General features: G+C 46.9%; 2 protein-coding genes across 8 annotated transcripts; one reads left to right on the top strand and one right to left on the bottom strand.

Annotated features, from left to right (window-relative positions):
* The first annotated feature begins 43,545 nt into the window (after positions 1-43,545).
* On the top strand, positions 43,546-177,099 carry LOC142591299 (uncharacterized). Of its 7 annotated transcripts, XM_075703626.1 has the most exons (6): positions 43,558-43,778; positions 49,670-49,762; positions 58,479-58,630; positions 76,524-76,606; positions 83,161-83,238; positions 88,757-88,982. In XM_075703626.1, the coding sequence occupies exons 1-6, from the start codon at positions 43,674-43,676 to the stop codon at positions 88,885-88,887; spliced, it is 642 nt and encodes a 213-aa protein (XP_075559741.1). In that variant the 5' UTR covers positions 43,558-43,673; the 3' UTR covers positions 88,888-88,982. The 7 variants fall into 7 exon arrangements, 4 of the variants coding, with proteins under 4 accessions (XP_075559744.1, XP_075559741.1, XP_075559742.1 ...); XM_075703627.1 differs by lacking the exon at positions 49,670-49,762 and having other exon boundaries at positions 43,569-43,778; XM_075703628.1 differs by lacking the exons at positions 43,558-43,778; positions 49,670-49,762 and adding an exon at positions 45,419-45,547.
* An 84,898-nt stretch (positions 177,100-261,997) lies between these two features.
* On the bottom strand, positions 261,998-264,984 carry LOC142590609 (uncharacterized). Its single transcript, XM_075702925.1, has one exon. The coding sequence runs from the start codon at positions 264,982-264,984 to the stop codon at positions 262,099-262,101; it is 2,886 nt and encodes a 961-aa protein (XP_075559040.1). The 3' UTR covers positions 261,998-262,098.
* Between the last annotated feature and the right edge of the window lie 8,969 nt (positions 264,985-273,953).

Here is a 273,953-nt window from a genome sequence, read left to right as displayed (position 1 = left end):
ACACCTAGTTCAATATAGCTTGCATCTCAGCATGTGCAGCTACACTGATGGCACAGGGTTATTCTTTTCACCTTGCCAGTTAGGAAACCTCTAGCAGCTGCAATCACCTACGACGGCTCGTAAAAGTGCCTAAAGACAAGTAATAACCGAAGAGATACCACGCAGCAAAACTTTCAGAGTGCACTGTGGGAGTCGAGGTGTGTAATTCGGCTCAGGTGCGCTGCCACGGTCACGCCTGTAGTTCCAGCTTCTAAAGCCTCAACCTCATCAGCAAAATAAATTAGGGCAGTTCCTTCAATGTGGGGGCACATGCTCAGTTGCAAGCTTTCTAGAGCCATGCATTATCTTCAGACAGTGCCAGTATAGCCCGTAGCACATCTTTCAAGCACTCCAGACAAGTGCACTGATTGCATTATATGCAGAGCATCTGGTGTGCATTTACCTATAGGGGCAAGGTTGCCCCTAACATGTGACAGGCATGCCGGACACTTTGTTGCCTAAAATCCAGGTGTCATTTGGTATTCCAATGTGTGTAGTGTGTTTTTCATTTAAATGAATATCGAATACAATATGGTAACATGACGACGACAAAAACAAAAGGAAAGAAAGCCATCAGCCATCAACTGTATGGCAAATGTGGATGCAAGCCATTTTCTGACCAAATATATCTGTAGGCCTTGTCGCCAATGTGCTTCCAATGTGTATGATATATTAGTCATTGAAGAGCTGTAAGCTGTGAGCATGATTTTATATGTAGTGACTAGTAATGAATGAACATTTTTGCTGAAGTGAATAAGCGCTTATTCTTTACGAAAGCTCCTTTTTACTCTGTCATGACATGTCTAGGATTAATACGTTCTGGCGGCTTTTTTCTCACATTCAAACTTTTGAAATCCGTACACTGTAGTCATGAAAACAAAAATGCTATCATTGGCGTGCGGCAAGTCTTACATAGTATTTCCTAGCAGCTCATTGAAGCAAGTCACGACGACAAATTCAAATGGTGCTATCTCACTAGACATTCAAATTTCCTAAACACTTGCAAAACCAGATAGAAATTAGAGTCAGCACCCCTTAAACACGACAAACACTGGTATAAAAGTTACCCCACAGGTTTGTGGAAGTTAAAGAGGTTAAGGGTGTAAGGCCAACTATGAGAAGTAAATAAAAAGTAACTAAGCTTTCTTAAAGGTGTTCAATAGCTTTACGACTGGCAGTCTTGGTGATGTGACACGCTGATAGATGAGCAGCCATTCAACTGTGACGAGAATGTTGAAGGCTTCGCGAGAAAGCCTTTGGGAGACACTGAACAGTACCTCTCGGCCGACACGAATGAGGTTGCTTGCATACGCAAGGTCTGGACTGCCGTAATGAATGCATGGCGTGACCGCGACTTTTTCTCCCTGCATTGGGGTAAAAAAGCATGCTTGACATGGTATTTAAACATTTCGTGAAATTGTTTTAATACGTAAAAGTTTTGTACTATAGACCTGAGACTCTGCCCAGGCGGCGCTGCGGAAAAACCCGTCACCAGAGCTCCCATCGCAGCCTTGGCGCGAACTGAGTAGTGCAAGGAGAGCTGTCCGCAAGCGAAGGTGCATATGCCACAATGGAGCCTTCTCTTTCGTTTGTGTTGAGGAACGCTTTCCTAAAAATCAAGGACCCGGAAAGCTTCTTCCGCCCATCCACGCTTCGGAAAGGAAGCTCAGCAGGGCGAAGTACGTGCGCAATAAAGTCTCAAGTGTTATTTCGGCGTGCTGCAACTCGCAAGTACGTAGAGCATCAGGTTTGTCTATAGGCATAACAACATACAAATCTAAGCATTTCAAATTGGTTCATATTGAATATGTCCTGAACACAAGACTTAAGTATCTCCTATATCTTTACGTATTTTATCGTAATGTTCTGTCTCGCAATTATTTACAGAGAGTAAATCCTTTCATAGCCTTTTCCAGGGCAGCAAACAGAAGATGTTTTCCAAGGCAGCAAACAGCGTGCGATCATCACGAAAGTAAGCTTCCTACAGCGCCTACGCCCTGCATCTTTCTTTCTCGCAGGAGCTACAGCATCGCTCGTACCTTAATTTAAACTTTCCGCAGACGCTTCGAGCAACAAACGCGCACAAATAAATGTAAATAAACGCGACATGTTTTTTCTTTACACACGTGCGTTACTTCGAAATTACTCATCCAGTGCTCCTACAGCAACCTTATTGCTCACATTTGAAAAGCGCAGCCGAACAGGCTCAGCGCATTGCGAAGCGTGCTTGTTGTATCGGCGCAGGACATAGAAAATACTGAAAGTAGAAATGAGCTCGCGATACAACGATGCTCTAGAAGAGGATTTTGAATTCATAAACGAACCAAAATGTTTGGTTAAGCTGACCTGCCAAATCTCTCCGTTCCACTTGTTGAGTCAAGCGGAGGCGGACGTCTGTTAAAAGGTGGAGATATCGATGGCACATAAGCCGGATGGTTCGCAACGTTGCTTTTTCTGTTACGAACGAAGTGGCGGCTTCAGATTCTTGACTTTTCGCTTGGTTACCACGGTCCTCCGTCAGGGCTACGCAACACAATTACAGAAGAACAAAATTGTCGCACTTTCTCATGCGAGCCGCTGTGTTGTAGGGAATGCAAGTAATCCGATTACCCAACAGGTTGAACGGCCCGTATCCAGCGCTCTCGCCTTTCCCCTTCATACGATCGCGTTTGAAATCGGTAAAACTGAACGTTGTTATTCCGTCCTTCAAGTTCATGGCAATTTACGACACAACAGTAGCGTCGATTGCGGCGTTTCTTCGTAGCGCGCGGAGCTATCGCGGTTGCCGTCGTTTCCGCCATCAGTCTGAAGAGTGAGCCAGCAAGCGCTTTATTGTAGTTCGGCGGCGCGTCCGACTAGCGTAGAAATTCATAGCTCTCTGTCTGGGTGTTAAATGCGCAAAACACTTGCAATGGACCAAAATCTAGTTAAATCGTTGTTTCGCCGTCGCTAGCTGCATAGGCAACTTAGCAAGAGAGTTGGGCTTCGCACTACTCAATTACTGCCTCTTCGCACGGGCAGGAGGCGCTACGCGTCTTGCAAAACTCTAGAGTCTGACGTCCATGTGTCTTGCAGTATGAGGGTTCATAACCGCAACACATTTCATATGTGTGCAGGTAGAATTATCAGCTCATTTGAGGCAAGAAATCTAGCTTGACAAGCACAACATGCATCATTTTTGATTGAAAAAAGAACACCTCAGGTGGCATGCCGTGTTTTTGTGTGTGGAAAGTGCATGGTGCAAGAACAAGTTTACGCTGGCGCACCGATCCTGTAGAAAGAAAGAGAAGCACTTGGTACTGCAAAACGGCGAAGATAAACTGAGTGCATCTTTAAAAAGCAACTATATAAAAATGACTGATGCCTCTCTGCACTACAGTTGCTTTGCTCTAGCATGAAGTTATCTTAATGCATGCACATATAGATACACACATTGCACCCACGTATGACAGCTGCTCAATTAAAATTAGGTGTACTAGGTGTACACCTAGGTGTACAAGTGGTCGGAGGTAGTACCAATATCGCCTATGACGAGTCGCATTAGTTCAGCACGATGTTATGCTGCTCTGGCTATCAAAAATTATTTACGCTCGGCATTGAGGGAAAGCTGACTCAAGAGCAGCTTTTATTTATTTGTCAATTATAACCAGAAACAAATTAAGTTATATATTTTTAGTATGATAATGACACAGAAAAAATTATGAGTTCAATAAAAATTTGGGAAATCCGGTACATTTTGCGAAGTTAACTTGGGGGTTAAAGTGTTAAGAGGCAATCCGGAAACTAGAACGAGTTTTGACACGTTTGCTGTCAGTAAATGCTATAACATACGTTGGCACTCTTTAATTATGTGAAACAATGCAAAATGGATACCTAATAACCGAAGAAATGAGTGTAAAGGTATCTTGGACGTATATTTTGAGAATTATAATGCAGAATTACTCAACTTCTGTTGCTATGTAAACTCGACTCGATTAACCTGCACTTTCTGAACTAGTTCAGGAGGTGCTGCATTTCACTACTCGTTCCACCAGTTCAACATGGCAGCAACTGCACGTTGTGATTTGTTTTACTTAGTGCAGGCTTTGTACAGGGCATGTGCACAGCATTCCCTGCACATGGCAGAAAAGCAGTGCAGTGTTCATGCAGCAGGTGTGCTGCCGCTTCCGCACGAGCGGGAACGGGCACTGAACTGGTGGGAACTAGGTCACGATGAGAAGGATCAATAGAACAGACCTATGGACATGACTTTATTAAACCTGAAGCAGTGTGCCTCACGAGGCAAAATTAAGCTACCTGAGGCAGTTTCTGAGAACGTAATATTAAGTAATAACCCAAGTGCCATGTCATTGTGTTCTCGAATAATAAAATATGTTCTGCTGTACTATAAATCGTAATGGTCATTTATTCCAAGTTTTAGTGTGATCACGTATCTAGTAACAGGCAACTGTGGTATTTCGCATAAACATTTCAAAGTCAATTGCGATGAAAGTTCACTCTGGGTAAGTTGGTTATGATCGAGTAGCTTATGCTACTCAAGGAATCTCAGCAAGCTCTGGAAGGTTAGTGAAGTAATTTTCTTATTAGCAGCCTCTAAACAGCATCTGAGTATATGACACATGCGCCTCAGATATCGCGATAGCAGATTTCCACGGCTCAGCAAGATGACATGGTCCATGTGTCACGAGGCTAGTTCAATCAAAGCAGGTGCTCCGTAAAAACAATGCCAATGCAGATGACCCAAATGTTTTTCAGGGCCAACAGTTATGCCTGAAATAATGTTAAGGTTTCTTAAACAAATGATCAGACCGTGCTAGAATTGCTTTTTAAAATCCCTATTTATTAGACTAGTCATATTTCTATGAATAAAGGCTATTCATGAATCCCATGTTATAACGTCATTTTAACAAAAACTTCACTTAGTGATACACAAGCTGTGATAAGATAGCCTTGTGAGACCACACCAAGATGGTGTCCAAGGTGAATTCATTATTTTTAAGATAGAGCTCTTGTTCTTTCAAACCAGAAGAAAGGGAACTGAGGGTCCCGTTTTTTTAAAATCACAGCTGAAAGAAGCCAAGGAAAGCGCATGCAAAGTTATTTGCACTTTTCCATTCAAGTGTAAAAGTGATATTGGCAATTGAAAGTGGTCGAAAAAACAACCAGCCATCGGTTGAGAACAAACCTACAACTTTCGCAATATCCACGCGATGCACTAACCCCTGTTTTACTACTAACTAAGGCCACAATGGTACCTCAGATTGTCGACGCTGGAACGTTGCCGTAGTACCACAGTGGCGATTACGTCACATGCGTAATGTGAAGGTTGTGGGACGGCTCCCCACCCACAGCCGAATGCCTTTTCATCTACTTTCATTTCCCTTGAATTTGTCATTTCTTTACTTCATATAAAGGAATTTAAAATATGTTGCCGTATGCTTTCCTTGCCTCCATTATCTGCTGGCTGCCAGTTATGTTACTTAAAACACATATACATATTGTCATCTGGTAAGTAAACAGCTTTTGCATGACGCTGGAATTCAATGTAACACATTACTACAGGGCCGTGTTACAAAGAAAGCTTTACATTGATCAGGCAAGGTGTACTATTGTCAACCTGAAAAAGAAGAAAAAACTTTGCAGAAGGGTTGAAATCTGGGCTAGCTGGTGCATACTTGAACGAAAAACCCAGTCAAAAACACAAAGAACAAGAGGAGAGGTTCACACCACAACGACCGGTTTTTGCGCTAATACTAGTTGTGGTGTGAACCTCTCCTCTTGTCCTTTGTGTTTTTGACTGGTTTTTTCGTTCAAGAAAACACTTCCCACGTTGGTCAGCGCTGTTGTATGCAACAGGGTTTAAAGAAAAGAATTTGTTCAGGAATGAAGCCACCAGACAACCAGGAAACACGGAAACTAGATGAAAATTTGGACTGTTGCATGTTGAAAACTTAGCACAGGAACAGATGAAGACATAATGAAGAAATTGGCAGGACGGCTTCATTTGGGAACACAAGGCAATGTACTTGAAAGATACGCATGAGCTTACACGTGCAGAAAAACTACTTATGTAGCAGTTAATCTATAAACGAGACTACAACACACTGATACAAAGTGTTGAGCATGTAAATGTCACCCTGGACCAAAATCAAAGAAACATGGCTTCATCTCGTGAATCGCTACACGAGGCTCACTGACATGCCTGGAATATTTCTTCTATGATTCCCTTGTAAATACCAAGTGGCCTATGTGAGTTGTGCGAGCGTTAAATATGTACAAGTGTCACGTAGCTGGACAAAACCAAGGTGATGTTGTTTGCTATTGCTTGGAGGAAGTAAAACGAATTTTCGCATTTCGCCAAAATAAATAATTAGTTATTAACAATTATTTAACTGATCAAAGATTACAGTCAGAACAAATGTGTCAATGAGAAAACCGTAAAACATCCTGAGAAATTCTCAATCCAGCTTTCTATTGCTGAATAGATGCAACCTAATTGCTTTTTCCAAGCCTGAAAGAAGCCCGTGAGCACACGGAAGAAGTGGTGCGCAACAAGCCGCTCGTGTACCTGAACACCATTTGGCTGCTTCTTTTAGGCTTGAAAAACACTTTTTGCGAACAATACTTGAGAAATTGATTAATTATTATTCACTAATTATGTGTTAGGCAAAACGCATGAAACAGTGTGACTGCCACCTCCATTTTCGGCGAGATGAATTGCCTCCATTTTCATGTCCAAAGCCTGCTGGACATGGTACAAATTTTGAGCAGGTTGTGTAGTTGAGGGTACTTTTGACTAATTGAAGCTTCGCGTCCTAATAATAGAGCCGAGATCCTAAAAAGAGATTGGTACACAAATGATTGGTGTCAGTTCTTCATACTCGTTCAAAGTAGTTCAAAGTGCATGTGCGCCAAGAAGTTGGTAGTTCTGAGCAGCATTTCTCAGCTTGACCCGATGTTGTAGCCTAGTTACTATGGCGCCATGCTGGTGAGCTGTGCTGATCACAGCTTAAATCCACGCCATGGAAGCCGCCCTTAAATGGGGGTAAAATGCAATTTTGCTTAGGCACTTAGGCTCTGGTGCACGTTAGAGAAGGCCAGGTGGCCAAAAGTAATTTTGAGTCCCCCACTACGGGGTGCCCAAAAATCAGATCATAATTTTGGCATGTCAATCCCCAGAATTTCATTTTAAAATTTAAAGCTACTATTTTTAGAGCAGGGCATCATCTCGATGTTTTGTTGCACTACCTAAGCTTTTACTGCACTGCCATTCTACCAAGAAACTCCGAGTAAATAAAAACAAAACCATTTCTTTGACAATGTCCATATCTTATAAGCGTTTAGAAACACTTCTCTGCATACACCTCAGTTGCAGCTATATTTAGTTCCGTATGCCATAGCGCAGTAGGATGCTAGTATGTCTTTCAAATCTTTTTATTTTTTTTTCATGGCTTGAAAGTTTTTGGTTATTTTGGATCTCTGTGTGTGCCCAACGAACATTTCGGTGCATCACATTGTTGAGGAGGTGCACTCCTCGTTATTTATTTATGCATGCCGAACACGCTCGGCAGTAGCAAAGTAAACAGATTTAAGAACACAACTCAATGCAAGTCCAATAACTGGCCTTGTATTGCCGCATATTGAGATAATGTAGCCTGTAGATCAGCTTGCAGTGTTCCTAAAAAATAAAATGAAAAGCTTAAAGCTCCAGAACCTATAATATCAGCCAAGTGTGAGTACTTTTTCAGCAGCTGGAAGGTAACTTTAGAATGGTTGCGTTGGCATTCTGTAGAACACACAGAAAACTTCTGATGTAGCATTTTCGTGCGAACGTTCTCGTTTTAAAGAGTCATGTCTAAACAATTTAAAGATAAATACATTACAATTTTAAAATGTTTTAAATTGCATTTCAGTATGAAGTCATTACACCATTCAAGTATATACATGACAAAACTGCGTGCTATACAGCAAAATAAACTGCATGGTCATGATGCACGCATGAAATGTTATTAAAGAAAGTCGGCGTTAAATTTACATGGCAGGAAATTTCGAGAGGATGGGCTTACACAGTGAATTTGAGCATTTTTCCAAGCAGGATGTCCACGAACTTTCTGTGTGCTGATGAAGTGAGAGGTTCCCCACTGTTAATTGCATTATGCAGAGCCCCGAAACTTGGGAGCAGAAATAAAGATCCACGATCGTGTGAGCCCAAGGGCCTAAAAAGTAATCACCAAGCCGCTTTCAGTTGAAGCAAGTTATAACATAGTTTGACAAAGCAAAACATTTAGCTGTCAGCCAGAAAAGAAGTAGAAACAAGCCGTTTCCATATGCAATACTGACAATATTTTATACTGTTCAGTGGCAAACAGCCCACATAAAACAGAAGTTCAGCTCGAGGCAATAACAACCAGATATGTAATAAAACGGTTTGCGAGAACGTACTTGGCTGCTTCCGATTAAATCTGAGCCACTGTGAAAGGGGTGTGGCAGATAGAAAGAAGTTATCTTTTATTACATTTTTGTGACGGGAACTGATTTTATTTTTTTGTATGCATTGAAGTTTTAAATGTATTGTCACAATGAAAATATTTTTGTTTACAAATTGCCTGCCATTGCCACCCAATTAGAGCACAGCTACCTCATTATTATGCTCCTTTGGAACGCTGGCTGGAATAGTGGGACAGTGGCTGCATCTGTCCTTGCATTCAAGGTAAATAGAACGGCTTAAATGAACAAAGATTACATTTTAAATGTACTGATTAACTTTCCATTATTCCACGGTACATGTAACAACACAAGTGAAATCAGTTGAGTCGAACAGGTGTTCTCGAGAATTTAGAGACTGCCTCACTGTTTTAAAAAATCCATGCTCACTTGTCTAATACATGTGATAACTTTGCTTTCAGACCTACCACATTTTCTATCTCTCACACCCCACCACAAAGGCACACTCCCTCGCAGGCTTCCCATTAAGTTCTTTCCGGTAATGCATATGGAAGAGGGTAAAGTATGTTGAACACGAATGTTTCACTTTAATTTTCTAGAATGTTTGCCCCCTAAAAATATCGTTAGTCCGACTTCTTTAAAGGAAAACTGACGAGAAAACCTGTCTCACTTTATTGCTTCATTAGCACCTGACACCTGAAGTGCAACTGAGTTCCTAGAGCGTGACAAACTAACTATGATATCCTTTAACATGAATAACTTCAAAAGTGCACTATTTCTTCACAACTCATGCAAATTTGGAGATGAGGTCCTGCCACTGATGCAACGGTCAATACGGTAGCTGAAGCTGCATCGTAATAGACTAGCCATAAGCTTTAGGAAATTGAATATGGAAGAGAAGGTGAGAAGGACGAAGAGCACTGCACTTTCTCGTGGAAGAGACAACAGGGGACCAGGGAGAAAAAAGAATATCGATAGATAGGGAAGTTAGCCAGTGTAAATACAGGCTAACAGGTACCAAGCTCGCCCAGAGCGGAAAGTGTCGAGTGAAAGAAGGAAGAGCACTTTATGCCCCATGCATCCAACTTTCAACAAGGCAGTCATGTAGCTTACAACCACAGGACCAGGTTGATCACATACGCAGTTTCTGATCACCACATATTTTCACGACATGCAGAGATGCCTTGCGAACAAATTTTCTGTCAATAAATGCTCCATTTTGCGTGCATTTGGATGGTCACCTTACAACAGGTGTAGGTTGGTAGCATAAGTCGATACCCGCTGATACTCACTAACCATTATTTTTGCATGGTGTGAAGTTACTCATAGGTCATTCCACTCAACTCGACCAGCATTCTTTAGAACATCACAGATATGGCTGCAAAAAATTTCCACATATTTTTTAAAGTCAAAACTTGTGCTCCCCGGTTATTTTCATTGCAGAAAATGTCCCAGCACTTCGGAGAATATTTTCTTGCCCAGCTGAGATAGTAGGCATCAATTTACATTTATTTTTCAAAGAACATTGTTTGAGCCTTCAGCCTGTCGTTCAAATGGTTTGTATGACAAGACAATGAAATGATGTGGCTACCAAAACAGCCAATTATTTTCAAGTATTCCAATACTTTGAGTGCTTCGCCACTGGCAAAAGCGACCAAAATTGCGAAGTTTGAGTTACTTTTCAGAAAGCAGGAAAACCTAGAAAGCACAATATATATATATATATATATATATATATATATAAATATATATATATATATATATATATATATATATATATATATATATATATATATATAGTAGGTAAAGAGTAATTTTTCAGGCTACCTTTCAAACGTAAAAAAATTTGAGCGGTGCTACAAGGTAAACAGAACAAGTATTTAATTTCAACAGTGTCGTTCGGTGGACCGACCTTCATTTCAACCCTGATGAAGATCGGTCTACCGGTCGAAACTGTTGAAATTGAATACTTGTTTTGTTGACCTGTAGCACCGCTCAAGTTCTATAACTATATTGTTGCGAAAGATGCTTGAAACGAGGTCCAGCAGAAAGCCACCGGTAAGGCCCAGCCGGCGCTGAGTACCCCGAGCCAAGGCGCGTACTTTACTTCCCCTTCCTCTGCCTCAGTCGCGCAGTGCTGCTACATTTTCCCTGGGGACATATATTATGTGGGAGCTAAAAGAGAAATATAAAAGAAAAGTGCTCCGGCCTGTACCATTCCCTGGGGACAGGCGGAGCTCGCTGAACGAGTTAAATGGACCTGTGATGCTACTGCTTGAGTCTGGCTACGTGAACATTTTGTGTCGCACGTGAACGCCGATTACTTGCCGTCACTTTGGCGACGACATAGGTCACATCACTCAAGCGACTGAGTATAACGAATGGTCCGGTGTAAGTGGTGATAAACTTGCGGTACAATCCCTTTTTGAGAACAGGTGTCTACAACCAAACACAGTCACCGGTAGTACAGCTGACGGGTATATGCCCCGCATCGTAGCAAATCTTGCTGTTGCCTTGCGAGGACAACGTCCTAAGAAGCAACATTTGACGTGCTTCTTCAGCACAACACAGAGTTTAGGCGATTGAAGACTCTTCTTGACGCAATAAGGATAGAGTAGAACCCAGAAAGCTCTGGGAAGCGCGTGCGTACAGCAAAAAGAACGGCGCATGTCCAGTAACTTCGTGCTTGGCACTATTGTAGGCGCACCTGAAAACAGGCAGGACGGCGCCCCAATTTTTGTGGTCAGCAGCGACATGCAGTAATAGCATGTTGGTAAGGGTTCGATTCGTCTGCTCCGTCCGGGTGGTTAGAAGTGGAATGACGATATGCAGAACCACAAAGCCGTAAAAGTTACTCAACGACGTCAGCGATGAATTGCCGCCCATGGTCATTGATGACAACCCGTGGAGTGCCGTGAAGGAGTATGACGTGATGCAAAAAAAAGGAAGAGACACCTGCTGCACAGGTAGATGGAAGTGCCGCCGTTTCCGTATAACGAGTAATGTAATCAACGCATACTATAGTCCAGCGGTAGCCAGCTGACGTCTTTTGAAGCGGGCCTCACAAGTTAAGGCCGAGTTTTCCAAAGGGCAGTGTCGACGGCCTAACTGGTTGCAAATTGCCTGCTGGAGCCGTCTTCGTTTGCTCATGGCGCTTGAAAACAGTACAGCTGGCGACATACTGTTTCGTTTTTTTCCAGAGCTTGTGCCAGAAAAATCTTTGGCGAAGTCGGTGTAATGTGCGTGCGAAGCCAAGGTGCCCAGACTTGATATCGTCATGCATGGAACGAAGGACGGCAGGGCGCAGGTTTTCGGGCACAACTAGAAACAATGGAGGACCATCAGCCGAGTAGTTTTTTTTGTACAGCAAATAATTACGAAAAGTAAACAGCGTTGTTCCTGCTGGCTGGCTCTCGAAGGTACTCAGGTCTGGAAAGTCGCAAGAGATGGAAACTAGGCATTCATCGAAGTCATCAGCGCCAGGTTTAGTGCACGGCGAAGGGAGACGGGATAGGCACTCAGTATCGGTCTGACATCGACCACTCTTGTATTTGGCGGAAGGCGCAAAGCCCAGCGGGCCAACCGGCCACACGGGTCACGCAGCCCAACGAGCCAACAGAGTGAATGATGGTCAGTCACAATCGCGAATGCGCGGCCGTGTATATATGGGCAAAACTTCTGAATGGCGAAGACGACTGCTAGGCACTCGAGTTCAGTAGAGGTGTAGTTTTTCACCGCTTTTGTAAGTCCGACTAGCATAAACAATAATATGCTGACGGCCCCCGCAGATCTGAACAACCACAGCACCAACACCCACACCGCTGGCGTCAGTATGCAGCTCAGTTGACGCCTCCGGAAAAAATGGCGCAGAACTGGTCCAGAGGTCAACAAAAATTTCAACTGTGGAAACGCCGACTAGTAGTCAGCAGTCCACAAGTGTGGGGTATCTTTGTGAAAGAGCAATGTGAGGAGAGAGGCAAGCTGTGCGAAATTGTGATAAAGCTCGGGAAATATCAGCAAAGGCCCGAAAAATTCCGTAGATCTTTCACCGTGTGTGGATGTTGGTAGCGACGAACGGCTGCTGTTTTTTCAGGGTCTGATTCACGCTCACTGAAATGAGATTTCTTCGAGTTTAAAGTAAGGCCAGCTTGCTGGATACAGTCAAGAACGACCGACAGGCACTGATTGTACACGTGAAATGTCCGGCCGTAGATAATGACGTCGTCTAAATAGCACATGCAAATTTCCCATTTGAGTCCGCGGAGCAACGTATCCACAAATCGCTCGAATGTCGCTGGAGCATTGCGTAAGCCAAAGGGCATAACGTTGAACTCAAAGAGATGGTCAGGTGTTGGGAAGGCTGTCTTCTCCTTGTCTGAGCGGTGTACTGGACTTTGTCAATGTCCTGATCATAAATCAACAGAAAATAAGTACGACGCGGAGTGGAGGCAGTCGATGGCATTGTCTATTCGTGCTACGGGGTACACATCATTTTTTGTGACGGTGTTTAGGCGGCGATAGTCCACACATAATCTCCATGAGTTGTCTTTTTTCCTTGACTAGGATCACAGGAGCAGCCCCGGGGCTACATGATTCCTGAATCGCTCCTTCACGTAACATGTCTTCGACCAGCTCAGCGATGACTTTTCTCTGTGAAGGTGAACTGCGAGAAGGCTTCTGACGCATTGGCGTCGGTTGCCCTGTATGGATGCGGTGTTGCATACGAGACGCCGGTGGTGCATGGGACGCTCGTTGGCCTTGAGCGAAATGAAACACTGTGGCGCAGCGAGCGAGCACTCCTTGAAGCAGACACTGCTCACAAGTAGGCAGCTGACTTGCTAATCATGTGCTTAAAGTCAGCATAATTATCATGGCTGTAATCGGGGCTGTATTTTTCCAGCAGTTGACATTTCGACCGTTCCGACGCCGACAATGATGGTGGTGGTGATAACTTTATTGCACACAGGGGAGTTGCGGACACGCAGGTCCTTGAGCCCCCGCATGGCCCCACTGCACTCAAACGTTCATGTCCCGGAGGCTCATGACGCTGGCAGCCCGGCCTGTGGCGATGGCTTGCTTGGCTGGGTCCTCGGAGCGCAGTAGAGTCTCCCAAGCCTCCCAAGTAGTAAGGTGCTCCAGGCCCCGCGGGGGAGGATCCGCCGGGCAGAGGAAAGGGATGTGATCGAGAGTGGCTTTGGGGTGGTGGCAGAGGGTACAGGAGGGGTCGGTGTTGACGTGGTGAGAGCGTGAGCGTATATAAGGGGAGGGTAAGGTGCGTGTTTGGAGCCGCCTCCAAAGTGTCTGGTGATAAGGGTCAGTGTCTGGTGATAAGGGTCGAGGGAGGGATGGGGTGGGGGGTAGAGCCGACGCTCGGCTTTGCAGGCTTGCGTCAGTTCACTGAATGAATGCATGCGCTCCCGTGAGAACCCTGGATCGGAGGCCGCCGGTGCCCGGTTCAGAGAACCTCGAGCTAAGGCGTTGGCAGCCTCGTTTCCAGGATTCCCAGAGCGGGCAGGCACCCATATGAGCTCCATGTGGCGGGGTGGGTGTGCAGCGAGGGAGTTCAGTATGCGAAATGCAGGGACGTGAACTCTCCCGGGAGCAAATTTAGTATCGCAGTTTTAGAGTCCGATAATATATACCGGGCCTCCGTGCGCGTAATAGCTAGGGCAATGACGGCCTCTTCAGCCTCCTCCGAAGTGGCAGTTCGGGGAGTGAAGGGTGTTAATCGGTTGTAGGGAGGGGTTCGTGATGGCAACAACCGCGTCCTCACCTGTGCATGCGGCATCCACGCACACAGCATCCGGTTCCGTGCCATAGTGTTTGTGGAGCGCCCGTGCGCGAGCTCTGCGGCGGGGATCGTGGTAGGTGGGGTGCATGTTTTTAGGGAGAGGTTTAATAAGAAGTTCGCGGTGAACGTGGTGGGGGACCTGGAGCTGTGTGGGATCCGTGGCTGGTATCCTGATACCGAGGGTGTGTAGGATGCGTCTGCCGGTGATGGTTCTCGCGAGACGTATGTATTGTGTCTGTCGGTGGGCCTCAATAAGCTCACCTATCGTGTTATGTAAGCCTAGCTGGAGGAGTTTTTGGGTGGAGGTATTTAGGGGTAGGTGTAGTGCTGTCTTAAATGCTGTTCGGATCATGGCATCCAGGGTGGAGATTTCTCTGCCCTGGAGTATAAGTTAGGGGAGCGTGAAGAGAAAGTGGCTGAGGACAAAGGCATGAATGAGACGACATAGGTCATGCTCCTTCATACCCCGGTGGTGTGCAGAAACTCGGTGGATTAGGTGGGATATCGACACCGCCGTCCGCTTGAGTTTATGGATGGTGAGAGTGTTTTTCCCGTTATTTTGGATGTGCAGGCCTAGTACCCGGAGAGTGTGTACCTCAGGGATGTACCGGTTTTCCAGTGTCACGGTTATAGGGGTGGTGAGGCAGTTTCGGGTTGTGGGGCGGAGTATGAGGACCTCCGACTTCTCCGGAGAGCATGAGAGTCCGATACTCCGCGCATGTGTTTGGGTGAGGGTAGCTGCCGACTTCAGAGTATTCTCTGTGTCTCCATCACTGCCATGGGTGGTCCATAGAGTGATATCATCAGCATAGAGTGTGTGCCGAAGGTGAGGGATGGTTTGTAGTTTGCGGGCAAGGGGAATGAGAGTGACATTGAAGAGAAAAGGGGAGAGGACAGATCCTTGGGGGGTGCCAATCCCACTAAGGGTGTATGGACGGGATGTGTAAGTGCCGAAGTGAATTTCGACGGTGCGGTTCGTAAGGAATGCTTGAATATAGGTGTACATACGTTCACCTATGTTCAAGGGGGAGAGCGCCGCCATTATCGCTCGATGGTTTAGGCGATCAAAGGCCTTGGAGAGATCCAAGGCGAGGACGGCTTTTGTGTGCCCCGGTATGAGGGGGTCGAAAATATCCTGTGTGAGCTGGAGCATGGCGTCCTGTGCCGACAGGTGGGGACGGAAGCCCACCATGCTGTGCGGGTAGAGGTCTTGCTCCGCCATGTGTTGGGTGAGTCGGGCGAGTGCGACATGCTCCAAAAGCTTGCCCAGGCATGAGGTTAGGGAGATGGGGCGAAGATTTGCAGGTGTCAGGGGTTTGTGGGGCTTGGGTATGAATAAGATTTTGGCGTGACGCCAGGATTGCGGAAGGGTGCCCTCTTGCCAGCATGTGTTGAAGTACCCCGTGAGCTGGGCAATCGAGTGATCGTCCAAATTGCGGAGCATGCTATTGGAGATACGGTCAACTCCTGGAGGGGAGTTAGAGCGTAGAGTTAGGAGGGCCGCTCTGACTTCTGCTTCCGTAATCTCCGCGTCGAGATTGGCATTCGGGGTGTCTGCATAGGGGGCCAGGGGTTTGAGGTACCGGGAGTTGTATGTGTGTTCCTAAGTATGTCGATGAGTGCGTCGGGAGAAAGGTCGGTCTTGTGTATAAGGCGCGTGACGTGTTGCTGAGTGGCTGTCTTAGATTGCGTGGGGTTAATTAAGTGACGGAGGAGTTGCCAACTGCGCTTGGAGGACAGATTGCCAGCCATACTATCGCAAATCTGTCCCCAGTTGGATCGGCAGAGCTCCTCAGAGTGCTCAGTAATTTTTGTTTGCAGTGCGGCTAGCCACTTTTTAAGGGTCCGGTTGAGCTTTTGCCCTTTCCATCGCTCTAGGATGCTACGGTGGGCCTCCCATAGGTGCGCAAGGTGAGTGTCGAGGGTGGGCGTATCTGGTGTGGTGTCAATGGTTCGAGTGTGTGCGGAGACATCGTTCATGAGTGATGCCACCCACTGGTCGATGTCTGTAATGGGAGCGTCAGGAAGGGCAGCCCGTGCGGCGCGGACTGCATCCCAGTTGGTGAGTTTGTGTGTTAGGTGAAGGGTCGTTCTTTGTTTGTAGGGTACTGTAACATAGAGGATGTAATGATCCCTCCCTAATGTGTGATGTGTTGTGTTCCACGTAATACCCACAAGGTTGCGGCTCAGTGTCAAGTCCGGGCTGGTGTCCGCGCTGACACTGTTGCCAATTCTCGTGGGGGTGTTAAAGTTGTTGTGTATTGTGAGGCGGAGCTCTTGTACCAAGGACCAGGGTCGTCGTCCTCGTCCCGTGGTGGTGAGGTAGCTCCAGTCAGTATGCTGACTGTTGAAGTCCCCTCCGATTATCAATGGATGCTTGCCTGCAATATGATGGAGATCTCGCAGTAGCGTTTCCAATGAAGCCATCGGATGAGGCGGTGGGTGGTATATGTTTGCAATAAAAATAGATGGTGTGGAGTGTGCGTGTTGCACGATTTCTGTGATCACGCAGGGCGTCTTGGAGGTGATCAGATGCGTTTGGTGTGTAATGGAGCGATGTATGAGTCTGGAAGCCCTGGGTGTATTCGTTGCCTCCAAGTGAGCGGATGTGTAGCTGGGAAGTGTGGCAGGGGCATGTGTGTCCTGAAGGAGGAGGATGTGAGGCGTGGGAAGTGTGGGGAAGAGGAGTTGAAGGGGTGCGCACTTGCCCCGGAAGCGGCGACAGTTCCATTTCAGAATTGATAAGGAATTAGGTGGTAGCCCCACCATACTGTAGCTTGGGGGGGTGAGTATAGGTGGGTTGGGTAGGGAGTTCTGTGGGGTAGGTGGGCGGGATTGACAGGGGCGATTGGGGAGCTGCAGCGAGGGAAGGGCCTGCTCGATTGTTTGGAGGCGGGTGTCGTACCGTGCAAGGCTCATCTCAAGGGTGTGCACCATGCGCGTAAATGCCGCTTCAATTTGTTGTTCAAAGCGTTGAGACAGGTGGTCGATAAGCTGATTGAATTTTGCCTCTAGACGCGCGTCCATTTTGGCAAGTTTAGCGTCCATGCGGGCCTCTAGAGATTGAAGGTCGGTCTGGGTGACGGGTGGGTGCTCTGTTGTGCGTTTTTTCTTGGGTGGGGGTGAGGTGGGGGTTTGGGAGTCGGATTCTTCCATGTTTTCAGTGGGTGTTTGAGGTAGCGGCGTGGTTTGGGTGGGAGGGACGATTAGCAGAAGCGGTAGTGGGGTAAAGGTGGTAGTTTTGATGGTAGAGGTAAGACGACACACCTCCTCTCACAGGGCCTGGAGCTCCCACTCACGGGGTCCACCTGTGTGGGCGGGAAATTGAGAGCTTGCTGGGAGCGTTCAGTGTTTCGCCTGCTACTCTGTCCGCCCAGGAAAGCTGTGAAGACTGTTGGTCCTGGCGGCGACGAGACGATGAGCGAGACGTGCTGGAGCGACGGACGCTGGAGCGGTCCGCGTCTCGTTACGGTGTGCGGGAGATGTGCTGTTGTCGTGACGCGGGCGGTGAGCGGCGTCCCCTCGCTTTGCAGCCTTTAGCACCGGTCATGTGGGCGCCTCCACAGAGTATGCAGGCTGGGGTGCATGTCGGGGTGTCCTCTCGGGGGTGCGGGATACCGCATCTTGAACAGTTTTGCGTACGCTGAAGGGTACACACATCCGCGTGATGCCCTGGTTTTCTACAGTGTGTGCAAGCGTCCAGGTGTCCTCTGTATAAACTGCAGCTGTGGAGTCCGCCTCCGTAGGAGATGGTTCGGGGCACCGGACCCGTCCGGAAGGTGATAATGATCGAAGGGGTCCGTCCCATGCGGCGTGCATCAATAATGGGGACGCTAGGGTTGCCCGTGATGAGGCCGTCCAGAATCTGTGCTGGGGTTTCTTCCCAGTAGGCGTTAGGGATCACTCCTCTTACTGCACCATCCGGGGGGGGGGCGATGTAGGCGGTTACGGCGTAGACTTGGGTTCGAATAGAGAGTTGCTGGATGGCGACCAGGCGTAGCGCGTCGGCTTTATGCGGGGTACTCATCGTGCAGGTATTGTTGAGGGGGTGGATAATGAAGCTGGTGGCGTCCGGTGCTTGGAGGTCCTTGGCTGCAGTTAGCAGGGCCAGGCGAAGCTGGCGTGGTTGAAGGTCGGTCAAGGTAAGTCCCCCAGTTGAACAAAAGACTATCTTGTAGGCATCCTCAGGCAAACGCGGCTGGTGTTGCGACCTTTGCGCCGCGAGACGCGTCGCGCGCAGCTGGGACGCTTGGTGTACGGCATCTGCAGGTCGCGAGCCGGTGGCGGCGTTCGCCTGGTCCTGGATTTTCGGTGCTCCTTTCTGACGGGTGTGTAAGCTCAGGATATGATTCCAGTCCCTCGGATCATAGTCCTTTGGGTCGATGGTCTCTCAGATCACTTGGGCCTCCATACTGTCGACGTAGGGGAGGTTGAAACGGCTTAGGCTTAGCGCACAGTGGCGCGAGGCCTAGTGCGGCAGCTGATCGGCAAAGGGCGGTTTTCGGCCCGTGGGCCCGCTTAGGGGGGACCGACGGCCACCAAATTTGAACAGGTGGTAGCGCTCACCTTTACGAACGGTTTAGTGAAGAGATGGGCACTGCGTGAGGGGAAATTCGAACGAAATCGCCGTGTTTGTACAGAGCCGATGCGAAGCGCGTTCGCACTCGCTGGCCCCCTGGCGGTTCTCCCCGACAATGGCTTGTCCGTCAAAGCTCGCCAGTTTAGGTCCTAGTGGCAATGTTATGGATTGGGTTGGAACATTCACTGTCCACAAACGAGTACAACCATCAGTGGTGAGAACGAGGGAGCGAGGGGCTGTCACATTTTTCTTGAGCGCGTTGTTATTAAAGGGCTCGACTAAACCACAACTAGAACCCGTATGAGGGCGAGAAGTGTTCACAGGCACAAACATTGCAGTCTGAGGGGGAAAACACACATTTTGCGACACGGAGAGAACGTCCTCGGCATCACTGGTGTTATCTGTCATTGAAGTTCGAGTGTCACGGCGAAGTGAAATCGCGCCAGTGCCACAATCCCAAGTTGCACCCCACTGACGTAAGAAGTTAATTCCTAAAGTAATGTCATGCGTTCTACGTGCAAGCACAGCAAATTCACTTCGCAATGTCTGGTCCCCTATCGTAACTGAAACAGAACGGACCCCAAGTGGGCGTAACATTTCCCCGCCAAGTCCGCGCAAGGTATTGTTTCGATCCCAAGAAAATATAACTGTTTGTCCAAGATGATTTTGGAAAGACAGGCTCATGACAGAAACTGCAGCCCCGCTGTCAACTAAAGCAAAATCACTCATATTGTCAACTGGAACACTCGTTTTGTTTTAAACATTATCGCATAAGGGGGTCTTGATGAAGAGGAATATATTGCGGCATCACCCGAGCCGATCGCACCAGCTAGATTCTCTGCAGCGGCGGTGACAACGAGCGACGACGATGTGACGGAAAGTGCCGTTGTCGTGTGGGTGGTGGTGTAAGGCTGCGCTCGGAAACGGGGGAGTCAATGCGGTTCGCGCGTCCCTGCTGCAGCCGTTGGAAGGAACTGGGATACGGCGAGGGCTCGTCAGCGGGCACGCGGGGTGTGTAGGAATTAAACCGTGGAGCACGCTGCTGGCGGCGGTGGCGATACCTAGCAATGTGTCCAGGCACGCCCCAGCTGTAGCAAATGCGGCAGTCGCGGCTTGTCGCGGGTGACACCGGTGACATGGGTGTCATGGGTGGAAGCGTACTCTGAGGCTGGTTGTAGGAGGGACGAGCCCGCAGAAAAAATCGTTGTGGTGCATCTTGGCGGCGTCTGCGACTTCTTGATTGCGGAGGGAAGTCGCTGCTTTCCGCACGATCAGCATAGGTCCTGCGCGGCTCTCGGTAACTCTGACGTGCCCAGGTGGCCGTTGTCACACGAGAGCGATCATTAAATGCACACTGATGACACACATGAGCGTCGTCAACAACTTTAATGAGTTCAAGCTCTTCTTTAACCACTAGCCGAATCACCGAGATGGCTTCATGGACTGGGGGGGACAAACTTGCAATAGTGGTGGCATTGTCCAAGCGTCCGAACTTTGGTCCAATCCTTCTTATTTTCAGCGCTTCAAACGCCCGGCAACGTTTCTTCAAATCAGACGGAGTACTAAGATCGTCCTTCTTTATAAGAAAATTATAAACATCTCCAGCGATTATTTAAGCAGATGTCCTACTTTGCCTTTGTCATGGTGGCATTGACGATTTTGCATAATTTCAAAACAGCCTCCATGCGCGTTGTACAAGTTTCGCCAGGTAACGGAGCTCGTCGGGAAAGCGTCTACTCAGCCTTCTTTTTCATAGAGATTGGGTCCCAGAAGCACTTGGTGAATTCTTCTACAAAATTATCCCAGCTTGTCATAACGTTCTCGTAGTTTTCAAACCAGAGGAGCGCGGTTTGAGCCAAAAAAAGCACGTTAAAAATGTGTTTCAGGCAGTCGTCGAAGTCTTCGTTCGCCTTCCCAGAAAAGGTGCGCGGCTCTCGCAGCGGTGTCCATTAGCCAGCCTGCCCAGCGTGATTTCTGTCTGATTCTTCGCAGATGGTCTCGTCATTGCCTTCTCCGGGATCGGTCATATCCGCTGCTTGTGGTCGTAAACCGGCCAAGCGTCTACTACATCGGACAGTTGGTAGAACTGGGTCGGCCAGGATCGTCCAGAATTCACCCCGCACTTCCACTAAAGATGTTACGAAAGATGTTCATTTACAGGGTGAAACGAGGTCCAGGAGGAAGTCGCAGGCAAGACCAAGGCGACGCAGAGTACCCCGAGTCAACGCGTGCACTCTACTTACTCTTTTTCTGCCTCAGTCGCGCAGTGCTGCTACAAGAAGGAATCATATACATACAAAATATACAAAAGAAAAGGAATTATATATATATATATATATATATATATATATATATATATATATATATATATATATATATATATATTGTGACGCCCTTAGGTGCATAGTGGGTTCACGCCTCAACAAACACTATGCGGGGGCACCGAAGAGTGGTGAACGAAGACGACGGGTGGCTGGCTGGCTGAATCTCGACAGGCGCTCAGCTGATCAAGGTCATCGCTTCTAACTCTTCCCGTCTTCAAAGTAACGCCTTTTGTGGGCGTAACAGAGTGGTGGAGGTGCGGGGTACGACAGAACGTACCACGGAGTCACAACATCCAGAACTTCGCCGGAGCCGTCATCTTGCCGGTCTCTTGCCAACGAGCTTCCCTATGGCTCAGGACGGAGGTGGACAAATGCCAGCTCTAGTTTCACCTTCTCAAAGGTCAGCGCCAGTTGGACTTTTGCGGCACTTACATGGAACCACGCTCGTTCGCGGGAAAAGTGGGCGAAGACGTCGACGAGTGGCTGATGCACTACGCAAGGGTGAGCCGCTACAACCGTTGGGATTCTGTCACTCAGCTTGAATATGTTGCGCTCTTTCTGAGTGAGACAGCGCTGATGTGGTATGAAAACCACGAAGACTCCCTAACAACGTGGGAGCACTTTGTCGAGGAAATTAAGAAGTGTTTTGGCGACACCCATGCCAAACAGAAACGCGCCGACAGAACACTTGCTCAAAGAGCTCAAGCTCCTGGAGAAACATGCACTATATACATAGAGGAAATCCTCAAGCTGTGCAAAATCGTAAATCCGCAGATGTCTGAGGAAGACCGAGTCGGACATCTCCTCAAAGGAATTGCAGAAGATGTGTACAATTTCCTCATAAGTCGGGAACACGTTGATTCCGTCTCAGATGTCGTGCGTCATTGCCGTACGTTTGAGACGTTGAAAACACGTCGCATTGTGCCAAAGTTTGGACGCCTGTGACAACCATTGCCAGCGTCGATGAGAGCCCGTCTGCCGATCTTTCGTCTACTATACGGCAGATCGTGCGTGAAGAACTGCTGCGGCACCAGGAACTTGCGCGCGACGTCATACGACAACCTGACGCTTATTACCCGCAACACATGGCTCCTGCCGCACCCTGCGCGTCCTGGCAACCGGCGTTATGTGTCACAGAAGTCAACCACTGAGGTGCTCCATGGCCACGTGAGGACACATTTACGCCCGAACACCGACCTGCAGAACACCCTCGCCCCAGCAGGTTTGCACGCAGACCGACCGTTCCTTCTGTGCAGCAGGCTCAGCCGCTTCGCTCGGCTACACGACCCCCCACGGCTGAGCGCTTCGAAGGGCAGTTCATCGATCGTCGTTTACCTCTGTGTTATAGCTGTGGCGACTTGGGTCACATTGCCAGGTACTGCAATCGCCGCCAACCACCAAGGTTCGACCGATCGACGATGTCTAGGCGGTACCGCGCTCCTCTGGGCGAAACATATTCGCCCTCGCACACATATTTAGGAAGCTTGCCTCACAGCACCCGGAGCCGCTGCGGAACCGTTCTCCAGCATCCGATCGTAGCTTGACACTACCCCCCGCTCCTCGTGTAAGCCGATCGCCCTCTCCGCGGCGTCGATACCCGTCGCCACCTCCGGAAAACTAGCCAGCGCGGCCGTTGGAGGTGAGGTCACTGGACAATCTTCGATGTCGACAGAGATACCTCCAACCATTTGGATGTTTAAGAATAAGGTGTTTGTATTAATTGACGGGGTTTCATCTATGGCCTTAGTGGACACGGGAGCAACCGTTTCAGTGATGAGTCTGGCGTTTAAAAGCCTTCTAGGACGAAAGGTGATGTTTCGCTGGGACCGTGCCGATACGTTTCGCGGAGTGAGTGGGGAGTTGTATCCTGTGGGCGTGTGTAATGTAGACGTAACCTTGGGTGGTCAAATATTTAACGCGGAGTTCGCTGTTCTACCTCATTCTACGTAATCCTGGGCCTTGACTTTTTGAAACTGTGTGGTGCCACCGTCGACTGCAAAACGGGTGAAATCAGTGTAGGTACGAGCTTTTCTGCTGCGTTTATGGAAGGCCCACCGTGTCGTGAAAGTGTGCTTTGTGTATCCCGGGATACCGTTGTGCCTCCGTTATCCGCAACGTGTGTTTCAGTCGCCTGTTTCCCCGCCACCGACGGAACGTTTGACGCTACCGTGGAGCCCGTTCACCTGAGTTGCATCAAGAGGAATGTACTGATACCGTATTGCACGCTGTCAGTTGTTCAGGGACGCACCAACTTATGGGCCGTAAACTGTTCGAGTGAACCTGCAATACTACCACAGGGTCTGAAACTTGCCGCCTACCATGAAGATCACGTGCTATCGCTCGCCATTCTTACAGAGGCCCTTCATTCTGCGGATGAGGGCCATTTCGCTAATGTCTGCCCTGCGGCGCACTCCTCATTTCTGACTATGGTAAACAAGTCGCTCAGCGCTAAGCAGCGTCACGAAGTGGCGAATATTCTGCTAAAACATGCCCGACTGTTTGACTTCTTCCAGCAAGAGGGACCACCATTGTTTCCTCCTTCTCGTATACACCATCGCATAGATACGGGATCTGCCCAACCGCTGCGACAGAAACCATACAGAGTCTCACCATCTGAACGCAAGGTGATCAATGACCAAGTCCACGAAATGCTAAATAAGAATGTAATCCAAGAATCCTGTAGTCCGTGGGCAGCGCCAGTGATCCTGGTTAGAAAGAAAGATGGTACATGGCGATTTTGTGTCGACTACCGCCGCCTCAACACCATCACTAAAAAGGACGTATATCCTATTCCGCGTATTGATGATGCTATCGACTGCCTCTCATCAGCGTCTTACTTTTCGTCTGTTGACTTGAGGTCAGGGTACTGGCACATTCCTATGCACGAGGCAGACAAGGAGAAAACGGCATTTGTAACACCAGATGGACTTTTTGAATTTAATGTGATGCCGTTCGGGCTCTGTAATGCGCCTGCAACTTTCGAGCGCTTCATGGACAACATCCTGCGTGGTTTGAAGCGGGAAGTATGCATGTGCTATCTCGATGATGTAGTGATTTTCGGGCGCACGTTCAGTGAGCACAACGCACGTCTCAATCTTGTGCTAGACTGCTTGGACAAAGCGGGTTTGGTCCTCAACTCGAAGAAGTGCCATTTTGGAGAGCGCCAAACGCTCGTTCTGGGACACCTAGTGGATAAGGACGGGATACGACCTGATCCAGCGAAGACTGCTACGGTGGAAGCCTTCAAGCAACCTCGCCATGTAAAAGAGCTACGCAGTTTCCTAGGGCTTTGCTCGTACTTCCGCCGGTTTATTCGTGGATTTGTCAACATCGCGTATCTGCTGACATGCCTCCTCCAGAAGGGCGTTCCCTTTGAATGGACTCCTGAATGTGAAGCTAGTTTTCGTTAGCTGAAGTCTCGCCTGACGTCTCATCCCATTCTCCGACACTTCGACCATGCGGCTCCCACAGAAGTTCATACGGGCGCTAGCGGTATTGGCATCGGCGCTGTCCTTATTCAACGCGTCGACACCAAAGAACACGTCGTCGCCTATGCGAGTCGTTCTTTAAGTAAGTCCGAGCGTAACTACACCGTTACAGAGCAAGAATGTCTTGCAGTTATTTTCGCAGTACAGCGCTTCCGGTCGTACCTGTACGGGCGCCCCTTCACTGTGGTGACAGAAGATCATTCTCTCTGCTGGCTGGTTAATCTCCATGATCCGTCGGGCCTGCTTGCGCGTTGGACACTCCGTTTACAGGAATATAACTTTACCTTTTCTTATAAAATCGGCCGCCGACATGCCGACGCTGACTGCCTCTCGCGCATGCCGCTTCCAACGACGGACTGCGACGCGGACAACTTCGACTGCTATATCGCATCACTGGAGCCGGCATTTCCTGATATAAATACCTTCAAGGTCGAGCAACAAAAAGACAGAACTTTAGAACCACTGCTCATTACTGCAAGGCAATCAGCACCATCCACTCGTTTCTGTGTTCGTGATTACAAAAAAATTACCGACGATTACGTTACTTCCTAATGCGAAATGTGAGCGCAGCAAATAAGCTGTTTCACCTTTTGGATAGATTGAGGCAATGAAATCGAGCAACACATGTATGCGCTATCACATAATTTTTTTTTTATTTTTCACACGTATTCCTTTAACAAAGACTCCACTAACAGTTCTTGACAGTCATGAAGGAAGCTTTGTGGTCGGAGAAATAGACTGATATATGTTCGACTTGGTACACCAATGCTTGATTCTCAAAGACGAGATCTATACAAGTGCCTCGCGAGGTTGTCACAGCCGTGGGGGAAGCAGAGGCTAAGCGCCGCCGCCGAGAAGACCCTGCCGTTCGCGCCGCCGAAGCGGAGGCTCATCGCCGCCGTCGAGAGCAACCAGCAGTAAGCGAGGCTGAAGCAGAAGCTCATCGCCGCCGCCGAGAAGACCCTGCAGTTCGCGCCGCCGAAGCGGAGGCTCATCGCCGCCGTCGAGAGCAACCAGCAGTAAGCGGAAGCGGAGGGGGGCGGCGTGTACACCCAGCGGCAAACGATGGGGGCAGAAGCGCGCGCAGGAAGCGGACAACACGATAAAGGGAGGAGGGAAGAGATAGCAGCGACTGACTGATGCCGCTGACGGCGATAGTGAGTCAACCCCAGCTATCCGCCACACATGAACATGGGGGGGGGGACCCTTTCCTCCTCTTTCTGCATGGCGGCGACGGTGTTCTATGCAGTCACGTTATCTTGACTCTCTAGCGGCGTCAGCGGCATCCAGCGGTATCAGTCGGTCGCTGCTAGCGCTGGGGGGATGAAAGGGGGGCGGAGCTGGTTACGAGGCCGACGACGACGCCGACGACGACGACGACGCCGACGACGACGCGAAACCCAGGAACGGACGCCAAACAGCTGCGCTCTAAAAGAACTATTCTACTACAGGCCCACGGTATCTTCTGGTGGTCCCGGAGAGTCTCCGTGTCTCCGTCTTGCGCGCTATTATTTATTATTTATTTATACAATACTGCAGGCCTCATTGAGGCCCAGGCAGGAGGGGCATACAAAATACAGAATAATTGCATTTGCAGACGTAAGAACAAAAGGACCAAATTAGTGTGCACATAGCAATGGAGTCCACCAGCTGCGAGAACCAAATGTGTAAAAAGAACACTCGGTCTTGTAACCAAACAATTCCCAAAACAAAGTGAAGAGTAAATGTACAAATGAACCGTCAGTACAATTTTAAGCAATGAGAAGGAAAAAAAAATGAAATCAGTAGTTCAAACGGTCAATGGAATCAGTACTGTTTAGTAGCGACTGAGGTAAATTATTCCAATCGGTTATAGTGCGTGGGAAAAAAGAATATTTAAAAATGTTAGTTCTGGCATTATAGGGAGTTAGAGAGTCAGCATGACGATGACGTGTTCGGCGTGCTGCCATTGGCGTTACATAAGGCTCAGGAGTGAGGGCGAGGAGATTATTTTTAAGAAGAAAAAGAAATTTCAGCCGTTGTATTTTTCTTCGTATTTCCAATGTCTGAATGCCATGTTGTCTCATTATTGCTGTCGGGGAATCAGTCATACGGTATTTCGAAAAAATAAATCTGATTGCTTTACGCTGTACTCTTTCTAGTGCACAAATGTTCGTTTTTGTGTAAGGGTCCCACACTATGCAGGCATACTCCAGTTTTGGCCTTATTATTGATGTGTAGGCTAAAAGTTTAGTTTCAGCGGGAGCTTGTTTTAGTTTATGACGTAGAAGACAGAGTTTACGAAAGGCTGAGTCACATACGTTAGAAATGTGAATGTTCCAGTGCAGGTTATGAGTTATTGTGACGCCAAGATATTTGTATTCCCTAACCTCGGTTAATGGTTCAGATCCGAGAGCGTAAGGAAAAGATAGGCTATTTATTTTTTTAGTTATCTTCATGTAAACTGTTTTGTTAGCATTTACCTCCATGTTCCAACAATTGCACCAAGAAAGGAGGTTTTGAAGATTATTGTTCAGGGTTATCTGATCATCGCAACCGGTTACCTCACTGAACAGAACACAATCGTCAGCGAACAGCTTTATTTGAACTGGTGCTGTGACAACGCTGGCAATGTCATTAATATAAATTAAGAATAATAAAGGCCCTAAAACACTACCCTGAGGGACGCCTGAGGTAACTGGAAGTTCATGGGAATGGTAAGTATCGATACTAACAAACTGTTTTCGGTTAGTGAGGTATGCTGAAACCCAATTAACAATGAAACAAGGAATGTTAATTAATCGAAGTTTTTCAATTAACTTGGAGTGTAAAACAAGGTCAAATGCTTTCCTGAAATCTAAAAATATTACATCTACCTGGCTGGATTTGTCTAGAATATTCGCAAAATAATGAATAACCGATGTTAATTGGGTGACAGTAGAAAAACCTTTTCGAAAACCATGTTGCTCAGGTGAGAGTACACTGTTATCACTTAAGAATTTAGTAATGTAGTTAGCTATGATGTGTTCTAGCATCTTACAGCATGATGACGTTAGCGATATTGGGCGATAGTTACTTATCAGCGTTAGGTCCCCTTTTTTCGGTACAGGTACTACGCGTGCAGTTAGCCAGTCAATAGGAAGAGTTGCTGTGGATAATGAAGCACGAAAAATGATCACAAGAAACTTGGACACTATTTCTGCGTATCGGCGCAGAAAAACATTCGATATATTGTCAGGACCAGGGGTTGATTTGGTTTTTAAGTTAAGAAGCATAGAAACTACGCCAGGTACAGATACAAGGTCCGAGTTTGCAACGGACAAAGAAAAAATGGGAATCGATATATCACTTGTATTTGCAAAGACACTATGGAAGTATGTGTTGAAATACTCTGCAATACTTTGCTTTTCGACGATAAGAATGCCGCCATCCACTATTTGTTCAATTGGTTTGTTTTTTTACTCAAATATGTCCAAAATTTTTGTGGCGCGGTACGAATAAAATTGGGCAGAGTGTGGTTAAAATATCGCCGTTTAGCATGCCCAATAGACGAGCTTAATTTAGCTCTTGCGGTTTGAATTTGCGTTATAGGGGCGTTCTTTCGTCTCCAGCGTTTAATCTTTCTTTTCAAGTGAATGACTTCCCGCGTAACCCAAGGATTAACTTTCGCTGTTTTCTTTGTCTTGTTTGGTACAAAATTTTGAACACAATATGTGCAAAGTTCTTTAAACCTGTCCCAAAGTTCTATAACATTGTTTCCTTTAAAGTTGCTGAGGTGAAAATCTAGATAATCTAAAATAGTTTCGTCCCTGGCACGTGAAAAGTCCTTCACTACAACACTTTTTGCATTACTGCGATTGCATTTTTCCGAGCAGCATGAAAAACATACCATTTCATGATCAGATATGCCGCGTTCAACAGACACTGATAACTTTTCGACATTTCTATTCACAAACACAAGGTCAAGTATTGGCGACGAAGATCTGTATACTCGCGTGGGTAAAGTTACAACTTGATGTAAATTGTGGCATAGAATTATATCACGCATATAATTGACATGGGGAGTGAGTTCAGTGCAAGAAGTATTATCCTCCCAATTAACTCCTGGAAGATTGAAGTCTCCTAACAGAAATATTTTTTTTTGTGTGTGAACGAAGTGATATGCGTACGCAAATCACTCATGAATTGAAGCGGTGAACCGGGTGCTCGATAAACGGCAAACAACAGGAAAGATTGTCCCCAACAAGAAATTTTTAGGCTAATAGTTTCTATATCGTCAGCCTGACGCAAAAGAGTGGACGGCATATTTTTCTTTACCAGTACAGCTACCCCACCTCCTCTCGTTGGTCTGTCGCGTCGAAAAACACGATAAGAAGGCGGGAACACGACTTCATCTTCTATTCCGCTGTGTAGCCATGTTTCAGTTAGAACAACTATATGCGGACTATAACCTATAGTAATAGCCTCAAGTTGATCACATTTATTAATGATACTACGGGCATTGATGTTTATAATACGGAGTTCTTTATTATCTGTATAGTGAAGTCAGTCTTTCTTAGATTTGTTGTATTTTCCAATTTTTACTCGAGCGTTTTCCGTATCATCCCAAACAAAGACGTTATTATCAATGCGTTGTTTTTCGTGAATTAAGTTTACTTTCCTTTTTTGTTGTCTTTCCTCTGAAGCACTGTGCCACAGAAGTTTACGCTTCCTGAGCGTATCTCGCGAGTAGTCATTTTGTACAGATGTATTGGAACCTTTTAGTTTGTAAGCATTTTTCATAATCTGGTTTTTTTCTTCGTAATCCTGAAAGTACAAGATGACTGGTCTGGAACTGCCAGACCGACCAAGACGGGGAATTCTGCCAACTGATTTACATGTGACTTCAAGTTTAGTAGAAAAAATTTCAGTTAGAATTTTGTTCCGCAAATCAGCCTCTGTTTCATTTTCGTCCTCAGGCACGCCAAAGACCACTAGATTTGAGCGTCTACTCCTGTCCTCTAAGTCAGTAATCTTGGCCTCCAAGGATTTTACCGTTCGTTCAAGGCTGTCCACGCGCTCAGTTTGCTTTTCTATTTCTAGGAAGCGGGAATCCCACTCCGCAAGACGTTTTTCCATATTTGTTTGCTGTGTTCGGAGGGCTGCCACATCCTCAGCTAGCTTATTCTGACCTAAAAGCAACTTTTCCAGCAACTCGTGAGTGCTAGACTCCTCTGGATTAGGGCCTGGATTTACTTCAACGTCTCCGCACAAGAGAAGCAAGCACATACAGTACACATCATAAGCCATTGAGACACAGTGCTGTGGGCACGGTAGGACCAAAAGATAACGGCAGTTACTTTTTATGGAGCTGTAGTAGGGACTAACCTGCACAAGGCAGAAGAATGGCTTGTTAGGCCACATGCTCGTTCCAAGTCCACCGTGCCCACTGAAGTTGAATGCTTGTAGCTGCTGGTTTATAGCTTGATGCAGTGAAGTCACGTGAGGGCTAGATGGCGCTGTTGGAACGCCACGAGGCAGTGAAGATATGATGCCAGGGAATCGAGGGGCTGAGCACTGCGACGATTGTGACGCAGCTGTAGACTGGGATTGCGTGGTGGTGATAAGCTCGATGAACTGTTCGTCTTCTTTCGCTGATCCGGCAAGCCCAAGAACAAGCACCTGCACAAGGCAGAAGAATGGCTTGTTAGGCCACATGCTCGTTCCAAGTCCACCGTGCCCACTCATGCATGACGATCCAACATCTGGAGATTTGGGTTCTGCGCGAACTCTCTACCGCCTTCAAGAAAGGTTCTACTGGCCTAAAATGCGCCAGACGACCGCCCAGTATGTGTCCAGCTGCAGCGAGTGTCAACGTTATAAGCGTCCGACGAGTGCTCCTCCTGGTCAACTCCATCCAGTGCCACCCCCCAGCACTCCCTTTGAGCAAGTTGGCATCGACCTCCTCGGTCCTTTCCCGCGTTCATCCGATGGGAATCGCTGAATTATCGTGTGTGCCGATCACTTGACACGCTACTGTGAGACAGCTGCAATACCATCGGCTACTGCAACCGAAGTGTGTATTTTTCTGCTGCGTTTTGTCATTCTCCGACATGGACCTGCCAGAGTCATCATCAGCGATCGTGGGCGGCAGTTCACTGCAGACGTGGTCGAAGAGATGCTTCGTCTATGTGCTTCAAGGTTTCGCCATTCCACCCCGTATCATCCCCAAACAAATGGCCTTACGGAACGCACGAACAGAACTCTTACTAACATGCTGTCCATGTATGTCGAGTCAGATCATAAGAACTGGGACAGCGTGCTACCTTTCATTACGTACGCATTTAACACCTCAAAGCATGAAGTTACGGGCTACAGTCCCTTCTTTCTTCTCTACGCTCGTCCGCCTCGTTATACACTAGACACTATCTTCCCGTTTTCCAGCCACGATAATCTTTGTATATCAGAGACAGTCTGTCTTGCTGAAGAAGCCCGACGACTTGCTTCTTTACGCACTCTTGTTTCACAAGACCGCTGGAAGGCACGCTGCGACCGCCGACGCCGACACGTGATATATGACCCTGGTGATTTAGTGTTGCTCTGGAAACCAACCAGGAAACGTGGACTATGTGAAAAACTGCTGGCCCACTATGTTGGACCCTATGTTATTACGGAGCGCACCAGCGAATTAACCTACCTCGACAGCCGAATTAACCTATTTCTCGACAGCCTGTTTGACTGGCCCGGCGGGCTTCGTCTGCGCGGAGGGAAATGTGACGCTCTTAGGTGCATAGTGGGTTCACGCCTCAACCAACAGTATGCGGGGGCACCGAAGAGTGGTGAACGAAGAAGACGACGGGTGGCTGGCTGGCTGAATCTCGACAGGCGCTCAGCTGATCAAGGTCATCGCTTCTAACTCTTCCCGGCTTCAAAGTAACGCCTTTTGTGGGCGTAACAATATATATATATATATATATATATATATATATATATATATATATATATATATATATATGTCAACCGAGCTACCCCTCCAATATAGAATGCTAGCCGGGCTGACATAGCCTGAAAATATGTTAACCTTTGTTGGTATAGCCGATCGCCTGAAGAAAAAACCGTAAAGTGAAGTTTTTTTTGAAAAATGCTTCGTACTAAAGGTCGCAAAAGTAACCTTGTTGATGGGTCTAAAAATATATGTGATACATCATTAAATAGGGCTGAATGTGTGGTATTCATGTGATAAATTAGAAAGAGGTGTTATTTTTTTAAACGCGAACACATATTTTTTTTGAACTTTTGGGTGAGCACTAACAGTTCTACGACGTACACTCAAGCTTGTCGGCCTGGAATGCCGAGGGCTTTGTCTGTAACGCAGATAACAGAGATATGGTATTACGGCGCGCCTTTTATTGCCGTGAGACGGCCCCGAGTGTGCTTGGTGTGCGGTAGGTGAACCGTACAGTCATTGGACGTGGAATATCACAGTGTTATAACTTCGTCATGGAGTTCTGCAGAGCTGGAAGGCACATTTCATGCTGTTTATAAATAAGAATATTTACTCTTAAGTTGCCAGTAAATCCAGAAGGAGCATTGATATGGTTCATGCAAACATTTTAAAAGATACGTCGTACTGCAATTCTCCACATGCAGTGCGACATGCAATGGAGTGCGACATACGTGGAGGACAGAAAGTATCCTGCTTCCTGGAGCAAAAGAACAGTTATAAGACAAGGCAAGTAGAAAACATACTTATGATTACAATTGAAAGCCTACGCAAGCGTCAACAAAATCCTCTGGCTTGTAGAAATGGTTCTAGTTACAAAAATTAAGACGTGGACAAAAGAATAAAATGTAAGGACAGGCGCACACTCGCAACTGATTTTTATTTTTCCCGGTGCTTCACTTATATATCTTAGGCCATGGGAAGAGGAACATACACAGGTGAGTTCACGTGAGATGGAAGCCAAGCCTAATCACATCCTATCAGCAAGGAAACTAAACTCATTCTCGTGGAGAAACAACGACGGATCGCTGATACACTGCTCACCAAACTATCTGATATACACCGCCTCGGCTAGTTCGCTTACCATCGTGTCCTTAGTTTTTCGTAATATGCATGTATTTTCCAGCAAACGTTCACACGTGCACACTTTGCAGTGATATGGCGCATGCGGGCCTGTCCCATTCTTGATTCATAGAGCATGCTCTCGCAGGCGACATTTATACAACGCGCAGTTTGGCCAAAGTATATCTTGCGGCACTCTAAAGGAATGTTATACACGATGCAACAACAATGCTTCAGAAGAATAACAATACGTCAGAACAGTGCGAAGCTGGCGTCGTGTATAACATTCCTTTAGACTGTGGCAAGGTATACTTCGGCCAAACTGGGCGTTGTATAAATGATCGCCTGCGAGAGCATGCTCTATCAATCAAGAATGGGACAGGCTCGCATTCGCCGTATCACTGCAAAGTGTGCACGTGTGAAGCTTTGCTGGAAAACATGACTAATACGAAAAAGTGAGGATACGTCAGCACGTGAACTAGACAAGGCGATGTATATCAGAAGATTTGGTGACCAATTTATCAGCGTTCCACCGTTGTCACTTCACGAGAATGAGTTTAGTTTCCTGTCTGATAGGGTATGATTAGGTTTGGTTTCCATCTCATGTGAACTCACCTGTGTACGTTCCTGTTCGCATGCCTGAGGGTCTATAAGTGAAGAATGGGGGAAAATAAAAGTCAATTGCGAGTGTGCCCCTCTCCATGTCTTTTATTCTGCTGTGCGTGTCTTATTTTTTTTGCTTAAAACAGCTTCGAAAAGCTATGTATCAACTAGCCCGGCCGCACACGTTACTTAAGGGCTCTGGCGTTGCATGTTACTACTCTTTGACAGCCTGAACATGCTTGGCTATAAAATTAGTATATTCCCTGTTCAGGCTGTTGTGCTCAGACGTTGTTGATGTCCAATTTTCGCATTCAGGAAAAAAATATGAATTGGGACTGTGGCGCTTGATGTCGCTCGTCTTTTGTATAGATAAAAAAAAAAGGCCAGTCACAATTTCTAGAATAGTTTCCCGGGCTTCTTATATTATCAGTATCCTTGCTAGACGGCAAGGCTTCATATATTTATGCTGCCTGCGCGATCCACGTGAGAACATTTCAATAGACGATTTTCCAAGCTTAAAATCAATACATTTTTGTAACTTCTCACATGTTTAGCAGACATGTAGCTCTATCTAATGATGCATTACATCTATTTTTATGCTGCCCACCAAGGAAAATGGTATATTTCAGAACTAAATATTTGAAAATAAATATTTCATAAATGAACTATTTTGGCAATCACAACACTGCTATCATACATCAAGCCCTTGAAAAAAAAAACACGCTCATTGGTGCCTTCCAACTCAGTTGGGCTACAACAATAAAAAAGCCGGCAGATCCCACGCCCTATGGGAATCGATGCTATGCATCAGGGCGCGGGGAGCCAACCAAGTTAATGAAACGACGTTAAGAGCACCAAGATACAGGCGGCTGTTTTATGACCTACATAACTGGAACGACCTTCCCCATGAAATTGCAGCCATCACCTGTCCATCAACCTTCTTAGAAAAAGTTACATCCCACCTGTCATCATGAAAAAAAATGTTTTACTTTCTCATGTTAACCCCACCCCTTAGTAAAACCCCCGACAGGGGGTCTTTAAAGAAATAAAAATAAAAAAAAATGAAATAACACACATGTCATGATATTAATGTCATGACAGCTCATATATGTTTGCCATACACTGTCGTCATACTATGGTAATTTTCGAACATGCCAAGTTGACAAAATGACTATGAGAGCACCAAGACCTAGGCAGGTAGGTAGATACTTTCAAAGTGCCAAAAGTTTATCAAGAAATGCTTGGCATTTATCATTCGTCAAAACGCTAGAAAACACTTGACTAGGAATATAAACTGTATTAGAAGAGAAACTTGGGAAAATTGGTGGTGATTTATGTTTCGAAAAATTAACAACGCAAAACAGACAAGGACAGAGGAAAAGAAGAACACGACACCGCGCCAGTGTCCTGTTCACTCTGACAATTGCAGCAGAATCAAGTAGGAACTGTATTCTCTATCTATCCACAGCGGAAATTGATTCGTTTCGAGGGTACATTGCGATGTAACAGTGATGAGCTCATGCCGTGTGGGACGCACTGCGGTTCACCGGGCTCCACAGCGCATGAAATTACCGTTGCTCGAACGCCGAGTATCTCCGACGCTTGATTTATGATGTCAATAGATTTAAAATAGCGCTCCTTAATTCGCTGTCCTGTGCTGCGGTCCTTCGTCCTCATCGTTCAATGTGCACACGTTTAATGATGGCCGTAACGTGTTGCAAAACATGTGCTTTTAATAGCACAAATGAGTTTTGTCTTTCGTACCGGTTGTGTGTTGGCAGTTTTTCATGTTGGAGGTGTTGTGAAACCTCAGCTGAAACATGTAGCAGTATTGTGGGTAAAACGCGGGGGTGCCAGGAAGTTGGGACATTCTCAGTAGTGAGCAGGTGGGCTAGCCTTTGACAATGCCCTGACGAAAACAAGTCCGTGTGCTGCAACTTCGACTACCCGTCCTTCCCTGTGGGCGATTTGTTCATAGCAGTATTGGAACAGTCTGATACAGTGTGCAGGTATTCAATTAGGCTCATAGGACAACGTGTTTTGAAGGACTTGTACAACTACTTGCACTAATTTTTAACCTGCAGATATGCGATGCAGACCTGGGGATCCAGGACATCAACCCCTGCTTCCCGGGGTCATGTCACGATTCATGAGTGTGGCGAAAGAAGCCTCTCCGTGGCTTCCTGGAAGCAGAACTGCGCCATGGTGAAACTTTTCTTGGTAAGTGCTGCAAATGTGAGCAATAATGAAGGAGATATCGCCAAAACTTCCACCCTGACCTTGTGCAGGAGACTCCAGCTATCCTTTGGAGCCATGGCTCGTAACACCACTGCCCGGGCATCCAGCTGGCAGCATCCCCGATGGGCCACTACAACAAAGAGCACACCGCCATGCGCAGTGTCGTGGAGAGGTGCATCTGCGTCCCGAAGAACAGGTTCCGATGCTTGCAGCGTTTCCGGACCCTGCTCTACAACGCCAATAAAGCAGCCACAGTCATTACTGCTCTCGCAGCTCTCCACAACATTGCCTTAGCCGCACGTGAGCCTGCGCCCGCAGAGGACGACGATGAGGTGCTGCCAGCTGTCCTGCAGACTGCAGAAGTGGACCCACCACCACAACACATACGGGTCCCACCACCGCGGCAGGTGTACCTGAGGGGCCAGCAGCAGCGCAACCACGTGGTTAACTTTTTTTAAGGGCCACGGGCGTGCAAGCTGATCACCTCCGGAGGGTACGCTGTCTGCTGTGACCTCACCGGCAGCAGCCAATGTAATGCTGTAACTCTTTCGTAGGCTATTTCTTTTCGTTTTTGTCACACGTGGGAAAAGAAAGCGAGACGAATGCTGTCAGTAGGCCCAAATTTACCAACACACGATTGCTGTGGGCTGATTAGCCACTTGGAATTTATTGGTGACTTGTTATCACATCAGCATCAAGCAACACCATGCTCTGTTTTCTCCCGGGAGCACCACGCTGCGACTACGTTTTGCTATGTTCTTCAGTCCGGTGCAATACTTTTAGCATGATAACATCTTGTACATTAGCTGTCCATCTCAATGAAACCAGGTTCTTCTTTCAATGAATGACTCCATGGGTACACAATGTTGTGCGAAATGTCATCCTGATGAAGTGCGCATATTAGTTATGCACGAAAAAAAACTGCGTACAAGAAAGAAGCACAGCACAAGCGCATATGTCATGTGCTTCTTTTTGGCCCCTGTCTTTAGCCCCCAATAATAGCTTGCTATCTTTCCTATGAAGTATGTTGGCTCACAGTTTGCACAAGAAGTGGCTTAACTGTGAATGGGACGTGGTGTCCGAGTTTGCCATGGAGCCAAAGTGACCCCCCCCCCCCCCTCTTCTCCCACAAACTGGCGGGTAGTACGAAAAAGCTCGTTTAAATGAGGACTGCAACGTGGACAAGTGGAAATACTGAATTATGCTTACAAAAATGCATGGCATGAGTACTCTCTCAGAACTGAAATTGTATCGGAGCTACCCGGTATATATACTTGATGAAAAGAAAGTTTCCCTTACTCTAAGGTAAAGAAAAGAAAAGAGCGCCATTTTCTAACACATGTATGGAGACATATAAAAGGCGCCTGCTTCTACTCTGCACCGGCATACAGACATAGCACAACAAAGTCATGGCAATACACAAAAACAAGCTCCCTCAAGTAATTCCGTAGTCGCGACACAAAAACTAGTGCACAGTCCAAGTTCTCAGGCGCCCTCATTTGGAATGCGGTGTTTATCAAAAGTAAATAAAACGAAGACAACACGATGATAATATCCTATACACCACAAGAGAACTAACAATAAAGGCACATGTTCGCATTTTTGTTGTTACAAGCACCGTAAACAGCTATGCACTCGTCGCGATATTGTATGTAGGACTCATAAGAACATATGTTTCTTCAAAGCTGTATTGTACCTCTAATGCTATTTCGCGTTTCTTGTTTGACTGGGACAAATGCATCTAAGAGAGAGAAACATGCGACGCTTTCCGAAAGCATAAAAAAGGCAACTTCCGTTGTAGGTTTAAGTATATACGCAACAACCTTTCGTGCACATTAAAAAGTATACACAACTTTCGCTGCAGATTTAAAACTATACACAACCGCCTTTCCTACAAATTAAAGAAAGTACACTACTTTGGCATTTGCTGCATGTTTAAAACTATACACTGCAACGACCTTTTCTGCAGATTAAAGAAAAATGCGCTGCAACAACTTTGTTGCAGGTTTTCAAAAATATCTACTGCAACAACCTTTGCTGCTGATTAAAAAAAAGTGTTTACAAAAATCTAATAAAAATTATTGTGCGGCTGCTTCAGTGCCGCAGCAATGGCCCGCGACAGTGAGCCCACGCGGCGGAGCTCCTGCAACGCCTGGCTCTATTGCTGCAGGATGGCTTCCAGGGCTGAAGCCTGTCGGTCGACAGCCTCCCTTTGCAGCCTGGCCTCAATGGTCAGCTGTTCCAGGGCCACGGCCTGGTGGGTGGCCGTATGTCGGAGTGCTGCAGGCAGCTGGAAACCAATGAATACGTCGCTACCACCTCGGTATTCTTCGCTACCGACACTTTGCTGGGAACTTCTGTTTACGAAGAATGTCAGCGTGCACAACACTTTTATCACCGCTGAAAATCCACTGACCCAGCGGCATCTGTGAATGGTGCCCGGTTTAGCGCACAACCAATGAGAGTTGTTTATACAGATCATAGTTGTGCCGGAATTCATTCTCTGTCACCTCCTCAAACGCATCTCACAACTCCAAGCACTTCTACGCGAGAAGAAACTAAACAGCCCTTCTCAGGGCTACGGACCAGTTTGCCTGGTGGGCGGTTGTGCAGTTATCAGCGATTCTTTGTCCTATAGATATGCTGCTCCAGCATACAGAACATACCCCCACCAGTGATCGAAGAAGGCGGGCAGATGCGACGTTATAAGGGCAAAAATGTGCATTTGTGATCGGTGACTACGCTGCGAATTCAGTGCCTTACATACTTAGCTTTTTTTTTTGTAGGGATGGGCGAATAGTAAATTTTTGGTGCGAATCGATTTTGAAGAAAATACCCTATAGAAAGAGATACCATCGAATTTTCTAAAATAGCAAACATTCGTCCATAAATTTTAATAATTTCCATTCGCCCATATTCGTCTTAAACTGTTTGTTTAATTTTAAGGCAGAAAAGCCGTTTATTAAGTTGCATCTCAGAGTTAGTGAAAAAATTTTCTCGGATAGAACCATTTGCTACCCATCTTTTTTTTAGATATATCCGCAGTGTACAGAAATAGTATCCATGAACCGTGTCGATTTGCTGCTGCTGCTCACTAATCCTGGAGTGCAACTCCACGCCTTTGGCGTTGCGGTACTTCCTTTCTGCTCAGAGTTATTGACGGAGCGCTGCCACAGTATGCGCCTTCTTTCGCAACCAAGTTTGCTTCTACAATTTCCCTCGTATCTTTCTCTGTATTTCTAAGCACGACTACGCCATCCTTGAACACTGGTTCACACCCGAAAACATCATAATGCACGGAGACATGTCCATCTCGATAGCAGGTCAATTTTTGCTGGTTTGATGGTGTAGAGAAGATGGCCTGACAAGTGGAAGTGGACGTCGTATTGTCAGGTCTGCAAAAGCTATCAAGCGTATGTAAGGCCACCGATCCTCTGAGAAAGACGCGCCGAGGCTGGGCGATGAACCATCGGCCACCGTCTTGTGCACTGCGCACAAGGTGTCGTATATCACTTCCCTTTCTTGTGCGGCAAAGTGTAGATAGGGCAGACAGGCAGATATTTCAATGACAGGCTAAGGCAAGACAAGCAAAAATCGAATTGTTATCGAGATGGACATGTCTCCGTGCATTGTGATGATTGCGGGTGTAAACCACCGTTGAAATATTGTGTAGTCATGTTTAGCAATACTGATAAAGATAAGAGGGAGATTGTAAAAGCAAGTTTAATTACAAAAGAAGCTGTAAACTGCGTCAGCGCTTCATTGCAGGAACTATGCGCAGGAAGGAAACGGCCGATCCGAAACTTGCTGGGTTGCGCGTGCGATGATTTCCCTTCCTTTAAGCCGGTATAAGTACCATGCTTTTCTGAAATAAAATTCAGATGAGATTCATAGTAAAAGATTTAGCGCGCACAATTCACAAGGACACAGTGAAGGGGGACACACGAGCGCTTTTACTCACAACTATTTTATTTTCGGAACGATACAGAACATACATACCCAAGCTATCAGCGCTGAGCATGTGCAACAAGAGTGGTCAGTGAAACAGAAACATATTAAAACAGATTAAGAAGGTTCATCCAGTATTTAATAAAGCAAATTCATTTTCAGTGGTTGCAACCGATGGTTGGCTTATGCATATTTGAGCGCACTTTTTGATATGAAATGCTTCTGTGATTTCACGTGTTTGTTTTGATCTGAAAACAAAATGTCAGCGTTAAAAATTCCCCGATCACAATGACATTGATTACAGTGGTTCGACAAGTGTGAATGATTTTCTTTACCGAGACAACGTTCATGTTCTTTTACACGGGTGTTGATGCACCAACCGGTTTGTCCTATGTACATGTTACCACAGGTTAACGGAAGCCGGTAGACAACACCTATTCTGCATTTTGTGAATTTTTGATCGTCTTCCTGGCCGCAGCTGCATTTTTTTACCCTATTGCCTAACTTATTGGAAATAGCTTGGCACAGTTTTTGCCCCTTGTTAGGAGCGCCGAAAACCACTACAACACCATACCGGCTGGCAACATTCTTTAGTCCATGAGAAAAATATTGGATGTAAGGCACAACTGCAAGGCGCTTTTTGTTCGTGCTAAGCCTGTTCTTTGAATCTCGCTTGTAGCACTCGTGTGCCCCCCTTCACTGTGTCCTTGTCCGTTGTGCGCGCTATATATTTTACTATGAATTCGTCCCAACTCGCCCAACTATCAGTTCTGCTGCCATTCAGATGAGAGTTAGCCCACTTCTTTCTTGTTCGTGTCACTCCAGCACTATGACTTCTATTGATCGTGTCCTGCTCTGGGCAATGAGTTTAAGTTGTTATTAGGTTAAATAAATAAGTACACGCGTCAATACCGCCAGTAAACTGCTTCAAGTATCCTAATACTTACGCATATTATTCATTATAACCTATTACCGAAAAGGCGGCTATTATCGTGGCTCTTATGAGACAAATTACTATTCTAATGACGTTACCATCTTGAAATGATGGATGCACCACTACTTTCTTGTCATTGAAAACTGGCAAACTGCCAGTGACCTAGGTTGAGTGAAAGATGTTCAATGAAGACAGCACATCTCCAGCCTGACGGTTGGTTTTGAATCTGGTTCCCTCCGCAAAGCAGCCCGATGCTTTACCCATTAGACCATGTGCTACCGAGTGACCAAAGCTCTCGTAAAAGAGATTAGGCGAACACAAATGGACAAACAAACACACAGGCAGACACGCCACAAAGTGGGTGAATATCTCAAAAAGCTGTAATCGCAATAAAACAGGTCTTGAAAGTTTGGCAGCGAAGTGGGCCTCGGAGACAGCTACCTTACGTCTAAAAAAGATACTGTGCTACCCATGCACCAGAGCAATAATATTCCACGAAAGAACAAGAATATTTTTTTTGTGTGTGTAAATGGAAAAATCACAGCGCAAGCACTCCGTACAGGTGGTACACCAGCGAAGCTGAAACGTGTGGTCCCGGTGGTTATCACTGGGTTAATTCCGAGAATTCAATAAGCGACAGGTTGTTAGGCTGCCGGATCCTCGGTACGTAGTTGCTGCTTGCGTTCGGCTGCACGAGTCTGTTCTTGTGCCCGGGCTGCAGCATCAGCACGGCGTAGGCCAGCCCGTTCTCGGTTCTGCTCGCGGTATTGCAAATCGAAAGCTTCCTGCTCCTCAGGAGTACGTATGACGCGCGGCCTACCCATTTCGGAGGGAGAGAAACTGCTGCGCGCGCGATCGGCTGCGACGGAGAGCGACGACGTCACTACTGGTACCGCTATCCACACACCTCTCTTTCTCTTTTTTTTTCCGCGCATGCACATGGGGTTGCGCGGGAAGAGTTTAGAGCGTACAGGTGCCCGACAGACGTAGGGACAAACTGGCTTGCAATATACGGCTTCGCTGTAATAAATGACGTGCTACCAGTGAAGTGGCGCTCTTAAATTCATGGGAATGACCGCTTATTCATATTAGTGTGACATCGCATTTTTTGCGAAAGACTTTCCTCGAGCAGCCGATCAGCTCGCGGAGCTTACGGATTCGGAGCTAATGATCTGCGCACTGACAAAAGTGTTGCGCTAAATTGAGTAATTAGGTTGTGGCACGGTGGTGTACACATTGAAACGGTGCCCTGGCGCCGCCTATTGGAATATCTATTTCTTAGATGGCGCGACCTTGTACCGCGTGCTACCATCTTGTAATGGTTATAGAAGAATATGGACTATGTCGGTGGCCTAAGGAAACATTGGAAACATGCGTGCCGCTAATTGCGCGAGGAGAGCTTAAGGTCGGATATTTAGCGACCAGGTGAGGTTGCGATGGCTCCCGCCATGGCTGCAACGCCGCTTGTGTAGTTCACGGTGCCCCAAGCATTGGGCGTGACGTGGAGGCTTCCTTTTAAGGAGTAGTGCGAGCGAGCACGTGGCGTGTGGTGCCAAAACCAAATGCCACCACAAACTAATGCCACATTCTTAAGAGGAAGCTTTACCTCGGGTGCTTTTATCTAAATACATGTAAAATGAGAATTCGTTTTTCTCGGCAACCACTGCACCAAATCTGACGAGATTTGTTACATTTAAAAGAAAAACGCAAACTATAGCGACTGGTTGTTTAGAATTTTGGATTGAGATTGTGAATTCTTTATTAAAAATTGGCAAAAATCAAACATTTTGAGAAAAGGAGACTATCAAGTGTGCAACTCTGTCTTTTGGCAACAAAAAATGGTGTCACAATTCTGTGAATTGCATCTAATAGTACATCTAAAGCGGACAAAAGTGATATGTTAGACATGAATCTAAAAAACGTTTAGTGATATGTAAATACAGCTTTTGCAGAACCCTTGAAAACAACGTAACAAATTCCCATAACATGTTAAATGACACGTAAAATTTGTCCGCTTTGATTGCTCTGATGGATGCCGTTTACAGAACCACGATATATTTTCTTGATGCAGAGCGATGGATTTGTAAACTTCGTGCTTTATTTCTTTCAAACTGTCGAATATTTGAATATTTTTAAACAAAATTCAGGCCCTAAATCGAAATTTTGCTTCCAACAGTCGCTATAATTTAATTGGGTCTCTCAAATGCAACAAATTTCATTAAAATTGGTCCAGGGGTTATCTCAGAAAAACATTTTAGCCTTTTACATGTATTTGAATAGGCCAAGTTGGAGTTGGGCCCGATATAAAGCTTCCTCTTAAGCAAGATCCGGCGGACCTAGATGGAAGAAAATGTCGCTGCTTCCACAGAATGTTCTTCGCAGAAGTCATCTTTCACCTTTCTAAAAGAAAGTTCAAACAAGGCATTCACCATACCCCGCACTGCCCCCCGGCTTATTCCCCTCATAAGCCTCACTGAGGGTGGGGAGAGTGAGGTACGCAAACATAAAAATGCTGCTAAGGAGAGCGGAGAAGGTCTTCATGTCAAAGCATCAGCTCCATCAAGAATCTTTTTAACGAATCGAACCACCAAAGATGATAACAATGTGCACTATCTTCAGGCAAACACCTATGCACACTAACAAACAAAGCATTACGCAAACAGACATGGAAGCCCAACTCACCATCAAAACAAGAGTAATCACATTCGGGAAACTCAATTTCTCGGCTGTCTCGCCTGAACCAACACATGTGACTAACAAGCAATAACGGCAGCACATACAACCACAAATATCGCACATATGATCGTTTCAAGGGATAATGGGTTACCTTTATTTATGTGAACGCAGAACTCTATGTGTTCACTTCTGTTTACGCCAGCGTACTTTTTAATGCAGCGCTACTTTTTTGCATTTTATCCAGCAAAGCTCACAATTCCTCTTGTTCTACTGGCGGTATAGAATATGCATTGCAAGTGACCGCCTACTAAAGCAGTAAAAGAAAGTGAATGTATAAATGTGAATGCTTCCACAATGAAGTAGCGTGAATTCTCATTGTTCAAGAGGGAAGACAAATGTCATGATGGTCTTGTGACACTTGCTGACAATTTGCTTATTTCACCCATAGCCTGCTAAATTTAACAATTGGCTGCGTACTTTATGCACCATTCCTTGCAACGTATATTTTATAAAAGGCAAGAGTTTCTGCCACGTACTATCTTCTGAATAATAATCCAGACACATAGCACCACAGAAAGCAGCCCAATGATTGTTCGTCAACCACTCCGGTCGCAGAAGTTTACAGTGGTGTTCTTGACTCTTATTTTTCATGGCGGACACTTCAGCGCGACTTTCGAAGACCTGCTAACTGTGAGATCATGGTCAATCTTTCGAAATTTCGTTCTACTGCGAAAATATTGTAATTACGTGGTGATAAACCTTATGCCGCCACACATCAGTGCAGTGAAACAAAGTTTTGTCAGACTAGACAATTCGCCTTATTACTTTATTCGGCTTTAGTCACCTTTATCGCCGCAGCTGCCGTTCGAACGTTGTCTTGTACCTTACACTAATATTAATAATCTTTTATGGCATCGTTTTACTGTTCCACGTAATAGGCCATTAAGCCATACCTTAATGAACCATTCTTATCATCCTCATGACGCAATGGGTACAACGGCGAAAGAGTGCTCGTAACCACATTTAGTATTGCAATATATTGTAACTATGCAGATGAATTAAAAAGCCTATTATATAAGAATAAGTAATTTTGTTCCATTTATTATGTATTATGATCGATTCTATGACATGTACACTTGGATATTGTGCCATCCAGTGATCTCCATGAGGCTTGTCGTAGTAAGGACGTAGACAAGCCAGTATGGTTGCTACTCTCTTTTCCGCATTGTTGAATGCGATGGCAGATTGAAATTGTTAAAAGATATGAGTTTAAACATTCGAGATCATTAGGCTAATTTTGGAGACGGTCCTGGGAGCATTGTTGCAGGCGATGTACGGACAAAAATGCCGCAGTTTCACCCGAAACGCGAAGTATCGATGGCAACTTAGTAGGCAGCTATACGAAGTAATGGTAGCAGTTTTTTCGTCCATATAAACTTGGAAACACTAGCTTACAACTTAAACTTACAAGCATGGTGTCAACGTGCACAGGCAGACACGAACTCATCGGACTCGATCAACACGTACTTTTTTTGCCAAACGCTAGCGTGAGGAATCGTTGCACGAGCAGCGAGCAAAGTGACCTTCGTGCTGTCTATCGCTTCAATGCAAACTGAGTGGCGAGAACACAACACCGCCATCTGGAGATCGCTTTCATGATAGGGCGCGCGCGATCATGAAAAAGTGCACAGTTTCTGCTAGAAATGATAGCTTCACCCGCTGCTAATTGCATGCGTCCCATTATGGTGGGCTACCACTACTTTTATGTCCCGTTTCCAGCCACTTTCGAAGCCCGTGTACTTTGACTTCAATTGTTTTATTTCTCGGATCCACCTCTCGACCATTACGACTCACTACAGGTGGCATGTAGCACAGCATCGCAGCGTGATTCCATAGCTGTCACCCCGCTGCTGAGACTATTTGCTTATAAATGCAGCTTCTTTGTCGATATAACTATAAGTTTGGCTAATATTTCTGTCCAGAAGGCTAATTATACTGATAGGTTCCCTTGCTGTGTTTCCTGCCACTATTCTTGAGCGTAGTAAATCGCTGATAAAAATAATTGAGTCTCGTGCTCGCCAAGGCTTTGCTTTTATAGTTCTGTAGATTTAGGTGCACGTTAAAGAACCCCAGGTGATCAAAATTTCCGGAGTCCTCCACTACGGCGTGCTTCATAATCAGAAAGTGGTTTTGGCACGTAAAACCCCAAATATTATTATTATTATTTATAGTTCTGCAAAAGCTACGTGCACAAATTCGTAGCGTCTAACAGTGTGATTCCACAGAACGAGCTCATCTCGTGGTGACCAATACTTCGCGTTGTTTTACTGGCATGAATGAGATTTCACATGATCTTTCAACATATTTCGTCACGATCTCCCAGTTGAATGTCTGCAAACCTTACTGCGAATGTGCCAGAAACCATCGTGCTCTCCTATGCCAGGCGCATTAGGAAACAGGTGAAGCACTTTGGGTATGATAGTCTCCGGCCCCATCAACTTGCCATTGTCTAACTGATGCATATCATCATCATCATCATCATCATCATCATCATCATCATCATCATCATCATCATCATCATCATCATCATCTTTTATGTCCGCTTCAAGATGAACACAGTCCATCTAGGCTCAGGAAAGTTTAGAAGTCAATTTCTTATGGCCTGTACAAAATATCAATTTTCTTCCACTGATGTGTGGTCGGAAATAGCGCAAGACAATTTAAACTACAACAGTTTATTTCTTGGTCTGATGACGGAAACAATGCATAGGAATAGAATCTTACAACAAGAAAACATTACTTGGGAGGACAACGTTTGTTGTTCCAGTATACCACTGGCCATGTACCACAAACTGAGGGGGACCTAGCGGCAGCGCGGCAAGGTGACGCGGCGTGGCTATAAAGTAGCGTTAGTGAGAAGCGCGGCTTTATACACATGACACCTTTCGCTGCTGGCAATAGTGTGTGTCGTTACATTTTCGCCGCAACTCGCATTAATCTCGATAGTCAGCCTGAGATGCTTTACGCAATAGTTTCGCAAACAAACAAACAAACAAACAAACAAACAAACAAACAAAACGACAACGAAGAATTTCCTTTACCACCGTTTTCATTCAACCCGTTATAACCAGGACTGCAAAATTTTCTTGCCGCCGCACAGCGGATTTGCTTCACTCTCGTTTGCGTACCACTCGAAGTGAACTGTGCTGTCTTTCACTTCCATAGGCTTATTTGTGAGCACAAGACATGCGCTTCCAAATTTCTGAAAACATTTCGCACGAGCGTGACCACACCGATGCTAAACGTCTTATAGCTGCGGCGGGCTTGGAGGAAGCGTGTGCGCAAGCGTGCGAAGCAATTTACTCCTTGAATGCCATCTGCTACGCAGTTCGCTCGATGATTGCGCACACCCGGCATTTGTTATCTGTCTGCGAGCCTGCACGGCGCACAGCTGCAAATAGCCAGGCCACGCAGCGACGGATATTTACAATAATTGTGTCTGTTCATTTTTAAAACGATGCTCTCGGATGTGCTCTAAATTTCCTTTCTTTATTATTCGCTGTTCCTTGACGCAAATGCGGGCTTCAGAAGTACAAAGAATTGTACCAGCCAGATGGTTAGTTGAGCGCGTACTCACGCAAAATATTGTCTGCTTGGGTAAAGAGTTCTCTCAAACCACGGTAATTTTCTGGAGCGAAGCGGCCACCGCAGTTATAGTGTCTATGCAAACTACTGGTATCTTTAGTGCAAAGCCAAATGCTACTGGGTTTTAGTACCAAGTGGCATCTCGGATAATGGCTTAAGTGTCGCGCTGCTTAATCGAGCGCGAGAATGACGCGGCATTCGGGGAAGTGCTGGGTGCTGACGCCAAAAGCAGCTCTAGAGCAAAAAAAAAAGGAAAAAGCAAGATGCCTTTCTATTATATATACCATTTTAAATAGAAAGTAAAAAAAAAACACACTAGGGCAATAAAAAATTAAGAACTGAAATATATCACCCTCACTCTGCGAACGTCTTACCGACAGAACTCAAGCCCAATACCCTGCCGCTGCGTCACGCGAAAGTTTCATTGATAAACAATACTACTTTTAAAGCAATAGCAAAAACTATATCCCACGAGGTGATTATCCGCGAATAATTTACCATGTCGACAGACACACGCCATTTCAGTTCTTGTTCACCTGTCGTGCAGACATTAGAGGCGCTTTCTCCGCGCAGCTAAAGCTTAAACCCCCCCCCCCCCCCCCCCCTTTTAGGCAGAAACATAAAAAAAAACCGTATCGAATGGCACACCGTACAGTCTCACAGAACCAGTTTTCTTTTACGAACAATATTTTTCACTTCTATAACAAATCTAAAATAGGCTGCCATACCCGAGACGCAGCAACGACTGTTGCTGCTGCTTTTGATGTCGGTTTCTTGTTCTTCACACTCATCAACAAGCAAAGAATATCGTTGTTCCCTATAGTCTCATCAGAGGAATACAGATGCACGAGTGCCCACCTATTGTACAGGTTCCTATTGTAAAGCTCCTATGCCAGTAAAGGCGCCATACCAGATATAGTGCTGACATGCGGCTTTATCGAAGGACCCAGTGTACTTGAAAAAATACTCTCACGTAGTAGTGACGGTGAAAAAAGCAGGAAAAATGGGAATGACGAAACTAGCGTTCTATTGGGCGAACTTGTGCCCTCAAAAACAGGCTACACTCAAAGAACTCAAAGTTTATAACAGCTGTGTCTTACCAGTACTCACGTACGGGGCAGAAACCTGGAGGCTTACGAAAAGGGTTCTACTTAAATTGAGGACGACGCAACGAGCTATGGAAAGAAGAATGATAGGTGTAACGTTAAGGGATAAGAAAAGGGCAGATTGGGTGAGGGAACAAACACGAGTTAATGATATCTTAGTTGAAATCAAGCAAAAGAAATGGGCATGGGCAGGACACGTAATGAGGAGGGAAGATAACCGATGGTCATTAAGAGTTACGGAATGGATTCCAAGGGAAGGGAAGCGTAGCAGAGGGCGGCAGAAAGTTAGGTGGGCGGATGAGATTAAGAAGTTTGCAGGAACAACATGGCCACAATTAGTACATGACCGGGGTAGTTGGAGAAGTATGGGAGAGGCCTTTGCCCTGCAGTGGGCGTAACCCGGCTGCTGCTGATGATGATGAAAGAACGGCGACAGCGGCGAACACAGTCGGCGATCGTCGAAAATCTGATCAGCGGATCAGCGGGTCAAACGCGTGTGCTTTTATACATCAGTCGTCGAATGTTCCAGAGTTATCGCTGGGACCTGCGTGTCTTCCACAAAGTTCTACACTATTCGCGTCGCTCATACATGCAATCAGATTACACAAAGTTCGGTTACAGACAGCGGATGTAACCATGGAAAAGATTCCAGAAACTTGAGATACATGCAGGCGTGTCCTGCGCTGTGCGATAACATTTGTTGGGCGGTTGTTGGGTGCTTGCTGACTGCCACGTAAGGACTCATACCCCGGAGTCCACATAATCCGTATGTATGGTGCGAGCTGGTGATGGTGACTTCACGGATGATGCTGGTTACCTGAGTTATGGTTTCGGAGGCGTCGATGAGGTTTGCGAGGAAGCGTCTGTGGACGACGAAGGTAAATCGAAAGTACGGAGTATTTTGGCAATACAGCACAGGCTCGAGAAGGTTGCTGCCGATTTTTGAAGTGAAGTTTTCTTCCCTCACCCACCGACGTTTATTGATGATTTACGGCTATTCACTTGGCAATTTCTGATCACATACCGTATAATGATGGCTTGGGGAAGGTTGCTCTCCAACACTGTGGGTTGTTTGGTGAAACAAGTGGAATATCAAAGGTGTTCGCATGCTGCCTGAGCTATGCACATCGTACATCCCTCTTGCTTATAAACTTCCAGTTTGTTTATCTATCGTGCATGAAAGGCTAGATGTAAAAGTATACGTACCCTACACACTCTGGGAAACGATTCAAGCGAAGCTTTTTCTTTTGTTTGCGTTGATTGGTTATTTAGTGGTAAAGTGCAAGGTATACGGCCGTCGTAGTGTGTTGTTACATCTTACCTTGCGTACATCACTTGCGTTTGTCTACGCAATGCTGAGAACAAAGGAAAACGTGTTTGTACGAGGCGTTGTTCTGCGCCATTGTTCGTATAGCCTGCAAGAAGCTTAGTACTATTATCGCCTCACACGACATGTCGCATCGGGGCTGAAGTTGTGGTTTGCGTGCCTATTATTGTCTTGGGGACCGCTTTATCTCTCTCCGTGACCTTGACGCCATGGTGTTTTCAATGAAATTTTGCGTCTGCATGTCCTGGGTCAGTTGACCGCGCGGGCAAGCTAGCACTGTGTTCATTTATCAGTAATAGTGGAAATATGCCGTACAGCGCCTTGAAATGACTTTTTTCCTCTTTGTCCGCGACTTTAACCATATCTAGCAGTTACATTTTCTTACTTAGAAGACCGCAAACCTATCATGCTTTCTGACGGCGCCTTTCCCCTCTCTCGCAACCTTCCCATGATACAAGTTGTCATGACCGAAGACTGGCAACCTTGTTATTGACGCTTTTTAGGATTGCATTGGCTTTACATATTCGCTGTGTCATCCCGCTATCTCCTCTGTACTATTCCATCTTTTCTGTGGGCTCTTCCACGTGAGTACAAAGGTAAGCGCTGCAGCTTCTCCAATGCCATTTTGGGGGCACTTACGCGTAAATACAGCCGTCCAGAGGACATGCGTAGACTGCCAGGAAGTTCCATACACTGTAAACTAATTTACACCCTTAAAAGTGAAAAAGGGTGTAAATGTGTTTATAACTGACACCTTTAGGATGTTATCTAAATAATGGAAACCCTAAAGGTGTGAGTTATAGACGCATTTACACCCTTTTTCACTTTTTAGGCTGTAAATTATTTTACATTGTAGGCTAATGCAGCAAATGCAATTTGAGTTCCAAAGGCCATCGTGGCTACGCCGAGGGACCTCTTGTTGCACAGGTCTCCTAGACTCTTTCCCCTTCATTGCGATATACAATATGCAAGTTCTCAGCTACTCACCGACGCAGTGTGCCAGACAACGGTACCAGAAATGGGACAGTCGAAGAAAGAGGGGAAAAATGCTCCGCTTTAAAAAGCGTAGGCCTGGGGTCTGAAACTCACGGATTTCTCTGAGGTTCATGTTGTTTATAATTTCTACAATGCGTACAGCGGGTGTAAGTACGGATGTTATCTTCCCTCCAACGACTCCACACAATTGTTTGACGCGCGTGTTCGAGTCGCAAGAGCTTGTGGGCGTAGAAAATTGCATCGCTGCCTGATTAAAACGTCCCCTCACCTTCCCCATTTCTCCCCTAAACCCTGCTGCCGTGCGCGCGGTTGAAGACGGCATGCTTCCTTCCCGCCTGCCCCCATTGTGTGCGCGAAATCGGTGGATCACGCAGCCAACTTTCTCTGTACCCTTTCACTCCCGTGTACAGCATGCGACGCAATGCCGAGCTCTGATAGCGCTTGAACATTGTGTGTAACAACACGGCGACGGTTACAACTACGGAGGGAATTGACCTTGAGTGTCCATGTAATTCCTATCCATATAAAATGTAGCTGTGAAGAGACAGTCAAAATGGGCGGACGTGGCCATGGGCCGAGTGTCAAGAAACTGCTGTTGTCGGAACACTGACAAGAAATACCACACCATGAACACCGCTGTCGCGAGAGCTGGGGCTGCATAAATTGGCGGGCTGCCATTTTTCCGTTTGCATTCATTGCCGAAAAAAGTTCTAATCACTCGCCCGTAACTTTTAGCGGCTTGAATCGCAAGCCTAGCATTTACGGTCAGTTCAGCGAAGTTGCAAGTTTTCCCCTCACCTCAAGAGGTCAGCCTTCCCAACAGCGATTACCTTCTCAACTCAGTGAGGGCAACACAGGTGAAGAAGAGGGCGTGCTCACTAGAAGGGCAATGTTTCAGTAAAGCACATCTGCACAAAGCTCCATAAGAGGATCAGCTTCAAAACCCACCTACGACGACTAGGTCACGGTAAACCACAGGGATGTAGGAAGGAACTCAACTTTTCAAAGTCAGGTTTTCTTCACCCCTTGCTCTCTCCATTATCTGGTTGAGCGCTGTGATTTGCACTATCGAGAAACACCACCTAGCCTATGCCGCACACTTTCAGAGAAAAAAAAAAGCGTTTCCATAGTAGCCCTTGCAGCGAAACATCAGGTCATAGCTGGTAAATTATTATGCTTACTATATCTTCCGTAATTTTGCGTAGTAGGAATTTGCATGTGGACATGTGAAATCAACTTTTTGGATGTAGATGTTATTGCTTCTAGAAGTGGCGCTCCCCGATGGGGCAACAAATTAAAACTTTATTTAGGTATACTTCGCTATGCTGCGTTTTGTTTACAGCGGGTTTCGTTAAAACATTTTTACGTGGCTGCTACTTTACTGTAATGAGTGCTCGTTAGCGCGCATTAATTTTTTTCACTTGTCCGGGTACTCTAAGGCTCTACGAAAAATAGAATAGGCTCACTCAATCGGCCTGCACTTTGCGAACTAGTTCCGGTAGTGCTGCACTTTGTTGCTTATCTCAACTTTTCAAATGCGGCAGCTTCTGCAAGACACAATTTTTTTTCACGAAGTGCACGTAACTTTTAGGCCCAATTCTTTAACTTTCTTGACAGCCGGGATCGTCAATGAAGCAACGAAGGTGCAGACGAGCTCCGATGCCACCGCACAGTATACGCTACATGAAATAGGACAGAAATCGCACCAATAATCCTCAGCAACGGCACCAATACACATGAGCAAAGCCAGGGCCGGTACATTGCGGGGATGCATTCAGCTCCTTTCAATGCTTCTCTTGTCATTCACTTTTCATGGTCGGCTGACCACATTGATAACATATTGCGTCTCTGTGACCACTGAAAAATCGAGAAAAGTGTGTAAAGGCATCACAAAAGGCGCAGCTAGAAAATCCCAGAACAGCCTTCATACGCGGCCCTCGAACATGTCCGGAGAAATGCCGAGAATGCGGTTAACATCAAAATTGAAGTAGTTTCTAACAACCTGTTGACAATATCGCGGTACCCTATATTTTTCTGTCTCACCGACTCACGCACCAGTTTTGCAACTAGGCCGTTACACCGCTCATTCTCGCCGTCGGGGTGCTGGCACGTCAGCCGTAAACTTAAAGTATTGGGCATTCGCAATGCGATCATAGCAAGCGTTGCTTAACACCAGCAGCGAAAGAATGACATGCAAACACAAAAAATAGGAGACCTGTGCAGCATCGGCTCTTTGGCGTTCGTTTCCGGAAGCACCGAGTGCTGCGCTGTGGCTGAGCGTGCGAACTGGCACTGCTGGAGCTTGTAACTGCGCAGTGAAGTCGTTAAAAATACAAAAGTCTCGCCATAAAAGAGAAGCAATGAAATCAACAGCAACATGTTAGAATATTATACGAAGTGTAAGGTTCGTAGCTATATCGCCAGCATGAAGTGCAGTAACCGTAAGGTATGTAAACACGCGTGCTGTGGCGTGTGTAGACAAATGATAAAAAAAAAGAAACTACTGATGCCCGAGACACATGGTGCGATTTTGGGTGCGATCCGTCGTACGACAATTCGCATCGGCAGCCGCACTCAACATCCACCGCATGCGGCGCCGTGCAGCATACACAGCGCACGCGACCAACTTGTTGAATATTGTCGTGCGACTGCCGCATCGGTTGGACAACCGCCGCCAATGACAGCGCCGGTAGCTTTCACGTCATGGCCACGTGTAGACCCGGCGGGGCGGGGCCGGCGAGCGAGCGCCTCGTCGCTCCGATCATGCCTGTTTTTTCTTTTTTTCTCTCTGGTCGAAACGCTGGCCTCTTTCGCCGCTGATGGCGGCACATCAATCAGCTACAATTTGTTTCTGACACGAAATAACTTTTAGAATAAAGTGACCTCGAAATAGTGCGTGTTATAAAACCTTGTGCGAAATAGTAAATCGTTGGCGTAATTTCTACTCTCGCCATAGTGACGTGTTTACTCATCGCCACTAAGGCATCGGGAAAGCTAATCGCATTTTCTCGTAAGAGCAACACAAATATTAAGACATTGATTGTGCTGACCAATTTAGGCGCTTTATTACTAGCTGAGGACGCATCGCAAGCGCTCTCGTCCCCGGATAGACGGTCGGCGAGCTAGGCCTACACTGTCACCCAGCGATCGCAAGCTCGCCCGACATGCTCGTTCGCTTCCGTCGGTGGCGATGAAATCAAATGTGCTGCAATTTAAGCATGACATGACTGTGTACACGTTGTGCCGACTAACATAGGCGCTTCGTTATACGAGCTGCAAGCGATCGTGTCACAAGCACCACCGGTGTCGGATTCGATGGCCGAGCGAGCTGTGCCTGTCGGTTCCTAGCCATCGGCGGCTGTCAACGGAGCCGACACTGCGAACGCGGCCTTGCGGAAACACGCCTATGGTGTTCGCATATACGTGCTTATATTGTCATCGTTTGTTTCAAACAAGAGAGCTGTGCAAATGCGTTTTCTTTCATTTTCTGTTCGAAGTAACGCTGCATTCCGAGCTCCCATGCAGGGGCGCCGGTTCTTGGCGGAGCTACGTGCCGCTCGCTCATTCGTACCATGTGTCCCGAATCGCCACATGCGGCAAGTTTCACACGACGCGCCGTACGACAGATCGCACCATGTATCTCGCGCTTGGCCCTTCACCTGCCGGAAAATGGGGGTAAGCGAAGCTTGTCCTGCATGCACCTGACCTTCATCACGGTTAAGTAAGCCACTGGTAACGCTACGCTGCCGGATTGCTTCGGCCTCCCACTCCCTCAGCTCGGGATCTTCTCGTTGCTGTCGGATTGCCTGGGCTTGGGTGCCTCTAATGGCTGGATCGGCGCGCCGACGGCGGGCTTCTACGGGCGAGTTCTCGTCGCCGCTCGTCGAGCGCTGCCCGTTGCCCGGGAAAACGCACAACGCGTGGCCATCCCATCCATTTTCCGGCCCTGAACGGAAATGGAGCCGGCGCAGCCCGCGCGAAACCCTTTCCTGCCCTTTCCATCCCCGGCGGAAGCCAAACGGCTTTGATTCTTTGCGCATGCGGCGTGAGCGCGCGCCATAGAGGAAAAAAAAAAAGCAATATAGGAGAACCCCTGACACGCGTTTTTGAACCCCGAAATGCAGCCATGTCGGTGTGGAATCCCCCTTCGCGCCTCCAATCAGGTCGTCGGAGCAGATAGGCGCGAGCTTTGAAGTAGCATCGATGCGAGCCGACGGAAGTGTGTACTTCCGACGCACATCAGAACAAAGCCTACAAAACTACTTTAACAGTTTAAGGAAAGCAGGTGCATTCCTGTGCTTTTCCGTGGCACGCTGAAGAAGACGACGAAGACCCGCGCAGTGGATATTTGGGTGTCTGTGCTGCTGGCTGACACTCACACTCACTAACCCAAAACACAACTTTCAAGCTTGCACGCCACACTCTAAAGTCTGCTTGTTTCGCGAACAGAATGTGCTGCGAGAAAGACACGGGGCGAAAAGTATGATCTCACTTTTCAGAGGCTGAAAACATCAACGAAAGCTTCAAGGGTCTGGTTGCTATGGCAACGTTGATGTTGGGTTAAACAGTCCCAGTGCTCCTTTGCGAAAAACACCACGTGATTTCCGCCGCACGTTCTCCAACACGTCTGTGCTGGTCGGGCATCTCCTACGCTTTCATTTCTTCGTGGCGCGCCTATGCAGCTGAAATTCTTGCTAATGACCTACGATCCGGTGCCAGCCCAGCTGCAAACTCATCAAGCTGCCCTTTCCTGTAGCTGCTCTGCTCTGGGAGCATCTAGAATCTTGCATGACCACGACAATGCCGCTTGTGACCCAGTAGAAGCTTCGCTTGGAAAATAAAACTTGATGACCGCGAGCCGCTTTCTCGGAGTTGTCACGTTCTGCTGACCTCGCATTACGTTACTGCAGCATTCTCACGGGGGGCATGCTGCGTGCGGGCGCTATGTGTGCGTTCACTTGGAGCCACTGAACTGCAGGGTTTTGTCGACATTGTCACACATCAGGTTATGGCAGCGCGAACTAAAACATATTCACCAAGAAAAAAGACACACGGGGACAAGCGCTAAATTTTGTTTATTGGCCGGATCGTTGTCGCTTAGCCTCCGTCACATATTACCGCAGCGCTACGTGTGGGCGCCCCCGGCTGCGTCCGAACTAAAAGTGCGGTCTTTTCGCGCATACGGGCCCGCTTTCCTTCACTGCAATTAGCGCTTCGCTGGAGCTTCTTGGCCAGCGTGCTGACAAAACACGGACGCATGTTTGCGCGATGTGAGGGACGCGGTTCTTCGTTGTGGAAATCACTCATCGGCAGGTAATCTTCTGGCCACCTTACGAGGGCTACAATGTCCGAGAACACGATGGCACAAGCCCTCAACGTCTGCCTGGTCTGCATAGTATTCTTAGGCTGTTTTACAATTCGTTCCAGCACGCAAAGTTCTCAAACATGAGATCTTAGCATACAACTTCTTCTGCGCAGCAGCCTCTGCGACTGAAACATGAACACGCCTATTTTTCGTTCCACAGATAGCTGTCAACGCTGTGGATGCTTGAGAGACTTCTTGCAGTTTCTTCGTTCGCACTTGGATATAGCTCGAATTTTATTGACCGCAACTGTGCCCAACGTTTTCTTATATTGGGTCAATATTGAATGAAACTGCTTTGATTCCTTAGAAAGAAACACACTGCAATATGCGACTGCTAATACGTTGTTTTAAATAATTTTTAGTTTGGTTGTCTTTTTCGGGTTTTTTATTTGCAAGCCGTCGCAAGGAGCCCGTCGGCGGTGCTCGGGCAAGTGAACGCTGTTGGCGCGCAGCGAGGCGTGGATGGTACGCGCGGAGTGATAATAGACAGTTTTAGTACTGCGTCATGATTATACATACGCAGCACGCAAGTGCTTTGCTGAACGTAGGAGCGTGTGTCGCGTTAGGGCTTTTCGTACTGCGAGATGCCTACGTACGTAAGAAGGCGAGCGTTAGACGCCGGGCGCGTCGGGGCACATTGGCCGCGTCCGCCAGTACGTCGAACTGTCGGTCGATCTAGACGCTGTTGATCTCGCTAGCGTGATGTAACGTGTGGGCGTGTTCCCGCTTCGTCGAACTATATTTAGGCCTTTAAGAGACCCTACTTTTAATGCGGAAGAAATGCACGAATCATATCGAGAAAAATAAAAACCGAGTACCAGCTTTCTGAGGCTGGCACGGTTATTTGCGACGAACTGCGCCAAAAGCAGGTCGAGCCTTTCGCGCAAACAGCACACACTGAACACTTTCTCAAAACAAAGTTCCTATTTTGGCTATGCATTCCCACCGTGCAGGATCTGGGAATTGCTTCCGCGCGTTCACTTCATGCAGGAAAGCCAAATCATAGGCCATCGAAAAGTACAGCCTTCCACTGGTCGCCTTGGACGCTGCCGTTTTGCGAAACTCTTTTGTCTCGCGCTCTTCCGAACAAACGAAAACCACGAGAGCAGCACACAAGGCTCCCTACGTACGCACACAACAATCGGATGCGTGCATACGCAGCGGCCGCGTACGCACCACGTACCGTTCGTGTTCCGTTCTGCACATGCGCACTTTGTAAAACATAGCGATCTTACGTACGCAACGCCGTTGCGTACGCGAGGTACGCAGTACTAAAACTGTCTAATATTTCTAGACCGAACTTCTTGCGTAGCTTTCGACTGCTATACATGGAACGAAGCATACATGTCTTCCTCCAACTAGCATTGAAATTTTTACGCAAAGGGAAATTGTACAGCAAATGGAAATAATGTTCTTCAGAAAACACTATAAAAGTAAAATAATCGGTATCTTTACATGCAGTTATTCATGATGGCAGAAAATCGGGCAGAGTGTTCATAAAACGCGCAAAGAGTCACAACGCATCGGCTTGCGCGGGGGAAATTCGTGAGGGTGTTCAATTTCGTTTACTTAGGCACGCGCCCGTGCCTATTTCTCGGAGGATCGAGCTTCCGAGCTAGGGGTCCTTTGTTCGAATCCTGTCGTCAGACCAATTCGTTTAAGTTTATTTCATAAAGACAAACTTTTCCGTAGCGACTTATCACCACAATTGTTTATCGGGATCGGGTATGTTTCGAACGTATTTCGCGCGTCGATCCCGGAGATAGTGCAGCTTAAACCCTACAGTTATAAAGGATTTTTTTTTATCTCATGTGATGATCCTGCTCTGTATCCGAGGGATACTGCAGCATTCATAGATGTGCTGCAGAGCGTGACGTCAGACTATCAATGTGTGTCAGCCGGCTGGAGAAGCTGGCAGCGTTACCACGCTCGAAATGAGCTGCATTCTTTGAGGCTGCATCGCAGGAGTGACAGGGGTAAAACATTGATGTCAAAGTGACTTGAAGTATTGCATCACTACGGCGCCGTATGGAGGTAACCGAATCACTCGCTATATTGCTCATAAGCTTTTTTGCAGCACCTAATGGTTCCCGCGGCGTGAAGCACGGATTCGAAAGTCGCTTTGGTTTCCGTATTAAGCATACATTGCTCTCTTCAAGCGCAGTATGCCCTCAGAAGTGCATTGTATGTGGGCCATTTCAGTAATATTATTGGACTACGTTGGTCAAGTATGGACGCACGTTGACCCTACATGTGAGGGTGTTTGTGTGCCGGACCCCTATACGTTCGAACTGTTCCCTTATAAACCCATCTGATTGTCATTGCAAGCTTGTTCTATTTCTTTACACCCTATATGAACTTGTTTCAGGCCAAGCAGAAATTACGAATGACTCCTTTCCCACCTGAACCCGCCGTGGTTGCTCAGTGGCTATGGTGTTTGGCTGCTGAGCACGAGGTCGCGGGATCGAATCCCAGCCCCGGCAGCCGCATTTCGATGGGGGCGAAATGCGAAAACACCCGTGTGCTTAGGTTTAGGTGCACGTTAAAGAACCCCAGGTGGTCAAAATTTCTGGAGTCCTCCACTACGGCGTGCCTCATAATCAGAAAGTGGTTTTGGCACGTAAAACCCCAAATATTATTATTTCCCACCTGATAGCTACGAGTACGTCCTCCAATACTTTAGAAATTGTTATGTCCTGCTGACCGACTAGCATGCAACAAATGGCTCAGCAGCAGTATTTACCTGAAAGGAACGTAGGATAGACTAGCAACACACCTTATAACACAGACATGTATGCGCCATCTTTTGCTAAATGAAGTGATATAGACAACAGTCTTCCGACTGATAAAGACGATGGCATTGATTTCAGAGTACTTTCGCTCTTCGGAATAATTACCTACCATGTTTGAAGCAAGCGCGATAATGCTAGAAATTCTACGTTCTTTTGTAGGCTTTGAACACTAGCGAAAAAATATGGATCCAGCAACGAAGCTTTACAAGTGGTGCTGGCGCATATGTCCACAAGTGCATTTACAAAGTGAAATTGAACCTCACAACGAAAATATATAAATTTCGACAATATTACCAGTCGGGCCGCTACACGTGAGTACATAAGAAGTTCCACAGTTATACTTTCCTACCACGCTGTTCGTCTCAGATATTGCCAGTAGTGATGCTATGGTCAGCACCACCACCGACGAAGATGAAGACGACGGTGCTTGTTCCGCAGGAGACGGAAGAGAACGCGCTAGCCATCGTCGGCCTGGAAAGCCTCAGTTCCTGCTCAAGACAAATGAACAGTAGACGGCGCGCAGCAACAGTCCGCTTGCAATCCAAGACTAGAAAGCAAAAATGTGCACAAAACGACGCCGCTCTGCAAGCTAAATTCCTTCAAGGATGAATAATTACATCGCGTAAATTATAGTGTGTGAATGAAAACATATTTTTACTAAAAAGAAGATGAAAGTTGCGTCCATACAGGTTACTCATTGAGTATCTAATGACTTCCCCTCCCCCCTAGGTTGTGGCTAAAAATATTTCCCATTAAGGCGCAAAGGAGCTATGGAAGCTAGATTATAGGTACAAGATTTTTTTTATACGAAAGCGTCAACTGGCTCATTCAGCACAAAAGCCGGCATGCGTTATCTGTAGCAGCGAAATGGAACCTAAACTGGCTGGGCCATTGGCTGCGACGCCACTTCACGAGCCCACCTCGATGTAGTACCCATTGGCTGCAGCGTCACTGCAGGAGCGCGCCTCGACGGAGCGAAAGCGAACACCACCTCCTGCCGCCCGAGCGCGCAGGGTGTTTCGTGAGGGGACAAAAGACATCGCCACGACGCCACGTCATCCTCGCTCTCGGGACGAGCGCACCTTGACGGAGCAGAGGGTGATTAAGGGGAGAGTATCTCGTCGCGCAGGACGTCGGTGAAATGCGGCTTGGGACCGCAGGCTGCTGCTTGTTGGCTTGGGCAGCACGCACCACTATGGTACATTACTCGTAGCGCCAGACTCGAAGGACCACTAAGCGGCCTTGTTTTACATACTAATTCTGAGCCGTCAAGTTTACGTTGACAACTTATAGAAAGCGTTTAGGTGCCCTGGAATTTTAATTGCTGATGTGCTTAACGTGTGATGCACAACTTGTTATTACAGTGTCAACACCTTTTATCAGTAAGCTTGTTACCTGACGCTAAAGCTTTACACATTCGTTAGCGAGGTTCTGAGCATAAACTTCATGAGAAAATGCCATCAACGACCAGTTTACGACACCACATTGCCTCATGCTCTCGGAGTTATTCATATCTGCGTATTTTGCATGGGTGACACATAATCACGGAGGGAGCGGAATTCGCGTGAACAAGTGAAAATATCTGCATCAAATCACGTTTAGACATCGCTAATAAGTTCTCCCGTTATCCAGCGAACTTCGAAACACAGAGTCAGAAACTTCCCAAAAGAGATGGGATCAGTATTTTATTGTTCGGGCAGTCTTACCATGTTGGCGCCCATTTCAAACAATGTGCAGCGATTTGGTACCCACATCTTGCTTGATGAACACAACCGTCTACCTGTTCACATTGTCTCAGTGCTCCAGACAACTAAAAACATTTGCTTATCGCTTACGATTTCCTCAGTCGTCTTAGGACTACATGTGACAGATAGTCAATAGATATGTCGTTTTCTTATACAAGCTAGTCCCAAACTATGTTTGGATTTTATAAAAGATAAGAAAGTGTTCAATATTCTGTTAGACATTCCAGCGTTCGTTTTCTAAAATGTCCGTATTCAATTTTATACAGAAACTTCACTACTCCATGATTCCAACACCCTAGCTTAAAGACTGATGGTGGCTGGAAAGAGAAAGCTTCGTACTTAATGGGCTTCTCAGCGCTTGTACAAGCCAGACGTTCTCAGAAAGTACAAGAGTGCTTGCACTGCCTCCTGAGCCGATGATCGGTGAGAACGGTGTTCTAGTAATATGTTTACTCACAGAAGCATAATCCAGTTTCCAGAATGCATTGCACATGGATTGTCTGTGGGCTTCAAATTGAGGACAGGGCACAATAGGCGGTCAATGTTATCGCATCCACGACCATTTCATGTGGGACTGTCAGCCATGCCAATTATTGCTGAATAAGCTTCCATGAAGGCAATTCCCAATCACGAGCGACACAGAACACAGTGAACTTCAAGGGACCGAAGGAAATAGTTCACTTAACTGAAAGTTCACTAAACTGAATATTCACTAGACAAACATAAGACATGGCATACAGAGTCAAAAGTTTGAAGTGCAATTCATGGAGCAAAAGACATGGCAACCATAGTGTTAGAAATGTGTGAAATGGAATTTGTACATATCAATGAAACACACACCATATGGGTCGTTTGTGTGCACACGCGGAAGCGACGAGACTGGAAAGAAAGAGACGACGACCATGCCACGTCTAGCCGGTCGGAAAAAAACACACACCACGTGGTTTTTGGTGGGACAGATCGCCGCTTTGCTCTGGCGGCGTTGTAAGCGCCAACGATGTTACTTTGTTAATGGCTTCCGCGATTACATGCTTGCTTGTTTTGTGCGGGGGATCTCGGAGGCCATGCCTCGTTGCGGTTAGTTTTCCGCGCCGCCGCTTTGCCCCAGGGGCGCTGTAGCGCCAGCGACGTTAAATTGCCGCTGAAGCGGCGGCTTGATGAGGGCGGGCATCGGTTGCGCCTGCAGTGCAGTGCAGTGCAAGCCTTGGTCCTCTGAGCGTGTTCGTTAAACTGAAATATTGACTGTTAAAAAATTCGTTTAAGTGAAACGTTTTTGCATAGAATCTATAAGAAAACTGCCGGGGATTTTTTAAAAGTTCGTAATTCTGAAATATTCGATAAACCGACGTTCGTATAACTGAGAGTTTACTGTATACGTTTCGCCCCTGTGAAGTCTGGCTTGAGGTCCGTGTTGCAGCGAAGGGTTTAGTCTATGGGATATGGAACACCTTGTGTGCGCGGCATTCCACTAGAAAGAGCGCTAGAATGGAAAGCTCTCGCTGACAAGCTAGCAAATCAATGTACGTCGACGTCGAACAAAAGATCTGGGATGTCATCCTGCCGTACGTAACTTTCGCTTACAACACGGCGGTGCAAGAAACAACACAGATCACACCGTTCAAGCTGGTTTACGGCAGGAAACCGACGACGACTCTCGACATCATGTTGCCACATGTCACCGACGAAGAGAATCTTGACGTTGTCACCTATCTCCAGCACGCCGAAGAAGCCGGACAGCTCTCCGCCTACGGTTCAAGAACCAGTAAGCAGCGTACCGACAGCCGACACTACAACCTCTCGCTCAGTGGCTATGGTGTTGGGCTGCTGAGCACGAGGTCGCGGGATCGAATCCCGGCCACGGCGGCCGCATTTCTATGGGGGCGAAATGCGAAAACACCCGTGTGCTTAGATTTAGGTGCACGTTAAAGAACCCCAGGTGGTCAAAATTTCCGGAGTCCTCCACTACGGCGTGCCTCACAATCAGAAAGTGGTTTTGGCACGTAAAACCCCAAATATTATTATTATTATTATTACAACCTCTGACGACGCTAAGTCGAGTACCAGCCCGGTGACTGCGTTTGGGTTTGGACCCCGATACGCCGACGAGGACTCAGTGAGAAACTATTGCGACGCTGTTTCGGACCCTACAAGATCATCCGATGTATTGGCGAATAGGACTGTGAGGTCGTGCCAGACAGCATTTCGCATTCACAGCGGCGCTGCGCACGATCTGAAGTGGTCCACGTGGTGCGTCTTAAACCCTTTTACGCACGCTGAGAAACTTCCTTATTTTCTTGTTTCTTTGCTACGAGTGTTGTTGTTTTTTACTTTCGTTTGTTTGAAGCATCGGGTCGATGCTTTTATTAGAGGGGGGTATTGACACATGTACTTGTTTATCTTTATCGCGCGGCCAGGTTTCACCACGTAACAAATGTTATCGCACAGTGCAGGACGCGCCTGTTTGTATCGGAAGTTTCTGGAATGTTATTGGTGGTTCCATCGGCTGTCTGTCACCGAACTTTGTGTAATCTGAATGTATGTATGCATGACGCGATTGTGTAGAGCTTCGTGGAAGACACGTGGGTCCCAGAGATTACTCTGGAACGTTCGACGGCTGATGTATAAAAGCCGATGCGCTGGACGCGCTGATCGTATTTCCGACGATCGCCGACTGTGTTCGCCACTATCTTTGCGTAACTTGCTCTTGCTATCGCTGTGTAAGTGTAACTTGCTGTTGAGGATACAAGCTCGCCAAATAAAGATTTAGTTTCGCCATTTACAGTCTTGCTACTGTGTCAGTCCAAGTCACTACCACGTGAGAATCTGCAATTGTTAAAAAAAATTAAATTATGGGGTTTAACGTGCCAAAACCACTTTCTCATTATGAGGCACGCCATAGTGGAGGACTCCGGAAATTTCGGCCACCTGGGGTTCTTTAACGTGCACCTAAATCTAAGTGCACGGGTGTTTTCGCATTTCGCCCCCATCGAAATGCGGCCGCCGTGGCCGGGATTCGATCCCGCGACCTCGTGCTCAGCAGCCTAACGCCATAGCCACTGAGCAACCACGGCGGGTAAATCTGCAATTGTGGAGAAGGTGAAAGGTGATAAAAGAGTGGCGGTAGGGACATTTCTAGGGCGGACATTGGGTTTTGTCATGCAGCGTGCATAAGAAAGCTCGCAGAAAATGCCCACGGATGGAATCTTGTAGTAGTAGCAGGTGGGCTAAATGACTTGCTGAACATAAAAGGGGAAGAACTTGCCCAGCGTTCACAAAGGCTGTAGACGACTTGCGCGAGACGTACCCTCCCTGCAGATTGCATGGTGTCGGAGCTAGCTGCACGTCATAGTAAAGTACAAATCGCAATTGTGGCTGGTAATCAGGTAGAAGTGGAGCTTGTGCCGAGAGAAAGGTTTTGAGGTTGTAGAAGTAAACAGGGAAGTGAGAATGTATGGTGGTTTTCCACGAGACTGGGTCCACTTCAATCACATGCTTTGGCGAGAAGTGGGCTTGCGACTTCGTGCTCGCGTAGTTGCTTTTTTTGGGGGGGCTCATAGGCGCTCAGACCTAAAAAAAAATTAGTATCGCCATCAACAGCAGGAAAAGGTGGAAAAGAAGAAAGAAGAGAGCTCGCCGTGCAAGCGGCTGAATATATATGCAGGGCTGCAGCAGAAATGAAAAGTAGTCAGAGATTGCGAAGGAACTAAATAGAGTACAAATAGGTGTGTATGCCCTTACAGAAACGTACCTTCGAGATTTAGAAGAGCCACCAATGATTGAGAATTATGTTTGTGAAGGGCGCAACAGAACTGAATAGGAAAAAAATGGAGGTGGAGTCGGTATACTCATACATAAAAGAGCCAAATGGGAAAGAATAGATTCAAAGTATCAGAAACATCTTTGAATGGCAGGCACGATGAGTGGAACTAAAATTTGGCTGGGCGTAACGTCTTTATGCACGGGAAAATTGCGAAAAGAAAAACCTAGAGATGGTGGAATGACTAAGTGCTCATAATAAAGGTTCCGAGAATGATGCTGAAATTATCCTGTTGGGTGACAGGAATTCCCACGTAGAGGACCTAGACGGTTAAACCGACGACAACGGGAAGCTAATGCTAGATCTCTGTGAGTGACGCAACCTCGTTATCGTGAATACGGGGCCTAAATATCATGGCCAGATGAGATGCCAAGTTTTACATACGAAATCAAGCATTGGTTACTGTCTGATGACAGCAAACATTTATGATAAGTCGAGAGAAATGGTCATTGAAGAGGAAGGCTATAGCAACACATGGAGTTACCATAAGCGTATCATTTGTAAGAGGGGATATGTAGTTGGGAAAGAAAGCAATGAGCGAAGAATGGTCAGTTCAAATTTAAATGCTCAACAAATAACAAATAAAGCCACAACAGTTGAGAAGGAACTTGGCAAATGGCCAAGAGTGGGAATACAATGAGCTTCTCAGTATATTCACGAGAGCAATAAGGAAAGAAAAGTGACACGTTAGGTGGAAAGGAAAACAGAAACCGACAAGTTGGTGGAACACAGAGATGCGGGAAGATTCAAAATAAGCGCAGTTGCCGCAGGTTCAACGAGACAGAAAATGGGAAGCATAATGGGAGAAAATAATTAAAGTGCACGCACTGGTTGAAGCAAAAATAAAAGGTGAAAGCGAACGTTGTTTGTCCGAAATTCGCGAAAAAAGGAAGAAGCTGAACCTACAATGCATTGGAACCGCATAATATTGTCACGATGCAGAACACGACGTGCAAGCAAGAAATGACGACGAAGAACTGTTGTTGTTGCTGGGGCGCCTCGGCCGCCATGTTCTAGTGTCTGCTGGTGCCTTGAGCATTCGCCTTGCATAAACAACATTCGTGCTTGTATCCGCCTCGCAAGATTTTAATGGAGGTGCGGGGTATCAACACGGAGCACTGCAGCGATCGCGGCGTGAACCCTGACACGATGATCGACAGCGAAAGCGCCACAATGAACGACCGCCCACCTGCGCTGCCGCATACTCTGACCGTGTTGTCCCAGTCGCGAGACCCAGGGAACATCAATGGGATTGATGGTACGGACAGTGAAGATTTTCCGGTATGAGCGTGTAAGTGAAAATAATTGGTGGGTCCAAACAGCCAATGCTAGCGAATGTGATATTCTACCACCGAGACACAGCGCTAGCATTGTACGAGACCCACGAACACGACATACCCAGATGGGACGTATGCAAGCAGAAGCTTCTAGACTTCTTTGGAAAGCCCTTTGGCCTTCAGCTGGCAGCGAAGAAGCAGCTATCGACTCGTGCTCAAACGACAACATAATCTTACGTGGCATATATTCAAGATGTCCTCGCACTCTGCCGTAAAGCTAACAATGACATGCACGAGACAGACACGATTGGCCACATCCTGAAGGGTATAGCAGATGACACATTCAACCCGCTTATCTGCAAGGACTATCACTGGGTGGACGCGATCACCAAAGAGTGCTGCAATTTCGAACTGATAAAGAGTCACCGGAGTACGCAGCAGTTCAACAAGTCACCAAATAGAGCTTCGACGTCTTCGTGTGAAGAACAGCCACGTGGACCTCCCCTGTCTGGACAAGAAAATTTGACGCGGTTAATTCGTCGCGAGCTCGAAGCCATGTCTCCCGTCGTTCCTCGTCAGCATTGCCCAGACAACGCATGTTCTGTATCGCTTATACAGGCCGTTGTCAGACAAGAAATAGCAAATTTAGGTCTCCCGCCTCTCTTCCCCATTCGTGATGCCGCTGTCGGCCAGGACCGGCCCCGCCCAACTACTGCTTCCCCGTTTTCAACGGTTCGAACTCGCCGTCGTAACCCGGCTGACTGGAGAACACCGAATGGTAGGCCGATTTGTTTCAATTGCTTGCATGTTGGATATATCGCTCGTCATTGCCGCAGTCGTCATTGCCGCAGTCTACTATAGGTGAAGCTTTCCGTCTGACCATCCAGATCAAAGTGCTCCCCGTTTCTCTGTTTCTCCTTCATCTACGAATACCGACAACGTACCTCCGACCTTCCGAACCAGCCGGTCACCATCGCCCCTAAGTCGTCGGTCTCATTGGCCGCAGGCCCGCGCCGCTGCTCTTCCCCCGCCTAAAAGAAACTAGTAGGTGCAGCTCCCGGAGTTGAGGCTGCATCAACCCCCCGGCCTGCAAATCCTCTGATCACATTGCCTACCCTTGGAAGCATATTAGACGTTGAGGTGGGTGGAGTCCCAGTCAAGTCCCCCGTCTACACCGGTGCGCAGACGTCTGTAATGAATGGCGCCCTTCGCAAACGACCCAGAAAGGTGCTAACACCTGCCGTTCTATGCACAGTACGCGTTGCCGACGGGAGGACGCCACCACATGTCGGCATGTGTAAAGCTAGAGCAACGATTTCCAACCATGAAACCACCGTCTTATTTATTGTCTTAGAGCGCTGTCCGCATGCCCTGATTTTGGGGATGGACTTTCTTCCAACCCATTCTGCCCTAATAGACTGCGCTAAAGGTGTCGTGCTTTTGACCTTCATTCTGACAGCTACTTTGAATCGGACGCACATCATCCGTCCCTGTGTTCTGCCGAATTCTCCAGGTTGCCGCGTCAAGCCGCTACTACTATGCCTTTTACCGCTTGACCACATGTTCCTAATGACGACTACATCATCTCTCCGTTTGTCGACGTTATTCTACTGCATGGCGTCGCGCTCCCAAGTACTGTTGTCAGCATGGCCGATAATTAAACTTGTCTTCCCGTTGTCAACTTTTGGTCCACTGCGCATGTTCTTCCTAGTAACATAACAGTGGCGCGTCTGACACCTGTGCATGAGCACCAGATATCTCCGCTCGCGCCCACTATTTCTGCCTTTGTCAGCCCTATCCTCGCGTGTTCCCGTTCGGCTTTGTCACCCTACCACGACGTTCATAAAATGATCCCTTCCGAGCTCTGTCCACCTCAAACTGAAGTCCTTAGGCGCATTCTGTTTTGTTACCTCGGTAGTTTTGATTTGGATGACCGCCGGCTCGGCCAGACAGCCGCTCTCACTCGTCGGATTCACACCGGTGACGCAAGTAACATCCATCGCTGCCCCTGCTGTGTGTCTGCAGCAGAGCACAACATCATTCAAAGCGAAGTCGCGAAGATGCGGGAGAAAACCATCATCGATCCTTGCGCTAGCCATTGGGCCTCACCACTAGTCCCAGTCAAGAAAAAAGACAACACCTGAAGATTTTGTGGTGATTATCGCCATCTGTACAGCATCACCAAGAAGGACGCGTATGCAGAACAGGATGTGCAAGCAAGAGACGATGACGAAGAAGTGTTGTTGCTGGGGCGATTCGGCCGCCATGGTCTAGTGGCAGCTGGTGCCTTCAGCATTCACCTTGGACAAACAACTTTCGTGCTTGTCTCCGCCTCGCAACAATATTAGGCTGAAAGTCTGTAACTCTAAAATAACATATCCTTGAAGAAGATGGAAACAAACTGGAAGAAGATGTGGCATTAAATTACATCCAAAAATTAACAGCCTAATCATTTGAAGGCAGTGCCGAGGTGGTTCTAGAAAAAGAAGTGGCTGGGGTTCAACGTGGCTTGAACCTAGTCATATGAGTAATAGTTTTGTTAAGCATGGCTAGACACAGTTTTGCTTCTTTGACTGTTTTATTGCACATCAAAGGCTCTATCAGTGTCTTGCTGTGGCTTGACTAAGGTAAAGATTGATTTATGGTCTGTAACGTACTTGCTTGCAGTTAGAACTTGGGTTGCTCTAATGTCCAGACTCAGCCTGGCGCCTGTGGCGGAGAGATGACGCGCTCGCACCGGCGCGTGTTTCATCCATGGTGAGACTGAGTGACAAAGCGCCGGCGATAGCAGCTGCTAAACCCTCGCATAGTCACATGGTACACAGTAGCGAGACTCGAGCTAGTGCACCTGTGGTGCCTCTCCGCAGCGGATAACGTGACGTGACGTCACACCTTCACACTTGCTCGTCGGCGGCTGAAGATAGAACGCGCGCCGAGATTGACCTTAGGAGTTGTGTTTTGAGGAGAAGAGCTTTCGCTCTAAAAACAGAGCATGAACCAGAACCAGATGGTAAAGGAGCTGGTGCTGACAAATTTCAATTGGAAGAAACCTGAAGAGAAAATTCCTGAGCGATGGGTTATACGAGTTTCCCATTGGGCGGATTAATAGACTGCAACACAACACTAGGACCAAAAAGTAAGGAAGCTCCGTTGAAATCAGTAGAGAAATACAAGATAGCCGAGTACCAGCCAGCTGGCGCAAGGTAAAATGAATTTATTTATGAGAGATAGGCGGCAAAAGATGGAATTCCCTCAGGTAGACCATTGACTAGTACATCTGTAATACAGATGTTAGCAATGTAGGCGTATAAATTAAACCTACAAGCATAGGCAGATAATGCTGGCATATTGGGCGAACTTCCAAAGGGCTTTAAATTTGGTAAGGGTCTGGATGATAACTTATTTGTTCTTACTTAGTGTATTGAAATATCTAGAGTAGAAAAGAGGGCGTTATATGTGACTGTTTTAGACATTACTGGAGGGTATGCAACGTAGACCGCAACATTTTGTGGAGGATTCTGCAAGGGGAAGGCTTAGGAGACAATTGTTTACAGCTTGCGTAAGAAATTTACCTAAAAATTTTATTTTCGTTGAATGGGAAGCGTTGAGGAGCAAGGAGAAAGTTCATATCAACAAGGGGCTGAGACAGCGGTGCCGTCTATCGCCACTGACGTTTATGATGTACATGGGAAGGATGCAAAGGGCGCTAGAAAGGAATATATCTTGTTTAATCTCTCGTAGAAACCGGCGGGCACCAAAGTAGAGCAGCAGCTTCCACGTTTTTTTTATGCGAAAGATGTTGTGTTCCTTGCTAACAAGCACATTGATATGCAACGTCTGGCTAATTTCTGTGGACAGGAAGGTGAGCAGTGGAGATTAAAATTTAGCGTTAAAGAAACGGGTTGCATGGTATCAAATGAGAACAGTTAACAGGCAGTGTTAACTTTTTGTTATTGCCTGTCAGGGCCAGGCAATAACTTGGTATAAGGATAACCGAAGGCAATAGATATACGAAAACACAGGAAAAACAATATCAAAAGGGAAGACAAATGGGGCCATAGTGAGTCGCAGAGCGCTACAGGGACACAACTGGTACAAGCTGCTCTGTGCTTTGTGGAAAGGTGTAATGGTTCTAGGACTTACATCAGGAAGTGCGGTTGTTTGCTCCTGGAAAATCTGAAAATTACGGTGGCCAATGCCACTAAAGAAATAAGCGTGGGTCTGGAGGTGCCAGCCATGGACTCCAGACTCGCACACCTCCTGGAGGCCAAGAATGCGCTAAGAGAAAGATGGAAACAGCAGAAGCTAAACAGGAGGCTGAGGTCTAAATTAACTAAAATCAACAAAGAGATCGAAGAGCACTCCAGAAAGTTGAATGCGCAGCAATGGGACGAAGTGTGTAATGAGGCGGACGGTAAAATGAGAAGGGGCAGCAAGTGGAGCCTTCTTAAGAACCTATTCGCCGACAACAAACCGACCAAGAGTTATGCCCGACTAACGATCGAAAGGCTCGTTCATCTTCACACGAAAGAAGGCACGAGTCCGCGGGACCTTGCTGACGCCCTGGCAGACATCTACCTACCAGTAAAGCGCAAATCTATCCCGTGGAACGACCCGACACGCGAGTATAAGGGGACACCTCAACTATCGCTGGATCGTCCTTTCGAAGTTTCGGAGATTGTGCACGCCCTTCATGAACTAAACGGACGCTCGGCCCCCGGCCCAGACGGACTAACAAACAAAACACTCACAAATCTAGATGACAAAGCCATACAAATCATTACGAGCAAAATCAACGAGGTATGGGCTGAAGGCCAGGTGCCGGACGAATGGCGAACTGCCAATGTAGTCCTCATCCCCAAACCCGGAAAACCGCTTCATGCAGAGAATCTGAGACCCATCTCCCTTACGTCGTGCCTCAGGAAGGTCGCAGAACCTGCCATCCACGATAGAATTGGAGAGCACATTGAAGAAAACGGCCTATTCCGCCACAATCTCATAGGCTTCAGAAAATCACTATCCACACAAGACGCCATGCTACTCATCAGGAACGCCGTCATAGACAACAAATCCAGGGATGTAAAAGGCATCCTGGCACTCGACCTAACCAAGGTCTTCGACATGGTCAGGCACGAGCACATCCTCAACGAAATATCCACTTTAGATGTCGGAGTAAATTTCCACAATTTCGTAAGATCGCTTTTGGATAACCGAACGGCCACCATAAACGTCGGACCAATCAGAAGCAGAAAGCACATGCTAGGTAACGTCGGTACGCCGCAAGGGTCAGTGCTTTCGCCGCTTCTTTTCAACATCGCAATGCATGATCTCTCGAAAACAACTCTCGAAAGTCCCGGGGGTAGGGCATGCGATTTACGCCGACGATATCACCATTTCGTCCACGAGCGGCCCGGTAGGCACTCTGGAGCAGAACCTACAGCAAGCGCTGGACACCATGGAAGGTTTTCTTGCAAACACGGGACTGAAGCTCTCCCCCAGCAAATCGGAGCTCCTTCTGTGCAAACAAGGCCCCAGGCTGAGGCAGCCCCTTAGCTCCCTCCACGTTCACCTTCACACCAGGGACGGAGGAAACATCCCCAGGTGTAACACAATCAAGGTCCTGGGCATGGTCATTGGGGCTTACAGCAATGACAACGCGGAGGCACTAAAATGCATCGCAAAGAGCACCCTCAACTTCACCAGGGTCATATCATGGGTCGCCAACAAAAGGGACGGACTGAAAGAGGACAACCTCATGAAAGCATTTCACGCCTTCCTCATCAGCCGCGTAACCTACGCCGCCCTCTTCCTCAACTGGAAGAAGACGGAGCTGTATAAAATTGATACATTATTCAGAACGAGATTGAAAAAAGGTCCTAAGCCTCCTAGAAACACTAGCGCGGAACGACTCCTCCAATTGGGGCTACACAACACGGCAACCGAACTCTTTGAGGCACAGCGAAACTCCCGAATTAGTCGGCTCTCACTCACAAGGGCGGGCATCGAGATCTCACTAGAAGCAGGCATACAGCCCCTCTTCATGCCACCAGAGAGTCGCAACTATGCACAAACGCGAAGAGATCAATAACCGTTGATCCCATCCCACAAAACATACACCCCACCCACAACGAAGGGCGGAGAAAAGCGAGAGCGAAGGCAATCCTTACAACATCAAATGTAACGAAACGCAATTCCTCTTCGTTGACGCGGCCAGATATTGGAATCGAGGCGCCTACGCGGTCTCTGTGGTGGACGCCCATGGCTCATTCGTCAACGCAGCCACGGTAGTTACCAACTTCACTCACGAAGCAGAAGAAATGGCCATCGCGGTGGCCCTTCGAAGCTGCAAAGAAGCGTAAGTCATTTACTCGGACTCAAGAACAGCTATTAGAACCATCTCGTCGGCCCTCGTCTCTAAGAAAGCAGCTACGGTTATCAACACCATCTTCTTCCAAGAAACGGGAGGAGACAACCTCACGTCCCCACACATCATACGGTTCCCGGCCCACATAGGCAACATTTCCGGACCTCCTGACTGTAATCCGAACGAGCGGGCGCACCAAGTGGCGCGAGAGCTCACATTCCGCGTCTGCGGTCCGCCCTCTTGCTTCAACCCAGCCTGGAGGGACCTAAACAACAAAGACCTACTCGTATCATACCACGAAATCACTTCAAATCATAGGTTATCACGAAGAATGTTTCCTCCTCCTCACCCAAAGCTCAAAAAAAGCACAGGCCATCACTTGCAGACAGTTGCAGACTAGGACATACATCAGACCATGAACACTAAGCAGGATCAATCCTGACCTTCCTACTGAATGCCCACACTGCGGCCACGAATACAACAACTTCGAACACATGCTCTGGCTGTGCCCTGCCAACGCGAGCACGGACTTTCCCGACCAGTCTTCCTGGGACTCCGCGCTCAGAAGCACAGAGCTCATCGCTAAGCTCAAGGCTGTCCAGAGGGCCCGGGCCGTCGCCGAAGGACTCTGTCTACCGGCCCCGACCTGGGTGGAGCCGCCGGATTGATTTCCCCTCAGGACCTAAATAAAGTTCTAACTCACTCACTTGCTTCCAGTCAGGGGTACAATCAAGACTCGATGGCAACCAAAGCGCAGTGGGACGCCTCGCAATGGGCGCTCACGGGAAGACTAGAAAGAAGCAGTGCAGGTTGATATGGCTGGACAAGTTTTGATATGAGGGAAGCTCAGAGTAATATTGATCACTAAGGACGACTGAGGAATATAGAGGAAAGTAAATGGGTTGCTAGAGTGTTCACATACTGATACGGCAAAAACATTGATTCACAGTGCTGGAAAAGAACAAGAAATAGGAGACCGGTGTACAAAGTAAGATATCGGCAGAGAACGTCAAACGCAAAGTCAGAGATGCTGAGACAACCTCATGGATGCCCTCAATGCAAAAGAAACCTGCTTTGAGTAACTACGTAAGAGGAAAACATGAAATCTGGAAAGAAATAATTTATGATAACTCAAAGGGAAGCTCTTTACTTTCGAAGCCAGAGCTTGCTTATGAAGCGAGGTACAACAAGGAAGATGGAGGATGCGCATGCTGCCGTAACGCTACGGAAACTATGGAACTTGTTTCAATGCACTGCGAAAATATCTACCCAGCGTCGCTTTGGGCTCTCCTAGCCTCCTTGAAGCGCTTGTGCTCACCGATGGCCGGGGGAAAGTAAACATGCCAGCTATAGTGAATAGTAAGAGGTGATAGAAAGTTTGGTGGCAGAAAAGTAGGGAGAGACAAACAACGGATGAGCATTGAAAGTTCGCAATAGTGCTTAATAAAGCTTCTGGGAACTAAGTTTTTTTCTTTTTTTCTTTCTCTTTAGCTGCAGGCAGGATATTAGGCAAAATGATTACAAGAGCCTGGTGGCACAACACACCGGTTTTTTTTTTCAAAGGCGTTACTCACCGCACCTAGCCAACGTAGGTAGCGGTACAAGGTGAATAGAGAAGTCTTCAGAAATAAAAGGAATACTATGGATATGTATAAATATTGATACAATGAAAAATGTGTGTTTCATACTGGATTAATTCAAGAAGGCTAGGTGACTGTTTTCACTGTCCAGTTTCAAAGGGAATGCCAATAAATGAGCATCATCATCATTGGCATCGTATCGTGCCATTTGGCACGCGATGTGAAATGCGCGCCGCGGAGCGTCGATATTTACAAACTTTGCATTGCAGTTCCGTTTATTGCGCCAGGTGTCCCTGCATGTAGCAGCTGCTGTTGCGTGCTGCATGTAGGTGAATCTGTAACTCAAGCAAGCTTGGTGATTGTTATTCCCCACTCTATGTCGAACGGATGCGAATAAAGTATAATTATCCTCATAATCATCAACAGAAACGTACCGTGCCACGGATCAAGAGATGTGACTTGTGCGCCACGTACAGAGGATATCCGTGTTTGCCCTACGGTGCACGTTATGGCGCCTCCTCGCAAGGCACGAACCGCTGCTGAAGAAGCCAAGCGCAGGGCCACGCGTGCGGCTGCAACCTTGCGCTCAGCAGATCGCTGCGCAGAGAGCAGGACAAGCCGCAGCACAAGTCACACTTAGCCGTCAACGCAGGGTTGAAAGCTCACATCGTTCTCGGGCAAACCACACGAAGACCTCGTAGTGCGTGACAACGAAAAAGGAGCTCCTGCGGAGCCAACCCTCCAGCTTACGCTGTGACTGTGTTGCGTGTGCTACACAGGCCTGTGACTTTCTTTAACCAGATGAACTGCTTTGATTGGAGACATTTACAGAAAGCAACAAGACGCAAACGATTTAGAAAAACACTTATTGAAATTATTGCGTTGCTTCAGTGATGCACTAATTGGCAAAGTTAATTACGATTCTGCAGTTTATTTTAAGGTGTGTGGTTGGCACTATTATTTGGCGTACGAACCCAGACATCATATTCTCACAATGGTGATACACTAACCGTTGCGCAATTCCACCTTAACCAACTGCAAGCAAGCAATAAATAATAAAATCATGGTAAAGGAATGCTATTGATTTAGGGTTTCCTTTTTTTGCATGAATACAGGGTGTAATGTACGCTTCACATTGCTCTAGAGTGGCTGACGCGTCGCCATGAACCATTTCTACCTTTAAATGTCCCACATAAGAATTTGTGAAGTGTAACGATGTTACCACGTATTTATGAGTAGACCAACAGTAATTTTGTAGAAACTATAGAAAATGCTTTTCAATGGAAGCGAGTACCTAATACGGAACGCACAGATCAAAACAACAAACTAAATGAACTTTCAAACTATACTTGCGAAGTCGATAAGGTACCATTTCATGATGACCACACAAATCCTTGCCAGCGTGCTATCGAAGCTGACTGCGCGAGGATGATAACAGTGGTGGTATGGCGACGACCATGGACATGACAGTGTGAGAACGAAGCAGCATGACCAAGACGACATAAGAACAACTGATCACCATAGTGGGACGATGGCGGTGATATGGCGGCAAGGGAATGACGAAAGCAAGACATCCATAACACTATGACGGCAGCGTACCAGCGCCTTTTCCTCCGCTCGCTTACTTCGCAAAGGCCAGATACTCACCCCCTCCCTTAGTTCCAAGCACACCCTTTAAGATCATGCGGATGTCACGTATTATGCATCCATGAGAGTAGGTTTAAGCGAAGACGTGTTCACCTGGCCAGATCGAATGGTGTATCTGGACAAGTTACCCGCAGCGCTCCGTCCGCCTAACCAACGAGCAAATGCGGCACTGCACCACAAACAACCACAGCATGTAAGCATTCCGACACCACAAAGCTCCCAAGAGGCAGCATTTGTGTCTCAATGTTCTTAGCGTTCGAAGACGATTGTACACTGTAACTCAGTTGCGATAGAGCAAATGCATTTATATAAAAAATGTTCAGCTGCCAAACATAAAAATTGGCGGGGAAAGAAACCTATTCTTGTTTGAAGTAAGCAATGAGAATTTCCCGAGCATCTTCTCGCAACTGTGTTATTGACTTACACAGGCTACGCTATGGTATTTCTTTTCTTTCCTTTTTTTTGAAATTACGGGCGTTCAAGCCAACGCGGTTGCAAAATTCTACCGCTAGCGCTCACCCTTTATCTTTACATTATACCTTTTCAAGCTACCAGTCCATTTGCAGAGTTGCGTAATGCCTGTAATTGTGATGGGCACAAACAGTTAATCGAGTTTTTGAAGGCATTCCATGACTGTTTCGCCAAGCGTTTTATGAGAAATGACTAATTTGACCTCAGAGCGCATCACCTGGAAGAATACCACTGCTTGTACTGAAGGTACAAGCAGTGGTACCAGTGGTAGCATTGCAGGTACACTTTTGTATCTGCAATGGTGCCAGTTATTTTACGCTACAACAATGATGCGTCAATCGCTTTTCCAATTTTCCATTTAAAAAACGTGATTCTGCTACGCTAAGCGGGTAAACACGTTGCATGCCAATTCACCCTGGTAGTACAAAGGAAGACTCGAAAAGCTTTCATGAATTATATGCTAATGTACACTACAACATGACTGGTATAGTTTATGGGACATCGCAAAAAAAATTTGCGGTGATAATTTCTCTGCGGTAACCTAAAGTCATATGATGTCACTTGACGCATTTGGGAAAAGTGGACGAGACTCGGATAAACCTCTATGAGGTTGCTCATGACTTGGCACGAGGACTTGCTAACCGTGACAGTCACAACCGAGCCGTTCACCATCAAGCCAGGGAATCTAGATATCATTTAATAACATACAATGACATTACCAAACACTACTATTTAGGACGCAGGGAATTCCCATTGCCACATTCAAAACTGAACAGGGCTCAGGCAGTCTCACTGCGCTTATTGCAAACAGGTACATATTCCACACCGTACACCATTAATAAAATATATCCAGAGAGGGAGATTAGGATGGACTGCAACGATTGTAATGGCATCATTGGAATCAGACATATGCTGGTGGGGTGCACCGCGACTCTCCCCAAACTCGTTGAAGGATGGACACAGTGGGAGAAAAGGATTCAAAGCCCATTGTTTTAGGACCAACTAAGGGCCGTCCAGAGGGCCCATGATGTCGCTGAAAGGCTTGGCCTGACAGTGCCAACGTGGGAGCCTTGACTTAAGAAGTCGAGCCTCCGGACCCCATTCCAATAAATGTTTTCACACACACACACACACACCATTCAGCTCTTCGTATGCGAGATAGAAAGTGGATCATTCAGTAGATGTTCTTCTACGCATGGAAAAGTAGCCTGATATATGAATATATGAACTTGTATGTTTGCGAACCTTTAAATTCATGACACTTCAATTTTGCTTTCGGTACTTTTATATTTTTTTATGGCAGCTACCAGTATAACCTGTATGCTGAACTGCATAAACATTCGGAAGGAAGAGCGGGACCCGTCATGCGTGTGAGCATGTATCCAGGTAAAGTTCCTCGTTTTAGAATTTGCAGGGCCACAGAAAATTTAAAGTTTTTGATGTTAAATGTTAGGTGTTACTAAAGAAATGTGGCAGTACCGCCCAGTAAGTGAAGCATTCGCAGCAACAGCAAGGTTTACCCCTGCACTTGGACTCTTTCATTTAGAAGCTCTGCTCAGTGTTTCCGTAACGGAAATGTTTGCCCTGAAGTCCAGGAATTTCTTATTCAGTCCAATCGAATTCCTCTTTAGGTGTGTTGTACGTCTTTTTTCGTGTATTTTATAAATAATGGTGAATCATTCCTGCTACTATTAGTGCTTTCATTCTAACATTAGTTTTACCCCTTCATTGCACTTCCTTTATAGGACTCCTGAAAGGTTGCTTGTAGATGTAACTTTCAATGGGCCACCCATTTCTTCATCAATCCCACAAGAGAGCATCAGTCACGAGCTTGACGGGTAGGAACAATAACGCCTCGAGTCATTATCCATTTCATGGCTAGTCCCCTGTACTGGGTATGAACTACATGTGGGTGGCAAGCAACAAATAACTATACGACACCCTGACCAGTGTTTAGACATCTTAGTTCGCCATTTTGGCGCGATGCCGAGACGCAAGGCAGCACTATCTGTGCAGAAGCAACAGCGCTCTGACAATAGCGACATTTATCTTGCTAGCCGAGAGAGAGTGAGAGAGAGAGAGAGAGAGAGTTAGAGAAAACATTTATTTATAATCAGATTGGGTGACTTCCTCGTAGGGTGGAGCCCTTCGTTCAGGGCCCCTTTGGCTCGCGTCACTCCGCGTGCCCGCCGGATCAGCCGTCGCTGCTCTTTCGGGTCTGAGCTGGTCAACGCAGTCTCCCAGGAGGAAGGTGAACAGGAAGGAATAGGGGGGTAACCCGGAAAGCGTGGGCACTGCCAAGTGCAATGATATACTGTGGGCTTTGCTCCACAGTAGGGCCAGGATGAGGGATATTGTATGGGGCGGAAAAGGTTAAGATAAAAGAGGCAGGGAAATGAATTAGCTTGAAGCCGCCTGCTGAGGCAAGCAACCGGGGCTTACTGGTTACAGTAAAGTGCTTATGTGCGAGTGGACAATTGCTCGAACGTGGCCACTGGACAATATTATTTGTTCATTTATTTCAAATCATATATACCTAAGCAGCCCCGGACACACCACCATCGCAACCCCAAGCGTAACTCTGCCGTAAGCTTCGCCACGCCAACGCTTAGTCCGGCGAGGCACATCTTCCACGGCTGCGCGGCCAGCATAACCGCAACAGATGCAGCAACAACTTTAGATTTAGATGCACGTTAAAGAGCCCCTGGTAGTCCAGAGTCCCCCCACTACGGCGTGACTCATAATCAGATCGTGGTGGTTGCACGTAAAACCCGATAATTAAAAAAAAGGCGCCGACTTCATTATATAGAAGCGCAAGAAGAGCCGTTAAGCAACCGCGGTGGGCATTGGCGTTTCTTTCGGCTGTGCAGTGCAGGCACGGCAGCATTCTGCTTGATACTGTGTGCACTCGCATTACGTGCACATAAACTAGTGGCCCGGCTGAGCAGCTGTGTACATAGCACACCATGGTGAATGCTGTGGACGAGCGGTGCGAACCTTAAACTTCAGGTTACACAGGCTATCGGTTTTTCTTCCGTCCTGTTTTGCGCATTGTTGTTCTAGAGAAGCCTGCAACTTCGGTGGTGGTGTCGGCATTATAGCACACCTTGCAGCCTCCAGGAAGCCATCGCTGCGGCGCTGCACCGTTTCCCTCGCGTGCTATGTCCGGACGTTTCACCCGCGTGGTGTTCCGGTAGCGCCGTCTGAGCAGCTTCAGCAACGCCGTCGCTGAACTTGTTATTGGCGTCAATGCTACGCCCTACGAACCAAACTATCCAGTTTTTATCGACTTCGACGAAGAGCGCCGGAGATTCGATTTTAATGCGGTGCAAGTTATACGGACGCTGACAAATTTCCGCTGTCGTTCTGTGCAGCTATCGACGGTCCATGCCCGGCTCTCGCCCAAGGTTTGAGCATATCCGGATACGTGCACTCCTTCATCTGCTAAGGCGGAGATGGAAAGTGTACGTCAACGTTCCGCTCAGTCTACTTTGTGATGGCATAGCCTTATGCCTTGCGCTGCCGGCAGGACGTATGAAGAGGCGTCTGCTCGATCGAGCTAGCTTAAAAACATGCTTCGTTGCATATTATAGAGATGTCTTTAGGTGGCGTAAGCACGTAGGGCACTATATCGGAAGGTTATAGGTGTCGCATGGTTATTGCTGCCATAGCGCTGTCGAAATTCTCTGAGGGGTTCGAGCGGAACGCCAAAATAGGGTATTACAGTCAACAATTCGCCCTTCGTGCTAAACTGCCATTTTTTATTGGGGGCGAGGACCTACGAAGTCGCCATTTGTCGGAAGCGCTTCCCTTGCGTAGTATGAGGGATCACGCGGCACGCTCTTCATAGGCTTCGCTTACGGCGCTAAATAAAAACACCACGCGGCAGCCCTCCTGGACATTTATGTAAGCACTCTCTAAACGACGGAAGTTTTTGACTGTCGATATAATAATCTTGGGCAAACTGAAAGCACAGAATCATTAACAGACACTATCTCTTTACCGAATACGTACAGTGAACTTCACTGCGCACGGTCGTGCGATAGTCTCCCGAACAGGCTTCTTGCGCGAAAGGTAGGTAAACGCTGAGAGTGATCTATGTGAAATATGTTCCTATAGTGGGCTGTCTGTATAACCAGATGGAGTATAACAGAATGAAGCCTCCATGCAGCGATCACACAGGTTCGCAGCGACCGACTGCGCGTCTGCATGCATGTCGGCGAACAATGTTTTGCTTTCGCTGTGAGCGCCTTTTGGTACCGTGCCGTGAGTTTTAGGCCGCAGCATATGAGCATTTGACAGCATACTAGTAACTATTGTTGAGTGAACGCTATCAGAAATGCTCAAAAATAATTTCGTTATATAGACTGTGATGTGCTATCGCGACGATTCAATATTGTTTTTCCAAATTCTTGGACATTTCAATATCATTTCTCAAGTTGCATCGCATTGTATGTTTATCAGTCTTCTCAGCGTGGCATTTCGCTCTGCTTCTTTGTCGTAATCCAGTGCATTAATTCATAACACAAACATGACCATATGCCATGCTTTCTTTTAATGTGCGTCTTACCGCTCCCTTTCCGTTCGAGTGAACTCGCGAGTATCTAGCATCAACGAGTTCATAGGCGAAACCGTCGTGACATCAGCCGTTTCATAAGCGTCTCAGTGCGCGTTTTCTGCTACTCAACGAACATCGCAGTTCCGGCGCCGTAGCAGAAATCTTCCTCGCGTCTGTGCTTGCTGCATATCCGAGTTGTAGCCGATGGCTGTCTGCCGGTTCAAGGTTTCGCGAGCCAAGCTTCACGCAGCTCCTTGTCCGGCGGCTACATGTGAATAAGGCTGACACCGGGCTCCGTTGCGTACGTCCGGCACTGCGGGACCGAGCAGTAGCCTACCATGCTGCACGCCTCCAAAGGCAGCCGCTACCTATTATAGTGATTTCAAATGTTGTCAAGCAGACGCCCAAGCCACTTTATCAGAACCGCAGCGCTGGTGAGACTTTCGTTCTCAGCTCGCTTCGGCGCTTCCGAAGCAGCCCACGCGGACGCTGTGTCCACGTGATCCATCATGCCACGTCAAGCCGATGGTGGCGCCAGCTTTTCCAGTGGGTCCCTTACACATTTCTTTATAAAAAGTCTATAGACAGTCTATAGACGTATATAGACTGTATATAGACTTTCTATAAAAATTTTTCTTAGGGACGGAGCTAGCCTCTAATACTGACGCCCATTTTCGGGGAAACCAAATCCGGGGCCCTACGTTACTCCGGACGCGCCGAAGCACGCGCGTGTGGGAGGACCGAGCGACGTGTTTTCAGTTCCGCCCGTCTTTGCTCCGATTGTCGTGACACCGCTGCACTCTTATAGGCTCGTCCATCTCCTCTATACCTCTACCACGTGACCAGCTACCCACACTTCAAGCTCAAACTTTTAATGCGTTAACATTTCTAGGATACTTCGAGTATTTTCCTTGGGCTAACTTTCCATCTATGTATGTCTCTAACCGTGTCCTTACCTCCCTCGGTAACTCGGTAGGGAATAATGGAATGACGAACGCATCGGGCTTCTGCGCTGAGATAACATGGTTCGAAACCAGCCATCAGACCAACCTTGGTAACTACGTATGAGGCATTGTGTACAAATGTGCCGCTCTTCAACGAAGCTGTTACACGCTCACATCTGCCACTGTAGACGGGGGAGATGGTATGCATCGCTTTTCAGTGAGGCACTTCGACGCTCACTTGCAGCCCTCGGTATGGACCACTCGGTCTGTACTTTCTTTAATGAACTCATTTAATACCAACTTGCGTAACTATAGGTACGCGCCACTGAGAATGTGCTGCTGTACAACGACAAAGAGATCCTTTAAATTTCTCCGACTCTGAGCAGAATCCAACCCATGTCAGAAAGGCTCCTCAAGGAGAGAAACCAGCAGGCTGCGCCACAAATCCATTGGCTATATGCCACTTTTCAATGCACGCCTTTCATGTCAACGCTTTAGCTAGCTATAATAATATGTTCTATTATAATAAAAATGCTCTATAACAAAAATGTGATATGGCCCACGATGTCGAAGACGTCGTGGACCATGTCATATTATTTTTTTAGATGGGCACTGAGGATATAGTGATTCACTGGAGGTGTGCTGAAAACAGTGATAGGTAAGCGGCGTGGCTATTACACGCCGGTATTTGTGGGAGACACAACAAGTGCGGCCGTAGTTGTGAGAAAATATTTGCTTTATGTCAAGCCGATGTTCCCGGCGATTTTCGCTTTCCGAAGCGTTAAAATATATCTACAATAATAGCTATGTGTTTTCTTGCTTACTTGTCCAACTGCTTTGGTCATTAACCAGCCAAGACTGTTCTTCTTTTGTCCCGCCTAGCTAAGTCATTTTCGAAAGCGAAACGATTTTCTTACACCTGATGCGCAGTTCAGCGTGTTGCCGTAACCACGCGTGTGCTAATGTTGTAGTTCTGGCACCCATTTACGGAACGACTAGCGGATGGTGTTGTGAATCTCGCAGCCAGGCCACACAACTACGGCTACTTATTCGCAAACACGCGTGCATACAACACGTGCACTGCCATACATAGTGGTACGCGTACGCCACTCGCTAGCGCAGACTTTCCTTACTTTGTAATCCGCATAGAATAAAGCGCAAGCGTCTAGTGATATACGAACTGCAACATTAAGCACAAATTCTGCTCTACCTAACAGTAGCAGACTTACGTACAGTAATCTAATGTAATACCTCCGTAGTACCAAGATTTCACCTCCAGGCCGCGTCACTTACAGGGTTTTGAGACTTTCTTTGCCAATCTGAAATGATAATTCCTACTTAAATCGCGAACACCGTGCTCCATGTTATCACTCTGAATCGTGGTCACTTCATTTCTACCAACGTGACCCAGCGCATTCTGGCCAGTTGCCGGTCTCATTAAGCATTAATGCCCTAGCCGTCCAACAACGAGTTGCGAAAAAAAAATCACACAATCGATAGGTAACTATCCGCAAAACGCATCGCAGAGAGTGGATTATTGCGTGGGATGTGTTTTAATGTTTGAAGTATTTGCTTAAAGGGACACTAAAGGCAAATATTGAGTCAAGCTGGAGTGATAGATTAGTGCTCCAGAAACTCGAAGGCGTCAATATTATCGTGAACAGAATCTCAATAATCGAGAAGTTGAGGCAAATACAGGACATGATTAGAGACTCGCCCGGGACATTCAAGTACTTGCCAGATGACGAAGGCACTCCTCAGTTCAATTCTGTCACTACTACTCAACTACTACTTGCACAAATCAAGCTTGTATTGCATTATAGGAAGAAATAAAATGCTGCTTGTCCGGTTCTATTTCACTTTTAGAAAAAAGAAATGATTGAAATAACCATGACAACGACGCGGGTGGTGGGAAGGTTTCGTTTTCGCTCGACTCCGCGCCACCCACGCTTTCGCGTTTCAGTAGTTTCGTTATCGTGTAGTGCCGCGCTGCTTCTGCTGGCTTGCGAAACTCGCACAAACCGCAAGTAGCTGAAAATTTGACTTCCATGTTATGTCGCAGGATGCGCGAACGGTCTGTGTCACTAGACCAAACAGCAGCTTCAGCGGCAAATGCGCCGCTCTGTCTTGGCTCGGTACCGCCGTCTGTCGGGCGCCGTTTTACTCATCGAGGGCAGCAAAGTGTGGTGATGGCGTATGCAACGTCATTTCCCCGGTTTGGTGGCGGGAAATTGGAATTTCGAAACAGTTATTCGGTCCCTTCAGATGTAATTTTCTCTTAAACTAAGTCTTTTCTTGTCACGAAACAAGCGTTGCGAGGTTTCTGGAATGGTATTTATACAGCCCACGTAAACTTAGTAATTGCCTCTAGTGTCCCTTTAAACACCACCTGCTTGTCGCGATTGATTTGCTGCTAATCATGTTACACTTACTTTTAGGGACACCTGCAGCAGAGTACACACTTCGCTACTGGAATAAGGAGGAGCGTTGTGCTCTTTACACTATGACGCTCATAAGTAAGCGATACATACAACCTTCTTTATTATAATAAATATAATTGTTCTTAGCCTACCTTGACGTTGACGTGATACGAAGGGGCGGAACGGCAACGCAAGTTGATAAGAGCCGAGAACAAACATCTTTTGGAAATATTACGCGATCTCAGCTTCACTTGTGGAGTGTGAATAGCAGCTGCTGTATCTATAGACGTGAGTCAAGTGGCTATATGCTCTGAGTCAGGGTCAATTGCAAAAAGACTGCGGCGAAGGCGAACGTCACTGGCCTTACACCTAGCATACAGGCAAACGCATCATTTTTCACGACAGTCCTATTAAATCAGAACTGACATCCACATTCATCACAACCCATTTTGTTAATTTGATTTCATTTATCCCGGAGAGCAATGATGAGAACACAATTAAATAGACGAAAGTAAATGATGGTGATGAGCGTTCAAAGTACAGCGCAATTTTTCGTTGGCATGACGTATGAGGTTAAATAGCACTTTCAAATCTCTCGCGAAATTTACCATTTGTTGCTTTACGTCCAATAGCCATTGAAATTACTTTCAGGAAACATACCCCAGGCTACTTCAGTACAGTAAAACAATGTATTTGACGAATATTACTACAGTTACCCGATCAACTTTTCTTAAAGGACATGGGAAGAAACTTTTATAATTTTGGGCACTCTGCAGTAAGCTAGGTTCTTCATTTAGGTATGCTAAGCCTGAGTGGCCCTGAAGGCGAATCGAGTGCATCAGCGCCATGGGGTATAAAATTATGGCTGCGCAATAAAGCTTTCTTAGTTAAAACTAAGCTATCACAATAAAACTATCAGCCATGTCAAACTTAACAATGGGTGTACACTATTAAAAAATTTCAGCACAAGTTTTTTTTTAAAAAGTGTGTGAATACGTTTGCAGTGTCGCTACATCACGAACTTGGGAGCTGTTAATGCCGTAAGCTACTATGTAAAAGACTTATGTGGGGCGCAATCGCTGCCAAGACGTAGTGTGTAGGAACGCCTTCAGTCTGTCGTTTTAGCTCTGCACCAGTCGCACTATTCTGGTCGAAACGTGAATTTTCAGTGTGTGTCAAGTTTGAGGCTGATCAGCATAACTGTCACGTACACTTGTTTCGTGTCGTTGACGGTGTTTTAATGAGCATCGCCGTGAAGAAGTTCACGCAAACACAGCACCATCGTGTCTGGAATTCCTTTGGTATGCAGATATTGTCATCCTGGTACACTATTTCAATTTTATCAATACATATTCAAGCAAGATCCAAGTTCAAAGGAACATGTATACCTAGAGTGACGACCAGTAGTCGAACAAAGACTGTCGCCTAAGTATGCATACAGTATTTATTGTCCTGGCTTCAGAACTACATAAACATGTTCCGCCACTCTCTGAGTCTATGTGGCACACGAATGCTGGTAATAATTGCGTATAGCTTTTGTTTGTGGGAGAAATATAAGTGATTAGTGCATCCAAGTCCCAACTGCACATTGGTGCACTGACATGCGCCCAAATTCCTGTGGTTGGAGGGCGGACAAAGTCTTTTTCCCACGAATGGCAACGGTGAAACTTGGATTGACGAGGTTGTCTGAGGGTGAAAAAAACACGTTGCTGAGGGAAATGCTCGTCGTTATACTAATTAAATCTACAGACGGACAAACACGCAAGCAAACCTAGTTTTTAGCATTTCACTGTTGTTGTAGTAAAACAAACCTGATTTATTGTAGAGTGGTTTGCTGGGCCAGTTGGTGCATGGTGAAGGTATAAGGGGTTCCAGCAACTACGGACAGGAGCTCAAGTAAGAAGAAACTGACAGGAAAATGCTGTACTTACAACTGAAGCTTATTGGGAATACATTCCACAAATGTCCGCCACGCATGCGTATACAACCAAGAACAACCACAACGCTTACAGCCAAACATCAACGAAAATACATATACGTACACAAAAGCCTAGCACACTCCTACCCGACAAGGCCAACAAGACTTGAATTAACATGATAAATTTGAAAATTGAAGTTTTTTATCAATGATATGGAGTGAATGTTCGCTCACACATGTATGCACGCCAAACTTTGCGATGTGGAACGCTTCGCTTACATGTCTTTCCAGTTTACTGCGCCCTCTTCCTACAATTAAGACACTATCAAAAACTGGTCAGCAATCATGCTTCTTGCAGTGAAACGGCGAGTTGCCTCCTGTACCTGTAGGCAGCAAACAACAATGGTCACGCATGCGATCATTATTACAACGACCTGCCTGTGCCAACATAGGACAGTCCGCACGAGAGAGGTATGTGATACACGACCGAAGATCCACTTTTTGTGAAAAAAAGTGGTGTGCTTTTTTACACCGCCACTAGTCGCATCTTTCTTCTCTCCTGTGATGCTTTTGCATAATCTAACCAGTTTGCTCGACGCCGAGAACACTAGTGTGACTCCATTCCTAATGGCCACCCCGTTAAGATAATGATACAAACCATGCAAAAAGGCATCAGTACGACCTTTTCTCTTTTTGAAGATTCATTGTCTTCCGCGGTTTCCACTGGTTTCTTTTTTGTGAACTTTCTAAACCCGGTTTCAGCCACAGCCATCAAAAGTGAGACCGGCTACTCTGCCGACATTAACCTCGCCTTCTGGGCTTCAAAACTCTCCTGCAATGAGTGGGTGCAGCTCTTGTTACGAGCATTCGTCAAGCATAAGGAAACTATGACACGTTTTATTAATTTGGAGTGGAAAGATTCATAGGGGACGAGCGATTTTTTCGATCTACGGCAATAATGAGAACACACATAGCTCTCAGTTTTAAATATAATTTCCATATCAAGAAATCTGGTCAAGTTTTCTTTGAAAAGTTCGTACGTCAACTCGAGATCCCGGGAGGACTCCTCGAAACACGTTGAAATCCTTGTCGCCTTTGATTCAAGGCTATCAACGGATTTTAACCTTAAAAGCACAAAAAACGTCATCCACATACCTAAAAGTTCGTACAATACGTTTGTCCTGCAGCCTGTGAATTACATTACTGCCAAATTGTAAGAACAAAATGTGACACTGACAGGCGAAACCTTAGATCCAATGCATATACCCTTTCACTGAATGAAGACATCCTTGTTAAAGGACACTACAGTGGTTGACAGGGACTTCTAACGTTTTGGAACTTCTCACGTTTTACCTGTCAACCTGTAGCCACTGTCAACCACTGTAGGTAATTCACAGGCTGCAGGACAAAGGTATTGTGTGAAGTTTTAGGTATGTGGATGATTTTTTTAGTGATTTTACGGTTAAATTTTTATGATAGCCTTGAATCAAGCGCGAGAAGGATTCTAACGTGTTTCAAGGACTCCTCCCGGGATCTCAGGTTGACGCTCGAACTTTGCAAAGAAAACTTGATCAGATTTCTTGATATGAAAATTAAATCTGAAACTGAGAGCCGTGTGTGTTGGCGTTATTGCCCTAGATCGAAACAATCGCTGCTCCCGTACGAATCGTCCCACTCAAAATCAATAAACTGTGGCATAGTTTCCTTGTGCGTAACGAATGCTCTTAACAAGAGCTGCACTCACTCATTGCAGGAGAGTTTTGAAGCCAAGGAGGCGAGTTTAATGTCGGAAGGGGACCCGGTCTCACTTTTGATGGCTGTGTCTGAAACCGTGTTTAGAACGTTGACAAAAAAGAAACCCGTGGATACCGCGGACTGCAATGAATATTAAAAGAAAGAGAAATGGTCGTAGTGATGCCGTTTTGCATGGCTTGTCTCATGATCTTAAGAGGGTGGCCACCAGGAATGGCGTCACGCTAGTGTTTTCGGCACCGAGCAAACTGGTTAGGTTGTGCAAAAGCATCACAGGAGAGAAGAAAGATGCGACTAGTGGCTGTGGGAAAAAGCACACCGTTTTCTTTCCTCAAAAAGTGTGCATCTACAGTCGTGTATCACATACCTCTTTCATGTGGACTGCCCTACATTGACCCAGACAGATCGTTGCATTAATGATCGCATGCGTGAACATCGCTGTTTGCTACCTACAGGTAAAGGAGGGAACTTGCCGTTGCATTGAAAAAAGCACGATTGCTAACCAGTCTTCGATAGTGTATCGATTGTGGATAGAGTGCGCAGTAAACTGGAAAGAGAAATAAGCGAAGCGATCCATATGAAGAAGTTGGGCACGCATACATGTGTGAATGAACATTCGGCCCATATCAATGATAAAGAGGTTCAATTTTTAAATTTATCATGTTAATGCAAGTGTTGTTGCCCTTGTCGGGAAGGGGTTTAACTAGCCCTTTGTGTACGTGTCTATCTTTTGTTGATTTTCGACTATAAACCGTGTTATTGTTCTTGCTTGTATATGCATGCGTGGCGGAAATTTGTGGAATGTATTCCCAATAAGCTTCAGTTGTAAGTACAACATTGTCCTGTCAGTCTCTTCTTGTGTTCGCGTTCTTACTTGCTGGAACCCATTATACTGATTTATTGTGTTTGAGTATTATAAACAGTACACCGGCTGGTGCACGAAGTCAAGGAATAAAAATAAGATCCCTTGATATGTCGGCACGTTTCTCCTTCATAATGTGAATAGCGTAAAGTTATTGTTGAGGTTTACTCAATTGTGAGCATACACGTGAATTCATTGGAATAGTTAGCGCCTGTACTATAATATTTCTGCAAACTGATGTGCGACAACAAAACGGGCGAGACTGCAGGGGTTTATTTTATGATCATCCACTGAAGTTTTAATTGTTCGTTCTTGCTCTTATTGGGTCGTACTCAGACATGAAGACAACATTGGGAAGAGTGGCATGCCAAATAAGTAAAACCTACAACATGTTGTCAGCTGTCAGTTACATGAAAAATAAGTCAGACATGGGAAATGGCGAAATACTGCCTAGAGTCATGTCTTGACAAAATATTTCCAGCACGATTACACTGCACAGTAGTACAATTTTACGAATGGTATCTTGTTAATACGAAGCGGTTCTCTTAAATTCATATTAATGACCGCACAGAAGAAGCACTCAAACAACTGCGCGTAGGTAATCTTGCATTGACATGCTAAGTGCACATGACTCAGTGAACAGTCATTAACTGGCTGTAACATTTATTAGCATTAGGCATACCAAATACCAATCACCGAAATCTATCGTTAGTGACCACGAATCATTTTGCGGAGAAGCATGCAGTGGTCCGATAAATAGCCAGCCAACAAATTACGCAGCTCTCCTGATTATGACGTCTATGTTGAAAACTTTTCTGCTCGACTAACAAGTTGTAACTGCCGAACACATTCCAGCACCGGGACATTGGGTAGCAATGGCGCTTGCTATCGTGTGTGCAAAGCTACTAATCAGCTGATTAGCGTAACTCAGTGGCATAAAGGTGGAGCCTGTCAAGTTCCATCAGGCAATGCACGCCTTCGTGCTTACAGTATATTCCATAGGTTATGTTTTATAGATATCAATATGCGCGTCTTTAGTAAAGACATTTCTAATGGAAACATGACGTCCATTTTCCTTTCAGACAAGGCTACTTGTGTAATGGACATATGGAATGAAAGGATTGGGCAGAAATTTCCCAAATGTTATGCAGAATATTACAAACATTGTAGGGAACATTATCCTGTCTACAGCTCTGACTGCAGAAAGGAGTGACTTCGTACGTGACAAGGACGGAGGCGGTCAGCAAGCGCAGCACTTGTGCGAAAAAATATGTCAATAAAAAGTATAATACACTCTTATTCGCAGGCGCAACTAGTATTAAAACGTTACTTCCTTCTCATGTTCCAGCCATGCGCAAAAAATCTGGGTACTGGTTGACCGGTGAACCGTTTCGGAATAGGAGATTTGCTGCGTTAATGCGTGGTTAAATGGTTCGAAAAGGCCAGTAATGGTGGATCCTAGCTCTGAGCAGATACATTGATAATTTTGTTACAGTAAGACGATGCACCGATATGAAACCTATCCTCAGCCACCTATTCTCCTAACAATGCCAACACGCCCAGAATGCCCTTAACTAGAAAAGGCTGCTTTATTCAGTCATGAATATCGCACAACTGTTATACACAAACTCAAACCCAGGTATTCTGAAAATATGTGATCCTACAAAAACATAGTATTCACAACAATATTTAGTATTATGGATGACTGAGGGGGAAAAAAGTCCTGTATCACGCTTTATATTGACGATGCAATATTTAATACTGCGGATTTGCATGTTGCCAAATGTCAATGCTAAGCTTCGCCTCTACCCTCTTTAAATGTCGGTTTAAATATGAACAACTTCATTTCCTATATGCCTGTGCGGGAGTCTTGTTTTTTACTTTTCATTAACGCCACAATAGCCAGTTTTAGTATGCAGTAGAGTAATAGCGCGAGGCAGAAGAAATGCCGTTACGGTTCCAGAAGACTTCGTTCAAAGGACGTTTTAGTATAATGTTATATCGTTGTAAACCTCTCAGAAATGCTATTCAAGTACGCTTGAAATTACACATACATGTTGCACGTGTGTCTTTTGATCTATTCGCCAAATCTTGCGTGTGCGCACGGAAAGCAGGAGAAGCAGCGCAAAGAACGCAAGACGATTGTTGTATTGTACATTCCGTGGATGTCGACCGACAGCGAAATCAGTAAAACCCAGTGCAGTGCAAGCCTGCAGTCCACCTCCTCCGATACCGGGCCACGCGAGCCGTCCCGCCCAGCTTTCAACCACCCACTGTGGTTGCTTAGTGGCTATGGTCTTTGGCTACTAAGCACGAGGTCGCGGAATGGAAGCCCGGTCACGGCTGCCGCACTTCGATGGGGGCGAAAAAACCCGTGTACTTAGATTTAGGTGCACGTTAAAGAACCCCAGGTGGTCCAAATTTCCAGAGTCCCCCACTGGGGCGTGCCTCAAAATTAGATCGTTGTTCTGCACGTAAAAACCCATAATTATTTTTTTAGCTCTTAACCTTCCCAAGGTGTCTTTCTCATCCCTAGGGTTTGTATTAGTGCTAAGTTGTACAACTGGAACATTGGAGGAAAAAAAGTAGAGGAGAGATTGATAGGACAGGATCCGTCAGAGGCATCGGTAATGGTACGATGGGGATATAGATGTAGTAAGGAAGAGAATGAAAATCACCGCCCCTTCCAGTCCGGGGAGATGGTGGAACAGCGAAGCTGTGTTAGTTACACCGAATGTTGCCCTACGCAACTAAAACAAGAAGAAACGGGCTTTACTCGTTGCAGCGCTGAGCACCAACACGGTGGGCGTGATTGCCGGACACTGCCCACCTTCCAAGGTGAACAGAATTTCGTACAGCGATGTCGTTGCTCTTCTGCAACAATACTTTTCACCGGAGCCTAACGGGGTAGTCCAGTCGCACAATTTCATCATCATCAGCCTGGTTACGCCCACTGCAGGGCAAAGGCCTCGCCCATACTACTCCAACTACCCCGGTCATGTACTAATTGTGGCCATGTCGTCCCTGCAAATTTCTTAATCTCATCTGTCCACCTAGCTTTCTGCCGCCCCCTGCTACGCTTCCCTTCCCTTGAAATCCAGTCCGTAACCCTTAAAGACCATCGGTTCATCTTCCCTCCTCATTACATGTCCAGCCCATGCCCATTTCTTTTTCTTGATTGCAACTAAGATGTCATTAACTCACGTTTGTTCCCTCACCAAATCTGCTCTTTTCTTATTCCTTAACGTTACACCTATCATTCTTCTTTCTATAGCTCGTTGCGTCATCCTCAATTTAAGTAGAACCCTTTTCGTTAGCCTCCAGGTTTCTGCCCCGTAGGTGAGTACTGGTAAGACACAGCTGTTATACACTTTTCTCTTGAGGGATAATGGCAACGTGCTGTTCATGATCTGAGAATGCCTGCCAAACCCACCCCAGCCCATCCTTATTCTTCTGTTTATTTCAGTCTCATGATCTGGATCCGCGGTCACTATCTGCCCTGTAGATGTATTCCCTTACCACTTCCAGCGCCTTGCTACCTATCGTAAACTACTGTTCTCTTCCGAGACTGTTAAACATTACTTCTTTTTGCAGATTACAGTTTCTACATTTTAGTTTCTACATTACAGTTATCTGCAGATTAATTTTTAAACACACCCCACTGCTTTGCCTCTCCTGGTCAGTGAGCATGCATTGTAATTGGTCTCCTGAGTTACTGAGCAAGGCAATATCATCAGCGAATCGCAAGTTACTAAGGTATTCTCTATTAACTCTTATCCCAAATTTTTCCTAATCCAGGTCTCTGAATACCCCCTGTAAACATGCTGTGAATAGCATTGGAGAGATCGTATCTTCCTGCCTGACGCCTTTTTTTATTTAGATTTTGTTGCTTTCTTTATGGAGGACTACGGTGGCTGTGGAGCCGTTATAAATATCTTTTAATATTTTTACATACGGCTCGTCTACACCCTGATTCCGTAATGCATCCATGACTGCTGAGGTTTCGACTGAATCAAACGCATTCTCGTAATCAATGAAAGCTATGTATAAGGGTTGGTTATATTGCGCACAATTCTCTATCACCAGATTGAAAATGTGAATATGCTCTATTGTTGAGTAGCCTTTACAGACTCCTGCCTGGTCCTTTGGTTGACAGAAGTCTAAGGTGTTCCTGATTGTATTTGCGATTACCTTAGTAAATACTTTGTAGGGAACGGGCATTAAGCTGATCGGTCTATAATTTTTCAAGTCTTTGGCGTCCCTTTTCTTATGGATTAGGAGTATGTTAGCGTTCTTCCAAGATTTCGGTACGCTCGAGGTCATGAGGCATTGCGTATACAGTCTGGCCAGTTTTTCTAGAGAGAGAGAGAGAGAGAGAGAGAGAGAGAGAGAGAGAGAGAGAAATTTTATTTGGTTCTTGAAAGGATTTAGCGTCTCGAGGTCTCCGTCGTCTTCTTGGGCGCCGGCGACTTGGAGACTCTTCCAGCAAGGGTGGGCCCACCATCGTTCAACAAATCTGCTGTTACCTGATCCTCCCCAGCTGCCTTCCCCCTTTACATACCTCCCAAGGCTTTATTTTCTTCTTCCGGTTTTACTTGTGGGATATCAAGTTCCTCTAGACTATTCTCTCTTCCATTATCGTCGTGGGTGCCACTGGTACTGTATAAATCTCTATAGAACTCCCTCAAGACTCCCTCTATTATCTCTCAAGAGAAAAATGTATAATAGCTGTGTCTTACCAGTACTCACCTACGGGGCAGAAACCTGGAGGCTTAAGAAAAGGGTTCTACTTAAATTGAGGACAACGCAGCGAGCTATGGAAAGAGGAATGATGGGTGGAACGTTGAGGGATAAGAAAAGAGCAGATTGCGTGAGGGAACAAACGCGAGTTAATGATATCTTAGTTTAAATCAAGAAAAAGAAAAGGGCATGGGCAGGACATGGAGGGAAGATAACCGATGGTCATTAAGGGTTACGGACTGGATTCCAAGGGAAGGCAAGCTTAGCAGGGGGCGGCAGAAAGTTAGGTGGGCGGATGCGATAAGAAGTTTGCAGGGACGACATGGCCACAATTAGTGCATGACCTGGGTTGTTGGAGATGTATGGGAGAGGCCTTTGCCCTGCAGTGGGTGTAACCAGGTTTATGATGATGATGAGAACTCCTCAGCCACAAGAACTATTTCATCCATATTAGTAATGATATTGCTACGGGATAGTATTTCCGATGACGAAGAGCCGAGCAGTAAGAAGACGACGACAACGATTAGAAGCTAGCGCGGGCTGCTGCCTCTTGGCCTAGTGCAGCGTATTTTCTTGTAAATATACTTGTACATAGCTTTTCGCCTGCGTCTTCCGCCGTAACATATCTGGTGGAGGTGGACGCTTACTCTACCTCGTCACGGAGCTTCGCAGTGGACGGTACGTCGAGCCTTCCTTCATGGCTCCCGGCGACGACAACCCGACTCCGCCGGCTCCGACACCTGCTGCCACCTCGACGACCAACATCACTTTCCCCGCTCCCCGTGATCCTGGCGTATACTTGGGCAAAGATGGGGAAGACGTCGATGACTGGATCAGCCTGTATGAACACGTCAGCCGCAATAACCGGTGGGACCCTACTATTCTGCTCGCCAACGTAGTCTTTTACCTCGGTGGCACACCTAGAGTTTGGTATCGCACGCACGAAGATGAGCTCACCAGTTGGGATTCACTTAACACACAACTTCGAGATTTGTTCGGCAACCCCTACGGTCACCAACTTGCCGCGCAGAAGGCGCTTTCCGGCCGTGTGCAGACGTCAACAGAGCCCTTTGTCACGTACATTCAGAACGTCTTGGCTCTGTGCCGCAAAGTTGACACCCACACGACTGAGTCCGACAAGGTTGCCCACATCCTCAAAGGCATTGCCGATGACGCCTTCAACTTGCTCGTTTGCAGCAACTTAGCGATGGTGGATGCTGTTAAAGAAGAGTGCCGCCGCCTGGAACTCGCTAAAAGCCGACGTATTGACCAGCAGTTTGCCCGTCTGCCCAACACCCCAGCGACATCTTCCTGTGCCGACACTCCTCGTCCCAACAACACTGCCGATGTTACCAGGATTGTCCGTCGTGAGGTCGAGGCTGCCTATCCGGCTGCCCTCGACTCCAGTCCCACCAACACATCTGCAGTAACGGTCTCACTGATCCAGGCAGTTGTTCGCCAAGAGTTCGAAAACATGGGTCTTCACACCATCTGCTCTGCCCATCGTCCTGATACCCGCCCGGCTTCTTCGATTCCACCCCATGCCGCATATTCTTACCCACCACGTTTCCGCAACCCATCTGAATGGCGCACTGCTGACGACAAGCCCATTTGTTTCCACAGCCATCGAATCGGGCACATTTCTCGGCACTGTCGCAGTCGCTGGAGTTCCCCGACTCGGCCTACTTATACTGCCTACTCTCGCCCCCAGGTGGCCCTTCTCGTCCCTATGCCGCACGCTCCGATAACGCCGCCGCTCATTCTCCTGCACCGAACCGCTCCTATTCTCGTTCGCCTTCGCCCCAACAACGACAATCTCGCTCTCCCCAGCCCCGTCGCTCCTATTCGCCGACTCCTTTCGGACGCCGCTCCCAGCCGGAAAACCAGACGATGCAGCGCCTCGAGGTGACGCTTCATTGCTCCCTACGCCGCAAATCATCTACTACGTTGCCCACTCATCTGAACCTTCTTGACATGGAAGTCGACGGTGTTATCTGTGTCTGCACTCATAGACACTGGGGCGCATTTGTCCGTAATGAGCGCTGACCTTCGTAACCGGCTCAAGAAAATTATCACGCCCGCCACGACGCCTGTTGTCCATGTCGCCGATGGCGGAACAGCCCCCGTAATTGGTATGTGTACCGCCCGCGTCTCCTTCGCCGATCGCTCAACAATCGTGCTATTCACAGTCATCGCTCACTGTCCCCACGACATCATCCTCGGCTTAGACTTCCTCTCCGGACATTCTGCTCTCATCGATTGCTCCGCCAGAACTCTCCGCCTCGACCTGCCTGTTCTGGATCCCGCTGAACAACACCCTACTCGCCTCAGTTCCGTCGACTTCGTTCGCTTGCCACCTTCGGCACTGACTTACGTTGACTTCGTGTCATCCCCACCAGTCCCCGACGGTCACTACATCGTGGCTCCTATGCAAGACGTCATCCTTACACACGGGATCACAGTACCGCATACAGTTTTATCTATTACGGCGAATTGCGTCTGCGCCAGTGGTCAATGTTGGCTTGACAACACAAGTGCTGCCACGCGGGATGTCTCTGGCCCAACTTTCCTCATTCGAGGATCACTCTGTAGCATCGATTTCAGTAGACGACCATTCAGCCGATCCTCCTCTACCGTCGAAGTCGGCAACTTGTACCATCGCCAACTTACAGAAAATGATTGCACCCGACATGCCTTCCGAGCACCCTGGTGCGCTCTACCGCGTTCTGATTTCCTGCGAAGATATTTTTGACTTTAACGATCGCATTAATACCGGCGGTGCCCCTCCTATTCATCGCCGCCCGTATCGAGTATCACCGGCTGAGCGTCAAGTCATTCCCACCGAAGTTCTCAAAATGCTTGCCAAGAACATTATTGAACCGTCATGTAGTCCATGGGCGTCACCAGTTGTGCTGGTAAAAAAGAAGGATGACTCATGGCGCTTTTGCGTGGATTATCGGCACCTTAACAGGCTTACCAAAAGGATGTGTATCCCCTACCTCGGATTGATGACGCCCTTGACTGCCTCCACGGTGCTCGCTATTTCTCCTCTATTGACCTTCGCTCCGGCTATTGGCAGATTGCCGTGGACGATCTCGACCGCGAGAAGACTGCCTTTGTAACACCCGACGGTCTTTATCAATTCAAAGTGATGCCGTTCGGTCTATGTAACGCTCCTGCCACTTTTGAACGCATAGTGGACGCCCTTCTTCACGGTTTCAAATGGTCCACGTGCCTGTGCTACTTGGACGACGTTATAGTATTCTCCCCGACATTCGCTACGCACCTCGAGCGCCTCTCAGCAGACCTGGACGTTATTCGGCGAGCCGGTCTGCAACTCAACGCATTGAAGTGCCAATTCGGCAGTCGCCAGATTACCGTCCTTGGACATCTCGTTGATGCGAACGGAGTGCAACCGGACCCAGGCAAGATCCATGTTGTTACGCACTTCCCTGTTCCAAAGTGTGTCAAGGATGTGCGCAGCTTCATCGGCCTTTGCTCGTACTTCCGCCGTTTCGTGAAAAATTTCGCGGCCAGAGCACGACCACTAACCGAGCTTTTGAATATAGACGCCTCTTTCCAGTGGAGCGATAACGAGGACTCTGCATTCTCGCTTCTAATCGACCTTCTCACAACGCCTCCCGTTCTGGCCCATTTCGATCCTTCTGCGCCTACCGAAGTCCGTACTGATGCCAGCGGTCACGGTATTGGCGCAGTACTGGCAGAACGCCGGCGTGGCCACGACCGTGTTATCGCTTACACCAGCAGGTTCCTCTCGCCCGCCGAGCGCAACTATTCCATCGCTGAGCTTGAGTGTCTGGCCTTAGTTTGGGCGGTTGCGAAGTTCCGCCCATACTTATATGGCCGACCCTTTTACGTTGTCACAGACCATCACGCGCTTTGCTGGTTATGCTCATTGAAAGACCCTACGGGAAGGCTTGGTCGCTGGGCCTTACGCCTCCAAGAATATTCGTTCTCTCTCACCTACAAATTTGGCCGACTACACAAGGACGCTGACTGCCTGTCTCGCTACCCGGTAGACGAGCCTGACGACGCCTACAGTAGCACCGCCGACGGCATTTTCTCTGTGTCTGCCTTAGCTAACATCGCCGATGAGCAGTACCGAGACCTATCGCTGCGAGTACTCATCGAGCATCTGCGCTCTACACCTACCGACGCATCCGTTCACCGATATGTCTTCCAAGGCGGCATTCTGTACCGGAGGAACTTCCTCCCTGATGGCCCTGATTTTCTTCTTGTCGTGCCAAGACATCTACGACAGACTGTGCTCTTTGAGATGCATGACGCACCCATTGCAGGACATCTTGGGGTAACCCGCACGTACGAGCGCGTCCGCCGCCGCTTTTATTGGCCTGGTCTCGCTCGCTCTGTCCGACGCTATGTTGCTGCCTGTGATCCCTGCCAGCGTCGGAAAACACCTCAGGTGCTACCTTCCGGTAATCTACAGCCGATCACCGTCCCTGTGGAACCATTCTTTCGTGCTGGATTAGACCTCCTCGGTCCCTTTCCCACGTCATCCTCTGGGAACAAATGGGTAGCCGTCGCAACTGATTACGCCACCCGATACGCTATCACGTGAGCTCTCCCTACCAGTTGCGCCACTGACGTCACGGACTTTCTCTTGCGCGACATTATCTTAGTGCATGGCGCCCCGCGACAGCTGCTTACTGACAGTGGTCGTAACTTCCTCTCGAAAGTTATCGCCGACATTGTGCGTTCCTGCTCTATTCAACACAAGCTGACTACCTCATACCATCCTCAAACCAATGGCCTGACAGAGCGGTTAAACCGTACTCTTACCGACGTGCTGTCCAAGCACGTTTCGAAGGACCACCACGACTGGGACGTTGCCCTTCCTTACGTTACATTTGCTTATAATTCTTCCCGGCACGACACCGCCGGATTTTCTCCCTTTTATATACTCTACGGTCGCGAACCAACCTTGCCCCTTGACACGGTACTTCCTCCTGCTGCGATCTCAACAACCGAGTATGCGCGCGACGCTATCGCCCTCGCCGACCATGCACGCCAGCTTGCCCGTGCTCGACTGACGGACTCAAAAACCACGCAGCAGCGTCAGTACAACGCCCGCCACCGTGACGTACAGTTTTCGCCTGGTGCACTCGTGCTCCTGTGGTCGCTCTCTCGTCACGTCGGACTTTCAGAAAAGCTCCTTTCGTGGTACACAGGGCTCTACCGCGTGCTGCGCCAGGTGACGCCTGTGACGTACGAAATTGCTCCTGTGAGCTGAACCTCGTCTACTCTGGCATCTAGTGATGTCGTGCACGTCAGTAGGCTCCATACCTACTACACTGCTTCAGACTCCGGCCTTTAGTCGCTCCGGGACGGCGCTTTTGCCGTCGGGGGTAGTGCTACGGGATAGTATTTCCAATGACGAAGAGCCGAGCAGTAAAAAGACGACGACGACGATTGGAAGCTAGCGCGGGCTGTTGCCTCTTGGCCTAGCGCAGTGTATTTTCGTGTAAATATACTTGTACATAGCTTTTCGTCTGCGTCTTCCTCCGTAACAATATTGCCGGCTTCGTCTCTTAACGCATACATCTGATTATTGCCAATTCTGAGTTTCTTCTTTACTGCTTTTAGGCTTCATCCGTTCATGAGAGCATGTTCAATTCTATCCATATTATACTTCCTTATGTCAGCTGTCATATGCTTGTTGATTAACTTCGAAACTTCTGCCAGTTCTATTCTAGCTGTAGGGTTAGAGGCGTTCTTACATTGGCGTTTCTTCATCAGATCTTTTGTCTCCTGCGATAGCTTACTAATATCCTGTCTAACGGTGTTAACACCGACTTCTATTTCACACTCCTTAATGATGCCCGTAAGATTGTCATTCATATCTTCCACACTAGGGTCCTCTTCCTGAGTTAAAGCAGAATACCTGTTCTGCAGCTTGATCCGGAATTCATCTATTTTCCCTCTTACCCCTAACTCATTGATCGGCTTCTTATGTACCAGTTTCTTCCGTTCCCTCCTCAGGTCTAGGCTAATTCGAGTTCTTACCAAACTACGGTCGCTGCAGCGCCCCTTGCCGATTACGTCCACATCTTGTATGATGCCAGGGTTAGTACAGAGTATAAAGCATATTTCATTTCTAACCTCGTCATTCGGGCTCCTGCACGTCCACGTAGGGGTATCCCGCTTGCGGAAAAAGATATTCATTATCCGCATATTATTCTGTTCTGCAAAGTCTACTAATAACTCTCCCCTGCTATTCCTAGTGCCTATGCCACTTTCCCCTACTGACTTGTCTCCAGCCTGCTTCTTGCCTACCTTGGCATTGAAGTCGCCCATCAGTATAGTGTATTTTGTTTAGGCTTTAACCATCACCGATTCCACTACTTCATAGAAGCTTTCGACTTCTTGGTCATCATGACTGGATTTAGGGGCGTAGACCTGTACGACCTTCAATTTGTAAGTCTTGTTAAGTTTCACAAAAAGACCTGCCACCCTCTGGTTAATGCTATAGAATTTTTGTATGTTACCAGCTATATTCGTATTAATCAGGAATCCGGCTCCTAGTTCTCGGCTCTCCCCTAAGCCCCGCTAGCACAGGACGTGCCCGCTTTTTAGCACTTTGTATGCTTCATTTGTCCTCCGAACTTCACTGAGCCCACATATATCCCATTTACTGCCCTCTGATTTCTTCAATAGCACTGCTAGACTCGCCTCTCTAGATAACGTTCTAGCGTTAAACGTTGCCAGGTTCAGATTCCAATGGCGGCCTGTCCGGATGCAGGGATTCTTAGCACCCTCTGCTGCGTCACAGGTCTGCCTGTAGCCGTGGTCAGTTGCTTCGCAGCTGCTGGGGACTGAGGGCCGGGGTTTTATTGTTGTATTCATATAGGAGGTTGTGGCCCAGTACTGCACCAGGGTGGCCAATCCTGCTTTGGTGAGGGAGTGCGTTACCGGTTCTGGTCAGCGGGAACAGGCCGCACTCCAGGCCTGTTTCACACTCATGCCTGTTTTCTTCACGAGTATCCCATTGCCCGGCGAGCCGGTCAAATATTTTTTGTGCCCATTCGTCAGGTTGCAAGCACGTCCAATTTCGGAGGCAGTCTGGACAGAATGCGGCGAGATGGTATTGTATGTGGGTTGCAAAGCTCTAGTCTACGTCGGTAGCTTTTAGCGAAAACAGGCCTGACCAGAAGCGAGGCCGAAGAAATAGCGCTGGGAGCTGAGTTGGCAGATGACAACGAAAAAGGGACAGGCGTGGCCAAGTCGGCTGAATACGTGTATATGGTAACAGAGAAAGGCCCACCCAGAAAAGGACGTCGAATGTCGTGCTTCAGGTGTGAAGGTCAGGGACACAGGGCGGAAACATGCCGTTTCCGCTCAGCTGTATGCTACAAGGGCCGTCATCTTGGGCTCCTGGCGAGGGTGTCCTTTCATCGCTCAGACAGATCGCCTACCACGCCACGAGCGTCACACCAGGACCTTAGAATGCTGGGGCCGAGGGATAACGACGCCGAAGCTGATGGCCTACTAATGGTGGGGGCTGCTGAAGACCACGTCGGGTCGCTCGGGACAGTCAAGCCGCTGGTGCGTACATTGGAGTCGGACGGAGCTCCGGTCGTCATGCAGCTAGACACGGGGTTGCTCGTTGCAATCATCACGTGGACAACGTTTATAAAACATCGGGCGGCCTGGCCTAAACTCCAAGACTCCCCGTTGAAGTTAACTTGTTTCGTTTGTAAACTTCCGGTGCACGGACAGTTGAAGCTCAACGTTTCCATAGGAGGGTGCTCCGTGGCAGGCACCTTGACCGTCCTTGAATGCAAAGGGCCCAACCTGCGTGGCCAAAGGTGAGCCCTTCATCATAGGTTCAGCAAAAACTTTGAGGTTGAAGACCTGTTATGAGAATTTTCAAAGCTGTTTGAACCAGGTCCGGTCCTTATAAAGAGTCCTCCTGCCCACCTTCGCCTAAACGAAACCGGCGTTCCAAGGTTTTGCAAAGATAGTCAAGTGCCGTACGGGTTACTTTCCCAAGTAGCCGAAGAAATTAATCGGCTAGTAGAAAGCGGCATTCTCAAACCGGTGCAACACCCCGAATGGGGTGCGCCCGTAGTTCCAGTGGTGAAACTCAACGGCTGCATAATGTTTTGCGGGGATTTCAAGGTCACAGTGGATCAAGCCTGTCCTACAGCGCGGCATCCTCTTCACGGCGTGGATGATATACTTGCTGCGCTGAACGGAGGGGAAGTTTTTACTACGATTGACCTCCGCGACGCGTACATCGGAGTGCCTTTGGATGAAGAATCCCAGCTCCTGACGACCGTGAACACGCAGAACTGTCATTCGGGGTTTCGTCGGCACCGGCGTTGTTTGAGAGCTGCGTGGAGGCGATACTCTAAGGTTTGCCAGGGCTATCTAGATGTCATTCTTGCAGAAAGAAAGAATGATTGCACCACACTTCGCAAAGTACTAGAGCGGTTCAAAGCGTCGGGAATGCGTTTGCAGCCAGACAAGCCCAAATTTCGCCAACCGGAAGTTGACTTCCTAGGTCACATAGTAAGTGCTCACGGGGTACAGCCGAAGACAGGAAACATTGATGCAATCATTGAAGTCAGTGAGTCGCAAAGCGCAGCGGAACTGCAGTCATTCTTGGGCAGCAGGCAGCCTTTGACGAGGTAAAGACGAGGCTCAAGGAAGCGGACTGGCTAGTTTACTTTGACGGCCACAAGGCACTAATTCTGGAGTGCGACGCATCGCAAGTTGGAATCGGCGTGGCGCTGTCACACGATGTGGGCCAGAGTGTGTTGCGCCCGGTTAGCTTCCGCTCCCGTATACTGAACCAAGCGGAGCGTAACTATTCACAGTTAGAGCGGGAAGCCCTCGCGTTGGTGTTTGGTGTGCTGAAATTTCATGCATATCTGCTCAGCAGAGTTTTCAACTCGATAAGAGACCACAAGCCGCTCGTGGGCTTCTTCTATTCCGAAAAGCCTGTGCCTGCCATGGCCACGGGCCTGATCCAGCGCTGGGCCTTGGTCTTGAGTGCCTACAGCTAGAACATCCAGCACAAGGACGGCAAGGCCAACGTTCCAGCCGACGCATTCATCTGGATTCCAGTAACTACGTTGACACTTCCCGACGAATCTGAAGATTGCGATGGTGGTGAGTACATCTTTCTGACGGACAGCCTCAACGATGGAGTGATTTCGGCCAAACAGCTAGCGGCCTTGACTTCGAAGGACACAGAGTTTAGCAAGGTGCGAAAATGGGTACAGGAAGGTGGCCGTGGCACTTGGTGAGACAGGACGAGCCTTTAAAAGTATTCTTGAACAGAAGGGACGAGTTGACTATTAGTCACCGACTCGTGTACTGGGGCCTTCGCGTGGTGGTGCCCATCGAGACAAGAACAGTGATGCTACATCTGTTGCACGACAAACATCAAGAAATCAGAGCGATGAAACCACTAGCCCGCTCGCTGTTCTGGCACCTGCGGATTGATGCTCACATAAAGCGGCTCGTAAAAAGTTTCCATGTTTGCGTGCAAGCGGCTCCTTGCCTCCTAGACAGGAAGCGGTGCCCTCGTCGGAAATGGGTTAGCGTTGGTCGTGGCTGTATATAGATGTCGCCACTCCTTTGCAGGGTGCATGTTGCTGATATTGGTAGATGCTCCTGCCAAGTGTATTGAGGTTGTGCCCATGAAAATCCCCACAGCGTGCTCAATCATCAAAGCCTTGCGCAGCACTTTTAGCGCGTTTGGTATACCGGAAACCATCGTGTCGCCTAACTGTCCTCAGTTCACGGCGAGAGAGTTCGCCGACTTCTTGCAGCTGAATAACGTCGTACATTGGCGCACCGCACCGTATCACCCGCAGTCAAATGGACTGGCAGAAAAGGCAGCGCGAACAGTAAAGCAGGGATTGAAGGAAATCTGGCAAGGGTCGTTACAAACCCGTTTCGCAAGTATCCTGCATAGTTACCGAAGGACACCGTTGGCCTGCGGAGAAACTCTGGTAGTGCGGATGTTGAGGTTCCAGGCGCGTTCTAGTATAGACAAAGCTGTGGTGTCTCTTGCTCCGGTCGAACGTAACCCCTGCCATACTCACGTGCCCGTATTCTTGCAGACAGGCAATCCTGTGTGTGCACGTAACTTTGGACAAGGAGAGCCCTGGACGCAGGCCACGATCCGGGAAACACAAGGCGCCCGATGGTAATGGCAAATTGCAATACAGAGAAGGTCATGCGCTGTCACTTGGACCAAGTCAGGGTGCGACTTCCGCACCGTACGTTGGCCAGTTGACCAGTCCAGCGTCGCACCGACATTCGGTCGGAAAGCACCACGGCACGTCCAGAACCAGACGACCCACCTGCAGCAGCGTCGCCTGCATCTACATGCCTGCCGCTCCTGATGCACTCCCCTTCTGAGGAGGTCTACTCAGATCTGAAGGCCTCCCCAGCGGTTCTCCCTTTAAATGGGGGACGGGGGGCGTGAAGAAGGTTGTTCTGACGTCAGCGCGCACGCAGCGCGCGGTGCCTATCACGGAGTATCTGGTGGCTATCACTTTCGCTCCCCGTGTTCTTGTATGGTTACCATGTGATTTGGGGCATTAAACACAGCGCCTTAAGAAAAAGCTAGCTTTCTTCCTCGCTGGTAATAGCAGTGCTGACGTCTGGTAACTTCACAGAGTGCAGACACTATGTAAAAAGCTGTGAGGCGCTTCAGCTGAGCAATGGAATAACGGCTTGGTTATTAAAATAAGGTGCTCTGATTTACTTATCGATAGCATTTGTTAGAACTATGACGGTGCCTCACTTAGTTTAGTAATAGCTCTTGGATTTGATCCCAGCACGAGATTTCCAAACGTATCTTGATCATTACGTTAGTGATGTGATAATATGGCCACATATCTTGCGTTTTTTATGTTAATGCCAGAAGTATAACTAACAATTTTCCCCAGTTTCTTTTACCACTTTTGTCATGTTCTTCTCATATATGCATCGCAGAAACATGGCTTCATGCAGATTTTCATGACTCCGAATTCACACCTCCTGGTTACATTGGTGTTCGGTATGACTGTCAGAATAAGAAAGGTGGTGGTGTTGCTTTAGTTGTACGTTCAGATTTTAGCTTTAAGGTTTCACCAGGTCCTCCTAATGTCGAATCGGTTTAGTGCAAGTTAGTAGTGCATACGCAGAATTTACCAACTTCTGGTATTTATTGCCACCCCCCCCCCGATAGCCCTAGTGACTGGTTCGGTAATATTTTGCACTTTACACATGAACGTAGCCTCGACAGTTATGACTTCATCTTCTTGGCGATGTTACGTTGTCGGCATTCATTGGCCTTCCTTCTAATATTCCGGCAGTAGTGTCTCCATTTGTAGAGATTTAGTTGCATTTCCTTTGTTGCCCAACCTTATACAACTACTTGACGAGAAAACGCAGGAGAACTCCATACTTGATTTAGTGTTTATTTATTTATTTATTTAAAATACCTTACAGGCCCTATGGGGGCATTGTGTAAGGGGGGTTACAAAATCAAGGGGAAAAAAGAGCGAACAGCCTTCTAAAGTGTAATACAAAAGACACGCCTCAATGCAGGGCTCATCAACATTACTACCAAAAACATGTAAACGGAACACCTGAAGTAATGAAAGGCCACAAAGGTACACTTGAGGAAGTAACACGAGTAAAACTCAACGTAAGGTACTAATACTAGAAAGTAAAATACACGAAAAATGAACATATCAGGGAGTACAATTCTTGAAGGGATATTTAGGGAAACAGACGCAAAAAAGCTATAATATATACAGGGCATACAAGTGAACACGTCACGCAGTATAATATAGCAATTCATAGGAGAGAGATAGCAATGCGTCAATAAAAATTTCACAAGTTCGAAGCACATTGCCAAGTGTAAGAAACAAGATAAAGTGATTTGTAAGTGCTGTTATGAAAAATGCTCGTGTAGGAGATGACGAAATTTTTCCTGATCTGACTCGGAAGTAATGTGATCAGGCAGATTGTTCCACAAGCGAATGGCCGTAGGGAGTGCGGAAAAGTTAAGCATGTGTCGTACCGTACATGCGCGCAAAACTTAAGTGATTATTTAATCGCCGAGACGCGTTCGAGGCGATCTGGATATGTAGTGTGGATTGTGTGGCATTATAAACATATTTGTGAAACAAGGATAACAGAGCGATATTACGGCGAAGAACTAAAGGCTGTATGGAATGATCGAGTTTCATTTGCGTTACGCTGGAGTGATGGCTATAATTACGTGAAATGAAACGGGAAGCTCGGTTTCGGACTGATTCAAGCATGTCGATTAAGTATGTAGGACGCGGGGACCAAATGGATGATGCATACTCGAGCTGTGGACGAACAAATGTCTGATAGGCCAATTTGCGGATGTTGGAAGGTGATTTACCCAGATTACTCAGCGACAGTCTTGCTCATTTAGGCTTTTGGTATGATATCTTCAAAGGAATCTCGTACCATAAAGCAGTTTTCGTAACAATTACCTCTCCTATTCCGCATAAATGGTTTAGCTATTCCACATTTCAAAATTTCAAAAAAGTTGACGTACATCTATCACCGATACTTCTGCAGATAACTCTGACCATCTTTTGTCACTCTTTACCGAATGTCATAAAGACAGTCTTGTTGATTGCTTTGAGTCAGTGAAATCTTGCATCAATAATTACGCTCCATTAAAGAAAAGGCTGAATGATAAGCTTCCTTGGATTAACATGGATATCTTGTACCTGTCACGCCGTGTAGGTAGGTTACATAAATCGAAGCATTCCAACTGTGCCTCTCGTTCTTTTCGATAAAGCTCAAGAGCCATTTCGTACTCGTACTAAAAACGCTAAAGACTTCCATTTTTCAGTGCAACTCCCTATACTACTTAAGATATCGTCGCAGGCACTGAACATCAATTTTACCTAGTGGAATGGGCAGCACCTCTATCAAAATCGACGACGCTATTACTAACGATTCCGCCGTCGTTTCTAATGCTTCGAGCTCCTACTTCCAATCTCTTGTCACCCTCGATAACCAAGTAGTTCCAAAGTTTAGTTATGACGCAGAAACTAATAAACTAGGCAACATTGTCACAAGTTCTGATTGTGTCTGAAACCTAATCTTGAGTCTCGAGACAAACGTGTACCGTTTCAGATGGTGTCCCGAATTCTTTCCTTATAAGATAATTCCTATGGACAGGTCCGTACCTTACTGTGACCTTTCAGAAATCTTGAGACTCTGGGGAAGTACCAACTAAAAACTAAATGGAAAACAGACAAGGTCCTCCCTTTGCATAAATTACGTAATAACTTTTCTCTTACAGGCCAATATCTCTTACACCCCACTCATGCATGAAATTAGGGCACGTTATTCACAAACACATAACTGAATTCCTTGTGTTTAATGACGTTCTAACATATGCCCAGCATAGTTTCAGCCGTGGTTATAGCACTGACATGCATTTAGTCAGCTTTGTTCATGACATCGCGTCTAACCACGACATACGGAATCAAGTAAATGCTATATATATTGACTTTTCTAAGTCTTCTCACTGTAATTAACTGCGAATTATTGGTAAAACTCAATGCGACATTCAATAATCTCTGTCTTATTTCTTGGATAGGCAGTTTTCTTCATTGTCGCTAATAATTTGTTTCTTTTAACTCAGTGGAATGAACTCCTGTCGACGTTACGTCAGGCGTTCCTCAGGGATCTGTATTAGGCCCTTTATTATTTCTAGCACATATTGATGATTTGCCGTAGCACCGCTACTAAAATCGGACTTTATGCCAATGACTGTGTATTTTTATAAGAATTTATAATCTCCATCCAATGACCGTAACCATGTTGCCCAGCCTCTTATGTCCTTGTGCGCTTGGTGCCAAATGTGGAAAATGCATGTCAGCGGTAGTATAACAGCCGTGATGTCATTTGCCAACAGACAGAGCCCCTTCTCGTTCGAATATTCTCTGGATTACATTCAACGTAAAAGAGTGCCTCAACGTAAATAACTTTATCAGTCTAACCGAACATCTTTCTTAGTCTAAAAACATCGAAGATATAAACGAGAAATCCCTAAATATAATGGGTATTTGCGCCGCACTTTAGCTCTTAACAGCTATTGTAGAAAACGTAGCCCTGTTCTAGAATATGCATCTGTCCTTTAGTTCCCCTACAAACAATGTGAAATAAGATCGCTAAATAACGTTCAACGAAAATGTATTCGTTTCACTCGCCAAAATTACGGCGCAGTTTCTCACTAACGCAGGCTCAACAATGCGAACATTGAGCCATTACTTTCACGTTATCGCATTGAAGCCTTAAAACGCTTATGTGCAATTATTAACTCCAACTCTGCTGTTTGTGAGTGTAACTATACCACATTCACTAACGCAAGTTGTCCCCGTAGATCCACGCTTTGAACAAAACACGTATTCTTGCTCGTACTAGCACATCTAATTACAGTTTTTTCCACGCACACTAGAGCTTTGGAATTCTCTATCCGCTAACGTTCATTCACTAACACTAAAATATTTTATAGCTACCACTGGTAAGCACATCGCCAACATGTAAAGCGCTTCTTTTTAATCACTTTTCTTTTTTTGTATCTGTGTTTTTTATCTATAATGTATAGTAATGTATAATGTTCCCGCTCCTGCTATAGCCCTATATTGGGCTGAAGTATAAATGCATAAATAAATAAATAAATAAATAAATAAATAAATAAATAAATAAATAAATAAATAAATAAATAAATAAGCGACTTTCGGCATCATCAGCGCCAAATTTAATTTGAACCAAGTAGCCGCAAAAGAAATTTCTATTCGCACACCTGTCCAACCGGTTGACTATCCGTGCAGCGCACCGGGAACCACGATCGAGGTACTTGCGCCCTTTAGGACGCGCTTCCGTTGCCTCTAAGTTGCGCGAATGTTGCCAGCCTCCTGAGCCCCTAGGTTCCTTGTTTAGCTTGGCCGACTTCCCAGCTCTTGTTTCAGGGAGCGCTCCGAGCGAATGGCCAGGGGACCGGTGGGGTCGTCAAATACGAAACCTTTCGACCTCCCGCGTCGTTGTCAAGGGTAATTTCAATCAGTTCTTTTTGGAAAAGTGAAATAGAATGGAACAAGTAGCGTTGTATTTCACCTTATAATACAAGGATATATTTTGTAACGAGTGGTTGAGTACCAGTGAAAGAATTTAACACAGGAGCGCTTTCGTCATTGATCAAGTACTTGAAAGTTCCGGGGGAGTCTCTAATGATGTGCTGCATTCACCTCAACTTCTTGATTATGAAGGGTCGCTTCGCAATAATATTGAATCCTAAGGAATTCTGAGCATAATTATATCACATAAGCTTGACTTAATATTTGACTTTAGTGTCCTTTCAAAAACAATGACGTATGCTCTCTGCAGCAAGCATATAAAAGTAGGGATATGACATATAATTGTAGGCATACCTTGAACGTCATCATAGTCAACAGGACCAACAGGAGCTTCTGTCAGGCGTAATGCCTTTTTGTTATTGCTCCTGTTTCTGTCAGTGCTAGCAATAAATAAACTGAACTTGAGCAGCATGCGAGATGCTACAACTGGAACAGAAAATCTTTTTGTAGTTACCTGGAAAGTTTGAGCTAGAAAGTGTCTTAAATCATTATTTGCGTATGTTTTAAATGTCGACCAAAACTCTAAGTGTGCCGTTGAGCGCACGATCATTCATCATTATTATTGTAGTAATTTATTCTTTAACTCAACTAGAACCAATTTTTGCATGTTTTACCAGTATACATTGTACAAAAAATACCCGCTTGGGGGATCTTAGCCGTAGATATAGCTTAATAAAGGGAAAAATAAGACATTCACCCAATCGTAGCAATTGCTATAAAGGAAACCCATACGGGTTCCTCGACACAAAAGCTTCGTAGTTTGTGACGAAAAATTCGTCCGGGTCCGGGATTCTAACCCACGATTACCGCTTTTCTGTGGCAGTCGCTGTACCACCTGAGCTAACCAAGCCGCTAGCAGATCATCGAGATCTATGAAGCAAAGGCAAGAGTTTGACGTAATAGTTCTGCAGAAACCCGCAAGGTGGAGGGAAGTAATTAATAAAGGGAGAATGAGACGTCCACCCAACCATAGCAATTGCTACAAAGATACAGTTTATATATAGATGTACACGTATGCAGATATATATAGATATAGATCTAGTTTATTTTCCGTCTGATTGAAAGAAGTGGTTAACTATAATTCATGGGTGAAACGAAGTCCAAAGACCGAGAGTTGGCTTAGCATTACGATTGCGTCAACGCTTCAAAATTAGGGGACAAACATTAGTGCAGTGATCTGCCTTTCTTTGTCCCACCTCTTCCGTCATCGTATGTCATGCTGCTAGAGCGAAGATAATAAAATAGATACGTACCCGTGTGAAATTCCCCGGCAAGTAACGAATGTGATCCCTCAGGGGGTGCTTTTGTGGCTGTCCTGGGCCTCGGGGCAGCGGTGTCTGCATACGCAAGTGAAGAAAGAAGTCAGGGACGCAGCGTTTTGGGCGCGTTGGTATGACATAATGAGGCTTATAGTGCATGAGATGAGGAGCACGCAGGAAGATATGGTACACAGAGGCGCTCTTTGCACCACGTATTTCTGTGTCCTCGTCCTTTCGTTCGCTATAAGCCTCGTACCAGTCAGCAGTTCCTGGCATGACAGCAAAAAGGACACATAGGTGTATGGTGTGAATATGCTTGAAGTTTGGACGTAGAGTAACCCACAGTCATTTATAAGAGAGACAATTCTCCATAATTGGGAGTTTCTCCTTTTTTAAAGCATAGCAGCTCTAATTCGATGGATCACTATAGAGGCGGTGATAAGTACCAAGAACTGAAATTTAACTATAACCTATGTTCACAGACTCAGTTGGATATCGAGCAGAATATCACAATCCTCATGTGTCGTAAATTATATGTACAGCTGTATGTAACATCATAAGAAGGTCTAAAATTTTACAACTTTTAGGTTTTAATGCCGTACCTTTAGTTAGTAGGTTATGAATGTCTGCATCCTGTGGAATGCTGTTTTGACCAGCTCCTGTTTTATACGACTGTAGAGGACTGACGTCTCTCGAACCAGGGCTCAGACATGGAGATGAAAATGGCTCTGAGTGCGGTTGATGGTGATCCGCACACACTACTGGGACGGTGTTTGGGGATCCAGTACCTGCGAAAGCACAGGTTAAGAAGACGGTAGAGCCGAGTTAAGGAACAGTTTCTTACGTCGAGAACAAGCCGTTCATTAGCATATACGCAAATTGGAGAGCAGGCGGAGGGCGAATTCGGAGGGCGCAAATTGGAGGACCAGATGTTTCCCTGAACGCCAATAACATGGTTCCACTATTGACGAATACACAATTGATATAACTTCGATACTTTTTTGACGAATACGAAAAAGAACACATGGTTTGCCCAGTCACCTTGAGTTATCAAGGGTATTTTTGAAATGCGTGTATTTAACTCATTTCGTACATTTCTTGAAACAAAATTTGAAATACTTCTTCCAACCCAAAAGTAGTATTTAATGTGGCAGAGCGCGCTGAGAAACGAAGTGCCTGACCAAGTTATTTTTATGTAGTTGTCATGGTTATCTCTAAAGATGGTTCCTCTGAGGATGTGAATGAAACAACAGAAGTCTAACCTCACCGGTGGCAGCTGTAGACGGGGATAGGGAGCTATTTCCGGAGTTGCCCGGGCTCGAGAAACGGATGAAGCTGGTATGGTTTCGTGACTGCAATATTGGAACTTGAGTATATAGTGCCTGCAGAAGTAGTACGACAAGGTTTTGGAAGACTACATATTTTATCGGGAAATGTAGTATGCCTTTAATCACTGGGATTGCTTCGAATGGGTCCTGTGCTATTCATGAAGCGTAGCTAGAACACGAGAATTGAGAGCTTCATTGGCCACGTGGTTCTATCAAACGTTCAACTACGCGATAAGTGCACGCTGAAAATTGGCGTGAGCGAGCTGACAATCCCGTTGTCCTCTAGGCTGAACCGTAGGATGGCCGTTTCTTCAGCGGCGTCATCCCATGGTCCGTGAAGTCAACTGAGGTGAAATGGTCCCCAGAGATGCGGTATGTGGCGTACAGCCGGGCCGGCGACTTTTCTAAGAGGTCGCCTTTCCTAGCATACTTGACCCGAGCCTTGAACGTTGAACAAGGTTGAACAACGTTGGACGTTGAACAGCCAACTTCAACGTTGATACGTTGCCAGCTGAAAGTTCAGTTAATGTTAGACATAAACGTCACAACAACCTGACACCATTGTTGTTTCGACATTGCAGATAATCATGTACACGGTAATGGTAACAATGCACAACGTTGCACAACTACACGTGCCAAAATGTTGTCGGATGTCACCAATGTTGACATCAGTGTGATGCCACGCTGCTGTAGTATTTCGCATGTGTACGTTCAGGCAACTATGAGATATTTTAATTCTTAATTAAACGTTACTCTTTATCATGCAGTGAGGTATGTAGCTGTATAGCTGTGATGCAGAAATTAATATTTTCTCAGGAACTGCATGTTGTATAGTGTTTGTTGTGCTTCTCAATAGACATAAACTGCTACAAATTACATCATTAAATGTGGGAAGCATTTACGTGGCAAAAATGCTAATTGTTGCAGCAAAGTAGACAAAGTTCCGTAAAATTTATTCCTTTTTTGCACACGAAACGCGCAAGACATCGTGACTGTTTCGTTGCCACGGGCCCTAAAAGTGGGAACGTTCAGCAGTTGTCACCATGAATAGACACAAGCCCCATGATACAGCAGCTACATAAAAAGGAAGAACATGCCCTCACTGTACAGTGAATACACACAAACCAAGTCTCTTTGTCAATGTGAATAACAGTGCACACTTGTTCAGTTCGTGTGCGTATAGAAACGCCACTAGAATAAACAAGAACCATAAAGCCCACAATATGAGCACTGTGCGTGCTCCTCTACGCTGTCGTAATGGAACACGCTCATAAAACAACAGTGTCGGCACCTTTTGCCTGACGGCTACGGCAGCCAATCAGCGCAGCATGGCCGTAGTTTCATTCTTATGGGCGCTGCTGCAGCAAAGCGTAAGCAGACTATAGTCAAGCGTAAGCAGACTATAGTCGGCTTCCGCTTGTTGGCTGGTGTCGTCTATTGGCCTATGGGAAACGTGCAACACGTACAGGTGGCACAAAAATTCAGTGCGCCATCGCTATGAATGGCCAAGTGATTTTCCATCCGCATGCTACGAAGTGCCGTCTCCCCGTCCGGCACGCCGGCATTGCATGAAAGTTAGTCTGCGCGATGGCAACACGTGTGATAAAATGGATAGGTTTCGAGAAAGTTTCAGCGCAGTATTTGTTAAAGCCTCAAACTACGAGAAAGGACATAAGTTATACCGAAGCAATCATGTTTGCGACGTGACATAAGAAAGCGCGGTCGTATGACAGAGTGCTTTGAAAGGGCGATGCGCGCGGCAGGCGATTGTAAACATGGATGCATACGCCGTCACAAGCGAGGTTTTTGCTGCTTATTACGGAGTAAATTATGACACTTGTGTTCGACATGTGGTGTAGCCTGATATTAAAAGCATCTGATATCTGAGTGCGATACAAGCAAGTAATACGTACGATGTCCGAATGGTGTTGAAATTTAGTAGTCATGAGAAGAGCTTTATTGGCGGCTCCTAATGCAAAAGCGCAGCGACCGGGAACGGCGAGACAGCCCGAAGCGCTGGCCAATAAGGCGACAGTAATCAACAGCGCGAGCGGAGCCGAGCCGCGCTTTGGCGATGCGGCTGTGCCGCGAGGCGCGTATTCTTCTTCACAATCTCCCCCTGGACAAAAAGAGCCATCCTGGCGCCTTAAGAATCAGGAGGCAGAGGGTCGTGGTAGGGCTTGAGACGCGAGACGTAGACACTGTCACGTCCACGCCGGCGCAAGTCTTCAGGTGGTGACAGTGGCTCAATTAGAAAATTCACCGGAGATGTTTGCTACAAGACTCGGTAAGGCCTTTTGAATTTTGGGACGAGTTTCGAGGAAAGCCCCGGAGTCTGGAAAGGGACAGACAACCACACAAGAACGCCTGGAGCGTAGGTGGTGTTTGGAAGCGTTTCGGTGCGGTTTTCTTTCTGGCGCTACTGTTGCTCTGCCGTAAAGGAGCGCGCTAGCTGGCGGCATTCTTCGGCCTGTCGGGCGACGTCGGACACAGGTAGACACTCAGGGGCGTCAGAACGGTATGGAAGGAGCGTGTCGATGGTATGCGTAGGCTCGCGGCCATACAGGAGGAAGAAAGGTGAAAATCCCGTAGTCGCCTGGATCGCGGTGTTGTATACGCGAACGTGATGAATGGAAGGATGCGGTCCCAGTTACCATGATCAGATGCCGCGTACATCGACAGCATGTCACCAAGTGTGCGGTTAAATCGCTCTGTGAGCCCGTTAGTCTGGGGATGGTATGCCGTGCTTGTCCGATGAATAATGCGGCATTCCGAGAGCAAACTATCGACGACTTCGGAGAGGAAGGCGCAACCTCGATCGCTGAGGAGTTCTCGAGGTGCGCCGTGTCGAAGCACGAAGCGATGTAGGATGAAAAAGGCTACATCCCGCACTGTAGCACTTGGCAAAGCAGCAGTTTCGGCGTAGCGTGTCAAGTGGTCAACAACAACTACGATCCACCGATTGCCGTGTGGCGTCATAGGAAGCGGGCCGTATAGGTCGATGCCGACGCGATCGAAGGGTGTGGCAGGGCACGGGAGCGGCTGCAAGGCACAAGACGGGCGTAAAGGCGGCGATTTGCGGCGTTGACAGTCAAGACAGCACCAAACAAACTTTTGTACAAAATTACACATGCCGCGCCAGTAGTAGTGGTGGCGAATTCTTTCGTACGTCTTGAAGACTCCGGCGTGGCCACACTGTGGATTGTTGTGGAAAGCGGCACATATTTGTGACCTTAAGCTGCGGGGAATCACCAGAAGCCACCGACGGCCTTCAGGAGAGTAATTGCGTCGGTGGAGCAGCTGGTGACGAATGGCAAAATGAACTGCTTGGCGTCGGAGGGTTCGGGATACAGGGATGGTCGATGATCCTGATAGATAGTCGAAAAGAGAAGCGATCCATGGGTCATGACGTTGTGCGGCGGCAAAGGAGTCCATGTCGAGAGATCAGATGGAGTGTGCGGAAGTTGTTCCGCAGGCCGAGTCTGGAGGTAAAGGTGGACGAGACAGGGGACAGGCGTCGGAGTGTGCTCGCCCACTTCGGTATACGACGCGATTATCGTATTACTGGATGCGTAATGCCCAACGGCCTAGGAGGCCAGTGGGATCTTTCAAGTTGGCAAGCCAACAAAGCGCGTGGTGATCTGTGACCAAGTCGAATGGGCGCCCGTAGAGGTATGGTCGGAACTTCCCAAGTGCCCATACTAAGGCCAAGCTCTCTTTTTCGGTGATGACATCGCAAGAGACGGGTACGAGGCTGAAGGAGCCAGGTGGAATATCTGTGTCCTCGCGCACGGTAAGCTGAGGAGGACGATCACGATCTTTTTGCAATGGTGCATCACACAGAGGGGAAAATTCAACTTCGGCGCGTGCGCAGCCGATCGCGGCTTTATGACGGGATAAGAAGTCCCATCCGAGGATGACATCATGCGAGCAGGTGGGAAGAACAATACACTCGACTATGTAAATGTCCTCAGGCTCCGTCAGCGTGCGACTCGCATAGGCGACTACGAACTCGTAGTCACGACTACAGCCGCGACTACGGCGATCGGCTGCAGCCATCGGTACCTGAACGCAAGTCAAGGGACGAGAATAATTCTGCTCCCTGAAGACTTTCGAGGGCGTCGTCGATGCGCGGCAAAGGATAGACGTCTTTGCGCGTTACCTTATTTAACCGACGGTAGTCGATGCAAAAGCGAATAGACCCGTCCTTCTTGCGAACGAGAACGACAGGAGATGCCCAGGGACTGTGCGAAGGTTGAATAACATCACAGCGCAGCATATCTCCGACTTGGGTGGTAATGACCGTACCGCGTCTCTGCCGAAGAGACGCGGTACGGTCGTTGACGTAACGGCTGATGTGAACCGGTGTCAATGTAGTGCTGCACTTCCGACGTGCGACCCAAGTGTGGTTGTGAAACGTCGAATGAACTTCTAAAGTGGTGCGGGAGATCAAGAAGGTCGGCGCGTTCGGCAGGTGTGAGGGTATCGGCGATGGTATTCGAGGATGCACCCTTGGACGTCTCCTCAAGCGCGGGAATCGAAGATGACTGGCCGGAGTCGATATCAAAAGAGTCTCCGGGGACGTCAACCAAGGACGAAGAGTCGAGGAGTTCCACGATGCCAAGGCATTCACCAACGAGCAACGTAATAGGAGCACAGAGGGGATTGTAGAAGTATATATTGCTGCAGCTGCCAGCGATCTCAAGCGCTGCGAAGGGCAGTGGGAGAGATTTACGGCTCATGAAGACGTCAGACGGTGTGAGGAGGACGGTTGCATCAGTGATGACATCGCAAGAGACGGGTACGAGGCTGAAGGAGCCAGGTGGAATATCTGTGTCCTCGCGCACGGTAAGCTGAGGAGGACGATCACGATCTTTTTGCAATGGTGCATCACACAGAGGGGAAAATTCAACTTCGGCGCGTGCGCAGCCGATCGCGGCTTTATGACGGGATAAGAAGTCCCATCCGAGGATGACATCATGCGAGCAGGTGGGAAGAACAATACACTCGACTATGTAAACAATGCCGTGAATAATCACACGTACAGTACAGGCTGCGTGCGGAGTGACGTGCTGCGCGCTTGCCGTACGAAGCGACAGTCCAGAAAGCGGTGTGGTCACCTTGCTCAGTGAACGGCACAGTTTGGCGGCTATCACAGAAACGGCTGCGCCCGTATCCACGAGAGCGAATGCAGGAACACTTTCTACACAAATTTCGACCACGTTAGCAGGACAGGCGCGAGGACTTAGACAGTTCGAATGGGGCGCAGTTCTTGCCTCGTGAACTGCGACGTTCAGTTTTCTTGGTCAGGTGGTGCGGGTCGCCGACGCATTGGGGAGAGCGAGCGTCGGCGAGGGGATGGCGAGCGACGCGACGGAAATTCTGGAAGGTCAGCACGAGCATACGGTTGGGGGGAAGGAGTGGCGTATTGGTGAAAGGGCTGGCTGTCGTACTGGAAGTGCGTCGCCGAACGCTTGAGGCCGACGGCGGCAATGTCGGGCGACGTGTCCGGTAGTGCAGCAAGAATAACAGATGGGACGATTGTCAGGCGTCCTCCAAGGATTAGCTCTCGGTGCGGTCCGAGAGCAGCATGGGCTTCCGGTGGCACCTGTTGGGAATGGGTCGCGAAAGACGCAGGTGGAGGCCTGCGTACTGCCTGCGCGTACGTAAGAGGCGTGGCCACAGGCAGGACTGGCTGCGCATAGGTGGGAGGCGTTGCCACAGGCTGCACTGCCAGCGCTGAGTTGAGATTCGCGGCTGCAGGCTGCTGATGGTGTGCGAAAGGGACAACTTGAGCGACTTCTTCGGAAATGAGAGTGCGGAGAGTGTTTGGAAGACGGGAGGTGGGCTCCTGAGTCATCATCATCATCAGCAGCAGCAGCAGCAGCAGCAGCAGCAGCCTGGTTACGCCCACTGCAGGGCAAATGCCTCTCCCATATTTCTCCAATTACCCCGGTCATGTACTAATTGTGGCCATGTTGTCCCTGCAAACTTCTTAATCTCATCCGCCCACCTAATTTTCTGCCGCCCTCTGCTGCGCTTCCCTTCCCTTGGAATCCATTCCGTAACTCTTAATGACCATCGGTTATCTTCCCTCGTCATTACGTGTCCTGCCCATGCCCATTTCTTTTTCTTGATTTCAACTAAGATATCATTAACTCGCGTTTGTTCCCTCACCCAATCTGCTCTTTTCTTATTCCTTAACGTTACACCTATCATTCTTCTTTCCATAGCTCGTTGCATCGTCCTCAATTTAAGTAGAACCCTTTTCGTAAGCCTCCAGGTTTCTGCCCCGTACGTGAGTACTGGTAAGACACAGCTGTTATAAACTTTTCTCTTGAGGGATAATGGCAACCTGCTGTTCATGATTTGAGAATGCCTGCCAAACGCACCCCAGCCCATTCTTATTCTGCTGATTATTTCAGTCAGAAGGATAAGAAAGGGCTGGGGTGCGTTTGGCAGGCATTTGGAAGGGGAGTACAGAAAGTTGGCGGGCAACTTCCTCACGCACGAAGTCCTTGACCCGTTGAAATAATGAGCATGGGTCGTACATGCTGTCAAGGCTTGCCACCAAGTCGTCGCTTCCCAGAGCACGCCGAGTCGAAGCGCGTTGCTTCCTTAACTCATCGTAATTTTGGCATAGGCTGACGACTTCGGACACAGTGCGCAGATTCCTGACTAGGAGCATCTGGAAAGCACCGTCATCGATGCCCTTCAGTATATGGTGAATTCGCTCAGCTTCGGGCATTGCGGCGTTGACTCGTTTACACATGTCCACGACGTCTTGAATCTAGCTCGTGAACGTTTCTGCCGTCTGCTGTGCTAGGGCGCGCAAGCGTTGTTCAGCGCGCAGCTTGCAAACAGCGGGTCGGCCGAACACTTCTGTAAAGGTTGTCTTGAAGATTAACCATGTGGGTAAGTCACTTTCGTGGTTGTGAAACCAGAGTTGGGCAACACCAGCCAGATAAAAGATGACGTGGGTTAACTTCGCTGGTTCAACCCACTTGTTGTGCGCGCTCACCCGTTCATATGACGCCAAGGAGTCTTCTACGTCTTCGTCGTCTCCACCGCTGAAGATCTTGGGGTAGCGTTGTCGTGCAACACCGGTGCAAGTGACGGACTGCGGCGTCGGCGCCGTTTGGGATGAGCTGTTGGTCATGGCGGGCGATAGCGTTCTTGATCGCAGCTCCAGGGTTTCAAGCGACGGGGTTTGAGTCCCGGCACCTCCACCAATTGAGAAGAGGTTTATTGGCGGCTCCTAATGCAAAAGAGCCGCGACCGGGAACGTCGAGACAGCCCGAAGCACTGTCCAAAAAGGCGACAGTAATCAACAGTGCGAGCGGAGCCGAGCCACGCGTTGGCGATGCGGCTGTGCCGCGAGGCGCGTCTTCTTCTTCACAGTCATGCCGCTGCAGTTGCCCGATGTTTTCTGTACCGCAGTAAAGTTCCCTTTGTGGACGTTGCTCGGGCGGCATAAGTGCTTGAGTATTACAGCAGAAGCATGTTGTTTCCGATTTTCTGTTTCAGTCTCGGCCTGGCCCCGCGAAGCGTCATCTGTGCCTGCCGAATGCATTCAACAAGCATTTGGCTGTGTAGCAGCCGAAAGCATAACATTACGCTCATATTTTTTATCACACCGCTAGAATTACGTTAACGTTGCGTGCCAGCTTTGCACGTGGTATATAAGTCGTCACGTAGCGCTACTCAAGCGTGGCACGGCTTCGCTTGCACGCGCAGTGTCTTCAAGGGGCCTAGTGTGAATGCTAAAATTCTCGAGGTCCCTGATGCATTGTGCCACACTTCCGTGGCTTCTTACTTACCAACGGCGGCCGCATTCCGACGAGGGGGAAATGCGAAAATACCCGTGTACTTAGATTTAGGTGCACGGTAAATAATCCCAGGCGCTCCAAATTTACGGAGCTCCCCCCGCCCCCCCTACTGCGTGTCTCATAATCAGATCGTTGTTTTCGCACGTAAAACCGTGTATTCTTTTTTCTTTCTTACCGTTCACGTTTACGAACTGTGCCGTCTGCTGATACGTAGCGCGTAGCATATTTTTTGTTGAATTGTGTTCAATTGACTGATACTTCTATTTATATATCTGTCAACTTGTCAGTTTGCACTAGGGTACCCATATGTAGTCATTGTTCTACGCATAACAACACATACAGTTTTGCTGTAGGTCGGTAGAAAAACAGCACGAGCGTACGAGGGAGTAGTTGGGTCCGTCGGTTGTTTTCTTTCCGCCTAGGAAATGTACACTGCAGACTCCTGACCACTTTGCCGGCTGCCATTCAGTTCCGTCTGAAGTTCGCCCACTTTGATCACTTTGCCGTTAACAAGCCAACGTGGCGTTTACATGCAATGTCTAGATAACGTCGGTGTCAAGATGTTGTGGCATTTATTCTTAACATTACCTAAAACCTGCAGCTACAACTTACATTCAACGTTGAAATTGACTGTTCAACGTTGCATTACATTTGCTACAATGAGGCAACGTTCGCATAACGTTCTCGGTTACTTGTGTAGGAGCTGACATTGGCTATTATGCTCTTTCTCGGCCGCACATGCAGTTGCTGACACGATTATTTAGGAGCAGTAAGTCCGAAGGATAGTAGGAGTAGTAAGCAACTTTATTTAGGCCCTGATGAGCTAGGCAGGGGGCCTGGCAGTTAAGGTCCCTACCCAGCCGTTGGCTAGTCCCATGTCGGAACAGAGAGGCCATGCCTCTCTGCTCGTTCACAGGCCCTGTGGACAGCCAGGAGCTGGACGTCTTGTTTGGGGTCTGTGATCGCCTTCGTCCAGTCTTCTTGATTAAAATCCTGCAACACAAGGCACTGCCACTGCATGTGATTTAATGATCAAATGTAGAAATAGTTTTTTTTTCTGTAGCCTAAGCTTAAATGATCGGTTTAAGGCAAACGAACAATGGTGGAAAATTGATACTTTAGCTGCTGCAATGAATGAATGAATGTTTGGTGTTTCATGGCGCAAGGGCCAAGTATGGCCCTAGAGCGCTATGTCCGTGGTAATGACTTTGCCGTGTATTTATGAGTTCTATGAAGTTGGTGGGACGTGGCTGTAAAGGGGCCTTAAAAATAGTCGCTCTAAAGTGCGTAAACTCTGCATAATAAGATTATGGTGATGACGTATGACGTGTACTATGAACATTAAGATGCATTTAAGAATAATGATACGATGTGTAAAAATATATCAGGTTATAAGATATGCTAGAGAACTACTGTCTCCTTAGAGCCCTTGAAACACAAGGGCCTGGAAGCATGTGCTATGCAAAACAATTATCGCGGTGGCATCCTCTGGAAAGAGGAGGCGCTACGAATGTATGGGACTAATAACATGTAAGACCACATCTCTGAAGAAACCTAGGATTGTGTCTGTATTAAAAAGCGGTTCTGGACCGAGAAATATTGCAGGATGAAGAGGAATGTGCTTTCGGTATGCTAAGAAAAATGTCTCTTTCCCTCAGATTCGGCTTCCCGACACTCCAGGAGGACGTGGAGTACAGTCAGCCTCTCCCCGCATCTACCACAGCTTGGAGGGTCACTTCCGGTGAGTAGAAAATTATGGGTGCAAAATGTGTGTCTTATTTTTAGATGACAGAATATGATATGTGTTCGGCGCGGTTTTGTAGTCGAGGGCCAGAATCCTAACTGTGGCTTTATCAGGTGGAGCTTATTATCCGTTTCCGCGTCCCACATGTGTTGCCAGCGATTTCGCAGCCGGCTTCGCAAGAAAGGCCTCAGATCTGTGACAGGCACCTCAGCGGTAGGGTTAACAGCTTGCGATGCGATTGACGTGGCCATCTCGTCCGCCAGAACGTTACCCTCAATGCTACTATGGCCAGGCACCCAGCATATAATGATACGCTGGTTGGATATGTACGCTTTACACAAGACGGAATAGAGTTCATTAAGTAATGGATTTTTGTTTGTATAGAGTGACATCAAAGCCTTCACGACGCTTAGGGAGTCTCTATAAATCGCTGCTTTTGGAAGTTTTGATTTTCTTATATGATTCACAGCAGACAGTAATGCGTAGACCTCGGCCGTAAAGATACTTGTTTCCGGATGCATTACATCGGATTCTGAGAAGGATGGGCCGACAGCAGCATAGGACACCCCGACATTTTACTTCCAAGCGTCTGTGTAGAACACTGCACAGGAGTGCTTGTGCTGAAGTTATAGGAAATGCATTCGGATTTCGATCTCTGGTGCGTGTTTTGTTGCTTCTAAAAAGTATATGTCACATTCTACGACCTGCCACTCCCAAGGTGGTAACAACTTGGTTGGATGCATTATGCGAAGCTCGAGGAGTGGGACATGCATTTTATGACTACGCTCCCTCACACGAAGCGTGAAAGGCTGTCTTACAGAGGGTCGATTGTGGAAAAGTGTAGTACACGTCATATCGTTAACATTGTTAAAACATGGATGCTCATGATTGGATTGTATGTTAAGGAAATATGTAAGGGTGATGTAAGTTCTCTGTAGATGGAGCGGCCATTCATTTGATTCCGCGTATAAGCTTTCAATCGGGCTTGTTCTGAAAGTGCCAGTGGCTAAGTGGATACCTAGATGGTGAACAGGATCTAGTATCTTTAGCGCGCTCGGGGCGGCAGAGTTATATACTAAAGCACCATAATCCAATCGAGACCGAATTAGGCTCTTGTACAGATTCATTAAACACTTCCTGTCACTACCCCATGTAGTCTGGGATAGAAGTTTCATTAAGTTCATTGTTTTTAGACATTTTTCTTTCAGATATTTAATGTGTGGAATGAAAGTGAGTCTATAGTCAAGTATAATACCTAGGAATTTGTGCTCTTTGTCGATAGGTATTTGTTGTCCACACAGTTCTAAGCGAGGATCCGGGACCAGCCCTCTCTTTCTTGTAAAGAGAAAACAAGAGCTTTTTTAAGGGTTGATTTGAAATCCATTCTGGTCTGCCCACTTGAACACCTTGTTCAAGCCATGCTGTACTTATCTCTCGCACACTGCGAGGTGTGCGAGAGCATTTGAAAGCTATTTGAATGTCGCCCCCATAGACAGAGTAAAAAATGGCAGGTGGTACTGAAGCACGAAGCGTGTTCACTTTCACGATAAAGAGTCTGCAGCTGAGCACGCCTCCTTTAGGTACATCAGTTTCTTGTGTAAAAGGACGTGAGATTACATTGCCGACGTTTACCCGGAAGGTACGAGTGGACAAATAGCTTTCTATTAGGTTTAGCATATTACCATGGATGCCCATTTCTGACAGGTCTCTCAAGATTCCGTAGAGCCACGTTGTGTCGGATGCCTTCTCCATATCGAGGAATATGGACAGGAAAAACTGTTTGTGTACAAATGCGTCACGGATGTTTGCTTCAATACGTACAAGGTGATCAGTTGTGGAGCGCCCTTCCCTGAAGCCACAATGATCGGGATCAAGCATCAGTTCAAGGAAATGAAGGAGTCGCCGATCGTCCGGCTTGTCGGTACGTTCTCCTGCCTTGAGACTTTACTTTTATTAAAGTTAATAAGATCCTCCGCAGTGGGAGAAGCGCGTAGCAACCCCCACGCTTTGTTGTTTTTTTTACGAGCGATCCTACATTCATCGTTCCACCACGGTACACGCCGTTTGCATGCCAAACCATTTATTTCTGACATACATTTAGATGCGCCCTCTATTATAAAGGCTGTAAAATACTCCACAGCAGCATCAATTCCTAGCGAGGACATGTCATCCCATGAAATACTACTAAGAGTTCGGAATTTCTCCCAGTCGGCTGTATCAATCTTCCACCTAGGAGCCTGTGGTGGATATTCCTTTTCTTTAGGTGTTCCTAGCAGTCTGGGGAAGCGGTGGCTTCCGTAAGGCTTGCTGTTAACTTCCCATTCGAGTTCAGACAGTATTGACGGGCAAACTAGGCCAAGATCAATTGAAGGAACGGTTCCGTTTGCGAGACAGTAATAAGTGGGTTCCTTCTTATTCAGCAGACACGCAATGGACGAAAAAAGGAATTGTTCAATGAGATGACCTCGCGCATCGATACGAGAGCCTCCCCAGAAGCTCCTATGTGCATTGAAATCACCCAGAACAACATAAGGTTCTGGCAATTGATCTATAAAGGGTTGAAATTCATGTTTCGTTAATTTGTAATGTGGGGGTATGTAAAAAGAGCTAATGGTGATGAGTTCCTTTGCGAGAACAGCTCGAACCGCCACTGCTTCAAGAGGCGTTTGTAGCTGTAAAAGTTGACACGCAATGCTTTTATGGATGACAATGGTAACACCACCCGATGATGCGACGCCATCATCGCGATCTTTGCGATAAGTTATATGCTGTCGGAGAAAGTTTGTGTGTTTTGATTTTAGATATGGTTCCTGTAAACACAGCACTTTTGGATTGTGTTTGTTGATGAGTTCTTGCACATCATCAAGGTTTCTAAGGAGACCTCTGACGTTGCATTGAATAATTTGTGTATCCATATTGAAAGTAAATAAGTGCTGTGTGTACGGAAACGGAAGTGATGCCTTAGACTACAGAGCTCTTTCGAGGCCCTGTAAGGGAGGTTTTGCCCTTTCTGAAGCGTTCGGGGGAGCCTCGCCGCTCCTTAGGCGCTTGGCGCGCCTTGAGGATAGGTGTAGTGTCCATTGCCTCTTGTGAGGCGCCGGAAACGTGCTCTTGCGAGCGAGAAGATTTCCGGGTGAGTCCTGCCTCGGAAGGCGAGACCCTTGCGCCCACCAGCCCGGAGGTCGATGGGGCTCCCAGAGGGATTTGGCTGCGCTGGCCGTTGCCAGCGCTGGAAGGGGGCCTCGGAGGTTGGGGCAGCCTCGGCTGCGCCCACCTTCGGGGTCGATGGTCCCTTCTGCTGGGCTGACGGAGCAGCGCTAGCTGCAACCGCCGTGGGCGCAGATGGCGTAACTGCCGACTCACTGCTTGTGGGTCGAACAGCCGCCGGAAGCCGTTGTGACGCTTCCCCTGACGCGCCACTTCGGCAAAGCTGGTCTTTGGAAGGTATGCTACCCACCTGCGTGCCTCTTTGAATGATATGTTTTCCTTTACTTTGATTGTGACTATTTCTTTTTATTTCTTCCAAGACGGGCATGACCGCGAGTATGCGGTATGCTCGCCATCACAGTTCACGCAGTGTGGAGCGTTTTCGCATGTGTTAGAGGCATGGTCGCGGGAACTACATTTTGCACATGTCTGCCGGCCTCGGCAGTTCTGGGAACTGTGGCCGAAACGGTGGCGTTTGAAGCAGCGGAGAGGATTTGGAACATACAGCCTGACCCGTAGCATTACGTAGCCGGCCTCAAGTGTTTCAGGCAGAATGCTTGAGGAGAAAGTTAGTACAAGATGCTTGGTTTTTATCGCCTTCCCGTCGCGCCTTAGCATGATTCTTTTAACATTGATCACGTTTTGCTCACTCCAGCCTTCCAACAGTTCGGCTTCTGTTAGCTCCATCAAATCGTCGTCAGAAACAACACCATGGCTGCTGTTCATAGTTCGGTGTGGGGTTACTGTTACTGGGATTTCCCCAAATGACTCAACTCTAGGAAGATTTCCAAACTGTTTCGGATCGCGGAGTTCCAAAAGGAGATCGCCGCTAGCCATTTTCGATGCTTTATAGACTGTACCAAGAGTTTCAGTGAGATACTTAGACACGAGGAAAGGAGAAATCATTCTCATGGTCTTTAGAGGTTTGTTTGCATGAATTACATGTAATCGGGGGATGTTTGGTGGTTTGTTTCCAAGAAATTGGAAAATATCTTCGGTGCGCCCTCGTTTCTGAGGGCGATCAGGTAGTTGGGGAAAAGAAGTGGCAGTTAGAATTATGGTGTTTTCGGCAGGGATGGCCGCCGCCCACCATGGAGCCCAACCAGGGGACGACACAGGACGGAAATATTCAGTTCTGCGCACGCCAGCGGTACAACCGCGCTATAACCGAATACATATACCCAAGACTGGATAGAATGCACAAGGTTAACCCTCGCTGCCTGCGAAGCCGGAAGTAACACGAAAATAAAGAGAGGACAGAAAAGATTGAAAGTGAGAGAAAGACGAAGGTTGGAGGGATAAAGAGAAAGGAAAAGGCAACTACCGATTTGCCCCGGGTGGGTCAGTCCGGGGGAGCAGAGGCCGAAGAGGTGTGTTGCCTCCGCCGGGGGGCCTTAAAGGTCCAAACACCCGGCATCGGCTCAACACGCAGGATCCCCTTTCCCCAGGCACGGCTAAGCCGCGCACGGTTAGACGCGGAATGGTCCAACCCCCATGTGCTCGGGTACGTGGTGTCGCTACACACCAAACGCCTGCTTACGCAGACGTACCCACCGTGGTTGCTCAGTGGCTATGGTGTTGGGCTGCTGAGCACGAGGTCGCGGGATCGAATCCCGGCCACGGCGGCCGCATTTCGATGGGGGCGAAATGCGAAAACACCCATGTGCTTAGATTTAGGTGCACGTTAAAGAACCCCAGGCGGTCACAATTTCCGGAGTCCTTCACTACGGCGTGCCTCATAATCAGAAAGTGGTTTTGGCACGTAAAACCCCAAATATTATTATTATTTACGCAGACGCCCCTGCGGGGTAGCTGCTGTATGAAATTATAGTTTTTGTAACTTGTATACTTGTATACCTCAGCACTGGACGTGCAAGCTGCTGTCTTGTTTTTGTTGCCATAGTGAAGAAGTCTTGTTATGAACCACTCTGCACGTTTTGCCTAATGCAATTGTACTTGCAGGCAGCATCTATATGCTGTGCTATGGTCAACAGCAAGACAACAATCAGGCAAACTAACATGTGAAACACTTTAACTATTCTAAATTAGGGCGAGTCGGTATGATATAGCGCAAGAAATATAGGCAAAAGAATGCCGTAAAAGACCGCAAGAATTGCAGCGAGCCGGGCAAGGTGGCTGCCGAACGTGCGAGAAAAAACAATAAGGTGGTCAAGGTAAAAAAAGACAAGTGGCCCATTTTTAGCCCCGCAGAAGAGAGTCCATCATACGTTCAAATGTTGCAGGAGCATTTCATAGACCAAAGGGCATGAATTTTAACTGATATAAGCCATCCGGCGTGATGAAGGCCGCCTTCTCGCGGTCTATTTCATAAACTGAAATCTGCCAGTAGTCGGATCGAAGATCGGTGGACTAGAAGGATTTCACTCCGTGCAAGAAGTCGAAGGCGTCATCGATGCGGGGTAGTGAGTGGACGTCTTTGGGCGTGATCTTGTTTAAGTGGCGATAATCGACGCAAAAACGCCAGGTACCATCTTCTTTTTTCACAAGGACGGCAAGCGAAGCCCAAGGCTGATGACTGGCTGATGACTCAATGACCCCTTTGAGGAGCATTTTTTCCAATTCTGATTGGATGACTCGGCGTTCAGCATGCGATACCCGATAGGGACGCCGACGAATAGGAATCGTGTCTCTACGGTGGTGAGCGACATATGTTTGGCCTAAAGGTCTGTCGCTGAAATGAAAGATGTCACTGTACGATTCAAGCAGGTGATGCATGTCCGTGGCCTGTGCAGGGGTGAGGTCAGGTGCAATCATTTTCACGAAGTCATTCGTTAAAGAACCAGAGCTGTGAACTGGAATTGGCGCTAATATGCCACTCTCGGCATTCAGACTCTCACTGTCAAATTGGGAACCACTAGAAACGCTAGCCAAGAACATGCCAGCCGGAATCATTTGACAGCACAGGCTGAAATGCAGAACCGGTAGAACGACGTCGTTGTTAGTAACCGTGACCAACGGATGCGGAACTGCGACGTTCCTGTTCAAAAGCACATCGATGACGGGGCGAAGCACATATTCACCGTCAAAAACCTGTGGCTGGGCGGTCAAAATTACGTAAATAAATGCCTCGTATGACAGACACACATCGTGAAGCGAGCACAAGTGCGGTGGCACGATGCTTGGAGCATCGACGAGTTGCGGCAGTTCCAACTGAAGAACGCCGGTCGCGCAGTCGATGAGAGCCGAATGAGTGGATAAAAAGTCCAACGCAAGGATAACGTCGTGTGGGCAATTGTCGATCACAGCGAAGCGAAGAGAAGTAGGGCGGCCGGCTGTAGTTGAACGCGCAGTACACATTCCAAGAACAACCATCACACCGCCGTCGGCCACACGAAGCATTCGGGCTGCTGCTGGGTTGAGGACCTTTTCTAAACATCTACGTAGGCTAACACTCATCACAGGTACGTGGGCTCCAGTGTCGACGAGGGCATGGACAGGTACGCCGTCTATTTTATCGTCTATGACACTTCTCCTTGTGGGCAGAGACAGAGGATTTGCTGCAGTAATAGGCAGTGCAGTACCACCTCTGATGGCTGCATTTCTTAATTTCCCGAAAGGGTGCGGCCAAGCGCCACAGGGGACGAAAGGCGACGGGGCTGCGGCGAACGGGAAGATGGGTGACGTTTTTGCGGTGAACGAGACTGGTGTCCGCGCGGTGACAGTGAGCGGCTGTACCCCGTGTCCCTAGCAGAGTTATCGGAGCTGTTAGAGTCGGCGGTGGGCGAAACATCACGGGCATTTCCATCAAAACGGCTCAGGTTGGTCGGCGTGCGAGGTGTTGAGGGCCAGGAGTTGCGACATTATCGGGCGAAATGACCAATGCGGCGACAGGTGAAACATATCGGCTGGTCTGCCGCATTTCTCCTCAGTCGGGTTACGATAACGCGGAGAGAAGCGTCGGGGTGGAGCGGAAATAGTAGAAGGGCGTTCGTTTGCTCTGGGATAGGTGACAGCACATACAGAATGTAAACCAATGTTTTCAAGTTCCTGGCGAACGATGGCTTGTACGAGGGGAACTGAAAATATGGTAGCCTCAGGGCTATGTGAACTGAAAGCTGCGGCCGCCATCGCATTTAGTTCACGTCAAACGATTCGTACCACGTCCTCTGATGGCGACGCATGCTGCTGCGTGGGTTGATCTTCACACGTCGACGTTGCGGTAGTATTGGGAAGTCTGGCGAATGGTTGCAGGAAGCGTCAGCTTTTGGCCTGCTCGAATTATCGGCACTCTTTAATGATTGCCTCAACTGTAGATCAGTATTTGCACATGAGCAGATTAAACGTGTCGTCAGCAATGTCCTTAAGAACGTTCCCGACCTTCTGAGCTTCTGTCATGTCGTGATCGGCCTTACGACAAAATGCCAGCACGTCCTGGATGTACGAGACATAGGACTCCGTGGGGAATTTGGCACGGGAGGCCAATTCCTGCTTGGCGGCAATTTTACGGCCGGCTTGTTCGCCAAACAACTCTGTCACTTTCTCTTTGCATTGGTCCCAGCTGGTTAGCTCCACTTCGTGATTTTAGTACGACAACTTTGCCGTGCCTCTTAGGTAGAACAACAAGGCAGCAAGAATAAGCGTAGGGTCCCATCTTTTGATTCCATTCACGCGTTTGTACATGGCCACCCACACCTCAACGTCGGCGTCATCGGTCACGCAGAGAGTTCCGGGATCCTTGGGTTGCACAGCCACAACTGAAGGGGACAGCGCCGTAGCATGCGATGGTGACGTAGGAGGCGGCAACGACGTTGATCTCGAGTGCTCACCGTCATTCATGGTGCGGACGGTGATGCGACGTCCACTGCGGAGCTCCGTTTCTAGCCGTGGTAGCCCGCACCTCTTACCAATATGTTACGGGGTTGTTGGGAGTATAGAAGATTATAGACATACATACATACATACATACATACATACATACATACATACATACATACATACATACATACATATATATATATATATATATATATATATATATATATATATATATATATATGCGTAAAAAATGAGCCTGAGTAGTTAAGGTTGCTAGCCACCAACAACCCGCAGCAGCCAGCGTCTCACGATCGTCTTCTTCCTCTCTTCATTCATCCTTCCGTAGCAACATAATACAGGCATTAAGCTAATGGGCTTATAATTTTTCAATCCCTTAACGTCTTCTTTTTAGGGATTAGTATTGCGTTGGCATTATTTACATTATCTGGGTCTCTTGAACTTGTCAGACAGTTGGTATAAACGGCTGCCAGTTTTTCAAGCAGCATGTCTCTTCCGTCTTTGATTAAATCGACTTCTTCTCCTGCTACTATTCCCAGTGTCACGTCCTGCAAGCTGCTTCTTACTTCATCGCTAGTTATAGACCTCTGTGACGTGTTCATTACTGCTGCGAATGGAGGTAAAGTGACTGCTCTGGAAAAAATAATGGCCACTTTAGAATTCTTCGCTGCTTTTACTATATGTTCCATATTGCTTAGGATGTTACCCTACATTCACTGCATACATCTTGGTTTATCTTATGCCAAGTTTTCTTGTCGCTGATTTCATGCTGTGTCCATTTTTCTGCCTGCTTCCTCAGTATTTCTGACGTTGCAACTTAGAATATCCGTTATTTTCACCTTATTGAACAGTTGTCAAAGCTCCGCGAATTATACTTGATCTCCTTAGTTGGGCCCGTTCAGTCTTTGTCGTTTCTTTATTAGGTCCTTTGCTACTTGGGAGCGCTTACCTACTGTTTGCCTTGATTTCTTACCTCCCACTTCAATTGTTGCTTCTGTGGCTAGCCTAGTTACGGTTTCATTCATTACTTCCACGTCATTTTCATCTTTCTGTTTTAAGGCTGCATATTTTTTGCAAGTATCAGCCTGAATTGTTCTTCTTTTATACTTACTGCGTCTACGTTGGCCTGTTTCTTCTCGACCAATTTTACTTACTCTCTCTTCAAATTTAGGTGAATCCTAGACCTGAATAACCTATGATCGCTGCACTTTACCTTACCTAACACTTTTGCATCCGGTACTATGTTGTTATCGACAGAAAGTATGAAACCAATTTCATTTCTTGTTTCACCATTACGGCTTTTTCCGGTCCCCTTTCTGTTGGTATCCTTCTTGAAGAAGGTGTTTATTATTCGCAGCTCATTCCTTTCCGCAAACTGCACCAGCATTTCTTCTCCAATGTTCCTAGAATTGATGCCGTAGTTGCCGATTGCTTGTTCACCAGCCTGCTTTCCCCCCAGTCTTTCATTGATGTGGCCAATGTCTAACGTATACTCAGTTTCATACATCTTCATCATCATGACTGGAGGTTGGAGCGCAGGCTTGCGCTACCTTTATTTTTTGACCTCTTATTTGGTATTGTTACGACTACTCTTACCCTCTCATTAATGATGTGGAACTCATCAGTGTTGTCCGCTATGTCCATATGCATTAGGAATCCTACCCTATATTCCTTCTTGTGCGGGAGCCCTCTATAGCAGAGGACGGGGCCGTTATTGAGCACTGTACAAGCCTCACCAATTTTTCTAACCTAAGGTCAATGATACCCCAACCAATGCCTGATAGTTCCTCAAAGAGTGCTGCTAAGCTAGCCTCTCTCGAGAGAGTTCGAGTGTTATACGTTGCGAGGATCAGTTTCCATTGGCGGCTTGTCCGGGCCCAGGGATTCCTATAGCACCCTCCGATGCGGTACAGCTCTAACCGCCACCTTAGTCAGGCCCTCCGCTGCTACTGGGCACTGAGGGCTATTTGTTGATCGAATGAGTTATTTGGTAGGGAGTGGCCGAATATTGCACCAGGGAGGCCAATTCTTTTTCTGGTGAGGGAGTGTGTTTTGTTGAAGCTTAGTGGGTCTTCCTAATGTGGTTGTACCTGGATTAGCTTAGCCCCACTGGCTCACGCCCTCTGTTGGCGGTGTTAGGAGCTACTCCTAGCCTGGAGATGTAGTGCACTGGAGGAGTTGAATTCGAGCTTAACACCATCAGATGAAAAAAATGAGGATTCAAACTATTGACTTTGGCAACCGAGCATCCGGGATAGCTCAGCCAGATGATCCTGTAGGCGGGGAGGTCACCTTATCGCGGAGAAATCCAGCGTAGGCGATCCCACAAGCCTAAGATCTCTCTTGATTTATATATAGCATTTATATATAGCATTTCTCAATGTTTCTAACATTGCGGTTCCAGAATCTCACGCACGAATGCGGCCATTAACGCGGCTAGGTACACGAGATATTTTCGCCGAATATGAACAGCCCTGAAAACATGTGTAAAAAATAGGTTCCGTCGCTTAACGCGAAACCGGGAGTGGCGTACGCATGGAGATACACACGTCACCTTACTGTCGCATATGCCGGCCTCTGGCATCGGACAGGTCTTTTCCAAAAACCAGACGTCAACGAGCCGTAAATGCTACTGCAATTCTAGTGCGCCGCCGAAGGTCGAGCTGTCAGGTGTGTCGGGCAAATCCTAAGATACTTGATACGGGCCGCCAGAACATTGTGGTTCTGAGCTGCGCGTAAAGCAGACGACCTTAAAAGCGTTATTTTTACAGCGCTTACACGATACCTCCTTTAAGCTGCAGCAAACGCGTCTGCAATCAGTCATACATGGTTTGTAGACTACGCGCAGGTGAGCAATTGACAGCCCTGTTACTGCCGCATTCGAAATACTAAAGTTGCGAATACACGCTCGTGACCCACGGGAAGAAACATGGAAACACGCGAAAACGAATATAAGTGCAGTTATAGAAGAAAGAAATGAACACAAAATACGATCGTTTTGACGTGATGAAAATATGTATGTGAACTTTACAACCATTGTCGCTACGTTATTTTTCCTTATTCTTTGCGTGAATAATGTAGAGCCTTCTCACCACTTTTCTCTCTTTTTTTGTGCGAAAATTTTGCATCGTGTAAGCAAACACGCTTCGGCAGCGCGCTTCGCAAGTTGCTGCGCATGAAATCTTGTAACTTTATTATCTTATTGAAGTGTTGTAAACTTATCGAGCTCCTCTTTATTGTACTCATAGACAGCTGTTTGTGTTAATATGTTTGTCATTTTTAGACTGTCCACTTGCCTGATGCATTCTTTTTCTCTGCCTTCATATTGTTACGAGATTGTGTGTGCTTACTTAATTCTATGCCAGTCTTGCTCAATGCCCCATGTAGTGGCCTTGTAAGGTATTTTACACTAAATAAGTAAATAAAAGTGCAGGGTGCTAACATCTATTCACGCATTAAGTTCCCCAAATATGTTTGCGAGATATGTATAAGCAAACTCATATGTAGATAGGCTACACAAGGGGAAATCTCGTCCATTTTTAAGAACAACGCCGTCTCGGTATCTAACTCCGGTGGATGAATACTCAGAAAGATGTTAAGAATTTGTCGACCTTAAGTTATTTCTAGGGTTATCATATGATCAGCAGCTTTTCTTGTCATATCAAAATTAGAATTATTGCCATGGCACTCCTACTTTGATCGGCTTGCGCCACTAAACCCCACCGAAAAGTGGTATACTTGTATAGATCACTTGATCAACCACCCACCTTGACTTCTTTTTGCGTCTTTCTATGTGACTTAAGTATCGCGGGGCTTAGATTTATATCACGAAAAAGTCACTAGAGAAAACTAAACCAAGGCCTGCTCTCTGACCTTGTTTTTGTTGTAACTGATATTCAGAGCCTTCTGAGCCTTCTGGACTAGTGGAAAAACGTAACTCTAGGCGAACATAATGCCTACTGTAAATAGGCGTTTAACGTAGTAGTTCTCTGGAAACCCGCAAGGTGGAGCTAAGTAATTTATTAAGGAAAAATGAGGCATCCACCAAATCATAGCGATTGCGACAAATGAAACCCGTACGGGTTCCTCGAAAGAAAACTCTCGCCGTTGAAGAAAAATACGTCCTGGTCCGGGACTCGAACCTGGACGACCGCCTTTATGAGGCAGCCGCTCTACCATTTGAGTTAACCAGGCGGCTAGCAGATGGCAGGGCGAAATCGAATTTGTCATCAATTCGAAGAAAATGCAAGAGTTTCACGTAGTAGTTCTCGAAAACCCGCAAGGTGAAGAATCTCCTTAATTAATTACTTCTCTCCACCTTGTGGGTTTCCGCAGAACTATTACGGGAAACTCTTGCCTTTGCTTAAAGTTGGCAAATTAGACTTCGCCCAGGCATCTGCTAGCCGCCTGGCTGGTAGAGCGGCGACCCTGGAAAGGCGGTAGTCCCGAGTTCGAGTACCGGGCCGGGGCGTACTTCGATTCAACTGCGAGGTTTTTCTTCCAAGGAACCCGTATGGGTTTTGTTTCTAGCAATTGCTACGATTGGGTGGACGTCTCATTATCCCTTAATTAATGTAAATAGGCGTGTAGGGTGAGCTCAAGCGAAATTACACGCCAAGACTCTCCCTATTATCTAATATTCTTGTTCTTACCGAAACTTGGCTAAATCCTGACATTACAGACGACGAAATTCTTCCTGATAACCATTCTTATAATATTTACTGCAAAGATCGAACTAGCAAGAGAGGCGGTGGCGTTCTACTCGGTGTTAAAAAATCATTATCTTTACTTATTATCGACTCGAACTCATCTCTTGAAATTGTGTGGGTTGAAGTAATAATATATATGACCAAACTACAGGTAGGTGCCTGTTACCGTCCACCTGACTGCAGCACTTCTTTCGTTACAGAACTACGCAATAGCATAACCACGGCCCTCCATTTCTGTCCAGCGCATTCTGTTTACTTATTCGGTGATTTTAACTTTCCGCTCATAACTTGACGTAATCTATCATCATCTTGTCGAACATGAGTGGATTTTCTTAACTTTAGATCTTTACCTATTGCAGGTCGTTAACAAACCTACCGTGGTACTAACATTCTAGACCTTATACTCAACACTCCCGAAACGATTGAATCCGTAATTCATCTAAACGGCTTTAGCGATCACGATCTACTACAGGTAACAATCAGTGTTCCACTACCCTTTTCATGGATCTCAAAGAAAATAATACGTGATTATAACAAAGCAAACTACTCTAAAATAAACGATGAACTTGAAGTATTTTTCAACCGCACGCTACTTCCTTCTTTTTATAATCGCTCGGTGGAAGATAACTGGGTATGTTTCAAGAATAATATGTCTGCTCTAATTAACAAATATATCCCGTTGATCTCGATAACAAATGACAAAACAAATCCTTGGCTTAATAATGCCCTACGTAAGCTCAGGAACAAAAAGAAACCTCTGTACAATACCACTAAACGCGTCAATAATGCTCCTTCGTGGGAAAGGTACAGGCGTTGCTTAAGAACGTACTCTTCTGCCTTAGCTGCAGCTAAATATAAATATTTCTCCACAGATTTACCTTCTCGCTTACATTCGAATCCGAACAAGTTTTGGCGAGTTATATCACCTGACCGTGACTCAAACGGGATAGCCTTACAAAGCGATACGAATACTCCTCTCTCTGACAATGAATGCCCCTCTGCGTTTAATACGTTTTTTTTCATCGATTTTCACCCGCGAGGATCATACCAATGTACCTGATGTTGCTGATTATCACTGGCAATTCATGGAAAGTATTGAAATCTCGGAGGAGAGAATTGCATGTCTTATTAATAATTTGATGTTATCTACTTCATCTGGTATAGATAATACTAGTTCCAAGATAATAAAAAATACCATTTCTATATCCAGTAACATTCTGTACCATATATTCAAGCAGTCTTTGTCATCGGGACAGCTGCCCAATGACTGGAAAATGGCCAAAATCACACCCATATTTAAAACTGGGAATAAAAACTCCCCGGAAGATTACCGTCCAATTTCATTGACCTGCATTTGCTGCAACATGCTCGAACACATAATTGCTTCTCATATTTATAATCACCTAGAGTCGAATAATTTCTTTCTTTGCCATCAACATGGTTTCAGGAAAGGATTATCATGTGAGACACAGTTACTCGAATTCACGACTGACCTGCACCTTAACATGAACAATAACCAGCAGACCAATTGCATTTTCCTTGACTTTTCCAAAGCATTTGATCGTGTAGCTCATTGTCGCCTTATTGCAAAATTAACTGCACTTCGAATTGACTCCTTCACTCTAACTTGGCTTCGTAATTCTCTTTCGAATCGTCAACAGTTCAGAGTAGTTAATAATATCACTTCGTCTCCTACTTACTTTACTTCTGGTGTGCCTCAGGGCAGCGTTTTGGGCCCTTTACTCTTCCTAATTTACATAAATGATTTGCCACTTAATGTTTCTTCTTGCTTACGTATTTTCGCTGACGACTGCATTATTTACAGATCAATTAACAGTACTGACGACCACCTGACCCTTCAAAATGACCTTAGCCTAATTCATAATTGGTGTAACACCTGGTCAATGGCTTTAAATGTACAAAATGTCAGGTAATTTTTTAGTCGTAAGCGTGGCAACTCGCATTTTTTATACAAAGTCAATAATAACGAATTGTTACATACCGTATCGTATAAATATTTGGGTGTTCACCTCACCGAAAACCTCTCCTGGACAGTCCACATTGCAGCCGTTTGCGCAAAACATTCAAGGACATTAGGTTACCTAGGTCGTAATCCGGGTAATTCACCTTCCAACATCCGCAAATTGGCCTATAAGACATTTGTTCGTCCACAGCTCGAGTATGCATAATCCATTTGGTCCCCACATCCTACATACTTAATCGGCATGCTTGAATCAGTCCAAAACCGAGCTGCCCGTTTCATTTCACGCAATTATAGCCATCACTCCAGCGTAACGCAAATGAAACTCGATCATTCCATACAGCCATTAGTTCTTCGCCGTAATATCGCTCTGTTGTCCTTGTTTCACAAATATGTTTATAATGCCGCACAATCCACACTGCATATCCAGATCGCCTCGAACACGTCTCGCCGATTAATTAGCCACTTAAGTTTTGCGCGCATGTACGGTACGACACATGCTTAACTTTTCCGCACTCCCTACGGCCATTCGCTTGTGGAACAATCTGCCTGATCACATTACTTCCGAGTCAGATCAGGAAAAATTTCGTCATCTCCTACACGAGCATTTTTCATAATAGCACTTACAAATCACTTCATCTTGTTTCTTACACTTGACAATGGGCTTCGAACTTCTTGTAATATTGATGCATTGCTATCTTGCTCCTATGAATTGCTATTTTATGCTGCGTCACGTGTTCACTTGTATGGCCTGTATATATTACTGATTTCTTGCATCTGTTTCCCCAAATATCGCTTCAAGAATTGTGCTCCCTGGTATGTTCATTTTTCGAGTATTTTACTTTCTAGTATTGGTACCGTACGTTAAGTTTTACTCGTGTTATTTCTTTAAGTGTACCTTTATGGCCTTTCATTACTTCAGTTGTTCCTTTTTCATGTTTTTGGTAGTAATGTTGACGAGCCCTTCATTGAGGCGTATCTTTTTATTACACTTTAGAAGGCTGTTTATTCTTTTTTTTCCTTGATTTTGTAACCCCCATTACAGTATGCCCCATAGGGCCTGTAAGGTATTTTAAATAAGCAAATAAATAAATAAATAAATAAATATTGTTTCGTATTTCTGCCTTTAGGACAGTAATGCTGTGTCGGTCCCGCGGAATTGCAATGGAGGATTGTAATACACAATTACCTTCTTCCTTAGATTTAGAGAATGCAGTTCCTTTTCAATCAAACAATGTTAACACCATAATATAACGTCAGTGAAAACCAAACCAATACATGTATGCATAGCTGCAAGTCGCAAAGACGCCGTCTATCTCGATGTTTTGTAAAATTTCTCAAAGATCACACTTGACGACTACCAAATTCTGCTACCACAATTTATTCCAAATCTTGTCGGGGGCCATATTAGAAGTTAGGAGTCATTTGTGCCGTACAACACCTTTGTTTGAGTAATTGTTTCTTGCAGTTCTCAGGAATGGGCCAGCCTTCCCAGAAGCGTCGTTATCCACAACGATAACAGGCCTTTTCGCGAAATTGTAGGAAACACTATATTCACGAATCACTATAAGCACTAGAGCTCACTGTACTTATGATTGTTTAATGTGTAGCCATTTGCTTTTACGATGACATCTGTCCTGGAAGGTAGCAAGCACACCGGAATATTTTAATACTTCAATATTCAGTGGCCAAATTATTAACTTTTCCTTCAGGTTTGTTCAGCTATCAATTGCCGTAACATATTGCGTGAACGTTTATATGTTCTCCCTGGAATGCAGGTATGGTGCGATAGATAAAACGCTGCTCAACAGCTGGCGATATAAAAATATGCTTTAGTACTAAATATAACTGCTGTCATAGAGCAAGTGGGTGCCATATGATGGGCAAATCCGTTATGCTACCCGCCTTTTTCCCTTCCTCCTAATGGGGATTTCGAGTTTACGAGCCATTACATGCGATGGCTCTCCAGGCTATTGGACTGTGGTATTTTTTTATTCGAGATAGCCGGGCGAATTTAGCCCTGTTGTAAAACATCGACTCATCTATAGCCGTGGTAAGACCATCCAGCGTACAATCTCCTTTCAGGCAGAAGAAACCCGCAACTGGCTTGCCGAGCACTTTTGCTCCTGTTTTTGTCGGTATTAGCCCAGACACATGACATCACGTTGGCAGATAGTTCAGTCTTGCTATCTTCTTTTCGTCATTGAACTCGAGGTTTCCCATAGCATAAGAAAGCTGTAGGCGTAATTTTCATCCGGGTATGACGGTATTCTTAACTTCATATTCAAAGGTAGCACAGACATATTTATTCGTATTTTGACCAAATTTTTGTTTTTCATCCGCTTTCATTTCCATTAATTCATCATTTCTTTAATTAAATTAAGAAGTAGAAGGCCCCCTATGTTCTCCTTGGTGTCATTGTTTGTTGACTTCTTCTGATATGATTAATAAAATTTGGGTCCCAGGGTTAACCCTCTTTCCACTCGTTCATTACATAACCAGGGTCTCGAATCCGGCAATATTGATTTCTTCAGGTGACACGCCTGGCTTTATTGATCAGTTGCATTCACCCATAAAGATCATGTTCTCGTGACGCCTGTGCTAGAAAGGACAGGCGTCACGCCTGTCCTTGGCGGCGGACACATCCGCCGCCAAGATATGTGAGTGGTGGCATTGGCTAAGACTAGAAGGGCTACTTCTAGTAATGAAAAATAAATACGCAAGAAAATAGACGGGAAAAGTTACCGCGTTATCTCAACTGGTGGAGCATCGCACGTGTAATGCGAAGACATGGGATCGTTTCCCACCTGTGTCAAGTTGTTTTTTTTTATCCACTTTCATTACCATTAATTTGTCATTTATTTAATTCAATTAGCAAGTACAAGTCGTATCTTATGTTGTATTTGTATATTATATCATAAGGAGCCAACGAACAAGACACCAAGGGCCACACGGGGAAAATTGCTTGTACTTACTAATTGAAACACAGAAATTGTAACTTTTTGGAATTGAAAATGGATGAAAAAACAACTTGCCGCTGATAGAGAACGCTCCCATGTCTTTCGCATTACGCGTGCGATGCTCTAGCAATTGAGCGACTTCCGGTACCATCTTCCCCCCAATTTCTTAGGTGTTTATGTGGTACTACTAGAACTAAGCCTGGGAGTGTTAGCAAGCGCCACCACTCACACACCTTGGTGGCGGATGTGGAACATCCTTTCCACCGCAGGTGTCAAGAGTACGTGATATTTTTGGGTAAATGAATAGGTCAATAAACCCACACGTGCTACCTGAAGGCATCAGTGTTGCACGATCCACATATATATATATATATATATATATATATATATATATATATATATATATATATATATATATATATATATATATATATATATATATATATATCTTGGGGGAAGATCACGGCGACTAGTGCTTCCAGAAACCCAGCAGCACATAACGGCCCACAGCTTTAGGCTGCACTGCTTCGTGGATCTGACCACGATAACTGGGTATACAGGGTCTGTTCTGAAAGTAGTAGGTCTCATTAAAAAAATATTCCTGAGAAATGTACAAATGATTACAATTTTTCAAAGTGCCACCCTTCCGCATCTACAGAGTGCTGCCAACGAGTTTTCCAGTTTACGCACGCCTCCAGCAACGCCTGGACCGGAATGCTGTTTATCTCCCTCGTCACGGCCTGTTGAACCGCCTCTACCGCTCCGTGATCCTTCGCCTTGAGCGTGGATTTTTTCTTGGGAATAGAAAAAAGTCTGGCCGGGCCAAGTCGGGACCGTAGGGGGGCAGCATGGCCACCTTGTGCTGGGCAGTATACTCCACTGCGCGGAACACTATGTGGCTCGGCGCGTTGTCATGGTGCAGCCGCCACTTGTTGGCGATGGCTGGGGGGACACGAACAATGCGTTTTCGCAGTATTTTGAGGACTTCCAAATAAAAACAGCCTTACCTGTTTGTATGGGTGGTATGAACTCTTTGTGGGTGACCCCATGTCGATCAAAAAAGCAAATGAGCATTGACTTTTGCTCGGATTTGCTCATTCGTGCTTTCTTGGGGCGTGGCGAAGAAGGGGTGTGCCATTCTGAGCTCTGCCACTTGCTCTCCGGGTCGTAATCAAACACCCACGTCTCGTCACCGGTCACTACATTGTCAAAAAGTGGGGGTCCTCATTCACATAATAAAGAAGAGCCTGGCACTCGCTTTCCGCCTGGCCTTTTGCTCCTCTGACAACAACTCACGGCAGGAACTTCGCTCAAACTTTCATCATGGCTAAGTTTTCTGTCACGATCTCAAAAACTTGGATTTGAGGAATGCTCAAATGATCAGCAATCATTCTGATACTCATCCTGCGATCATTGTTCACTAAATGTTTCACTCGCGACACATTTTCGTTGGTCTTGCTGGTCGAAGGGCGTCCGGAGCGGTCGTCATCTTCCAGTCTTTCCCTACCTTCTCGGAACAGCTTGTGCCACTAAAGAAAACACCAGATCTACCTACGGCAATATCACAGTAGCGCTCTTTAATCGTTTTGTGAGTCTCTTTGTCCATTTTGCCAAGCTTTACACAAAGTTTGATCGCGTATCGCTGATCCTGTAAACGCTCCATCATTCTCCGTGACGAGGCGTTTCGACAGGGGTTCACAGTACAAGCAACCTGCTCTCTTCATTGGCCGAAAGCCGACTGCCGATTTTTCCCAGCGTTCCCGACATCCCCCTTCGCCGATCCTGTTCAGGTTGATCACCTCTCGTCCGCCCGTTCACCCAGGAAAAAAGCCAGTCCTACTACTTTCAGAAGAGACCTATACATACCCGATACGGAAAAGTGGTGCTAAATCGCCAAAAAATACTGCCTTTAAATGTAAATGAATCAATGAAGTTTCGGTGCTGTGCAGCGCAACTCCTACGGAGAAGCCTGTAATGCGACTCCCCAGGTTGTTTTCGATCAGCTTTGTGGCAGTATAACATGTACCTCAATCTAGGGTTGCGCATTGTTTTGTCCGCTTGGCTGACGCGATAATAACATGACAGCCAAACGTGCGCTCGTATATGTGTCGGATGCACTGGGGAAACAACACTCTGCTCTACATAAGAGCTACTGATTCCGATCGAACGGGCACTACATGGTTACATCGAGAGAGCCTAATTCTTTTACTATTTGGTTCCTTTATTGTAAAGAACGTCCACAAAGAACGAGTACCTCGATGTAAGACGCTGGCATATTAATTGTGGTGAAAGCAAGTTCTCGTCTTTTCATATGGCTTAATCTGAATTGAGTTAAAGAGCGACATCAAGAAAACATATTTATACGACGCTTCTTTGCGCCTGTAACTGAAAAAGATATGAGCTGAGTCTCTTTTCTTTTATTGCTTAGGAAAGCGGCATTTGAGCGCTGAAAAGGACTTTTGTTTTATGCGAGACATAGCCTTTTCATAGATCAAATCCGTTTTAGAAAACGTTTTAAGCCACAGACGTACGCTCAGGATTTCTCAAAATAGAGTTATGGCAAGATTTCTGGGGAATACGTTATCCAGAGAAAATAATTCTCTTGTGCGCTGGTTTGGAAATCGTCTTTAGATATTAGCAGCAATCATTCAACGAACATTGCAAGCGTCCCGTCATGGCCTCTCTCGCCGCTGGGACAATCATTCTGCTTAGAATAGTGAGTGGATCGCGTATTGTACTGGCGTGTAAGTTGTTTTCACTAAAGTTGTTATATATTGTGTATGACGGCTTCAGATCTTCTGAATCTTCTGAATATTTGGACGAAAATGTAAATGTTCTGTAGACCTTACTAATTCTTCAAAAAGAACTCTCCTCATACATGTATGAGCCTGTCACCATAATGATGTCAGCAGCAAAACTTGCAGATGCATTATCTTTAAACACGCGCAGGTAACGCTATTTTGGCATATACAGGGAGTGCCAGCAAATGTTAGCCAAACTCTTATTAATTAGATGTAGAATACAAGAGGACGCAACCAATGGTATTTTGTCGGGAGTGACATACTGCGCCAGGAGGGTTGTGTTTCACAAGCGAACTTGCAATAGTAATTAGGTGACATTTTTTACCGAACTTTTTTATTACTGAAATGACGGCGTGAATTTTTAAAGAAAAGCAATAATTGTGTTTTAAAACAGCCTTTTTAGTTGTTTAAAGTTTTTTACATCTTGCTTCCTTATTTTTTCTCGTTATAATAATAACGCGCAAAATATGAAAATAGCGACATGATTATGTGTCCGCGCAACGCGAAATCAGCGGCCCCAGGCATTACCCGGAAGAAACAACTCTGTTCAGTACCTTTCTGCTCCTCTTTGCTGCTGCGCTGCACTGGCTTCACGCTTTACGGGGAAAAGGCAGCTCGGAGTTCGCGGTGACCGAAGCCAGGGCCGATGCTTCGCACCTTCAGAGTGTGCGCCAGCCAGGCATTGAGGAGAGTTCATTCTTCCTAGGAACGCCTGGGATCGCCTGTGATGCGGCGAGCGGATGCCTAATCAGGCGGCTATTTACCGTTGTCGAGCGTTCCTGTTGTAAGGTGGAAAAATAATTACGCGAGACATAGCATATTAAACACAGTTAAACCTGGTGTTTTAAAACACAGTCATTACTTTTCCACCAACATTTTCGCCCTCAATCCCGTAATGATGAAGTTCGTTAAATATTCTCGTCTAAATATTGGTAGTAAAAGTATGAAAAGATCCTCCTTGTGGCGTAGGTACATTTTATGAGTTTCTTGCAGGATTCCAAATCGTTTGTCAAGTACATTTCCACACCTACGTTAAGAAGGGAGGGTAGCAGCTGTCCAATGTTTATTGGACTTTCGTACTTCTCTGTTGCAGCTTGTCTATGCGGCCCTTTGCTCCTTGCACTTTTGTAAAAGCCTGTTTATGTTGTCTTGTTGTTTCTGTTCGCTTTGGATCAGCTTGTCAATGAGGGCCTGTTGGCTTTGTAGGTGACTGTTTTGATTATGCAACCTGTTTTGTTCAATTCGTACCTTATTTTAGAAAGGCTGGACGGCCCAGTTTCCGCCGACGAACATTTGGAGCTGCGTGTGTGTTTTCGATCCACTTGATCCCTTTGCCACGTCCGAGCAGCTCACGTGTTTGGGCAAGTTTGAGTGGGATTGGGAGGACGATTACAGTATAGATCTAGTTTTACTTCATTTGGGGAATAATCCCAAATTATCCTTCATTCCAGCACTATTAACCAAGCTGCTGGCTGGGCTTCCCAATTTCTGGAATTATTCGCCGTGTTAGCTCCAGCGACTGTCTCTCGCTTTGTGCCTGCGCATAGCTTGATGTAGTATGTCGAAGCACGGCGGCGGTGGATTTGAGTTTTCTTGCAATGTTTCATTGTGGTTTCGTGCCCTTTTCCGCAAGACTTACAGGCGGGCTTGCACTCATGGTCCAGTAGTTGATCGGTTTTGCCGCATTTAAAGCATAAGGCGGCAGTGGCCTTGGGTATACATCCTGGCGGTGTACTGTGCCGCTGCACGTCCTGCAGTATTGCACCGACTTGCGGTAGGGTCGGCATCGAAGAGCGAGACTGAAAGCGGACGTAATAAGGAACGGCCGCGGATTATTGCCCGAGCATTAATTGCTATCAGTTGCCCAGGCAGCAATCGCAAATTCTGCCGGAAATATGGCAATCAAGATTTCCACGCTAGACGCTGCGGCCGAGGAATTTGTAGCGCACCAAAACAGCTTCATAGCCCACGTGAACAAAAGCTATGTAACCAAAGCGTACCTCAACACCTCACTAAATCCCATACAACCCGACAGAAATGGGCCCGAGTAAATGGTCGAAGTACATCTAGTTCATTTTCACGTACCCGCGAATATCGGCAGGGAACGGAACAAACTTAAAATGGCGTTTCTAATCACAGGACGACAAACGCGCTCTCGACTCTCCGCATATGGCAGTGGAACTGTCGGTCCTGCGGACCACGGCATGCTACCTTACAAGAATTTGTCGAACAAAGACCCACCCGACCTCATTGTATTGCAAGAAACAAATACACGATACGTTCGGCTACGAAGGCACAATGCCCACGTGCAAACAAAACACACAGCAATCCTTAACATACAATCCTAACATACCTTAATAGAAGTCATGCCGGAGAGTGTACAGAAGTCATACCGAGTGTGTACAGTCCTCCCGGAGACGACCATTGACACTTCGACCACCTTGTCCGACCAATTTAGAAACGCATCGATGGTCATCATCTCGTTATAGTGGGAGACTTCAACGCCTCACGCACGACATGGGACACCAGACCACCAAGAAGAAAGGTGCCCAAGTGCACAACACTGCACAACAACACAGACTCACCATGTGGAACGACTCACGCCAAACCACTAGAACAGTGTCTCCAGAGACACAAACCCAAATATCACCTTTGCGCTAAACAGGCCCTCGGCAGAATGGAGCCTACACCGAGAAACCTTGGGCGCTTACACCGCATCTTCCAACTAACAGTGGCTCACACTCGCAAGCCCTGCATGTTTGGAACGTCCCGGGTGACGGAGAGAAAGTTAGTCAAAGGCGTGCTAAATGTCGAGACCACCATCGACAACATACCTCACTGGCTGAAGAAAGTCCTCGACCCGGCGAAACGCCACGCCAAGAGAATACAGTTGAATGTAGTAACGCCAGACGTCGACACGCACCTCCTCCACCTCTGGGAAGCCAAAAGAGCTCTCTTCAAGTGATTGAAGAGACAGAAGCTAAACAAGAAAAAAAAACAACCGAATCGCCTCCTCACTAAGCAAGCATAATCATACCCGAAGTTAGGAACATAGAACTGGCACGTGTTCTGCGGCACACTGCAGGGTACACTGAACACAAAGACGACGTGGCACCTTCTGTGCGGCCTTCTCGACAGCGGGCCCACAAAGGCGCAGCAGCGATAGCATCTGTGTAGGCTCGTGCACAAACCTGCCGGTTTGGAAGAGACCCTCCGAGAAATTCAGAAGAAGCTTTGCGGCGACCCACGCGTTAATACGACGGGACATGGCAATCTCTACGCCGGGGAACCAAACGTCGAACTTTACCAACCCTTTATGCAGACTGAACTCTCTGCAGCACTATTGAAGCTCACCAGAGGCACCAACCCAGGCAAAGATTGGATCATCAAGAAGCGTCTACGGAACCATCCGTAGCAGGTCACCGCAGCCCTGCTCCAGTACTTAAATACGGGCCCGAGTAAGGTGAGCTACCGGCTGCCTTGGACTTCACTTGGACATCTCCATAATCTACGCACTTAACAAACACTTAAGCATCAAAAAGATCCGGCCAATTTCCTTTGCCTCTTGCGTAAGGAAACTTTTTGGCACATGATACACACTCAGCTAACCCTATACCTCGAAAACAATGAATATTTTCGAACCAGTATGGTCGCATTCAGGTAGAACCTGTCATCGCATCACGCCTTCCTTCTAAACAAGGAAGCCATCATAGACCGCCTGAGCCCCAGAAGTAAATCCTCAATCCTAGCTTTCGATGTAAAGGGAGCTTTTGATAAATTGAGTCATAAAGCTATCCTCTGCAACCTCGAAGACCTAGGCGGCGGTCTGCCGACAAATGACTATTTCAGGAATTTCCTCACGGATCGCACATCCACAGTGGGAATATAGAATCTCCACAACGACAGCTTCCGACTACCGAGCAGGCACCCAACAGGGTTCTTTCATATCGCCGCTGCTCTTCGTCTTCGCCATGACCAAGCTACCCAGCCTCCTCCACGCCATACCAGACCTACGAGAGGCTTTTTATGAAGATTTAAGGTTATGAACAAGGGCCTCAAACACCGAAACTAAAAGCAAGCCTAAAGAAAGCAGCAGACACCATTGAGACCTAGATGGGAAAATACGACCACCGCTATACACCCGAGAAGTCGGAACACCTCGCCCTCAAGTCAAGAACTAGAGGCACACGACCCAAATACAATGAACCCGATCCCAGCGCCACATTCAATGCAACGCCCATCCCATAAGTGCAAACTGTACGATGTCTAGGGCTACACAACCGAAAAAAACCGGGTCTGGGGCAGCCACCCTCGGGCGGCTGCAGCGAACGCTACGACACCTCTTGCATCTTGTCAGGAAGGTTGCAGGCCATAGAAGTGGCATTAAAAAGCGAGACACGCTACGCGTGATCTAAGCACTCTTCTACAGTCGAATAACATATGGCGCGCCCACCCTCGCGCAGAGGAATGCAGAGGTAGAAAAACTGCACTTCTAATATGTAAACCCATCAAAATCGACCAGGAGCCCCCATCCAAGGCTTCGACTACGACGCTTCTCAACATGGACGTACACAACACCTGGCAAGAACTAGATGAAGCTCACAAAGCCAGTCAACTAGAACGGCTGAAGCTGAAGCCCACCGAAGATCAGTGCTCCAAGGACGGAGCTACGGCGAAACCTTTAGAGCCGCTACGGACAAGCATGAAAGAGTTCCCCAGAACATACACGAACCCCTGTGCATAGCACCAATAACATGCAACATACTGCTCCTGTTCCACAAGGAAAGAAGACAAGCCTGAGTGGATACCCTAAGGCAAACACGCAGGCAATACCCGGGTGCCAGATACACAGATGCAGTCAAATAGCCTCAAAGAAACGCTTGCGCTCTGAGCGTTTTTTCACAATCACATATGTCCTGATTTCTTTGTGACAGACAGAGCTGACTTCCGTAGATCATATATCGTATCTGCAGAGCCCGAGAACAAATCTCTGAGACTGCGCAAGAGGTGGTGATTTCCCTAGCAAAGCTCACTTGCATGGGCTTCGTATTTTCCGATTCTCAAGCAGCTGTCAGAAACTGCGCGAAGGGTCGCATGTCGACAGAAGCACTAAATGTATTGAAGCGCTGAAGAAATCTGATCCCGTACACCTGCGTGATAAGGGTTTCGTGACGTGGTTTCTGCGGCACACACCGCGGCCCGAGATCGCACCCACCCACAAAGTACTCAGGCATGGGCTCTAGCCAAAGCTACAAGCATACCTCTGCCCAATGTGCGGCCCACTGGACAACTTGACGCACCAGATCATCGAGTCCCCATGGAATGTAGACGCTGAGACATCGCTCTCGCCGAAAGGCTCTAACGCCAGACAAGAAAGCGAAGACCCCATCAAAACGTGGGAGGTCACGCTCATCTCCGAGGACCTGGGACAACAATGACGCCTCATTGCTAGGGCCTAGTAGGCAGTGAAGGCCAGAAGGTTCCTGGAATGAGAAGACCTGCCACCCAGAATAGAGCAGGGGCTTGCCCCAGGATACTGCTTTGAAAAAAAAACGTTTACTCCTGCTCCTGGTGTGGTACGTCACTACTGTAAAAATACCATCGGTTGCATCGTCGTATATCCTGTATTTAAGGTTTAAGAGCTTGGCTAACGTCAGCTAGGACACTATGTATATAAATACCCATGTATTCAAGTATCTAACGGTCGTCAACATTAGTTTAAGTGTAAATGAAGTGAAGGAACGTTATAAAAAACAAGATATATAAATATCTTAAGGCAAGTATTTATAACATATCTAATCGACAGAGAAGTATCAGCAGCTTCAGCTAGAAAGTAGTGCAGTAGCCTGTGGCAATTAAAAACACTTATACCACGAGCCAACTCACAGATGCATCTTATAGTCACATTAGTTCGGCGTTATGGCAATCTCAAATAATTACTATTTGCTTCGTGCACACGCGCAGCGAAATGCACTCGCATTGGCATAGATGTCACAAAAGATATTTCTTTAGTCAGCTATCTGTCATTTGAGCGAAAACCTCAGGAACGAAGAAACATGGAGGTCTTTTATGTTACAAGCATCACATATGCCAGAGTTAACGTGTGGTTTTTCTTCGAGTGCCACGTTATACGAAATTGGGCCACATAATGTGAGAAACAGTACAAACTATAAATACGTGGCATTTTCTACAGAAATCCACGAACTTTTTTTTCACAATCACATATGTCCTGATTTCTTTGTGACAGACAGAGCTGACTTCCGTAGATCATATATCGTGTCTTTTTAAAAGGGGGGCACGTTAACGCTTAATAATACCATCGCATTCAGTGTACTGCTTGGCCGTTATGTTCACATTTAAAATGTAAGCTAGTAACAATAATCAGAAGCCCTCCAGTATGGGAACCTGCATAACAGCGAGTGTCCCTTTGGAACGTGAAACCTTAGTATTGAATGCGCCAGGTCGAATGTCATTGCGTGGTAGTAGCATTTCCCCACATTGTGAAAACTGGTGCGATGGCAAATACTACTACAATAGGTACATTTTCATTCGCAGCAGCAAAACATTTCTCTTGAGCAAAAGCTCAACAGCCGGGGACTTTACCGCTTCCGTTTACTTCTTGCTTACTCTCTGGAGTCTTTAATTGCTTTTATGTCTTAGAATACTATTTACACAGATGTACTTTGGCCTTTACCAACAATGAAAGCAATTTTGTTTTGCTCTGAGAAATGCAGTGGTGTTCTCAAGCCTACTTAGTGGCCATCCTTCAGTACAGCCATATATTTATGTGAGTCACCTCCGGATGTTGGCAAATAATTTTTTCGCAGGGATGCTTCAAGCATTTGCGCATATTCAACACTTTACCGCAAGAAGACATAACATTGCTCGATTTTACTCATAGCGTTGTATTAGGCTTTCTTAACACTAGTGGCGCCGATACAACTACACCAAAAAAAAAGGAAAGGAACAGCACAACGGCAGCAACCCTACTTCTTTTTATAGCTGTGTGTGTGTGTATGTATGTGTGGAAAGGTTCCCACTTTTTAATAATCCATAAATGAAAATTTCAGATTCCATTTTATTTTGCTGAAGTGAAGCCACTGCACGAACTGTAACGGCTTGCCTAGTATCGTGGAATTATTCAACCGGCTGGACTTCACTGCACATGATATCAGGTTTTAACAACTTCGTTTTTGACATCTAAAACTGGACGTATAGATCTCTTGCCTCAACTTGTTCATCAGCACCTTTATTAGTGCCTTTTCTGTTCTGACTGCGCTTGGCTGACCAATATTCATGTGATCTTGAGACCTCATCGGTTGTTATACACTTGACACTAGTTATAGATTACGGGACTTCATTAGGGTACGGTATTCGCGGGCAAAGCTATTTCTCTCCTTTTCTCAACGTTTGAAGTTTCTGCCAGCTTCAGCAGAATGGCTACTTGAAGTTTACTTCAACTAGGAGGGCGCTCTGCGGGGAAGCACTTGGCTCGGTACAGACATTAAGTGAGACGTTGATTCTCGAAGTACCGAATGTTTTAGATCTTTTTGAGAGCACTGACCTCTCCTTACTTTTCGCTCCTGCCTTGGCATCTGCTGAAGTGTTCAGTCTTTTCATCTCCGATGAGCTCACCGCCATATAGCGGTCTCAAGATCTGCATCTGCTCTTCCGGTTTCGTTGTTATGAGTGCGACATGAGTTAGGTGGTTAAAACCAAGCTTGCTTTGTCCGTGCATCAAATCCGCTAGGCTCAAGATGACCGTTGTTATCACACAGGTGTACTCTCGTCGTCCGCCGGCGCACCTCGTCGTCCTCAGTGTTACCTTTGCGCGAAGAAAAACTGCGAGCACCGTAATTACAACTCATGTATTAGAGGCATTGTGCATTTGGTAGACGCTCGAGCTGATCATGGCACTCTCACGAAAATATGTGTTACTTTATTCCGTGAAAGTGTTGCCAAAAAAGTAGGGCAAATGCTATCTGAACGAGACAAGCACACATGCAGGCACAAAAAAAAGAGAGAGACAAAAGAAAGGGGCAAGGCAGGGAGGTTAACCAGATGGGTAGATCCGGTTTGCTACCCTGCGCTGGGGCGAGAGGGGAGGGGGAGGTAAAGGGATAGCCAAGAAGAGATAAAGACAAAAAGTAGCATAGAGATACAATCACAGTCAAATACTGTCACCGTATACCGTCACTACACAGCAAAGTTGCAGTTGCAGCACTATAAACATCTGTTCAGGCTACAGCCGCTTGTCCAATTCTGTTGCCCTTAAAAAGTGCAACAGTGCCTTTGTCGCCCTCCGCTGCAATGATTTGTAATTTCGGCCGACGACGCCTCGTGTGATGACTATGGTAGCGAGAAGACTCTTCGACACCTTCTCTGTGACTGTCCTCGCTGCAATTTACAGAGACGATCGCTCGAAATCGCGATTCGACCAAGGACCACTAGCAGAAGGACTCATTTGCAGGCCCAAAAAGTACCTTATACTAAATAGTCCAAGTAGAATTCTACTACTATACAAAGAAACAAAAAAAGAATGTACCGAAGTAGGCTCTTGAACAGCTGCCATTCGCAAGATAGACGTTGTCGCGTAGCGTGTCAAATCGTGTCGGTCAAATAAGCAGCTACTTCCCAATCAATAACATCACATAAACCAATCATAACAAGGACGTTTTGTAGTTGCTACGAAGAAAAATGAATACTGCTGCAGTCGTGGTTGGCATTTTGTCACTGCATATAATTTTACGGTGAGATGGCGGTATGTTGCTCTGCAAATCTTCCTCATGGTTGCGAAAACAGTGTTGACTGAAAAAAAGACCCAGATGACAACGATGGTAAACAGTATAAAAAATGAGATATATCCACGCAATTAAATGCATTCAGGAATTGCCCGCGGCTTAGCTTAGCTAACCCTGGATATAAAAAGCGAAAGCTTGGTTTAGCCTGGGTAAACCTTGGCCTCACTGAGTAACCTATTATACTTATTATTAACTTATTACTTAACTTATTATACTTAGGTATACAATCATCGTTAAGCCAGTTATGACAGCTGTGCCTAGGTCGGTGGTTAGACATGACGTGTATGACGACAGACATCACTGTGGTTAGGCTTGGGTAGACACGCGTCTTTCGACGGTGCCGCACCCGTTGTGGCACAGGGAAAGCGCAAGTGCTAGACATGCAATGAGACGCCGTGACCATGCATAGCGTCGAAGCGCAAACGGCCAGGGCGTGAACGTGGTCACTACATTGATCTCGACGGCGGGCCGCCCTGTTGCATTCCGGACCATCTCCAGCGAAGCATCTCGCCATGCGATATCCGCGGGGTGGTAAGACGCCGCTTGGCGTCGACGGCTGAAAGCCTCCCGATGCCGCGCAACGCTCGAAGACGCGCCGGCCTCGCTCTCGTCCATGGCGAAGCTCGCACTGACTAGGCGAGCGCGGCGCTCCTCTTAGCCAGGGGCGCGACGAGTCATGGAGTCAGGCGGCTACCCAGCTGCGGAGGGCGCATGCTCCAAGCCGGTGGCCGTGGTGGGCTTTGGCGCGACGAGTCACGTGATGCGTTGCCCAGGCTACGGTGCAGCTGCGGTCAAATGAAGGTCAAATTGCTGGCGACGGCGAAACTCGGCTCGACATGGTTACTAAAGCTGTCGCTTTAAGATCAGGTGGCTGATGTACAACGTCGAACACATTGGTGGTGTGTATGGCAATACGACACCAAAATTATAACGCCTTATAGGTTTTTACATATTAGTCCATTAGATGTGCAACTGCAGAGTTCGCGATATAGCAGCACTGCAACTACTCAGGAAAATGCTGATTTAGTTGAAGTTCCATAAGCGGCACTCTGTAATTTTGAACGCAAAATATGCTGTAGAAGAAAGCTTTGGTTTAGACTTGAGTAATTGCATGCCATGACCTTCAGAACAATTGATGTAGCCTGAACTGTAAGAATCTGTAAACAAAGCAAATGCATCATCATTGATGGTTTATACATTAAATTACGTAGAGGCTCCCCGCAGGGGCGCCTGCGTCAGCAGGCGTTTGGTGTGTTGCGACACCACGTACCCGAGCACACGAGGGTTGGACCCTCCCGCGTGTAGCCGTGCGCGGCTTAGCCGTGTCTGGGGAAAAGGGGATCCTGGCGGTTGAGCCGATGCTGGTTGTTTGGACCTTTAGGGCCCCCCGGCGGAGGCAACGCACCTCTTCGGCCTCGGCTTCACATAGACGGCACCTCCAGGCTGACCCACCTGGAAGAAATCGGCAGTCACATTTTCCTGTCCTTCTCTTCAATCTTCGTCTTTCTTTGTCACTTTCAATCTTTCCTGTCTTCTCTTCGCTTCTTCTTAGTTCCAGACTTCCAGGTGGCGAGGGTTAACCTGGTGTCGTTATCCAAACTTCGGTATCGTATATTAGGTTATAGTGACTATGTACAGCTGGCGGCTTCGTAGCTTTTGGGCTTCGTAGCGTCCCCTTGTTGGGCTCGGTGGTGGGCGGCTGGCATAGCTACCGAAGTGATATTTATTTTGATGGCTTTTTCATCATTCCCCCGACTCCCTGATCGCCCTCTTTCCAAGAGAGGGCGCACCGATGACTCCCTGAAACTTTTTGGCCAGCCCAAAGAAATATACCCAAAGTACCATGTCTTAATTTGTGGAAACTCTCATAAAACAACAAGAACCCTATCACCATTTGTTGTCGCAAAGTCTCTTACTGAGAAACTAGGTCCCGGCTACAAGGTCACGAAAATGGCCAGCGGTGATCTGTTGCTCGAAGTTAGTGACAAGAAACAGTACGAGAATCTATCTGGACTTGTTGAAATTGATAGTACCCCCGTCTCAATAAATCCGCATCGTTCTTTGAACACCACACGCGGAGTCGTATCTGAACAAGATCTCCTTGATTTGAGTGAGACTGAGCTGCTTGAAGGCTGGAAGGAACAGCACGTGACAAATGTCCAAAGAATAAAGATTAGGCGGGAATGCAAAGAGATCCCCACTAAACACCTAATTTTGACATTCTGCACAAGTACTTTACCTGAGTATATTGATACAGGCTATATGAAAATCAAACTAAGACCCTACATTCCGAACCCGCGCCGCTGCTTTAAGTGCCAGCGATTTGGTCACGGCTCTCAGAACTGCCGGGGCCGTACCACATGTGCAAAGTGCGCTTCAAACGAACACCCTGCCGATAATTGTACCAAGGCACACCGCTGCGCAAACTGCGAGGGTGACTACCCTGCATACTCTCGGTCATGTCCTTCTTGGGAGAAGGAAAATGAAATCATCACATTAAAGATCAAGAAGAACATTTCTTTTCAAGAAGCGCGAAAGCGTATTTCTTTCCTCCATACCGCAGGGTATGCTGGTGTGGCGCGTAGGGGGGCAGCACCGCAGCAGACTGGGGCATCAGCCCGGCCCACAAGAAGTGTGGCCACGGCAGTGCCCTCAGCCCCCCAGGCGACAGTAGCGAGCGCTGCTGCGCCGTCTCTAAAGGAGGGCCCATCGACCTCTGGGTTGGTGGCCTCCAAGGCTCTGCTTTTCGAGGCAAGGCCTACCCTGAAAACACCCCGCTCTAGTGAGCCGAAGTCCAGCGGCTCCCAGGAGTCGATGGACACAACCGCAAACCAGGCGGCGCATACAGCGCCTCGGGAGCGGTGCAGATCTGGTGACCGCTCCAAAAAGACAAAACCCGGATCATGAGGCCTGGAAAGGCTCCATAAGCCAACTGGCTCCTCTTGACACACAGCACATAAACGGAAACAATATGGATACACAAATATTACACTGTAACGTGAGAGGTTTCATCCACAACCTCGATGATATCAAACAACTCTTACACAAATACAATCCACATGTGCTGTGTGTTCAGGAGACACATCTTAAATCTACGCAAACAAACTTTCTTAGACAATACGCTATTTTCCGGAAAGACCGAGATGATGCTGTTGCATCGTCCGGCGGAGTAGCAATAATAGTCGACAGAAGCGTAGCTTGTCGGTAACTGCAACTCCAAACTCCTCTTGAGGCAGTTGCTATCGAAGAAGTTCTATTCAATAAACTAGTTACCATCACGTCTGTATACATCCCCCCTAGTTATCAACTCTCTAGCACAACATTTCAAAGCGTTATTGATGAGCTCCGTCACCCTTACATAGTCGTCGGTGATCTAAACGCGCATAGCCCACTTTGGGGCGACTCTCGCTGTGATGCGAGAGGACGGCTTATAGAAGACATCCTATTCACTTCAAGTTCCTGCTTGCTTAACAAGAAAAAGCCAACATTTTACAGCTCTACACATAAAACGTTTTCTTCGATAGATCTAAGCATAGCGTCAAGTACAATTGTGCCATATCTCCAGTGGGATGTCATTAATAACCCTTATGGCAGTGATCACTTCCCCATCGTCCTAAACCTTAAAAAACAAAGTGAGTGTCCTGCACATGTTTCTCGATGGAAAGTTGATTCAGCCGACTGGACGAAGTTTCGCGAACTAACGCAGCTGCCCTGGAATAATATCTGTGAACTTAGCCTAGACGACGCAGTAGCATACATAACAGCGTTCATTATTGATGCTGCATCAGTATGTATCCCCCAAACAAAAGGGTCGCCCTCGAAACGACGTATTCCATGGTGGAATGAGGAGTGTAGGGAAGCCAGAAAAAAACAAAACAAGGCTTGGAATCTCCTCCGTAACTCACCAACCACAGAGAATCTAATGAATTTCAAGGCGATCAAGTCGCAAGGAAGAAGAACACGCCGCCGCGCTAAACGGGAAAGTTGGAAAAACTACATAAGCAGCATCAATTCATATACAGACGAACAAAAAGCCTGGAACAGAGTTAACAAAATAAAAGGCCGCGAAACTCATCCCTTACCTTTATTAAATACACAAGGAGACACCCTGGAGGATCAGGCAGATTGTCTAGGAGCACATTTCGAGCACATTTCCAGTACATCTCACTACACAGATACATTCGTAAAATACCAGCGACTAGCAAAACAGATGAATTTGGATCGGAAAAGCACATCCAACGAAGTATACAATCGTCCATTTGGAATGGCTGAGTTCCAGGCCTCACTGAACTGTTGCAACAAGTCCGCTCCAGGAAGTGACAGGATAATGTATGAGATGATCAGACACTTACACGCCGAAACCCTAAAAAACACTACTGTCACTCTTTAATTCCTTGTTCTCTGCAGGCTACATTCCTTCTGTTTGGAAAGAAGCAATCGTAATCCCTATCCTCAAAGAGGGCAAGGACCCTTCCTCACCCAACAATTATAGGCCCATAGCTCTGACAAGTTGTATATGCAAATTATTTGAGAAAATGATTAACCGTCGCCTCATCCATTTTCTTGAAAGCAGCAAGATACTCGATCCCTTACAGTGCGGTTTTAGAGAGGGTAGATCCACAACAGATCACCTTGTCCGCATCGAAACAAATATCCGCGATGCCTTCGTCCACAAACAGTTTTTCCTGTCCGTATTTTTAGATATGGAGAAGGCATACGACACAACCTGGCGCTTTGGAATCCTCCGCGATCTGTCTGAAATGGGAGTTCGAGGCAATTTGCTACACATCATTCAGAGTTACCTCTCCAATCGCACGTTCCGTGTTAGAGTTGATAACGTTCTGTCTCGTCCATTTACGCAAGAGGCTGGTGTTCCACAAGGAGGTGTGCTGAGCTGCACTCTTTTTATTGTCAAATGGAACTCGATCCAGACTGCCATACCACGCAGTATGTTTTATTCTGTATATGTAGATGACATCCAGATAGGTTTTAAATGATGTAGTCTAAGTATTTGTGAGCGACATGTACAGCTTTGCATAAATAAATTGTCTAAGTGGGCGGACGAAAATGGTGTTAAGCTAAATCCAAAAAAAAGTACGTGTCTTGTTCTCTAATAAGAGAGGTATACTGGCGGAACCCGTAATCAATCTCAATGGAGAGCGGTTATCTGTGAGCTGCGGACACAAATTCTTAGGGATCCATCTATACAGTAAGCTAGCTTTTGTGCCACACCTGAAGTATCTTAAGGCAAAGTGCCTCAAGACTATGAATCTGCTGAAGCTGTTGTCACGCACAGCTTGGGGAAGCGACAGGAGATGCCTAATAAAGTTGTACAAAAGTCTAATATTAACACGCCTTGACTATGGGGCCATAGTGTATAATTCTGCTAGACCTAGTACTCTAAAAATGCTAGATCCTGTCCACCACTTAGGCATCCACCTTGCAACAGGCGCCTTTAGAACTAGTCCTGTGCAAAGCCTTTACGTCGAATCTAATGAATGGTCCCTTTCGTATGTCTTGAAGGTAAAATCAGCTGTCGATCATCCATGTCATTCAATTATTCACGACTCCTCCACGGCCAGGCTGTTCCGTAACCGCCCAGGTGTCCGGCCTCCTCTGTCCCTCCGGTTGGAAGCACTCTCAGAAAAAAACAGGGGTCTCTCTTTTAGAGAATGTCTTAATGGCCCACTCTCGGCTTCCACCGCCGTGGGAGTGGCAAACTACCCAATGTGACATCTGTTTCTTAGAATTATCGAAACAAGCACCCGAGGCTCCCATACAATCACATTTTATTGGACTTAAAGAGAAGTATTTCTGTGACCAATATTTCACAGATGCTTCGAAGTCTCCTGCTGGTGTTGCTTACGCAGCTCTCAGACCCTCATTTTCAACATCTGGGCCACTAAACCCACACACCAGTATCTTTACGGCAAAAGCATACGGTATACTTTCGGTTATTAAACACATAAGGCGCAGAAATGTCGCTAAGGCTGATGAGTCTTTACAGACTCATTAAGTGTCGTGAGAGCCTTGATTAGCTTACGAAAGCATAAGAATCCCGTTTTGAATGAGCTGTGTAGCTTGTTGTGCTCTGCATATATGTGCAACGAAGCGATTATGCTATGCTGGGTACCTGGCCATAAAGGTATAAAAGGCAACGTAGCTGCTGACGAAAACGCTACGTAAGTGAGTTTTAGCGACACAGATGGAAATATCCCCATTCCTGCCACAGACCTAAAGCCCTTTCTGCGCCGTAAATTGAGTAATCATTGGCAAGTAGAGTGGGACACAGAAGCATTGAGTAAGTTACGCATCATAAAACCAAAACAGCGGAATTGGATAAATGAGAAAACAGCACAGTACAAAGAAGTACTTCTTTGCCGATTAAGAATAGGACACACTTACAGTACTCACTCCTACCTCTTGACTGGCGGGGATTCTCCTACTTGTAGGAGGTGCGGCGATAGCTTGACAGTGCTCCATGTTATCATCCAGTGCCCTGCAATAGAAACAGAGAGCAAAAAGTATTTTCCTTCTGCATATCGGGAAAATATACCACTTCACCCTGCATTTTTTCTTAGTGATCAACCGCTTTTTAAACTGCAAACAGTCTTAGATTTCTTAGCCGAAACCGACATTCTGAAAATAATTTGGCCAGAAAGTTTTAACACGTGACTAACAGCCCTGCATTCAAGGGCTCTCTTGAAACTCTGGTGTCAGTGTTGTTTTATTGCATAGTGTTTTAACGAAAGCCCATTGCCATAGCCCACATCACTGCCTAGTTACCGTCATTATTTTAGCAACTATATATTCCACGCCACTTACAGCTACAGGTTTTAGGCCCTTTTACAGCCATGTGACATCTCCCATGAGAAATTCATTGTGCACGCCATCCATAATACATCGTCAACATTAGCACTTGTCATGGCGCTCTTTGGCCATAACTGGCCCTCGCGCCATTAAAAACCACATATAATCGTCGAATTACGTAGAGAATAAATGTCAAAACGGAGTGAGGAAACGTGTTAATCAAAGGCAATATCAAGTGGCAGGTGGCCCACGGCTTGTGCAGGAAGTTCTCTTGGAGACTCGCATCTGAATTTGGAAGCAAAAACAACGCTCGCTTTACACAACTTCTGCAAATTCATTATATTGATCATAAGCAATGTCTCACCATCCCGAATAAAAAAAAGAACGTTAGCCTATGCTTGTCGCAGAACTACTGCAGCAGAAATTTTCCATGAAGCTATAAATTTCTAATTCATGATTTCCAATTCGTGAAAGCTTACTTCTATAGCAAAAAGAAATGTTGTTGGGCGCATCACAAAGAAAATAGACTCACAACTTAAGCTCACAAGACAAACTCACTAAGCGAGCATTTGGTTGTTAATTTCATCATCGCAAATGATACCTTGCAAAAACAAAAAAAAATGAGATGGTTTAGAAGCTATAACCGAACAGATTGCGAGGCTATGAACGCTGATCTGGAAATAGTCTTGCGTGTTCTCCTTATCAACTTCACGGAAGGGTTAGTGCATGATAATTGGCGCTTGTCTAACCCGGAAGTCACGGAACTAACAAATAATACATATCGTTACATAAAAGTACAACAAGCAACCGGAGTGGATTGCTTCACTCGGACATTAAAACGATGTGTGAATAAAAAAAAATTGGAGGACGCTTAAGCTTCGCCTTCAAGAGTGGAACGCGAAAGCGTTCCCGTCGACCCGCCAAGGGGTGTAAGACAGTGGGCTACGGCGCAGCGACTACGCGCCCCGCATCGGACGCGGTGAGCGTCGAGCAACGCAGTGTTCGGCGCGACAACGAAATGTGCGCCTGAGCAAGCGACGCACGCCTGAGCCTTAGAAACAGCTCGTTTCTAAGGCAACACCGCGTTCACTAGAGGCGCTTTTGTACTGCTTTGAAGCATCGAACTCGTGGCTCAGTGGTAACGTCTCCGCCTCACACTCCGGAGACCCTGGTTCGATTCCCACCCAGCCCATCTTGGAAGTTGCTTTTTATTTATGAAGTGCCTGCCGTGATTTATCGCTCACGGCCAACGCCGCGGTCGCCGACGCCGACACCGGCTTTTCTGCGACACGAGCTCCTTAACGCTATCGCGTTAATAAATGCACATATCTAAAGGCTAGAGTGCTCGATAACCCTGGAAGATAGGCAGCTTATGATTATGCGGCCGCCGAATACAGAAACGCTTGTTCTATTGCAAAGCGCACGTTATAGAAAATAGCCCTGCCGTCATTGTTGGTGGCTACCCACGCAAATTTCGGAATGTTAATTGAAAAGAAGTTCAACTAACCGTTGATAATGATAGACCACTGGATGGCGCTCGTGTCCGCTTGTCAAGAGGAGGCTGACAAAAAATGTTTCTTTTGCTGTTTTTAGACTCCCGGGATTTTTTATCCTTTAAACACTAGGTCGGACCTGGCAAGGCTATCAAATATTCGACTTTTTTTCTCGTGTGTGCGTGCGTATATCGGGTATAGTTGGTTTTGTAGCCTGTTTCAACACGCACGACCGTGTGGGACGTTAAGTTTTTTGAGTCTTTGAAAATAGTAGACTGGGAGCGGCAATGCTATTAGCTATTAGTGCTCTTAGTGTATGCATTTGAATCAGGAATACTGCTTTTTTAGAGACGTCAGAGCGTAGTCACGTGTATTAAAACGTGCCACCGTGTGTGACGCCTGATGTCTGTCCGAGATTTATTGCTTTTGAAGACATTCCAGATGTCTAATTTGTGGCATTTGAGGCATTTAGGTTGTGTGCAAATCAGCCTTTGCTTGTAGGTGTGCGTGTGTAGAGAAAGCTAAGTGCGAAATATGTCAAGGCGGTAAAGCGTGCAGCGTGAGGGGGTCCCTCAGAATTGACGAAGGGAAGGATGAGTATGGGAGGACACTGAGTTGATCGGCAGGCACTGTGACGTCGATCCTTTAGTAAAGAAAATGAAGGATGCATAGGATGAGCTTGTGAAAGTGGTTGAAAAGCTCAAAAATAACCTCAATATGGAACGTGATGCATGAAAGCGGTAAAAGAAAGACTTCGAGCAGCCGAGGAAAAACTCAATATTGCTGCTATCACGAACAAAATGGTAGTAATGATGGAATGCTGCTCCCGGCGTGGCAGGACCGGAAACGGTGGCAAAGCAGATAGAATGAGTGGAACGCTTTGAACGTGTGCTTTGGGCTGCTAGAAAAAAGGTTAATCTACTTTGCAGTTATCAAGAAGGGTAAGCAGGAGCGAAGAGGTCAATGCCCCATGTCAAATGATGACTAAGGGAGACAGTAACATGCAAAAAGAGAGTAAAAGAGTGAAAGGTGGTAAGATGACAAAGAAGAAAATGATGACAAATGGAGGCAATAACATGTAAAACGAGAGAAAGTGAGTGAAAGATAGCGTGAAAATCGCCGGTGATCCACTCAAATATGACTGGGTGCTGAGAGGTGACTGTGCAGATGGTGAAAGGCAACAAAGGAGTAGCTGTAGGGACATTCACAGGGTGGTCATAGGACTCTGACAAAGACCGAGCTAAAGAAAGTTTCACGAAGAATGGACAGGGATGGCCGTATGACCGTATATTAGAAGTGGATGGCCCACATGACGTACTAAGCAAAAAAGAGGCAGGATTAAGCAATCGTTTCGCGAATGGTGTAGGTATTTACGCGAGATGTCCTCTTGGGTGCAGATTGTGTTGTGCACATTGCCGGAAGTACCTTTACGTGGCACTAATCTACAAAGAGCGGTTTCGGCCGCTAACTAGGCTATATGGAATGTTAGCTGAGAGAAAGGTATCGAGGTTGTGGAAGTAAACAGGTAAGTGAGAAGGTATGGCGGCTTTCAACGAGATGGATTCTACTTCAATGACAGGTTTGGACGAGAAGTGGGCTGGCGACTTGGTGCTCACGCGTTTCCTTTTAATTTGGGAGGGGGACACGAGAACTCAGGAGGCTAGGGTAAATAGTAATGGAGTAGGGCCCCAGGGGAACCTCAGACTGGCATCACCGCCACGAGCAGAAAAAGGAGGGAAACAAAGAGAACAGCCAGGTCGTCGTGCAACAAAGCGCAGTGCCTTGATATGTGAGGATGCAGGGCGTTGCCTAAGAACAAAATCATACCGGAGCTAATATTCGCAAAAAGATGGGGCGTGTGTACGCTACAGCGAAAAGCTCGAGACCACTCAGCGCATCCTTATGGAATACCAAGGGATTCACCTAGTGAGAACCGTAGCTATCGTACACCTTCCAGAAGTACTTAGATTTAAAGTGGACGGGAGCATCACCCGGTCAGCGGTCGAGATATGGAAGAGACGTTCGAGTATGGCTGACAAAAAAGCAGAGAAGAGGTTGATACGACCAGATCCGCTGCAGGCCTAGGCTAGATAGCGTTACAAGATAGAGAAGGTGTCGGGGAAAAATATTAAGCAGATGTATAGAAAAAGTTCAAATGAAAAACATCTATAGCAAACATGAGTAAATCAAGCAGGCTATTCGACTGCTTGTCACCACCCCGTTTCAAAGAGAACTCCAATAAATCACTATCATCACCATCATCGTCATCACCAAGAAGCGCCAAATTTGAACCGCAAAGCGATTTATTACAGCTGGTATTGGAGCGGTACTGGCAGAGCGAATATCATTTTGAGTGTTTGCACGCTGAGCTTTTTGAAAGGAAGGAGGCAGGCGAGGAAGTGTAAATGCGCGCGTACGTCTTGAGCGTGCGTGCGTACGTACTTCCATTTGCAAATGCGCGCGCGTTTGTGTCCCCGTATTTGAAGCTGCGTGTACGTCTACGCGTGCGCTTGCGTATGCATGTTTGTGTGTGCGTGCATGGACGTGTAAATGTGTATGGGGCGAACATGCGTGTTATTTGTGCGCCTGTGTGCGTGTGTGTGAGAGAGTGTGTTTGTATATGCGTGCGTGAGCGAGCAGGCATTTCCTTGCTTGCACCTGATCTCGGAGACAAATTGGATGCATCTTTTAAACCAATGATAAAATTCGCGAGAGAAGAACAGATGACACTGCATTTGTACCAATATTTTTTCCTGAAAGTGAAACTGACACAAAAAAGCACCTGATACATCAAGATCGCCGCCCCAGATTTTGTCACGATGACACCATCACCGTTGGCACAGCTCACCTAGCTGTTCACCTTCTTTATCTTTCTTGCCTCAGGGGAAGCGGGATGCCTTAAGGGCAGTGACGATTTAAATCTGCACCATCATTGCATCCTGTATCATTTCTGTGGCAAAGCAAGCTTTCAAAAACTGCTTGCGTTTGAACGAACAAAAAAAAGCGAACAAAATGGCGAGTGGACTGGCCGCAAGGAACATGCTCGGGGAGCGTCACCATTGAGCACAATATCATAAATGCCTAGGCGTGTTCAGATCAGACGTTTTTCTTTCTCCGACAGTTACGCTTTAAGAAAACGTTTCATGGGAAAATATTTGTTCACATACCTTACACAGCAGCATGTTTATTAAAAATTTCACCGCTTGGCTAGTTAATCTCGAGGACGGGCTCCAAACTACTCACTTGCTTTCCGCACCTAATATTAACTTTGCAATTGTAATTAACGTTGCTTCGCTAATAAACCCGCACCGCTGCTCAATTTACTACGTACCAATGTGGACACTCGTATAATACAATGATGCCACCAAGATTTATATTGATGTTATATTTTTGTTCGGTGCACTAAATCCATCTGGCTTACTGATGGTGCTTCTTATAAAGGAAATGTAAAAGCCTGAACAAGTTCTTCTGGCACAAATCAAGTTCGTTCGCTTAAAAATGTGCTCAATTATGCATTTTGGCTTTTACAATGGATTTTGCTACATCATACAAGAAGCACGCCAGCACCACGGTACATTGAACAAAGTCTGCAAAAACAAGGTGCGCGATCCCGATTAGATTTTTTAGCGTTGGCGGCATCAGGCTCCGTTTCCTGGCGTCATTAGAAATAAAAACAGCTGCCTGGCAAAAGGCATTGGATAAATATTGTAGTACGTTGTAACAGACGGAGCAGCGCGGATGTGTGCCTTGGAACAATACGTGCTGAAATTATAGGATAAGTGCTTTCGGGGGGGGGGGGGGGGGGGTCATTGGCATGCGTTTTGGTTGTCTGCTATTAAGATCTAAAGAAGAAAAGTCCGCGATATTGCGGCAATTGATGCTGACATACGTACGGTCGCGTGATATATGAGTTCCGACACAGTGGCCATAATGGAAGTGGCCTCTGGACTACAGGGCTACATTAACACATGAAATGCTGGTCTAACTAATTCGTTACTGTGAGAAAATGGAAAAGTAAATGGGGAAATGGCACCGTGGTAGCTCAATTGGTAGAGCATCACGCGCGTAATGCGATTGTTGTGGGATCGTTCCCCACCTGTGTGTGTGTGTGTGTGTGATAACTTTATTTGGAATCCGGCGATAGGGAGGCCCGGACCTGGGGCCGCCTAGATGGCCACTGGGAGCTGCTGCTCCCGTGCGGCTTCCTTGGCTCGCTGGATGGCCCAAAGTTGGTCTTGGAGTTCTGAGCTGAGCAGCACGGCCGACCACCGCGCCCGTAGATTTTCTGGGGAGACTGCCATTTTATTTTGGTATATTTCACATCCCCACAACATGTGTTGAAGGGTGGCTCTAACAGACTTGCATAGCTTGCACATATCGCTCTCGTATATATCGGGGTAGAAAGTTTTGAGTTGCACGGGACTCGTATAAGTTTCTGTTTGTAGTCGCCTCCAAGTAACGGACTCAGCTCTGTTCAGTTTAGTGTGAGGCGGTGGTAATACCCGCCTCCAATTTTGATAGAATTTGGTAATATCACTAAATCTTGTTAATACATCTTTTTCTCTCCAGATTTCCTCCTCCGCGTTCTCCTGACCGATGGAAGTCACTCTTTGCTCAGCTCGGCGAGTAAGACCTCGAGCTTCGCGGTGTGCTACGTCGTTGAGGTTGACTGCGGGAATGTCTGGAGTCGTATGCGCTGGGAACCAGATCAATTGCCTGCCGTTCTTCTCTGCATTGGAGAACTTTGCTTCATTGTACTAATGGCCGCTTGAGAATCGCTAATGATGTACCGAGCATTCGTGGAGATCAATACTAGTGCAATGGCTACCTCCTCTGCGGTCTCGGAATGTTTGGTATTAACTGATACGCTTGTAAGGGATTTTTGAGTGTGATCTACGATTACTGCTACATAGCTATTTCTGTCTGGGTATTTAGCCGCGTCTACGAAGGTTGCTCTGTCGTCTGACCCAAAGCTTCGGATAATTTTCTCTGCTCTACTCTTGCGTCTGCCGTCGTTGTAACATGGATGCATGTTCTTGGGTATATTTGGTACTCGGAGTTTGTCACGAATTTCTCTCGTTATCGTGCTCTTTTCCCCGTATAGATTGTGATAATTCATTCCTAGTTTGCTTAGTATATGCCGTCCCGTTTTGGTTTTGGTGAGTCGTTCTGCTTGAGATGTTTGTTGTGCTTCCATGAGTTCGTCCAGTGTGTTGTGGAGTCCTAACTTTAGCAAGAGATCCGTGCTCGTACTGATGGGAACCCCTAGAGCTAGTTTGTATGCTTTTTTTATCATCTTGTTAATTTTATGCTTTTCAGCTGCAAACCAATTGTGGAAGGCTGCTATGTATGTGATCTGACTGATTACGAATGATTGTATCAGCCGTATGATACTTTCTTCCTTCATACCTTGGTGCTTGTTAGTAATTCGTTTGATTAATCTCATAGTGTTAGTTACCTTTGCGTCTAACTTCTTTACGGTTTCCCTATTTGTGCCTTTGTTCTCGATTACCAGACCCAGCACTTTGAGCTGGGTGACTATTGGGATATTCCGCCCGTTCTTGGTGTGTAGCTTGATTTCCTCATGAGCCTTGTTTCTGTCGTATCCTTTGGGAGGCCTGCCTCTAAGTGTGGGGCGGTACAATAGAAGTTCAGATTTCTCTGCAGAGCATGTGAGGCCTGTTCCTATGAGGTGTTCCTCTACTGTGTTAATTGCTGTCTGGAGTCGTTGTTCTATTGACCCGTCGCTGCCATCACAGGTCCAGATAGTAATATTGTCCGCGTAGATTGTGTGATTCAGGGACTCTATGTGATTTAATTTTTCGGGGAGTCCCATCACGACGAGATTAAACAGCATCGGCGAGATGACAGCGCCTTACGGCGTGCCGGCCCCCCCTATGTCGATCTCGGGCGACTTGAGCCCTCCGACGGAGATGACTGCTTTCCTATCTGATAGGAAGCTCTTGATGTAGTTATACGTCTGTTGCCCTAGTCCTATTCGTTCGATGTTTTCCAATATGGTTGCGTGGTTGGCATTATCGAAAGCTTTTTTAAGATCAAGGCCCAAGATGGCCCTTGTCGAGCGCGTGTTATAATCGATTATCTGATGCTTAAGTTGGAGCATCGCATCTTGTGTCGAAAGATTTTTGCGAAATCCTATCATTGTATCTGGGTATATGGTATTATCCTCTAAGAAGTTGTCTACTCTGTTTAAAATTACATGTTCCATTAATTTTCCGACGCAGGATGTTAGGGAGATTGGTCTGAGGTTGTCTATCTCAAGCTTCTTACCAGGTTTTGGAATAAGCGTTATCGTCGCTTTCTTCCATTGAGCTGGCACTTCTCCCTTTACCCAACACTCGTTTATGTATTCTGTTAGTTTGGTTATCGATTCATCATCCAGGTTCCTGAGAGTCTTGTTGGTTATACCGTCCGGGCCTGGGGCGGATTTGGTGTTTAACTTTTGGAGGGCCGCGCGGATTTCTGCCTCCGTGAGTTCCTTGTCTAATTTTGCGTTTGTATTCCCGTTGTAGCTAGGATAGATGCAAGGGGGTGCCTGTTATAAGTATTTCTGCTGTAATTCATTGAGAAATTCCTCTTCTGTACCCTCATATGCGTGTATTAACTTATTAGTGGCTTGCATGTGATTTTTCTTGTTATTGTCATGGTCAAGCAGGAACCTGAGCATGTGCCAGGTTTTGCCGGTGCTTAATTGTCCGTCCATGAAATTACATATCTCGTCCCATTGTTGTTTGGTCAATTGCTTAGCATGTTCTTCTATTTTTTTGTTGAGGAGCGCTATGCGCTTTCTTAACTTTCTGTTATGCTTCTGACCGCTAAGTCTATTCTGAAGCGACTGCTTAGCTTCCCACATGTGGAGAAGTCTGCTGTCGCATTTATCCAAGTTAGATTCAGGTGGTGCTATTTTTGTGGCAGCTTTGACGTCATCACTGAGCTCCTTAGTCCATTATTCTATGTCTGCGATTCATCGTTGATGTGTCCTCTCTCGCGTTCTACGAAATAGTTCCCAGTCTACTAATTTGATCTGTCGTTCCTTGGGTCTATTCGGCCCTTCTCTGACGTGTAACTCCAATATGCGGTGGTCACTACCCAAATCTTCCAGTGTGTTGTGCCACGTCGCCTTTTCAATATTCTTGGTAAAGGTTAGGTCTGGGGTTGTGTCCCTGTTTAGCGCCGTGCCTACTCTGGTTGGAGTGGCGGGGTCTGTGACAAGCGTGAGGCCTAATTCTTGCGAGTCGTTCCATAAGTCCCTTCCTTTTGCTCTGGTATATAAGTATCCCCACGTGGTGTGTGGGGCCTTAAAGTCTCCTCCTATAACTACCGGATTTTCTCCAGCAAGTCTGAGTGTTTTCTGGAATAGGTTCTTGAATTTGTGTTTATGTAGTATGGGGTTACTATAAATGTTGAGAATAAATAAGCTACGTCCTGTCTTTTTTTGTGGGATGAGTTCCAATAGAATATTGTCAATGTGCGTTATGCCTGTGTTGTGCTGCATGCAAGTTATGTTTCTTGTTACCAGCGTAGTTAATGCCCTGGTGTCCCCTTCGGCATAGCCAAAAGATCTGTATCCTGCTAGCTTTGCAATCCCGTGTGTTTCCTGCAGAATTATGATGTCCGGTGTATCCTTGTCTTTCAAATACTGCTGCAAAACTGACTTTTTGTTTTCGTCACTTCTACAATTCCACTGCCATATCCTGAACCCATCTTCAGCGCGCCTCATTTCGGGTGCGACCATGGGAGGGAGACGGGAGGTTGGAGAGAAGCTGATCTTATATAATTAGGTGGTTGTGAAGTGGGTAAGGATTGTGGTGCTTCTGACGCAACAGAGGGGAGTCCATTACCTGGTGACTGGTTTGCCTCTAGGATGTCTAATCTACTCATAATTGCTGCTATTGCCTTAGCCATTTCATTCATCATTTCGTCCCGTTTTTCATTTGACTTTTGTATTTCTGCTAGGCTCTTTTGAATATCGGCTAATGCTTTATCTACCACAGCGTTATCTTGTTTATCACTGATGGCTTGGGCCTTGCGTTTGAGTGGAGGGGGCTCATCCCCTTCGTACATCTTATTGTCCGGGATTTCAAATGGCTCTTTCGTGCTCGCGTGTGGAGTGGAAGTTACAGGATTTGTTTGGTTTTTTCCTTCCTTGAGATTTTTGAATTCATCGCTCATACGTGCTAGCAAAATCCTCAACTGCGCGTTCTCGTGTTTTAGTTGCTTGATCTCGTTATTAATGGCAGTCTCCCCACCAGCCTTCGGGCGCACGCCGTCGACCACGTCTGCCCAGCTCACCGTGTTAGTCTGGTTTGCTGAAGAGGATGGCCTAGTTCTGGACCTGGATCTGGATCGTGTCCCCGGTGTCCTGGAGCCGGACCGGGATAAGGATCTGGTGGTGGATGGAGACCTTGTTATCGATCTGGAGCGTCGTTCCCTGGCGTTTAGGAGGCCAGGCGTTCCGCGAGACTCTGCTCTGTCTTCTCTTGAGATAGCGTCTTCATGATCTTCTTGTCGTTCTCGTTGCAGTCTGTGCCATTGTCTCTGTTTAACGATGAAGGGCTTTTTGAATTTGGCTTTGCACGTCTTGTCTGCGGTCGGATGGTCCTCGCCGCATAACTGACATTTAGGTTGGCACCTGTGGTCTTTATCTGGGTTTGGTGTTCCACATCCCGCACAAATCTTGTTGTCAGGGTTGGGACATACATCTCCTCTGTGTCCAAGTCTGTTGCATTGGTGACAGAAGTCCACTTGTTTCCTGTACAGGGAGCAAGGGAGTAGCGCTGCCCTGTATCGGACGTACGTGGGCACTTTGTGTCCTTCAAAGAGCACAATCACTGTGGTAGTATTACTGAGTCTCTTTGCTGCTATCGCCGTTGGGTTTTTACTCGTAACCACCGCTTCTGTGATGTCTCTTGGGCCCTCGTCGAGTGGGATTCCTCTGATGACTCCTTTGGCCGTCATGTCAGGCGCTGTCTCGTAAGCATTGGTCTCGTAAAACTTGTCTTGAATCTTGATACGTGCTACTTCCTGATATTTGTTTGCACGCTCTTGATCCGAGGTACTGACGATGAGGATATTTTGATAATTGTTGGGGCAGACAATGTCCTCCTCCCTTTCGTCTCGAGGAATACCTGCCGCATCTTGTACCGCAGCTGTGAGGGGAACTATACCGTGCTCGGATAATTTGAGTCCTCCACGCGGTCTGATCACAATCTTGTAATCCCCTCTTGGCAAATGTGGCATTCTGCTTGCCTTGCGTATGTGCTCTAGCCTGCCTTTCCATGGGTTATTGTTGCGCTTGTCGAGCCGCGTCGGCGACAAGGTGCTCTCGCGATGTTGGGAGGTTCGCCGGTCTGATCTGTGTCTGACCTCCTTCCATCCCTTGCTTGTATCCATTTCTTCCTGGGATATGCTGCGCCCCTCTACGGTGACTTCCATCATTGAGAAAATGATCGGCAATTGTTGAAGAAGCCAGCTCCGGCGCGTGGCCTCGCGGCTCTCTCGCCACGAGGTCCGGCCAAAATATTGTCGTAGAGGCTTGAAAAATTGGAATCCCACCTGGTTTTCGGTATCCACTTGTTCCTGGGAACGAGCTGCGTCCGTTGGCGTGCAATAGCGGGTGGCTTTTTGGCGATTTGCGCTAGAAGAACATTCGTGGAATACGGAGCCGACGTGATGTGCATCCGCTCCCTTTATTGTTTATTTATTGTTTCCTTATTTCATTCATTACGCACAAGTAACTTCCCCTATGTTGTTCTTCGTGCAGTGTTTGCTGACTTCTTATGATATGACTACTAAATATCGGGCCCCTCGGTTAACCCCCTTTCTTCTCGTTTATGACATAACGAGGCTCTCGGATCCGGCAACATTCACGCCTTCAGGTAGCATGTGTGGGTGTATTGACCAGTCGCCTTCACCCAAATAGATCACGTTCTCGTGACGCCTGCGGCAGAAAGGATGTTCCTCATCCGCCGCCAAAGTTTGTGAGTGGTGGCGCTGGCTAACACTGGCAGGGTTCTACTAGGAAACATAAATACCCAAGAAAGTGGATGGGGAAACGGTGCCGCGGGAGCTCAATTGGAAGAGCATCGCACGCGTAATGCGAAGGTTGTGGGATCGTTCTCCACTGGCGGCAAGTTGTTTTTTCGTGCACTTTCATTTTCATTAATTTATCGTTTCTTTATTTTATTTATTAAGCGGAAGTAATTTCCCCTACGTTGTCCTTCGTGTCAGTGTTTGTTGGCTTCTGATCAGGTGCACCCAAGTGTGATATGTAGAAGTTTGTGACTATGCACTTTGCATGGATTAGACACGATGACACTACCCCAGTGATCAGCATCGGAGACATCGATTTGAGCATTTCAGAACCATAGAAGAAATGGTTCGTTGACTTTGGGCAACAAGAATTTGATTTGAAGTGTGAACCAATCCAAGTCACTCATATAAGCAACAACGGTCGTGTACATATTTAACTTTGGCCAAGAACCTGTCTAATGTTGTAACCGTAACAATTGATATATATCGCTATAATTACAAAGGTATTGTCACTACCATTACCAAATGATGAAAATAAATACAAAGTCCTCGTGTCAAATCGTGTGTGATGTGCTACAGCTTAGGTGGTCATCCACCTTCCCAGAGTGGAATGACTCCTACATTTTTTTGTTCTTTTTTTGGGTCGGTTTCGCTTTCAAATAGCCATAATGCTATAAAGGCAGAGCCATTCGTTCGTGTCTCTGTGGATATAAGTACGAGTTCAAATAAACTCTATATCCGCGCCATGGCTGATTAGCAGGTATGATGTTGGGCTGCCAGGTGCGAGGCCGCAGGGTCAGATCCCATCCACGGCGGCCGCATTTCGATAGAGATGGAATGCAAGAACACCAGTATATTTAGATTTACGCGCACATAAGGAGCCCAGGTGGTCGAAATTATTCCGGAGTCTCCTTCTACGCTATGCCTCATAATCAGATCGTGATTTTGGCACATAAAAGCCCATTTGTAATTTAATTATTATGTGGAACTCCAAACAAACATTAGGAAACGAATTTTAATTTAGCTAGCGCCTTCTTACATATATTCAGAAAATATGCATAATTTGAAAAAACAATACTTCAAGTATACAACTGTATACCTCAGCAACTCAAAATGATATCGCAGATATGTAAGTTGCACTTAATTGGAAAAAATGATATGACACCCTAAAACACACCACTAAATTTTGAATATGGCATTCGTCAAACCTTTCAATCAAAAGTCGTACATTCATAAAGGAAATTTGTCCGATTGAGATGCTCCTAGGGGTGCACTGTATAGAGATGCGATATTAGTTTTTGATGCTAAGTAACAGATTTGTAAACTTCGCGCTTCTATTCTTTGTTCAGATTTACCGATTTCCGACAATTCGTGTAAAAGATAACGTGGCCTAAACCAAAATTATCTTGCAGCAATCACTATGATTGAACGTTATATCGTTAATTCATCAATTGCCATTCAGATCAATTTACAGGATTTCTTATAAAATTATTTATGCATTTTTATATGTATTTGACCATCCGTCAACCTAGATAGGCCCGACCTAAAGCTTTCTTTTAATGACTCACACTGGCTCTTGGAAACGCACGAAACACAATGCTCTCTGTGCGCAAGTCCGCGGCCGCAGTGATGCGCAAAGAATAAGAAAAACAATCCACTAAGACAAATTAAGGGAAGCTTCATAGGAGAGGTTACCTCGGCTAGACATCTCATCCGGAACGCCGACGAGCGGTTTGGCCAGGTGTCTAGCAAAATTGTAAATTCGTTGCCCGTCGAGCAAGTAGCTGGTTGTCTTTGGGATAAGGTTGATACATAGGCGGGCTCATGGTGTGCTTCTTTTTATTGTGTTTTATTTAGTTGTGCGCCGTGGAATACGTCGTGGCGCGAATTTCAATTCATGAGGGTTGATACGCCACGCAGTGGCGAAAAAAGAAATCTGAAAGTATGTCCAGAATTTCTCGGTATGCGTCAGAGACGTCCGATGGGCGTTTCAACGGAACAAGTTCACGTCTTGAGAAACAAGAAATAAGCTTGCGAATAGGGGCATGGGAAGATGAGTACTAGGGCGCGTGTTGATTTCTTCAGGATGACGTCAGCGTTTTATTTAGCGTTGATTTCTGAGAAAAGGAGTTCAAGTTATGTTTATTTGCATCACAACGGAGAAGCTTCTCAGTCGAAAAGAGAACGTATTTCATTTGTGGGTGTCGAAGCACTATGGGTAGATTACGTATGATAATGATATCACGAATACATCATTATTAGACAATATGATTTGAAAACAAGTTCAATATTAGTACAGTGTAATAAAAAGGGAAGCTCCGGCCTCCACAGTATAACTGTAGTGGACGCAAAAATTAACCGGCTGAACAAAAGACATTCTTGTAAGTTTGTGAATAAGTTTACTCCCGAAGGCAGGAAGTGTAGTGGACAAGTCGGTAATTGGCTCCGGCAGTGATGAAATCCCGCAAAAGACGCGATGACACCATAACGACAGAACTGCTTCTTGGCCTAGTTGGTGCTTGCTAAAACACATGCTTTTTTTTTTGTCGCTATTGAACACACACAAAAGGAAGACACCTAAAGACAACACAGGCGGCTGCGATAACGACATGCGGCTGAACGCCAACCAATAAATACAATTTTCTAAAACCGAACTTTGACTCCTTGTTTTCTACTGCTACTCTTGCCTCACATTAAAGGAGCCTGGCGGAGAGGAAAGGTGACACGAAAAACTAGTTTGGACCTTGCCATCACGTCGCATGTGCACAATGCCCTCTCGAGCTCCCTAGGTGTCGTCAGATTAGCCGCTCGACAGCTGTAATTATCCGTCACCCCGCAAATAAACTGCACAAACTGCAGTGTTCGTCCTTTTATTAATGTGCAAGTCCTGAGGAGACGTAGATAGAATGGTAGAGAGGGGGCAGGCGGATCAGGAAGAGAATGGGTAGAAAAGGCGCAGCCGCGAAACGGGTGAATAACAGACTTGCCACTCCTCGCTCTTAGTTCTCATAGAGTGGGGAAAGTCGGGAGAGGGAAAAGGAGATGTAAGGGAAGTGAAGATAAGGAAAGGCTGCTACTATAGACAGGAGAACAGTTGCGGACAAATAGAAGGTACGCTACTGTCGTTTCTCTGATTTCTGAAAAATAAACACCATTCAAATTCGTCAAGCAGACAACTGACAAAGGGCGTGCAGATGCAAAGATATCACCGCAGAGCCTAAGTGGGATATGGAAGCAGGCACTCGTCAAAATCAACACTTTTGTGCCCGGCGCGGTGGATATGAGGCTATAGCATTGCTCATTGTTGCGAATTCGATCCCCACCGCGGCAGCCACATTTCCATGGGAACTAAATGCAAAAGCGGCCGTACACTTAAATTTAGGCGCAAGTTAATTCACACCAGGGCATCAAAATTAAACCAAGATCCATCACTATGGCGTACCTCATGATCCGATTGTGGTTTGGCACACACACTCGCATTATGCGCCCAACACTTCTGCCGCTCTGCGATGCGCCATGTGAAGCAGTGACAATGCTCAGCCCGCTCATAGGTTCTGAACGATGGTGCACAACAACGCCTCAGGCATAGATGTCTCGCCGTACGTTCTGTGTACTATGCAGACAGACAGCATTGGTGCAGACAAAGTAACATTTGCCATGAACTCACTACTCTCTAATTGCACTGAACGCTGAAGATATTGATCATTCGCTGTCAGCATCACCACAAATTATTGTCAACCAAAGCAAACATTGCAGAAAGCTTTGCTTACATCGATTCCCACAATGCGTGGGATTCGCATAATTTGTTAGACTCGGAACTTATATTGACACTTGTTCTTGTTCCGCTCTATCGGGGGATCGTGCTTCAGCGTCTCACAGATGTTATCGCTCAGCGCAGGTAGCCCGTGTATGTATCGGAAGTTTCGCGAATGTTATCAATGGCTCTATGCGCAGTCCGTTGTCACTGATCCATGTGTAATCTAACTCCATCTATGCGCGACGCGAATTGTGTAGAGCTCCCTGGAGAGTTCTACACAATTCGAAGTGGGTAAATGTGGCTGTCGGGTTCAGGGTAAAATTAATTTAGATGGTTCAATCCTATGGCCGTTACGTCACTGCCGAGTTCTGTGGGATTACACTCCTCAAAATTGGTGACAATTGATAGTGAAATCAGGAGTTTATGAACGGCAAGAAGGCACAAGCTTGGCCTCACGAGAATAAAATGACTTTCTAACCAACATGGTCAGGAGGCCGTGCTATAGGTTCAGCGTCTATCGAAAATCCCCCAAAATAAGAACAGAGGCCCACAATAACCTAGCTATCTTGGGAAAGGTGAAAGCCCTGGAAATTTCAAGGCAGCACTAACTTGAATATAAAATATAACTAAAGGATAAATGCCATCACGTTGACATGATGGCTAACTTTTGGGACCAACAAATTGGCTGTTGAAGGAGTTGAGCTCAAACCCAATGGTGCGAAATAGAGCGAGAATGTCCGTAAGTGTTGAATATAACTAAAGTAGGTCCTCTGGCTGACGCCAGCGCCTGGTAACAGTGAGGCGACTGCACATTAAGCAGATGCCTGGTACTCAGTCGTTACAGGGTGAGCCAGGCCTGAAATTCGGGGCACGGACTACATCACATGAAATACAGTGCACCCTACGGCGTCATTCTTCGACGGCTAATACCGATTCGCGCACAATGAGGATGCAAACAAATTGTCTCACGTGCCTGCTGCCACCTTCCTCTAACTTCCAACGGTATTGATGTCCTTGATGTTCGCAAAACTCCTGAATGCAAATAAGTGCGACGAGTTGTGCGCAAAGTCTTTTTATTATGTGGGTAGCCTCTTTGAAGTTCTAGATCTGCTAGTATAATTTGCGGCTATGTGAGAAAAGCGGAACTACAACATGGTAGACGATATGTAGAACAGATGAATCTCGCACGTATTATAGCGCAATAACTTTAAATAGCGGTCTTCCGTCACGCACGTGCATAACTGTGACAGGAAACTACGTTGAAAACTACAATACTATATATGTCATAGCCGAAGGTGTTCCTAGGCCGGTGGCCAGTAAATATGACGTAATATTTCGAACAGTGCGGCTATAGCAAGGTAACGGACGATGACACAGACCATTTGCCCAATCGTTCTGCGCGGCTTTGAGCCTCATGGTGCAAAATAAACTTATCTATGTAGCCATCTGCATACTTAGCCCTTTCAGCCCTGGATTTTCTATTATTTGCATATATTTTTTTGCTGTGCATATTTTGCACCATAAGGACTCTAGAATCATGCCTGAGCAAAAAATAAGTCATTTGTGTTATTATTTACCGGTTTACAATCATGTCGTCAAAACCGCACATCAGGGCTCAGTGGTTGCGAAAGGCAGTGAAAAGCTAATTTATTCAGAGATGGAAAACACAGTCATGGCAAACACAAACATCACTAAGTGTTCATGTGGAAGCCTCTGAAGCAGTTTCGAGCCTTTGCAAGACACAGGTGAACGTTGCATTTTTCGCACATGATACGGGTTTGTCCTGTGCATCCCTCGAGCTTACAACGCTGTTCCCTGCTGTCGGTACGAAGAGGCCAGTGTCCCACATTATCAAACCTTACGTCTTGTACAGGCCGATTTTCAGCATATCTTGCTTTTTTCGAAGTCACCAGAGGGGAGAGTGACGGCCTTCCTCGCTTTTGCATCTTTGGCAGGCTGTCGGCTCGTGCGAGTGCTTCGCTAATATGGAGGGTGAAGTCAAGTAAGTCCAGTTGCTTGGCAGGGATCAGCCCTTGTGCAGATGCATCACGTCTATACTCCAGCCATGCGTTCACAACCGAGGCATTGATAACGTGAAATATCATCCTCAGCGTCCACTTTCGTGACCGAATCTTCGTACGGTAGAGCGCTACAAGGAAGTCGGTTTTATCGACTCCACCCATGCTGCTGTTGTACATCCTTACAACAGCTGGGCGTTTCACTTCAATGTAGCCCTTATCCGTCTTGCTCCACCACTTGGCGTTGTCCTCGTCATCAATGGCCACAAAGTTCGATGCCATGGTCACAGCTTTGTTGTCATACCATCGCGTGACAGCTACTTTTCCGTCCTTGCTGACCATGGAAGCAGAAGTTCCGCGGCCTTTTTTCTTTAGAATGTTCTCTGACTCCAATGGGCATTTTTCACACCGGTTGGTTCGAATAGTTCCTGCCGCAAATATTTTCTTGTGTAGCAGCGCGCGCAGAAGAGGTAGCGATGTAAAATAATTGTCAAAATATAGTTTGTGTCCCTTGTCGCAGGGAATTCGATAAGCCAGCTTAGCACCTGTCACACCATATTGTTGCTTGAGACTTTCTTCTAACCGTGTCGTTGACCCCTGATACAGCAGCGAAGAATACACAATGCCAGACTCTCCACAAAGCATGAAGATTTTTATACCCCAGGTGTGTGGCTTCCCTTTCACGTACTGCTTGATATCCAGCTTTCCTTTGAAGGGAACAATTTGTTCGTCGATACACAATCGCTCCTCCACATGCAGTGCCTGACACCTTTCTTCGAATTTATCAAGAAGAGGTCTTACCTTCCAGAGGCGATCATCAGGGTCAGGCCGAGACACGTCAACAATGTGGAGATTGTGTCTCAGCTTTTCAAAGCGGTTCCGTGAGAGCACGGTAGATGCAACCAGCCTAGTCTTCATTTCCGGCTTCCAATATAACCGCAGCCTTGGGTATCGCATGACGCCCATGATGAGGTGAAGTGCAAAGAGTTGTCGGATCTCTTGCTCGTTTGTATTTACCGATTTGCCTTCTTGCAGTACCGAATACTGGTTAGTCTTTTCGGCTAGTTCAATGAATACGCTCTTCGGAATGTAGCGACAGAAATACCCCCACGGTGAGTGCATTTCTTCATCTGCATTCACTGAAGCAAATTCTTCGCACTGAAAAGTTGTGTCCGGTTTTATGAACTTCTTCCTTGTCCATGCAGCTGTCGATGGTTGGCAATCATCGTCCGAGCTTTCATCCTCGCTTTCTGCCTGTTCTGGCTCAGGCTGCTCAAACTCGTCACCGCTGTCGGAAGATCCGTCGATTTCTCCCTCCACATCAGACAAGTTTCCATTATCAAGCTCACGGAAAATTGCATCCGTGCATTCTTCCAGATGCCTAGAACGCAAGTCCTGGCGGGAATAGAATGTATCTGTCGGTATACACGGTATAGGCGTGCCTGAAAAAAGAAAAAAAAACACGCACTGAAATCGGACGGATGGCAAACCGACGGCACGCCATACACAACCACAAAGCCCTGCTCTCGTCAAAACCGCACACGGAAAAAACATCTTCTTACAAGTAATATCACCATGCAATGATGCTTATTCAAGCACATGCGTTCTCTGCAATCTGTTTAGAGACTATATAAAAAATCGCAACGTAAACTACGCAGGGGGTATTCAATTGAAAATTAAAAAAGAGCGCACGTACCTGACGGCGTGTCTGCCATGTTGATTGTTGTCATTTCTTCTTCCTCGTTCGACACGGCTCCGCAGAGTCACGTGACTAACCATGGCGATGGCACTAGTACTTCCAATAGTACGAGTGGGGGAAAATACAAGCAGTTTCGGTTCTTTTTTCATGCTGAAAATTCCGATTGCAAGTCCTGTCGTCATTTGACGACGCCAGGGCTGAAAGGGTTAAGCACATCTCGATTTCCAGCTGCGGCAGTAGCCCATGAGTGCGGATACCAAAGTATTTGGAGACGACTTAACGAAACTGATAAGTGAAAATCAAAATCCACCCACAAGGGCTTTCCTCGTATACGCTGTGCGGTGTTCGGAAGACAAGAATATGTGCCGACCCAACAAAAGCTGCCAGCAACAGCTTCCAATGATTACCCTGGCCAGTTTAATCTGTAGCATGAAGAAAAAGAAAACATGGCTGCCTTTAGGAAAGGCTGTCAAAAGGCCAGAATCAATCATCGCTCGTCGCGACTAAAGGCTCGAAGGATGATAAGTCCTTTCCAGCTGACGAGCGGCTGCGCTTTCTCTAGAACACTGATAACGCTGGCAAGACAGGCCTTGTGGTGAAGTTCAGTGCACAGGGATAGCTTTTAATTGCTTTAATTTTATATTGTTGATTTCATCCCTGCGGCAACGCGGGAAGTTTGAAAAGTTTAAGGTCAATACGCCACGGGATGGAATTAACGCGAACTAAACCCTGATGTCCAGAAAAGCTTCATAGGCTTACGAAGAAATTAAGCTGTGACTATAACGGAATGTTTTCTCTGAGCAGTAGCTTATATTGTGATGACTAAAGGATAACAAAACCACAGAAGAAAACGAATTGAGGGACACGAACAGCGACCACGCTACTTTTAGCAAAGAATACGAAGTTGGCGCGTCAGCTCTTGTGGTCCCTAAATGTAGAGCTGGTTTTGTTTCTCGCACCCTGGTCCTCCATCCTGTGTTTTTGATGTCGTGACAATATATACAGTACAAATTATATATATCGTATAACGCCATAAAGAAAGTTAGTGTTAGCAAGATAACCCGAAAAATGTTTCTTTTCTGCATTGCTATTCCCGTGAAGACGGTTTTCTGGTACGTGAAATCCATTTGTCTGTGTTTGCACCAGGCAACTACTTTCTAGGAAGGCCTCCATTTAATCTGTTGCTCATTAGTGAAATTGGTTTTTTCGTACGTCACATATTTTATTGCGAGATTTCTATGTCAATTCGAAATACCAGAAAGGCGAGCAACGGATTTTTATTGAACATAGAATTTTTAGGAAGAAAGCTTGTTCATCATAATCAATTTGGAGTGGCTAGAAAGATATCTACGCCCGTTCTATTACCCTCTGGGTTGAAGAGTAACTTCTTTTTTTTTCATACACAATTCACAGAATTGCGTCTCATGCGTTGTTAATATTGAATTTATCGATGAAATGGCGCATTGCTTCAAGTAGTCCTTGTAAAGGCGGCTCTTAATCCGAGCTGTCTTCTTGTCTACATATTATACTCAACGAGAAAACTAATGATAAGTTCATTACTTATGTGTTTTATTATAGTGCACTCGATAGAAACTTGAAAAATAGGGTCGCATTGATAATTTCGTCTCAGCTATTTTCTTGCACTGCGCTGGAGAACAATTTGGCTGATAACAATATTATTTTTGCGTCTGTAGAGCAAGCGTTCTAAGGTGCTCAAAACGTGTACTTGCAATACATCTGGCGCATGTATGTATTCTACGATTCGCTCTCATCTAATACTGCTGCGACTACATTCTTTTTTTTTCTATCAATGTCTGGGCTGCAACCAAAATGTTACTTCAATCCAATAAGGCTTCGACCATGGTTAGTTGGTATGAGATTGTTCTGTTGGCTGAGATATGCAATTACACAAAGAACAAAAATGAAACCCCAACACTGGCAAATATGAGCCAGTTTCTCTTTGCCCTTTCTTTAACAGCATAGCGCAGCGAAGAGAACGATGTTTCAATTCGCTAACATAAACTGGTAAATAGGACATGATATTTTCTTTAGCTCCTGGTTTGTACTTTCAGCTTGGTTGAACAAATATCGAGACCCTTGCGTGCTTTGCGCCTGCAAGTATTCTGACGAGAGGTACTGTCAATGGAATGACGAGACCAACTGCTACTGCGTCAGGGGCTGCTACCGAGAAGGCGTCGATGGCCGCTTCCTGACCCTTCGAGAGTGCTTTCCCATTTTGAATAGCTACCAATAAATGATGGTTGCAGACGGCCGTGTTTGATTTTTGAAATTGTGCACATATTCCGGGGGGTCTCTGAAGTGTGCGCATGAATAAAAATGACGTAAACAATTGCTTACAATTACATTATTAAAGAAACATGCACATTAATGAAGTGGCGCTGCGAAAAATGTGAATCAGTGGATTGTTTCTAGCAATAGGAACTGATGTACTGGCACATGTTATAAAAATTTGTCTGTTCATTCACAAAAGCTAATTGCAACTTTATTGGGGATAGGTATAATATGTACAGTTAATGGAGCTTCTGTGTTCTGTTACTATGAAAGAAGTAAACTTGCCTGCATCACGGCGGCCGCATTTCGATGGGGGTGAAATGCGAAAACACCCGTGTACTTAGATTTAGGTGCGCGTTAAAGAACCCCAGGGGCTCAAAGTTTCCGGAGTCCTCCACTATGGCGTGCCTCTTAATGAAAAAGTAGTTTTGGCACGTAAAACGCTATATTTCAATTTTCTTTAAACTTACCTCTATATGCCTAGCTTTGAAAATCACTAATACATTTATAGTACATGTGTGCGGCCAGTGCATTTTTTGCGGCCAGTGCAGTTAATCAACAAACGTAAGACAGCTGACATAAGGAAGTATAATATGGATAGAATTGAACATGCTCTCAGAAACGGAGGAAGCCTAAAAGCAGTGATGAAGAAACTAGGAATTGGCAAGAATCAGATGTACGCGTTACGAGACAAAGCTGTCAATATCATTACTAATATGGATGAGATAGTTCAAGTGGCTGAGGAGTTCTATAGATATTTATACAGTACCAGTGGCACCCACGACGATAATGGAAGAGAGAATAGTCTAGCGGAATTCGAAATCCCACAGGTAACGCCGGAAGAAGTAAAGAAAGCCTTGGGAGCTATGCAAAGGGGGGAAAGCAGCTGGGGAGGATCAGGTAACAGCAGATTTATTTAAGAATGGTGGGTAGATTGTTCAGAGAAACTGGCCACCCTGTATACGCAATGCCTCATGACCTCGAGCGTACCAGAATCTTGGAAGAACGCCAACATAATCTTAATCCATCAGAAAGGGGACGCCAATCACTTGAAAAATTATAGACCGATCAGCTTACTGTCCGTTGCCTACAAGCTATTTACTAAGGTATTCGCAAATAGAATCAGGAACACCTTAGATTTCTGTCAAGCAAAAGACCGGGTAGGATTCCGTAAAGGTTACTCAACAATAGACCATATTCACACTATCAATCAGGTGATAGAGAAATGTGCGAAATATAACCAACTCGTATATATAGCTTTCATTGATTACGAGAAAGCGTTTGATTTAGTCGAAACCTCAGCAGTCATGGAGGCATTACGGAATCAGGGTTTAGACGAGCCGTATGTAAAAATACTGAAAGATATCTACAGCGGCGCCACAGCCACCGTAGTCCTCCATAAAGAAAGCAACAAAATCCCAATGAAGAAAGGCGTCAGGCAGGGAGATACGATCTCTCCAATGCTATTCACAGCGTGTTTACAGGAGGTGTTCAGAGACCTGGATTGGGAAGAATTGGGGATAAAAGTTAATGGCGAATACCTTAGTAACTTGCGATTCGCTGATGATATTGCCGTGCTTAGTAACTCAGGGGACCAATTGCAACGCATGCTCACTGACCTGGAGAGACAAAGCAGAAGAGTGGGTTTAAAAATTAATCTGCAGAAAAGTAAAGTAATGAATTAACAGTCTCGGAAGAGAACCGCAATTAACAATAGGTAGCGAGGCACTGGAAGTGGTAAGGGAATACATCTACTTAGGGCAGGTAGTGCCGGCGGATCCGGATCATGAGACGGAAATAATCAGAAGAATAAGAATGGGCTGGGGTGCGTTTGGCAGGCATTCTCAGATCATGAACAGCAGGTTGCCATTATCCCTCAAGAGAAAAGTGTATAATAGCTGTGTCTTACCAGTACTCACCTACGGGGCAGAAACCTGGAGGTTTCCGAAAAGGTTGCTACTTAAATTGAGGACGACGCAACGAGCTATGGGAAGAAGAATGATAGGTGTAACGTTAAGGGATAAGAAAAGAGCAGATTGGGTGAGGGAACAAACGCGAGTTAATGACATCTTAGTTGAAATCAAGAAAGAGATATGGGCATTGGCAGGACTGGATTCCAAGGGAAGGGAAGCGTAGCAGGGGGCGGCAGAAAGTTAGGTGGCCGGATGAGATTAAGAAGTTTGCAGGGACATCACATGGCCACAATTAGTACATGACCGGGGTTCTTGGAGAAGTATGGGAGAGGCCTTTGCCCTGCAGTGGGCGTAACCAAGGCCGATGATGATGATTTCACCGTTACATCTTGGAAGTTGCGTCTGGTTTAACGAGTGCAATACACGGAGACGTGGACTGCCGCATTCGGTACGTACGCGAAGCGGGAATAAAGAAGTTCTAGAGCAAATTCTATTCTACCATTTCTATGCGTCCGTTGACGCGCTATGTAGTAACTGAAGGGAATTTTCATGTTTGCTTCGTATGCCATAAAGACACCTTTTGGAATGGCAAATAATACGATGGAGTTCGAATCTCCGATCCTCACGAAACAAGATTGTCTTTTGGGGCTGTCAGAATTTTCTGAATTGTGCATTAGTACACAGAAAATGTGCGTGTGGTGCAATTTAAATAATCGCAACCTCGGCAAGGGCAAATGGAAAGAAAGCAGGGTACTCGAAGTTTCTACGTTCCGCTTAACGCGCCGCTGTTTAGTTTCATTCCTTTCCTCTCAGTTTTCACGCGTAAGTTTCGAAATGCATCTTTAAACGTTATCTTACCTCACTTCATTAATAAAGTGGACATGCCCAACGTGTAGGCTATTATAAAGAATAGTATACGGTATCATATTAAATTTCGTGGCTGGATATAACAGTGTCGTCAATTTGCTTTCGTATATTTCATGTACATTGTATCTCTTCTCTGCTAGAGAATCTTTTTTTTTTCTGCACCGAAACTAATAGTGCTTCAACACGTTGCGGACTTCGTATCCTTACTGCACGTGTATTAACCCTCGCTTTGAATGGAATTAACTATACAGGTACATAACTTTATTCGCTTGCTACAGTGTCGTAGTGACAATGAACCATCCCACACCATCATGTGAAAGTCGCGCAACAATGCGAAAAGGTGGCACATTGCCTGTTCTTATGTAGATTAAATTGCAGAAGACGACACGTCAAGAGAAACAAATCAAAACATTGGGTAAAGTAGGCTAGTTGCATCCGTTGCACTGAATGATTGCATCATTAATATTGATACAAGCCAGAAACCATCTTTAAACAACGCGCCAGGTTCGTGCGCCCTCCAAGAGGACAACGGCGTATTGGTGACAAAAACGAAGACATAACGTCACGCGCATTCGTCGCACGCACTCGCATCGTAGGTGACCGTTGTCGGGGAAAACAAGAGGTGAAGCAGTATGGTTTAAGTTATGGTTATGCTTATGGTTTATCTTATGGTTATGCTTTATGATTTTGCCTATGGTTATGCTTACGCTTTCACTTATGGACATGCTTCACTCCAAGAACAGTTTACACCCTTTGGCTTGCCCCTTCTGCCACACTACAATAATCGTCATCTGCCTTGATGCGTTTCCTTTCTTTAACGCTGCGAGCCCGGAACTTTCCAGTAACGAACGGCACGCGCATTATCATAAGGGCCACTCCAAATGGTGTAAACTGTTCTATGCAGATTTCACACCAAACGAGCTCACGCCTGTCCACCAACGCACAAGCCATCGCCTACGTGGTGAGCCGCCTGAATTCCCTCTTTTGCCGGAGCCAACTAGAGCAGCAGACAGCACCGAAATGGCATCCCAGACCGTCTCAACCCGCATCGTCGTTCATCAGCCGCAGACGCCCGACCCTTTCCACGGCGACACATTCGAAGACGCTGAGGACTGGTTACAAGACTTTTATCGCGTCGCTGACTACAATGGATGAGACGAAAACAGAAAGCTCCGCAACGTCTACTTCGCGTTGAAAGACTGTGCACGAACGCAGTTTGAAAGCCATGAAGCTGCCCTCCAGTCGCGGGATAACTTCCGACTGGAGCTGTTGGCCACGTATCCGAGTGCAGACCACAGGGAAAGAGCTGAAGCCGCTTTGAAAGCTAGAAGCCAACGAAACAACTGAAGCGTGGCAATGTATCTCGAAGATGTGTCCCGCTTATTCCGCCGGGCCGATCAGAGCATGAGCGAGAACAAGAAGCTCCGACATCTGATGCACGTTGCAGCTCGGCCACGTCCTTATCGAATTTGTAGAGGGATCAAATACATGAATAGTAACTGCATTGCAATTTGCCAAAGATGCAGCAAACGAATTTTCGAACGCTACGCACTGTCAAGACAAGTAAAATATGTATTTTCTCATAAAAGAATATACTCGTATGCCTCAGAAATTGTGCCCGAAATAACTGATGTCGATGCTTGCATATGTTTCGTTTATTTATTAAGTATCATACGAACTTTAGAACAATATCAGTTCGAAACCAGCAAAGCAGTGCCTGCCGCTGGTATAAATATGTAAACGCCGTGAAATGAAATACTTGAGGACAAATATTTTAATTAAACTTTGTCATGCAAGAAACCTGTTTACATTTTTCTACATATGCAACGGCCAGCGAAAAATCTCAATGACACTGTCCTTCGTTCCAACGCATTGCGCAGGAGGAGCTGTTACCAGTCGTATATTGTGAGTAATTTCACCAAAATTTTAGTTGCAACAGAGAGCACATATAGAAAGAAGGAGTTCTGCAAAATATAGGAGGGCGAGTCAAATGAAAGTGAGCCAATGCGAATATATGACAAATGCGGCACTTAAAAGTGGTCTCCATGAGCATTAAGGCATTTCTCCCACTGACTAACGAGTCGCGTGATTCCCATCTCATTAGGCTCCTTGGGTTGCTGCTTCAAAAATCTATTACTGACTCCCTCACGTCATCGTCCGACATGAATCTGGTTCCCTTGAGCTATTCTTTTTAATTGCCCCAAACTGTGGAAGTCGCAAGGCGACAAGTCTGGGCTGTATGGCGGTTGTTACAGTGTTTCTCACTTGAACTTTGCCAGTTTTTTGTTGACCACATCGAGGACGTGGGGACGGGCATTGTCGTGGAACAAGATGACCCCATTCCTCAATTTTCCACGTCCTTTGTTCCTGATTACGACACGCAGTCGATCCGGTATTTCACAATATCGGAAACGATTGATAGTCTCTCCAGGTTTAGCAAATTCGATCAGTAATGGCTTCTGGCGATTGTAAAAAGAGTCAACAACCCCTTTTTGGCGGAAATGACGGTCTTTGCTTCCTTTGGAGTGGTGAATTCGAATGTTTTCACTGTAAGCTTTGCCGTCGTGTTTCAGGCTCACGTAATAGTGGCACCAGAATTCGTGCCCGATGACAATTGCAGACAAGAAGTCGTCGCCTTCATTGTGATACCGGATATGAGTCAATGCAGTGCGGAACCTCTCCGTCTTCCGGCGATGGTTTAAAACCTTGGGCATTCATTGCGCATACAAGAGCCGACAACCGACGCGCTCAAGAATTATGGCGTGAACCGAACTGTGACTGATGTTCACACGCTCTGCCAGTTCATCGATGCTTATCCTTCGTTCTTGCCTAATCCGCGCATCAACCTTTGCAATAGCGTTGGGGTTGATTGCACGGTGGCTTTGGCCCGGTCTTGGATTGTGTTTGTGACTTTCACCTCATTCTTTGAAACGTTTGCTCCAACGCTTCACAGTAACCAATGAAATGCAATGTTCAACGTACACGGCAGCCATACGGCGGCTAATTTCTTTTTGGGAAACACCTTCACCAGTCGAAAACCTTACGACACCAAGCTGTTCAAGTTTTGGAGCGTCCATTATGTCACGCAACCATGTTGAACCCAGTGTATGAGAGCATTAAATAACATTTATCCTCACACCTGCGTGTTAATTTTCTAAGTGGTGGTGGTGGTACAAACTTAGTTTAGTGAAGGCCAAAAAAATAAATAAAAATAAAGTTAAGATGCCGCCGTTCCGTGGATGGCCCTCAGGCTGCCGGTCGTGGCCACCAGATCATGCCTGGCGGAGATGCCTGTGTGTGTTACGTGCATGCCTGGCAGATAATGATCCGAACCATTATTACGCGGGGTTGGTTGGCTCACTTTGATTTGACTCGCCCTCGTATATTAGGAATGCGAAGATACAGCTTGATAAAGCGCAAGAAAGTGTCACAGGAAACAATGTTCACTGCACATATACACAAAACCTCGAAACAAGATACTTAAATATATGTTAGAGTATCGAATAAGCTACATTCCTAAGAAAACTTCAGTGTATAGAATGCGTCAAACAAGGCAAATTAATACGTTGGGCAATCCCAGATTCACACCTCACAAAATCGTAAGACCCCCCCTCCCTACAATGCAGAAGCCATCTTTAAAGAACGCACGCTGGTTGGCGCGCCTTCCAAGAGGACAACGGCGTATTGGTGGAAGAAAGTAAGACATAATGACACGTGGATTCGCCGCACGCACTCGCATCGTAGGTAACCGTTGTAGGGGATATACATGAAGAGGTGAAGCGACGCTCGAAAAAGATAGAAGGCGTACCTATCTTCTGTTCGGAACGCGGCAGTGGTCTTTTTATTTACTCACCAGCAACAAGTTAGCCCCCAATAAATATTTTTCTCTGTACTTCTTGAACCGTTCGTTATAATATACAGAACTATGTTGCCCGTACAGAGTTTATTAAGCGCGCAGAAATATTCATGTCAAGCATGTGTTTAATAGCAGTTTGTAATACGTTTGGGATCACATTTATCAGTGTGCAAAGCTATATACCGATGTAGCGACCGTCATCTCCGTGTTGTGCACGTCCGCGGCAACCCGGTTTGCCTCGTTTGCTGTGCGTGCACGTGGGGATCATTGCACCCTGCTCGCCCGACAGTGGCGCCACCACTCAGCAAACCTCTTTCACTTTCATAAAGCCAGCCGGCTCGTCGTCCTTCATCTGTCAAAACGCGTACATATTGCCTCCGCTAAACCTAGTGACAAAGGACGCCTACGTTTTTTCTTTTCGAACACGCTGCTCCTACTCCTGTAGAGACACATCGCCACGATTCCGTCTCCTGTCATTGCCACAGAGCATCAGTTTCCCAGCTTTTCATACAAGAATCCCAGAGTTTGGCCTATGCAAGTGCCGGCAAAATTTCAACTCCGGCGATTCACTTCTCCGACAGCACGGTACCCGCGCGTCGTCGCCGCGCTGCACTCCGACATCGCCATTGCCATAGACGACTTGGTAGCGGGTACGCCTTCGGCCATAGCATACGGAGACCTGAAAAGCACGTTCGTGCAGCACCTAGAGCCCACGCAACAAAGTAGCTCCAACAGCTCCTTTCAGAGGACCTAGGCCACCAATGAACGCCACAACTCCTGCACCGGCTACGTCAGTTGCCGGAAAGTCACTTCACAAACGAAAGCTGTTTTCCAATATGCGCGCGCTGTTTTTACGAAGCCTCCCAAAGTCCGCATGCATGGTGCTCGCGCGTTCCTAGTCTCGATCGGCTAGGTGCACTCCCTGACCGCATATGCGACTGCTAGTCTGCGGCACAGCTACGTCTCATCGCTGCGGGAGTCTCAGAGTCGGGAGGCCGACTCTCGCGCCTGAAGGAAACAGTCGAGCGCCTTACCAGTGCACTCGACAAGCTGATGACGGGTGGCAACATTGGCGACCAACTTCGGCGCAACGATTCCCCTTCGCAGTCTGGCAGCTCACCTAGGGACTTGTTGCGGCAGTACTGTTGGTACCACCGCGAACAAGTGAGCCGTTCTACTGAGCCCGGCTGGTGGAGGGGTAACGCACAAGCCAGTTGCTAACGGCGGCATGCGACATCGGCCCTCATGCGAGCCGCCTATTCTTCGTAGTCGACCGCACCACCGGCACCGGCCTCCTCCGCGACACAGGAACCGAGCTGTCTATCGTTCGCGCCACGCACCAGAAGCCAACGCGGCAAGTACACACCCGCGCGTCACGCAGTGAACAACAGTGCTATCGCGTCATACCGGCTCCGGTCAGTAACGCTAGACATCGGACGCCGGACCTTGCACAGATAGGTGTTTGTGATCGTCGTCGTCATCTTTGCCATACCGGGAGCGGACTTCCTCAGCGATTTAGACCTAGAAGTCAGTGTTCGCAAACGGCAACTAAGGAATAACGTCACAACCCTCGATGTGCTTAGCCTGCAGACCAACCTCACCTCATCTGGCATCCGTACATTTCAGCCGCTCTGAACGTACGACAAGATACTTTCTGAGTAGTCGCAAATCACGAAGCTCCGAAACGATGCGCTGCCCGTGAAACACAAGCCGACGCATTATATAACCACCTCCAGCCCACCTGTCGCCGCGCCGCCACGGAGGCTTGTTGGACGGAGGATGGAAGTCGCCTCCCGTGAGTTCGAACACTTGCTTCAGCTCAGCGGTATTCGTGCTTCTTGCAGCACTTAGTCTTCACCTCTCCATCTGGTTCCAAAGAAGGACAGTGGCGACTGGCGACCTTGCGGGGATTACCCAGGTTTGAATGCTGCCCCACTCCGGGTCAATATCCCCTTCCCCACATTCGTGACTTCGGCGCTCGTCTCGCAGGAACGCAATTATACAGGAAGTTCGATTTGACGAGCGCGTTCTAGCAGATTCCTCTCAAAACCTGCGACATCCCGAAGATAGCAATCTCTAGTCCATTTGCCCTTTTTGAGTTTGTCCGTATGCCTCATGGTTTGAAGAATGTGGCGCATACATTTCAAAGGTTCATGAACGAGGTTACGCACGGACTGTCCTTCATTTTTGTCTACCTTTACGACATTCGTGTTGCTAGTCGCATATAGGAAAAGTACAAAGAGCACCTTGGCGTTCAATTTGATTAAGTGGATGAACACAGCCGGGTCCTATATTACCAGAAATTCATTTTCTGAGTTGAAGACCTTGATTTTCTCGGCCATCGCATTTCACCCTAAGGCATCAAGCCACTGGAATTACGGGCGCGGGCAATCGAGGAATTCCCGTCTTCGACTTCTTGATATTTCCGCCGGTTTCTGGGGCTCATAAATTTTCGCAGGCGCTTCATACTACCTGGTGTGCCAGTTCTACAGCCGCTTACCGACCTGATGCGTCGCGACTCCACAAAAACGTGCACGTTCCACCAGGCCTTGGAGCACGAACACTCCTTCCAGGAATGCAAAATGCTATTGGCGACTGCAGTGTCGCTGATTCATCCATCATCCGAATTTCAACTCACCTTGTGTTAGACGGTCGACCAGGGCAGTGGGCACAGTCGTGCAGAACCATGATGGCACCGTCTGGAGGCCGCTGGATTTCGTCTGAAAGCGCCTGAAACCTACAAAAGCCCGCTACTGCCTTCGGGAAGGAGAAATTGGGCATCTATTGCACTCTAAATCATTTTGTTTTTTCTTGAAGGCTGTAGATTTCACATTCCGACAGACTACAAGCTGTTAACCTTGTTTTTCAAGAACAACAGTTCCTCGTACTACGAACATGAGCTTCGGCAACTTTCCTTTATGTCCGAATTTTCCACGGGCATCCGCCATACTTCTGGGACCGAATGTCAGGCAGCTCAGGCACAATCGCGGATCGGCGCTGTGCCTGTTGGCCCTGCGGATTTTCAAGTTCCGGCTTCCGTCCAACAAAACGACCACGACATGCGCTAATTCCGGGAATAAGGTTCCTCGTTCTAGCTTGCGGAGAGGCCGCTTTGCTAAGCAACCGCATTGGCAACGTGCGACACATCGCAGGCAGTTCCTTTCCCGTTCATGCACCATCAGTTTTTGCGGCCAATATTCGATTCATTCCATGGGCTAAGCCATCCGGCATCAAAGCGACAGAGAGGCTTATCACGGACCGCTTTGTCTAGCCAGGGATGAACAAAGATGCTCGAAGCTGGGCAAGAAGCTATCAAGCCGGTCAAGTCATGAAAGTGACCCGGCACACGCGTTTAGTGATGCAGCCGTTTCGACCACCTGAGAGCCATTTCGATCACGTGCATTTAGGATGGGTGTGGCCTCCTTCGCCCTGCTATGTTTCACGTACCTCCTCACATGTGTCGACCGGTACACAAGGTAGCCTGAGGCGACGCTTCTACAAGGCATCTTGGCCGAAACAGTGGCGGAAGCATTTGTTGCCACGTGGGTGTCGCGGTACCGTTGGCCTTTGCGATAAACTCAAGTAAATGATAAATGATAAATTATCATGATCCGATAAATGATCAAAGCCGACAATTCCTACGCTCTCTTTTTTTGTGCCTTGACGAGACCACTCAGAACGCACCTGCATAATATCATAGCTTATCACCAGCACAACAACGGCATTGTCGAGCGTCTCCACCGACACCATTCAAAGCGTCATTGACCGCCACGTTCGACAAACATCTGGGTGGAAAGGCTAGCCCTAGTACTACTGGGGCTGTGAACAACATTAATGATCACTTTGAATTCGGCGCAGCCGAGATGGTCTACGGCTGAGGAATCCACGTTCTAGGCCAGTTTTTCGGCACCCAGCAAGACACTCCACCAGTGGCCGCGCAGCACTTAGAGAGGCTACATTCCTGGCTCGACCACCTTCATTCTACACCCTCACGTATCGCAAGCGGGCGGGTAGCTTTTCTTTAGTTTTCCGACAACGGGCACAACCACGCACATCTTTCTGCGCTGTGACTCTACTAAGCTACCATTGACTTCTTCCTATGAAGGCCCCTTTCGTGTGGTTTCGCGTTCAGAGAAAACCTTCCAGATGGACGTCGCGGCCAGACAGACACAATGTCGTGCGACCACGTGAAACAAGCCTATATCTTCAACATTAGCTCTTCATTCCTTCCGCCAGTCACATGGTGAGGTCCTTCATTCAAGTGGTGGAGGTCCTTGTAGCGACCGTCTTCTACTCGTTGTCCACGCTCCGCGGTATACCTCTTTGCCTCGTTTTTCATGCCTCCATGTTGGGGTCGTTGCCCCCTGCTCACTCGAAGGAGGCGCCACCGCAGTCACTCGGCAAACCTGATTGTACTTCTGAAGAAAGCCAGTCGACTCTCCGTTCTCAACCTATCAAAACGTGTGTTACTTGCCTCCGGTAAACACAGCTGCAACAAAGATACGATCGTTCACTACCACCGTTAAAAGTAACGAAGTGCCATGCTACTTCTAAGATCAATTCATCCAGGAATTTTATACGAAATTTCGGCATTTCAAGTATACCAAATATGTAGTTATTACATACTCGGCCATAAGCAGCTCTTTGCAATGACGCACACATTTATTGCAGCTTTTACGTGCACAAAGGCAAGAAAAAGCAAATGAGCCGACAACAAAATTGTTCTTCAATTTATTCACCGGCCCCGGTGGCTATGACACACTGCTGTTAACATAAGGTTAGGGGTTCAATTGCGAGCCGTGGCAGTGAAATGTGGATGGTTGTCAAAGGTAAAAAAAAGCTCTTGAATTTAGATGTAGTTTATCATCATTTATTTGACCCTTAAACTTCCAGAGGCTATTGCATAAGGGGGCATAGATATTCAAATCCAAGAAGCAATACTGAGACCAACCGAAAGAACAGGACACAATTGTAAAAAAGCACGTTTCCAATACTTCGAATGCGGAACATCTTCAAAATCATCAATAGCAATTCACATATAAGCATGATCTGGTAGGGTAAGTACTCTATCAGGTACCATTTGGCAAACTCATACCAACAATACAGGAGGCATACTACAAGAAGTACTGCAGTTTATTGGAAGCTATCTCATGCAGAAATCAAGAACGATGCAGGAAGCTCTCGACAACATTGAAGTTTTTCTTAGACAATCTGGCCTTTCACTTTCTAAGTGAGCTTATGTTGAGTTCAAATAAGGCTGGAACCAAGAAATGTCTCAGGTTCCATGTTGTGCTTCACGTAGCCGGACATACCCGCAAGTCAACATCTCCGAATCCTCAGCTAGTATAACACCAAGACGGCACATCCAGCATGCGGGCGAAACAATTATGCCACGTGTGGGCACAAATTCTACACTTGGTGAAAATAATAATCTAAATATTTTTGGGGATTGATGAGCGGTGGTTACTATGGAATATCACATACGCGTACGCTTGACTTCTGTCCAAGGTATTGCAAGGTGTCACTTACCAGCAGCGTAGAAAAAAGGGGACTCATTAAACAGAGGCGTAAGAGTACTGAGAGGTCTTTCAAACTTTACCGTGCTTGAAGACTTCTACAGCAAGGAGCAAACGAACAAGCACCTAGACAGAGTAGAGGTGCAGCCTGTGGCACAAATTCCTTGCCTCAAGAGCTCGCAACCTGGTCGCGAGATATTATCCCAGCTAGCACATGATCTGCAATGACGACTTCCTCTCCCTTCAGAAACACGAACTCAGCAGCACCAGAACTCGTCAAACAACATGCTCCCGAGCAGCACTTATGAGCAGAGAGCTTTGTGAATTCAGCGCCACATAAAGGGATTCACAAGCGCATAATAACGTTCCCCTGAAAGTCATTTGCCACTGCATTTTTTACCTCTCGCTGACTATAGTGCGTCAGTAGAACTAATCAGCAGTGCAATAAGTTAGAGTGATTCTATTGTTAGTGCTGTAATAGTGCACTAAGTACTTTTAAATGGAACTTTCATTTCTTTATTATACCTCAAAGGTACAACATGTGTTCATTACATTAGAGGTGGGCATATAAATAGTGTTGGAATATATTATATAGTTTACAAGAAATAAGCGGTAAAAAGCGATTTCATTCACAGGCTTTATGGACTATGTAACTATGCTTAAACGTAACTATGTGAGCACGTGATGTGAGACTGAATTCACATGGCGGGTTCTGGTGGTGCCATGGGCCGGCCAGATTAGCTTGCTATTTGGTGGCTGGGAATGATGAAACCTGTGCAAAAGACAAAGGTTGGCGAATTCAGCTAAGGAGGTGAAGTGCAATTGTCCAGCCAGGATTTTGATGGGAACATGCTAGTGATGAAAGAAGAGTCATAGCTGGTGCACTTAGCCAGTCTGTTTTGTATCGACCCAAACATGTTGATTAGGTTTGTTTGGTATGGGCTGTAGAAAAAACACGCACACTGAAGTATAGGTGTGGCAAGGCTTTTGTGAGCGAGTTGGAGTGGTTGCTACATGCGATGTAACAAATCAAGAGTAGAAGTAGCACAAGCAGCAATCCGAATCATATGATGAGGCCAAGACAAATCAGGGCAGATATGGTTGCCTAAGTATTTAACACAAGCAGTATCAAGCAAAAAGTCATTGACAAAGTAACTAGCAGGTATATATGTACATGATACGTGCATATTGCGTGTTAGGCAGCAGGGAGAACTGTGCGATGACGGGGCGGCTTTGGGCGAGCTCAAAGCGGCGACACTCCTTGACAATGACGTCGATGGTGGACACATTGCTGAAGACCAACAAGTTGAACGCGTCATCCGCGATCCCCTTAAGTACGTGGCTGACTTTATCAACCTCGGCCATTTTGTCGTCGACTTTCCGGCAGAGAGCGAGCACGTCTTGTATGTACGAGACATATGATTTAGTCGAAGACTGAACTCGGGTAGCAAGCTCTTTTCTAGCAGCCAGCTGCTGACCGATGGGATTTCCAGAGAGGTCGGTGAGCTTCTCCTTGAAAGCACCCCAGACAGATATCTTGTCCTAGTGTGTCCGGAACCAGACACGAGCAGTTCTGTCCAAGTATAATAGGGCACTCGCTAGCATAATGGTAGGGTCCCAGCCATTGTTTTGGCTAACACGCTCATACAGGGTGAGCCAGTCCTCAAAGTCGACATTATCTTGGCCGTAAAACAGGCCAGGATTGCGGGGGTTGGTAACCGTAACGTACGTGGTTGGTGGGGTCGCAGGAGCAGAAGCAGACCAGGTGTCGTCACCGGGAGCCATTGCGGAAAGCAAGACGGTGCGGCCACTGGGGAACTCCGTGGTGAGGACGGGAAACGGCACCCGCCACCAAAATGTTGTTGCACCTTCGTCGAGCCCTTGGGCGCCGCCCGTGGTACTTGTTAAAAAGAAAGATGGCACATGGCGTTTCTGCGTAGATTATCGTCATCTAAACCGCATTACCAAGAAAGACGTCTACCGCTTGTCTCGAATTGACGACGCCCTCGATTGTCCACACGGTGCGAAATACTTTTCATCAATACACCTTCGGTCTGGTTATTGGCAAATTTCTGTGGATGAAAAGGACGAAAAGAAGACCGCGTTGGTGACCCATGATGGCCTTTATAAATTCCGAGTTGTGCCACTCGGTCTATGCAACGCCTACAGCAACGTTCCAACGTATGATGGACTCTTTGCTTCAACGGTTCAAATGGTCAACATGTCCCTGCTACCTAGACGACGTTCTTGTATTTTAACCTACATTTCAGACTCACATTGAAGGTTTATCAGCTGTTCTTCAAACCTTCCGCGAGGCTGGGCAACAACTAAATTATTCGAAGTGTCACTTACAGTGCAGATTACAGTGCTGGTCCACCTCGTCGACGCTTCTGGTACTCAACCAGACCCGGAGAAAATTCGTGCTGTCACGTCTTTCCCTGTACCTCAGTCTGTCAAAGACGTCAGAAGTTTTGTAGGACTCTGCTCCTACTTCCGTCGCTTCGTAAAGACTTCGCAGCGATTGACCGACCGCTTACTGATCTTCTGAAGAAGGACGTGCCGTTTACGTGGCGCACCGATCAAACTGCCGCGTTTGCCCAGCTCACCAAGATACTCACCACGCCACCTATACTGGTCCACTTTGACCCGTCCTCTCCTACGGAGGTGCGTAGCGATGCCAGCGGTCACGGTATCGGAGCCGTCTTAGCCCAGCACCAACAGGGTCAAGATCATGTTATCGCCTACGCTAGCCGCCTCCTCACAGCAGCGGAGCGCAACTATTCGATTACAGATCGTGAATGCCTGGCTCTCGTCTGGGCGGTTTCTAAATTCCGCGCGTACTTGTATGTCACGCACTTCTCTGTAATCACGGACCACCGCACGCTCTGCTGGCTTTCCTCACTCAAGTATCCTACCGGCCGGCTTGGTCGCTGGGATCTGCGGCTGCAAGAATATGCCTATGCAGTAGTGTACAATTTGGGTCGATTGCAATAAGACGAGAACTGTTTATCACGCTATCCAGTGGACGAACCACCCGCCGACCGTGACCCCGATGCCGACGCTTGCGTTCTCTCCGTTTCTCAGCTGCTACACATTGCCGACGAGCAACGCCGTGATGCCACCTTGCGCGCCACCATTGATGGCTTGCAATCTTCGTCTTGTGATTCGTCCCTTCACCTGTTTGTTTTCCGGGATAGTGTATTATATCGCCACAATGTACGCCCGATGATTCTGCCCTACTCCTCGTCATTCCTAAGCACCTCCGGTCAGATGTTCTCCAAGAGCTTCATGACTTACTGACTGCAGGTCCCCTTGGCGTCTCCCGCACCTACGACCGGATTCGCCGACGCTTCTTTTGCCCAGGCCTTGCCAGCTCCGTGCGGAAATACGTTGCGGTGTGTGGGAAATGCCAGCGCCGAAAAACACCATCGACGCTCCCTGCCTCGTGCCTTCAACTGCTCGACGTTCTTTTGGAGACGTTCTTTCGCGTTGGCCTGGACCTACTTGGCCCTTTCCCTCTATCCACATCTGGCAACAAGTGGGCCGCTGTGGCGACAGATTACGCCACGCGCTACGCCATCACCAGAGCCCTTCCGACAAGCTGCGCCACAGATGTCGCCGATTTTCTTTTACGCGACGTGATTCTGCAACATGGCGATCCACACCAATTGCTCAGTGACTGTGGTCGGACATTTCTTTCTAAAGTCATCGCCGACATCCTGCAATCCTGCTCAACCAAGTACAAGCTGACTACGTCTTATCATTGACAGACTAATGGTCTCACGGAGCGTCTGAATTGTGCCCTAACAGACATGCTTGCAATGTATGCCTCGTCCGACCACACTGATTAGGACCTTGCCCTACCCTATGTCACTTTTGCGTATAATGCTTCGCGTCACGACCCTGCCGGTTATTTCCCGCTATTTCTGTTGTTCGGCCGAGAACCTACATTTCCACTGGACGCATCCCTCCCATACGCCGCAGCAGAGACCAGTGAGTATGCACTCGACGCCATTACCAGGGCATCCCAAGCACGCGAAATTGCCCGCGCTCGCCTCCTGACCCCGCAAGAGAAGCAACGGCGTTTGTACGATCGCCAAGACAGAGACGTCCACTTTTCACATGGATGTCTGGTACTCCTGTGGTCCCCGACTCGTCACGTTGGCCTATCAGGAAATATCCTGTTTCGGTGCACAAGCCCATATCGAGTGCTGCGTGCCGTGACTCCAGCTACGTACGAAATCGCTCCAGTCAGTGCCAGTGCCTCATCTACACCGAATTCCACTGACGTTGTGGACGTCGCACGTCTCGACACATATTACTCTCCTGTTATCACCGATATTTAGACACACCAGGACGGTGCTTCCGCCGCAGGGGATAATGATACATGCATGTTGCGTGTTTCTTGTGGCTGGTGCACGCGGGATCTCCGCAGGGGCGTCTGCGTCAGCAGGCGTTTGGTGTGTTGCCATATATATATATATATATATATATATATATATATATATATATATATATATATATATATATATATATATATATATGGTTACGTCGGTAGTGAAATGAAATTCCTATTTCTAGCATAAAGTGACATAAGCCATTTACTGCACCTCGCTTGGATTAGTTGCAAGTCATGCTGAAGGATGGAGACATCAGTGGAAGTAGGGATAGGCTATACATTACACAGACGTCAGCGAAGACTATTTTTGTGCAAGAAATTGATGGGATGTTAGCCCCTGAATAAGAGAATGACGGCTTTTTGAAAGGAGATTAATAGCTGTAGCAGGGCATCGTGGAGCATTAGTAAAAGAAATTGTCATTATGGCGGGACAGCAAGCCAAGTGCATTTTCAAGGGAAGCAATATGGACACGCGGAGTTAAACCTTTTTTTCGGGTGAGCGTTTTTCACCATCTAACAAATGTTATTGCTCAGCGCGGGACGCGCCCGCATGTATCGGAAGTTTCTTGAATGGTTATCGATGGTTCTGTTGTCATCGAAGCTTGTGTAATCTGATTGCATGAGCGACGTGAATTGTGTCTAACTTTCTGGAAGACACGCGGGCACCATCTATTGCTCTGGAACCTTCGAGGACTCAAGTATAAAGCCTACGCGCTTCACCCGCAGGTCAGATTTACACGATTGCAGACATTGTTCGCAGCTATCAATGTGCTTTGAGGGCAGCTGATTCTTGTGGGCACAGGTTGGCCCCATAAAAACTTAGTTTTATCATTTATAGTTTTCCTACTGTGTTCTATACCGTAACTGCTACGTGACACTATTATGAGTAGATTGTTTCAACTGCAATAGAACTTTTTTGTTGTATTCAGTAAACAGTAGACTCCCTTTAAGACGAACTCGAAAGACCATGAAAATTTGTTCGTCTTATCAGATCTTCGTCTTATCAGAAGAATAATTAGCAACATGACTAGGTGCATCCAAATATCCCTCTTCTAAACGTAAATGAAGTGGACTTACAGCATAAATCCACGCTGACGCTAATAGCCTAGTCTATGGTGCCGTACTACTCCAGAGAAAAGAAGGACTTGAACGGGTGACAGCTTACGCTAGCCAGTCGCTACCAAAAGCGGAAGGCAATTATTCTACGACCAAAAAGGAATGCCTCGCCATAATTGTGGCTGCAACAAAATTCTTCCCTCACCAGGATTATATCCAGACAAATTTACGGCCGCCACTAAAGTCCCCAAAACACGTCTGCAAAATAAATGCGTAGTTTCATGGGCTTGTGCTCTTCAGACGCTCAATTCGCAATTACGCCTCCATCATAGCGTCCCTTACGAAGCTACTTGGCAGCAACGGGCCCCTCACTTCCTGGTTGCCCGAGTGCGACGGGAACTTCAAAGAGCTGCGTCGTTTAGTAATGTCTCTACCAATTTTATGCTTTCCCGACCCGGCAGCCCCTACAGAGGTGCGAACAGATACCTGCGGTGTGGGCTTCAGCGCTGTTCTTGTCCAGTGCAAAGAAGCGTTTCCTGAATACATCGTGGCTTATGCAATTCGTACACTTACTAAAGCTGAGACAAACTGCAGTGTGGCAGAAAAAGGAAGCTTGGCTATCATCTAGGCTGTTTGTCACATATAAGAGGGAAGATAAATAAAATGGTAGACGAAGAAACGTTTCAAGACGACGACGAGGATGGCGTTAAGAATGACGTGGATTAACCGAAGACGAAAGAAGATAAAGAAGTTCTCAGCGAGGTGACAAGAGATGATTGGTTGAGAAGTATCCGGTGAAATGGAAAGCGATGATTGGTGGAGAAGAGAAGAAGACGAAGAGAAGGATTACGTGGACTAACAAGAAGGCTATAAAAGGGCGAGGAAGGGCGAGACAGGGGGGAAGAAGAAAGCAGCGGAGACTCGGCGGTTGCGGGACGGTTCGACCGGAAGAGAGCGACGCCGGCTACTGCTCCGGCGTGCTCGTGTTCTACGGCTTTGCACCGCAGACTTCCTGCCGTTCCTGAGCCCGTTCCGGGGAGTCCACGGAGGACGCCACCACCTGCTACGGCCAGGGGTGCCTCTACCGCTGTTGCCACCCTTCCGGGTGGCGCCCCAACGCCAACATCATCGGCCACACCTCCACGGGCGCTTGGACCGGGAGCGTGTACGACGCAACCAACGACGCCTCCAGCGACGCCAGCCCTCGAACGTCGAACGCCACTCCGACGCCGGCTACGGGACCCACACCACGCCACATCCGCACCGAACCAGACGTGAGCACGAACGCCAACCACTCTCAATAGAACGCTAGTGGCGGTGTTACCGGTTCGTGTGTACTGATAGTTTTTGTATCTTGTGTGTTAGTTTTGTTAGGTTTGTGTGCTGTTGTACGTGTCGCGTGGGTTGTATTAAATGTGCATCTGTGTGGGTACACCTGTCGCCTAGTCCATTCTTTCGGCCAGAGTGTTCTATGGGGGAGATCTGTGACACTATTACTAAGTTCCGGCCTTATTTCTATGGCTGTCCATTTGGATCAGTCAAAGACCAAATGCACTATGTTGGCTGTCGTCCGTGAAATATCCCTCCGACCGTCTTTCTCGATGAGCACTTCGCCTGCAGGACTACGGTATCCCCGTGTTGTACCGCAGCGAACGCCAGAATTATGACGCCGACGCCGCCTTTCACTCTCTCTTGCCTGACGACAATGCCTGCTGCTTACTATCCCAGTTCGCTGTCTTTTCACTTGACCTTTCCGCCATCGCTGCTGAGCAAGGCAAGCGCCATTGGATTGCCTCCGTTATATACTTGCGTTCTGCTTCGTCAGCACTACCACCCACCCGCACTTTGCGTCAATCACAATTTCGACGTACGTGACAATCTGCTTCGCCAACATAATTATAAGCCCCCACTGGCGCCAGTGGTAGTTATCAGCACCTCGCAGTCTGCGTTCTGAAATATGCGCAGCTTTCCATGCCGGTTCATAGTGTGCACACTGAGTAGTTTTCAAAACTTATACGCGCTTTCGAAAGCGGTGCAACTGGGCGAGGGATGTACAACTACGTTCAGAAGTTCATTCAATATTGCCTTGAATGTCGGCGTCAGCAATGTTCTCCCCGCCGTACGCCAGCCATTCAGCAACCTTTACTTTGCCCTACCCGGGTGCTCAGTGTGATCGGTATCGATTTGTTTGAGCCCCTTCCCCTGGCATCGCCCGCGGGGGCGCCTGCGTAAGCAGGCGTTTGGTGTGTTGCGACACCACGTACCCGAGCACACGAGGGTTGGATCCTCCCGCGTGTAGCCGTGCGCGGCTTAGCCTTGTCCGGGGAAAAGGGGATCCTGGGGGTTGAGCCATTGCCGGGTGTTTGGACCTTTACAGCCCCTCGGCGGCGACAACACACCCCTTTGGCCTCGGCTTCACTTAGACGGCACCCCCGGATTGACCCACCCGGGGCAAATCGGTAGTTGCTTTTTCCTGTCTCTTTCTCCCTCCAACCTTCGTCTTTCTCTCACTTTCCATCTTTCCTGTCTCCTTCTCATTTCTTTGTTACTTCCGAGCTTCCTGACAGCAAGGGTTAACCTTGTGTGAGTAGCCAAACTTGGTTATGTCATATTTGGTTATAGTGGCAACGTACAGCTGGCGTTTGCAGGCCCTGCAGCGTCCCCTTGTTGGACTCCATGGTGGGTGGCTAGCGTTGCTGCCGAAAACTACACGACTACACATGGCTACTTCCTTCCCTTCACTACCTGATCGCCCTCAGAAAAGAGGGCGCACCGAAGATGTTTTACAATTTTTCGGACGCCAAGTCCACACTTTCCCCCGTTATCATGTTGTACACTCTGAGAAACCAGGCAAACCAGTGCGAACCGTCTCACCACTTTTTGTTTCAAAGTCGTTAACTGAAATTTTTGGTCCAGGATATAAGGCGTCGAGGATGGCAAGCGGTGATCGCTTGGAGCTCCGCGATCAGAAGCAGTATGAGAAACTGCCAAAACTAGTGTCATTTGGGGAAACCCAAGTAATCGTAACCCTGCACCGTACTATGAATAGTGCCCGTGGCGTAGTTTCAGAGGATGATCTCTTGGAGTTAACTGAAGCGGAACTCTTGGAGGGCGTCAGTGAACAGAATGTGATCAATCTTAAAAGAATTAAGATGAGGCGAGATGGCAAAGAAATCCAAACCAAGCACTTGATAATTACCTTCGGGTCAAGTATCCTGCCCGAGTCAATCGAGGCAGGGTATATTAAGCTCCGTGTTAGGCCATACGTGCCACACCCCCTGAGATGTTTCAAATGCCAACGTTTCGGCCACAGCTCGCAGAGCTGCCGAGGCCGCCAAACCTGTGCGGAATGCAGTGCCCACGAACACACCTCTGAAGCTTGTGAGAACTCTCTCCACTGCGTGAACTGCGATGGGGAACACGCCGCGTACTCGCGGTCCTGTCCATCATGGAAAAAAGAACAAGAAATAGTCACAATCAAAGTTAAGGAAAATGTATCGTTCAAAGAGGCACGCAGGCGGGTAGCATACCTGCCAAAGAAAAGCTTTGCCGAAGTGGCGCGTCAGGGGGCAGCGTCACAATGACCTCCGGCGGCTGTCCCGACCCACAAGCAGTGAGTCGGCAGTTACGCCATCTGCCCCCACGGAGGTTGCAGCTAACGCTGCTCCACTAACCGAGCAAAACGAACCATCGACCCCGAAGGTCGGCGCAGCCCTTCCAGAGCTGGCAACAGCTGGCGCAGCCAAATCCCTCAGGGAGCCCCATCGACCTCCGGGCTGGTGGGCGCAGGGATCTTGCCCTCCAAGGCGAGACTCTCTCTGGTAACTTCTCGCTCGCAAGAGCACGTGTCCGGAGCCTCACTAGAGGCAATGGACACTACACCTGTCCTTCAAGGCGCACCAAACGCCTAAGGAGCGACGAGGCTCCCTCGAACGCTTGAGAAAGGGCAAAACCCCGATTACAGGGCCTCGAAAGAGCTCTGTAATCTAAGGCACCACTTCCGTTTCCGTACACACAGCACCTATTTACTTCCAATGTGGATATACAAATCATTCAATGGAACATCAGAGGTCTCCTTAGAAACCTTGATGATGTGTAAGAACTCATCCATAAACACAATTCAAAAGTGCTGTGTTTACAGGAAACACATCTAAAACCAACGCAGTCAGGCTTTCTCACGCAATTCTCCATTTTTCGCTAGGACCGTGACGATGCCAACACCGCGTCCGGCGGTGCAGCAATAATAGCTGATAAGTCCGTTGCATGCCGTGCTCTGGAACTTCAAACACCTCTTGAGGCATTTGTGCTTCGGGCGTTATTTTTTGGAAGACTAATTAGCGTTTGTTCTATCTACATACCGCCTAACTTTCGGCTCCATCGAACAGAACTAGAGGGATTAATAGATGCCCTGCCAGACCCATACATACTGGTTGGGGATTTCAATGCACACAATACTCTTTGGGGGGATTCCCGATGCGATGCAAGAGGTCGAATAATAGAACAAATCCTGTTTTCTTCAGGCGCCTGCGTGCTAAATAAGAAACAACCAACATTTTACAGCCTTGCACATAACCCATACATAACCCATACTTAAGCATAGCATCCCCGACCTCAGTACTCCGTTTAGATTGCAAAGTTATCCAGAACCATTATGGCAGTGACCATTATCCTGTGGTTCTTGAATCTACAAAAGAACATGATCCTTCCCCACACGCCCCTCGATGGAAGACTGCATCTGCAGACTGGGAAAATTTTAAGACGCTGACGTATATGCCTCGAAACGCTCTTAACGATCTTAATATAAACGACGCTGTTGCTTATTTTACCGCTTTTATGATTGACCCCGCATTGCAGTGTATCCCACAAACGAACGGGACCCCGAAGAAAAGGCGAGTGCCCTGGTGGAACGAAGATTGCAGGAATGCACGAAAAAAAATAGAATAAGGCTTGGGACACGCTGCGCCACTCTCCAACAACTGAGAACCTTATTAACTTCAAACATATAAAGTCCCAAGGAAGATGAACACGGCGCACTGCTAGAAGGGAAAGCTGGGGAAAATACGTCTCCAGCATTAACTGCTACAAACAAGAAGGAAAAGTATGGAGTCGGTTGAAAAAATTAGTAGGCCACCAACCTTACCTCCTGCCTTTGGTTGATATCCACGACAATAGCCTTGAAGACCAGGCTAACGCCCTTGGACAGCATTTTGAGCATGTGTCCAGCTCCGAACATTATTCGGAGTTTTTCCATAAACTAAAACAATCTGCAGAAAGCAAGCCGTTCAATAGAAAGTGTGGTGAAAACGAACCTTACAACCGTCCCTTCAGTGCTATGTAATTCACAGCATCATTAAGCACTTGTCAAAGCTCTGCTCGCAGAGTCGACTGTATTATGTATAAGATGATCAAGGATCTGGACTCTAATGTTCAAATGGCTCTGCTGTCCCTCTTCAACACTATTTGGGCGACTGGGTTCCTTCCACTGGCACGGAGAGAAGCCATCGCAGTACCCTTTCTAAAACAAGGTAAAGATGCATCCTCAGTGGAAAGTTACCGTCCCATAGCTTTAAGAAGTTGTCTTTGCAAACTTTATGAAAAAATGGTAAACCGCCGGCTCTTACATTTTCTTGAAGAAAACAAACTGCTCGATCCTTATCAGTGCGGCTTTAGAGAAGGCCGTTCTACAACAGACAGTCTTGTTCGCATAGAAGCAAATATCCGCGACGCTTTTATACACAAACTGTTTTTTCTGTCTGTCTTCCTCGACATGGAAAAAGCATATGATACACCATGGCGGTTTGGAATATTACGACATCCTTCAGAAATTGGTATCCGCGGGAATATGCTTAACATAATTGAAAGCTACTTATCAAATGGCACGTTCCGCGTTAGATTTGGGAATGCTCTGTCCAGACCATATACACAGGAAACTGGGGTGCCGCAGGGAGGCGCACTCAATTGTGTGCTTTTCATCATAAAAATGAACTCCTTACGTTCATAAATACTGCACGGCGTGTTGTACTCCCTATATGTAGATGATATACAGATAGGTTTCAAGTCATGTAACCTCGCGATCTGTGAACGACACATCCAAATTGGACTGAACAAAGTGTCTAAATGGGCCAGAGAAAATGGCTTTAAAATCAATCCCAATAAAAGCTCATGTGTGTTATTCACACGAAAGAGAGGACTGGCCGCAGATCCCAATATACACTTAAATGGACAGCGCATACCTGTAAACACAGAACACAAATTTCTGGGCATTATTCTGGATAAAAAATTAACTTTCATTCCGCACCTAAGATAGCTTAAGCACAAATGCCTAAAAAAAATGAACATTCTGAAAATCTTGTCGCATGCAACATGGGGCAGTGACATGAAATGCCTCATGAATGTCTAGAAAAGCCTTATACGTACACGCCTAGACTACGGGGCCGTGGTTTACCAGTCTGCTACTCCAAGCGCCTAAAAGATTCTTGACCCTATTCATCACTTAGGTATCCGCCTGGCTACTCGTGCCTTCAGGACGAGTCCTGTGGAGTGTTTCTACATTGAAGCCAACGAGTGGTCGCTTCATCTTCAGAGGTCGTACTGCAGTTTCCTTTACTTTCTGAAAGTTAACGCGAACCGCGACCATCCGTGTTACGAAACCATAAACGACCTCGCATCTGCAACGCTGTTTGATAATCGACCTGCAGCTAGAGAACCATTTTCTCTGCGCGTTAGAAAACTTTCTGAGGAAATGGAAGTTCCGACTCTTGAGCAAAAGCTTATGGTCCCAGCAAAGCCACTGCCGCCGTGGCAGTAGCAGCACATAGAATGCGATATATCCTTCGTAGAGGTTTCAAAACAAGCTCCAGAGGCACACATCAGAATTCATTTCTTAGAACTCCAGCACAAGTACCCGTACACAGAATTTTACACTGACGCTTCGAAGTCGTACGCTGGCGTTTCCTATGCAGCTGTCGGCCCATAATTCTCCGAATCCAACGTTCTGCACCCGGAAACGAGCATCTTCACTGCAGAGGCTTACGCAATACTGTCTCTTGTTCAACAAATCAAGAAAACAAAGCTACAGAAGGCCATTGTATATACAGACTCCCTATCTGTCGTAAAACCTCTGATGTCACTCAAGAACCTCAACAATCTCATACTCATTGATCTATATTAACTCCTGGGCAAATTATATTCGTGTAATAAACATGTCATAGTATGTTGGATGCCTGGGCACAGGGGCATCGAGGGCAACACGCTCGCTGATGAAATTGCCAAATCCATTACAAAAAACGCTGGCAACTCTTCCATAGGTATCGCACCTTCAGAAATAAAACTATTTTTGCGCAGAACACTGAGAAGGCATTGGCTACAGATGTGGGATACTGAAACTTCCAATAAACTCCATTTAATTGAGCCACACATAGGAAATTGCGCACCAATAACAAAAACACGGCAAACTGAAGTCATTTTCTGCCGCCTTAGGATAGGCCATACCTTTGGCACACACTGTTATCCATTGACCGGTAGCGAAGCTGCAACCTGTTGTAAATGTGGAGAGACACTGACCGTCCTTCACGACCTGCTGGAGTGTCGGGAAGCGGAATCTCAAAGGAAAAGTACTTCCTTCTAGCGTACCGACAGCAGATCCCTTCACACCCATGTATGTTCCTTGGTGCTGACCAGCTTTTGAACCCCAAAACAGTTTTTAACTTTTTACAGGATGTTGACGCATTACAAATACTAGCCCCACAAGTTTCGTAGCACGGCCCCTAATCAGAGGCTCCTGCTGCGAAAACAGCGCTTTGTATAGCACTTGCCTCCGGGCCCTTCCACTTAAGGACCTCGTTGAGGCAGTAGTGCTACTGACATATATACATTTTTAGTACCTCACACCTTCATGTTATAACTTTTAGGTAAACAGCACACCTCACAAGCCATTGTCATCATGTTAACATGTTCATATCCTGCGTCTTGTCTTATGCCTCTATACAGCCACACTATCTCGTCATAGACAGACTATACTCTTTGTTGTTATTTCTCTCACCGAGTACATAACACCATTGCTTGGCGCTCTTTGGCCATGACTGGCCCTTGCGCCACAAAATCCTATACATCATCATCATGCGCCAATATCAGCTAGAAACACCTGTGCTATTGTGCCAGCCGACCACATCACGCGATACGCCATAACTGCCACCATCCCGACAGCTGCAGCGCTCGGTGTTGTCTCCTTCCTGCTTCTTCAATTCATCCTGTGTCATGGGCCACCTCAGGAACTGCTCAGAGATCGCGAACTCGTCTTCCAGTCTTAAGTACTTGAAACCATTCATAAAGAGTTCCATGTTGTTCATCGGACAACTGCGGTGTACCATCTTCAAACCAATATCCTTACAGAACGCTTTAACTCTAGGCATGGCGATATGATTGTCATGTACGTCACCTCCAACCATACAAATTGGGGCGTCATCCTGCGATTCGCAACCTACGTGTACAACACCGTTAGTCAGAGCACTACGGGCTTTGCACCCCTTTTTTTACTGTGCAGTCGGCCTTTCTCACGCAACGTTGACACAATTATACCATACTGGCCCGATGCATGTGAATGTACGCCTATTTCTGCCACGGCAAGACATGCTGAAGAGCGCTGCGATTTCGCACGGTCCTTTGCCTTCAGTGACCAAGAGCGCTAGAAGCGCACTCGCGGTGACTGCACTTCTGCGCCCGACTTCCTTCCTGGAGCGTTTGTGTGCATCTCGGTTCCTTCCGCTGCACCTGGTATCTTTTGAAAACTTGTACCCAAGTATCAAGGATGCTACCATATGGTCGAACACGCATCTCCCATCAAAAGCGTGATCAAACTCGTTGAGCCGTCTTCGGGCATGCGCCGTTGTGAGTGAGCCACCCTCGACGTCGAGCACCTCAAGCCGTATTGCAATCCAGCCACAGTGAGGAGCCGTTAGGTCGCCGGGCGGCTCCCTTTTCGTTGCCGGGGGTAATAGTAGCGGACTATCCTCTTCAGCGCTCTGCTCGGGTAATGCCGCTCGTGTTCAGAGTCCGTGCCCTGTTCTGACGGTAGGCCGAAATCGGTGGTGGCTAATAAACACCTTTATAATATATATTCCCACATGCTACAGGTCTTTGTGACAAGAAATACTGCACCGGCAGAGACGAGCACTAGCCGCGAAGATGGCCGACCCAAAAACAACTTCGTCTCCTTTCCTTGCAGAACGCTGGCTCGCACTCGCCACATCTGGCGACCTGGTGGCATTTTCACCTTCTGAAAGAAGGGGCCCTTCCGCTGCTCGTGCAAGTGGACGTAGGTAAAGCACAAAGGCGGAACAAACATACAGTATGCACGAGGGGAGCGGAGAAAAAAGTCATAAAGTTGTGTTGTTACACTACTTTGTGAAATAAAGCTTGAAACGTACAACGTGTACAATATCGTACTGGTGCTTTCGACGTTGCGATGATACGGCACTATCCGGGAGAACCTCGTACTTCACGTCACTAATGCGATGCAATCTGGGCAGCTTCTCTGACAACCCATGCCAGTGAATCGGCTTCCACCCCCAAAGTTGATCGCCCGGGTGGTATTCAACTTGGCAATGGCGAAGATTGTCACGGCGTGCATCTGCATTCTGCTGTTGCGTGTTGTGCAGGCGTGCCAATTAGCGACCTTCTTCGGCATACTCCATAAATTGCTCAGCGTCAGAGGTGACGAACACGTCGTAATCATGCGAAAGCATCGCATCCAGCGTGGTATGGATCATACGTTCTTAGACAAGACGGAAGAGCGTGAATCGCGTTCTTTCCTCCATGGCTGTGTTTTACGCAAATGCTACGTACGGTAGGACCTGATCCACGTCTTGTGCTGTAAATAGGTTTACATGGCTAACATGTCGGTGATGGTTTTGGTCAAGCGTTCGGTCAACCCGTTCTTTTGCGCATGATATGCAGTGGTCTTGCGATGGCTTGTGTAGTTTAGCTTGAATACGTCGTCAGTCAGCTGTGCCTTTGAAGCTGTGCCTCTGTCAGTGATCACGCCCGCCAGGGCGCCATGTCGAAGAGCGATCTGGTCTATAAAAGATTGGGCAACATCGGCAAACGTGCCGTTTTGTGAAGCCCTTGTCCTGGCGTATCTTGTTAAGTAGTCTGTAGCGACTACGATCCACTTGATTCCGGCTGATGGCAAGGGACAAGACTCGAATGAGTCCATTCCTATGTGATCGAATTCGGCCTACGTGGTGGGATAACTTGCTCCATCCCCGCGGGCTTCAGTGGCTGGAATTTGCGGCGTTGACACTCACGACAACGTTTTACGTAGCTCTTAACAGATGTAGAAAGTTTGGGCTAGTAGTACGCCTGTTGAACTCTGGTGATGGTGCGTGAGGAATAAGTGACGAGATGTGGGCTCGTCCTGGCAGGCAAGGAGAACGTCTCGGCTGGAGACGAAGACGACTTTTTCCGAAGCTCTTCGTCACTGCATCTAAACGTTCATAATCTTACACGAGCGTCTCCAAGAAATTTGTAAACAAGATCATCACCGGGCGATGCCGTTGCGCCGCTGAAAGCACAGAGCTTCCTACAATAATTTCTAGAGGAAACTAGAGCACTGCGATAGTTCAACAAGCGTGGAAATGAGGCGTAATACATGTATTTGCCTGATCTTCACCTTTTTGGCTTTCAGACGTTCTTGCGGTCTTGTGTATTGAGCTTTGTCTGTGTTCATTGCTCTCAATTTGAAAACTCTTAATTTTGTAGATGAACAAGACTGTAGCATTCTTCGAACACGCATTGTTACCATCGTCATCCGTCTGTGTTTATATCCACTGCAGGTCGAAGGCCCCTCCTAGTTATCTCAATTTACTGCTGTCCTGTGTCAGCTGATTACAACTTGCGCTTGCAAATTTCCTAATTTCATCACGCCATCTAGTCTTCTGCTGTCCTCGACTGCGCTTCCCTTCCATTGGTACCCATTCTACAACTCTAATTGCTGGTCTGTTATCTGCCCTACAAGATACGCGACCTGCACAGGACCTTTTCTTTCTCTTGGAGTATCGGCTATGGCTGTTCGCTCTCGGATCCACACCGCCCTCTTCACGTATCTTAACGTTACTTTTACCATTTTTCCTTCCATACCTCCTTGCAAACAATGTTTAATAATAAAGCATTACCGCCTGTCAAGATGGTGAACGCGAAAGCCGCTAGGCACTTGAACGTGTGCTCGCTCGACCACGAGAAATTATTACGCGTCTTCAAAGCCACTTGTCGGCGCATACGCCCATGGGGTAATGGTTTCAATATCGGTCTTGTGTGCCATAGAATTCCTCTGTCCTAATCCTGCTGTCCGAGAAGTATATTATTGCCTATTCAATTATTTAGAACATCGTATTTTCTTGAATATTATGAGTTCACAAAGTCACGAACCCACTTACCAGCAAACTGACAAAAACTCAAACTGAAACTTTATTTTTCAAGAGCATCAGAAAATATATGTACAAAGAATATTGGGACCGATAGCCTTAAATGCCTAGTGGCCGGTCCAGGGCAATATACAACAAATATATATATATATATATATATATATATATATATATATACGGTGAAGTGAAGGAAGAAGTTGAATTGGGCTAGAGGAAGACGAAGTCTGGCAGTTGCCTGAACGCCTTGTACACCATTTGTGATTATACATTATTTTACACTCGTGGGCCTGCTTTCTTCCTGCATCATTTTGGTGGAAGGTGTGGGATACAATCACGGAACTTCGCAGTGGACGTCATCTACATGCCGCCACAATGGCAAATCAACCGACACAAGCGACAACGCCTCAGCAGTCCGTGCCAACGGCCATCCTCACTCATCCGCGGGACCAGGGGACTTTTTGTGGCACGGACAACGCCGACGTCAAGGACTGGCTTACGATGTACGAGCAAGTGTGCGACCATAGGTGGGATCCAAGAATGATGCTAGCAAACGTGATATTTTATCTGAGGGGAACTGCGAAGCAATGGTACGACACACATGAAGCTGACCTAACGAGCTGGGATGTCAGCAAAGAAAAAATGCGAGACCTGTTTGGCTGACCTGTCGGTCGTCAGCTGGCAGCAAAATAAGAACTTGCATGCCACGCTCAAACGTCCACAGAATCCTATGTCGTGTACATACAGGATGTGCTGGCCCTCTGTCGCAAGGCTGATGACAACATGACCGAGGCAGACAGGATTTGTCATATACTGAAAGGTATTGCAGATGATGCCTTCAATCTCCTTATGTGTAAGGATTGTGCCACTGTGGATGCAATTATAAAGGAGTGCCGGCGCTTCGAATAAGCGAAGGGCCGCCGCGTCGCTCAAACTTTCGACCGATTGCCCAATACCGCCGCGACATCTTCTTGCGAAGACCCGCCGCGGTTCGTTCAGCACACAGGACCGGAAGAAATAACGCGCATCGTTCGCCGTGAGCTTGAGGCCATGGGCCCGGCTTCAGTTCGTTCAGCCTGTCGGGAAAGCGTACCCGCTATCTCCCTTATACAAGCGGTCGTTCGGGAGGAAAGAGCAAGTTTGTCCATTCCATCTCTCTGCTCGGTCCGCCATACAAACACCTACCAAATTTCTCCGACCGCTCGCTCCCAGACGCAAAGCTTTCCACCACTCCGTCGCAACCCAGCTGAATGGCGCACAGCGGATGTTAAACTCATGTGTTTTAATTGTTCAGGTATTGGACACATCGCCCGTCATTGCCGCAACCAGTGGTCGTCGCCTCCTTGGTGGTCGTCTCCAAGTCACTACCGCCAAGTACCAGACAATCCTACTTTCTCGCCCTATACGCCGACTAGGAACATCAACGCCGGCAGTGCTCCACCAAGATCCAGCCGCTCCCCGTCTCCGCAAGGTCGTAGGTACCGTTCGCCTCTCGTTCACCGCTCTTCGTCCACTCCTGCAACCGGTCACTTCGCTTCGGGAAACTAGGCGGTGCAGCTCCCGGAGGTGAAGCTGCAACTCCGACCCGGCCCACAAATCCTCTGTTGAGCCTGCCTACATGTGGAAACCTACTGTAATTGAAGTTGATGGCGTTCCTGTTAGATCTCTCGTTGATACAGGAGCGCCGTTTTCAGTTATGAGCGCTATATACTCTCCACCGAAGGTTCAAAAAGCTTCTGACACCCGCCATAGCGTGCACTGTGCGAGTCGCCGATGGGAGTACTTCACCTGTCCTTGGAATGTGCACAGCACGTGTGACCAATGGGGGCCATTACACCGTTGTTCTATTTACCATCCTTGAACTCTGTCCACACGACCTAATTCTCGGCCTCGACTTCTTTTAGAAAAACCATACCCAAGTTGACTGCTCCGCAGGTGTTGTACAGTTGGACCTGCCGCTTCCTGCCGACGCAACCACTTGTGCTTCACACCGCTTATGTTGTGCTGAGTTTGCAAGGCTGTCTCCACAGGCGGCTACAAATGTCGTGACGCCCTGCCCTCCCGTACCTGATGGCGAGTACGTCGTGTCGCCGCTTACTGACGTGGTTTTGTCGCGCAATGTTGCCCTACCGAGCACCTTAATCCGAATCCGCGAAGACTGCGCTGGCGTACCTATCCTCAATTTTGGATTTTCGTCGCATGTGCTGCCACACGGTATCGCCATAGTGCATATTACTCTTTTGGAAGAATTTGACATGTCTTCTTTGACCTCTGAATCCTTCCTTAGTACCAACGGACCTTTGTCACCCACTCCTTCGTCCTCGACGCCTGCGGACAATGTTTCTAAGATGATAGCCACTGACCTTCCTTCCGAGCAAACAACAGCTCTTCGTCGCCTCCTGTCATCTTATCGGGACATCTTTGATTCGGACGACCGTCCACTTGGCAAGACATCTGTTGTCACGCACCGCATCAACACCGGTGATGCCAGCCCCATTCGCAGGCGGCCATATCGTGTCTCGGCAACAGAAAGGGCCATCATACAGAAAGAGGTAGACAGGACGATGGACAAGGACTTCATTGAACCTTCCAGTAGCCCGTGGGCATCACTGGTTGTCTTAGTAAAGAAAAAAAAGACAACTCGTGGCGCTTCTGCGTTGACTACCGTCACCTCAACAGGATAACAAAGAAGGATGTTTATCCCCTGCCTCGCACTGATGGCGCTCTTGACTGCCTTCACGAATCCCAATACCCTTCATCAATTGACCTCCGCTCCGGCTATTGGCAGATTAGCGTCGATGAGATGGACCGCGAGAAAACCGCCTTCGTCACACCGTACGATCTGTGCCAATTTAAAGTAATGCCCTTTGGATTATGCAATGCGCCAGCTATATTCGAACGCATGATGGACTCTCTCTTGCGCGGCTTGAAGTGGTCTACATGCATGTGTTACATCGACGATGTGATTGTGTTTTCGCCTAACTTTGAGAGCCACCTGCGGCGCGTCACAACGATACTCTCCGTGTTTCGCAGAGCTGACCTTCAGCTAAACTCTTCAACGTGCCATTTCGGTTGCCACGAAATTGACATGCTCGACCATCTCGTAAACGCCGCCGGAATCCAACCTGATCCACAGAAAGTTCACGCGTGCGAAATTTTCCTGTACCTTGTTCAACAAACGATGTCCGTAGTTTTTTGGGCTTATGCTTTTATTTCCGGCGATTTGTGAAAAATTTCGCCGACATCGCTCACCCTCTCACTGACATTCTTAAGAAAGACATCTCTTTCTCTTGGGGACCACTGCAGGAGAAAGCCTTCTCTACCCTGATTTAGCGGCTTACAACTTCCCCGATTCTGTCACACTTTGACCCTTCTGCGCCCAGTGAAGTAGGAGCTGACGCGAGTGGTCATGCATCGTCGCTGTCCTCGCTCAGCGTCAACAGGGCCAAGACCGTGTCATCGTTTACGCTAGACGCCTTCTTTCCACGCCCGAGCGAAATTACTCCATTACTGAGAAAGAATGTCTCGCGCTCGTATGGGCGGTCGCGAAATTATTATCGCACCTTTTCGGTGGAGCTTCTGTACCGTAACCGGTCATCACGCCCTCTGCTGGCTCTCCTCTTTGAAGGACCCAACAGGACGACTTGCACGTTGGGCATTGCGTTTACAAGAATATACATTTTCAATTATGTATAAGTCAGGACGCCTGCAGAAAGACGCTGACTGCGTGTCCCTCAATCATGTGGATCAACCGCACGATACCGATGCAGACTCGGACATCAGTGTTCTATCCCTCTCCGGATTCCTCCACATTGGTGACGAGCAGTGGAAAGATCCTGTTCTTCGAACATTTATGGAACGCCTAAGCTCCTCGCCCAATGACCCGTCCCTTTGGATGTGCACCTTGCGCGATGGAACTTTATACCGTCGCAGCGTTCGTCCTGACGGCCAGGAGCTCCTCACAGTCGTTCCGAAGCACCTTCGACTCGCCGTGCTCCAGCAACTTCACGACGCTCCTACTGCTGGACATCTGGGCATCACTCGTACTTACAACCACCTGCGACGCCGCTTCTTCTGGCCCGGTGTTTATCGCTCTGTGCGCCGTTATGTCGCTTTTTGCGACCTGTGTCAGCGCCGGAAGACGCCTGCTATGCCTCCCGCTGATTTGCTTAAACCAATTGACATAGCTAAAGAGCCCTTCTTCCGTGTGGGCCTCGACCTCCTTGGCCCCTTTCCGATTTCCATCAAAGGAAACAAATGGGTTGCTGTAGCAGCCGATTATACCACGAGATATGCTATTGCACGAGCGAGGCCAACCAGCTCCGCTACAGATGTCGCCAACTTCTTACTATTTGACGTCATCCTGCACCACGGCACCCCTCGCCAGTTGCTGACGGATCGCGGCGGCTACTTTCTATCGAAGGTCGTCGATTACCTGCTCCCTTCCTGCTGTACAGAACGCCAGATTGCTACCGTGTACCACCTTCAAACGAACGACCTCACCGAGCGATTCAACCGCACACTAACTGAGATGGTCGCCATGTACGTTTCCGATGATCACCGCGACTGGGACATCGCTTTAGCGTACATCACTTTCGCATACAAGTTGTCCCGTCATGTCACTGCCGGATATTCCCCATTTTGCCTGCTGCATGACCGCGAAACCACTTTGCCCTTCGACACGTTGCTACCCTCCACAGTACAATCAGCCAGCACTAGTTACGCTCGCGATGCTATTGACTTAGCCGCCCAGGCCCGAGATATCGCCCGTCATCGCCTCACAGTCTCGCAAGCTTCTCAAAAGCGACGCCACGACCTTCGGCACCAAGACCACCATTTTTCACTTGGTTCCCTTGTCCTTCTCTTTCCCGTTATTCTCCTTTCCGTTATTCTGGTCCGTACCAGATCTTACAACTGTCCGACGTTACATACGAGATCGCCCCAGTCGGTCAGCCTTCAGTGCCTCCCAACTTAACCAGCGATGTTGTTCACGTCGTCAGGCTCAAGCCCTATGTCCCCCCATTAAGTGCGGCTCTATAACTTGCACCGCGACGGAGCTACCCCGCCGGGAGGGTGATGTTACGGTGAAGTGAAGGAAGAAGTTGAATTGGAGTAGAGGAAGACGAAGTCTAGCAGATGCCTGAACGCCATATACACCATTTGTGAATATACATCATTTTACACTCGCGGGCCTGCTTTCTTCCTGCAGCAATATATATATATATATATATATATTGTCACAGTCGGTAATGTGGAAAGAAGACGACGCTGATGGTGGTCTTGGAGACGACGAAGAAGTGTTTTAGCAAGATCGATGCTCTACACTTGTTGGCTCAGCCATTAAAAGCTACCTGTAAATAGACGAACGCTTCTTCCTTCCCGTAACATCATTGGTGGAGGTGCGGGGTAAGTCAAGTTGTACGACACCGGCGGAACAGTCAATCAGAGCAGAATGGGCGGACAAAAAGTCGAGTCCGGGGATCACATTGTGAGGGCAACGTTCAAGCACACTAAACAAAACGGACGTGTGGCGACCGGCGACACTGACACGAGCAGTACACATTACAAGCACAGCCGGAGTTCCACCATCGGCGACCTGGAGCAGTCGAGTCGGAGCAGGGGTAAGTACCTTTTTCAAGCGCGTTCGAAGCTCCGCACTCATGATGGAAATTTGGGCTCCAGTGTCGATGAGTGCTGTAACGGGCAAACCATCCACGTCCACGTCCAGAAGGTTCCGATTAGTAGGCAGGGTCAGCAGAGGAATTTCAGGCCGGTGTTCTAGAGCAGCGTCACCTCCAGGAGCTGCCCCAGTTAGTTTCCCGTCGGAGAGCGGCGACGGTAAGCTGGGGATGGAGAGCGACGCAGCTGGGGCGAACGGGAGCGGCGAATATGTGGTGATGGCGATCGGCTGGTCGCGGTGGCTCGAGCGTTGTCAGGTGCGTCTTCAACATCGGTGGAGAGTGATGGCGGGCGAGGATTCAGTGGGGAGCGGCGGTAGGCGGGAAAGCTTGGTCGTGAGTGGGCTGGCCAGGAACTTCGACAGTGGCGAGAGATGTGGCCCACACGTCCACAGTAAAAACAGATGGGTCTATCGTCATGGGTGCGCCATTCGGCCGGGTTGCGATAGCTCGGATACGGACCGTATTGGCTCCGGTGAACAGGGGCAGAGGCAGCAGACGAAGCAAAGTCAGGACGGCTGGCGGAGCAGATGGATGGAAGACCTACATTCGCAAGTTCTTGGCGAATGACCGACTGAATGAGTGACACAAGTGGCCGGGAATCGTCAAAGCACTGCGTCACAGGCGTGGCAGGAGACGCTGCTTCGATTTCTCGCCGAACGATACGGACGACGTTCTCGGAGGAGGTGGGCTCACGCGGTGGACAAATGTCTTCGCACGTCGACGAAGCTGCGGTATTAGGTAGGCGCTTAAACTGTTGAACTATGCGGCGACTCTTCGCGTCTTCAAAGCGGCGACATTCGTTAATGATCTCATTGACCGTTGTGATGTTCTTATAAACAAGCAGGTTAAACGCGTCGTCCGCGATGCCCTTTAAGACGTGGCTGACCTTGTCTGCCTCTGCCATGTTGTTATCTACTTTGCGGCAGAGAGCGAGGACGTCCTGGATATAGGCCACGTACGATTCAGTGGACGTCTGTACACGGGTCCCAAGGTCCTTCTTTGCAGCACGTTGGCGGCCGACGGGTTTGCCGAACAAATCCCTAAGCTTCTGTTTGCACTGGTCCCAACTCGTAATCTCTTCTTCATGTGTTTCGAACCAGACCCGTGCTGTTTTCTTCAGGTAGAATATTACATTAGCCAGCATAAGCGTGTTATCCCACCTGTTGTATGCGCTGACCCGTTCATAATTCTGTAACCAGTCATCGACGTCAACGTTGTCAATCCCGGAAAACATGCCAGGGTCGCGAGGCTGGGCCAGGATGACTGTCGGGGGCGACGACGAGGCCGCGGTTGAACTGTCTCCTTCGGAAGACATGGCGGCCAGGTTACGTCCGCTGCGGAGCTCCGTCTTACTCGATTACCCCGCACGTCCACCAATGAAGCCACGCAGCCTCACCCGTCTTCGACCGGCGGTCAGCCTGCTAGGCCTCGCGGTTCTGGCCGCTCTCGCCGCGCCCGCCGAGTCCTCGAACAACCCGTATCTGCTCGTGCAACACCAAGTCTACGAAGAACATCAGGAGGTTCTCGCCAAAGACCCGTCCAAGCGGGCCGCGGGCGCGCAGCGAAGGGACGATGAGGGGTTGTTCGATTTCATCAAGGACTACCTCTTCAAGCGGGGCGGCGCAGCGAAGCTGAACAATCGCACCAGCAATGGCCGGGCGCAGTTCGTCGGCGTCGACACCGGCGGTGCCAGAGGCAGCGCGAACGGGTCGGCGGCTTCGGATGGTGTGGCCAAGGACAGCGGCCAGTCGGACCAGCGGTACAAGATGCACATCATCAAGTTCCGACTGGTTAACCGCAGCCACCCGGCCATCGCTGCGGCGGCCAGAAACCTGCAGGCATTGACGATGCACAAGAAGGGCGACTACGCGCCTCAGGAGCCCAGCCACAGAGAGCAGCACCGCGGGAACGGCAGCAGCGGCGAGTCGCACGCGGCCTATCCTAGCCTCAACGCCACGCTCTTCGCGCGACAGTGGAGCGGCCGGTCCAGCTGCCGGTCCAGCGTCGGGTACAGGACGGCTCACCCGACGCACGTGACCACCGCTCGCACGGATCCCCCGGCCCTGCAGCCGCGGAGGGCTGCTGCTGTGGCCGCGGACAACTGTGAGCAGCCCGAGACGACTAAAAGAACCACGACCACCACGAAACGCACCACGACAAGGAAGACAACAACAACGACGACAACCAAACGGACCACGACGACGCCGAAGCCGACTACGACCACCACTAGGAGGACAACGACGTGCCCACCGACCACGGTGGCCGTGGTTGGCTGCGAGCGAGCGCCATCGACGACTACGACGACTACAACTCCAAAGCCATATCTACACGGCCATCCGTACGTGGTCATAAAACTGCACGACGTTCCCACCGCTGGACACCTTGGCGTCACGCGGACCTATGACCGAATTCGGCGACGGTTTTTCTGGCCGCGTCTCAACCGCGTCCGGCGCTATGTTGCCGCGTGTGAGTTGTGTCAACGCCGAAAAAGACCAGCTGTGCCTCCTGCCGGACTGCTGCAGCCTTTGGATATACCGGCCGACCCTTTTTTTCGCGTTGGCCTTGATCTCCTTGGACCATTCCCTATATCCGAGGACGGAAATAGGTGGATTGCCGTCGCTATGGACTATACAACTCGCTATGCCATTACTAGAGCCCTACCGACCAGCTGCGCTACAGACGTCGCTGATTTCTTGCTTCACGACGTTATCTTGCACCACGGTGCACCTCGTCAACTTCTCACCGATCGTGGTAGATACGTTCTTGCCAAAGTCATAGACGACCTACTTCGATCATGTGCTACTAAACATAAACTTACTACCGCTTACCATCCTCGAACTAACGGTCTTACCGAACGCCTGAACCGCACATTAACGGACATGCTCGCAATGTATGTTTCCTCCGATCACCGCGACTGGGACATTGCTCTACCATTTGTCACCTTCGCCTACAATTCCGCGCGCCACGACACAGCTGGCTATTCACCCTTCTATCTCCTCTTCGGCCGTGAGCCGACTTTGCCTTTCGAGACACTCCTCTCGACCACGCTCGACTCGCCGACAGAGTACACTCGGGATGTAATAGCCACAGCGACCCAAGCACGCCAGATTGCCCGCATTCGTCTGTCTGCTTCCCAGACACGCCAGAAGTACCGTTACGACAAGCGCCATCACGACGTGAACTACGAACCAGGCGCTCTTGTGCTAGTATGGTATTCAGCTCGGCATGTTGGTCTTTCCGAGAAATTACTCTCGCGATACTATGGCCCTTACCGCATCCTTCGCCAGGTGACCCCTGTCACATATGAAGTGTCTCCGCTGAATGCCACGGTGCCTTCACCCCTCTCTGACATCATCCACGTCAGCCGTCTCAAACCTTACCTTTCTTCGACCGATGAGCCGCACCAATCAGGTGCTTTTTCCGACGGGGGTGATGTCACAGTCGGTAATGTGGAAAGAAGACGACGCTGATGGTGGTCTTGGAGACGACGAAGAAGTGTTTTAGCAAGATCGATGCTCTACGCTTGTTGGCTCAGCCATTAAAAGCTACCTGTAAATAGACGAACGCTTCTTCCTTCCCGTAACAATATATATATATATATATATATATATATATATATATATATATATATATATATATATATATATATATATATATATATATATATATATATATATGTGTGTGTGTGTGTGCGTGTGTCTATGTGTGTGTATGTATACGCGTATATAGGTATACGTAAACAACATATAGTGAGCATAAATCTCAGCCATGTATGTCAATAGACTCGCAAGTTCACAGGTCTTGCATAGACAGAAAAAATGAGTGACATGCTAGGCCAAAATTGCGTGCAGTTTTTATTTCAAGGGGGACCATTTTTCAAATTTTAGTTCCATTAAATTCTATAAATCTTTCGCCATAAACGTTACGACATTTGGGCAGGTTGAAGTTACCGTATGAAGCATGACGCGTATTGCGTATAGGTTAGGATTGGTATGGCATAAACGAAGTCGCCTTGACCCGCCATGGTCTTTTCCGGACGTTACCTGCAGCCTCAATGTACCCCACCTACCGACGAAACGCACCATTTCAACTGCCGAAGCCAAGTTTATTGTGCTGGACCACTTGAGCACTGTGTTTCAAAACCATCTACAAGTGTACACAGACGGTTCGGTGTGCGCACAAACAGATAGCTGTGCAGCGGCATTCTGCATGCCATCCCTTGATGTGTCATGGTCTGGCCGACTGGATCGCGCAGTTTCCTCTACAACAGTAGAAAGCGCCGCAATCACCGCGCTTTGCGGAAACTACGTGCCTTTTCTGCACGAGATGTCGTGGTGCTGACGGATTCCAAGTTAGCATTACAAAGATTACATCGGGGCCTACCTCTAGAGAAATTTACAAGGCAGTCACTGGCACTGATTGACGACCTAACGAGCAAAGGATTTAACATAAGGTTTCAGTGGATTCCATCACACGTAGGAATTGATGGAAACTAGGAAGCTGACGCCCTTGCACGCCTAGCGCTGACATGTGTCCCAAAAGTGAAAGCTCCAAAGGCTTTTCAAAACCCTAAGGATGCAATCCGCCTTCACTTTAGACAGATGCACAAGAATCCACACGAATCCTGTGTGACTCATGGATTTACACGCGAACAAGCGACGCTTTTATACCGCATCAGGACCGACTCCGCATACACCCCAGCTTGGTTATTCAAGACTGGGCTTCGCGCTTCCCCACTCTGTGTTTTCTGTGGTGACATTGGTGACATCGAACATTTCATTTGGCTATGCCCACAGTTTGACACAGAAAGAAAAGCGTTGGTCGACAACCTGCAAAAAAGCGGTCTCACGCACAGGACCTTTGAAGACGTTGTTTTCCCCGGAGGGCCCACGGCATTCAGGAAGAGAGCGCAACGACTGCTGATAGCCTTCCTGCGAGACACGGGGCTCATCGACACCTGGTGACACACCCCTGATCTCAACTCGAAGGAGGACCAGGCGGAACAATTGCCGGCTATGTATGCCAGGCTAACCCCGCCTGCTTCAACATCAGCACCACCACCACCTATTGCGTATAGCAACGGAAAAAAATATCAACAGGAAGAAGAGAGTTTCTATTAGTTATATTTTTGATTGTGAAAGCAATCTTCTAATCGCGCAACATCGGAACTGGAAGAATGCGTTGCGATTGAAAAATGCTACGTATAGGTTGATCTTCGCTTATGACTCAACATTGGCTTCTGGATTCGTTCTAGAGGTTTTAGATAACTAGTGTACGTGACACCACATAAAACCAGTCTGTAACTCATGCGCCATTGACATAGTGAAAAGTAGAGCGTACGAAGTATAGCCTGCGAAAAATATCGGCGAGCATTTATTAGAGTATATCATCCATAGACAACCATTGTGCATAGATTCTCTACTGGCTCATGCCAGTGTAAGTTCTCATCAAAACTGACTCCTACATATTTGAAAGAAGGGACTTCTTGAAAAAAAAATATTGTTTAATGATAGGTTAAGAATTGCAGTATCAATATGTTTCCTGTGACAGTGAAATACAACGCATTTTGTTTTTGCACAGTTCATGGTCAAGTGAAATTTGGCAAACCATACCGAGACGTTTGTGAAATCGCTCATCACGTCGTTCTGGAGGGCTGGAAGAAAGTGCCCTGTAAAAATCGAAGCTGTGTCCTCCACGTACATGCATGCCTTTGACCTATGCTGGGCTTTTGGGACATCATGTATATAAAGGGAGAACAACATCTGGGGTGCTATGCAGGATGCGCCGAATTTCTCGTTCACCCGAGTTTTACACGAATTTGCTCAACGACAGTCGGAGAACGGAGATAGCGGGGAACGTGCAAAAGCTAAAGGCAAAAAAAATGTGTAGACAAAAAGCTGCGTATGACAACATGAGCGCATCCTACGCGGCACGCTGCTTCCGCGTTTCAAGCGCAGAAGGCTGCACAACGAAACGCGCCAGCACCGCGTATTGTTATCAACGGATTATCGCAACTTAGCAATACCGTGACTGTCCCGCTGTCTATCTACACCCTTGCCGTGAGCCGCTTGCCACGCCTTTCCCGGGCGCGTCAAGGGCGTGGCTCCTCTTTCGGGCACTATCTTTCTATCCTCCATCGAATGCGAACAGGGTACATGCGGCGCATTCTTGCAATTACACTTTCACTCAAACCAATACGTTAAAATACAACAAATAAAATGACGAACATTCTTATTTCTTTGGGTATCTGCTTTTCGTTTTCAATGCTAGAATCTTGTGATGACAAACGGAGATCGAGCAAATTATTACATTTTGCACTTCTTGCCGCGAGTGGCGACAGTGAGGCGAAAGCTTAGAAGCGGATAAGTTGAAGAGGGTCGCACGCACGAGGGAGTTCGTACGGTGATAAGTCGCATAGTGCGCGCTGCAGTGCTATTCTCAATAAAGTCAGTCATGATCCATGGAGGGTCATGGCCAGTCTTTCTCTATTAGGGGAATAGAAACGCAGCGTCGCGGTACGACTGTTCATCGCAGGCGCTTCACTAGGCTATTAAGGCCCCCGCTTTACCGACTATAAACGACACAACCAGGCCCCGCACACTCTCAAGTTCAACAAATGGCCACAGAGGGCGAAAAAATCGACCGCGCGCTGCTGCTAAGAAAACCAGCATAGTAAAATCACTTCGGGATGCTTACGTTAGTTTGAACATTTTCCGCTAGAGGCGTCAAAATAAGCGCAATTTTATCTTACAAACTTTCTCTTACAATTACCGAAGCATTTTTATTACATAAAAGAAGGGCGAAATTATCATTGGTAATTAGATATTGTACTATTTGTAAGTTTATTGTTTTTTTTTTGTCACTATAAACGCAAATAGCGTTCAGCATCATCGATCTTTCACGTGACCTCTGGCCCGGATTTAAAATTTTTACCGGTATTTTCGAGTGCATGGCGGCACGGATTCATTCGTTTGTGCACTCAGACTGGTTGCTTCTTTTTTGCTAAAAGTAGTTTATTACGCTTTGATGTCTCGCGTTATTTAACCTGGGTTGAAGTGACGCGTTTGCAAGCGGACATGTAAGCCCGAAAGTTGGGTATCTGTCGTGAGCCATTCGCAACACGTCTGTATCGAAACGGGAGCTGGATTCTGGTGCGGCTGACAACGGCAATAACGGTGAGTCGTTTAACACCGCTTCTTGAATCGTTATATAACATTCGCCTCATTAACTTACAGGCGGAGACAAGTTAACGAACTATATCCTGCACAACATATGGCAGTCGGGATCCTGCATTGCTGTTTCCTAAATAAACCGTTACTTGCGAGGCTGTCCTTATACATACACAATCGGGGAAGAAAGAGCTATATAGGAACGCGCGTCTCATTTTTCATCTTATTGTAGCCGTGGCCATAGGTGACTGGGTAGCCTTTACAATATACATATAAAACTTTTTTTCGAGTCCGCCGGCAACTTCTTTCGTCCACAAAACCGAATAATCCTTTGGTAAAATGATGTGAAAGCACAGAATTTAATGTATTAAACAGTTGCAAGCGTGATAATTCACTGATATTTCGTATTTGTTGGTTCCAAATGTTCTTGCTGTTCAGTTTGGTTTACCGTAGGGCATTTATTTTTGCTGTAGTGAAGCAGTGCATCACATTCGTGCAGAAAAATAATGCATCAGTTCTAATAGCTTCATGACTTTCATGCATTTGCTTGTGGAACCAGCAGTGTGATCTCTTGCAGTGTATAAACGAACGCACAAATGTTCTCATTTGTGATCTTAATAATACTTAATCTGTTTACAGGCATTGTATAGTTAGGCAGACATAAATTTATGGACAATAGCAATATTTATTTAACGTGCTGCTTAAGCACCCTAGAACAGACAGGGTACATTTGCATGTGTTCTGTAGTCGCAAACCATTACAATATATATGTCACACCTTTTTGCATTTCATATTGCAAAATTGTGCTTTTTCAATTTCTGATTCAGTCAAAATTTCTGTTCCAGACATGCAGTAATGAGGATGGCACCAGTATAAAGCAACACACTCCACACACTAAACAGAAGCTGCTGCCTGCTAAAACAAGGCCATTGTGTGGACATTGGCTGCTACTACAAGGTAAACAACATGTGGTTCAGAAATAAATATGCCTGACATTTGCTGTATTGGCTTGCTAGTCTTGAGATACATGTCATTTGTTTGCAGCAGAAATGAATTTTTGTTCATGTTTATGGTTCAGTATAATTGGTTGGAACATAAAAGAAAACACACATGAGTTGGCTAATCTGTGCTGTATCTCATGTGTCACCGTTCTGCCCCAACAGAATCCATGCCAAGCACATCTTGGTCATCACAGGAGTCCTATCCACACCCACAGAAAGGGGCTGGAGCCGAATTGGCAAGGCTTTTGCACCCCGAACAAAAAAGCGCATGCAGAAGAATTTGCATGAGATATCAAGTCTGCAGAGCACTGTGTCAAGACTGAAAAGAGCTTCAGCCACCATTCCACCAGCACGGACAAATTGGCTGAGTCATCCAGGTAACTCAAAAAGGACTTTATAGAAATTCTTCGTCTTCAGATGCACCTGCAACTTCTGATCAAGCACGGACGACGCTGGCCAAAAGAGTTCCGTCAGTTTGCCCTTAGTCAGCTTCCTGGCCATGTCAATTCCATTTGTGCCAAGTGTAATTTCTCTTCTATATATGCAAGCTTTTTCATTGCCCATTTTCGTTAGAGATCATTCATCCTCATCCAGACATAAAAGTCAACCGATTCTTCGCTGATACTTAATACCAGTCACTGCCTAGTAGCATGACATATCTGTAGCAGTAGCTTTTAGTGTATGTGTCATGCACAATTCCTCTCCTGAAATAGCTGATGCAACATCGACATGTGCATTGCATTAACCTACGCACCGTTTCCTATGCAGCATTTTACTTTTTTTATGTTTTTGGCCTTAACTACTTGCAGAACAGAGTGGCTTCTCTTTTGAATGCAAGCTTTCTCATTTTCCATATTCTTAGTCTTGTTCATGATCGCTCTTCTTCCTCCATAGCCTTGGTCTTTGCGCAAGCTACACTGAATGTTTGATTGCAGAATCTGGTTTTGCTGCTCCACTTGGTTGTGGTCGCCGTGTTACATTTCTCGGATATGGGGGCCTGGTCAGTTGCATTGGTAAGCAGTCTCTCGAGGTAAGCATTTGCTCCTCCAGTCCACACAGCGACAGTGGCTCCCAATTTATACACACCGTGATTCGTGCTCCCCGTTCAGCCTTTCCTTCTGCAGCCATGGGCAAATTGTGCCTGCGGCCTTTCTCGGTCGCAATTATGCACAAATGGAGACCAGCATAAGTGCTTACATGGTCCGACGTGTTTGAAGTTGATAGCCACATGGGTGGAAAGGCCCGCAAAAATGGCTGCCGAAGGTGATGCCCACGAAGGCGACTTGTCCATATTGAGACAAAGTGGGACACCAAACGTGAGCCACACATTAGCGGCCCTCGACAGAAAAGAAACGTGCAGGTTGGAAAGGAGTTAATGCTAAAATGCCGAGTAGTCCATTTTGCTGTGTTGGTTGCGGCAGCAGATGCCTGGGTCACCTGATTGCTTCGCGATGGAAGTTGCTCATCTTCAACGGCAACTGTCGGTTCAAACAGGTGCGACGCTCTGTCCAATCTGTTCGTACTGCTGGTTGTCACTCGTTACCAGACCATCACATGCGACGAAGGCAAGCATTAAGCCTGTAAGTGGGCGGCTGAATGTATCCTAAGAGACCCGTGTATGTGAATGCTCACTGTTGTCATGTGGTTCATAGCCAATGTATAATGTATTCTCTGAACCTCATGCATTGATTGATTGCTGTTTAATTTCGCTGTTATCTTACTTGGTTATGGTCGCCATGTTATGTTTTTCGAATATGGCGGCCAGGTCAGTTGCATTGGGAAGCAGTCTCTCGAAGTAAGCGTTCGCTCCTCCAGTCCACACAGTGACAGTGGCTCCCAATTTACACACACCGTGATTCGTGCTCCCCGTTCAGCCTTTCCTGCTGCAGCCATGGACAAATTGTGCCTGTGGCCTTTCGCGGCTGCGATTAAGCACGAACGGAGACTAGCACACGTGCTTACATGGTCCGACGTGTGTGAAGTTGGATGCAAAGGCCCTCAAAAGTGGCAGATGACGGTGATGCCCACGAAAGCTACTTGTCCATATTGAGACATCGTGGGACACCAAGTGCGAGCCACACATTAGCGGCCCCCGAAAGAAAAGCTACGTGCAGGTTGGATAAGAGTTAAGGCTAAAATGCCGGGTAGTCCATGTCGGTGTGTTGGCTGCGGCATCGGATGCCTGGTTCACCCGATTGCTTCGCAATGCAAGTTGCACATCTTTAACGGCGACTGCCACTGCAAACAGGCGGGACACTCTGTCCAATCTGCTTGCGCCGCTGGTTGTCGCTCGTTACTAGACCGCTATGTGCGACGACGACGGTGAGGCGTTTACGAGCTCGCGTCAAAGATTCCAGCGTATCTCGACATACAAATTTTATTTCTGCTATTGCGCGCGAATGTACACTGCTTGTCTTCTGCCAATAAAGTCGCACGTTCTGTTCACTCACTTGTGGCTTGTTTGTATGGGCGTCAGTAGAGGCTCTTTGGCCTCCTGGCAATTACAACGCACCGGCTACACAGCAGCCGAGGCATCTAGGCATGCCGCATAGCCGGCGAGGCGAGTACGGCGCGTACGAGCGGATACAAGCGTACACGACCGGCGAAAAGCGGCCATATTGGATAATGCCCTAAAAAAATGCGCATTTCCGCTTCCTATTTTAGCAGCGCCATCTGGCGTCCACCTAGGTAAGTTCCATGCGCCGCCGCTGCTTATTTTCGAACCGCTGCGGAAGGTACAGTTTCCCTTCTCTAAAGTTGTTCTTTATTCTATGACACAACGGCTGTCGCTGCAAAATGGCGGTATGTTATTTTAGGCTCCGTGGTGACACAGTTCAGTGAAAATGTGCCAGTTTATCTTTGTGCGCGAAGCCTCTGCGATACATTGCAAAAAGTGCGTGCTTCCCAGCGAAACAATTCATCGCTTGTCATCGCTTGCCCAGTGAAGATGCCTCTGAGCGCATGGACGCAGTATTTGAGTGTGTTGTGCAGTCGAAGGTGCTTGCGGATTACCTCTGCGTTAGCCAGCAGCGATCGTAGATGGATATCGCAAGGACACCGCAGCAGTCGCATTTTGGCAGGTGTCGCCTCTTGTGTACAGTTATGAAATCCGACTTCGAACGGAGAGAGGTGTTGAAACTGTTGAGTACGCAGTGCTTGTGATGAAGAAGTCCCATTGCACTGGGTCTAGAAGAGCGAGCGATTCTCGGACGCTGATCGTGTTTACGACGCTGTGGCTGCGATTCATCACCGATGACAGATCAGCCATCTCAAACGACTGCTGCGATACGCACTCCTCAGCATCGTCGTCCCCCTCGGCCCATCGACGCCTTTCAAGCAGCTACAGTGACGTGCCGATAATTATTTCCTGTGCGCTACGTCGCCACAATGCAGGTGTTGTGGAGCCATCTCAGCCCGAGAAGATGTATGCATAAGCCAGACACAGTCAACGCTTTGTTTTTGATAGTGGTGCTCAGTACATCCCCGATGACAGTGCGTTGTGCGTGTTTTATGTCGGTGGTCAAGATTGTTGATGCCTCTCAGCTGGACACCGCGTCGCTGTTGCCGGAAGAAAAGTTGGGCGTGGCCCAACTGTGGTGGGTGCGCGCACAAGAGTTACACGCCTCGCGCGGGGCGTGACCTCTAGTTTTGATTGACAGGCGAACTCGTGCTAAACTCGTACATCGCGAAACCCCCTCCGAGTTCAACTCAGGAACATGGCGGCGGCAGCAGCAGCAAGCGTCAGTATGACCGTCTGGACCCGTTCACCTACATGACCGACGGCGAGTTTCACCGTCATTGTCGCCTGTCCAAGACATCAGTGCCCTGGCTGTGTGATGAGCAAGGCGAAGACTCTCGTCTGCGGAGACAGCGTGGCGGGCCTCATTCGCTCACCGTCGTAGAGCAAGTTTTCTGTGCCCTGCGTTTCTACGGGACTGGGAGTTTTCAGGGAAGCGTCGGCGCCGAGCGTTACATTGGGCGCCATCAAACTACTGTTAGCTACTGTGTCAGAGATGTGTCTGACGCGCTTATCGATGCGGCAGTGCGTAAGCGGTGGCTAGCTTTCCCGAATACTGCGGCTGAGCGGGCATATATAAAAGAATGCTTCCTACTTCGCGGGAACATTACGAACGTAGTCGGGTGTGTCGACGGAACGTACGTAGGAATTAAGGCGCCTTCAATGTCAGCGTTACTGTGATTAACATTGAAGCAATGTTTAGACAGGCCATATTGCCAAATTTGCCACTTCTGTGTAGCCGACTTAAATTTTGTGTTAGTGACATCTCGCATGCGGCTGCTTATGATACTGACTTTTTCGCTGGTTGATGACTTTTTGCCGATTTTTCTACTTGTCTTTAGGGTGCCTTCCAGATGGCTCACTTTCTTGGGAATGAGGTTAATTAAGTACAAATAGATAAATGAATATCACAAGTTGTGTGAAGTAACCTATGAATGCTAATCTCATAAAGAACTTGGGGTTCTTCATTGGTGAAGTTACTTAGTATGCGAAATGCTGAATTTTGGTCATGCGTCATCTATCGGCCGCACTATGAAACAGCGAGGAATTGCACAATTTGTTGCAGCGCGAGATGTGGATGTTGCGCCAAGCCGGTTGTGCGTATGCATTTGTGGCGAAATGAAAATGCATTGAGAGTCTTGCATTGAGAGTGATTGTTTGCTCTGTTCACTGTTGATTCATGTGCCAGAGGTTCAGTGTATCTCCTTTTTTTTTGTGGGGGCGGTGTTATTCTGCATGGATACATCGTATATTTTCGTCTCATAATAAAGCTCTAATTCTTAAGCAGTAGAACAATGCAGATCCAATGCTCTGCAGAACTCGGTGTGATTGAAAATGTCGTGAACCACCAAGGCAGAATTACATATCGGGGGAAATGTGGTGCAGATGCCAATGAAAAGTGGGTCTTTAACCCACCATGATAAATATAAAAATTGCAGAGCAAATAGACCTTTTGTACAGCTTTAGAGAAACGATTACACAAAACGTGATATGCTCAAACGAGTAAACGCGTGCCGCAATGCCAAAGTAGGCTGAGCGACATGCAGCATATATTGGCATTGAACATGTCTCGTAACCGTTATTTTTATTGTAAGCCTCGCTGTCACACCTTTCTCTCCGGCACTCCCTTTACTGAAACGTAGCACTGCCTTTCCATCGGTGTCATGATGATAATGGTAACGGCAGCAGCAAGGCTGGTTAATGCTTGCCCCTTTAATTCCTGTGAGTTTAGTGGTAAAGAATATGGCACGTGCATACACCTGTGCTGCAAAATTTAACCCTTGTGGTGATGTCTCAGAGAGATAATTTGTGTTGGGACATTTCAAAGATGTGCACGATTGTGGCCAATAACTAGAGCATTGGTGAGGTTGAAGACTGGTTGTATTGGTATAGAAGCTTGAAGTTTAATTGCCCAACAATTCGACGGGACAAAAAGAAGAGAAATACACACAGCAGAACGCTCTGCTGTGTGTGTTACTCTTCTTTGTGTGCCGTCGAATTGTTGGGCGATCCAACTTCAAATAGAGCATTGGGCTTCCTTGGTGCACGACCGAGGAAGTGTGAGCTATTCGACAACATGCCAGTGCCTTGCCACACAATTATGGAAGTCAGAAGGTTTGCAAACAAACTTTGCTTTCAAATCCACCAGCTCATGTAATACAAGCACTGATTGAAAGAACCATCATACAAAAATAATGGCGAAATCAATGGCCTGTGAAAAGTGTAATTTGTTGACACTGTTGACATATTAGGTGCCATACCGGCCTCAAAATTGTACTGGACAGAGCAGTTTGTTTCCTATGTGAAGCACAACCTCCCATTACATGCTGTGCAGATAACCAAGCTCAGTTTGTTTTGACGTGGTACACAACATTCACTGTAATCTGTTTTTGATTCTAAAGAAGTGCTGAACACCACCTCTTTTTCAAGGACGTCATGGGAATATTTGGTGAGACCTTTTTACAGCCCTTCATAATGGAAGTGTGGCTAGCTAGCTCTGCTTGGATGCCTTAATAGATTTCTGCTCCTGATCATTGTGTGCTATCAGGTTGCTAAAGTCTATGCAACCTGTGCAAGGCATTACGTGATTCTATAGTCGGTTACAACTTTAGGAGGCTGCGGAATCTACACTTTAAGGCAGGTGAACACAAGCCTGCACCAACGGGTACGCACTCTAGACTGATGTCGTGCCGCCGGACACACTAATACCTGCTTGTTGGAGAGGGACTATTTCTTTACACGTGGAGGCAATCAGCTGCTGCGCTTTGGTCATGTGGGCTCACCTCTCCTGTCTTCTGAAGTTGTATCCGACTGTAAAGGATGCTGCTTTTCATACAACACAAAAGGACAAATTGTACAATTATTTGGCCTATGAAATGGATACATCAGAAGTGTGCTATGCAAGGGCTTAAGATGTGTGAAGATTAGTACATGCAATTATATGACAATGTTAAAGAATACGTGGTATCGAACATGCATGTAATGGCACATTTGAATCGGGGACTGTTGCAGTCATATGCACAGTCCATAGGTGATATCATTATTAAGCTCCTGCTGTTTCCTGTCTTCATTGTGAATTACAGACACCGTGGCATTGTGGCTAATCAACACGCACTGTACTCTTGCACATAGAAAGAACAAACAGCAGAATGACGTGCATGCTGCATTAGTGTACTTATTATTTACATGGTCAAAGAGTGGCACAGGTTGTCATACGTTTTTGCTTATGTTGAAGAGACACCAAGTGCATGGTACAAGTGTCCTAATATGCACAGCACAATGTTTACTGCAATAATTTTTTTCATGTTCTTGAATAATAAACAAAATATTAAACTGAAAGCTCCTTTATAAAGTGTCGCCTGGGGGCTCGACTGGAGAGCAGTGAGGGCACCGATACTACTGTTGCAGAGCAGCCCTCTGGACCTCTGCCACACTCTCAAGAGCACGTGCCTGGCGCTCGCCTTCTGCCACCAGGCGGTTGAGTGCCTCCAGCAGCAGAATGTTCTGCTGCAAAATAAAGTGGATTATTAGAATGAATGAACCGCATACAAACCATTATTTACAATGAAAAATGCTCGTTGCACTATTAGTACTAAGTGCCCTTAACTGTGGAAGCATTTAGTGTAGTATGCATAATAAAACAATGTGTCGAGACAACGTTGCTTTATTTTTCATAACTGGGGTTTTCTTTTTCAGAGCCAATTGTCATGTTGATTAGTGTGCCAGCAGCTGAGATGTCCCTGCACCTTCACGAGTCTCTACTGTCAGCACCACAAACCTATTTTTGTTCACTGCAAAACAAATGCCTCACACTACAATCCCGTCTTATACAAGCAGATTGCATCCTATGCCTACAAACATCATATTTTTGTACCATTACGCAATTTTCTACCATCCTCGGCTGTAGTTCCTGTCCTTGACATCCATTCTGTCACGCTTATGTAATCACCTGTTATGAATTGGCAACAAGTGATTGAATACGTGCATGGCCTGCCTGCCGATTCCATTTTTTTTCTTAATCTCAACTAGCATAGCAGTTGCCACGGTTTGCTACGCCACTGTCTTCCTGCCTTAATGCTATCTCGAACAATTTTTGTTACTGCACTTTCTGCACAGTCCTTGACATCTCAAGTTTTTTTATTAACCTCCAGGTTTATGTCCCATATTCCATAACTGGTACAATGCAATGATTCTAAACTTTTTTCAAGGATATCGGCAACGTGGCGATCACGATTCGGTAATACCTTCCATGAGCTGTTCAACCCATGAAATTTTTGTATAAGTTTCCTGCTTTATATCCGTACCTGCTATTGATATTTCACCTAGATAAAGATACTCTTCCATAAATTCTGCGGGCTTAATGTCACTCATGAATGTCTGCTATCTCACCAAGTTAGTGAAGGTAACCTTCATCTTTACCATACTTTCGCGGGCCCACTTGCATGTAAAAGCACGAACACTCATTCCTTCGCAATGCCTTCTTTAAACTGTTGGACATTCTGTTCGTTACTACGAAAGTGACTTAATCCGTGCACTCTTATTATGCTAAATATGAAACAGTAGAAATATACTTATCTGTAGTTTGTCGATGTCTCCTTCACTGTGTCGGTATCGAGATCCATCGTCGGTACCACCTTGTCGCATCGTAGCTATATAGGCTGTCTTCCTTTTGCACATGCTATGTAATGTTCGTGACGCTCGCATTCACGCAGAGTGGATGAACTCAGCGCACTCACAGAAGCAGCACCGGACAAGTTGTTTCTTCAGCATTGCGCCGTGAACAGTAGGTGCGCGTTGCGATCTGTAATATCGCCGAAGCTATTTGTTAACATCCAGGTTTATGTCCCATATTGCATAACCGGTAGAATGCAATGATTCTAAACAACGATTGTAAACTAAATGATTATAAACGGCGTGCACGGAAAGATTGCTCACGGATGAACAGAACTATCCAAGAAATAGTGATCATCGTTGAGGCTGATCACTACGTCGCGCACTGCAAGCTCGTTGTACGAGTTTGTTTACACTGGGCCTCTTCGATGTTTAGCCGCCATGCTCGCCCGGTGAATGGATGTGATGACACCGCCACAGCGTTCCCCCGTGGTATAATGCGAAGCGTACTAAATCACAAATTAGTCTAATGCGCATTCAGTGTACATCTTGTAAGCTTTAAAATGCTTCTAAACCACGTTAAAGTAACTAATAATATTGTACTAAATGCATTTATTTTATAACTTGCTTGTGCATGTAATGCACTCGGTGGAACGACAAATAAGTGAAAGAAGGCACGATCATGCACCGACGGTATGATCACGTGAGCCCCAGTTTGTCGACCGCCCTGTAGGCAACGCCCAAGGAATGATAGCCAGCCAGAGTGAATCTAGATAAACCAATGAAACTGGAGGCTTGTCGAAAGATAAACTGTGTCTCGGTACCATTCGTGCTTTCATCTTGGGGTGTCGCCAGAGCTCGGGTAGATCCCGAGTTTCGCCAAATTCGGCGCATCCTGCATAGCACCCCTGGCCTAAAACTGATCCCTTGGGTAACCAACAGATAACATTGCTGTACGATGAATTAATGGGATCAATGACAACCTTTTGCTTGCGCGCCGATAGATAACTAGAAAAGAAATCAAGTGAGTTATCTGTGATTCCCTAGCCACGCATTTTTTCTAGTAAAATAGACGCATGTGTTGGCTAAGTTGATAGAGCTTGAGCAGGATAGTAGTAGCTAGAGCTATGTCAAGCTATAGTTGAGACATCATTAACATTTCTAGCACTCGATGTCTCTTATACCCCTGTCAGACGGCAAATCTAATATCATTTCCAACAAATGACATTTGTTGCGTTTAAAGTCATTACTACAGTGCGCTGTCACACGGCGAAAGCTAATGTCATTTGAAAATGATGACAGTGGCGATAGTAAAAAAAAAAGCACGCAAAAATGGCCTCAAACCCACTTTTATCCAATAAATATTTTCTAATATGCTAAATGCCACTGGAATATGTGATCGTCCCTTTCACCACATATACTGTTCGATCACTAACTTGTCGACATTGACAACGAATTCGAGTCAAGCCAAGCCAAAGATAAGGCCAGCAACATGGCGAAAAGCACGATGGGCGCGTGTGCTACGTCTGCTAAAGTGGAACGCGAACGGCAGTTGCATGTCATCGCCGTTCTGATGTGCATGCGGGCTCCTAATATTATCATTCTTGGCGCGTGCCACAGGAAAACACGCGCTCGCTTTTACGTCAAGTCAATCGAAGTGGCCGCTGCCGTTGCGAACCAACACGACTGCTGCAGTGAAAGCTAAAGACGGCTGTCTAGTCACTGTATTGAGAGTAGCTTTCTGTAAATACACACTTCACTGTCGTTAACGTAATAATTACGTAACAAAATTGAAAGAGTAATAGTTATTTTTTGTTAGACAAAAAAAAAGCATGTACTGTTTGCGAAACACCGGTAATCTCATGGTGTCGAAGATACACATTCGGTTCCAAAACGAATGCGAATCAGTTTGGCGAACTCATTCGTTTGTAAATGTCATTTTCAACGAATGTCATTACGTTTTATCGTGTGACGGCAAACAAATGGCATTATCAGCGAATGCCATTCGTTGTAAATGATATTAGATTTGCTGGGTGAAAGGAGTATAACCTATACGTACTATCAACTGTGAAGATGTTTAGTCAGAACAACATATTAAAAAATTTAAGCGTCAAGGCTAGCGACATAGTTCATGCCCATACGCTCAAAATCATCGATCAAAACCCTCCAAAGAGATCAGTCATGACCTTCTGGGCGCCAGCTTATCACGGCAGCCTGGCAACAAGGTCTCCAACCACGTGGCTCGAGATTAGACCCACCAAGCCGACGCGTAGGAATCCGAACCCGAGCGCATGCACCCTGTCGTCTCATACTAAGACATCACGCAATAATACAAGCTAACCTGCAGAACATACATATCCCCATACAAGTCACTGGCTTGAGAACAGGAGCAATTTCTCCGTGCTCTACAAGTTAGTACATTTCTTCACCTAACCAGAAATCACCTCATATCCCCTACAGAATTCCATTTTATTTATTTATTTATTTATTTATTTATTTATTTATTTATTTATTTATTTATTTATACCTTAATTACCCTGTTCGAAGTTTTACATGAAGGGTGGTCATATCTAGGTCTATTTTCACTGAATACTTTGAACGACCATGACTGGAGTGGTCTACCGCTTCAGCAGGTAGATGATTCCAGTCTTTACCCGCCGTGGTTGCTCAGTGGCTATGGTGTTGGGCTGCTGAGCACGAGGTCGCGGGATCGAATCCCGGCCATGGCGGCCGCATCTCGATGGGGGCGAAATGCGAAAACACCCATGTGCTTAGATTTAGGTGCATGTTAAAGAACCCCAGGTGGTCAAAATTTCCGGAGTCCTCCACTACGGCGTGCCTCATAATCAGAAAGTGGTTTTGGCACGTAAAACCCCAAATAAAAAAAAATGATTCCAGTCTTTCGCTGTTGGAACGAAGAAAGAGTTCAGATGAGCGGCGCTGCGAGCCGGAGGGCGAGAAAGAGCCTTTGAATGGCCATGACTGGATAAAATGCGAGGGGCAGGCGTGATGTCGGTCTGGTGAAGCAGACAGTGATAAGACTTGTAAAGAGACATATCCTTTCTTGCTGTTTTGTGGCGGTACTCTAAGCTTGGATGGTTCAGAAATGACGCCGGTCTGCTAAGAGTAGCTGGAGCTAATAAACGTTGCTGCGCGATTCTGTATGAATTCTAGTGCTGTGGCCAGGTTAGATTGGTATGGGTCCCCCAGTGTGCATGCGCCTTCCATTCTGCGTTGAGCAAACGTTAGATAAGTTAGCTGCTTAACAAGACGTAGATTACAATGCAGGTAGCGCAGAACACGATTCGAATTATTGGTAATGCTGCAAATATGTGAGGACCAACCAAGGTTACTGGACAAGTACTTAGAAGAAGTCACAGCACATATTTCAGAACCGGCGATAACGTATCTTGCTGAAATAAAAAAAAAACTGGCGATGGTAGAAAGTAAGCAGCGATGTTTTTTTTTCTTTGACGTTGATAGACATTAGCGAATCGTTACACCCAAGTTTCAATGATCTTAAGGTCGAACTGGAGAGCAGGAAAATTAGCGTCCTTGGTTATAGGACGATACATTTCGCAATCATCAATAAAGAAACACATTTTCGACGAACATCTCGGTAACTCGCAAAGGTATATTCCGAAGAACAGCGACGTGGCAAGCCGGAGATAAAGGCTGATAAATTAGACGAGCATTGGTTAGCGTAAACAAACTTTCGAAGTTTAGTCAGAAAGTTGCGTATCCATTGGAGAACACGAAGGTTAAGATTAAGACGCTATGGTTTTGGGAAGAGCTGTTCATGAGGAACTTTCTCAAAAGCCTTTTGGCAATCAAGCAAGAGGGTATTCATGGGTACGTTTTGATCAAGATGTGAGCTGGTGTCATTAACGAAAAGAGCTAGTGGAGTCTCACAAGACGTGACTTTGTGAAAACCATGTTGATTAGGATTAAAAAACAAATAGCGGATGTTAGATACTTTATAATATGCGAATAAATTATATGCGCCATTAGTTTGAAAAAAGAAAGAACACTGGTGAGGGAACATGAGCGATAATTGGGCCACGATGACGATGATCCTTGTTTCTGGTATCGGAATTATCTTACCTGCTTTCCAGTCTTGCTGCACCACTCCAAATGACGACGACTGCTGAAAAATATAACACAAAAGTGCACTAGAATTTGGAATTGATCCCATTCATGTCGGCCGAGGATGTTAATTTGAGGAATTCCATTAGTTTTGTGATACCGTGTGCCTCAAAAGTTCTGTTTGGCATGGTTGGTTGGTTGAGCTATGTATAGTCTTGAAGGTCAGTGTTAGCTCAGAAGTGAACGCGGAAGAAAAGGCAGGGTTTAGTACTTCAGTTGCTTTATCGTCAGGAACACTGTTATCATCTTCATCATATAGTAATAATAGTTTAAAGTTATTTGGGTTAATGCATTTCCAGAACTGTTTGGGATTGTTTTGCGGCATGCTAAGGAGTGTTGAGTAAAAGGTTCGTTTAGCTGTTGCAGCCAAAAAATCAACCGCCTTTTCACTGGCGGGATATATCCCGAGAAAGGAGCGGCACAGCTAGGTTTGGCGTTGCGAAATAGTCTTTTATTTTTACTCTTTAGTCGTTTTATAATGTTGCGGAACCACTGGGACGAAGGTTGCTCGGTTAAAGTGAAAGTTAGTATGTAAGTCTTAATGAGTTTGATTCTTTTATGTCTAAACAGCGAGCAGTAGATGCCTACTCTGTGCTTCGAGAAATATCTAATATACCCGCCGTAAAACTCGCTTCATTAGTTGCGAGCTCGGTTTAGCGGACGCTTTCGTATCATTTTAATGGGTTGGGAATGGAAAATTGACTGACTTTATTCAAAAGTAACAACAGGTTTGCCGTGTGGCATTGGTGGCACCCCAGTCGGGCAGCCACCTCCTTTGCAAGAAAGGGCAGGCGGAAATGACCCCCACGTGTGGGAGGCAAGGACGGGTAACTGAATTTCCCGGAAGCGGGGACAACGTATAGCGATGGATGGTCCCTATAACGGCTCTCCCTACAATGCCGAAGCCTTAACTGTGAATGGCGGGACGAATGAAGCGTTAATGTTCAAGATAGCCCGGCTTCACGCAGTCGCATGGCGTTCTGTATTCTTCGCCGCGTACGTCAATCTTCAAGGTTTTCTCTGAACGCAAAACCGCATGAAAGGGGCCTCCATAGGAAGAAGTCAATGGTGGATTGATAGGGTCGGGCCGCAGAAGACTTGAGTGGATGCGTTCATTGTCGGGAAACTAAATACCGGCGGCCCGCGGGTAATACAAGTTGGTGTAGGTCGAAGCTGGTCAAGTCAGGAATGTAGCCTAACTCTTGCGGCACCGCTGGCGGAGTACCTTGCTTGGCGACGAAAAACCTGCATGGAACGTGGATTGATCAGCCATAGAGCATCCCGGTTGCGCTGACCCCGAGGTCATCCTTGATTGTCGTTCGCAGCCCCAGTAGTGCTAGGGGCAGCATTTCCACCCAGTCCTGTCTGTACAGCGTGGCGGTCAATGACGCCTTCACTCGTCGGGGGAGATGCTCGACCATGCATTTGCACAGAGGACGGTAAGCCGTGGTGTTATGAAGTCGCGCGCGGAGCTGTCTTGCTAGGGCAGAAGAAAGCGAGCTTTGGAATGGTTGGTCTCGGGCAGTAGTTATTGGCAAAGGACAACCATACCGCGACCCCCACGCACCAACAAATACTTCTCGTACTGTTCCGGCCATGATGTCTTTTATTTATTTATTAATTTGAACCTCAAGGGTCCCTGGCGGGACATTACATGAGGGTTGGGCGAAAGAACGGCGGTTAACAATGAATGTTACATGAGAATCATGACGATGACATGGCTTCCTCGATGGCAGTCTTGAAGTGGGCTGGATCAGGGATTAGTGCTAAGTCGCAGGGAAGGTCATTCCAGTCGCGAGCTGCGTGGACAAAAAATGATTTCTGAAATGTAGTTGTTCGGGAACGATGCGGGATGACGCTGTTTGGATGGCCTGTGCGGGGTGTTCGACGTACTAGTAGGATGAGCTTGCTGCGAACAATGGAAAAACCACTGATAATAGGCAGAGACGTGAAATTAGGCGACGCGAAGCGAGAGAAGGAAGTTTTAGTTGCAACTTCAAGGCGGATATGCTAGAGTATCGCGAGTAGTTTGAAAGAATAAAGCGAGTGGCACGATTCTGAACAGATTCAAGGGCTGAGATAAGGTTAGACTTATGGGGGTCAAATATTGCGCAAGCGTATTCAAGTTTAGGTCGCGCAAATGTTTTATAAGCTAGTCATTTTAAGGAAGAAGGTGTCATGTGCAGGTTACGACGGAGATACCCAACTGCTCGATTAGATAAATTTATTGTGTGCTTAATGTGGCAAGACCATGACAAGTCGCCAGCAAGGTTAATGCCAAGACACTTAAAAGGGTTAGTGGAAATAATGGCAGTATCGTTAATTTTATAAGTAGGCGGAGTATAATTTCGGCGGCGGCGAAAAGAAATGTGTAAGGTCTTTGCAGTATTTAGGGACATTAGCCACCTAGTGCACCACTGCTGTATGTTATCCAGGTCATTTTGGAGGATGTAGGCATCCTCGGCGTTACTTATGGGGCGGTAGAGTACGCAATCAACCGCGAAAAGGCGGATACTAGATGTTACTGTGAAAGGCAAGTCGTTAATGTATATTAGAAAGAGCAACGGGCCAAGAACTGTGCCTTGAGGTACTCCTGAAAGAACGTGCCAGTAGGATGATGAGAAGCCATTAGCGGAAACAAATTGCATACGGTCAGTTAAAGAGCTTCGAATCCAGTTCAAGGCACCAGGATGAATGTTTAACAGAGACATTTTAAGTAAAAGGCGGGAATGGGGTACTTTATCGAAAGCTTTCTCGAAATCTAGAAATGGTGCATCAGTTGGGATATTGCGGTCAAGATAGGAATGAATGTCATGCAGGGTCAAAGATAATTGGATTTCGCATGAGTGGTCTTTCCGGAATCCGTGTTGGTTTGGATGAAAAAAGTTGGCCGATGTTAGAAATGTGGCAACATTAGAGTAAATGACGTGTTCCATGATCTTAGAGCATACACTGGTTAGCGAAATGGGTCGGTAATTGCCTGGGGATGATCTGTCACCTTGCAAACTGGAATGGCCTTCCCAATTCGGCCGTCATGTGGAACTGAGCCTGTATCAAGCGACTGTTGAAAAATGAGGGAAAGAATAAGACTGCAAACATGTTTAGCATTCTTCAAGACTTTGGAATTAATTCCATCGATACCGCAGGAAGATGAAAATTTTAGCGAGTCGATAATATTAACAATACCATGTGCGTTGAAGGTGATGTCGTCCATTGGTGGATGCGGCAAAGGCACAGGATCAGTGAAATCACGAGTTGTTTCATTAGTAAAAACTGCAGAGAATACATGGTTCAAGACATGGGGTACGTTGAATACGCCTACTGGTGAGCCAGTGCTGCCAATGAGATAAATAGTAGTATCAACATCAGGGATGATTGCTTTCCAGAAACGCTTAGGGTTGCTTTGTAGCATTTCAGGGAGGGTAGTGGACAAAAACCGGAGCTTAGTTTGGGTAGCGAGATCGGAATATTGCTTGGCAGTGGTGTAGTATTTGTTCCAGGCACATTTGGTGTTAGATAACTTGGCAGAACGGAAGAGGCGCTTTTTCTTATTATTTAAACGCTTTAGTGTAACATTAAACCACGGAGAACATTTTCGCTCTGTTATGGTGATGGTAGGGATGTAAAGTCGAATCAAACGCAGCATTTCTGACTTGAAGAGAGACCAGTTCGACTCTGCAGAACGTAAGTGGTAGGTAGAAGCAAAATGGTTATGGAAAACAAGAATGTCACGATTCATGCTAATGTAGTCTCCTTTGTCGCACAGCGTTAGTACTTTATTGGATTTAGGACTTTTGGTAACGCTGGTAGAAAAGGTAGTGTGAAGTACAACGTGGTCACTAAGGCCCGTAATGTACGAAGGAGCACAGAATTCGTCAGGGTGAGTGGTCAAAATAAGGTCAAGAATGTTTGATGTATGGTCAGTCGTGCGGGTGGGCTCAGAAACAATTTGAGACAGGCCGATAGTTAAGCATGTGTTTAGGAATTCACTAGATGGCTGACTTTTTGCTAGGGTGCGGGACATATTCCAATCTATGAACGGAAAGTTGGAATCGCCGAAAAGCAAAATGGGGGTGCGTGGGTGAGATGAGATTAGCGAATCAAGCGTGTCATGAAAGAGCGTTATGAAGGAACTCTCAGTATCAGGCGGTCGATAGCATATACCGATGAGTACGCGAGGGGATGAAGCATGACAGCACACCCAAATCATTTCCAACGAGGTTACTACGTTAACAACTGAACAATTTAGAAGGCGCTTGGCAGCGATAAGAACACCACCGCCACGGCAGCCGTCAGGTCTGTCTATTCAGAATATATCGAAGTCAGGAAGTTCGGGCAGGATTTCGGAATCTAAAATTGATGAACTTAGCCATGTTTCAGTCAGCAGAACGACGTTACTGGATGATGAGCTGATAAGACTACATAAGGAATCACGCTTGGGTATTATACTGCGAATGTTAGTGTAAAAAGGGACAGATGACCGTTTTTGGACCATACGTTACTGCTGGGGAGAATTGGTGGCTGCTATGATTTACGTTCGAGCACTTTCTCAGCGGTGTGATCAAAGAAGTACGTTTTACCATTAGAGATTAGCCTGTTGTGACGGAGCTTGTAGGGGAAGTGGTTAGTTTTCGCAAATTCAATTAGGCGTTTACGGGCGAGTCGGGTGTCTTCTAGAGGCGTCGCCACGGGCCACCTTGGGTACATGTCGACACACGTGAGGAAGTACCTGAAACCTTGGCAGGATAGAAGAGGCCCCACCAAGTTTAAATGCATGCGATCGAAACAGCTGCACCGCTGAACACGGGTGCCGGGTCACTTTCCCGGCTCGACAGACTCGGCGGCTTTTTGCCCAGCTTCGAATATCTTTGTTGATCCCTGGCCAGACGAAGTGGCCTGTGATAAACCTCTGTGTCGGTTTGATGCCGGCATGGCTTAGCCTTTGCGGTGAATACAATATTGGTCGCCAAACTGAAGGGGTATAAATGGCCGAAGAGCTGCCTGCGAAGTGTTGCGCGTGACCAAATTTATTGTGTAGGTAAGTAGCACCTCCGCCAGTTGGACCGACGACAATTTTTCCCACAATTGGCGCAGCTTGGGGTCATTTTCAAGGCGGAAGGTTGAGCTCGGCAATGAGCAGGACCAGCAAGTACAGCACCGATCTGGGACAGTGTGTCGGCTACCTGATTTTTAGTCCCAGGGGTATGGCGGGTGTCCGCGGAACATTCGGAGATAAAGGAAAGTTGCCGAAGCTCACGTTCGAAGTACGAGGAACTGTTGTTTTGAAAAGCAAGGTTAACAGCTTGTGGTCGGTCGGAATGTAAGATTTATAGCCTTCCAGAAAAAACTGAATATGCTTTACAGCGCAATAGATGTCCAACTTCTCATTCCCGAAGGTGCTGTAGCGAGCTTCTGTAGGTTTCAGGCGCTTTCAGACGAAATCCAGCGGCCTCCAGACGGTGTCATCGTGCTGCTGGAGGCCTGCACCCACTGCCGTGGTCAAAGCGTCTACTACAAGGCGAGTTGGTGCGTCGGGCGACGACTGAGCCAGCGACACTGCTGTCGCCAACCACGCTTTGGCTTCCTGCAAGAGGTGTTCGTGATTCGAACACCAGTGGAAGGTACGCGGTTTTTTGGAGTCGCGACGCAGCAAGTCGGTAAGTGGTTGAAGAACTTGCACACATTATGGCATGAAGCGACTGTGAAAATTTATGACCCTAAGAAACCTGCGGTACTTTCAGAAGGAGGTCGGAGAGGGAAAGACCTCGACTGCCCGCACCGGTGATTCCAGTTGCATGATACCTTTGGGTGAAATGCAATGACCGAGACAGTCTATGGCTTCAAATCCGAAAATTCTTTGCTGGGGCTTAAGGAAGAGGTCGTGTTGATTCAGTGGGTGAGATAGAAGGTGAAAGTGCTCTTTGGTTTCTTCGTCTACGCGACATGCAGTGGAAATGCCGTCAAGGCAGACAAAAATGAACGGGAATCCACGGGTAACCTCGTCCATGAGCCTTTGAAGCGTTTGCGCCGCAGTATTCAAACCATAAGACATATAGACAAATTCAACAGGCGAACTGGAGTAGCGATCGCTGTTTTTAGAATGCCGCTGAGTTCGACAGGTATTTGGTGGTACGCGCTCATCAAAAAATTCTTGTATATTTTGGATCATGTGAGATGAGCGCCGAAGTCACGTATGTGGGAAAGGGGATATTGATGCGCAGTAGTGGAAGCATTCAAAGATCCGTAATTGCCACAAGGCCGCCAGTCTCCACTGTCCTGTGTTGGAACCACATGGAGAGGTGAAGACCAATTGCTGCAGCAAGGACGAGCAATGCTGTGCTCACGGCGGGCGACTCACGCCGGGCGACTTCACAGCGGGCGACTTCCAAAGTCCATCCAGCGAGCGTCCGTGGTCGGGTGGCGACAGCTTGCCCAGTGGTTGTAATACGATGCATCACCTTGTGTTTCACTGGCCGCGCATGATTTCTGGGCTTCGTGATTTGCGCGTACCCAGGAATCTTCTTGTCGTACATTGAGAGCGGTCGAAACGTAAAGATTCCAGATGAGGCTAGGTTGGACTGGATGCCAAGTAGATGGAGACATATGACGTTATTCTTTAGGCGCCCAGCGTAAACACTCCCACCTAAGTTGAAATTGCTGAGGAAGACCACTGCCGCTATGGCAAAGCTGAAGCCGGCGATCACAAACGATCTGTCCAAGCGCTGGAGTCCGATGTCTGGCGCTATTGACTGGAGCCTATTCGACGCGATGCCAGTGTCCACTGCGTGGAGCGTGCGTGTGGGTTTGCCGCGTTGGTGATCAGCGGCTGTGGCAGGAACGATAGACAGCTCGGCTCCGATATTGGCAAGGAAGTGGATGCCGGTGATGTGGTCCACTACGAAGAATAGGCGTCCTGCGCGAGGGCCAATGTTGCACATGCCGCCATTAGCGATTGGCCGGTGCGCTAACCATCGACGAACAGGGCTAGGTACAGTGACTTGCTTGTTCGCGAAATCGTCGGTGGTACTAGCACAACCACTGCGACGAGTCTCTAGTCTCTACATGTACGGCGAGAATTTGAAGTAGAATGGTTTAACTAATGTTGGTCATGAGTGTTACTGTCAGTCGTCAGCTTTGTCATTGCCGTGGTAAGGCGGTCGACTGTTTCTTCCAGGCGGGAGAGTCGGTCTCCTGGCTCCGAGACTCTCGCAGCGGCGAAAGGTGGCTGCGCCTAAAACGAGCAGTCGCATACGCGGCCAGCGAGTGCAGCTAGCCGATCGAGACTGATCTCGTTGGAACTCGCTAGCACCATGCCTGCGGACTGTGGGAGGCGCCGCAAGAGCAGCTCAAACGAAATTGGAATGTGGGTCTCGTTTGCGGAGTGGCCACCCAGCAATAGACGCAACCGGTGCAGGAGTTGCGGCGGTCGCTGGTCGCCGAGTTCTTCGGAGAGAAGCTGTTGGAGCCTACTTTATTGTGTTGGTTTGAGGCGCTGCACGACCATGCGTTTCAGGTCGCTCTATGCTGTGGCCGTAGGCGTACCCGCTGACAAGTCGTCTGTAGCATCGGTGATGTCAGAGGCCAGCGCAGCGAAAACTTGCAGATACCTGCTTTCGGTAAATGATGCGGCGGAGTTCAAAACAGGCCTCTATTGGGAAAAACCAAACTGAGTAATTCTTTTGCCAAAAGCTGGGACACTTATGCTCTGTAGCGATGAGAGGAGACCTAATCGTGACGTTGTCTCTGTCAGTAGGAATATGAGTAGCGTGTTCAAAAAGAAAAAAAAACGTAAATGTCCAGGGTCACTAGGCTTAGCGGAGGAGGTTGGGAATGGAGAATCGACTGGCTTTATTCAAAAGTGAAAGCAGATTTGACGAGCTGTGGTGGAGGCAAGGCGACTGAATTTCCCAGAAGTGGGGACCGCGTCTGCTGATGTACGGTCGCTACGCATTTTTAATGCTGATGTAGTCACCTTTATCGTAAATTGATATTTTATTTTCTTGTGTTTGTTTTGCTCTGAGGTAGTTGCCAAGATAATTATGCACATAGTACTGAGCGATCACTTTGCTCTGGTAGAAATGTTAAAGAAAAGCCACTCTCGGGATGGGATGTTAGTATAAGGTCGAGCATGTCACAGCACTGTTCGTTTCATCGCGTCGAGGTAGATATTAGCTGCGTCAAACTAAAGGTCACGCATGTGTTAGGAAAATTACTTTCGAGGTTATTCTTAGACATCCTTATGGCTGATGGGGACCATGTTATAGCAGGTATGTTAAAGTTACCTAAGAGGAGTACATGAATATGACTGAATGATGTCCGAAGAGATCGCAGTGTCTCTCGAAGCGAATAGTGAAGAAGGCATTTGCGTCAGGGGTTCAATTGCGTACACCGATAATAATTTCTAGAAATCAGGAACTGGACAAAACAAATAAATTTTAATGGTGCTTCTGCGAAGAACCTCGGTCTCTCAGGCACATACTACGGGTTTGCACATAGGCACCATTATATCCTCCAAACCTTTATCAAACCAACGAGCTTTGGGAGAGAGCCTTGACAGCTCCGACCTCAAGAATCAGCAACGACTGATTGCAAAGGCTCGAGGCGGCCCGAGCTCAAGGCATTCTGCCATGACGACGCCAAGCCTGTGGCGTGTTTCGCGACCAAGCCTTGGGGTGGCGCCACGATCGAAACGACGACAGCGCACCGCCGGCAGCGGTAATCGAAACGCCAGCTAAGCCTTTATTATGTAAACTTTATTTGAAACGTATCAAACCAGCACGTACAGAAAAAAATATTTCTATTTGAAATTATAAATTTTTCGAAGCAAATTCAGCTTAAACGCTGAAAATGTTTATAACGTGACTTCTCGAATGGTTAACTGCGAGAGAGCAGGCATTCTGGACCAGAAGTCGAAAAGTCGCGACAGAATTCGCCCTTGTGAAAGCTACGTGTTTCAGCTCAAACAGGAAGCACTGGCTCAAATCAAGTTGCAGTTTATGAATGTTGTGAACGAAGTGACGTGACATCTTCAGCTACAAAAGTGGAGGGACTTTAGCAACATACCAGCGTGCGACGGCATTATGCGGTCGTATGTGTTTCTTCATTCAGCGGCGAACAGCTTGTGTTCACCAGAAATGTGTGGCTAGACTGTACGTAGTATCTTTTTTGCACATTAACAACTATGCATGTTACGCACCAGTATATCTTTGAAACGCTATTCGGAGGCTTTTTATTTCATGTAAACATCCATGATGTTATAATAAAGCTGTTTATTGGGAGCAAGTTAGTGTGATTAGCGTGGTGATTTCTCTCGGCCTATGCAGCAGTGCCAACCTTCAAAGGTAAGGAAGAGTACGTATAAGCGAATATATATCAAAGGTAAATAAGGTTATATATATATATATATATATATATATATATATATATATATATAGTGGGATATACCTGGCCAAAGCATGCGGGCAGCGCAAAAGCAATAGCAGAAGCAGACGACGCCGGTGTCGGTCGTCTGCTGTGCGGTATTCCTGACAAGCGTCATTGCGCTTTCGATACGCATGTAACTTTCTAAGCAGCTGGAAATTATTCAGACGTAGCCTGTCATTTTTAAATTTAGATTGTAAGGGAATAATGTTCAAAACATTATTTATTATTAGTAAGTAAACATTTTTCTGGTATCACTGCAACTGCCGTTAGAATTCAGGCAGCGCTAGCATCGCCTGCGAAAATCGGCCCCATTGGCTCTATGGGAATGTCACGGGCTTCACGACGCCTTTACAAAGCTTCATTTATGTAGGAACACATTCTCTCTCTCTCTCTTAGCCATAGGTTTCTAGCTATTATGAAGATATTTATTCCGGAAAAGTGTCACTCTTGAAGGCATTGCCAGGGAGGGTTCCGGGCAGTCTCAGCAAATCACAGTGCGATGGAGGGGCCTCGCTAATAGAGAGAGTGAATGGGAGGTGGCACATGGTCGATTTCCCAAGCGCGGAAGACGGTGGCACGCTTCGGAAAACGTGAGGGGATAGTGGCATTGATGGGGGATGTGAAACCCCTCGTACATCAATCACCACTACAAAAAGGTGCTCGCGGTAAGCGATTCTTTGCAGATTTCATACGCACGTTTTGAAGCGGGCAGGTTTGCCGGTTCCAATATGGCATGACATTGATAGCGTGCGGCGACTTGCAGCCCGCAGAGGGGACCCGCAATATAAAATGAAGATAAACAAGTGTAAAAACTGAAGTGTATGCTGTCAAAACTGCAGCTGTGCATTAACCTCGTTTTAAAGTGCAAATTAGTCGGCATGAGAAAGCCTCGGACAGCTTTATTCAAGCGCAGCACCGGTGGAGCAGGTACTACAGTGCCGCTTCGGGCTTTGTTTTGCTAATTTTGTAACTTTCGACTGGCGGCGGCTTGTTCGTTCTGTTCGCTTGCTTAAAGTGTTACGAGTTTTCGAGTGGAGAACTTCGGATCATTTATGCTAGAGTGGCAGAAAGAACACCGCTTTACTTCGGTGTGGTAATTCCGTTAAATGGTTCAAAGTCTATTGAGATATAATAGGAGATGATATTGCTGGACACCAAATTGCACGATTTGAACACCATGAATATCAGTGAACGTTTCTTATTGTGGCGTTCATGCAGATATTGTTTGTGCCTGTTTCAGAGTGCATACCCCTTCTTTTTTGTCAGCAGCATTTTTTTTTAAATTTTGCCTCAAACTTGGAACGCGAGTGCGGCAGTGGCATCGAGGCTATGGCGTGAGCTGCATGATTCCGTTACCAACTCGATATGCCGTTGCGATACTATGTATTCGTCAGTATGCATGCACTGTATCAAAACATGATCGCGTATATACTACTCCCAGGCTGCGACTACGAACGAAAAATAAGCAAAACCACACGACTATAGCATGAAAGTGGCCTCATCACCGTTCGTTGACCTTCCGAATTGGGAACAAAACTGCTAATAATCCGACATTTAGCTCATGGAAGTGTGTCCACTTCACTATTAGATATGAAGGCAATGCAAATAACACGAACGGCAGGCAGCAGACAAGGGCGATCACCCAAGGTAACGGCAGCCAGCAGCTAAGGCCTCTTTTGCGAAATTATGCCAAAAGCGGGATCTTATGATGCAGATTCAAGGGAAGCCACAATGAAGTAAAACACAATCAGCAGCAGTTCATGAGCATACATTGAAACTTTTCGCGAAACATAACTGGAGTCGGCCTAGTTGTTCTAGTCGCGGAGTTCCTGCAAAAAAATGTTGAATTCCCTAGAAGTGCAGGATCCGTACTTATTGAAAAACTCTGAAGGCCTTGTGAATTGTCTGGCATCAGATAGTACAAGCTGCAGCTGGAGATTCAGCATAGATGTTCAAGATCTTTACTATTCCTTACCGCATGGGCCCCTAATGTGCAGTGTTAAAGATTGCATAACAAATGAGAATGACGAGGTGTCATTCCGCAATACGTGCGGCATGGGCGTTGAATCCTTTCTTGAACGTCTGCATTTTTATTTAGAGAATACACATGTAGGATTCTGCGGTGAAGCGTATATACAGGCAAGGGGTATGTGCATCGGGTCAAAGGTAGCTCCCATTCTAAGTAGCATTTTTTTGGGAAGCATAGACAGAGAGTTGGCCAATGATATAGAAGGTGTAGTAAGTAAGGTATACAGATATGTCGATGACTACTTGATTTTAGGCTGTCCTGTAGACAAGGGTGCTTTCAGGGATAGGGTTGTAGAAGCCTTCAATTCTCTGGGCAAGGGCTTAACATTTACTTCGGAAGTACCGGTAGATAATAAGCTACAGTTTCTTGATGTGAAGTTAAAATTCCTACCGGAACATGTGTGTTGGTCATTCTCACCCCGAGCAGGAAAACCGCTAATGAACTATGCCTCAAACCATTCCAGGCGTGTGAAGAATGGGATAGTCATTTCGTGTTTCCGGTCAGCGTTGTTGAAGTCATGTCACCACACTGTAAAGATTGCATTTTTTGAGCAAGTTGATAGGTTGAGAAAGGCTGGGTACCCGCTCGCTGTGATGCTGGCGTCGTGCGCCAGACTAATGAAAGAACTTAAAAAGGATAAAGGACAATGCACACAGAATCAAAGGCAGTAGGATGTAGCTTCCAAGGTTTCAGTGATTCTGTATGTGCATGGCCTTTCACACAGACTTAAAAAGGTGGCTGGTAGTTATGCAGTAAAAGTGGCATTTTCGGCAAAAAACAAAATAGGTAGTGTGTGTTCTAAGGTTAAAAAGAAGTTCGAAAGTAAGGATGATGTAAAGAAAGAATGTAGTGTTAAACATCCGCGAAAGAACCAATTTGTTGATTGCGCGAAGAACATTGTGTATCAGATTCCTATGACGTGTGGTCATGTTTACGTAGGGCAGACTGCGAGATGCATTAACACGAGGTTAAGGGAGCACTTGTTTAGTCTGAAAGGTCGCCCTAGTACGCATTTGGCAATGCATTGCCAAGAACATGATTGCTCCCCTTGTCTTACTAGCACAGACCTTTTGTATAAGCATAGGAATCAAACCGCTAGGGAAATCGTGGAAGCACACTGGATTGAAAAAAAAAGATGCATCAGCCATCCTTCTGTTTCATTGTTAGATAAAGAAAATTCGCTTCTATCATCACATCTTTAACGCATTTTATTGTAAGTGGTTGTTTTATGCACCTTGCTGTTTTTAGTTTGACCGGGTGGCTTTTCTCCACGTCTTTTTATCACGAGTGTTATATGTAATATTGACGTGACTTGATCGCGTAGATCTGCGGGTATCATATGCGCTATAGGCTTGCTCTGTTGACTAGATCGCGCAGATCTGTGGGTATTTAAGCAGGTAGTTCTTCAAAAAATAAAACCAGTTGTTAGAAAGCGCCCGTCCTTGTGTTGCCCCTATTCTTCGTCCCTGTTTGTTTGCGCACAGAAAGTTTTAAGATGAGTTTTCACGAAAGTTCAACATTTCAAGTAGTTCAAAAATATGAAGGGCACTACATGCTATCTTGATTGTAAAAAAAGCACTATCAGCTTTACCCATATCTAAATGAAACTTGCGATTTCAAGTGTAAGAAATTTAATTCGGCATGACTTATTTCAATGCTCCACCATTAACTGTAAAAAGCCTATCCGCAAATCATGGTGAACATTGAGTTACTTTTGGAAATATTGTTTTCGGGTTAATACATATCATTTACATTTAAAAAATGCTTAAACAAGATACCATAATCACCAGCGGATATTTATTCGGTTTTTACTGAATGGTTTCTGCGCTGCACTACCTCATGTAACTGTCATGACAGCTGTGTCGCTTGCAGTGTTGTCACAGCAGTGCTAAATCAATGCAGTCAGAATCTTTTTCCATTTTTGTTGTTCCGAGTATATTTATATTTTTTCTCAGAACACATGTCTTCACTTGGAGGCCAAATTTGATATTGTTCAATTACTTTTCTTATGATAATGAACCTCTCTCACTGCAGCAACAAGACCTTGGTTGAAGCGATTCATGGCTGTCATTGAATGTTACCTTAAAGTAGTGTAGCCTTAATTTGGCTGCAGAGAGACACAAATCAGAATAAATTTGAAGCAAGAAACAAGGCTAAAAGACGGCGCATTTTGTTTGTTGCGTCGTGAGCAATTAAATTTAAACTGTTTCCTTTACATAAGTCAGTGGAGCTTGCTTATGAGCTGTTAATAGCTAATTTGCCATTATTTTGTTATTAAAATTTAATTTGTGGTTTGCGCTACCTGCATGAGCTGATATATGTTTTCTGAATTTAAGAGGCGGCTAGCAAAGACGCGACGTGAGCTAATACGCTGTCGAACTCTATCAAACCAGTGGCAGACCCACAGTCAAAACTTATGCTTGAGTGTCATTTGCGACTCAAAAGTACATGTGATGCATCTTATAAGCTTACTTACATAGAATTGTTACTGTGTTTCCTGGCCCATATCGAAGTGAGCTGTACTTGAATTTATTGGTAGGGAAGTTCCAGCTTTTTGATTTAGATATATATACAAATATGAAGTCTAGAATGCCAAATTACACTGTTTAAATGCCGTCAACTTCAGGAAAGGGAGGTTTATGTTGTTCTGTTTGTCGGTAAGAAACACGGACTTCTCTTTTGGAATTAACCACATCCAATGTGAATTTGATATCAACACAATGATGACAAGGTTGTTTGTCATTGTTTCTACTGAGAAGAGAGTACTTAACATTTTGAGAGTATACCACAAACATTTTGCCTCTTATTTATATCACGAATGAATAGCTTTAACCTCAGCAACTATGCTGTAGAGCTCACTTACTTGTTCAATAATACATAGATATTATGCATAATACATTATCTTTTAGTGTGACAGATCGAACATGCACGGAGTCTAGTGTGGCTTTGAACCTGAAACGGAAGTCTATTCATGTGACCATTACTTGATGTGGCGGTCTCATAGTACCAGACACAATTGATGCATAGACACACACTATGACCATGCTACAAAAAAGAGAGATCATTCAACCCTCGACAGGATAATAGGCGAGAGAGTCCTCCTGCATTTCAAAAAGAAGCACGCAACTGAAAGGGTCAGTTTGACGCCGTTCAGTGACAAGGTCATCATTTCACCAACTGCCGCACTGAGCGAACTGTCTCGCACTTGATTTGTTCGTGACCCCTCATGAATGCCAACTATGGTTACGGTAGTGCCAATAGTCGCCTGCTTCACACATAAAATAGTGCTGCACTTGGAGTACATCTTAAACTACCTGCACAAAATGTGATGTAATAATTACTTGTTAAGCCCCATGTCACAATTGTGGGGTCGGCAACTACCTAAATGACATACGTGGGGCACATATTTTGTGTCCGTATTCTCTTTACGAATTTCTACAAATGCATTGCCTTATTAAGGCGAAAGCCTTCGACGGCTCATGTACGAAAAGTCCGATTTCCGGCGTTACGCCATCCGAAATTCATAGGGAGTCACGCACTCGACCTCCGGTGAGAGTCGAACCAACTACCTGGGGTTTGCATTAGGTATGGTTAGTAAAGCCACTTGAACCAACGACCTTTGGTGGTAGTCGCACCACCGATCTTTGGTGGGAGCAAAATTCAATGGCTCTATAATTGATGGTGCCAGCATTGATAGCCAAATTCGCGACCTTTGGTTTTAATTAGGGCACACTTAATACCGATAGCATTAATTAAGACGCCAAGGCCGGCGATCTCCGACGTTGAAGAGTCAGGAGTAGCCGGCCCCGATTAGCACAGGATCACAACCGGCGAATCTGGGAGGTCCTCTGCAGTAGGAGCGCAGCTGGATGCAGGCAAGCCACCTCAGCAGCGGGAGAGCTAGCTGAGAGATTGCTGATGAGAGCTTGCTGAGCCGGCACGCCCGCGAGCGAAAGTTCCTGAAAAAAAAAGCCTTATCCCGAGCGCTCAAGGGCAGGCATCACGGATGACGCTATGGCAGATGCGAAGTCCGGGTGGAATGAGCCGTCCGTGTAGATATGGCGATGTCCGTCGATCAGGTCCTTCAGCAGGCACGCAGACGCCTGGTAGAAGGTGCAGAATGGGAGGCGCCTTTTCGTGTGGCTCTACAGCGTGGTGCGGTGATTATGTGTGAGTGGCTGATGGTGCAGGGGAGGTGGTGGAACGGCTAGCGCGGGAGGACGGCCGACTGCCTCCTCGTAGAATTGAGTTATTTTTCGCCACTGTTCAGGAAAGACGCAGCGATAACTCGCGGTTCCATCCTGTGGGCTACATGGGAGCTTTCGGTTCTAAAGTTTCCCATTCAGAAATTTCTTTTTGGCGGTCTTCAGCGCTGCGCAAAAACAACATAGGACCGAGTAAGCTCGCAAGTTTGAAGAAAAGCAGTACGATGCGACCAAAGACAGAGCAACAGATGGTCAATCGCCAAATGATGTCACCGTCGCCGCAAACAATGGGGATATACAATGCGCGTCATTCGATTACGCGCAGACACGACGACACTTTAGTCGAAAAGATTGCAGGGCTGCTAATAGAAATGCGTTGACTTCATGAACTTTCACTTATCTCTTGATAGGCATAAGACGTACATGCGCCGCGGAAATGGAGCTCCAAAGCCCACGACGAAAAGGTTCACCTGGAAACGCAAACGTTCATGCTGGAACTCATTAGCACGTGACACGACCGCCACGTTCGGAGAAAACGCACAGACTGAGTACCAGGTGCGCCAACCTTCAGGCATTCCGAGCCTACAGAGAAAGGCGAAGAGACCAATAAAACGGCGATGTTAAGTCATGTGACGTGCAAATCAGCGCAAAGCGTGTATGCAACAGACAGTAGCGATTCGACTGGTTAAAAGCAGTCACTGCTTTGTCCTACGGCAGCTATTACAGCCGTTGCAGAAGTTGCAGTACTCAGCTTTCTCGACATGTTCGGGAGGCGTAGGAGACGATTGATTCGGTTACGCTATGCGGTAGGTGGTAACGTGCAGCTGTTACTGCGCGCTGCCTACCACTTTGTCACGTTTCCTCCCGATAGACTTGAGCGGTGTCGGTCGATCAATCCAGCTTCTACATTTATTGTCTACCTTGGAAGTTTGATCTTGAATCAGCAGCTTGATGTTGCTCGCTGACATGTCTTTTTGGAAGAGAGTGCGTTAAAGGCCGCCGTGGAAGAGACTTAACATTTGCCCCTCGCACACCCTTGACCGTCATTTCTAAAAGCATCATATCATATAGCGTCGGAAATGCGTTTTTTACATTTCTTTCGCGGACTAGATAGACGCTCACACAGAAAGAAACAAGTAGTCTGGACGAGTGCTTATTGTGTCCGTTATGCAAACACGAATGCGACCTCCAGTATCGACCTCGGCTGCCTCATCGCACTGACTGCGTTTCTTTTTACTTTAACTAAGCTGCAACAACGGACATTGCCCCTCGCAGACCCTTAACCGTCATTTCTAAGTCAGTCAGGCAACAGGTAGCATCGTAAAAGCGTTCTTTTTGTAGCGAAGAAGAAGAACGCTATTGGGGGCCATCCTATCCAGCGCTGCTCTTGGGGATCGCCACTCTTGCAGAGTCCGTGCCCTGCGCTGATGGTCAGCCCAAACGCTGGTGGCTAATAAACACATTTACAAGTGGTGAATGTTACTTCGGCCTACAACGTTAACTGTGGAACTTCGATCCTGTGCCTTTCGCTCAGCCATGGCTGAAGACGCATCTCAGCAAACGTCTCCCGAGTCGGTCCTGTGCTCTGGTCTGCGTCGCCACCGGGACCCTGCCATTTTCAGCGGCCTGGACGACACCGAATGTCGAGGACTCGCTACTGGCTTTGAAACTTTAAATCAAACTTTAATTCATCTCTCAACAAATAGAGAAAGAGGGGTGGCGGTGGCGGATACAGCAAAAAACGAAGTGGGCCGAAAGAGTGCAATCTATGTGTAGCCTTGTGTAGCCGTAGCTTTCGTTATCTGTTTTAACAGTGGCACTCCTTAAAAGTGTGCGTGCTTGGTGGCCAATCTCGCCCCACAACAATGAACGTCGCCTGCCTTCCTTGTGTTTCATTTCTTGAAAACACTGGGCTCGCTACTTTTCTGTGAGCATGCTGTGTCGCGCTGATAATGCGGTGTCGAAGTACCGGGCGCGCAGAGCGAAACGAAGGAATTGCCGCTAGGCATGACGATTACTCTTGTTGGACAAGCCCCCAAGGGATCAAACTTTCTAAGTGCGTGGCTTTTGTTATGAGCGGTGAAGTTGGTGGTATGAAATTGAGGGGACATTGCATTTCCACAGTCACATGTACACTCTTAAGAAAAGTTTACACCCTTTGGAGTGTATATTTGCCACACAACGATAATTGTCATCTGACTTGCCCGCATTTCCTTTCTTAAAAACGCTGCGCTCGTTACTTTCCTGTCGGAAATGCTATGGCATGCTGATAACGCGCATGCCGTTCGTTACTGCAAAGTACCCGGCTCGACGCGTTAGAGGAAGGAAATGTGGACAAGGCAGATGACGATTATTGTTGTGTGGCAAATATACACCCCAAATGGTGCAACTGTTTTTAGAGTATAGTGAGATATATGGCCCATTGAAGGCGACCTAGCTTAACCTGCATGCTCTCTAGTTCATTCATTGCGCCGCCTTCCTGTGGCAGCACTGTATGTTTTATCGCACATTGAAGGTACCTCGTAAACGTTGCCTCAAAGACAGGACGCCAACCTCGTTTTGGGAGATTTCGTGCAACTTTCTTGTTCAAGAGCGACGTTTATCAGATGACAAATAGGCAAAAATTATGTGTAACAACAATGAAAGCCATCTTTGCTCCCATTTTTTTTTAAGCCGTGGAGGAGCCCGTGCACGTTGGGCAGATTTGTCACCTTTTACCCTACGTAGGCTCTAATTGCTTCTTCATTCCGCTTTTTTATGACTTGAAAATTTTGAACCATTGTCTGTCAGAAGCGTAGTGTGAAACATGAATTCTCGGCTCTTTCCACTTGCGCTTTAAAGGCTCTTGCTGCATCAGAATTGCAGAATTTCTTGATGGCAGACATTACCAATGTACGCACGCAAGCTTATCAGTAAGTCAGCGCCCATCATGTGCACTGTGTGTCTCTGTTCCTGTGTCCTTTAGCGCTGCTTTCCCGACCGTTCCAGCATGAACCAACTTGACCAAACCACTGTTCTGCTTATCAATTTAGCCAACCCTGTTTTCTTAATTTTTTTGTTTTAGCGAAATATGCAATATCGTTTCTTGTGCAAACGTTGTAAGCTTCTTGAGTAACCAAGGTCGATGACTAGAATTGTGCTATTTGCCACATATGATTCAACAAAAAAATAATGTGGTCTAAAAAACTACCAGTGTATTTCTTGTACCCTAAATAAAAATCTCAGTTTTATCCAGCCATTCGCTGTGTCACCTTTTCAAGTCTTGCTGGTATATTACAGGCGGTGAACTGGAGTAGTCCAAATTTTTTTCTCATTTCAGATTTGCAGTAATACAAACTTCGTTGATTATCGGCGTCAGTTTCTTGGCTCGGATATCGGCCTTCTTGGAGCTTTCTTGTCCAGCAATTCCAAGAAACACGTGGCCCTGTCAGAATTTACCACTACATTGGAAATTAAGGTATGGGGACTGCGCATAAATGCTGGTGAGGTGCTTCCTTTAGGTTATGTTAAAGGGTGCAGACATCGCAGACGTTAAAAAGCGCCAGACCTGAAGAGGGAGTCCGGAATGGACATTTACGAATGCGTTGCAACAGTTTGTTGATAGATGTAGATAAAATTGGCTGATGGTAGCCTCGACAGAGTGGATGACAGGCCAAAACGATTCGACAGGGTTGCGCTGATCTACAGATATTAAATAGGACAACCCACACAGCAGACATCGCCGTTGATTTGTAGACTTGAACAATACAATCTTGATGAAACAATTGCAAAGCTACATTTCTGCCGGCGCAGCTGGCTAATAGACAGCACACCATGTACTAAATCGACTTTTCAAGTACATAGAAAGGTACGTTAACCTACATAGGAACCAACATCCACAGAGTGATTTTTCTGACGGTGTGCCTTGCGATCTTCCTAGCTTCTTTTTGCTGCTCTTCAGCAGCATCAAGTTTTAAAGCTTCCAACTTATGGAACAAACCTCAATTCTCCGTGTCAAGCCATTTTCACAGGTTGTTGATCCCGAAAGTAATCTAGTCGACAGCACAAAGCCGTGAAGTAGTACCATTGGTACAGATACCGCAACCAGTTACGTGAGTGAGAAGAGGTGGTAGCAGACACTGCACTTGGTTTATTTATGAACTAGTCCTTGAGTGATTGGTGATAGAAATACCGGTTGGCTTCCGTGCATGGTTAATACACTGCTGTAGCTGGAGCGCCATGAGAACACATAGTAAAAGACAGTGCAGCAAATACCCACGAAGCTATTTTGTACAACCAAAATTTAGGATGTTTTCCTAGAATTATTTTTATGTGATGCAAACATACCTAAACCTGCTGAATGTGGTGGGAACCTTTATATTTTAGCTGCGAGCTGAACTGGAACCAGCATTTTTGCTAAACGTTAATGTAACGAAGAGAAACAATATTTTCTGTTGGGCACAAAAAAAAAAAAAGTCTTTATACGGCGTTGCCGATAGGGTGGCATTTGGGATAACTTTTATTCCGCAGTGCTGTCAATTTGTACGGATACCATTCACAAATCAACGCCTTGTGCAGTGCACTGGGCGCATGTTAGAGAACCCCACGTGGTCAACAGTAATCCGGAGTTCCCCCACTACGGTGCGCCTGATAATCAAATAGTGCTTTTGGTGCGTAAAACCCTATAATATATATTTTTTTAAGAAATCAACAGTGTCTATAGTTAATGCTTCACATACCAGTTTGTCTAACATGGAATAAAACATTTTCGTAACTTGAATGCACGTCCATGTGAGATGTATAAGGCAGCAGTTTCGTTGAACCTATTGGTACAATACTGACAAAACAGCATGCCATTAGAAAAGAAACGAGAAAATAATATATGACATGTGGGTACCATTTGCAGCGATTATCCGTCGATTAGGCATGAAACATTCATTTCGTGTTCACACAAATTACTACGCATGCAATGTGTGTCTAGGCTAACATGCCAACACCGCGCAAAATAAGATTACAGCACCGACAGTATTTGGTCGCTAGAGCTCTGGCGACGGAACACTTTATGTCTTAAAATACTATCTACTACAATGTTTTCTATTCTTTCTTTCTTGAATACCTTGGCTACTCTAAAATGAAATATTCGACATATTTTGAATGCGTTCTGCTTTTTTTTCGCCCTGTAAAGGATACATTTCTTGTGTTCCGTGTTCTTTTTCGTTACGGTAAAGTCATAACTCATAGCGAGCTTTTGTTTTATAAATAACTGCTCCCCGTGACTGCTATGGTGAAAAATTTTGTGTATATTTTTTTGTATTTTTGTTGCTATCGAGTATATATACATTGATGTTCATAAATTGAATATTTTTGAAAAGGCCCCATAGCAGCCTTTGGCTATCTGACTGTGCCATGTATGTACACAATTGAATTCGCTTTGTGAATTTAGCGAAGCTAAGCTTTTGACTTCGAATGGACAGTATAATAAAACAATAAAAGTTGCGAGAAAGAGTAATAATTGCGACATATTACGCTACAATTGTGAAACAACGGTCCTCGGAGCTTAGTCGCAACTGACCCACGTGGTTCCGAGGGCAACGGAACTTCACATTGATTGCACTAAAGAATTTTGTGCCAAACGAATTACGAATGGTCACCGCCTTCACCGCGTAATACAGCGCTTCGCATCTGCACAATTATTGTTCCACTCTTCCCACTACTCCCAGTAGAGTCACTAAGCCGTGATATAGCAGTAGACAGGTAGACTAAATGAATACATATATATATATATATATATATATATATATATATATATACATATACATATACATATATATATACATATATACATATATATACATATATAGGAGTGGGACTCGCTTTTGCGTAGCCCCGCTCTAGAAAATCAAATCCTGGCCGTACAGCGTGCCCACGACCGGGCCGGTGGGCTAGACCTGCCGGTCCCGACGTGGGACTAGCCGGGTGCGCGACGAGTTCGCGTCCTCGCCGGACCTACAATAAAGTTTATTCACTCACTCACTCACTCACATCGCACGTGACTTATTAGGTCGTTTTAAGAACCTGTGTACTGATTTAAGAACTCGTGAAATATATACTCACTCACTCACTCACGTGCGATGTGAGTGAGTGAGTGAGTGAATAAACTTTATTGTAGGTCCGGCGAGGACGCGAACTCGTCGCGCACCCGGCTCGTCCCACGTCGGGACCGGCAGGTCTAGCCCACCGGCCCGGTCGCGGGCACGCTGGACGGCCAGGATTTGCTTTTCTAGAGCGGGGCTACGCAAAAGCGAGTCCCACTCCTCGTTGATGAACTTGAGGTATGTCGACCCACACTCCCACAGCATGTGCGCTAGAGTGGAGGTCTGGCCGCAGGAGGGGCAGGCGTCGTCGCGATACACGTCCGGGTAAGCCTCGTGGAGAACGGACAGACACGGATACGTACTGGTCTGCAGAAGCCTAAGCGAAACGGCTTGCGCCCTATTCAACTTGGGGTGAGGGGGTGGAAAGACCCTTCTAGACATGTAGAAGAATTTAATAATCTCGTCGTGAGTAGCGGGAGCGTCCCTGTGGCCGTAGGGAGGAGGGGAGTCGGTGCTTCTTGTAGAGGAAGCGCGGTCGGTGAGGTCACGCGCAGCCTCGTGAGCAGACTCATTGAGGTTCGGGGGAGCACCCTCGACCGACCCTACGTGAGCTGGAAACCAGTGAATTGAATGATGCGTGAGAGCATCTCGACTCGAGCTGCTAAGAAGACGAGCAGCTTGCTTGGCGATGCAACCCTTCTGAAAAGCCCTAACTGCTGTTTTGGAATCGCTATATATCTCGGATCCACGACCGTCTAGCAGGGCGAGGGCGATGGCGGCTTGCTCGGCGACACCGGGGTCTGAAGTGCGAATGGAGGCGCAGTTGGAAATCGTGGTGATGTGGCGCTTACATGTCTTAGTTGTAGTTCTTTCGTATTGCTCGGTTGTCTACTGCTGCATCTATCTCTGCTGAGGCTTGCCTCCGTAGAAATGGACTGACTTGTCGGGCATTATCGGCGGTGAGGGCGAGTTTGTCCCCGTAGTGTAGGACGGGGTCGTTGTCCTCGCACCAAGAGTTTGCTGGCGACCACGGTGCACAGCCGCCGGGCGCAGAGGATGAAGCCCGACTAGTGCAGAGCCACCAGTGTCCTCCTGCTGCTCAACTCTTCAATCTCTACGTCCTTGGTTCACCGCCTTCTTCGCCCTGTGTTCTAGCGGACTTGTTCCTTCTCCATTAGCGGTGTTCTGCTGTTTCCCACCTCGCTCCTTCCAGGCCACGTCAGCCTTCTTACTCTTTCTTTTTCTATCTCTCTTATTTTACTTCTACTACAGCTCGTGACACATACATATAGTAAGCATATTACACAACTGTAAAGTGGTTGAACATGTCACAAGTAAGGGTTCGGAGTATATTGAAAGGGTTTTATTTCGCACACAATCAGTTAACAAGCACATATAGTATAGCATGTGAAATGAATGAAGCACAAATACAGAAGTTACAAAGTGCGTGCGTCGATGAAAAAAAACGTTAATGAGATTAGGCAAATAGCGAATGAGTAGGTCGCGCAGGATTTATTCGACGTCTTTATAAAAAGCAAATGGTAAGGTTAGAACTTTACAAATAGTTTATATTTGGGAAACACGTAAGTAGTTTTCAAGTATGGCAGAAAATTATCGTCATTATTGGAAGTAGGTATATATGTAGGCAGGCTACACCATTCCCTTATTGCCGGTGGAAAAAAGTAAAACCTAAAGCAATTAGTTTTGCCCCGGTATTCCGGAAGAAATTGGGGCGTTTATAACGTGAGGGTCTAGTTTTTGAGTTACACAGGTATTTGGTGCTTTCAATACGAAGCGCATTGTGAAACGGTTGAAACATCATTTTCTGGCGTGCGTGTTAGGCATGGTTACGCAGAGTTAGTATTCCAGCTTTACTAGTTAGTTAGTAGGGGGAGTCAGATATGCGGTATTTGTTAAAAATAAGCCTTAGTGATTTTCTTTGCACGCTCTTTAGCTTACTAAGTTATTTGAGGATAGGTGGATATTTGTGGATAGGTGTAGTGAGGCGAGTCTAGCAGTGCTATTGGAGGAATTAGAGGGCAGTAAATGGGATATCATAGGGCTCAGTGAAGTTAGGAGGCCAAAAGAAGCATATACAGTGCTAAAAAGCGGGCACGTCCTGTGCTACCGGGGCTTAGCGGAGAGAAGAGAACTAGGCGTCGGATTCCTGATTAATAAGAATATAGCTGGTAACAAACAGGAATGCTATAGCATTAACGAGAGGGTGGCAGGTCTTGTTGTGAAACTTAATAAGAGGTACAAAATGAAGATTGTACAGGTCTACGCCCCTACATCCAGTCATGATGACCAGGAAGTCGAAAGCTTCTATGAAGACGTGGAATCGGCGATGGGTAGAGTGAAAACTAAATACACTATACTAATGGGCGACTTTAATGCCAAGGTAGGCAAGAAGCAGGCTGGAGACAAGGCAGTGGGGGAATATGGCATAGGCACTAGGAATATCAGGGGAGAGTTATTAGTAGAGTTTGCGGAACAGAATAACATGAGGATAATGAATACCTTCTTCCGCAAGCAGGATAGTCGAAAGTGGACGTGGAGGAGTCCGAACGGCGAGACTAGAAATGAAATAGACCTCATACTCTGCGCTAACCCTGGCATCATACAAGATGCGGACGTGCTCGGCAAGGTGCGCTGCAGTGACCACAGGATGGTAAGAACTCGAATTAGCCTAGACCTGAAAAGGGAACGGAAGAAACTGGTACATAAGAAGCCGATCAATGTGTTAGCGGTAAGAGGGAAAATAGAGGAATTCCAGATCAAGCTACAGAACAGGTATTCGGCTTTAAGACAGGAAGAGGACCTTAGTGTTGAAGCAATGAACGACAATCTTGTGGGCATCATTAAGGAGTGTGTGATGGAATTCGGTGGTAACTCCGTTAGGCAGGATACCAGTAAACTATCGCAGGAGACGAAAGATCTGATCAAGAAACGCCAATGTATGAAAGCCTCTAACCCTACAGCTAGAATAGAACTGGCAGAACTTTCGAAGTTAATCAACAAGCGTAAGACAGCTGACATAAGGAAGTATAATATGGATAGAATTGAACATGCTCTCATGAACGGAGGAATCCTAAAAGCAGTGAAGAAGAAACCAGGAATTGGCAAGAATCAGATGTATGCGTTAAGAGACAAAGCAGGCAATATCATTACTAATATGGATGAGATAGTTCATGTGGCGGAGGAGTTCTATAGAGATTTATACAGTACCAGTGGCACTGTATAAAAAAGCCCAAGACGATAATGGAAGAGAGAATAGTCTAGAGGAACTTGAAATCCCACAGGTAACACCGGAAGAAGTAAAGAAAGCCTTGGGAGCTATGCAAAGGGGGAAGGCAGCCGGGGAGGATCAGGTAACAGCAGATTTGTTGAAGGATGGTGGGCAGATTGTTCTAGAGAAACTGGCCACCCTGTATACGAAATGCCTCATGACTTCGAGCGTACCGGAATCTTGGAAAAACGCTAACATAATCCTAATCCATAAGAAAGGGGACGCCAAAGACTTGAAAAATTATAGACCGATCAGCTTACTGTCCGTTGCCTACAAACTATTTACTAAGGTAATCGCAGATAGAATCAGGAACACCTTAGAGTTCTGTCAAGCAAAGGACCAGGCAGGATTCCGTAAAGGCTACTCAACAATAGATCATATTCACACTGTCAATCAGGTGATAGAGAAATGTGCGGAATATAACCAACCCTTATATGTAGCTTTCATTGATTACGAGAAAGCATTTGATTCTGTCGAAACCTCAGCAGTCATGGAGGCATTACGGAATCAGGGTGTAGACGAGCCGTATGTAAAAATACTGAAAGATATCTATAGCGGCTCCACAGCCACCGTAGTCCTCCATAAAGAAAGCAACAAAATCCCAATAAAGAAAGGCGTCAGGCAGGGAGATACGATCTCTCCAATGCTATTCACAGCGTGTTTACAGGAGGTATTCAGAGACCTAGATTGGAAAGAAATGGGGATAAAAGTTAATGGAGAATACCTTAGTAACTTGCGATTCGCTGATGATATTGCCTTGCTTAGTAACTCAGGGGACCAACTGCAATGCATGCTCCCTGACCTGGAGAGGCAAAGCAGAAGAGTGGGTCTAAAAATTAATCTGCAGAAAACTAAAGTAATGTACAACAGTCTCAGAAGAGAACAGCAACTTACAATAGGCAGCGAGGGACTGGAAGTCGTAAGGGATCACATCTACTTAGGGCAGGTAGTGACTGCGGATCCCGATCATGAGACGGAAATAATCAGAAGAATAAGAATGGGCTGGGGTGCGTTTGGCAGGCATTCTCAGATCATGAACAGCAGGTTGCCATTATCCCTCAAGAGAAAAGTTTATAATAGCTGTGTCTTACCAGTACTCACCTACGGGGCAGAAACCTGGAGGTTTACGAAAAGGGTTCTACTCAAATTGAGGACGACGCGACGAGCTATGGAAAGAATAATGATAGGTGTAACGTTAAGGGATAAGAAAAGCGCAGATTGGGTGAGGGAACAAGCGCGAGTTAATGACATCTTAGTTGAAATCAAGAAAAAGAAATGGGCATGGGCAGGACATGTAATGAGGAGGGAAGATAACCGATGGTCATTAAGGGTTACGGACTGGATTCCAAGGGAAGGGAAGCGTAGCAGGGGGCGGCAGAAAGTTAGGTGGGCGGATGAGATTAAGAAGTTTGCAGGGACGGCATGGCCACAATTAGTACATGACCGGGGTTGTTGGAGGAATATGGGAGAGGCCTTTGCCCTGCAGTGGGCGTAACCTGGCTGATGATGATGATGGTTCTATTCTAAGCAGCAGACAGACGCTTCGGTGACAGCAACGCAAAAGAGCCCTTTATTCAAGGCAGCAGCGTACTTTTATATATAACGCTGCATGCCGGTCAGGCACACGTCATTCACGGTACAATATTATCATACCGCCCGGCCGATAGAGAACATTCCTTCCTCCTTAATTAAAGCTACACGCGTTTCTTTCCGTGCTCATAATTGGAGGCTTGATAGCGATCAGGAGGACGCTTTGTGCGATTACTTCTTCGCAGATGGGCCTCTTCAGTAGCTGCCATGGTTGATGGGGTGATACTTCCAGGCTGCGCTGCTGAGTGTCTTGCCTCAAGCTGCGATGCTGGTTCCTTAGTTGAAGTGGAGTCCCCTAAGCGAACATCCTCAAGCTGGTCCACAGTAGGAACACCAATCATTGAGTCAGCAGGGGGATTTTCTTCGGAGGGTGTTGATAGAAAATCTCGTTGAATACGGGCACTTGGAGTGGACTCAGGATGCGCTTCTTTTGCGACGTCCAGATGGAATGAAGTCTTTGGTCCCGTAATCCAGCTGGGTCTCAAGGGCTCGATATGTACAAAACGAAAATGGTCACCGACTTTGACTACAAAAGTAGAGTCGCTTACGCGTTGCACTACGACAGCCTCCTCCCATGACAGAGTTTCCCCTCTCGTAGTCTTGACGAGAACTGTGTCACCGGCTTCCATCTGCGGGTCCCTTCCTCGGCCCTCGTTGCGATGGGTGGTGTCTGTCTTGACGGCTGCGCATATCCTGCACAAAACTTGGCTTTAGGAGTGAAAGCATCACTCGAGGTCGTCGTTTCACGAACAGCTCAGCCGGCGTTCTTCCTGTTACGGAATTCGGGGTGTTCCTGAAGCAAGCAAGAAGTCTTTAAGTCGTTGATGCAGAGTTTTGTTTTGACCTGTTAGGTTATCGTGAAGCACTTGCTTGAGTAGAGTGGCTTTTGTCATTTGAACTAGCCTTTCTGCTGCCCCGTTCTATGAAGCATGGTACGGTGGCGTACGTGTGTGTCGAATCCCGTAAGAAGATGTGAAATTGGCGAACTCGTGCGCAGTAAACTGAGGTCCGTTGTCGCTGATCAGTTCCTCCGGGTAGCCATACGCTGCAAATATTTCCTTGAGACAGTCGATTGTTTTTGACGTCGTTGTAGTGCGGAGGCATTTTGCTTCTATCCACTTTGAGTAAGAGTCTACTAGAATGAACAAGTTGGAATCATCCTTCATGGCGAAATCGACATGGACCGTCTGCCAAACGCGGGTTGTACAAGAGTCCATGGATGCAATGGTCCCGGTGCCTTCGCAGGCATGATCGTTTGGCACACTGTACATCGACGGACTGTGTCTTTAATGTTCTTGTCAATCGATGGCCACCAAACAAACGACCTAGCAAGCATTTTCATTCTTTGCATTCCAGGGTGCTCTTCATGCAGCAATGTTAATACTGCTTCTTTAAGTTCGTCGGGCATGATCACTCGCTGGCCCCACGTGACACAGCCTTGCTCGTACGATAGTTCGTTTCGACGAACGTAAAAGGGCTGAAATTTATCATCGTAGTGCGCGGGCCAGCCAGATAAGGTGCACTGCACGACTTTGGAAAGAAGGCGGTACCTTTTAGTCGCAGCAGCAACTTGGCTCGCAGTGAGAGGAGTTTCCTGAAACACTGCAAGACATTCTTCACTGTCGTCTTTATGCTTGACCAAAAGTGGAAGCCTTGAAAGTGCGTCGGCAACTTCCATGTTTTTGCCGTTTCTGTAGCGCAGTGTGTACTGATAAGCTGCTAAGGTGACAGCCCAACGCTGAATCCTGGCTGCGGCCAAAGAAGGAATTGGTTTATCCGATGCCAAGATCCCCAACAGCGGTTGGTGGTCTGTATACAGCGTGAATTTGGCCCCTATAAGTATCTATGAAACCTGCTTAGACCAAAAATTAAGGCCAGGGCTTCCTTCTCGCCTTGCGCATAGTTGCGCTCCGCTGCACTTAATGTTCTGGAGACAAATGCGATGGGTCTTTCTAAGCCATCGGGCATGACGTGAAAAATTACGGCCCCAAGACCGTAGGCCGACGCGTCGCAGCCTAACCCGATTGGCTTTTTCACGTCGTAAAAAGTCACTACTCGACTGTCGATGACGCGCTGCTTGGCTTCCGCGAACGATCTTGAGCATGCGTCCGTCCACACCCAAGTCGTGTCCTTTTTGAGCAAGTCATACATTGGTGCAGCTACTGTAGCTAAATCTTTGATGAATTCGGTATAGAAATTCAGCAGGCCTAAGAAGGCTCGCAGTTCAGTTACGTTGCTTGGCTGAGGTGCTTCAGTGATTGCCTTTATCTTTGTTGTGGTTTGAAAAATGCCATCTGATGTCACTTTGTGTCCCAGATAAACGACGGATGGTTTGAAAAATTCACACTTCTGTTGTTTTAGGGTAATATGGTGCTGTGACAGTCGTTGAAGCACCTTTTCCACCGTTTCCTGACAGTCATCTATGTTGTCGCCTACGACGATGACGTCGTCAATATAGCAACCCACTTTTGGAATCCCTTTTAAGACTTCGTCCATTAAACACTGAAAGATAGCGGGTGCGCTAGAGATACCGAATGGAAGGCGCTGATACTGAAATAATCCGAGATGAGTGTTCACCGTTAGCAGCGCTTTGCTTTCCTCAGCAAGCGGCACTTGTTGATAGGCTTGCGATAGATCCAAGACGCAAAAGATTTTGCCTCCCGCGAGCATGGAGTACAAATCTTCCGGCAATGGCAAAGGGTAATGGTCTGTTTTTAAAACAGGATTAACCGTGACCTTGTAGTCGCCACATAACCTTAATCCTGCGCCGCCTTTCTTCGCGACCACCGCCAGAGGCTACCCAGTCACTTTTCGTGACCCTCTTTAGTACTCCTTTGCTACTTCATCTTTGATAGCAAACGGCATTGGCCCTGCTTTTGAGAATACTGGTTGAGCCCCTTCCTTAACAAAGATGCGAGCTTAGAAGTTTTTGACGATACCCGGGGTGCCCTTGAAAACCTCGGGATACTTTTTCCGTAAAGCTTCCACCCTCTGCTCCAGTGGCTTATCCGTGGACAGACTGTATACTGTTTTCCAGTTTATCTGCAGTTTTTCCAGCCAGTCTCTTCTCATGAGAGCGGGCATCGGCGTTCCGTTTCCTTGCACTACCACTAGAGAGAGAGAGAGAGAGAACAACTTTAGTAAATATGCCTGCAGAGTCGGTTAGGCTCCCTCCACGCAGGGAGGACAAGCTTTTACCGCGACGCGGCCACTACGTCAGTCTCGTGCATTGTGCTCCTCGAGGTCTTGGTTCCTCGCTACTTCCGCGGATCCGAGAGGGTCGCCATCCCCTTCCTGGGGGTGCTCCCCCCTTCTCCTCGGTTTCGCGAGGTCGCTGCCTCTCTAGAGCTGCCGAGACCTGCTGGACGGCCTTTAGTTGTGTATCTTGGTCATAGGTCCTCGTTGCAGCCTCTAGCCGCGGCGGGATCGTCGTCTTCTCACTGGCTTCTCGTGGATTTCTACTACAGTCCCAAAGGATGTGAGCCGCGGTGGCTCTCTCCTTAGCGCACAGTCTACACACGTCACTCGCGTACACGCTCGGACACACGTGCTTAGCTAGCACCGGGGTGAGCAGGGACCCCGTCTGTAATTGCCTGTATAACACTGCCTCCTCCCGGGTAAGCCCCGGGTGAGGTGGCGGCATAGTCTGTCTGTTAAGTCTGTACCACTTCACTATTTCGTTGAAGGTGGTCATCTTGTCCTTGGCACTGCACCGCGACCAACACTCCGAGTCGGCCGTGCTTGCAGCTGCGCGGTTGGTTAGTCCTCGCGCGGCCGAGTTGGCCGTCTCGTTGTGGTTCACGTTCCCGCGTTCCGACACGTCACTGCCCATGTGGGCCGGAAACCACTTGATCACCACAGCGCTTTTGCGTCCGATGTCTTCGGCCTTGCGCAGTATGCGCGCAGCCTCACTACATACCCTACCCTTGGCGTAGTTCTTCACTGCCGTTCTAGAGTCACACAACACTGTAGTGCATCCGGGGTCGGAGACGGCCAAGGCGATGGCCACCTCCTCCGCCCGGTGTGCCTCTCGAGTCCGGACGCTCGCCGCGGTCTTCGTTGCACCCGTCGATGCCCGGACAGCCACCACCGCGTATGCGTCGCTGCTCCCTCGATACTCCGCCGCGCCCACGTAGATGGCGCCTTCTTCTCTGGCGTGGAGGTCCACAAGAGCCCTGGCCCTCGCCAACCTCCGCTCCTTGTTGTGCTCGGGGTTCACGTTCCTCGGGATCGGGCAGACCCTGAGCTTTCTGTTGATGCTATCCGGTATAAGCACGTCTTTCTGCTGCTCGCCTTCCCTCGGCTCGAGGCCAAGGTCCCGCAGTATCTTTCTTCCGGTTCTTGTTTCAGAGAGACGCTCGAGTTGTGCCGTTCTCTGTGCTTCGGCTATTTCGTCCAGCGTGTTGTGGACTCCCAGCGCCATGAATTTTTCGGTGCTCGTGCTTCCGAGGAGGCCGAGTGCCGCCTTATACTCCTTGCGTATGGTGGCGTCTATCTTGTTACGTTCGCTCGGCCTCCAGTTGTGGAAGGCGGCCACGTACGTTATGTGGCTAACTGCGAAGGATTGAACGAGCCTAGTCAGGCTCTCCTCCTTCATCCCCGCTCTTCTGTTGGACACCCTCTTGATGAGTCTCATTGCCGCGGCCGCTTTGCCCGCGAGCTTGTTGACCGTTTCACCGTTGACTCGATTTCGCTGGATGAGCAGCCCGAGCACTCTAATCTTCTCGACCTCCGGTATCACTTGTCCTCCCGCTGTCTTGACCGTGATCTTTGGTCGCTCGTACTTGACTTCCATGTTCTTTCTTTTCCTGCCCGCTCCTGTCGGTGGAATCACCAGCAGTTCTGACTTGGCCGGAGAGCAAACGAGTCCAGACCCGCCCAGCTGCTCCTCGATGGCGTTGACCGCTTCTTGCAGCGTTGTCTCGATGTGTCCGTCGCTTCCTCCCGGTACCCATAGCGTAACGTCGTCGGCGTAGATGGTGTGCCGGACTCCCGCTACTCTTTCTAGCCGGTTGGCCACCCCGATCATCACGAGGTTGAAGAGAAGCGGGGAGATCACCGAGCCCTGCGGAGTTCCGACGCTGCCCAGCTTCTTCTCTTCGAGCTGCAGGTCTCCCGCGCAGATTTCGGTGGTCCGTTCCGTCAGGAAGTCTTTGATGTACTGGTATGTCCTTCTGCCCATGTTTAGTCTGGATACTTGGGCCAGGATAGCCGAGTGCCTCACTTTATCGAAGGCGCTCTGCAAGTCCAGCCCGAGTATGGCTCTGTTGTCCTTAGTGCCCGTCGTATCGTCGATGATCTCGTTCTTCAGTAAGATCGTGGCGTCTTGCGTCCCGAGCTTCTTCCGAAACCCGATGATGGAATTTGGGTAAAGCTCCGATTCTTCCAGGTAACGCTGCCACCTGTTCATGAGAACGTGCTCGAGGACCTTTCCCACGCACGAAGTGAGCGAGATCGGCCTGAGGTTCTCTATGTTGGGCGGCTTGCCAGGCTTGGGGATGAGGATCGTCTTGGCTGCTTTCCATTGCTTGGGCAGCCTTCCTTCTTGCCAGCACTTGTTGTAGAACTTCGTGAGCGTTTCGATAGCTGCTTCGTTGAGGTTCTTGAGCGCTCTGTTGGTCACTCGATCGGGACCCGCGGCGGACCTGCCATTGAGATCCTGCAGGGCAACTCTGACTTCCCATGTCTGGATGTCTCGATCTAGCGTCTCGTTCTCGTTGCCTTGGTAATCCGGGTGTCTTTCCGTGGGGGTGGTCGGTAGGTACTTGGCGTCCAAGCGCCCCTTGACCTCGTCCTCCCCGTGTTCACAGATTGCCTTGTGTAGGATTCTGGCCAGGTTGTTGTGTTGGTGGCCCTTGGTCTTGGTTTCGTCGAGGAGGTGCCGCAGCATTTTCCACGTCTTGCCCTTGTGCATCTGTCCGTCGGCTTCGTTGCAGGCCTCGTTCCACTGTTGGGTGCATAGCACCCTGCAGTGGACCTCGATCTGCCTGTTGAGCTCGGCGATCTTCTTCCTTAGACTTCGGTTGGTTCGTCGCTTCTGCCACCTCGCCTTTATGGACTGCTTGGCTTCTATCAGGTGGGCCAGCCGACTCTCCATCTTGTCTATCCGTTCGTCCGTCTCCAGCTCTTTGGTGGCTCCTTCCATCGTCTCAACGACGTTGGCCGCCCATTGCTCGATGTCAGTAATGTCCAGTTGCACCGCGGGTAGCGTCTTTCGAAAGGCGTCCCAGTCCGTAATGCGATGCTTCCTTATGCCGCTGTTGCCTTGGCGTTCTAGCGGTACGACGACCTCCACGATGTAGTGATCGCTGCCCAGCTCTTGGCCCGTGTTTCTCCATTTTGCTTCTCTCGATCCTCCGTCGGTTTTGACGAAGGTAAGGTCCGGAGTGGTGTCTCTCGTAACCGATGTGCCGATCCTGGTGGGAAAGGCCGGATCCGTGATTAGGTTCAGTCCCACGTCAGTGGCGTCTTGCATGAGCTCTCTCCCCTTGACCGTCGTTCTGTGGTAGCCCCAGTCTTGGCTCGGAGCGTTAAAGTCTCCGCACACTACGAGCGTATTGCTCCCCGCGACTGAACTCGCTTTGTGGAAGAGTGCCTTGAATTTCTGTTGTCCGTGGGACGGATTGCTGTAGACGTTCACCAGGAAAGTGCTCTCCTTCCTCCTCTTGCCCGTGATTACTTCCACCGTGCAGTGTTCGATGGCGCTTTTGCCGATCATTTCGTGTTCCATGAAGGTGATCCCTTTCCTAACGAAGGTGCAGACCCCTCTGCCCTTGCCCTTGGACGTGTCCCTTTTGCTCGGCGGGCTGTCGTGCGACCGGTAGCCAGGTAATCTCGGCGTCTTTTCGCTGTGTGTTTCTTGAATCATTATGACGTCTGGTTTCCTCGTTAGTTGCTGCAAGTGTTGCTGCAGCACCGCTCTCTTGCCGGTAAAGCCGTTGCAGTTCCAGTGCCAGACCAAGAGGTCTCTCACTGGTGCTGTGGATGCTGCTGTACGTGCTGTCCCGTCCATGATTGCTGCAGTTTGGCGATGATCTGTGCTTCCATGCCTTGTATTTGTGCCTGTATCTGCGCCTGCAGCTGTGCTTGCATCTGCGCCATCATATTCTGGATCGTGCTCTGTATGTTCGTTGTCATCTGCTGAACTGTTTGCGCGAGCGTAGTGAGGCGTTCGTTGGTTACCTTGCTGGTCGCCTCAAGACGGTCGAGTCTGTCGTCCTGTTTTTCGATTCTCTCCATTATCTTTCGTTCCTTGGCGCCCTCTATGGCTCTCCTCTTGGGAGCCGGTCCCGCCTCTTTCGTGGCTCTCGGGTCCACCTCGACCTCTGGTTCGTCCTCGGTTATCTCTTCTTGTTTCCTCTCTTGCGCGGGCTTCGGCAGCAGCTGCGGCTGTTGCTGCAACCCAATTAATGTCGTTAGTTTCTCGTTGATTTCCTTGATGGTTGCGTCCTGTTCGGCGATTCTCCGCTTTAGCATCTCGTTCCCGTCTCTCAGGGCTTTTACCACCCCGTTCTATGGGCAAAGAGATCTCGCTTCCTTCCTGTTTGACTAATACGTTTGCTGTTCCAAGTACCTTTAGCTTTTCTCCAGTGTAAGTGCGCAACGACACCTTTGATTCCCCAGATCTGACATGTGGAAAATACTGCTTATACAACTGCTCTGGTACGATCGTGACCGCTGCACCGGTGTCAATTATCAGCGAAACAGTCTTCCCTTCAATGTTTAGGTCGACGCTGTAGCCCCTTGAACTTTTGCCCGAGTAGAACACAGTTTGACAATTCAAGTCTTCAGATTCGTCGTCCGTGGTGTCAACATGTCTGACAGCTTTTGCTTCTCTTTTGCAAACGGCTTGGAAATGCCCTTTTTTCTTACAATTTCTGCAGGTGTGGTTCCGATACCAACATTTTTCTCCCGCATGACGCTTTGCGCAATGCCTGCATGCACTTCGTTGCTCTCCCTCTCGTTTATCTTTCAACCATGCAACCGTCGTCGATTTCTTTTGCTTATCACGGTGACGTTCGCCCAGAATGACGCTTACGCTTCACGGCTTTGTGTCAAACTCATGCATTTGCTTCGCCTGTTGTGCAGCTAGCTCTTTTTCTAGCGCTGTTTTGCACGCCAGTTCGAACGTCAAGTCAGCCTGTGCAAAAACAGCCCGTTGCGTTGTCTCGTCACGCAAACCAGCCACTAGTCTGTCCTTTAAGGCATCATTTAAGAACGTGCCGTAATTGCAATCTCTTGCGAGGTGCTTCAGTTCAGTGATGAAATCCTTGAGACTTTCATTTTCTTGCTGCATTCGGCGATTAAATTTACAGCGCTCTGCGATAATTGAATGAGCTGGGCTGAAATGAGCTTCCAGAAGCTGTTTAGTTTCTTCGAAAGTCTTCTGAGAAGGCAAATGAGGAACAGTTATCTTCTTTAGCTCTTCATACGCTTGCGCGCCGAGTACGTTCAGAAAGAACTTGAGTTTCTTGTCTGCAGGGACATCATTTATGTCTACGCAGTTCTCGAAGCGTTCAAAATAGGAGCGTATGCTTTCGATTTTTTGGTCATATTCTGTCATTCTGCCGAGCTTCGGACCACGTCCGGGTTCTGCCATAATGAGCAAATTTCACTTGTCTGCCCAGCCGTTTTCCTTGATGTGCCTTGTCCGTAGTGTCGGTTCTTGTTCGCTTTCTCCAGCCAGCCGCTGAAGTCCATGCAAGGGCTCCGTGACGCCTTGCATCTTGACGTTCTTGCGCTGCTCCAGTCGATGAAGTCGTGGCTGCAAGGGCTCCGTGTCGCACCGTAGGCGGCTCAGCCTCGTGACTGCTGCTGGCCGGCGGTGGTTTGCTGCGCGCCGGGTCCCACCCTCGTCGCCAGATGTTCTATTCTAAGCAGCAGACAGACGCTTCGGTGGCAGCAACGCAAAAAAGCCCTTTATTCAAGGCAGCAGCGTACATTTATAGATAACGCTGCATGCCGGTCAGGCACACGTCATTCACGGTACAATATTATCATACCACCTGGCCGATACAGAACAATAGGAACCAAACGATGTTAGCGTGTTTGAATACTGGTCTAACAAATTTGTTCTACGCAAGAAGCTTTGTTGGGTGTGGTACTGAATGGAGACGCCTTTTAAGGAAAAATAGCCGTTGTATTGCAGATGACGTTACATGATTTACGTGTGCTTCCCACCTCAAGTCATGTGATACCATCATTCGAACAAATTTGTGTTCTATAACTGGGATTATCCGAGTGTGGCCGATTGGGTAAGAAAAGTGTGATGTAATTTTTTTCCCTGTAATTCTAAGTAAAGCTGATTTATCTATTTTGTCCTTTGCCACTCAATTCACCATTGCGATACTGATTTTAGATCGTTTTCGAGAGTTAGGTGGTCAATGGGACAATTAATTTCTTGATATACAGTGTAATCGTTGGCAACATGCCCAATGTTAGTCGTGATAGATGCGGGTAGATCATTAGCAAAAATTAAAAAAATAAAATAAGGAGGCAAGACACTACCCTGAGGCACACCTGATATAACTTGCTTCTAGAAGTTTGCTTCTAACTTGCTTCTAGAAGCCATTGACAACAAAAACTTAGATTTAAATAAAATCTAAGTTTTTGTTGTCAATGGCTTCTAACACTTCGTGTATTATTTCGGCTAAATGAGTTCCTGTCGAAAGACCTTTGCAGAAACCGTGCTGGAATGGTGATAGAAAGTGTTTTTCTTGGACTAGGTACTATTATGTTAAAGGATGATTTGCTCAAGCAACTTACATATCAGTGTACTGGTTAGTGAAATAGCACGGAAATTAGAAGCGTTAGTTTTGTTACTTTCTTTGTGAATTGGGATTACCTTAGCCATTTTCCATTCGCTTGGGAGAGAACATGTGGTTAATGATTTGTTAAAAATGAGGAATAAATATCTGACCATCCATTCAGCATACCGCTTTAAGAATTCGTGTGGTATGTCGTAAGGTACGTTGTCATTAAAAAAGAGTGTTTATCAACCACGAGTTTGCTCTCCTTCGTTTGCTTGTTACTTGACGTCGCCGGGCGAAAACAAGGACTTCCCCTCGCTGTGACTCAAGTGACGTCAGCTAGGACTCCCAAATATCCGCAACAATCGGAGGCTCGTATATGCGGCAGCAAAAAACAGGAGCCCACTCAGCACAGCCTACTATAATGAAAAGGTATTCACCTAGCCAGATCCGTAGACGACGAAAACATTTAAATTGGACTGAAGCATCAACGCTCAACAGCTGAGATACCTAATAGGCGTTTATAGTATTAGGGCAAACAAAAGTAGAAAAGACATTAATATGACCTGCTTCGTTACAGGCAGAGGTAGCGGTACATGTAGACAAATATGTTTTAAGGAAGTGAAAAAGGATTAGGAATATGTATAGAAAATGTTAGCACGAAACACACGTATCACATACCTGAATAAATCAAGCAGGGTAGATGTCTATTTATCAACGCACGTTTTGAAACTGGCTGCCAATGCATCATCATCGTAATGGCTAGATCTAGTAGGCATGCACGGCCATATTGTGGATGCACTGATGGCCGTCGCCGGAGCACAATTAGTAGGGCAAGGCACGCGTAAGTCGCAGGTTCTTAATTTGTATTCCACCGGCGAAAAGTTATAATTTCGCCCATTTGCATTTTTCCGTGTTCCTCAGTAGTTTGTGCACGTGAATTTTGTCCACTGGTAATTGCCCCTATGCTTCATTTAGTTTCATTGCTTATTGGCGCCCCGCTCTCGGTACAGGGTAGCCAACCGGAGATAATTTCTGGTTAACCTTCCTGTTTTGCATTTGCCTTTCTCTCTATCTCCCTCTTGCCTACTGGCAATAAACGGTTTTGTTCAAGAAAAATCGAGTCCCACAGTATTCCTCGTTATTATTGACACACACATATATATATATATATGTGTGTGTGTGTGTGTGTGTGTGTGTGTGAACAATGACGAATGTGATTGAAAATGGTACTGAGGTTGCTGCCGAGGTACCGGCCCCTTCGTCGGAGTCAAGAAAAAAACCGTCACGTTACGTATATATACCGCTACTACCACTTGGTCCACAACGGTTTTCTTCACCGTTTTGCTAATTAGGGAGTAAATGCATTGTATCAGCCAACAACTTTTGTTCGAAACCAATGGTGGCATGTTTCCGAAGGAACCGTCCTTTTATTTGCCAATGGCTATTTTTAAATGTTCTTGAGCGCTATTGAGCGTCTTTAAATGGTATTGAGCGTGTTCGTGGAAACACGCAACGTGTATATATTTATTTCACGTAACAAAATAGGGCATACTTTTCAAAGTGCAAGTACGAAGGGAAGAACAACTGGGCATTTTAATATAACGAGTGCGAGCCTTAAGAAAGATGATCGCTTTAGCACACTTTACAACTACTTTCATATCTGTTGTTTATACAATTATAATAACGGCATACCAAAATCTGCATTGCTTTTGTAATATCTTTGGGAAGTTTTACATGCTCTGATAATTTCCCCATTCTTCTGCTATTCGTGATAAATCGAGTAGTTAAACTTATTAGTTCTGACGAAGTCAGGTGACAACATGCACTTGCACTTACAAGGCGTTATATGTGTGGTTAGCAGGGTACCAACAGGCAGAGACGAAATTATTAGCCTACAAATTACTGAAGAGTGAAAAAGGGGTAATCGGTCTCTCTGCGTTTTTCTTGAAGGGATTTAGTTTGATTGACTGATACCAGAGTACACGGCAACTCTGTTCTATCCTCTTCCTTCAATAAATATTGGAGACTGCTACCCTCTGAACGTTTCTTATTTGTGGGATACATTTTGAGGTATAAGGGTGACAAAACAACGGCAGCGTATTCTAGCTTCCGATGTAATATGAATTTAGAGGCCAGGAGATTTACATTAAAAGTGTTGTTCTGAAATTCGAAGCTGATAAAACCATTTCATTTTGCCCATAAAGTAATGCATTGATGTTACCGTCCCATTTGAACGCTGCATTAATTTTGACACCTACATACTTCTATTTGGAAACTTGGAATTTGAAACACGGCGAAAGATGGAACACCAGTAAAAGAATTTGACGTAGTAGTTCTGCGGAAACCCGCAAGGTGGAGAGAAGTAATGAATAAAGGGAAAATCAGACATCCACCCGTTCGTAGCAATTGCTACAAAGGAAATCCACACGGGTTCCTCGAAAGAAAAGCCTCAAGGTTGAAGAAAAATTCGTCCTGGCCCGGGACTCGAACCCGGGACCACCGCCTTTCCGGGGCAGCCGCTCTACCATCTGAGCTAACCAGGCGCTAGCAGATGGCAGGGCGAAGTCGAATTTGTCGACAACACGAAGCAAAGGCAAGAGTTTGACGTAGTACTTCTGCGGAAACCCGCAAGGTGGAGAGAAGTAATGAATGAAGGGAAAATCAGACATCCACCCGTTCGTAGCAATTGCTACAAAGGAAACCCTTTGTAGCAATTGCTACGAACGGGTGGATGTCTGATTTTCCCTTTAACCAGTAAAAGAAGGACGCAGAAGTGACGCTGTGTCGGAGTCCTACCGGTGTTCCCTCTTTCACACTGTTCAAAATTGTAAATATGTCCTACCAACTCGTCCATGCATCTACTTTAGCAGCATTTGGGGTGGCGTGGCACCAGTCCCACCTTGAAATTGATCTACGGTAGGTACAGAGCCGAGGTGTGCCGAAGGCTGATACTTTCAGTTGCGCCGTGCTCTCGTCGCGAAGGTTTCGTTGAAGCGAGAGGCCGCACGAAGGTGAACTCCCTGCTGCCGCTCTTCCTGACTCGGTGTTTGACAGCGAGTGTCTGCAGTCATCGAATGAGATGTGTCTATGTTTGCCAGTGCACGCGTGAGATTTTGCTTATTTTTTTTGTCAGTAAGCGAGTATTTACAAGTTCACACCGCCTATAAAACTATTATCCTTACTTCGTAGAGCTGTACAATAAATTGCTATCGCAATCGAACCTTCGCCTTCCGGACGAAACTGCACCTCTTTCACATTTATTTACCGAGAAAGAAACACGCTACAATTATTAAATAGCAATAGGTGTCATAAAGCAGTTAAGAATGTTTTCGGTTAATTTTCGTGAATTAGTTATTGTATTTCAATTTCACGCTAGTAACGCCCGGCTCTTTGAATGTGTCATCTCAAATAATAGAATTATGCTATATGTCACCAGTGATTTTTAAAGTCCTGTAAGACATGTAAGTAATTCCATTGTTATAGTGCTTATGTGTTATCTTTGCCTTTTGTCTCGTTTGTTGGGCGCGCCGCAGTTTCGTAATCATCATCATCTTCATCAGCCTGGTTATGCCCACTGCAGGGCAAAGGCCTCTCCCATACCTCTCCAACTACCCCGGTCATGTGCTAATTGTGGTCATGTTGTCCCTGCAAACTTCTTAATCCCATCCGCCCACCTAGCTTTCTGCCGCCCCCTGCTACGCTTTCCTTCCCTTGGAATCCATTCCGTAACTCTTAATGACCATCGGTTATCTTCCCTCCTCATTACGTGTCCTGCCCATGTCCATTTCTTTTTCTTGATTTCAACTAAGATATCATTAACTCGCGTTTGTTCCCTCACCCAATCTGCCCTTTTCTTATCCCTTAACGTTACACCTATCATTCTTCTTTCCATAGCTCGTTGCGTCGTCCTCAATTTAAGTAAAACCCTTTTCGTAAGCCTCCAGGTTTCTGCCCCGTACGTGAGTACTGGTAAGACACAGCTGTTATAAACTTTTCACTTGAGGGATAATGGCAACCTGCTGTTCATTATCTGAGAATGCCTGCCAAACGCACCCCAGCCCATTCTTATTCTTCTGGTTATTTCAGTCTCATGATCCGGATCCGTGGTCACTACGTGTCCTAAATAGCTGTATTCCCTTACCACTTCCAGTGCCTCACTACCTATTGTAAACTGCTGTTCCCTTCCGAGACTGTTAAACATTACTTTAGTTTCCTGCAGATTAATTTTTAGACCCACCCTTCGGCTTTGCCTCTCCAGGTCAGTGAGCATGCATTGCAGTTGGTCCCCTGAGTTACTAAGCAAGGCAATATCGTCAGCGAATCGCAAGTTACTAAGGCATTCTCCATTAACTCTTATCCCAAATTCTTCCCAATCCAGGTCTCTGAATACCTCCTGTAAACACGCTGTGAATAGCATCGGAGAGATCGTATCTCCCTGCCTGACGCCTTTCTTTATTGGGATTTTGTTGCTTTCTTTATGGAGGACTGCGGTGGCTGTGGAGCCGCTATAGATATCTTCCAGTATCTTTACATACGGCTCGTCTACACCCTGATTCCGCAGTGCCTCCATGACTGCTGAGGTTTCTACTGAATCAAACGCTTTCTCGTAATCAATGAGAGCTATATATAAAGGTTGGTTATATTCCGCACATTTTTCTATCACCTGATTGATAGTGTGAATATGGTCTATTGTTGAGTAACCTTTACGGAATCCTGCCTGGTCCTTTGGTTGACGGAAGTCTAAGGTGTTCCTGATTCTATTTGCAATTTCGTAATCAATAGCTAGCAAATCGTGCAACTTTCGGTACTTTTATAAATATCCCATTTCTAAGAAGTTATATATATATATATATATATATATATATATATATATATATATATATATATATATATATATATATATATATATATATATTGTTACACACGAGGTGTTTAATGCAGAACCAGATGAATCTGGTTGATAGGCGCGGTTGTTGAAGAGCGGTCTCGCGGCAGCTTGGCTAACGTCGCTTTCTTCTTTCTTTCATCTGGTTGTCTGCGCGGCAGGCGTAGTTCATGACAGCTTGTGACATTTCCCCGCTTGTGACATTTCCCCGTCCCCGCATCAACACAGGAGCCCACCAGCCAATCCGACAAAAACCCTATCGTGTATCCCCGTCAGAACGCAAGATAATCAGCGATCAGGTCCAAGAAATGCTATGCAAAGGCGTCATTCGAGAATCATCTAGTCCTTGGGCAGCCCCCGTGATATTGGTGAAGAAGAAAGACGGTACGTGGTGGTTCTGTGTTGATTACCGTCGCCTAAACGCCGTTA

Source organism: Dermacentor variabilis, chromosome 8 (genome assembly GCF_050947875.1).
Source record: "Dermacentor variabilis isolate Ectoservices chromosome 8, ASM5094787v1, whole genome shotgun sequence".
NCBI classification, from domain to species: Eukaryota; Metazoa; Arthropoda; class Arachnida; order Ixodida; family Ixodidae; genus Dermacentor; species Dermacentor variabilis.
This window is presented reverse-complemented; position numbering and strand designations above follow the sequence as displayed.

Bases quoted from the DNA above. Each gene is read 5' to 3' on its own strand.
- LOC142591299 (XM_075703626.1), top strand. From the start codon at position 43,674: ATGATTGTTCGTCAACCACTCCGGTCGCAGAAGTTTACAGTGGTGTTC. The intron at 49,763-58,478 runs GTAAGCGCTGCA...GTTCTTTTGTAG, and splicing joins TCTTCCACGTGAGTACAAAG to GCTTTGAACACTAGCGAAAA. The intron at 58,631-76,523 runs GTGAGTACATAA...TTTTTATGGCAG, and splicing joins TACCAGTCGGGCCGCTACAC to CTACCAGTATAACCTGTATG.
- LOC142590609 (XM_075702925.1), bottom strand. From the start codon at position 264,984: ATGGAGAGTCGGCTGGCCCACCTGATAGAAGCCAAGCAGTCCATAAAG.